Below are 270,363 nucleotides of genomic sequence, written 5' to 3' on the forward strand. Positions count from 1 at the left end.
TGAGCCAGCTACCAGGGCACAGCCACACCACAAGGGGAGAATTTAAGGCTCAGCTCAGTTAGTCAGAGAAGGCGACAGGTGTGCAGTAAGCAAGTCCAGCCTGGAAAAACCTCCAAACAGGTACAGTAAAAATGGGTATAGAAAAAAATAGTTTAAAAATAATAGGGGCTGAGCCGGGCTTTGGTGGTACATGCCTTTAATTCCAGGACTTGGGAGACAGAGGCAGGTGGATCTCTGTGAGTTCCAGGCCAGCCTAGTCTACAGACAGAGTTCCAGGACAGGCTCCAAAGCTATACAGAGAAACCCTGTCTCAAAACAAACAAATAATAGGGGCTGGAGAGATGGCTCAGAGGTTAAGAACACTGGCTGCTCTTCCAGAGGTCCTGAGTTTAATTCCTGGCAACCACATGGTAGCTCACAACTATCCATAATGAGATCTGGTGCCTCTTCTGGAATGCAGGCGTTCATGTATCCAGAACACTGTATATATCATAAATAAATGAAAATCTTAAAAAAAAATAAGCTGGGCAGTGGTGATGCATACCTTTAATCCCAGCACTAGGGAGGCAGAGACAGGTGGACCTTTGTGAGTTCCTGGTCAACAAAGCAAGTTCCAGGACAGCCAGGGCTACACAGAGAAACCCTGTCTTGAAAAACAAAAGAAAAATAAAACAGACTTACTGGAAGTTTATTAACTTCCTCACTGTAATGTTTTTCCCTAAGAGGTGCTAATACTACTCTGTATTTAAAAACATTAAGATCGAATCATTTAAACTGATGACATAGTCCTTCCATCCCCATTTTATTAATGCTGTCATTTTCCTAGTCAGCCAAGTCTGAATGCTTGGAGTTGTCTTTTGGTTTTAGTTTGAAACAAGGTCTCACTATTAACCTAGCCTAGTTCAAACTTGCCCTTGCCTCAGTTTCCAAAGTCTGTTACAGATATATATGTACATGGCTATCTTCTGTTTTTAAGTTATCAAGTATCAATGTTTCTTTAAGATGGCAACTCTATGCCTGTCATTTGAATGATGCCAGGCAAACTCTGGATTCAGTAGCTCTAGAGTCTGGATGTTCTTAATAATAAACATTTATTGGGTACTTGTTGCTCAGAAGATGTTAGCCTGCATGGAAAGGTCAGAAAGAGTTTTGGTTTTCTGTTGTTTTAAAACAGGTTATCCCTGCACAGACCTATGCTGACAAAGTTAGCTTCAGACTTCAGCACTACCCCTTCCTCTCTGTCCCCAGCTAGAATGTGACCTCACCTGGCTGACGTGAAAGTAACCCAGGCTAGTCAATAAAGGTGTTTATCTCAGAGTCTGAACGTTTAATTATTGTTTATTTTTTGGCCAAGTAGTGGTGGCACACTTAATCCTAGCACTGGGTAGGCTGAGGTTGGGGGATCTTTTTTGAGTTCAAATTCAACCTGGTCTACAGAGAGTTCCATCAAGTTCCAGGACAGGATCCAAAGCTACACAGAGAAATCCTGTCTTGAAAAAACAACCAAACAAGCAAATAAATAATCATCAGTACAAGGGTTTGCCATAGGTCCATTTTGATGGGGCATGACTGGAGCGATGTTAGCACCATAACTTTGGGCCTGTTGTTCTTTGTTTCCCAACTTCCTGTCTCTCCACTCCCAGTGAGACTGCTTTCTGGTATTTTCCTGCACCGGAGTTCAAAAATCCTTCCAACCTTGTCCAGTTGTCTCATTTCTGCCCTTAATGACGTGGGATGTCCTTATTTCCCATGTATTCAAATATCTCTAAACTCTACCCTTTTTCTTTTCCTTTTTGTAATACACGCACATGGTGTTTGTTTTTCCCTAAAGTATACATACAGATTATTATTTTTGTGCTTGTTGGTGTGTGATGAGGAGATCAGAGAACAACTTCATGGAGTCGGTCTCCACTTTTCACTTCTACGTAGAATCTAAGTATGAAATGAAGTTATCAGGCATGTCCACAAACACCTTTCCCCACTGAGCTGTCTCATTAGGTTCACATTGGTGTGAAACTTTAAAATTCTCAGTGAGAAAAAAGTTTCAGGGATCTGGATAGGTGGCTCAGGTTAAGAGCCCAGGCTGCACTTCCAGAGGACCCTGGTTCGATTCCCAGCACCCATGTGGCAGTTCACAGCAGTCTGTATCTCTAGTTCCTGGGGATCCAATGCCCTCTTCTGACTGCTGAGGGCACCAGGCACACGTGATGACATGCATGCAGGCAAAACACCCATATAAATACAAAGTCAGTCTCCTTGCCATCCATTCTTCCGTCAGCAGAAAAGTGCATCCCAGACTTTAATCTGGTTCTAGCCTAGCCTACCATACTTTCAGCCACACCAGCTTCATGGAAAAGCAAGCGTTCACTGTTCATTTTGGCCCGACAAGTCAATCCCTATCCCCACTCTCAACGTAGAGTTTCTGGGTGGCCTTCAGAAAACACTGGTGTAGCGTTCCGGCACAAAATACTCAACCCAAGCTTCAGTGATTAACACAGATCCAATAGCTTCCTCCACTGAACTCAAACCCCTCTTTCCTCGAGACTGGTCTGGTAGTTTTCTTAGTACAGGATGTGTACCTGCAGAACGCGGGTACCTGGCCAGTTAGGCTAGGTACAAACCACAAAAGGATGAAGGGACAACCCCTACACTGAGGGGTTGAGTCCTCGGGCCGGAGCGCCAGAATTAGCCCCGGTCTCAGGGATTAATGCCAGACGACTTCAACCGCACGCGACCAAGGTGTTAGGAAGCACCGCGCTGGATGCGCCTAGGCCAATTTTGTCCCGCCCGCTCACCGTCTCACGAGTCGCGGGCGGGGGCTGCGTCGCCTGCGTCCCCGCGCAGCCGCAGTGCCGGGAAGGTGGGCGGGGCCGGCTGTTGGCAGCAGTTGGCGGGGCCGGGAGGCGGCTGCACGTGCGGGCGGGGGCGATGCGTCACTGACCGGTGAGGCGCGGCTGCGGGGTCGCGGTTCCCAGGGTGCCCGAGGTCAGGGCCGTACCCTGTTGGAGCCTTCCGCCGGGGGAGCCGGGGAAGGGGTGTCACGCCGTGCGCCGAGCCCGGGCCGCCGGCGCGGGGGCTGGCGAGGGGAGCGCAGGCTGAGGGAGAGCGTGGGGCCGGCGCGCGGGGCTTCCCGCCTCAGCCCGCGACCGGACGCGGGCTCTCCGCAGGGTGGGGACTGGCCTGTCACTCAAGGGACTGAGGGTCCTCTGCTTCCCATGCCCAGGAGGAACAAGGATGAATATGACTCAAGCGCGGGTTCTGGTGGCCGCGGCGGTGGGGCTGGTGGTGGTCCTCCTTTACGCCTCCATCCACAAGATCGAGGAGGGACACCTGGCCGTGTACTACAGGTGAGCGCCCCGCGGGCCACACAGAGAGGGTCCGAGGGTCGCAGGGGAGGCTGGAAGTTGCTCCTCTGCGGCGTCCGGGGAGCGCTTCCAACCCTAGGAAGTGGTTTCATTCCAGCTTGTTGGGAAGTAACCTTTGGCCGGGCACCTTCAGGTGTCGGGCAGCGTGGTGCCGAGTTCGTTTTGTGCAGAGGTGGAGACTCCTTAGGAGGGAAGGAAGTTGTCACTGCAACCAAGATGACTTGATTCTAACTCGTTGTAGTCCGTACAACTGCACAGGTGTTTGGTTTGCCAGTGTAGATGCTTTTCGGGATCTCTGGTCCTTACTATGACATTCTCCCTAAGTTGCTGGGTTTTTTTGTTTTTCATTAAAAACCTCCCAGTATCTGATTATGTCTCCCAAAATCTTAATGACCATGACAGTGTTATGTCCCTAAAGTCAAGAGACAAAAATCACATCTCCAGGCCACCTTTCTCACTTTTTCCAAGTCAAGGTGAGGAAGAGTGTGGTCTGTGTTGCGGTCTGGTTGACTTGACATAGCTTCTCTTCGGTATGAGCTACCGCCTGCATCTTTTGGTATAGACTGATGAGTGAAATCGGGATAGTAGTTTATTTAGAAAAAAGTGGATTTCTGCTTATTTCCATCAACCCCCACCCCAAACTGGTATTTCTACTTTTAGATCCATCCTGAGTCCTAGAAAAAGTACGATTTTGGTGGTATGCCTTAACAGATGGAATTCTAACATAAGAAGTGCCAGCTTGGACCACATTTCCATCCAGTTTGTCATTGTCCTTCCAACAGGGAAACCACAAAGAGCTACTACTCCCCCCAAATAATTGTGACTTCCCATCCCGTTTGTACATTCAGGACAAGGATCAGTGTGTGAATTTGCTGTTCATTGTATAAAATAGGACTTTTTTATGTATTTGTCCCTAAACACCTATTCTTCGTAATTTCCAGGGGATGTTTTCATAGTCCATATAGTCCAAGATTTGATGAACAAATGTGTATCTCACCTATGCTGTCAACCCTCCTGCCATCCATCTTTCCATCTGTTGTTTTGTTTCCTTTATACAGAAACTCTGTTCCCAGGATTTTAATGATATATTAAAAGAATCGATAGCCTCATGAAGTTTGTTTTCCTCTTTTTTTAAACTTAGTGATTAGATGTATTGTTTTGACTTGGCCTCTTGTCATGTGTAATTAAGATACCTTAATTGAAAGTCATTAGAGTTTTTCTATAAGTATTTGTCAGAAAGCTAAAGACCTACCAGAGAGGATCTGGGCCCAAGAGCAGGGCTAGAGACCCAGAGGTGTGGTTGGTAGAGCTTATGAAACAAGGTGCAATATGGGCAGTTGACTTTGATATATTTTCACATTTTTAAATGTGATGGATGTTTTAAGTAGCAGTTGTTAATATTGAGCAACTCTGTTGTAAGGCTAGTAGGTTAGTAACATTTGTAATAGTGAATGTTTATTATAGCATTTTAGAATTGGGAAGAGAATTTCTGTTACTTGCAGTTTTGTCAACCAAAACATCTTTTTTGCAGGGGAGGAGCCTTACTAACTAGCCCCAGTGGACCAGGGTATCATATCATGCTGCCTTTCATTACTACGTTCAGATCTGTGCAGGTGAGTGACTCCTAGGGATTCCAGATAGACGGGTGTGACAGGAGTTACCACACTTGTGGGTGGAGATGGATTTCCTTATTGCTTAAGCAAATGTTGGTATTTACTTAATGTGGAGTGAAAGTTCAGAGTACAACTGTCCTAGCACAGGCATTGATTTCAAACCTTCTTGCCTTGAAATGAATTAAAAGTGTGCATTAGGCAGCTTGTCAAGACTGACTTCTGCCATCTGTGCAATGGTGTTAACAGGATTTCTGTTACTTCAGTTAAAATAAAAGTAAGAATTGAGAACACAATTAGGAATATAAATCAGTGACTACTTGGTTTAGAACTGTTTGGTTTCCATAGAGGCAGGCTCCTAGGCTACTGTTAACATGGAGGAATGAATTTTTATACTCAGCTCACATTTTTGCCTGGTGCATTAAATACAAATTTATGAGGAACCTGAGTGCACATGGTACTTTGATAACATTTTAGAATATTTGAATTAAGTATCTGGTTCTTGCATAAAGTATCTTGGCCACAGAACATAGTTAATAAATATAGTTTGATATAACAAGATGGCAAAATAGGATTAGTCCCTAACTAATTTTGCAAACTCGGTGAGATCATAAACCTTTGAATTCAGTTTTATCTACCATCTGCTACAGATTTTTCAGGAAACAGGAAAAGTCACTGTTATTAATATTATCACTTACATTTCCAGCTTTCTGCTAAGTAAGAGTAATCATGAATGCTAACTCTCCCTTTTAGGGCTTGTGTCTATTGAAGTGAAACATGGTAAACATGGTGGTCTTTCTCTAGTCACAAAGATTCCAAGATTGGCTTCCAATATTTTATTCATACTTTTGAGGTTTTTTAAAATTTAAAACCATATTTTATATATGATAATATAGTTTATATATTAAGCAGCACTATGATAGGATGAATTGATACATTTTTAAATTATTTTTACTTTATGTGCATTGGTGTTTTGCCTGCATGCTTGTCTGTGTGAGGGTGTCAGATCTTGAAGCTACCTACAGACAGTTGTGAGCTGCCATGTGGGTGCTGGGAATTGAACTCTGATCCTCTCGAAGAACAGTCAGTGCTCTTAGCCACTGAGTCATCTCTCCAGCCAGAATTGATACAGTTTTAAACAAAAGAAAAAAAAAAGAAAAGAAAAAGGAAATGTGTTAGGTTACAAAACTTCTGCCCTAGAAAAACATTTTTTATATTATTTTGTGTCAGTCTGAAATGTACCCGGTGACTAGTAATGTCTACTTCCTACCACGCTTTCTTCTTCCTTCTTGTCTTGGTTAATGCCGTCACTCGTGTTCACCATCTCCTCTTCTTTCTGCAGCCTTTGTAGGTCACCCCAGTCTCTTTCCTCTTCTGACCTTAGCTCCCCAGCAACTCTTTAATCGTCTGGAAGTTAGCAACAGCATCATCAGACTCAGATACGGTCTTCTTAAGTCTTGTTCAAAGCCAAGAAAATCTGTCTTTGCCTTCCTGAAACTCACTGTTAAGAAGTATGGTGCAGCAATAACATGAAGTAGATATAGATAAAAATAGTAAATAGATTTTTAATTATATGTATGTAGCAGATGTGTAATAAACCATCAGAGATGAAGTGAAATTAATAAAAAGATTTCAACATAAACTATTCTAATTTGCATGTTTAGGTTATTAATTAATTAAAAATTAAATTTTAGAGTCAGTGTAACAAAATAGGAATTTTTTTTTTTGTTTTTTTTGTTTTGGTTTTTCGAGACAGGGTTTCTCTGTATTGTTTTGGAGGCTGTCCTGGAACTCGCTCTGTAGACCAGACTGGCCTCGAACTCACAGAGATCCACCTGCCTCTGCCTCCCGAGTGCTGGGACTAAAGGCATGTGCCACTAACACCTGGCAGAATGTTCTTTCTTGTGTTAAAAAAAAGTAGCATTCTAGGCAGGAATTGCATTAATAAAACTTTTTAAAGAAACTTTATTTTATTTTTATTTTATATTCATTGGTGTTTGCCTGCATGTGTGTCTGTGTGACAGTGTCAGAAGCTCTGGAACTGGCGTTACAGTTAGTTGTGAACTGCTATGTGGATGCTGGGAATTGAACCCAGGTCCTCTGAAAGAGTAGCCAGTGCTCTTAACTGCTGAGCCATTTCTCCGGTCCCTTAAGAAACTGAAACTTTTCTTAAGAACAGTCATAAATTTGTGTTTTGGGATTTGGGGAACAAATTGGGAGATTCAGTTCTATTTAAACAAAAGGTATAACAGAATTGATAATTGAAAGGACTAATATACATGAATGTGAAATTCCATCTATAAGATACGTAGACAAAGCAGTACTTAGAGAAATTATATAAAATCCTTCAGCCTTTATACACTTTGTAAACATTCACTTTCCCCTCTTGTGTTTTTTTTGAGACGTGGTCTACTGTTTAGTTCAGCCTAAACCCAAACTTGCAATTCAGTCTCCTGAGGGCTGTGATTACACATTGCCACCGTAATATTACTTTCATATTGGGAAAATAATTAGGTGTGTAGAAGCACATAGGATAGGATATTAAATTGAAAATTTATTGTTTAGTTCCTAGTTTTTCTTGTTGAAAGTTGGCACAGAATAATGAAAATTGCCTTAATTTAATGCTTTGAAAGAAATAAAATCTTCTCCCTCACTCTGTCTAGAGTTATATCTGATAGCCGCATTACACTAATCTCTCAACCAAAGAATTAAATGTTATTCTTTCTGTGCTGCAACTGTATATTCAGCCAATGATCACATCTTTCCTTTATTATGCCTCCAAGATTGACAGCTTTCAATTTTCATGGCTTTGCTAACTTATCCTAGACAGATTACTTGTTTAGCTTCCTAGCTGGTTTTCTTGCCTCTCAGTAAGCTGAATAACAACTGTGTAACATGATCAGAGGAATTAAGGAACACACCCTTTTCCCCTCCAGTGCTAAGAGATCAACTGTAGGGTTTAAACCCAGAGCCTTGAACATTCTCGGCAAGTCTCCACCACTGAGCCTTTGTCTTTTGTATTTTCTTTCCTCAGATTGGGCCTTGCTATTTCTCAATGTAGTCTGAAACTTGCACTCCTCCCTCCTCAGTCTCCCTCACAGCTGGGATTATGACCACTCCCTGCTCTGACAGTTCTTTTTGATAGGTTCGTTTTATGATTGTATATAACATGGCTTAGAGAGCACTTAAACTGTTCAGCAAGTATTCAGGGCCCTCAACCAATATCACTGTGTTCTTTTCCAGAATTTACTCCTCATCTGAGTAATGCCTTCTGTTTCAGGCAAACCAGTCTGCTCTGGGTGTGCACTGCTGTCTTCTGCTGTGTGTATTTGAATAGGACATTAATGGAACTTAAGATGTACCTCTTAAGTTTCTCCACTTCCAAATCTGTCTTCTTTTTTTGTTTGTTTTTTCCAAGGTTTCTTTGTGCAGTCTTCGCTGTCTGGAACTCTCTTTGTAGACCACAAAGAGATCCACCTGTCTCTGCCACCAAGTGCTGGGACTAAAGGTGTGTGCCAACACCACCTGGCTAGATCTATTAATATTTAACTTTGGAGATCTTTTCAATGTTTTTATTTTTTAATTTATACATATTTGCTGGGTACTATGTTGTGTCTTCAAAGGCCAGAAGAAGCATTGAATGTGCTGGAATGGGAGTTACAGGCAGTTGTGAGCTACCTGTGTGGGTGCTAGAAACTAAACCCAGATCCTTTGAAAGAGTGTTAAGTACTTTTAATTGTTGAGCTATCTCTCTCTTTCTCTCTCTCAAGAGCTTTTAAGACTAGTATTTCATTCCTTGTAAAAATACCTAAGAGTTCAGTTTATATTGTTATTTTTGTACTTACTGATAGGTTTCTTTGTAAGAATTTTATGCTAGATTGTGACTTTTAGGCAACATGGACCACATTCCATAAAATAGCATATTTTCCATGTTTAACAAGGTATAATGTGTCCAGAATTTACTGCTGACCTATTTGAAACCTTAGCATACACAATCGGAGTTCATTCTGATACAAAGAAAGGTGTGATGTGGCAAAGCAATTAATAATGAGATTATTGGTTCCCTAAGGAGGAAGCAGTATTGGTGTTGGCACTTACATTAAAAGGCAAACTGAACAGAACATGTGAGAGAGCAATAGGTCCTAAAGCAAAACATTGACTGTAACTTTGCTGTCGAGTTCAAGGGTGGCTTTGGTTCATAAAGTATTTGTGTGCAAAAATAGTTACTTATCATCACTGTGAACAGTAATAGTCAGGAATCAAAAGTTCCTTAGTCATAGTGTCACTTGTAAGTGAGCTGTGTAGTTTGCAATCTCAAGCTCTAGGCAATAAGATATTTAAGAAAGCATTTTCCTGTCTACTAGTTGATAGGATATTGAATATTTCCTAGTGCATTTTGAATCCACCCTTTCTTATAAAACATGTAGTACTCAAGTCTTTGTAGAGAAATGGCTAGCTCAATAGCTGGAGGCTGAAGTCATGGCTGAGCTCTCTTGTATTTACTAGGGGCAGCTCTCTAAGAGGGGTTTTTTCTGCGATCAACTGGGTGTGTTTGTTTGTTTGTTTGTTTGTTTGTTTGAGACAGGGTCTTTGTATTCCTAACTGTCTTGGAGCTTACTGTGTAGACCAGACTGTCCTTGGATTCACAGAGATCTCCTGCCTCTGTCTCCAGAGTGCTGGGATTAAAGGCATGAAACACTATGCCTGGCCAGATCAGCAGTATTTTGTAGGATTTTGTTGTTGTTTGTTTGTTTGTTTTTTGTTTTGCTTTTCAAAACAGGGTTTCTCTGTGTAACAGCCTTGTCTGTCCTAGAGCTCTCTCTAGACCAGGCTGGCCTCAAACTCACAGAGATCCACCTGCCTCTGCTGGGATTAAAATCATGCATGCTTTGATGAGCTATTTTTTTTTTTTCCTTTCCAGACAACACTACAAACGGATGAAGTTAAAAATGTGCCTTGTGGAACAAGGTAAGCTTCCTTCTTTGTTACCCATCACCCTTTATTTTCTTTAATTCTGATGTTTTTAGAGCAGTAGTCACTTGAGAAACCTGTGTATACTTGTTGTTTTATTTTGTTTTTGAGTCAGACGGACTCTTATTATGTGGCCCTGGATGGCCTGGGACTTAGTATGTAAACCAGGTGGTGTCAAACTAGAAACAGTCCTGCTGCCTCTGCTTCCCAAACCCTGAGATTATAGGTATATGTCACCATGCCTGGCTAAGACAATTCTGTATAGGCATGACAGCAACAGAGATTTTTGTGCTATGAGTTACTTGGATGAAATTGCAAATGGGAGCATTCCATTTTAGGGTATTGAAAAGAGTGGAGTTTTAGAGCTAGCAGACTGACTGTATATTAGCATTACTACACCTGTGTTACTATTTTAATTGACAGGAAAATGAAGCAGAAAGTATACACTTCACATAACTCTTGCCTTCTGCTGGTACCTTGATTAGCTTCTCTAAACTTAGTTCGCTAAAGTCAGGGAATAAGACCTATATTACAGTTATTGTAAGAATTTGAATTTGTGTATGTGGCCCAGAACTTGTCTCTGAATTGATGCTCAATAAAAGATTACTTAAGACATAATTGTTCCACTTCTCTTTATAATGTTAAATGTCATCTAAATGAGAGTTTCTGAGTCCGTAGGTCTTTAATAGAATTTATGATTTGAATCAAGTCCCTGAGTAATGCATTTGGTCTAATGACTTCTAAGAATTGCTGCCCTAAAAAAGGCTGAGGGCAACAAAGGAAACAAACAAAGCTTTGATATCGCTAGAATATACTTACTACATTAAATTGTATCAAGTGAAGAGAGTGAATTACGAGGCATTCTTTAAATTGCCTAGTTTATATGACTTAAAGTATTGCTTTTACAAGAGGGACAGATACATTTTAAAAGTGACCACACTCTCTTATGTTTTAAGTTAATATATTAAAGTTCTCAGTAGGTTTTAAGTTAGATTGTAAAGATCTCCCCTACATCTATTTATAACTTTTTAATAGTACTTTACTGCTTTTATTGTGACTCTGGCTCATACTTCTTCTGTTTTTCTTTGTTCATTTGTTTTTAGTGGTGGGGTCATGATCTATATTGACCGAATAGAAGTGGTTAATATGTTGGCTCCTTATGCAGGTATGTTACCTATCTGCTGTATTTGTACAATTATAAACAGGGAATTTGTAACTGAGGAAGGAGCAGGAAGGTACTTTTTTTTTTTTTTAAGTTTTACACCTCAGTGACTACTGATGAATAGAAAAGAATAATCATGAAAATATTTCCAGGAAATAGAGGTAAAAACATGTCACAAATCATGGATAGAATTAGTTTTCAGTAATCTTATGAGCTACTCCTCTCTCAATTTACTGTTTTTAAAAGCAAGTGTTTGCAGAAAAAGTAAGTGGCATTGTATGCAGTTATGGTGAGGAAGAATTTCTTTGTATCCTAAAGATCTATAACTATTCAATTTCCTTGAGTCACACTCATATGTCATTGTAGAAAAATATTTTTCTAATTGAGAATTGCCATAGCTTGAGGCAGTCTGAAAGTCTGAAGGTTAAGAAAGCATTTTCATAGTAAAAGATAAACTCTCACAGAGATAAAGTGAATACATGTTCTTTAAGAACAGGCCTGTGGAGGGAGATGGCTCAGTTAAGTGCTTGGTATGCAAGCATGAGGACCTGAATTGAATCCTCAGCACCAAAGAGCTTAATTAGTATAGTGTTGTGCATGTATAATTCCAGTGCTGAAGCAGAAGCAGGAAGATCCCTGAGGTTCAGTGGCTAGCCAGTCTAGCCTAACTAGTGAGAGAACCAAGAATGACACCTGAGATTGGTTTGTGGCCTGTGTGAGTGTGTGTGTATGTACACACTCACAGAGGTCCATGTGTATCACATGTACATAAACACAAGAAACTTAATTGCAAGTTTTGAGTGTCTGGTCTTCATCCTTATTAATGAATTGGCATGCCAAGTAAACCAATGCCATGTGTTTCACAAGAGCATTGAAAAAGTGAAATGGCAGCCTCTGCCTTTACAGTGTTTTCATTGTACTTGAAAAGACATGATAGGAAGGGGAAAACAGATACTGAAGTGTAGGGTCATGAAGTTTCACATCACTTGTACAGACACAGATCATGGAAAGATTTCAGAGCAAAGAGTTGCAAGTATATTATTGTCAAATGGTTTTGAATGATATTTTTAGAGGTTATTTTCATGTTTTTTCATCAGCCTTCCATATCTGTGGCTTATGGGTTCATAGCTTCAACCAAGCACATATCAAAAATATTCAGGGGAAAAACGGAATCTATACTAAATATATAATGAACTTTCCCCCTGCCATTATTCCCCAAACTGCACAGTGTAATAACTATTTATGTGGTAAATTATATTGTGTTAGATATTGTATAATCACCTAGACATGATGAAGTAGATAGGTGAATATGCAGTTTATATGTAGATACTACTCAGTTTAGTATAAGAGACATAGACTTCTATAGATTTTAGTATCTCCGTAGGGTCTTGGAACCGATTGCCCCCCCCACACACACACAGATGTCAACAGATGGCTATGTGCTCCCTGATTACAAATCACTGGACTGGATTATAATTCAGAATCAAAGTTGGTGGCTCTCTCTCTAGACACAGGCATACTGCTAGATCACTAGTTCATTTGGAAGATGATGAAGCTGTATTTAGAAGTTACTTATCAACAACTGTTCCCATTAACTATGACTAGAATCCAAGGCCAGTGGAGCAAGTATTTGGGTGTGAAAATAGATGCAGAAGGCAGTGTATTTTTTAGGTAGAACATAGGTTTCTGACATGTTCTGGTATGTACCTTTGGGGATATTTCTGAAAGTTTTGGTTCTTAGTTTCTTAAGATGGAAAATTGGGGAGTGGGGTAAATTAAGCACCAATGTTTATGTCACCTGATGTAAAGTCTAGTAAATGTTAGCTCTTTCCCTGGTATCTGGAGACTTTAGTGTAAGCCTTTAAAACTATGCTTGAAGGTCTGGTCAAGTAAAAATCACCTTTTAAAAAGTTATACACATTTTATATGTTTTAAATTACATATGTCTGTATTTGCAGCAGCTTCCTTTTATTCTTGCTGTTCTTTGGTTCAGTCTTTATGTCTTGACTAAAGTTTTGCTTTGCAATAATTGCTTATACTTTCCTGTTTCTCAGTTCATCTTCACACTGCTGCACAAGTACACATCTGATTGTGTCATTCCTTCCTTGGTGTTGACAATCCTTTCCTTAGTGTGAAATGTGAAGTCTTCTGTTAATGTTGTAAAAATAAGAAAATGTTAAACAGAACTGACCCCCTGGAACCTAGTGACAGAGATGGAGGAGTGATGAGCAAAGGGGTCAAGACCATGCTGGTGAAACCCACAAAGACAGCTGACTGGAAGGGGGGGGAGCTCTTGAACCCCAGACTGATGGCTGAGAGGCCAACTGGGGACTGATCCAGACTCCATGAATGTAGTGTCAGTGAGGAGGCCTCAGAAATCTCTAGGGCCTTGGATAGTAGATTAGTGTTCACCATGGCATACAAATGAACTTTGGGAGCCTATTCCACATGGAGGGATGCTCTCTCAGCCTGGACACATAGGGAAGGGCCTAGGTCCTGCCCTGGATGAAATGACAGACTCTGGAGATCCCCCCAAGGATGGCCTCACCCTCCCTGGGGAATGGTGTGGGGATTGGGCTGGGGGGAGGTGGAGGGGCAAGGGAGGAGAGTTGGGAAAGGAAGCTGGGATTGACATTTGAAGCATGCATGTTTCTAATTTAAATAAAAACATATTTTTTTAAAAAAGAAAATGTTAAATTGAGCCCACGAAGTGTAAATCTGTGAGTTGTGATTTATGTTTTCACTATTTTGTTGATACTTTTCCTCATAGATAACATGTCACTTTAACTTTCTCATTGCTGAATTTGAAGATGCTTGGGTCATTGTTGAGTAAAACAAATATGGGTTGTATTCTCCTTCAGTGTTTGACATTGTGAGGAACTACACTGCAGATTATGACAAGACTTTAATCTTCAATAAGATTCACCATGAGCTGAACCAGTTTTGCAGTGCCCACACACTTCAAGAAGTTTACATAGAATTGTTTGGTAAGTGTTAATTTGTTTTAAATATATAAGTAGATAATAATTAGAAATCTTATTAACTTAAATATTGATGTTGTAATGTTAGTAAACCTTGGGTCATTTGAGCATTTTCTCTGAATTTTAATAGAGCAAGCATCTTTAAAATACTTTGTTTTTATCTAGTGATAATTTTTTCTCTGTCTCTTTCTTTTTGAGATACCGTCTTTTATATATATCCCAGACTGACCTCAAACTTAACAGGGATCAATCTGCTTCCACCTCCCAAGTGCTGGGATTAAAGGCATGTACCACCTCACCCCACTTAAATGATAATTTGTAATATAAAGAATTAGAAAATCACCAGGCATTGGTGGCGTACAACTTTAATCCCAGTAGAGTACTAAGGAGGCAGAGGCAGGTGGAGCTCTGTGAGTTTGAGGTCAGCCTGTTCTAAAGAGTGAGTTCCAGGACAGCAAGGACTGTTTCAAGAGAGACATGTCTCAACCAAAAAAGACAAACAAACAAAACAAAAGAATTAGAAAGTCTTTATTCACATGCTATATTTTGTTTTCATTATATTTATTAAAGCTTAGAAGTATATGTTTGGGAATATGCTGGTTAGTTGTATATTTGCTTGACACAAGCTAGAGTCATTTGGGAAAGGGGACCTCAATTGGGAAAATGCCCCCACACTATTGGTGATGCCACTCCTAGGCTCAAGGTCCTGGGTGCTGTATAAAAGCAGACTGAGTCAGCCACTAAACAGTGCTCTTCTGTAGTTTCTGCTTCTTTTACTGCCTCCAGGTTCTTGCCCTGCCTTGACTTCCTTAGTGATGCTGTTGTCTGTGAGATGAAGTAACTCTTTCCTCGTTGCTTTGGGACATGGTGTTTTGTCACAACAGTAGACACTAAGACAGGGGTGCTTCTTAAGATGCACTTCCATGCAGTTGAGATTCAGGATTTGTTAGGAGGACAGGCAGGACCTGGCATGTAGTTTTATTCACAGCCATGACTATTACACATAAAGGATACAGATTAAAAACTAGCAAAAGTTAAAGGTATAATGATAAAGTCAAAAGGAAACCACATATAGTATCCTCTCATAGTGAAGTCACACAGGATGTGATTAATTCCCTTAGTAACACGGTACAAGCACATATCAAATGTTTACTGCTGGGCAAACTCCTTAGCCACTCAGCACCTAGAAATTTCACTGGGGTTTGATCAGATAGACACCCTCTGCCAACCTCATGACAAACTTCTAGGTTTCCTAAGGAAAGCTAGTGTTCAGCACAAACTGCTTTGTATAAACAGGCACAGTGTGGCACCGTTTACCTGCTCTGGCATGGTGTTGGGAGTCCTATCCAGATCCAAACTTCCAAGTACAAAGGGCTACAGTAACAGGCCTTCTGTAAAAGTTTTCACTTGAGGCAATGAACTTCTAGCCAGGGAATTGGGATTGTGGCCTTCGGTATTCACCTCTCCTTCCTAGAATTCTTAGTTTATTTCTCAGATTGAGGTATGGGAATGGGTAATCAAAGTTTACCAGTTGAGGTAGTAACAAGATGGCTCAGAGAGTAAAAGGACTTGCAATCAAACCTCAGTTTAATCCCCAGGCTCCACATACTGGAAGAAGGGAGCCAACAACCCACAAAATAAATAAAATGTAATTAAACCTATTGCTTTCTTTTGATGATTGACAACTGCTACAATGCCAGAATTGTCACATCACTGGTTGCTTTAGTAATGGTGAAGATATCATTGAGGTGATTAAAAATTATCCATGGTAAGATCAAGTAAAGTTACAGTTTCCTAATGGTCTAACTTACCTTTGTTTCAAAGACTTGCCTCTCTTTTAAAGTTTTTGTTTTTTTGTTTTTGGGGTTTTTTTTTTTTTTTGGTTTTTTTTGAAACAGGGTTTCTCTGTGGCTTTGGAGGCTGTTCTGGAACTTGCTCTTGTAGACCAGGCTGGCCTCGAACTCACATTGATCTGCCTGCCTCTGCCTCCCGAGTGCTGGGACTAAAGGCATGTGCCACCAATGCCCGGCTTAAGTTCTTTTTTTTAAGTCTGAATTGATAGTAAGGTGGTAATCAACAGAAAAGACTTTTAGTTATTTGGGCATTTATGAGAATCAAGATACATAGGCCACATGTGGTAGCACATTTATAATCCCAGCACCTAGAAAGGTAAGGGTATTGTAAGTTTAGACCAATCTGAGCATAAAAGGAACAAGGATGCATTAAGAAGCTGAAGACTCAGTTCCTTCCTTTACTCAAAAACTGTTTTTAGCCAATAATTATTAATCTAGTGAAAGTGTAAGTTATCCAATAAATGCAGTAATCAAAAGTTAAGCGGAACTTACTGAATAGACATTTTTGGGGGGATGAACTTAGAATGGCTATCATATTTCTTCCTTAATAGGTAATTTCTCAAAAAAAAGAGTGGTTCGTACTCACCTCACCCATACTTGATGTACACTTTATTTATCAAGATGCTTAAAGCTCTGAAAGAATCAGGCTGGAATCACGGTCTCTCCTGACTGGGTTTGTTTTGCTGTTAATTAAAAATAACTGAATATCATGAGATTTTTTGTTCTTGGCTTCAAAAACAGATCAAATAGATGAAAACCTGAAGCAGGCACTGCAGAAGGACTTGAATGTCATGGCCCCAGGTCTCACTATCCAGGTGAGCTCAGGAACGTCCAGGGACGTTGTGGGGAGTTTTCTAGAGCTTCTAGATGAATGCCTTCCTGTGGAGTCTTTAAAATCTTTCAAATATTGATTTATTTGATTTATTTTCTTGTTGGTATCTGTTAATGACACATTAATAAAAGAATTTTAACAAAAATGCTAAGACTTGGAGCAAACACTATATTGAGTAAAGATATAGAGAGTGGGTACTTGTCAGCCACCTTCATTTTTGTGCCTTACTAATCTCTAGACTGGGCTCACTCAGGTCTGCTATGAGTTTGGGTGACCTACTGGTACCTAAAAAGGACTTGTGCAGCTCATTGTCCACCTCTTCAGCCACCCCTTGTAGTCCAGCAGAGCCAAGAAGTCCCAGGCAGTCTAAAGAGAGGCCTATCATGCCGCTTTCCTTCCCACTAAGTCCCCAAGCAGCCATTCTACATCCAGAGGAACAAGATCGTAGTGGGTAATGTGCCTGTGGGTCTTGGGTGAGAGGTAGAACAGTTATCTCACTGGAAAGGTTGTGAAACTGTATTTGCAAAGCTAATAGGATTTATTATATAAAAAGAGAGAGAGAGACTATTACACAGTTTTATCCATCTCTGCACCGTATCTTCTCATGGACCTAAATCATGATATGAAAGATGTTAAGATGGTTGTCATTCTGGTCAAGATCCATATCATGGGCTTATGAGCTCTGCTTTGGCATCCAAAGACTGGCTATCTACATATGTCCAGTCTGGAAACATTTTGCTGTCTGCAGACATTAAATGGTTTGGTTTGGAGATTTGTCTAGGTGAGCCAGACAAGATGTCCTTTTCAACTGTTCAGGCCCATCAAGACAGTTTGAATAAGGAAAAGGATTAGGAGCATTTCACCACGAATTATTTCCTGGATGAAAATCAGAGCCAGAATAGCCTTGTCTGAGACTCTTGTTCTCAGAAGGGGTATGTCATCCAAGTAGCACTATGTCCTACATACTGCTCATGGTTCCCTATTGGTATACTGGGGGTTCTTTGGGTGTAGACGTTTTTCTAAAGCCAACAAGCTGCTGCAGAAGTCAGGCAAGAAGCCCATTCACCCCCTCCTCTGAGGGGCATTGGTCTCTTAGGGCATTTTTGAGGAGCTGTTGCTAAAGTATTTGACAATTACGAATCATTGAAAATTTTCCTAAGTACATTATATAAGAGGGGAGAGAAAGAATACCAAGAACCAAGCACCAAGCTGCCCTTCCTAGGCAGAAACTATAGATCCCCTTATACCAGTGGTTCTCAACCTTCCTAATGCTGTGATGCTTTAATACAGTTCCTCATGTTGTAGTGATCTCCAAACACAAAATAAAATAATTTTATTGTTTCTTCGTAGTTGTAATTTTGATACTGTTATGAATAGTAATGTAAATATCTGATATGCAACCCCAAAGTGGTTTTGACTCACAGTTTGAACCACTGCCTTAGATCATCTCTCTGGACCCTCTAAGCAAGAATAAAATGAGGAACTCAGTCAAGCAGGTGTGACTTACCCCAAAATGCCTGTACTTCTCTAAAGACAGGTGCAGTCAAATACTTGATTTTCTCCACCTCTCCCTTTAGGTTAGAGAGGATACATACACCAACGTTCAGCCAGTAGTTTGGGTGTTTACCACTCATTTTACATGATAAGTTATAAACATACAGGCTACAAAGTATTCTGTGTTTATTCTTTGAAAGCCACCTCCAACTTTTATAGGGTTTTTGGGCCCCTCCCTGGAGGAAGCATCATATTTTTGTAATATCTTGAACCACAGCCCAGAAATTGGTGATCTGTGTCCTACTTGTAGTGGTAGGGAACTTGTGTGAGTTTTTACAAACTGAAGAAGTTGTTTGCCTTCATCTTGTAGGTGGGGTTTCTCTGTGTCTTAGCAGCTGCTCCCAAGTAACCACAAAGAGGTTTAATATTGATTATAACTGTTTGGCTGATAGTTCAGGCTTATTACTAACTAGCTCTTACAACTTAAATTAACCCATTTCTATTAATTTATGTGCTCATGTGGCTCATGGCCTGTTACATCATTTTGTACATGTCCTGCTTCCTTTCTGTCTGTCTGGCTATTCATCTGGCCCTTCCCTTCTTCTTCCCAGCATTCTCTCTGCCCAGAAAAATCCTGCCTAGCCATTGGCCAATCAGCTTTTTAGTAACAGTGAGAGCAATACATATTTGCAGTGTACAAAGATTGTTCCATACCATCATCTTGTTCTTTTGGGGGTATTTCCACCAGCAAGTGGTGAAAGTTGAACAAAAAAGAGAGGTGTTGTTTGTTTGGTCTTTTAGGTTTTTGTTGTTTTTTAAATATGACTTTATGTTCATTGTTGTGAGGGTGTCAGATCCCCTGGAACTGGAGTTATGGATAGTTGTGAGCTGCTATGTGGGTGCTGGGAATTGAACTTGGGTCCTCTGAAAGAGTAGCCAGTGCTCTTAACCATTGAGCCATCTCTCCAGCCCCTTTAGTTTTGTTTTTAAATGAGGAAATGAGTGGTTTTCTTCTAGGGATGTGCAAATGTTGGTTTGTTTATTTGTTTTGCTTTTATAATTAAGAAATTATTTATGTATTTGGGTGTTTTGCCAACATATACATCTGTCTCTGCACCACAAGGAGGACTTCTGGATGCCCTGGGACCTAAGTTACAGCCAGTTCTGAGTGCCCATATGGGTGCTGGGAATCAAACCTGGGTCCTCTGAATCTCTTAACCATTGAGCATCTCTACAGCCCTCGGAGGTGGAGGTTTTTAGGTCATCAAAAGTGTGGAAAATGCTGTTTTGGATTTTATGACTAGGAATCCAACCCATAATGCTGTTTCTTAGATACTAAAATCCCCTTATGATTTTTTTACTACAACAATAGAGAATGCTTCCATTTTATAAAATACTTAAGCAAATGCTCATGCATACTGTTCCTAGTCTTTTAAATAAACAGTCTTTGCTTAGTCTGTACCACCAGTTTAGATACTGATGGAGGGTTTTGTTGTTTTGTTTTTACTGTAAACAATCCTGAGATAATTGGGAAAGAAAGGATTGTGGAAAGTTATGCACTGGTGAAATGGTTCATCGATATGTGTATAAAAATGTCTTTTAAAAAAATGAAAGTTTTAAAAATAAAAACAAGCTGGGAGTTGGTGGCACACGCCTTTAATCCCAGCACTGGGGAGGCAGAGGTAGGCCTGGATCTCTGTGAGTTCCAGGCCAGCCTGGTTTACACAGTGAGTTCTAGGACAGGCTCTAGAGAAATACAGAGAAACCCTGTCTCGAAAAACCAAAACAATCAGCCGGGCTTTGGTGGCGCACGCCTTTAATCCCAGCACTTGGGAGGCAGAGGCAGGTGGATCTCTGTGAGTTCGAGGCCAGCCTAGCCTGGTCTACAAGAGTTAGTTCCAGGACAGCCTCCAAAGCCACAGAGAAACCCTGTCTCGAAAAACCAAAAAAAAAAAAAAAAAAAAAAAAAAAAGAAAAACCAAAACAATCAAATAAATAAAAACAATGAGAGTCATGTGCTTAAATGCCTTGTATTTTTAAACATTTAGCCAGTTTTCCAAGGGAGATTTGATCATGAGTTACGTGTGTGCAATATTAGTGGTGAGTACAGGATGTTTGTGGCTTCTGGGATTTTGGGTTTTGTAACACGCACAGCCTAAAAGAAAAAAAGTCAATATACATATGAAAAAAGAAGTCTTTTTTCTACAAAAGCTTCCAGAGATAGGAAGTCAGCCTTCAAAAGCAGCACATTCCAAGTAGATACTCTTAATTATGCCAAAGTTAACTTTGATTAAAACAACAAAGTGTCAGTAAAGAATGTCTACAAATGCAGGTAAACTTAGTGCTAAATGAGACTCTAGAAAGAAAGAGAATGCAAGCTCTTAGTTGCTATTTATTATCCTAAAGCATTGGTGCTCAACTGTCCTAATTGTTTCTACCCTTTAATACAGTTCCTCGTGTTGTGGTGACCCCTCACCATAAAATTATTTCATTGCTGCTTCATAACTTTGCTACTGTTCTGAATCACAAATACCTGATATGCAGTGTATCTGATATGTGACCCTCAAAGACATCACAACCCAGATTGACAACCACTATCCTAAAGCTTGGGCTGCATTTATACCTAGTACCAACAGATTACAACTTTAGGAAGTGATCATTGGCTTGCCAGAAACAGTATTTAGTTGCACACACTCTCAACCTTGTTCCTTTGACTTCTCTTTCTTTGGTTTGCAAATTTGAAATGGAAAGCAAAATTATCCAACTACAGAACTTTGTAAAAACTATTGTCTAAGAAAACTTAACTGGTTTATTTCCTCCATAAGTAAGGTGATTTTCTCTTGAGGTCAGGCCCCATTTAAGTAAACAGATAGTTATTTTTTACTCTTGGTGTGACAGTATACAAAGTAGATTTGCTAGTAGTATCCCTACATATATTAGTGGAGAGTTGTTACAGTTGCTATTTACGCTAGGGTCATCTGAGGAGCTCATCTTTAGGAGACATGGTAAAAGACTTCTGTTGTTGCTGCTGGAGTTTGGTTGTTTCTTGGTAGGTCTGCCTGCATAGCCCAATCTGACCTTGGACTCCCGCCTGCCTTCATCTTGTAAGTGTTTAGATTATATGTGTGTGCTACCATGCCTGGTTTGAAGACTTCTTTTTCATATGTATATTGACTTTTTTTTCTTTTAGGCTGTGCGTGTTACAAAACCCAAAATCCCAGAAGCCATAAGAAGAAATTTTGAGTTAATGTGAGTAACATTCCTGGGCTCCTACTATTTCTCTTTGGGGCTATTTACATGTTAATGTAACAGTTTAGGGAACGTGTGCAAGAAAATGCTCAATTGGATAAATAGCTGTCTTCTGTACTTTAGTATTACTACCTTTTGTATCTTAATGCCCAGTAAATACTTAGTAGATTTCTCTTTTTGTATGGACATTTCCAGAACAGTAGTCAAAGATGCAGTTTGCTGTGAAATGATTGCTGGAGATACAAGGAGCTATAATCTATCCATGAATAGAGCCTTGAACAAAACATTAATAAAACAAGGAAGCCTGTTAATGTTGAAAAGAATGCCCTTTTTGTTGCCTTATTATTTAGATAACTCAGCGGTTAAGGGCACTGGCTGCCTCTGAGGCCCTGGGTTCAATTCCCAGCACTCAAATTGGTGGTTCACCATCATCTCTAACTCTGTCCCTGGGATCCAGTGCCATCTTCTGGCCTCTCTGGGCCTGTAAACACATGGTACACAGATAAGAAGCCAGGCAAAACACCATACATATTTATTTTAAAGAAAATTTTTTAATGAGTAGATACCTATTTGGTATAAAGCTTAGGGATTTTTTAAAAATTATTATTTGTGAAAATCAAATCAGGGTCTTTACACATTGCCTGTAGGGAGATCTTGCCTGAGTTTGAGTTGACTTCTCTGTATTTTTCTTTTTTCTGTTTCCAGAACTGGCTAGAAAGAAGTTACTTACCTGACACAGGATTAGTTTCTAAGTGTTTTAGAGGATCTCTTTATGATAATACTTAAAATATGTGAAACAGCAGTATTCTCATAGAGTACTTATGAAAAGAAGAAACAAACGTCTTTAGAAGTTTTAAATAAGAGACGATGCTAAATTAAAAATAACTACAAAAGACCAGGAATACAATAGATGAGGGCTGGGGATATGACTCGTGGCAGAGTGCTTGTTTGCCTGACATACACAAGGCGTCGTTCAGTCCCCAGGGCACACACATGCATGTGAGTGCATGTGTGTACACACACACATACACAAGCAAGTTTATAGATTTGGGACCCAAGGGAATAGTAATACTGCTCTGTGGTATAGCAAACCTGAGACCTTTTTGTTCCTAGTCTATCTTCTGTTGGGCAGTTTTATTTCTCCTGGTTCATTGTAGAGCTGTACTTTAAGAGTATAAAACATAAAGTATCAAGCTGGGAGGTAGGTTATGAATCTGAGCTGCTAATAGAAATAATGTTTATTCAAGGATCAGGCTATCTTAAACTTTAGATGTGATTGCTTCTACTAATAAATGAATTATATGGGTTCTCTCCTTCCCTCCCTCCATTCCTCACTGCCTCACCTCCTTCCTCCTTCCTCCCTCCTTCTCTCCCCTCTCTGTCCTTATTCTAAAGGGTCACACACACAAGGAGCTTGAGCTACACTCTCAAACCTGCATGTTACTGTGCTTTATCCCCGGTACCACGAAGAGGGAAGAGGGAGGGAAAGGACAGGCAGAACCTTTGCTGATTTGTATAATGTTTTACTTCACAGGGAGGCAGAGAAGACAAAACTTCTTATAGCTGCACAGAAACAAAAGGTTGTGGAGAAAGAAGCTGAGACAGAGAGGAAACGAGCTGTTATAGGTACTTGGATTTATTTGTCTCTGACTATGACTGAGACACTGTGACTTTATTTATCAATCTCATGTTTAGCTAATGAGGGGACTCAAGACAGCATTATGTGTAGTGGAGAATTCCAGAAACTTCATTGTGTGTGCAGATGTCCTTAACCCATTCAAAGTGAGGCCAGTAGGTAGTGAAGCATAGCCTCATTAGTTTTCAGTCTGCAGTATGGTTTCCTTCTGGTGAGCTCCTGTTGAAGGCTACTTTGTAGTTTGTCATTACTACAACACCGCTGTGTGGCTGTCCTGTTCAGCGTCTCTGTGCACATGTGCAGTTTTCCTAGAGTAGTATGGTTCAGGATGGGGCGTGGGGCAGTGTGTGTCACCAGCTTATTTTCCTGAGCCACAATGAAATAGGCCAACTACTAAGAGAATTTAAGAAGTTCTTAAAGCATCTTCACAGTTTTTTTTTTGTATGTTGAATCTACTAATTTTAGAGCTTATAATTTTATGTTTTGTTTTAAATTTTACTTTTCTAAGAATTCATTTTTATTGTAGTTTTTAATCTGTTGGTTCCTACTAGATTAAAATTCAAGGTAAAATGTTGCTTGGGGGTAGGTTGTTATAGAAAACATTTCTCAGAGCAGAATTGCTGAGTCACAATGTGGGCATACGTTCAGGTTTCTCTTGCTGCCAGACTATTCTCTCGCTGGTTCTTCCATCTTACCTGTCTTCAGCATTGAGTTCTGGATTCTGTATTGTTGTACTGAATTCTCCTTTCTCTTTGTCCTCCTCACCTCTTGGAGTTACCAGACTTCATTCCTGTCAGTTCAGTGATGGACGGAGTATCACATATTTTCAATTTTAATATCCCTAATTACTGGTACAATTGTTTATTGTTTTTTTTTCTTTAAGGTATATTACTTTTTAGTATCTTAAGCCAGTTATTTGACTGCTTTTTTGAGCTGGTTTATGGTGTTCTTTGTATGTTTTAAGTACTGAGCCTTCCCCATATTTATGCATTGTAAACTATTTTTTTCTTGCTTAGTGGATTATCTTTGAATTGAGATATCTTTGAGTTATGTAAATTTGATTTTCACATAGTCTAACTAATCAAAAATCCAGTGGTTTGTGCCTTATCTTGTTTACAAGTTCTTTTGTATCCACAGGTACCAATTTTATTCTAAAAATTTAAAGTTCTGGTTTTTTTGTGTGTGTATGTATGGACCTTTAATCCATAAGGGATTTATATTAATGTTTATAATGTGACAGCGATTTGGCTTTACTTTTTCCAAATGGCAGTCCAGTTATCTCAGACTACTGAATAGTTCATTATTTCTTATTTTTGGATGTCATTTATGTATACACAGTAAGATATAACATGTAATTTGTTCTCATCCTAAGATCTCTGTTTTAATTCCTTGTTCTGTAGCTCCCCTGTTCCCTGTTCTTGTTTTTCCTTAGCTGTCCCTATTGGCTGTAATTGTTGACTATTCTAAACTATTCCTGAGATTAGCCTTGACTATACTAGGGCCTGTATTTAGCCATGAGACTCTTAAGGACCAGCTCAATTCTGTAAAATACTCAGTTTTGTTGGAATTGCATTGAATGTACTCTGATTTGGAGAAAATGAAAATATTTGATACTGAGTCTTACAAATCTCTTATATTTCTATTTATGAGAAGTGTCTTTTTTAAAGTACCATAATTTAAGGTTAGGGATATTTCTCAGGGTGTAAAGTGTAAGCATGGAAACTGCAATTCTGAATACCAGAAACATGAAAATAGGGAGTGGGCTTTGTGGCTCACTTTAATTCCAGTCTCACAAGGCAGAGACAGGATCTTCAGAGCAAGCTGACCAGCAAGTCTAGCTTTATAGACAAACTCTGGTTTCATTGAGAGATCCTACCTTAACAAATGGAAGAGTTGCCAAAGATGACTACTGATACCAGCCTTGGCCTCCACATGCCTGTATTCCCACATTCATCATGTGTTCACACACATGTACCCCACACACATGAAAACTGGAAAGGGGGAGAGAAGCATAATAGTCTTAAAGTCCCTGAGATTTATTAGAAGCTCATTTCCTTGGTGCTATGTGTGGTGGCATACTCCTTTAGTCCCAGCACTTAGGAGGCAGAGGCAGGAGGCAGATCTCTTGAGTTTGAGGCTAGTCTAGTCTACGAAAGCTAGTTCCAGGACAGACACAGCTACAGAGAAAAACCCATCTCAGAGAAAAAAGAAGAAGAAAACAATTCCTATGTAGCCTTTTGAAGTTTTGTGTTTCTATAATAAGTAGGCTCTTTTACAAAAGCATTTTTTCTAGTTTATCTTTTTTTTTGTAAATATGCTATTGGTTTTTAGTTAGCAATCTTGTTGGAAATGCTAGTATTCTTAGGGGTGTCTTTGTTTTTTTGTGAGCAATCATGTTGTCTTTAGATATAAATAATTCTATTTTCTTCAGTATATAAATATCACACCCTTCATTTCTTCTTGTCTTACTGCTTTAATCTATGGCTTCCTATACAGCTTACACAGCAGACATTTTTGTTTTATCTCTAAATAGTTCCAATAACAGTTGCTGTCTTAACATTTGCTACTTAATGAAGTTTCCCTCTGTTCTTTGCTTGCCAAGAGCCCTTATTAAAAATTACTATTAAAACAAAGTTATCTGTATATATTGAGTTGAACTTACAATTTCTAAGTTGTTAATATGATGAATTGTATTGTTAGATGTTATATTACTGGATTTTTTTTGTGTTACTCTATTAAACCCACTCAGTCATGATATGGAAGGTTCACCATAATCTTTGTAGGTTTGCTGATAATTTTTAAAGAATTTTTACTTTTGTTTTTTTTTTGTAAATGAGATCAGCTTACAGTGTTCTTATAAATTCTATAATTTTTGCTTATTTGCATTTTGTTTGGGGGTTAAAAGTTTGCTTTTTGTTGTGTGCCTTGTTTCTGCCAACCCCAGAATGACCTGAAGAACACTTATTTCCTAGAACATTTGTGTATGATATATATTGTTTCTTTTTTATAGGTTTCATGGAACCCATGAAACATTTTGCTTTAGTATGGTTTATGTTATTTTGCTTGCTTGTACTTTGGAAACATCCAACCCAATTTAATTTTTCAATTACATATAAGTTTATTCCATGATTCATTTCTTTTTAAGGTTTAGAAATGTTATTTTTGTTGGAAAATCTGTATTTCATGTAATACTTCAAATGAACTTAAAAGAATTCACTGTAGCTTTGAGCACATCCACCATAGTCTACCTTCCCTTGTGTGTTTGCTTGTATATTCTTTTTTGTTGAATCGGTTTTGATCTTTCTTATTTATTTCTCAGAGAACTGGTTTTTTTTTTTGTTTTGGCTTGCTTGATTTATGCTTTCTTTCCAGTGTTATTCTATGAATATTTGGTAGTTCCTTCTTTCTTTGAATTTACGTATTGGTTCTTTTAAAAATTCTAAAGTTAGATGCTTAATTCATTAAAATTCAGGGTTGTTTTTTCTTTGTTTGTTTGTTTGTTTTAATGGAAGCTTGTAGGAGTATAAATTTTCTTCAGAGTACTGCTTTGGTCTTGGAGAATTTGTGTGGTAGTTGTTCTTTTATTTACGTATGTTCCGTTTTCTTTAAGGTATTTCCATTATAGTTTCATCATTAATCCATGAGTTGTATGTATTGCTTTTTTAGTTTTTTGGTTCAGTGAGTTTGAGAGTGTACCATTTTATTGATTTTCAGTGTCACAGTCAGAAGATAACACCTGTTGTATGGGTGGTTGAGTTGTGTGTTGAAATTTGCTCTGCAGCCCTTTTCTGTAAATGCCCTACTTGTGCCAGAAAGGGCTGACTGTATAGTCCCTACTTGTTGGATGCAGGGTTCTGTGGTGATTGGTCACATCTTCTGTGTTCATCTCACTTTTGTCTTCTGTCTACTATCAATTTACTGAGAGCACTGTGTTAAAATTTCATGCTATAATATTTGTTGACTTATAATTTTTTCCTTTATTTTGAGTCTCTATTATGAAGGGCATTTACATTCAGGATCATTAATCTCTGGAGATTTCCTACTGGTTTATAATAACATTCTTTATCCCTAAACCTATTTTGTAGCATAAGACTTATGCTGTCTGATGATAACATAGCTATGTTGGATTTCTCTTGGCTGTTTCTTGGTGTATCTTCCCATTCTTTTACTTTCAACTTTTCTATGTCATTATGTTTTAGGTGTGTCTCTTATAAACAGCATATAGCTGGATTATGTTATCTTATCCAATGTGAGACTCTGTCTTTTAACTGGTGAGTTTTAGTCTTTTTATATTTATTGTAGTTGCTACTGTATTTAGATTTGTATGTTTGTTACTCATTATATGCTATTTACCATGCATTTTTTTCTCTACTTCTTTTTCCATTGTGAATTGTCTTTATTCATTTTTGTTTTTGTTTTTTCTTTTACTTGACTGGAAGGTTTACATTCTGTTTCTGAAATGTATAACTAGTCATCACTTATGAAATGTTAAGTATCTGAATCAGTAGAATCTAAAGGTAATAATATTTCTGTCCTCCTCTTGAATAGTACTTGGAAATGCTTTAATTCTCACCTCTGTTCTCCAGTCTCATGTTTTCATCTTCTCATTCTTACTCTCATCATGACTATTGACTCTTACAGTGAACGTTTAATTCCTCTGCTTCAGACATGTCACTCTTTTCCCACTAGTTGATTTTTTCCTTGTTTTGTTTTTCTGGTGAAGGCTAATCTTGTTCAGTTTTCCTTGGTCAAAGATGCTCTCATTTCATCCTCAAATGGTACTTGTGCCTACAGTCCTGTAACAAACTAAATGTATTTTTTTCTTATCATTTTGGCAGTACTACATTTTTGTTTGGCCTCTTGTATGCGATTACAAGCATGCCACCAGCCCACTTATTCTTTTTGGGCAGTCTCTCTTCTCCGGCTTTTAGACTAGCTTTTAGTTGCTCTCCAGCTCTCGTGAGGCTAGCAGGTAGGGTCCTTTAGTCCCCAGTTCTCTAGGGGCTGTCTTTAGAGGCTTGGCTTTATTCGGGGGTCAGTCGGAATGTGTAGGGCCTTATCTGGTCCTGTTTGGAGCACTGCCCAAGTCTTTCCTTCTTGTGGAATAACCGTACAGCATCTCAGCTCTCCTTTTGCCGTGTCACTTGTGGACTTTCATTCTGTCTTATGAACTTGAGTGCATTTAAACACAAATTTGTTATGTTTTACATAACAGTTTAAAGTGTTACTTAAAGGAATTTGCTCATTTGTCTATTTCTACTTTTCTGGAACTCCAAGTGTGCTCATGCTTGTCATTGGTTTCTTCCCAGGAAATGGAGAGTGGTGTGTCTTGAGCTTATGCTTATAGCTAAATGTCCAGCCCATAGTTTATGTTTTAGTTACTATAATACAGAATGATTTCGCTTTGCTGGGTCCTGGGATAATTTTAAAGGATACTGACTTCTGAAAAAAAGAAACTATTTGGGATTTTTTCTCTGTTACATGCTTTTCCCCACAAGCCAGAGATAAGATATGTTAAAGTATCTTGGGGTCTTTGGGGTGCCATACTACAGTCTACAGGTGTTAAGTCCCTTATAGGAAATGGAATGTATTTCATCTAACTTAGTTAGGTACATTCTCCTGTATACGTTACATCATCTCTAGGTTACTTACATCTGTTAAAATGAAAGTACTCTGTAAACAGTTATTATACTATACCATTCAGGGAATGGTGATAAGAAAATAATGTTTATTTTTTTAAACACATTTTTTTAAGTTTCTGAGTATATTCAACCTTTATTTGGTTGAATCTTCAAGTGAAAAGCCTGTGACCACCGAGGACCAAATATCCTCAACATCTTTGGCTGATAAGGAAAATTGAGAATTTCTTAAAGAAAATTACAGTGATAAAATTTCAAGTGTAATTAGTCTTTCTTATTTGGTCCTGGGGGCTTTGGTTTGGACAGAGGCTTACTAAAAGTGTTTTGTTTTTCCTGTGCGTACTTGGATGTGGCAACTACTGTGTTCACTATAAACACTTGTTTTCCTTAAGTAACTAATTTCTGTTTTATCATATTCTTGATGGCAACTTAATAGTAGATCCTGAATATATTAAAGCTAAACTGTTAAGCCTGTCTCTCAAAACACAGGCTTTCTTTATTGTCTGTCTTCTCTTGTCTAGCTCTGCATACCCTCCCTGTAGTTTTTTTCACTTATACCTATGTATCTTCTTTTATGCTTCCTTGCATTTCCCTACCAGGTCACGTCCATTATTTCCTATAAAATATCTTCTTGGTTTAATTTCCCTTACCCTGTTTTTCTCTTGCCACTTTATGCAGTTGTCCTATGTTGCCATGAGTTTGTATTACTCCATTTTTGTACTGTTTTTTTTTTTCATTAGTTTGTGAACCATTGCTATATAGTCTCATGAAAGACTGGAACTGTTAACCTTTTATAACCTTCTTCCCACAAAGCTTGCACTACCAACATAAGATAGTAGAGAAAGAAAGGAGTCACCCTTCTCTCTGAGTTATTTCTAGAACAGACAAAACCTCAGAAGCAGTTAGCCATAAAGCCTAATTAATGTTAGACCATGTACTGCTTATTCTGAGTATGTTTCTTTCTTGTGTTATTATAGAAGCAGAGAAGATTGCACAAGTGGCAAAAATTCGCTTTCAACAGAAGGTGATGGAGAAAGAAACTGAAAAGCGCATTTCTGAGATTGAAGGTAAGGCTGGAACTCTGAGTGTTCTGGACTGCCTCTCTACCTCAGGACCAGTTCTTATTGTCTTGTTGGGAAAAGCCATAGGATATTCTGGTCTGGAGGAAGTTGCTAGCCTGATACTCTAGACAAAACAAAAAACGCTTTATAATCCAGCTCTCTCTTTAGGCTGTGACTTTGGTAGCTCAGCCTTTCATTTCCTTTCTTACAGTGGAGTTTATTAGCTGTCACTTTATTCTCTGATGAAGTATAAGAATTCCTCAAAATCTTTTGTTAAGAATATACAAAGCAAAGCTGGGCAGTGGTAATGCTCGCCTTTAATCTCAGTACATGGGAGACAGAAGCAGGTGGATCTCCAAGTTCTACCCCAGCCTTGGTCTATATAGTGAGTTCCAGAACAGCCAGAGCTGTTATACAGAAAAACCCTGTCTTGAAAAACCAAAAAAAAAAAAAAAAAAGAATGTACAAAATGAGGATCTAGAGAGTTGGCCCAGCGGTTGAGAGCACTGGCTGTTCTTCCAGAGGATCAAGGTCAATCCTCAGACCCGACCCGTGTGGTGGCTCAGAACTGTTTATAATCCCAGTTCCAGGGGGGTCATACCTTCTTGTATACAGGTAATGCACAGAGACACATGCAGGCAAAATATCGATATACATAAAATAAAATGAAAACATTTTAAGAATGTGCAGGGCAAGGGCAGGGGAGATAGCTCAGTGGTTAAAAAACACATACTACTTCTGCAGAGGACTTGAGTTCAGTTTTAGGTACCCATGTTAAATAGTCCTCAATTATCTATAACTGCAGCTCTAGGAGATCAAATACCTTCTTCTGGCCTCTAGGGGTACTGCTCTCCTGGGTACAGACACACATACACACACACACTACACACACACACATATACACATACACACACACACACTACACACATAATTTTTGAAAAAATTTTAATATTCAAAGTAATAAACTTAACCACCACCAGTTTGTCACATGTCAGCAGCAATAACAACAAATTAGCTGGGGAAAAGATATAGTTCAATTGTAATGGAAAATCTGATATGTTTGCTATTGTACCCAGGGCCTGCATATGCTAATGCTGATTTTCTTAGTTCACAGTCTTAAGGAACTTAAATACAGCTATTTTTCTCTCTGTGTTAACTGATTCAAGTTCAAATTTGGTAAGGATGGGAATAATGCAATAGCATGGAGCTTTTATGTCTGGACATGGTTATTTTGCCTGAACCCTGCCTGGATGGAGGGTAAGGTGATAGGAAAATGGAGGGAGATAGAAGAAAAAGGAACCACTTAGAGCAGAAAATGAGTGAACTCAAAAAGCTGTTGTTTAATAGTAATGAACATATTCCCCTTGAAAAGGAGCTGTCCTGAGGATTGAGATTTTGAGAATTGTTAATATTATAACTTAAAGTGAGGCAAATGATTGAAATATTAAGCAGTAGAAAAGGTACTCTGCGTAGATGAGGGAGTAGAGCGGCAATTTTCTTTTGTTTCAAACTTGCCATGACTCTTTTATTTGCTAGATGCTGCATTCCTGGCCCGAGAGAAGGCGAAAGCGGATGCTGAGTATTATGCTGCGCACAAATATGCCACCTCAAACAAGGTGACTACTTTGTATGCCCCTTCTCAGTGACTGTTGCTGGTTTGCTTTCACTTTTCATGGGTTCTAATGCAGTAGAACTAATTGTATTCCGTGTCAGCAAAAGGTAGTGGCCAACCCTTCGTCAACCATTACTTAGCAAGACACATTGATCCCATTGGTTGGTAGGGAATGCTGTTATTTACAGAAGGAAGGAACTGGAACAAAGATAAGCAGAGGCATAAGCACAGGTCAGATACCACAAAAGTGTTCATTTGTACTGAAAGAGGGGGCTGTTGAATATCTTTTGAGAGGATGACAGAAAAAGAGGGAAACTCATTTAGACTAGCTTTCCGGATAGGGAGCTTTTCAGGATAGAAGCTGAACTCAGAGCAGGCTTCCCATCAGGGTCATCCTTGCAGTCTGGGGGGAGATACTTTCTTTGTTTTTTCCTCATCAGTATTGCTTAACCAGGGTCTCCTAAGTGAGTGTGTTTGTTATGGTTTAGGGTTGTTTTGGTTTGTTGTTTTCATTCTTTTTTTTGCATCAAACAGTGTCTTCCAAGAACCTGTTTCCAAGAAAGACAAAAACAGAAATCCTCAGTGAAGTGAAACAGAAGAAATAAGGTTTAAAATTGACCAGACACAAGTCACACCAAACACTCATCCCATTTAATTTCCTGCTACATGCTTTGAGGAGCCCAAGAGCATTAGACCCAGGACAGCAGTGCTCTGAGATTCAAGCTCAGGTCCCCTCTTTGTGACAAATCATGCACACATACCCCCACGCACATTGACCCAGGCAGAAGTCACATGTATCATGCACAGGTGGCTAGAGAACTGCTGGGTGGGGCTGGAGGAAGAGCTGACAAGGATGTCAGCGCCTGTGTACTGGAGACCCAGATAACCCTTCTGTTGCAAGCTGAACAAGAGTAAGATTAAAACAAAAGCAGAGCACAGGTAAAAGGAGGATGTTCAGACAAGAGGCTGGATAGATGAAGAAGAAAGACGCAAGAAAATTTGGGGACAGCAGCCTCAAAGAAGGAGGTCTTTCTTTATTAGGAATATAGAAGGGCACTGATTCCATGACTCTGGTAGTATTCTGAGGCTGATGGGATCTGCCAGAGTCACCGCTACATCCTGTGCCCTCTCCCAATGCGGAGGGAAATCACAAATACCCACCTGCTAGCGCTGCCCATTAACACTCTTAAGGGCTTCTCCAGTGCCCAAAAAAAAGAAATGACACCCACCCCCACCTCAACACACACTCAAAGTTAGGTCCAGTATAGGCCAAATTCAGGCCAAAGAGAATGTTTTGGCAACTCTTCTTAGTGGATCCAAAGCCAGAGAAGCCCATCACAGCCGCCATCTCACCCTCCTCAAATGTCAAGTGCTCCTTGGCCCTCCTTTTCTCCTGTGTCTTTCTTGTGTGCTTTGGCCTTTTCTCCTCTTCTCCAAGTTCCTTCATCCTCTCCTCAGAATCATAATTTTCTGCTTCTCTTCCGTCTTCTTGTTGTTGACCTCAAAACGTTCTTCACCTGATCCGAGTGGAATGTTCCACTCACAGACATACCCAGGTTTTGCTGACTTTTCTTTCCATTAATGTGATCCAGGAAATTGATGGAGTCCTTAACCACACAGCCATTGCAGTAGTAGCCTCCCATTCAGGCTGTGGGTCATCTTGGTAATGGCAATTGTCTTCCCAAACTAGGACCCCAAGCTCACAAAAGCTCATGCTTTGCTGGCAGCACTGGGTTTCCATCCTTTTGTCTCTCTCTCCTGTGAGCTGCTGCTTCACACAATTTTCATATTCATTTTGTCCGCTCTTCTGTTCTGCTGCCTAACACCATCTTCCTGGTAAAGTACAAGATACTTTTTCATGTTGAAGACTGCCGGGTGTATTGTAGTACATTTGCATCCCTGACCCTTCCTGCTGCATGCCTATAGTACTTGTTTAAACACCTCTTCCTCACACACGTGTGTGTGATATTGAGATTGCTAAGTAGATCATGCAATTTGAAGGATTAAAATCAATTTAGAGCGGGGCGGTGGTGGCGCACGCCTTTAATCCCAGCACTTGGGAGGCAGAGGCAGGTGGATCTCTGTGAGTTCGAGGCCAGCCTGGTCTACAAAGTGAGTTCCAGGTCAGCCTCCAAAACAATACAGAGAAACCCTGTCTCGAAAAACCAAAAAAAAAAACAAAAAAATCAATTTAGAAAGGAAAGACATAAATTAGAAGAAATGGTAAAATTTGATAGAATGGCAAAATGTAAATTATCAGAACTTTGAAAACCAGTATAAATTTAGAAACAGATTTAACATGAGAGGAAACAGAATGGAATTTTGTCAATATAAAAGCAAGATGAGAAATTCATACATCTAACAGGTCTAATTGACAATGGGAGAATTTGGCCACACAGAATCATCAGGATCTTCATATTGGGGTTAAGAGATGGCCCAGTGGTCAAGAGTGCTTGTTGCTCTTCCAGAGGACCAGAGTTCAGCTTCCAGCACCCATCTTTTACCCTTCACAGCCGTCTACACATGTGCACACACAAACACATAAACAAAAATAAAGTGTGGTTTGTTTGTTTTTGTTTTTTGAGACAGGGTTTCTCTGTAATGTTTTGGAGGCTGTCCTGGAACTCGATCTGTAGACCAGGCTGGCCTCGAACTCACAGAGATCCGCCTGCCTCTGCCTCCCAGTGCTGGGATTAAAGGCGTACACCACCAACGCCCGGTTCAGTGGTTTTTTTCTTTTAATAAAAGATTTTACTATTAAGATCAGACTTTTTCTGAAAAGGTTCATCAATTTATGCCATCTTGAGAAATGCCCTGAGACAACATGTATTTAAAGGGCTTTAAGAAGTAATTTAGGCCAGGCATTGGTGGCACACACCTTTAATTCCAGCACTGGGAGGCAGAGGCAGGCGGATCTCTGTGAGTTCGAGGCCAGCCTGGTCTACAGAGTGAGTTCCAGGACAGCCTCCAAAACAATACAGAGAAACCCTGTCCTGTCTTGAAAAACCAAAAGAAAAAAAAAAGTAATTTAGTTGTACAGTACGACTAGACTTAATTGTAATGTTTTGGCAGAGGATAAGAATTGCTGAAGGGCTGGGCAGTGGTGGTGCCTTTAATACCAGCACTTGGGAAGTTCTAGAAGCAGGCTGATCTCTGTGAGTTCGAGGTTAGCCTGGTCTACAGATCGAGTTCCATAGCTACTGGGAAACCCTGTCTTGAAAACAAACTAACTAACTAAAAAAGAATCAGCTGGAGAGTGGAGATGCAAGGACTGAAAGTTGTTTAAGTGCAGAGAGTAAGTGCTCTAGCACTACGAAGGACGAGAAAGACTCAAGACTCGGGGGTTACTAGGATGGTCCTCGGGAACATCGAGAGCGTATATTCTGGGGAACAGCCAAGAGTTTTAAACCAAAAGCAAGTTTGGCTGACTATATCTTGGCACTGTGATTTACAAAAATGCTGGCAGTGAGACTGGTGATGTAAGTCAGTTCGTAGAGTGCTTGGCAGAATGCTAGGTTCTGGGTTTGGTCTCCAACACCACATAAACCTGAGCATGGCGACATGTCTGAGATTTCCAGTATCTGGTGGTAAAAACAGGAATAGGTCATCCTCAGCTGCATAGCAAGTTTGAGGACAGCCTGAGATATAAGAGATCCTGTTTCAAAAATTAAATGTTGGTAGAAGCAGTTCTGGTGGTTGACAAACATCCGTCTTACCACAAATGATTTAAACAGCCAGCTTCTGGGTAAAGGCAAGACTCCAGGGTAGGTGATTGCTTGACATACTCCATTTTTAAAATTTGGTTGAAGACGTTGAGTCACTACAGCATCTGGTTGTGCAGTTGTGAACCTAGGCTTTTCCTTGGAAGCCCTACACTGATCTGTTGACATGTGTGCCCCTCTCAAGAAAATCAGTAGAAATTCTGTGTCATTCCTGGTTGAGGAAAACTACATGAAATAGAAAATGCATGTAAACCGCTTAATAAGCCACAAAAGAAAGAGGTACTATTTAATCCCCAATGTATTTTAAAAATGCATCTTATTCTGTATTCAGATGGGAGCTTGTTAAAGGGATTTTAGTTAAAACTTAGCTGTTAAGAGGATAGATAGCCACACTCCAAAGTGAAACAGGGTCATTGACAAGCATTCCAAGTTGAATCATGTTACTCAGGAGAGCAACTGGAGAAATGTTCTTAGGGAAAAGGAGATGACTATTGTACCAAACTATTGAGTAACTCCTTTGCTCTTGTTTACCCCACGCAGCACAAATTGACCCCAGAGTATCTGGAGCTCAAGAAGTACCAGGCCATTGCTTCTAACAGTAAGATCTACTTTGGCAGCAGCATCCCTAACATGTTTGTGGACTCCTCTTGTGCTTTGAAATACTCTGATGTTAGGACTGGAAGAGAAGTCTCCCTTCCCCCTGAGGAGGCTCTTGAACCCTCTGGAGAGAGCCCTATCCAAAACAAGGAGAACACAGGTTGATGCAAGAGGTGGAAATGTTCTCCCATATCAAGATGTGACCCAAGGGGCTAAGTGGGAACAGTGGTTATATGGACTCTTCACATTCACAGAGAATTTGTGCTCTGTTGTGACTCTTGTATAGTCCTGGTTTCCAGCTGACTGCAGGATAGCACCAGCTGTCTGGCACTCAAATGGTCTTTGCAGCCACAGTTTTATCAAGTATCCTGTATGTGTTCCTTTGTAAACCGGTACTCAGGAGTGGGGGAAGTGACGCTAAGATACTGCCTGCACTGGAATGTCAAACACTATATAACGAGCTGTGTTTTTTAAAAGCTGAGGTCTATTGAATAATGTTTACATTGGTTCCTGGGGACGTGTGTGCTCAGACTTTCAAGAGCTAGGAGGCCAGAAAAAAGACCACCAGAAGATGGTAAGTTAAAGAAGGCTGTGACTTGGGACCCAGGCTCTCCTTAAAGTCCCATCCCAGCATTCCTCCATGTGATTAACAGCCAGGTCTCTGGATTCCTAGGAAATGATCTTCCAGTTGAGCAACCATTTACTTGATACAATTGTACCTTTCTGTTTTCCTGCAGTCAGGTTGGTGGCCTGCAGGGACAAGCACTTTGCCACCCAACCAGAGGTTTCTCGCAGAGATTCCTGATCACTAGTTTATTGCATTAGTAAACTCAGAGATCAAGAAAGCAGCTGAAATTTAAGGGAAATAAAACCTGCACTGCACCAAAGCTGTGGGGCCCTGTGTTTCCTCTGTTGGGTGATGATGTCAACATCACTGCCCAGACTGTGTGTGACTAAAGTGCTTGGTTTTAGCCACAGAAAACTGCTTAGATGTCACGTCTTGGCTGAGCAAAGCTAGTACAAGGCTTTAACCTGACATAGGAGCAATGTGCAATCCCTAATTTTCTGCACAGTATTATATCATAATTGCAGGACGTTTGTATTTTAAAACTGGATTTGGGGTACATTCATTTGTCCCAGCACTTTGGCCTAAAGGCCAAGGTTCTAGGGCGGCCATGGTTGCTAACACACTAGTCTCCTTAAAATCGTTTACAAAGTGTGGAACCAAGTAACCTAGAGAGCATCCTCGGCTGTCTTTGCAGCCTTCCCTCTGACCCCAGGATGCTAGTATCAAAGTTGCTTTTCCAACTTTCACCTCTAGGAAATCAGAATTCCATTGACTTGCTGGGCAACCGTTGGATTTATTTTCCATAAGAGTTAACCTGTGGCTATAGGAGATCTACTTCATCCTGGCCTTTTTCCCCTATCACATTAACTTTCCTGGAATATTATGCTGCACAGGTAGACCTGAGTCTGCCAAGCTTGTTGACAGCTCTTGTATATACTGTGTTGAAGTCAGACAGAAAAGTAATGGGGCCACTTCCTGAAACCTCTTGCCCATTGCCCACAACAGCTGAAGAGTTGTGCCAAACATTTTCTTGGAAAAAGAAAACCCAGATTTGAATGGGTCTTTTCCTCAGGCCTTATAAGTGTAGAGGCATTTGTAATATGGAGAAAATAGTTTTTCTCATTTAATTATATAAATTACCCTTAAATGACTTTGGTGTTCTTTAGCCCTTGTTACAAGAATTTTTGAACTATATAAATATACCTGTCATATTGTTGCTATGGATAAATAATGATTGCCGTGGGATATATGGATCATTGAACTTTATGCTTTCATTTCTAGAGATGTTTATTATTCCTATTAGTGAAAGGCTGTTGCCCCAAAGTGATGACTGGGTTTTCTTACCAGCCGCAGGCCCTGTTGGTTGGGTTGAGGAATGGGGAGGGAAGTACCATTGTCAGAGATTAAAGAAAGCACTTCCATTTGAGCTTCCTGTGGGGTGAGCGTCCCTGTGCCTGCCCACTCAGTGAACTAAGTCTGGCCATCCTTCAGGGATGTTCCCTTTGGTAAATATACACTGTAATCTTTAAGTCTAAATTTATATGTGAAAGCTACCTTTTTAAAAATAAGAACCTAAATAAAATTATTTTCCTACCAGTGATTGTGTGTATTCTCTTTTCCTTATATGTCTTAATGCTTTTCTGTTGTTTTAACCTTTCTAAGGCTGTCCTGCAAGTTTGTTTGTTGATGGAACTTAACTGTTTAGAGGCTTATACTTTTTTTCCAAAATAATGCCTACCAGGTATAATTTTTCTAATAACATTTCCACATTTTCCTAACTCCTAGGATTTAATAAGCATTGCTATTGTTTGTGGGATAAGTCAGGAACAGGGCATTGAAGAAGGAAGGCAATAGGCATTGTGCCCCTTAGAGCCTGTACTAGAAGGGAACAGTTCTACATTAAAGGGAGGAGGCAGCTTGTGTACATTGTAAGTGGTAGTGAACTAACTTGATTAGCTCAGAGTTACCAGAGTCAGGCTTGTACTGGACTCTCTCCCAGGGAACTTGTCACATAGACACAGCTGTAACTGCTTTTAGGCCAGCAGCATCCCTTTGCTCCACTTCTGGGATCCACCCCCATGCTATCCCACATGCCACCACAGACCAGGAAGCTGTTGTAGCTACTAATTTGAACGTGTTGTCCTATAGGCTTTGGTATTAAGATGAGCTCTGCCTACTCCAGTAAGAAAGTACGAATTAGTAGTTGTGACTTTACTTGCTTTTAAATGACTAAGCCCAGTGTATGCAGGTGAGGTGTGTCATAGTCTGGCCCTACTGGACTTTCTAGCTACTCATCTCTAAGGTCCATGAATGTGCCTTCCTCTGTTTCCCTTTGTAATGTTCTGCCTTTACTTTCCCTCTCTTGTGGCACCAAATCTCCTTTGCTAACTCCTGAAGATTCTTTATCACTTCAGAGAGTTCACTCTGAACTATGTGCTCAGTTAGCATTTTCCACTTAACCTGCATGAACATGCATCCCGCTTTATGGCCTGCCTAGAGTCTACTGTCATGTAAAAACCCAGGCTCTGTGAGGGTGGTGACCGTGACTGTATTGTTGCCTGGGGTTGTATCTATTGCTAACCCCTGAGATGGTGCTTGATCCTTGAGACTTGATCAGTTTTGTTGTGAACAAAACCAAAAGGTAAATGTAAAGTGCAGGAAAATACAGTCAAATAAATAACAAAAGGATGTAGAAGCTGCGCTAAGTTCATGTGAATGAAGACTTATGAAATAATCATGGAAAATTACCAGCTATTTCTAAACTGTTCACTCATCCTTGCAAGGCAGCTCTTGAGCAAAATATGTTGCTCTACCTAGTATAGTAATTTCCATATGTTAACTGCTAGGGCATGTTAGCTTATCTAACCTAGAATGGTAATAGCCATATGTTAGCTGCTAGGGTATGTTAGCTTATCTAATCTATAGAAAGTAATATGTTTCTGTCTCTGAGTAGATGAGAAATTCCCACAGTAGAGAATGAGCACAGTACTTGATGACTGAGATAAACCACACTGCTATTTCTCTTCAGGAGCTGAGCTAAGACAACCAGTTTTAAACATCAGCCATGACCTTCAGGAATATTCCAATATTCCAGGCCAGTGTCTTAGCTTTCTCTTGTGTAAGCATCTAGAACAAACTGTCAGTTTCTCACTCCTAGTGCCCTTTATATATGGTCATAACCCCATAATGACACTTTGTTTTCCTTACTGTGTTATGTTCTTCAAAAAGTATGTGTTAAGAACAGCCTCCAGTGATCAGAGTTAGAGGGGGGAGAGGCAGAGGGAGGGAGACCCCAGAGAGGACACTAAACGATGGGTGCAGTGAATGAATGAAGACCATTATAGCAAGAATGAGTTCATTTTTTTTTGTTTTTTTTGGGGGGGGTTTTTTTGGTTTTTTTTTTGTTTGTTTGTTTGTTTGTTTGTTTTTTTGGTTTTTCGAGACAGGGTTTCCCTGTGGCTTTTGGAGGCTGTCCTGGAACTCGCTTGGTAGACCAGGCTGGTCTCGAACTCACAGTGATCCGCCTGCCTCTGCCTCCCGAGTGCTGGGATTAAAGGCGTGTGCCACCAACGCCCGGCTTGAATGAGTTCATTTTTTAATGGGTACGCTGCATCCCTCCCTTTTCCCTCTCACTCTCTTGTTGTTTGTTACATTCTGCTTTTTGCTGTGAGATGATATATATAGCAAGAAGGCATTCACCAGATACTGCCCTCAATTTTGGGTTTCCAGCCTCCAGAACTGAGAGATTGCTGTTCTTTTAGAGCAATACAAGATGAACAAAGACAAGAAATTGGTTCCAGAGGAGCAGAGTGTTGCTGTGATAAATATCTGAAGACGTGGACATAGTTTTGGAATTGAGTAATAATGAGTACAGGCATTTGGAGAAGCAGTCTAGAAACAGCCTGGGTTGCTGTAAGCAGAATGTTAAAGAAAGTTCTCGTGAGGACTCAGGCAGGAGAGTTGTAGGGAAAGTGAATTTTACAATACCACAGAAAGACTTTTGAGTAAACAGATAGGAACTAACTGTTGAGAGCAGGAGTAAAAGTTGTCATTGTTCCAAGCTAAAAAGAAGGCTACTGTGTCTGGCAAGGTACTCTAGAAGATGAATCTTAAGATTGTTCTCTAAGATAGCTAGTGGAAGAAATTGTTTCTTTATTGTGCAGGGCATTGAACCCAGAGCCCAGCACGTGTGAGTAAATACTCTGGTAATAACTTCTCCATATATAATCTTGAAGCAGCTGTATGGCTCCTTTTAACTGCAGATAGAAAAATGCAAGGGGCGGGGTGATGTAAAGATAGGATGTTAACAGAACTTAGGGACTTGAAGAATCCTTAGCCTAGCACCTGTAAAGAATGAAAGAGAAAACCAATGTTTGCTGAAGCACTGGTAGAAGACAGCTAACTGCTGTTCCCTTGATCTTGGGACTTCTTGGGTAATAGTCTCTATTACCAAAAGCCAGTAATTGTTTTATTTTATTTTTATTTCATAGTCATTAGTGTTTTGCCTGCCCATGTGAGGGTGTCAGGTCCCCTGGAACTGAAGTTACAGACAGTTGTGAGCTGCCATGGAGGTGCTTGGAATTGAATCTGAGATCTTTGGAAGAACAATCAGTGCTCTTAACCACTGAGCCATTTCTCCAACCCCTAAAAGCCAATAAATTTATATTGGGTATAATAGTTGTGAGTAGCACAACAGGGTCAGTGAAGAGAATCAATGTGTGATCTGAGCCGTTTGAAAGGAGGGATGGAAGGCAGCCACCTGAAAATGGTGATGATACAATGTGTTAGAGTGGCAAAGTAATGTGCTACAATTTAAAATGCAGTTTCCTGAGTTGTCTTGCCTCAGCAGAACCAGGAAACATGAGGGCTTCTCATTGCAAGCCCCTGTCCATAGCAGTTTCTGTTTACTGGTACAGGTCCTCATCTGTAGGCATTCTCTTTGAATCCTCACAACCTTAGGAGGTTCTGCTGTCATCTTACAGCTGGGGTTTAGAAGAGTCTCTTGACCCAAAAATCACATGACTAACAAGTAGCAGAGAAAGCCCAGCGGTGGTGGCACACACCACCCAGCACTCGGAAGACAGAGACAGGCCAATCTCTGTGAGTTCAAGGCCACCCTGGTCTACAGAGCAAGTTCAGGACAACTAGAGATGCATGGAGAAACCGAATCTCAAAAAACAAAACCAAAAACAAGTAGAAAAGTAAAGCTTTGAGCTATACCGTAGATCCAGGATCTTTACCACAGCCCTTAATCTTGTTCATTGAAGCAATTAGCACAGTTGCTCTGAATTTAGGATAGATTTCAGAGGGTGTATTGTCTAAACAGAGGCCAGGAAAAGGATGAGTGGTTTGTGACCCATGGTTTGACTTTCTCTGCTCTCTGTAGGGCCAGGAAGAAGTGCTCCCTCTAGAGGAGCTGGTCAAAATAGCAGCTGACGGCAAAAACAGCTTTTTGGAGTCTGCACATTACATGGACCAAATGGAACTGAATAGCATAATAATGGGCATTGTGGATACTATGGCATACCACCTGTGTTTAGGTAGGTGGCCCTCTTGCTCCCAGTATGGTAATGGTACCATAACTGAAAAAGTCCTTTCTCAGGTCATAACCCTCCCTGAAGACAGCCCACATACAGGAAGAAGTGTTTGGTTTACTAATAGAGACTGAAAGAATTGCTTGAAATAGTTTGTCCTCCAAAATTTCTCCAGTTTGCTATCAGCCAGGATTTGCATCTTTTTTTTTTTTTTTTTTTTTTTTTTGGTATTTTGAGACAGGGTTTCTCTGTTTTGGAGGCTGTCGGTCCAGCCTGGCCTCGAACTCAAAGAGATCCGCCTGCCTCTGCCTCCCGAGTGCTGGGATTAAAGGCATGTGCCGCCACCGCCCGGCAGGATTTGCATCTTAATAGCTATATTAAGCTGAATTGGAATTCAGGCATATAAGGGAAATTAGGGCAAACTGTATTTGATTCCCCCTGAACCTGTCAGTTCTGTTCAGTAGCACCTCTTGAACTTGAGTTATGTCTGCATTGGACATTTCAGCAAGATGTCACCTCACTTTCCTCTAATTGCATCTCACCTCTTTCAAGCACCTCAAGGGTTTTTACTTTTGGAATTCTTGAGCTGTAGTCAGTCCACATACATGCTCAACCCAGAAAGCACAAGAGTTAATGCCCCCAGGAGCAAACTGCAGCCAGAGAGAAACGAGCATAAATGATTTCTGAGGGGTGACCCCCCAAGAAAAATTTCAATGGAGGCAGTGACCTTCCTGATATAACTGAAGAAGCAGTTTGAACATGAAGTTAAATTCCAACAAAAGTTTAGCGAATAACCTGGTGATGGGAAGTCCTGTGTAATTGTCAATAAAGCACTGTTGACCAATAGGGAAGCAAGATAGGTGGGACTAGGAGTCTAGGAGGATTCTGGGAATTGTATCTCACTTCAGACACCAAATGAAGACGGAAATAACACTATCTGAAAAAGAGGTCTAATATTTTTATTCAATATACTTACAAGATGAACAGGGATAGAAGCTCTGGGAACGTGGCTAGCTTCCAAGAGACAGTGCTTTTTGTTTCGCTTCCTTTTATCCTCACCTGTGCCCATCCCCTGTCCACGCCCCTTTGGGTGTAGACAATATTGTGGGCTCACCCCTACAACCTGGTGTGTGTCAGGAAACCTGGATGTAAAGTTAACACACCAACAGTCAACAAGACAGTCTCTGCTCTCTGAGACTCAACAGCCTCATGGGAGGGTGGGCTTTAGAGGAGTGAAGTCCCTGAAGCACAAGTTAATCGCATTGGGTTGCCCAAAATAAAATAACCCGATACTCAAATGGGCAAACTATCTCAGTCCAGGCTTCCCTGGGAACAAACACAGAGCATGTACAGTGTTCAGTGTTGGGGCTAGGGAGACGGCTCAGTGGTTAAGAGCACTTAGGGCTCTTCTAGAGGACCTGAGTTTGGTTCCCAACACCCACATAGCAGCTTACAACCATATGTAACCACAGTTCCAGGAGACCTGACATTCTTCTGGCCTCTGTGGTCACTGTACACATGTGCACTTACATGCATACAGGCAAATATATACATACACATAAAGCCAAAATTTTTTTAAGTGTTGAGTGCACTGGTGAGTTTTGTGTCAACTTGATACAGCATAGAGTAATTTGGGAATTAGGAACCTCAATTGTGAAAGTGAACCTCAACAACTGGCCTGTGGTACATTTTCTCGATTGATGGCCGATGTGAAGGGCTCAGGTTCCTGGGCAGTGCCACCCCTGGGCTAGCAGTCCTGGATACTATAAGAAAGCAGGCTAAGCAAGCCATGGCAAGCAAACCAGTAAGCAGCACTGTTCCATGGCTTCTGTATCAGTTCCTGCCTCCAACTTCCTGCTTGACTTCCCTGGATGATGGACCACAAGCTATGAGAAACAAATCCTTTTCTCCCCAAGTTGTTTTTGGTCTCGTTATTTTATCATAGCAATAGAAACCCTAAGTAAGACAGTGCCATTAGTTATTAGGGAAGTGCAGTAAGATAACACTTCATGTTCTCTAGGCTACCTATAATGACAATAAGTAATGATGGCAAGACATTGAAATCCTTATACATTGCTGGTAGGGTTGTAACTTACTTTGGACTACTTTTTGACTCTGTTAAATAGTTGCCATATGTCTCAGGATTCCACTTCTGGGTATCTATCCAAGAGCACTGAAGCATATCCTCCAACTGATGAGGGGACAGGCCATTGCCATGTGATGAAAAGGAATGAGGCAGTGACATACACTGAGCACTGATGGACTTTGAAAGCTGCCGAGTGAAAGCAGGCACCAAAGGCAAGATACTGTAAGCGTCCAATTATATCAAATATTCGAACAGGTTCATCTATACACATAAAACACATAAAAGAAAGTTGGTGGCTGCTGTCGTCTGAAAAGAGAAACGAGTGGCTGCAAATGAGTGTGGCATTTCCTTTAGGAGTAAAGAAAGCATTCCAAGTGTTCATTTAATAGCTATTCTATACTAAAACTGCAAGTTAGTATAAAAGAACAAACTGTATGGCATGTGAAGTTTATCGCTGGCTGTAACCTTTTTTTTTTTTTTTACAAGAAGGTTAAGCTGATACTCTGAAAAATCCCAGTACCAAAACCTTTCAGGAATCGAAAACAAGTCAGTGTAAACACTAGTGTAGGTAGGGATGGGGGAACAAAAGAGGAGCCCCAGACACAGGGGTCAGCACAGATCATGGTGGGTCTCCTAAATCTTGTCACACTTGTTGAGTCCCTTCAAAGACTGGAGAGAAAACTTGGAAGCAAAGCTTTCCAAGATTATAGCCAGGGCCTGCTAGATTAGATGGCTTTGAAACGGCCTTTCCTAAGCATGTTTACCAATCTGTTGATTCACCTGTCTCAACAAAAAACAAAAACAAAGCAAACTAGTCCACTGAAAGTGAATAATGGCCAGGCATTGGTGGCGCACGCCTTTAGTCCCAGCACTCGGGAGGCAGAGGCAGGCGGATCTCTGTGAGTTCAGTTCGAGGCCGGGCTGGACCGACAGCCTCCAAAACAATACAGAGAAACCCTGTCTCGTGAAACCAAAAAAAAAAAAAAAAAAAAAGAAAAAAAGAAAGTGAAGCCGGGCGGTGGTGGCGCACACCTTTAATCCCAGCACTCGGGAAGCAGAGGTAGGCGGATCTCTGTGAGTTCAAGGCCAGGCTGGACCGACAACCTCGAAAACAATACAGAGAAACCCTGTCTCGAAAAACCAAAAAAAAAAAAAAAGAAAGAAAGAAAGTGAATAATGGAATAATGACCTGCGGTGGGCAGTACAGAGCTCACTGTGAGGTGAACTTGAGCCAAGCAGGAGCTGCTTAACTAATAATTCTAGTGCTACGTGCATTTAGCTTTCATTTTTACTGCAGACTGTTATTTTTAGATTTTTTAAAAGCCAGTAAATTAAACAATAACCAGCCGGGCAATGGTGGTGCATGCTTTTAATCCCAGCACTCGTGAGGCAGAGGCAGGCGGATGTCTGTAAATTCAAGGCCAACCTACAGTTCCATCATTCAGGAATCTGAGGCAGGAGAATTACCATAAGTTCAGGCAGCCAAGGCCACTAGCAAAACCTCTTCTAAAGAAAACAAAATGCAATTTTGCCATGTTTAAGATGTGTAGTTCAGTGGCATTAAGTACATGCACAGTATTGTATGATCAGCTACTGTTATCAATATTTTCAGAAGCTTCCCAGCATCCCAAAGAGAAACAGCATCCCATTCCCTCCTCCAAGCCCATGCTAACTTCTCTTATCTATTCTGTTGCCTGTTAATTTGCCCATTTGAGATACCTCATACAATAATTTGCCTTTTGTATTTGACTATAGAGTTGTCAGGGTCCATCTACCTTGTAGCACATATCAGAATTTCATCCCTTCTTAAGGACAAACGGCATTCTTTAGTATGTACTGTAATTTGTTTGTTCAATTACTTGTTGATGGACACAACAAAAAAGACTTAACTGATGAGAGACCTGATATCTGAGGAAACTCTTCCAAGCCATCTCAGGGCACGTAACCTAGCTTATTATTATTTTTCTCCTAGTTTGTGAATGTAATTACTTGATGGCCTTAGGAATCTATGAAAAACAAAATAAAACTTTGTATGTAGTGATAGCTCAGTGCTGAGAAAAATTACATGTAGTAAAGAATCTTCAAAATAAAAAGAACTAGGGAGATGGCTCAGGATGTAATTGCAGTCAGATAACCTGAGTTCGAATCCCCACACCTAATGTAAAGCTGGGTGAGGTCCAGTGCATCTGTAACCCCAATGCTCAGGTGGCAAGATGGAAGGTGGAGACAGGAATTCCTGGAAGTTCAACAGCCAGATAGATCGCTTGGCATATGCAGATGCAAACACTAAAGAGTGTATCTTAAACAAGGTGGGGTTTGACGACCAACATCTAAGATTGTCCTCTGATCTACACAGACAAGCACACACACATCATAGCTACTGATTTTCTGAGTAAAAAGCAGCAACCCTGCTTGAGCCCAGGCATCAGCAAACAAACCCAACCCCATTCCGTTTTGATTTTTGTTTTGTTTTGTTTTTTCCAAGTCCAAAACTCAGAACAGCCTTTGCCCAGCAGGAAACAGCCCCTGCGTAAGCTTTGCTCCCTAACAAGGGCTGAAATGGAACTGCTGGGGATCACTACCCTTGTTCTCGTGGATTCTGTGATTTGTCTTAGTCTCTTTCAGTGTAGACAAAGACACACACCGAGGGAAGACTGCCCCGCCCCAACTCCACTTCCCATTTGGGAGTATACCGCAGTTAACCCTCAAGGACGTCCCTGCATCTCTTTCCAAGGTAAGGGGCTTCCATCCTAGGGTGTTTACTTGTGGGTTAAGTGCTCACCTCTGAACCCTGCTCTCTCATGGTGTCCTTTCTCAGATCTGCTTACCACATAGGCTCTTTGAGGTATCCCATTAGGGGATACAGAAATGCAAACAATCCTGACCCTTTTAGGCTGGGCTGGGTCACTTTAGAGGAAGTAGTGAGAGGCCTTGGCCTGAAGATACTGGTTGGCTTCTGAATAAGATTCTGGGATCAGAACACATATTAAATTCAATGCTGGCCGGGCGGTGGTGGCGCACGCCTTTAATCCCAGCACTCGGGAGGCAGAGGCAGGAGGATCTCTGTGAGTTCGAGGCCGGGCTGGACTGATAGCCTCCAAAACAATACAGAGAAACCCTGTCTCGTAAAAACCAAAAAAAATAAATAAATAAATTAATTAATTAATTAAATAAATTCAATGCTGACCCCATTAACATATAACACCAAAGGCAAGCTTGACAAATGTAAAAGTGTATATTATTGATTTATACTACATTATCTGTGGGAAGCTTTCTAAGGAGGAGCAGTTCCCTCCCTAACATTGTCCTGTAACACAACTTGTCTGCCCTGGCCACATTTGGAGAAATAATATCTCCCAAGTTCACTGTACTAAAATACATTCCTCAAAATGGAGAAGCTGTGTAAGGACTTCTCTAATTATAAATCTTTGCACTAAATATTTATTAGATAAACAGATTAGTCCATGCTTTACAGTAGAAAACCCCCACCCTTGTCAAGCATATTCTAATAAGAGTGACTCAGACAGAATGAGAACGTGTCTTTGCAGGTCAGCTACAGAAAACAACAATGCAGAGATGGAAAGACGCAAGCATTTTAATAGATTTTACTTTTAAGACTATGCTTTATGGCATTTATTTAGTTTGTGTGTGTATGCATACATGTGTTTGCATGATTGAGAGCACATGCCATGGCACACGTGTGAAACTAGAATACAACGTGAAGGCTTTGGTCCTCTCCCTCCGTCATGCGGGCTCCAGGGACTGAACTCAGGTTATAACACTTGGTGCAGGCTCCAGGGACTGAACTCAGGTTATCACACTTGGTGCAGGCTCCAGGGACTGAACTCAGGTTAGCACACTTGGTGCGGGCTCCAGGGACTGAACTCAGGTTATAACACTTGGTGCAGGCTCCAGGGACTGAACTCAGGTTATAACACTTGGTGCGGGCTCCAGGGACTGAACTCAGGTTATCACACTTGGTGCAGGCTCCAGGGACTGAACTCAGGTTATCACACTTGGTGCAGGCTCCAGGGACTGAACTCAGGTTATCACACTTGGTGCAGGCTCCAGGGACTGAACTCAGGTTAGCACACTTGGTGCAGGCTCCAGGGACTGAACTCAGGTTATAACACTTGGTGCAGGCTCCAGGGACTGAACTCAGGTTATCACACTTGGTGCAGGCTCCAGGGACTGAACTCAGGTTATAACACTTGGTGCAGGCTCCAGGGACTGAACTCAGGTCATCACACTTGGTGCGGGCTCCAGGGACTGAAATCAGGTTATCACACTTGGTGCGGGCTCCAGGGACTGAACTCAGGTCATCACACTTGGTGCAGGCTCCAGGGACTGAACTCAGGTTATCACACTTGGTGCAGGCTCCAGGGACTGAAATCAGGTTAGCACACTTGGCGTGCACCTTCGCTTGCTGGACCATCTCATTGGCCCAACTTTACTTTTTGAGCACAGGGAGTTTTAGAGTGCAGCTGAGCTCCCCATACAAAGAATGCCCCTTCTCCTGCCCATGCACACCATCACCTCTTTACATCCGGCACCAAGTGGAGCTTGTCTATAATTGAGAAACTGCATTGGTTCATCATCATCCAGAGTCCCAAGTGTACATTTGAGTTCTCCCTCTATGCATCCTCTGGACTTGGGCAAATGCATAATGGTGTGTATCTGTCCTTAAAATGCCAGAATAGTCTCACTGTCCCAGAAATCCCCTGTGCTGCCTTGACAACCACAGCTCTTCTACTGTCTCCATAGTTTCCTATTTTCTAAAATGTCATATAGATGAGTCACATCCATGTAACCTTTCCCTGTTGGTTTCCTCTGCCTAACAATAAGCACCTAAGAATTCTTCCTCATTTTTTCATGGCTTAACAGATCATGTCTGCTTGAATTACTAATCTATGTATTTATTCACCTTTGGCAACTACAGATAAAATGACTATAAGCATCTGCATGTAGGTTTTTGTGAAGTCCTAAGTTAGCGGTTTCTTTTAGATACCAAGGGACATGCAGTTGTAGGATCATATGCTTAGTTTTGTAAGAAATTGCCAAGTAAGATGACAGATGAAGCCATAAAATTAACCTGAGAGAAGTGCATTCTATGCAAAAGGAACAAGGTCCAGTACTCTGTAGCAAAAGGTACTTAGCAGAATCAAGGAGGTGAGTGCAGATAAAAATAAGAGAAGAAAATGGGAAGAAGTTGGCCATAGTGCTAAGGAAATTCAGAAAGGTGGGTGGATTTCTTGATACTCTCAGGACTTCTCTAAGATCTTTACTTCTATTCCAAGAGACAGGGTTTTTAGATGGAATGACATAATACCACTTAGGTTTTAACCACATGGCTCTGCAAACTTGTAGTTAGGTGTATTGTGAAGATCCTAAGAAAGAGGCAGGCTACCTGTGCAACAATAATCCAGGGGAGATGATGGTGACTCAGACCAGCATAAGAACAGAGGAGGAAAGGTGGCTCAATTCTAAATGTACCTGGAAGTCAGGGTCAACAGGATCTGTTGACAGGTTTGATAAGGGGTACAAGATAAACAATCACAATTGGTCGCTAAGCTTCAGCTCAGCAGGCTGCTACAGAATAAGATGGGAGAGACCATGGAAGCAGGGTTTTTGATATTAGCGAGGTAGAGTGAACAAAAAGCTCGGTCAGACATGTTATTTCAAAGACATACTAATTATTGGAGTCAGTATGTGATCAGGTAAGTTAACACATGGAACTGAAATGTGGCTCCAAATGACACTGTAACGATAAGCGACACACAATTACTGAAAGTAAAATTAAGTATTTATTGTAGAAATTACTCACAAGATACCAAACAAGTAACCCAGATGAGCCAAGCAGTTTTCCGCTGCCGAATCGGAAGCTGAACTCCGGGAAAAGAGACCGAGACTTCCTGTGTGCTGTCTTTTATGCCTTTCCCCAGTAACGCCCCCTAGCCATGCCCAAAAGTGGGCCTGGCTAGTGACATAGTTCACCGCCTACGTACGTATACGTCTTTACGTCCAGCCGTATATGTCTTTAGTCCTGCCTAAAGTGGGTGTGGTTAGCGGTATGGTAAACCGCCCTTTTATTACCTCATCTGTATGCGCCTCTAGTAGTCACATGTTTAATGGCGGCATACAGACTTCCTCCTACAATTCCCCTTTTAGTCTAAAAGGACAACTAACTTGTGTCCATGAACAAAATGTATCAAACATCTATTCTATCTAAACCTAAACTTATCTGAAAGAAACACCCAAATATGAACACCTCCTTCCAATCCCAACTCTATCTTATAATATCAATAGTAGGGAGAGGGGGCGTGGAATTCTCAAAACTACTTCCTGCTGAGATGGGACGATGATAATCTCATGGGGACCTGTGAGAAGAAAAATGTTAGTATAACAAAATCTCAGTAGATCAGACAGTCTCTGTATGGCAGGAGATGCTTGATTGAAGTTCCTGACTAGGGTTCTAGTGTTGATTGAAGCTCTCATCTGAAGCTCTGGCCAGATTGTAGAAGATGTGCTGTTTCAGTTTCTTGGTCCAGAGTTGTATAGAGTGATGTAGTTTCAAGCCAGTTTCAGGATAGTGCTTGTCAGGTGGAGTCAATGATGTGGGGCAATTCAGATGCCTCCAGTCGAATCAGGTGAAGTCAAGGAAGTGGATCCTCATTCTCTTTCTGAAGCAGTTGAAGATTGCTGTCAGGAAATCCCTTGTTCTCTGGAAAACTCAAACGTTAATGTTAACAAAGAAATATTTTAACTAAGCCCCTCCCCTGGCTGCTTCCTCTGCCCCGTTAGACTTTGGGGAGTAGCTTTGTGTTATTCAGTTTTAGGAGACAACAGGGTCTCATGTAGCTACTTAGGCTGGCCTCAAACTCACTATATAGCAATGATGACCTTGAACTCCAATTCTCCTGTCTCCACCTACCAAGTGCTGAGATTATAGGCAGGCACATGCCACTGGCCCAGCTTCATCTCTAGTGTTTATTTTATTATACTGGGTTATAGAAAGCCTTTTTTTTTCTTTTGGAGACAGGGTTTCTCTGTGTAACAGTCCTGGTTATCCTGGAACTTGCTTTGTAGACCATCCTCCTCGACTCCTCGTCCCACCTATTTTGCTTCCCTATTGGCCAACAGTGCTTTATTTATCAACCAATCAGACAAACATATTCACAGAAGGACTTCCCCATCACATATATATGTATATATACATGTAAGTATATTTTTTATAAATTTGTTTGGGGAATAGGGATGTAGCTCAGGGCCCCAGATGTGTCTCCCAGCATCCCCTGAGAGTGGCTTAATTAACTATTATGATTATCTCCAGTCACATTGGTTTTCCTGCAATGATATAGCTCTACTTTTCTTTATGACTGAATACACTTCTATTGAGTGTGTATACTGCATCTTTAGTTTAATATAAATGGTATCCCCTTCTAGATACTTCCCACTCTTTTTTTAAAAGTTCTTCTTTGGCATCCAATACCACACGTCTTATCACTGTCCTAGAATTATACAACTTTAGGATTACGAATGTAATTTATTTGGTTGTTTCTTTTTTAGACTTTTCACCATGTACATTTGTTATACATGATATACTGTGTTACATAAGGACATGTGGTGATATATTATTTATGGTTTAATAAAGATTCCTGAAGTATCGGAATGCAAAGCCAGCCACACTAGTTAGCTATAGAAGATGGGTGGTGGTGGTACACACTTTTAATGCCAGCACTCAGGAGACAGAGGTAGATGGATCTCTGTTAGTTCAAGGCCACACTGGGCTACACAAAATTGATTCTGTCTAAAAGAGAAACAGCTCACACAAAGGAGATCCCAGCATTTGGGACCTCACGCATTTAATCCCAGGATTTGGGAGGTCTGAAAGGAAGACACAAAGGGTCTCATGGGAGAATTCGTCTCCAGCCACACTGAGACTAGGACAGCCCTTCCAGTCTGAGGTAGAGGTGAGAGCTAGTGACTGACTGCTTTGCTTTTCTTGTCTTCAGCTTGAAGCTTGAACCCCAATATCAGTCTCTGGGTTTTTATTTTTCATGTTACAAGGACATTTTCATTTAAGGATAGAATGTATGTTGAGTATATCCTACCCCAAATATGATGTTTCTTTCCTCTCACTTACATTAGATTTTAAATCCTCTAATGGCTCCTTGGGTGTACAGTGTCTGATGCAATACAGATGCTGGGTAAAGTTGCATGGGCAAACGAAGGAATAAAAAGACTGGTTACTTAAGGCTAAATTTCTGAAATGAGACGTGTGGCAAAGGCCAAGCCCTGTGCAAAACTCTTACTTACAAATGTCCAACAGAAAGGTTTCACAATATCATTTGCACAGGGACTTCTATCTCCCTCCAGCTGGTCAAAGAGTGTGGGCCTATTTACACTCTGTACTTTGGATCCTGGCCTACTGTGGTCCTACACAGATATGGCGTGGTGACGGAAGCTCTACTCAGTCAAGGTGATGAATTCCTTGGGAAAGGACCTCTTCCCATTATTGAAGATAGCCAGAAAGGATGTGGTACGTTTCAACCAAAAATGCAGGCTAACTTCCCTTGATACCTGAATATTTAGTGCAAAGAGATCTGATTACTAACTTAGTCCGAGTCTGTTTTGCACTTCACAACTAACCACAAGCTTACACTGCTGCAGTAGGATTCCAATGCAAATGGCCCAGAGCTACCAAAGATTTGGCAAGTGATAGACATAGTTCCCAACAAGATTGACCTCACTAAAAATGACAGATGGACACTTAAAGGTTCCAGGTCACTCACATTTCTTATCAACTGACTAAAATTTAGGGGGTTCCCATGACAGCTTCAGATTCAATCATTTTCATAATAACCCACAGAACTCAATAAGGTACTAGGCTTAGAATTACAATTTTATTGCATACTGAGCAGACATGTAGGACAGATATTGGAGGATTCCAAACACGGAGGTTTGAAAGAGTGAAGCACATCTAGGAAGCTCACCTTAGCCTTGGTGTCCAGAGCATAGCCTGAAATATGTCATTACATGAACATGATTGAGGGGTGCGTGTGTGTGTGTGTGTGTGTGTGTGTGTGTGTGTGTGTGTGTGTGTGTGTGTGTGTGTAGAGGCCACACGGTTCATGTGTCATTCTTGTTTTTCACTTTTTCTTTTTTGAGACAGCATCTTAGACTGATCCTGGAGCTCGCCAATTGGCTAGGCTGACTGACGAACAAGTCCCAGGAATGAATCCTCCTATCTCTGCCTCCTTTCACCCCTGCGCTGGAATTATAGGCGTGCAACGCTACACCTGGCTTTTTATGTACTGGGGAATCTAAGCTCATATTCTCAGTTCTCATGCTTGTGGGATAAGCACCCTACCAACTGAGCCGTTTCTTTAGTTCACGAATCTTTGGTCTCATGACCTTGAGGTTGGAAGTTCAGGATAATATCAAGTGACTCGGCCTTTTCAACCTAGTTGGGTTGTCTTCTGACATAGCTAGCCCTCATCTTGGAATTATTCAGGGCTCATTATGAATCAGTTCACTAGTATAAACTTGGGCATACTCTAGAAAATATACAGTGAATGTTTAAAAAAAAAGGCTTCTTATCCCCCGGACACCCATGAGGTTAAAAACTTAGAAAAAGAAAAAGCGATGAAGATCTTAATGTCATTTTATCGTGTAGTTTCTGTAGCTCCTTGGAGGTGAGCATCAAGCCAGATGAAATTGCCTGTAACTCACTTCTGTGAGTAGGACTGAGCTAACCCCATGCAAGCAGCTTTTGTAACAGGCACTGTTACTGAAAAGTCTGGGATTGGAGAGAGGCAGCTTCACGGGGGCCAAGCTGGCACAGTGGCAGCAAGGGCAAACAGTGATGACACAGGGCAGCTACTGGAAGGTGAGGGGAAAGGAGGGCGAGGGGAGGAGCCTGTGAGTGACCATGGTCATCCCCAGTCATCATTCTCATTTGGGTACAGATTCACAAAGAATTCATGTTATTATTGTATCCAAGACTTAGACATGTGTTACACATCCCTTTATATGTGTCAAATGCTACACAATAAGAGAAAAGCTGAGTCTCTTTCAAGCCATTATAGTTATAAACTTTGAATCCCAGATAAATAGAAGTGATTCTTTCTGAAGTATATTGTGAATCCCTAACTACATATACTACACTATGCTAGCTGCACAAGGGGAGTGACTGGGAACCATTCTCACTGAAGATCGAAGTACATTTGTCCAGCTGAAGCAGCTGCCAAGCCTCCCTTTGGACAAAACAAGTTGATTGCATTGGCTGTTTGTGTCCTTCTCTGTTAATATTTTTAATTTTTTGAAATTTCCATTTCCTCCCTCCAAAGTCTTCCATATACTTTTCCTTGCTCTCTATTCAAATTCAGGGCATCTTTTCTCATTAATTGTTTTTAAATACATTTGTGGTGTGTCCGTGTGTTTGCCTAAATACATAAATACGACATGCTCAGTCTGAGCAGTGTTGCTCATTTATGTATTTTCAGAGCTGGCCATTTGGCATTGGATAACCAGCTTTTGGGAAGCCTGTTTCCCCCGTTCTCAGCATTCCTTGTAGTTCTCTACGTAGGTTTGAGGCCTCTTGCTCTTCCCCCTTTGATGTTAGCTTGTCTGTTGGGGCGGTCCTTGCTCAGGTCATGTTCATCAGCCATATTGGTGAAACTTTGTGCGGATATAAGGACAAATGTTTAGATTGCTGTTAGGGATTGCGCTGACTCAGTGAAATGTGAGTTGTAGGTTCTCCTCCAACACCCACGATTTTCTTTAGCCCTGAAGAGTTGGCTAGGTTTCAGGTACCAGGCACACTTTCCCTCTTGTTGAATAGTCTTGCATCCAATTAATGAGCTGTTGGTTGCCACCGAGGTATGTGTGCCACTACGAATCCATAGGGCTATGGTTCCATGATGGTCATCATTGTGGTTCATAGGCAGCATACATGGGTAGGACTGGCTGATTGGTTCCCTCCTGTGGAAGCTTGCATGGTGCTTCCTGGAACCAGGAAAGCCCCAGTCCTCAGGGAAGAAGCTTCCAGATCAGTTCCAGCTCAGGGGCTTCTGGGTTTCTCTATTCATTTCTGACCGGGTGTGGAAGCTGTGGGCCTAGATTGAGCTGAGGGAAAGTGACTGACCTAAAATGTTCAGTTTTTGCAACTTTGAGAAAACCAGTTTAGAAACTTCCCCTACTGCCTCTTACCTGCATTCAGTAGCAAGGAAACAATGAGTTCTTCCTCCCCCCTTTGTGTGGGGGGGAAGAAATAATGGACAAGTCTGCCATTAATGTTTTCCTTTTCCTTCTGTCTCAGTTCCCTGCCGCTGCCTTAACAAAGCACCACAATGGGGTGGCTTGAAACAAAGGAGCCTTGTTCCACAGCAGAGATTAGGAGTGTGGAACCGGGGTGCCGGCAAATTGGTTCCTTCTGTGAGCTGTGCAAGAGAATCTGTTTCATGCCTGCCCTCCAGCTGCTGCTGGTTTTCTGGCACTCTTCAATACACCCTGGTTTGTGGTTACATCACTTAACCTCTGCATTCATGTTCATATGATATCACGTATGTGTGTATATGTGAATGAATGCACATGTGCAAATGCTCCCATTTTATAAGGGTAGTCATATTGGGTTAAGGACTATTCAGTAACTTCATTTCAACTTGATTACCTCTGTAAAGACCCTGTCTAAGTCAGGCCATGTTCACAGATACTGGGGTTTAGCTTACCAAAGTATTTTGGGGGAGGGGAACAATTCAGTGAATAATATTTTGCTAAATGGACTATCTGCTAAAATGCTAACTGGATTTCTGATGTATTTGAACAGCTATAATGCTGTTGAGATTGCTTCAGTGTGTGTGTGCAGCTAATCAATTTGTTGAAGTATTTCCTGGTATTTATCTACTCAGTATTTCGCCTACATCTTCGATCTTTGATCTTTAAACATTTATATCGTTGCTAGTGGCAACCATTCAAACCCTTAGTTTATTTATTTGATCCCTGGAATTGGGTGCTATTGTTTATTCACTAAAATGTAAAGTTAAGGGCCAGCGGGATCCGTCATGGGGTAAAAGTGCCACCCAAGTCTAGTGACCTATTTTGATCTCGGAACCTGTGGTGGAAGAAGAGAACAGACTCCGGAAGTTATCCTTCCCTCATATGCATAGGGAATAGCATGCATGTGTTTGCACTCACCTATACCCGTCATACATGTATAAACACAGCAATGCTAGAAATACATTCACAGTTTAAAATAAATGACTGTCTTCATATGGTTTAGAGATTTTACAAATAGATCATATTCTGATCATTTTTTTATGTGTAGACCATGTTGGCCTCAAATTCATGATCCTCCTGCCTCCTCCTTCAGTAAATCCTACTGGTGTGCACCACCAGCATATTCTGGTAATTAAATAAAAAAGCCATGGCTGTCCTAGAATTCTCTTTGTAGACCAGGCTGGCCTCAAACTCACTGAGATCTGCCTGCCTCTGCCTCCCAAGTGCTGGGATTAAGGACGTGTGCCACTGCCAACACCACCTGGCAGTGTTTTTAGAATCGAATGTTTGCCTGCATGCATGTCTATCTGTATACCTCTTGTGCTAAACATGGCTTTTTTTTCACATAGACATGTTGTATGACAATTTCTAGTCTCTTTAGGGTGATAGTCACCAACTGCTCATTTTATGATAGATTACATTCAATCTAGGGATAGGCTAATAGAAGATTTCTGATCAGAGTTGTTGTCATAGTTTTGACCTTAAACTTACTTAGGCAGTACCCTGAATTTAAGTGTCCTTCACATAAGTTGTTATTACAACCAGTCCCTAGAAAACTCAGTCCCTAGAAAACCAGACCTTCTACCTCTGCCATATTTCCTGTCATATACTCTCAGCCCATTAGCCTCTTCTGTGTACTCAGAAGATAAACAGTGCTAGAGAAACTCTCACAATAATGAGACTAGGTATATAGTAACACTAAACAAACTAATCATAATTGATAGGCACTTTTAAATTTTCTGAAAGTATTATAATGAAGTGTAATAGTATAGTATGATGTGACACGAAGGAAAAGACAATAAAGGCATTTGGAGCTGGAATCAGCAGAGCTTAACAAAGGCAGGTATGTGTGACAAAAGGCAGAGAGGACATGAGGATGCCCCTGAGGTCTGGACGGGACAGCCCTAAAAACTGATGATGCATTGAAAGAAGTGCAAAATCCGGATTCATGCCTGGCTTTACATAGAGGAAGAAATCGAAAAATCACTGCATTGGACCATGCTGCATTCCAGCTCCTTGTTTCTTCTTGTTTGTTTGTTGTTGTTGGTGGTGGTGGTGGTGTGTGTGTGTGTGTGTGTGTGTGAGTGTGTCTGCGTGAACTTCCGAGCATCACCAGCATGCCTGCAGGAGCCAAAAAGAGGGCACTGGCTCTCCTGGAACCACAGTTACAGGGGATGGTGAGTCACCAGATGTGGGTGCTGGGAACTGAACCCCAGGTCCTCTGAAAGAGCAGCAAGCACTCTTACCGACTGAGCCATCTCTCAGCCTGGCGCCGTCTTTCTTCAATAAGGCTAACATTGGCAGGCTGTAAATTCTGAGGACAAAAGCCTAGTTCCTACGTTGATATATTTCAAACGTATTTACCCTCTAACACAGAAAAACACACACAGAACATGCACCAGTTAGAGAGAGATTAAGCATCAAAACAGAACTCCACAAGATCACATGATGGTTCTGATTGTTTTTAACAGAACCAGACAAAAGTCCCTTCCACGGAAGGGTCTGGTTTTCGTCCTCCAACAACCCTCTTTGTTCATTTCTGCCTCCTTTTGAACATCGCTTAGGGGTTCATTTCCTATGGCAGTCACTTCTGATGAACTGCACTCCATGTGGCTTGGTCTGCCGGATCTAAATCCAGATAAGGAGTACCACACAGTCAGGGTGGACAAGAGACGACCTGCAGGGAAGTTGGCCTCTGTGACACAGGACACGTTCTGTTCTGTTTCCTTTCCCAGGACTCGTTTTCACTAATGGAGGGAGGTGGAAGGTCCTGAGACGTTTCTCCCTCAGGACGCTGAAGACCTTTGGGATGCGGAAGAGAAGCCTAGAATTGAGGGTGCGGGAGGAAGCCCAGCGGGAGGAATGACAACAGAAGGAAGGTGAAGCCTGCAGCCTGTCTCTGGTCCCTGCTTCTCCTGGAGGAGTCCCTTGGCCCATGGTCTGCCCTGTCTGTGAAGACAGCAGCCTGAACAGGAACACTGTCTCCAAAGCTGTTAGCTAGAGCTCTGCAATGCTCTCAGCTGGACTCAACTTCTAACCTGGGCACTTTACTAGATGTACTTTTGGACAAATTACTAAGCTTTTATAAGATGTATTTTCTTTATTTGAAAAAACTCCAGCTACAAATCAAAACCAATAAAAAGATTTAATGATATAGTAAAAACCAATGCCCAACATATTAGAGATGTTCTGTAATGTTACTCATTTCTATTATTATACATATAACAACAAAATGTGTTATCATTATAGTATAATACTATAGAGAGCAGATAGTAGTTCATGCTAATATATACATGTATAATTAATAGGACTAGAAGATGCTTGCATCCTAGTAAGGAAGTTTGGAGGAATAAACCATATGCATAAATCTGAAAAGAGAGGTCCGTTCCTGAAGTCCTAATGGGGATGACTAGGATGCCCATTGTCGAGGCACTGGGACTATAACTTGGTGGGAGAGGGCTTTCCTGAGTTCAATCCTGGGAACAAATCTGTGTTGAAATTCTTTCCCCCATCGCTCAGCCCTTTGATCCCACCTTCATCCTGGGCTGTGCTCCCTGCAACATGATCTGCTCCATTCTCTTCCACGAGTGCTTCTACTACAAGAACAAAACATTCCTCAACCTCATGAACCTTTTAAATAAAAATTTTCACCAAGTAAGCTCTATATGGTGCCAGGTAAGACCTAGCTTCTACCCGTGTTTGTCGCTGTCCTTGTTGGTCTACTCGAAGCCTGTTACAGAGTCAAAGGCCCTGGGTTCTCTTGATGTGCGAGCACAGTGCCCTTCCATCGGTGTACGCTGTGTTTAGCCAGCATCTAGGGAAGCTTGCCCTCGCCTGCTCCAACTGTCTGTTCAGAAAAATGTGTAGTTCCGGAGTGTAGCTCAGTCGTAGAGCACTTGTCTAACCTTGGCTAAGTCGAGAGAACGAGGGAGGGATGGGGGAATCAGGGAAGGCCATTCTCAGTCATTTCCATAGAAAGCCACTCAGGAAAATGTCCTCACTGACTCGGGTTGAGCAGAGGTAGGACAGGCCGTGGGTGGAGGGGACGCTCCTCTTTCCAGTCACTTCCCTCCCCTCACAGATGAGGAGTGTTGACAGTGTTAGTGTTTGCTCACTTTCATTTTTAGATGTACAACCTACGGCCAACATTTATGAAGTATATCCCTGGAAAGCATAAAGAAGTCCCCAAAAGACTTGGTGATATTAAAAACTTCATTCTGGAAAAAAATAAAGGAGCATCAGTTGTCCCTGGATCCTGCTAACCCTCGGGACTACATTGACTGCTTCCTCAGCAAGATTCAGGAGGTACGGGGCCTGGCGAGGGGGACCCCTTTCCTGTATGTATTGTAGCCTACATGAAAATATAGGAAAGCAGAGCCACGTATGGAGTCATTGTCATAATCCTGATGCTTTATGGCTTGCTGGGTAAAGGATTTGAAACAAATACGCTATAAATGAACCGTGTGTAAGTGATGCTGTGTGTGCTTGGTAACAGCTGTCACACAGTGTCAGTCCTCGGAACGCCACTGAGTGGGAAACACAGGGTGACTGGAGAAAACAGTTTGATTCACACCCAGAGCTCCAAATCTAAAAACTAGTTTTGAGTTTCTGAGTTCTGAAAATTAGCCCTGTCCACGTAAGAGTCCCCAGCTATAGAGATGAGAGGAAAACACCACCCAACTGTATCGTAAGTACACGATAGTCAGCCTTACCCTTTGGGAGGGCTGACTTGTAAGGCCAGTGTCCCTAGAAAAGATGTCTGAGGGAAGAGTGTCTTTTCCACTGCTCACAGAAGTCCCTGGATTAGTTGAGGTATTTACATTTATTCCAGTTACCAAGAAGGACCATTGCAACAGCCCATTCATTCTGGTGAATGTTAGGGGGACAAGGTGTTTCCGGGAAAAAGGAAACTATCAAGGTGTGGTGGCACAGGCTTTTAACTGCAACACTCAGGAGGCAAAGGCAAGTAAATCTCTGTGATTTGAGACTGGCCTGGTTTACATAGCAAACAAGTTACAGAAGAGCTATAGAGCTGGGTAGAACAGAAAAGCTGGCCAGTCATGCCCCGGTGACCTTCCTACACTGGGCTTCAACAGAGTTTATCAACGTCTCTTTCACTAAATGCAGCATGAGAACTTACCAAGTGTTTGTGCTTGAGGTATTGTTCCCAGCACTTCCTGCCCATTAACCCTCACATCTCTGTGAGAGCTTCATGAAACTCAGAGGAGAGATGGAGTAACAACATACCAGGGACACACATCTGTTCCTGCCTAACCTGCCCAGCTCACAACAGCACAGCATACACACGGAATCTTGTTAGGAGCGCAATCTTGTGATGGGAGGGGACTTTGAGAAACCATCACCTCCTCTTTAGCTCACAGAGCCCAGACCTCTACCACCTACAGGAGAAGCACAGCCTGAAATCTGAATTTGATCTGGGGTACCTGACAACCTGTGGGTCCAGCTGGCATACAGCAGTGTCGCCCTGCGACTCGGGATTCTGCTCCTGGTCAAGTACCCAGAGGTGCAAGCTGCCTGGAGGAGAGCATGGTGTTGGAAAAAGGGCGGGGCTGCCACGCTTCCTGGGAAGGACTTGGGTTTTGAGGAACAGAATTTTGTTCCATGGTGCTAACAAGGAAGAGGGAAATTTAGGAACTAAATAACTTTCATTTAAGCTCAAAAGTAGGACTTACGAATCTCAAACCTCATATGTTAAAAAGAGACAAAAGATGAGCCAAAGGAGCAAACGATGTAATGGGTTCCGGGCTGAAATCCACTTAGACCCACTAACCCTCCCGTGAGTTCTTTCCTCTCGCAGGCTCCTATTTCCCACCCGTAGTGTGCCCCGAACTCCCCAAGGGGGATTCTAAACTCTGATGTGATTTTTACATTTCTTTTTACTAGTATATGTTAATTACTCACAGTGATGGGATTCATTTGAACTTCTACATGCATGTATATAATGTATAATGAATATAATGTATTTAGACCCTGTTCATTTCTCCCACTTTCCCACTCCTGCTGGTCCCCTTCCTTTTCTCAGATAGTCCCCTATTTTCATGTTTGATTTGGGTTTTGGTGTGTGTGTGTGTGTGTGTGTGTGTGTGTGTGTGTGTGTGTGTGTGTGTGCCAATGAGTTTAGTTAGGGCTGCTTACGGGAGATGGGGGAGGGGTTACCAACAGGAGAGTGGGCAGCCTATCAGTAGCTGCACCATTGAAGGAACTTCTCCCTTCTACAGCAACCACTAACTGCTTCTAGATCATCAGGTGGATCTCAAACGTAATTTTAAAGTGAAATTCAATGATTAGTGTATAGTTTGTAGGGAAGGCTAACCTCATGCCTGTTCTCAGAATACAAGCTGTGGGAAATCAGTATTTACTGCTCAAAATACAGTGCTCCTAGCAGAATAAGGAGCTAACATTTTCCCTCTATGGCTGATTTGCTGGGAGCAACGTGATCAGTTGGGAACAACTAGGTCTTTTCCTAACCACAAGGCAACTGTGCACATTGCTGCCCAGCCTTTGCTTCCAACAGTCAGGCTTTTGGGATTTGCAGCGAAACAGGGCTGCCTAGCAACACACCTTTGACTCCCACAAAGCCTTCTTCGCTAGGCTGAGTTCTATTACTCTGTGGAAGTATTTCCAGGTCTCCTGGGAAGATAGACCCTTACAATGTCTCTGCCGCCAAAATTTATGAAGAAATTGATGGTGTGATTAGACGCCACCAGCCCCCAGCATGAAGGACAAAGTGAAGCTGCTCTACACCAATGCTGTGTGTGCTGCCTGAGACTCAAAGACACATCACTCTCCTTCCTTCTAGTCTGCCCCATGCTGTGGTCAAGGACACACAATTCAGAGACTGTGTCCTCCCCAAGGTTAGATGTATTTGGAAAAGACGACTGGGAAGGAAGGGACACCATGGCACCTGCTGGTGTTGGAGGGTTGCTCTCGGTTCTCCATCCTTGATTCCAGGCACTGCTGAACTCCCGCTACTGTCTTCCATCTTGTTGGATCATAAGTAGTTTCCCAACCCAGAGACATTTGACCCAGGACACTTTCTGGATAAAAATGGATGCTTCAAGAAAACAGACTACTTTGTTCCTTTCTCCCTTGGTAAATACACACGTTTCAGGCAATTTTTAGCTTCGCTGAATTATGTCATAAGTAAGTGACCCACTGATGCAAAGTCAATTTATCAAACTGTTGCAATTTCCCAAACCTAGAGTGACATTTACATCTATATGGCAGTCACATGAGATAAGTCTCCCAGGAAATACTTTGTGGGTTGATAAGGCAAGTTATTAAAGAAAACAAACATTACTCAAATTCAGATGTCATCTGTTGCCTGGCAATAAAGTAACTCACTGTTGCAAATTTTATTTGTTAATTTCCTTTTGCAATATTAACTTTTCCAAAGCACAGATACAGATGTCTTCATTTTTAACTGTTAATAATTTTTAATCTTCTGATTCTCAGAGCCAGAGTCTATCAAAGAACCTTAATCACCTCCATCTTCTTTCTTCAAAATTTGACATCCAGTTACATATACTCTTAGATCATAAAAACGGCTTGGCATTGTCAGCATATCTTCTTTCTCACTGTCAATCTGTGCATTTGTTGGATTAGCATTTAAAAAAAACAGTTTAAGGAGCTTGGGATTATAGTGGTAGACCAGTTTTCTACAGTATGTAAGGTCTGAGGTTTGATTTCTAGGCCTGCAAAAATCTATCAAGCAATAAACAAATCAGTAAGTTTAATATGCATTGTTTCTAATTACAGTGCTAGTAAGTGTTCAGCATAACATTCAGGAAACCAGGTTAAGAGAGGGAAGTAAAATGACCTTCAGTTTTCCATCACAGAGGTAATCACTTGCTGCCTTGCCACAGGCCCTTCGAACAGTGTCATGGATACGCACATGTAGGCTTTTTTATACTAAATGTGGTTTATTCTGCACAATCTGTAGTAATATGCCTTCACATATTACACAGTGATAAAAGATACTAAATAATCTTCCACGAAAATGCCACAAGGATTTGCTTAACCAGTCCTTTGTAGAGTCAAGTCTAGGTGTCATTCAGTCTCATTGCATCATAAATAATGACTTAAACAAAGTAGCCTTGCTTGCACCTACAGATAACCCTTGCAAGTGTTACAGCATTGAAGATGAGTGTTTCTTTTGTTTGTTTGTTTTGGGTTTTTGGTTTTGTTTTTTTCATTGTGATAGGGTTTCTCTGTGTAGCTTTGGAGCTGCCACTTTCTCTGTAGACTAGGCTGGGAGTGTTTCTTTAGAGTGTTTTTCAAAAATTTTATTTTTTAAAAATTTTATGTGTATGTGTGTATGTGTGCATGCAGGGGCCTGAGGAGGTTGCCAGAGAGCATCAGATCCCCTGCAAATGGTTAGAGCTGTTTGTGAGCTACCATGTGGGTGCTGGGAACCTGGGTCCTCTGCAAGAGCAGCCAGTGATCTTAACCACTGAGCCATCCCTCCAACCCCTACAGTGCTTTGATAAGTGCTAATTTACTGTCCTCCAGAGTGTTCTGATTGGCATTTTCGGTGGCTTTCAGTTCTCACTTGAGCATGATGAGGGCTGATGCGGTGTTTCCTCCTTCCAGGGAAGTTTGACCCTTGTGGCTCTGTTCCTTTTCCTCACCGCCACTCTGCAAAAGTTCTCCCTAAAGTCTCCTGTTTTGCCCAGGGACCTGGATATCAAGCCAACAGCTACTGGGATCATCAACATGCCACCACCTTATAAGCTGTGTCTCCTTCCTAGAGAAGAGTTTATCCTTTCAATCATTATAAGCTGTGTCTCCTTCCTAGAGAAGAGTTTATCCTTTCAATCATCCAAATGGAAGTGATTGGTTCCTTTTCCTACAGGCTCTTTCTTCTGTCTAGGCCAGAAACATTATTCATTAAAACCACACGGGCATTTGTTTCAATCTACAAATTCCTTGACATTAAGGTCTGGGTCCTGAAAGCTCCCAGGACACAAGCGATGTGTCTGTGTGCCTCACCTCATAAAACAGGCCCCAGGCCCCTGAAGCCTTCATTAGACTCCATCAGCAAGTAGCAGAGCTTCCTCCTGTATGGCTTTGGAAATAAACTAGTTTTCTGTCACTTTTACAATAGGGAAATTAATGCAATGGCATTCATACATCTCCCCATTCTCACTTAAAGGCATTTATATGACTTGTATCATACTCGCAAAATAAATTTTCACCCTAACAATAGAGTTTCTTTTTATGTTTGACTTTATCTCAAGTTTCAAAGAAAAACGTGTATATTGACCTGTATGTAATCCACTAGAAGGATGAGATAGATAGGTAACCTGTCTATCACAAAGCTCTCCCTGCTCCCCCTCCATCTGTTTGCAACCATTGGTTTGCACGTAGCCCAAAGAGCGTCCTTGGGAAGTTAAACCACATCTAGTACTAGGACTCAAACATTTATGACTTTTCCCTCCTGACAGTCACAGGCTTGGGATTGGGGGCAAAGAGCAAGAGGGCAAGTGGCAAAAGGACTGCACCTTGTCAGGAGAGCAGTGGCTTCACAGGAGACCAACAGTGGCGGCTGCCTTAGAAATGACTGTAGCAAGTTCAGTGAGCAGCGGCTGCCACCAGCTGGGTCCAAAGCCAACAGCCAGGCCTGACTCTGGGGACACTGCAAGTGAGAAAGAGTGAAGATAAGGCTGAGGCGAGCAGATGAAAAGACAAGTCCCAAACTGGGGAAATATTCTCGAAGGATGCATCTCATGAAGAATGGGTTACCCCAAATACTCTTGAAACTCAATTTGAAACGGAAACAGTTCAAAATGGGGCATTAGAGCCCAAACGTTCCTCAGCAGAAATGCAGATAGACACAATGTGTCGTATATGTGCAGTTGGTTGCTATGTGTCATATATGTGCCGTTGATTGCTTCTGTCTTTAAAAGGGAACCAATTCTGACACATCTTACAGCGCACAGAACCTCCGGGATATTAATAGGACTAAGGCACTTGCAAAAGGACAAAGGTTTGCTTGCTCTTCTGAGAGGTACTTAGGCAATAGACAAGCGAGGCTAGTGGCTACCAGGCAGGAAGAGGGGATGGAGCAAGTCTATATTGGGAACAGAGTTTCAGAGGAAGATAAAAATGTCCCAGCTAGCTGTGGTGAGCAACGGTTGCACAATAACGCAGATGTACACAATGTCCCTCGGAAATGTCGCTTCCCAGTGGTAAAGATAGTAAAGGCTATGTTGTGTGTAACTTACATGTATAAACATGTATAGCAGAGGTACTTTAGGTGAGGATTTTGAAACAGCACCCTTTGGATCTAATGATTACTGTGGCTTTCTGTGTATATGTATTGTTTGTTAAGATAGTCTCATGTAGCCCCGCTAGGTTTCAAACTGGCAAGCAATGTGGTGAATTTTTGATCCTCCTGCCCTGCCTCCAAATGCTGGGATTGGGATTATAGGCACATGTACCACAGATATTATTGTTAATGGTTAACATACAAATGTTCCCTACCTTCCTCCTACCCTCATCATTTTTTTTCAGCTTCTGGGCATTTTGCCTCTTTCCCTCAGATTCCTCTCTCTTCCTCTCACTTGAACATTTGGAATCAGCTCACTGAGTTTTCTGAAATCAAGTTCTTCCTTCGTTTTACTTTTAACTGGACTTCAGCATCACTGTGTGTGCGCGAGTGCACGCACGCGCACCCCCCACACACACACATCTTTTCAGCTGAGTGCGGTGGCGCACACCTTCAGTCCCAGCACTCAGGAGACAGAGGCAGGAGGATCTCTACAGAGTGAGTTCTAGGTCAGCCAGGCCTATAGAGAGAGAGACCCTGTTTCAAAACAAAACAAAACAATCAAACACAAAGCTCTTTCTTTTTCTTTTTTCTTTTTATTGGCTAGTCAGTCTTAAAAGTCAACGGATTTTTAAAATTCACACATATGACATATTTTTCTTAAAGTACAAAATTTGCTTGAAAACATGAGTTAGGCTCCGCACATAGCTCAGTTGGTAAAGAGCTAACACTGCACGCATGAGGACCTGAGATTGAACTCATCTAAAGAAGGCAGATGTGGTGATGGGATTGTAGTGTCTGTACCGGGGAGGCAGAGCATGTAGAACCCTCAAACTTGCTAGCCAGCCAGCCTAGCCTAAGTTAGTGAGTTTCAGGTCAGTGGGAGACCTAATGTGAAGATTCCTTGGGTGGACAGAAGGGAAGGATAACCACACACATCACACAGGTAAACTTCTGTAGAAATCCCTGTGGCCCTCCCTCCAGCCCCAGACGCTCTTCTCTTTCTCTGACTTGAACCCCCTGCCACCCAGATCCCTATTTCCATGCTGATGTCCCTCTCTTGTTCCCTCCCCTCTTCCCTTTTGTGTTAGTTTGGTTTCTTAGTTTCCATCGGTCCCAGTCACTCATGAAAAACATCACAGAGAGCAAAGGGGCGACAGGAAAGCGGTGTGAACAATGGGTTCTCTAAGTGTGAGTCAGGGGCAATGATAAAGTCATATGTGGTTAATTTTATTATATAAATTCACAGCATCTCTTCGCTCCGAAGAACGTTCTGTGACACTGCATAACGTTCTCAAGATGTTCTGGAAGCACTCTCCCGCAGGGAAGTTTGGCTCCATCAGAAATAGCATCTTCCACTCAATTAAGCAGGTTGTTGTCATCCTGTTTCAGCTCCCCCTGAAAATGCTGAGATATATACGCTTAAAAACCTGGTGCTTAGAGGGTAAGGAGTTTGGCCAGGTTTGCCCAGGTCTCAGGCTTAAAGCCGAGCGCTGACACAAAGCGTAGGGGTTTTCCACTCTGCTACCCAGGTCTCCAGAGAAGAAGTCATTTCATCTATACAGCCAAGAGGACTTCAATCCTGAGCCATTGAATAAACCTCCCAAGATCCCTCCCACAGGTCTTCTCAACTAAATCAGGAGATGCTAGTCTTTCTTTGCGGGGAAGGGGAGAGTCATTCTACAAAGTCTATGCTTGCCTCTAATATGTGATTCTCCTTCATCAGCTTTCTGGGTGTTGGGACTAAAGATGTGTGTCACTACATCCAGCTGACATTAGTTCTTTAATTTTCAAGGATGGTGTAGCAAGTGACCTGAACTGTTTGTTAGGTCGGATGAAAGTCACCTCCAGCTTTCCTTTATAGATGTCTGGTCCTGCAAGCTATTGTTTCCTTGAAATCCAAGTATTCTGAATCTATGCTTGTGAACCAAGTCCAACATAGCTTGTAGAAGATGCCCTGCCTTAGGGGTCAGGACTTTTCAGGAAACTGCTAATTGTCTACATAAATGACCTATGAAGCTTTTTAATCTGCCCCTCAACCATAGAGACTTCTTGCCAGTTTTGGTTTCTGTTTTATATTTTCTTATTAACATACTGTATTTCACTGCTGGAGAGATGGTTCAGAGCTGGCTGGTCTTCCGGAGAGGTTCTGAGTTCAATTCCCAGCAAACACACGGTGGCTCACAACTATCTGGAATGAGACCTGGCGCCCTCTTCTGGCATGCAAGCATATATGCAGGCAGAACAGTGTATACATAATAAATTAAGATACTGTATTTCTCTGGGCTCAGGGAGGCAACTATTTAAAGACATATCTCTGTTTCAGAGACATTAAAATGTCAAAAACAAAACAAAACAAAACCAAACAAAACCAAAACCAGTATCTTAGAATCAATGAGACCCATTTGCCTGCTCTAGTTAATAGGATGACTCAAAGTCTGGCAGCAACAGCCCCTTCATCTCAAACAACCAGATCATTTACAGCCATGGTCCTGGTTTCCAGTTACCTTCTGCCTGATATCTTGATAGCCTCACTGAGAACAAATCAGTAAACATATGTCACATTCATTTCTCCAAGGTCAGAAAGAAGTGCTTTACTCCTGACCAGAGGATTACTGCAGTGTAGACTGTTTACCCATTAGGCAAGCCCGGTCCAGAGTCCACACCACAAAAGCATTCCATTGGCTGGAGAGCAGTCTCAGGCAACATGTCACCGAACCAATGGTCACGATCTTGAAAATAGGGTTAGTGGAGGCGGCTGAAGAGCCTTGGATTCTAAATCTCCACAGAGTCATTCTCCACCCTCCATTCTAAAGTCAACAAAATGTAAAAGCAGAGATGAGTTCATCGTTTGTCACTGCTTTTCAGCATGAATATTTGAAACATGCTGGTGCAGCCTGGGGACTGGGGATCCAAAAACAATGTCCTCAAGCACCGTATGTGGTAAATGACGGAGACAATCGAGCCAGCAACAACAGCAGAAGCCAGGACCTGTGACAGGCACAGGACTCTATGGAAACACCAGGGAAGGACAGTGAAATCGGACCAGGGAAGCAACAGGGCAAACGTTCAGAAAATAGTGCTTGAATTTATTATTTTTTGACACAAATAGGTGTCAGCCAACTTCCAAGTGGAGAGAGAAGAGCGATCCCAGCATCCAAGAGGACCCTAGAGGATTGGATGATGCTGAGTATTGCAGGAGAGTCAGATAGTCTGACAGTGGGAAGGAAATACGGTACAGCTCTGGTCCTGGAAGACCTCTGCCATGTAAGGAATTCTGGGCTTGGGACAGTGGAAAGGCAGGGACTGAACCGTGGAGAGAGATGCAGGGAGCATAGTAGGTGGGAGTGGAACCCCAGTCACAAGGTAGGTGGAGGGCTGTCACCATGATCTAGGCAAAGCTGGATTAGTAGGAGTCAGTCTCCTTGAGGGGACGGCAAGGGACACTGGGGACCACTTCCAGACAGAAGACACGGAGGGTTTGGAGACTGGAATGACTCCAGTGTTTCTGACTTGGGCAACAGGTGGTGCCATTTCCCCAGAGGCAAACAACTGAGCTCCCTGAAGAACAAGCAAAAGAGAAAGCATCTCAGCCCCCACGTGAAGACGCAGAGCTGACTTATACACAGTATCCACAGTTTATACAAAACTTGTGTAGAAACAGAGGCACGACCGACACAGGTGGTGTGGGGGCGGAGTGTTGGGGACTGCCATCTGGAGAGGAGCAAGCTGCTTAGGGAGAGCTTTGAAAACGGCATCATGGAGGCTAGGCTGGATGCAAAAACAAAAAACCAAACAAAAACAAAAAACCCCAAAACAAAAAGCAAACAAACAAACAAGTAAGGATGCCACACATTGAGACTAGCAACAGCAAGCATTTAGAAGAAAAGGTGTACAAGGATATTTTAGATAATTTGTATTAAGGATTATATATATATGTATATATATAGTACACACACATATACATATATATCACATATACATACACATATGTGTATACTAAAATGCTTGTCATATATATATAAATGCACACACACACACATATATATATGAATCGCCTTCAGTTCTTGAAAGTAAATTAAAGCACAAAAAAGAAAGAAGCTTCTGCCTTCTCTAAATTTAAGAAAACCTTATTATTAAACAAAAACAAGAAAACAACTGCCAAATGACAAGGATTCCATCCAAAATATGTGAGGACACAGAGCCAACCCTTCCAAGTACAGATACTGGAGGACAGACCATCTTCCCCAACACAAAGTGTCGCGTTCCCAGTGATTTCCTGGAGTGGCCCTCTGTGGGTGGATGGGTAGATGGACATGGTGTTAGATCTGACCAAGGATGGAGAGAGATGGTGAGTGTTCTGCAATGTCTGCTCTCTCACCCATGATTGAATCTCTGATTTTTTTTTGAGACAGGGTTTCTCTGTGTAGCTTTGTAGGCCAGGCTGGCCTCAAATTCACAGAGATCTGCCTGCCTCTGCCTCCCAAGCGTGGGGGGGGGGCGGTTAAAAGCGTGCACAACCATAACCCGATGAATCTCTGATTTTAACTGAGTACATGGTTGTCTGGGACTGTGACTATGTTTATCTGTTTTCCTTACATGTAGCCATGGCCCTGTGACCAAACTCAAGCCTGTGGAATATAAATGGAAACGCTGAGGTTTATTCTTTTTAAAATTTCATTGAAATAGAATTTCCACACAATTCAGTCACTTAAACAAACATGGTTTTAGGAAGGCATACCAGGCATGGTGGCATATGCCTAAAATCCTAGCACCTGGGAAGATGAGGCAGGAAGATTACAAGTTCCCAGAGAATGTCTCAAAACAACCAAATTATGCTTTTACTATATTCACAGAGTTAGATCACTTCTATTACCTCCCAAAGAAATTCTGTACCCTTTATCTACAATTCCCCAGTCCCCAACACCCCCAGTCCTCAGTAACCACCAGTCCACCTTCTGGCTTTATAGACTTGCTTATGCTGAACATTTCTGGTGAATAAAGTCATGTGCTAAGTGTTCTCCTATGTCCTACTCCTTTACTCATCATGGTTTTGAGGCTTGCCCCTGTTGTTGCCTGAAGTTAATTTCTTTTGTTGTTGGCTTATGATGTGTTGTTTGGATAGGACACACTATTTATCCAAGCATTAGTTGATGGACTCTTGTCTTAAATTATGCTTTGGTGCTGTTTCGTATAATGCTGCTATGTTCATGTACAAGTCTTTGGGTGGGCACATCCCCATGAGTCTTGAGTAGATACTCCAGAGTAAGCCTGTTAGTTGGGAAGGTTATGATACAGCTCTGTGGGAAAGTCTGGGGGAAATCTCAGAAATGTGTTCCACAGCTACTGCTCCGTTTCTTTCGATGAACTAACTGTGCAAGGCTGGCTGTTTTCTTCTTAAAGAGAGTGCAGCTGCCTTCCTGGTGGCCAAATGTGAGCAGAAGACAAGTTTGGAACTGTCTTGGGCAGAAGGGAAGGCATGCACGTTGAGCCTGGAGTATCAGCAAGCTAGCTGGACCAGGGCAACGGAGGCTCCAAACTTCATTAGGGTTTCCTGTCACTTGCATTGGAATCTAATCCTAATGGGTGTGGTTGCCACGGACTTGGTGACACCTCTATGGACCCGAGGAACTGTAGAGAAAGTTGCTCAGAAAGGGGGAACCACAGGTAGCATTGCTATCTTTCTAAAAGGTCTGTCTTTGTGAAGTTGGCCGATGAGGAATTCGGAGCCACCATATCATATAATGAGCAGTGAGCAAACTGTCATCTTGAGTCACATTGTCACCCTGAGATCTGAGAGCGCATAAGACGTCTGAAGGGGGCTGTTAGACATAACTGATAACTGATGTTTGGACAATGCCTTCTCACTCTCCCTCACCTTATCTGCCCTACTTTTAGATAGCCCACTCTATTGAAACATGAGCAGTAACCAGAATGGGGTGTGTGTGGAGATTATTAGGGGGAAATACAGCAGAAGATAAATGATTCCAGATAACAGAGAAGGAGCTCAGACAAATATCATCCAAAGGAGATGGGGTTGAGTTAGAAGAACTAAGCAAGAAAAAAGAGGGGAAAAAAGCCATGACAAAGAAATGCAACCATCCTCGAGGCACTAGGAATTCCATGCAGCTAAAGCCCTCATTAACAAGTAATAATTCTATGTTTATAGGCACAATGCGATGCTTGAGTCAACATCCTGGGAAGACAGTAGAAATCTCTGAGACTTGGAATCAGAAGGCAACTATCTCCATATTTGCCGGTTAAGATTATATAATCTAGGTAAATCATTTAAAGTTATTAGTGAGGTGAGGGAGATGGCTCCGTGGGTATTGCCACCAAGCTTGATAACCTGAGTTCAATCCCTGGAGCCTACATGATAAGAGAAAACCAACTTACACAAGTTGTCTTCTGATTTCACACACACACACACACACACACACACACACAGAGGCCAAACTAATCTAGGTGTCCCCCAAGAGACGCTCTAGAATCCAGTGATTTTACATTGTGCCAAGTTGAAAATAGGATGAAATGGTCTCCCAAAGCCTGGCACGCCTTGTATTGCAAGCTTCCACTGTGTGTCTGGGGACTGGAGTGGGGTGGCCGTCACTCACGGGTGCCCTTGGCAGATCCTCGTGGGATGCAAAGTGGGCAGCTGGAAATGCACTTCTGAGTTGAGAGAAGCAGAAGAAATGCCAGGGGGTTGCCAGCTATCGGAGAGGTCTTTAGATGAAACCATTGGGGGAGGAGAGGGAGGGAGGGAGGGAGGGAGGGGGAGGGAGGGAGGGGGAGGGAGGGAGGGAGGGAGGGAGGGGAAACTCAAGGGCGGATCCCTAAAGGTCGGGTGACCATAAAGAACCAACAGTCCCTTCCCACTTACAAGTTCACCCTAGCCTCCATCTGCTTTGTTTGGTTAACCTCCACCCATCACACTGAGGGGCCAGATTTTAATTCATGATGACTTTCATTTGGTTGCAAGTATATCTAGTACATTGTAGCAGGATTAAGTGATAAACACTAGAATGGATTAGTTTGGTCCTTCATTAAGCTTATCATCTTGCAGTGAAGACGGCCCACAAGCACGTAAATAAGGAAACTGATAAGCTAAGCATTTGCAGATGAAATATCATACACTGATATCCAGGGGAGGCTTCCTTGGAGGGGACAAAAGTCCTCACTGTGTAACTAGCCTTGGCGTTAGCATCAGAAGCATGAGTTGGAGTAAAGATGGATGCCCCAAAGAAAGTGACTTGGAAAAGGATTCATCAGTCTCCAAGACTGACCAGGGTCCTCAAGCCCTGCACTATCATGATGCTCAAACCTAAATACTTCTCTGAGGAGTGACTGGGTAGTTGATTCATTTACAGGTCCAGTTGACTAATGTCCATTGAGCAGGGTTAAATTACGTTGACACCACTCTGCAAGTCACTGCTAGAGGATAAAAAGAAATAAAACTAAAAACTAAGATGCCTTGAGTCTGAGTAAGCAAGATTGGTGTGAGAATTAGTCAAGACTCCTTGTCAGCATGATACATTTGGGGAGCAGGATCAATTGAAAAATCCCCTCCATCAGATTGGCCTTTGGACATGTCTATGGGGGCATTTTCTTGATGGCTAGTTGATGGAGGAAGATGAGGTCCGCTCTGGGTGGTACCATCCCTGGGCATGCCTTTAATCCCAACGTTCAGGATATGGAGAGATAAATGGATCTCTCCAGGACTACACAGTGAGACACTATCTTGTGTGTGTGTGTGTGTGTGTGTGTGTGTGTGTGTGTGTGCAGATTCAGTGAGATGGCTCAGTGGCTGAAGGTGCTGTTGCCAAGACTGATATCTTGAGTTTGATGCTGAAATCCACATGGTGCAAGGAGAGAAACAACTCCTACAGGTTGTCATATGATCTCCTCATGTGAGCAATGCATGCAAGCATCCTACCGCCTACTAAATAGATATATACTTCTAAATGTTAAAAGATACATATTAATACATTTCTAGTTGTACACCAACAACTATCATCATTGCTATCTGGTTTTAAAATTTTTATGACCTTAAAAAAAAAAAACTTGTATCTAGTCACAGTTGCTCCTCACTCCCATGCCTGGCAGTGGGTAATCTCGAATTCACAGCCAATTTCTCTACATTGATGTCGGCTTTCTGTAAACATCTCAGTGGAGGCCTCCCTTGTGGGACACAGCGTTTAACACGCATCCATGTCACACACGGTGCCAGCACTTTGCTCCTTTCTGTCATCCAACAACATCCCATGGTGTGGCAGGTTGAACTGTGCTTCTACTGTGTCGTGAGTAGGGTTGCTGCTGACATTCATGCTGGAGTTTCATAGGTATGCAGGTCCTGTTTCTCTTGGGCAAATACCTGGGTTATATGGGAAATGCATATTTCATCGTCAAGAAACTGTTGAACTATTTTCGGAATGTCTGTGCTACCTGACTTTCTCATGAGCAATGTGTGACGGTCCTGCTGTCCCCATCCTCACCAGCTGCCATTAGCATTTCTCTATATTAGGGTCATTCTAGGGCAGGTGAAGTGATATCTCATATGGGCTTATTGGATTTTAATAACTAATAATATTGAACACTTTAAAAAACTGACCACTCATACTTTGGTAAAATGTCATTTCAATTCTCTAACAACCTTCTTTTACTTAATGTCTTTTCCCCCCTTGGGTTTTTGAGATAAGATTTCTCTGTGTGACTTTGGAGCCTGTCCTGAAATTCCCTCTGTAGACCAGACTGGCCTCAAACTCAGAGATCCACCTGCCTCTACCTCCCAATGCTGGGATTAAAGGCATGTGCCACCAACACCCAATTTAATGTCTTTTTAAAATAAGATTCTACACATGATTTAAAAAAGAAACATATAATAACTGACTTTCTGAATCTGGCCTATTTCACTTAGCATCGTATTACATCCAGTTCTATTCCTTTCTTGAAAGCAACATAGTTTTGCATAGTTTTGTTCTTTATGGATGAAAAAATGCTTCACTGTATGTATACATATCACATTTTATCCATCCATCTGTTGCTGAACACCTAGGCTAACTCCAAAACACGACTATTTCGAATAGAACTACAATAAACACGGTGTATAGGTTCCACCATGTTATCCTGACTTAGATTCCTTTGGATGTATACCCAAGAATGTGATAGCTGGGTCATATGGCATATTTCTAACTTTATTTTTTTTAAGAAATATATATATGGTTGTTTCCATGATGACTGGGGATTGGTTTCTATTTCTCTGTGTCATTGTCAGCATTTGCTGTTTTCTTGATGTAGTCATTCTGACTGGAGAAAGACAGGCTCTGGGTTTTGTTTTCTTTTGCATTTTCCTGATGGCTAAAGACATTAACATCTTGATTTAAAAAGTGTCTACTCAGCTCCTTTACTCATTGATTGAACTGTTTGTTCTTTTGGTTATGATGTTGTTGTTTGTGATGGTTTGAATGTAATTGGCCCCCCATAAGCTCATTGGGAGTGGCACTGTTAGGAGGTGTGACTTTGTTGGAGTAGGTATGGTCTTGTTGGAGGAATTGTGTCACTGTGGAGGCAGAATTTGAGGTCTCATATATGTTCAAGCCACGTCCTGGACCCTAAACCAATTCCTGTTGCCTTGAGTCAACTACTTCTCCAGCACCATGTCTGCCTGCATACTGCCATGATGATAATGGACTAAACCTCTGAAAATGTAAGTCACCCCAATTGTGGTCCTGGTGTCTCTTCACCGTAATAAAAACCCTAACTAAAACACTGTTGTTTAAATTTCATGTGTATGTGTGTTTTGCCTGCATGTCTGTCTGTTTACCATGTATGTGTCTGGTGCCTGTGGAGGCCAGAGGAGGCCATCAGGTTCCCTGGAACTGGAGTTACGGGCTGTTATGAACTACCATGTGGGTGTAAGACTCAAACCTGGGTCCTCGGGAAAGTGACCTTTGCTCTTACCTGCTGAACTATCTCTCTAGCCCCTACTGAGGTTTTTTTGAGACAAGGTCTGACCAGATAGCCATGGCTGACCTGGAAGTCACTACATAGACCAGACTGACTTCAAACTTCCAACAATCCCCCAGCTTCTACGTACTAGAATTATAGGAGTGTGTCAGCGCATTCCATCATGAGTTTAATTTTTCAAGTTCTTTAAATTCTGGATATTAATTCTCTATTGAGTTGATGGCTGGCAAACATTTTCTCCTGTTCTGTAGGCTATACTCTTTGCTATGCAGAAACTATTTAGTTTGATAAGATCACATCTGCCAATTATTATTCTAATTACCTGGGCTAGCAGAGTCCTGAGCCGTTATCCTTTGTCCGTGTTGAAATGGGATTGTCTTCCTATCGCTGTGTTACAAACCATTTATTAATTACAGATACATTATCAAATACGTGATTTGCAGTTGTTTGTTCCAAGCAGGTGCCTCATTTCCTCAATTTGTTCTTGTTTACCTTTAAGATCTTGTGTGGAGAAGACAAGACAGAGCCGTGCTTCAGGATGGGGCACAGAGGGTGGGGCGAAGGGGACAGATAGCTCCATTTGTAAGTTGTAACAAGCATATACCGAGTGTCTTTAGAGCCCCTGGGAGTCAAAGGGTTATAAGCAGCTGTTTGTTGAGACCTGTTTACAGTCTAGTTAATCAGTAATCCAGAATCCCAAAGTGGGGACGCGCCGAACCCTTCCAAAAGGTTTTCTAGGCTTACGAGAGGGAGAGAAATGAGTCCGGGAGGCATCGTGGCTACTATCCCAGAGTCACAGAAATAATCCCCAGCGTTGCAGAGCCCGTGTCCAGTCTCCTGCTGGTGGGTCAGGTGCAAGGCAAGGCCTGGCCGATTTTTGGCTCTGGATCCCGACTGGCAGAGGATTTCTAAGAGAGCTGGAGGCACATTTCAGAGCCACTGGGATGCCAGGCATACCTTCAGCCTTCCTGCTCCTCCTCCTCCTCTCCAGGTTAGTTGCCCCTGTGACCTTTCGTCACCACCGCTACGACGACCTCGTGAGGACACTATACAAGGTGCACAACCAATGCCCGGACATCACGCGGCTCTACCACATCGGGCGCAGCGTGAAGGGGCGGTACCTCTACGTGCTGGAGTTCAGCGACCACCCGGGAATCCATGAGCTCTGTAAGTCTTGAGTAGTTCTGGGGGACGTTGGGAAACTAACACCTACAAATCCAGAGACGGTGGTTGCTGCAGCGGTGGAGATCTCCATATGCAACACATTACCTCTTCCTCCACCTGAGAAGGCAGGCCGTTCTACTTGTCCCCGGCGAGCTGCGAACCCAGTTCAGGCTCCAGCACATTCCTCCTTCCCGGTTCTGTTTGCTCAAGACTTCAGGGGTAAAGGGTATCTTCCTTCCCTCCACCCTCGCCTCCCTCCCCTCACACCCCTGGTCTCTTTCTCTTATTCCTTCTGTCAGGGTCCAATGGCTTGGGAGCAGAAATAACTGACCTACTAGTTCTCTTGAGGGGGCCAGGCAGATCTCTTCCAGGATGAGCACTGACCTAACCTGGTGTTCTAAAGAGAGTTTGGGCTTGGGATATTTGTTTCTTCTCTGTTGGTTTGCTTCTGCCATCAGAGCAATCCATATTCGCTTCGAAAATAGTTCATGACCAGATAGACAACACAAGAAAGGCCCATCTCAAAACAGCCAACCCACTGAAAAAACTAGAAATTGGGTAAGGAAAGCATACCAAGCTGAAGCGCAACCCTACCACTCAAGAACAGCTGCACAGATTCATGTCGCTCCTTCCGCACGTGATGTGCAATCCTACCTCTCCAATGCACGTGTCTCCACAGCAATGGAATCATACTGTAGCTGTTTTCCCTGGTCTATGAATGCAGCTCCATGGCATCATTCGCGGTTGTATAATACGCTGTTGCCTGGTTCCATTAACTGCTCACGTATCTGCGAACATTGATGATGTCTCTAGTCTCCTGTTGCTTTGTTCACAACAATGGTGACATTTGAGTTAAGTCACATGGCTTGTGCCAGTTCCTCCTTCAGACTGTCAACAGCAAATCTTTCTCTCCCTCCCACACCCCAGTCCTGCTCTAGTCTCCATTACAATTTGCCTTAAATCATTGTACATCACTCCCAACGGGCCTCCCATCCAAAGATGGCCGTTCTCTGAACCCATCTTCTCCCAGCATGCCTGGGAGATGCCAGGATCGGTTCTTCATTACTAATATAGTCTTCTTGCGCTCCTGCTTTAAGGGTACAGCAGATACTGACCGCAAGAGCTTCAAGATTTTATGCAGAGAAAGCTCAGGAAGAGAGACATGGTTCCCCGGAACTAGGGTCTTTCCCAGGAAGGCACCTGCTTTTACTCAGATCCCATCATGCTCGGGAGCTTAAGGCTGTTGATGGACTTGATGAGGGTCTCTCCTTAGGCCACACCCCCTTCTTGGCTCTCCTATCCTTCCAGAACTCAAGGCCTCTCTTGAGGTTGTTGCAGACAATGCTGGCCGTCAACGTATCTCTTTTCCCCTGAGTTAGCAGGTCTTTCATTTGTTCCTTACATTCCTTCATTCTACAAATATTTACCCATTGCCTACTGGATAAAAGAGCTCTAGCTGGGGTTGCAGAGATGGCTCAGCAGTCAAGAGAGCGCTTGCTGTTTATAGAGGCCCCAAATTTGGTTCCAAGCACCCAGCAGCTCACATCCACCTACAACTCCAGTTCAAGGGGATCTGATACCCTTTTCTGGGCTCTATGGAACACACAGACACACACACACAGACACACATACACAGAAAGAAAGAAAAAAGGGAGGGGGAATCTATACAAAAGAACTTTCAGGTAGGCGCGCTGACACTTTTGTAGGCTTTAGAAAAACAGCAAAGAATAATACAGGCTTTCCCCCAATGGGCTTGAATTATAGCGGACTAAGACCAGCAATAAATGGGGCGTGTGTAAGTGGTTGGCGTGGCAGATGCAGTAAGTTCAATAGCCAGGGCTTAAGCAGGGAAGAGAGAAGGCATGCATAATGTGCGGCAATCCAGAAAAGCAGAGGTGTTCACTGGTCCCCCAAGGGCTTCTCTGGAAGAGGTGGTGTTGAGCACAGATCTGAAGGTCTCTGAGGGGAAGGGCATGGCAGGCTAAGGGAAAAGAAAATGCAGCCCCAGGAGCCAGAGCTCAGTGGGTGCTGAAGTCAGAGCCAGGTGTCGAGAGTATCGGGCACCAGGGAGCTTGTTTGGGACCTACAAGCAGGTAGACCCATCTTGGCCCTTGCTTTGAGTGAAGTGAGATGCTGCTGAGAGTTTTAGACAGAGAAGTGACGCACTTTGACTTAAAGCTGTTTAAAGACAGCTTGGGATGGAGGCCAACAATGGCAGCTCCTGGACCAGCTGCCTGTGCTGGTGAATGAAGGGGTTCTGTTGTCTGTTTGTTTAACTTTTATTGATTTTTTTTATTTCACATCATGTTCCGATCCCACTTATCTCTCTATCATCTGAGTAAATGAAGTTTCACAGAACACCATAGCACTCATTTTTTCTTGAATTATCTGTGCGTGCTTCCTTGGAAAGTTGAGTAGCTGTGACAGTGATAACAGTGTCCACAAAGCCTAAAGATTCCATGCCAGTCCCTCCTTGTCCTTTACATCAAAAGTGTTGTCAACCCCTGACTGGGGCGCAGGGATGCCAGTGGAGCCACACAGACGCAGGAAGACGAGAGGGAGAGGTGTTCCAAAGACGCAGGTGTGAGAGCTCCAGCCCAAATGATCGCTGGCGGTGCTTATTATGGGAAATGGTTGTATTCTGTCTCTATTGAAATTAGAAGCAGAGGGCTTGCTAGTAAGCACCCTCTGAACACGCAGCACAGCGCTGGGTGAACCAGACCAGCGACTCTTACACCTGAGTCTCACGTTGTTTGGAGAACTAAGAAAATAGAGGAGACTAAATAGATTTTCCAAATTTTATTTTACCAAAGACAAATACCTGCTATTTGTGGTCACAAACATTTCCTTAAAAAACAAAAATGATGAGAAAGGGATTGGGTGTGGTGTTGCACAAGTCTTTATTCCCAGCACACGGAAGCAGATGCTGGAAGACCTCTGTGGGGCCAGCCTGGTCTACATAGAGAGTTCCAGGACAGTCCAGGTCTCCATATCTCAAACAAACAAACAAGAAATGTGTGTGAGAGAGGAGGGAGGGGGAAGAAGGAAGGATGTGAAGGAAAAAAGAAAGACAAAGATTAAAGAACTAGAGTATGGGTTGAATAAAATAATATTTTTCCTGAGATGGGTCTTTCTACGTAGCCTTGCTGGCCTATGTAGACAAGGCTGGCCTCAAACTCACAGGGATCTTCCTGTCTGACACCCAAATGCTGAGACTTAAGACAAGTGCCACTATACAGCATATTATTTTTTAAAATATGATCCTTGTGGATTGAAAGCATTCTTTTAGAGAGCCTTGCTATATACAGGAATACAAAGATAAATAATGATGGATTTTTCTCTAACCATATGCTAAGATCATCTACTTGACTAGTACTAGGTCCCATAAAAGATGCAGGACATGTGCATATATAGGGAGAGCCCAGAACAGTAAGTACCATTAAAGGGAAGGCCGCAAAGGACTCACTTCTAGCAAGAAGAGTTCAAGGTGGTGACACAGACCTCCAGTGTTTGAACTGGACCTGTGGGGACGGCAAGGAAGAGTCAGCAGCGGGGAAGCAGGAATATGTCGTGCAGGAAAGAAGGATGGTGGGAGCTTTGGTTTTCAAGGAACACAGCTGTCTCACATTTAGTGGCCCTAGAGCAGTGGTAGTGTTGCATCAGATATCCTGCATGTCCATATTTACGATTTGTAACAGTAGCAAAAACATAGTTATAAAGTAGCAATGAAAATAATTTTGTGGTGATGGGGTCACCACATGAGGAACTGTATTCAAGGGTCGTATCACAGCATTAATTAGCAAGGTTGAGAACCACTACCCTAGAGGTTTTTTTTATAGACCCTCACTTCTGACGTCCCTCCATTAACAGACTGTGGCCAAAGGGAAAAGTAAGAACCCAGGCAGTAATCGATTCCTTTCTCACACCTCAAGGCAGGCCTTTGCTGCTCTGCAGGAGGCATGCCAGAGCCCCATGGGCCAAACCACTTACATCTTCAACAGGGAAGGTTATTTTAGGACCAAGAGCTCTTTATGGGAGAAGTTTGGGGGAAATGCCATCGCCCAGAAGGACTGGTGTCTGAGCAGTGTTCGGTGTGTCCGTGTGTGCCCCGTCCGTGTGCGCCCCTCCATGGTACTGACTCTCTTTGACGGCTATCACAGGCAGACTCCCGCAAGTCATTTAGCATCTTCCACCGCTCACTCCCCTTCACGCTGAGGCTATGGGATCTGCTCCACAGGTTTTCTGTGAAGGTTAGCAATGATGAACATGAACAGCTAGTGCAATTGGGGCTTCAATAAATGCCGGTCATTATTATCCCAGACGTGGATTTCTACAGCTTCTCCAAATGCAATTTGTTAGCAAGGGGCTCAGGGATTGCTGGGAAAGACCTAATGAAAGTCTGAGATTTCTTTCCTTTTATTTTTTTTTGAGGGGGGTGGAGTGGGGGGTGAGAAGGTCTTGTGAGTCTCAGGTTAGTCTGGAACTCACTATGTAGCTAAAGCTGGTCTTGACCCTGTGATTCTACTGCCTGTCCCTTCAAGAGCTGGGTTGTTTCTGTTTCCAGTGGAACCGGAAGTCAAGTATGTGGGGAACATGCACGGGAATGAGGTGCTGGGCCGTGAGCTGCTGCTGCAGCTGTCAGAGTTCCTCTGTGAGGAATTCCGGAACCGGAACCAGCGAATTCTGCGCCTCATCCAGGGCACGCGCATTCATATCCTGCCTTCCATGAACCCCGACGGCTACGAGGTGGCTGCGGTGCAGGTACGCAGTCCAAGGGAGACGCAATGAAGACACTAAACCCATCTTCTCCTCTTCTCCTTCCCTAACCCCTCTTTAAACTAAACATGCTAGCCAAGTACTCCACCACTGAACTACATTCCCCAGCCCCCTTTTTACATTTTTATTCTGAGACAGGAGTTTGAAACATTGCCCAGGCTTACGAAGCAGGTCTTGAGTTCCCGGAGAGGGAGAAAGCTGGAGAGGGAGGGGGACCTCCAGCCTGGCTCCTGTGGGGCATTAGCTTTCTCTGTACCCAGCAGGGAAGCTGGAGAAGCAGCTCAGTGCTGCCGACATCCTTTGCAACAGACCAGATGGGAGAGCAGAAATCCCATGAGCCCCCTTCCCTGCCCACCTAGTGTGTTCTTAGTCAGAGAGAGGAGGTCTTGAACTTGTTTGAATCTGAGAGAGGATCCACTAGGTTCTCAAACTTTTCTACCCAGAGAAAAGTTGTCTTCATGGCTGCCCAGGAAGACACCTAGCCAGACTTTAAAGCCACATGCGGGAAAGTGGAATAATGGTTCCCATTATTCACATCCTAGTCCCCAAACCTATGAAAATGTTATGCTGCTTGGGTAGAGAGAATTAAGGTTGCATATAGAACTGAGGTCATTTGACACAAGATTACTGGGTTCCTTGAGGAAGTCCAGCCACTTTGGGCCTTAGTGGGGTTGGAGGTCAGAAGCAGAGAGATACTTCAAGCTCTTATGATGCTAGCTCTGAAGACAGAAGAACGAACCATAAAGCTAGGAATGTGAATGGTTGCTAGAAACCATGAGAGTCAGGGAAAGATTCGCATAGAGTCTTCCTGGCACCACACAGGACACCCAGTGCAGGCCTCTGAGCTCCAGGTAAATAGCTGCCATTGGTTGGTTTAGTTGGTTGGTTGGTTGGTTAGTTGGTTTTCCAAGACGGGGTTTCTCTGGATAGTCTTGGCTGTCCTGGAATTAGCTCTGAAGACCATACTGGCCTTGAACTCATAGACATCCACTCACCTCTACCTCTTAAGTGCTGGGATTAAAGATGTGCGCCACCACCACCCAGTTTATCAATCTATTGCCCATTTGCTCTGCTTATGGGAACCTAGGAACCTTCGGCTAGGCTATGTTCCTCCTCCCCTCCTCTTCCTCTTCCCACTCTCACTCCTCCTGTCGTCCCCGTCCCCCCCCCCTGCTTTTTCTTTCTCTTCCTTTTTGGCTTTGGCTCTGCTGGAGATGAGATCCAGAAGTTTCACACATACTAAGTAAACACTCTTGACACCAACCCACAACCTGAAGCCCAGAAAACCCTTCCTCCATCAGCCTAATGACCAGTTGTGTACAAAACCAACCAAGGAAGCCTGTTGCTCTTAGTATTACGGTTGCTAAGAGCAAGAGCCAGGCGTTGGTGGCACACACCTTTAATCCCAGCACTTGGGAGGCAAAGGCAGGCGGATCTCTGTAAGTTCCAGGCCAGCCTGGTCTAAAGAGTGAGTGCCAGGACAGCCTCCAAAGCAATACAGAGAAACCCTGTCTCAAAAAACCAAACCAAAAAAAAAAAAAAGAAAGAAAGAAAGAAAGAAAGTTGCTAAGAAGGAGAAACAGCGAGAAAGCTGCTGTAGGGTGCACACCATACTCAAAGTTGGATAAGCGTTCCCACTGGAACAGAAATTGTGCAGGTAACTTAGAACTTTATGAAGCGTCATGTTTTCAATGCAATCTAAGAATAAAACGAGAGTGGGATGCCTGTGTAAAAAGAGAAACGCTGAGCTGGGCGGTGTGAGTGCATGCCTTTAGTCCCAGCACTCAGCAGGCAACGGCAGGCGATCTCTGTGACCAGCCTGCTCTACACAGCTACACAGAGAAACCTTGTCTCAAAAAATACAAAGAAATGTTAGGAGAAGCTTTTCCTTGAGAGGAGCCTTCCTGCCCGCCGGGTTCCAGATCCGCATCAGTCCCAAATAAACACACAGGAGGCTATATTAATTATGAAGCTGTTGGCCTTGCTTGTTTCTTACTGGCTAGCTCTGACTTAAGTAATTACTCCATAATTGTTAATCTAAGTATGTTTCTTACCGGAGAATAGTTCCGGGCTTCCTATCCCCATGGCGTTACATGTTGACTCTCTTGTGTTTCTCCTTCCCAGAGTCCTCCTGGACTCCTAGTCCCTCCTATCTAGATTCCCTATTGGCCAGACAGTGCTTTATTGACATAAGACTTCCCCAACAAAGAAAGAAAGAAAGGAGAGAGAGAGAGATATGCTGAAAATGATAAATATAGTCTTAGAGAAAATTTGAATGGCATCTCTGAGTTTCCAATAGGAAGTGAGGTTCATTCACCTCACTTCTGGGAATGGCCAAGGCTTTACCCACTCAGTCTGTAGGGCTATAGTGGGCACTAGTCCCTTCTCCTCTCTCTCTCTCTCTCTCTCTCTCTCTCTCTCTCTCTCTCTCTCTCTCTCTCTCTCTCTCTCTCTCTCCTTTTATCCCAACTCTGAAACAGGATCTCATATAGCCCAGACTGGCCTTGAACCTGCTGTGCAGCAAAACATGACCTTGAATTTCTGAACCATACAAGCTGGTCTGCTGTCTGGGGATTAATCAGGCTTTGTGAATGCTAGGCAAGCACTCTTAACAACTCAGCCCCTGCTACAGCCCCAGCCCGCCCTAATGGGAGTCTTAACACAGCTCTGTTATACCTTTATAATCTCTTTATGTCTCTGCCTATCTCCCTGAGTATACTATGAATTCCCAGGAGGCTAGAATAATACCTCACTTAGCTCTTTTCTGTCTGAGGACCTTGGATTGACAATGTATACGTGGATGCTAGTTGACTAAATGGATGAATGAGTAGGTGAGTGAATACATGAACCAATAGAGATAAAATCTGAACTATGAAGAGAAAAATTAAAGGACCCAGAAGTTTAAGACTACTCGGAAGATAAGAATCCTATTATTTCAGAATTCGGTTTCACTAGCATATGTTAATTATACATAAGGGTTTCTTGGTGACATTTTTATATGTGTGTATGAAGTCATCCTTTCTACCTCCTCTGTGTGACCCAGAGTTTGATTAAGGTTGCTTTTGTGAGCATGGGTGAAGGGTCAATTATTGGAGCACAAGCATTTCACTTGTGGCTACACACTGAAGAATGCCCAGTATTCCCTTCTCCCTAGCAACCATTAACTGTTTGTAAATCCTCAGTAAGGAGTGGGATCTAGGGAATTTCCAGGAGCCTGGTCTTGTGCAGGTCTTACACACATAATCACAGCTGCCATGAGTTCATTAATCAATAGCCGTGTCATGCCTGGGAGACAGCATTCCACAGCCCTCTTACATTCCACCGCTGCCTCTTCCACGGTGTTCCCGGAGCCATGGAAGGGCGACTCACTCTCTTTTCTGTTCTCTCCCACTGCTTCCTGTGTGTGATTAAACGTGATCAGCCAACCTCCTGCTCCTGTAACCACGCCCTGTGTCATGGTAGTATATTAGGTAGTATGTCAGCCACGCCCTGTGTCATGGTAGTATGTCAGCCACGCCCTGTGTCATGGTAGTATGTCAGCCATGCCCTGCTTTCAGGCCCATTATAAATTCACTCTGTCTCTCCTCCCCCTCCCTCTCTCCATCCCTCTCTCTTCCTCTCCCCCTCTCTTTCTGGAACCATAAGTTGAAATAAAACCATTTTTTTCTTAAATTGAAATAGAAAAGTAACTAATATAGTTAGCATCTTTAAAAGTGACAGCACACTCTTGAGATACAGGACTCTGTCTTAAATGCTCATCTTTCCTCTTCATTTCTCCCAGGGCCCAAACGCATCTGGGTATCTGGTTGGCAGGAACAACGCAAACGGAGTGGACCTGAACCGCAACTTCCCCGACCTCAACACCTATTTCTACTACAACGAGAAGTATGGCGGCCCCAACCACCACTTACCCCTCCCAGACAACTGGAAAAGTCAGGTAGGAAGTGAAAAGTGGCCACAGGAGCTGTCCAGTCAGCACCTGAGTTGCTTGCAGGGCGTTCAGCGGTCTCCACATCAACACAGCTATCAAGACTTCCGCATCAAGCCCCTCCTCATTAATTTACCCAGAAGAATAACAGCTGCCAGGCTTCTTTGTATTCTTCCCCATGGCAGCAAAGAGGCCTCCAGGCAGCAGGCCCTTGCTGACTGTGCTGCTTGGTAGTAATGGTGGTGAAGGAGGAGCAAGCCTATACTTGGTGATTTCTCGAAGCTCTTCCCAAGCCTCTTCCAGTTGGTCACCGTAGCACTGGACCGTGCGTGTGACAAGCAACCGTAGCCAGTGTTAGTCCTGTTTGGCAGTTACTATGTTTATAGGTCAAACTAAATTCATATAACTAATAATTGAAGAAATCAGTGTTAAAACCTAGACATGGGCTGGGGAGATGGCTCTGACCTGAGTTTGAACTCCAGAACCCATGCCAAAAAGCTAGGTGAAGGACCAGAGAGAAGGCCCAGTGGGTAAAGGTGCTTGCTGCCAGGCCTGAAGACCTGAGATTGAATCCCAGGACCCACAGGGTGGGAGGAGAGAACTGATCCTGCAAGCTGTCCCTGACCTTGACATCAGGCTGCCATGTACATGTGTTCATGCACACACACACACACACACACACACACACACACACACACACCGTGCACACAAAATAAATGCAACTGAAAATTTTAAATGGATGGTGGAGAGTGAACAAGACACCCAACTTCAACCTCTGACCTCCCTACACATGCCCACTTATGCACGAACACACACAGACATTCTGATTCATAGTCCAACATTCTTTCTGCTAATCCCAGACTGTAGACAGAAAGCTCCAGCATTCTGTAGACCAGTTTCTCAGACTTGTGATGAATTGGATGTTCACGATATTAGCTGTAGAATGAGGTTCGTGGTGTCTTACTCCTCTTTCCTCCTTTGGGACCCTTTGCATTTAAAATCTCCCATTGTTTTTCATGCTTCCTGTCGCACCTGCCTGCGCAGCCTGCATCCGAGAATGTAGCGAGGTGGTCGGGATAGATGACACAGAGACCAGTCTGTTGCTTTAAGAAAACTTTATGCTCCCCAAGTCGGCTTAGGAGAGAGCTCCCCAAGAAAAACCGCTTCCCTTTTTAAGGACTTCTGCCATCCATCTACATACAATTCTCCAACCGAGCTCTCACACACCTCTCACAGCTCTCCCAGACTTCTCACCCTCCTGGCTGGTGGTTTAATCTCCGGCCCCAGAATCGGCCCCAGAATCGGGGAGAAACCGCAGGGAGCAGGAAGAAGCATCTAGCCTTAGGGGGGGTCAAAGTCATGGAGCCCTTATCTCAGCCCTATCAAGAGCTTTATAGCACTGAATTGTTTTCAGTAAACATGTTTTCAGTAAACATTATCTCACAGCTGCCTGCTCCCAGGAGGAAGGGGAAGTGGGTTTCTGCTCAAGGTCTGGTGTCCCCACAGCTTCCAATGGGAAACAGCATTTGGCAAGCCCAGTCTGGACCTGCTGCTGGGTGGTAGTAACTGTTGTAATTTAAGAATAGCAGCACTCAAGAGAAAGATGCCATGAGACAGGGTTTAAGTAGAAGAAATTTTTATTAGGGAAAGGGATAATAAAAAAAGGGAAGGATGGGGACTGTCCTCCAGAGACAGAAGCAGCAAGAGAGAGGAGAGAGGAAAGAGGGGAAAAAGAGAATGGAACAGAGAGAGGGAGAGAAAGAAGTAGAGAGAAGGATGGGAGGTGGGCAGGGCCCTTCTAAAAGGGAGCATAGTGAATGTGCACAGGTGGTGCTCTCAGTGGCTGCAGCTGAGGGCGTATCCTGTCAGGACCCCAAGGACAGGCCAGTACAGATGCCTGAGTACTAACAGTTATCCACCACCGTTCTCAGGGCATCCCTGCCAGCCCTGGCTTTTCCTGGGCGGGATGGTTCTAACACTCCACTTGTGAATATCCAAGCTTAGAGACTGGAGAGAGGAGCACAAGCCTCCACATTGGATGTTCCTGGGTGGATAGGGTCAGTATTTTTCCTTTGAAAATGATAGGGGCTGGAGAGATGGCTCAGTGCTTAGACGCACCTGCTAGTCTTACAAGAACCCACCCTGGACAGCTCACAATCGCCTGTAACTCCAGGTCAGTTGTTCTGCGTTATTGTGGACAGACCCTCACACAGACACACATACTCACACGTAATTTAAAATAATGAAATAAAATCTTTTTATAAAATGATGTGAAAGTCATATTGACATGCTGGATTTCCGGTTACAGCTGTCCTTTTTGCTCAGTTAAGTAAGTAAATGGTCCTACTCAGTGTATCTAACCAGAAGAATATCATAGGTAATTTCTTTATTTCCTGAGACAAGGTATCATGTAGCATAGGCAGGCCTCAAACGTACTTATGAGGATGACCTTATGTGGAATATCCCTTTACACACAAGCTGATTGGCCAATAACTGAACGGGGTAAGGTTAGGGGGAAAGCCAAACAGAGAATTCTGGGAAGAAGGGCAGAGTCTCAGGAGTCTTGAGGAGACTCAGAAAGAAGCAAGATGTGCATGCCTCACTGAGAAAAGGTACCAAGCCCCATGGCAAAGCATAGATAAGAAATATGGGTTAATTTAAATGTAAGAGTTAGCTGGTAACAAGCCTGAGCTATTGGCCAAGCACATATAATCAATATTAAGCCTCTGTATGATTACTTGGAAGTGGCTTGCAGGACAGAGACTTCTGCCAACAACCTTAAACTTCTGTTCCTCCTGCTCTGCCTCCAGAGTGCTGAGATTATAGTCACGAGCCATGCTCTGAATTTTTTAAAGGTTTATTTTATTTGTATGTTTGTAGTTATGTAGGGCTCTATGTGTTGGGGGTGGGTGTACACATTAGCCCCAAGTGTTCTCAGAGCCCAGAAGAGGATGTCAGATCCCCTGGAGCTGGAGCTACAGTTGGTTGTGACCTGACATGGGTGCTGAAAACCAAACTCTGCCACCAGCAAGTGCTCTTAACTGCCAAGCCATCTCTGCAGCCCCATGTTCTGATTATTAAACTCATTTCTCTACCTAAGACAAGATGGTGAGCCTCCCACTCGGCTCTCTGCATAACTCTGAAGAGGAAAGGTGACAAAGGGAGCTCTTCTGTGCCCGGATAGAAGAGCTGTAAGGAAAGGGACTGACAAGAAGCTGCCCGTTTGGAATGTGGAGAAAGGGCGTGTTGAGGGGGCCACATGACATAAAGTGACAATTTCTCCAACATAGATCATGTGTACAGCAGTGATCCCCTGGTCATGCAGCCATCTTAGTTTGTGTACCTTCACTCTGTGACTTTGCAGAATGATGAAATTGCTAAACATTGCTCAGAACACACCCATTAGCACGATGTGTCTATTCTGGTTGTGTGGAGACACAACTCTCATCAGCCAGTCCCCTTTGGGGGCCTGGAAAGACAGGACCTTTAGAACTGACCTTTGGTTCAGGAAGAGCCATTCACTCATTGACCCCAAGAGGTCACCTAACAGGCCCATCTGTGAGGAGAAAAAGCCACAGACTGGAGTGTTTGTGCTGCGAGTCAGTGGGTTCAAGGTTTTCTTCATACTGCCAGTCACTAGTGAAGTGATGCTCAGTAGAGATTAGTGTGTCTAGTCTATGAAATGTCGATACGACCAGAGTGACATTAAAATGGTGCCACAGATGTGTTGGGAAGAGGAGACCGAAATCATTACTTCAAGCAAGTGGTTTACTTTATTAGAACTCTACATTTTTTTTTTGCAAAGATGTCTTAGAAGTTCAACCACTGCTACACTGGATAAACTGGGAAGCCTTTCACTCTCTTGTCCTCTCCCTCTCTCTTCCTCCGTTTTCCCTCCCTCCTCACCCACTTCTCTCTCCCCTCCTCTCCCAAAATTGAGTAAAAAATGACAAAGACACTTCCTGTTCCCACACTGACCCCTCCTTTAACATAACATCCCAGAGTGATACGTGGCTTACAATGGGCCTACGTTGACTTGACCCCAGCACTCTGAATCTAAAATCTCCAGTCCCACTAGTGACTACCCTTGGCGTCACAGTGTCCCCGGGTGTGGGTGCACATGCTGGAAGTCCCATCTCTGTGGTGTGTGCAGAAGAGTCTTACTCCCCTGGAAGCTCCCTGTGCACCTAGTCTGTTCATCATAACCCACACAGTTCACCAAGGCTCCCAGACACTTCATTTTGCAATCGTCATCACCAAGGTGAGAGTTTCCCAGCTCAGTTCTCGTATCTGGAGTGGGGCTTGGGACGTGTTACACCTGCAGGCCCCTTCCTGACAGGATTTTCTGAGGGACCCTGTGGCAGCTCAGCCACGTGTTGGCTGCCAACTTCTCATGCCTTCACAGGTGGAACCCGAGACCCGGGCCGTGATCCAGTGGATTCGCTCCTTAAACTTCGTTCTGTCGGCCAATCTGCATGGAGGGGCTGTGGTGGCCAATTACCCATATGACAAATCCCTGCTCCGAAGTCCTCACCGCACCTCCAACTCCCCCACACCGGATGACCAGCTCTTCCAGACGGTATTGGGAATGGCGGTGGGGCAGGAGGGAGGGAGACTCGACTTGGGCCTCAGGAGGGGAGGGAGAGTCATGTCAGAGACACAGGGCCATGGTGACAAGTCCACAGTCAGTCACGAAAAACAGGGTCTGCTTGGGAGGGGCTGTTTGGTAAGTTACATTTTATTTCTGGTGACAGGCCATAAATCCAGGAATGATTAAACCAAGAGGAAAACATTTTATAATTGCTATGATGGGAAGAACAAATTAAGCTCAAATGAGTCTATGCATGAAGACTAGTCACACTGTCCATGAGTTAGTGGAATGAATTGTGAATTTTGAATTTAATTTGTGCTTTTATGATAATATGTCTATCTTAGTGAAAATAGACCTTGCAAATTAAGATTTAAATAATAATACAAAACAGTAGAACAGGAGAGATGGGTCTGCAGCGTAAGAGTCCCTGCTGCCCTTGCGGAGGACCCCAGTCCTGTTCCCAGCACCCATGTTTGTTAGCTCAAAACCACTTCCAGGGGATCTTACTCTTCTGGTCTCCAAGGGCAACTGCGCTCACAGGAACACACAGCCACACACGCACACACACACAACAGACACACACATATGCAACAGACACACACACACAAACAGACACACATAATCCTTTTTTAAAAGATGAATATAGAGAGATATATTCATAATATATATTTTGTAAGTTCATAATCTTTTGGTTTTTTGGGGTTTTTTTGTTTTGTTTTGTTTTTTTGTTTTTTTTTTTGTTTTTTTGTTTTTTTTGGTTTTTTGAGACAGGGTTTCTCTGTATTGTCTTGGAGGCTGTCCTGGAACTCTTTCTGTAGACCAGGCTGGCCTCGAACTCCCAGAGATCTGCCTGCCTCTGCCTCCCAAGTGCTGGGATTAAAGGCGTGCACTACCATCGCCCGGCTGTAATGAAATTTATTAACTAAATTATAAATTGTGACTATGTAAATCATAGAATATTATTAATTTAATTTGTCCATTAATTGTAGAGAATTGCACTAGTTTACTTTGTAAAGGCAGTAAGTTAATATATTTTTCTCCAATAATGACATTTTGTCTACTCTTATAAAAAATAATAACCAAGCATGGTGATGCATGTCTTTAATTCCAGTACTTGGGATGCAGAGGAAGGTGGATCTCTGTGAGTTTGAGACCATCCTGGTCTACAGGGCCATTTCCAGGCCAGCCAGGGAAAGATGTCTCAAAAAAAATTAAAAACTATTGAAAAGTATGGAGATCATAGAGAATCTAAGCATGTGCCTCTCTTTCGAACACATCTTTCATCTGTCAAAACGTTTTCTACTTTACTCAGTCTTTGATTTCTTTCATTAAATTCGGCTAGGAAATGGTCCAACTGGAAAGGACCTCCTGTGTGGTCTGTTGTCATCCCTTTCTTTGCACAAGACAGACTTATTCCTGAGAAAATGGAAACACCAGAATACAGGGATCCTAGCAGCAATTACAGAAGCTGAGGCAGATTTGAGTTCAAAGCCAGCCTTGGACAACAGAGTGAGAGGCCAAAAATGACTCCAGAATTCCCAACTACAGAACGAATCATGCTCACTTACATAATGCATGTACACTCACAAACACACACACACTCACACACTCACAGACACACACACTCACACACTCACACTCACGCACACTCACTCACACACACTCACACTCTCACACACTCACTCACACACTCACACTCTCACACACTCTCACACTCACACACTCACTCTCACACACTCACTCACACACACTCACACACACTCACACACCACCACCACCTCATCACCTTCTCCTCTATCTCTGATCACACTTCCTTGCACTGAAGCATATAACGCACTCATTGTGCCCGTCCTCGCGCCCTCTTGGCGTCCCCGAGTTGGGATTATTCTCAGTCATTTCCTGCCTTTCCTCCAGCTGGCCAAGGTCTACTCCTATGCCCATGGATGGATGCACCAAGGTTGGAACTGTGGCGATTACTTCCCAGATGGCATCACCAACGGGGCGTCCTGGTACTCTCTCAGCAAGGGTAAGCAGAGTCCTGGGAACAACCATTTCTCCTTCTCAAGGAATCCTGTAGAATTTTGCAGCTGGGGAGAGATAATGTGTGGCCTTGTAAAACCTGTGTTTTTTTGTTTTTTGTTTTTTTGCCATGACCTGCTGGGGCATAGAAGGAAAACAATGAGACCAAGGGGTGAAAGGTATAGTCTCTGAGATGAAATCATTTTGGAATTCATCGTGTTCTTGTACCAGCTGTGTGGCTTCAGGCTAATTGCATGGCCCCATCTCTAACTAAGCCTAATAACACACTCACCTCATAATTTTGATGCTTTAAGTAAAACAGTTAGAAACGCCTGGCTTCTAAATGCTCCGTTTTCAAAAGCAGACAGAGATGGGCTTCAGACAGCGGGAGGTGAGCGGAGGAGCCGGCCCCCTTGATGGCTGCTCTCTATACTGGGGTTACCAACTCCCCACAGCAGGGATTTGCATGGGTGCTGGCTATTCCTAACAAAAGGTCAGAGAACTTTAGCAGCAATTCCCCCACTCCGTCCCCACACCCTGTCCTGTCCCCCTGTCTTCCCTGCACCTTGCCTGGGACAGGCGCAGGGTACACATGCGCTGTGAGCCTTCCTCTGTGAGGTCAGAGAAGAGGCTAGAGCAGGCAGCTGGGTTCATTCAGGAGCTGGTCACATTCCTCTTTTCCCATACTGTCACATTGGAGCCACCCATATGGATGAGGGCTGAGCTGATGTTTGGTCCTGAGGAGAATGAAGAAGAGAAAGGCCATGGAGTTTTCGTCTACCGAGAAGTTAAGACTTGTGGTCCCAAGCCTACTTGAACATAAGCAGGAAGATGCAGTTAGATTCTAATTTCTTTAATTTTGTATTAGAAAGCCAACTTTCCACACCCACCCCCCAATTGGAATACGCTTTTTCAAATTATACTTGTTTTGTGTTTTCTCTCCTTGTCTACCTTCTTTGGTCTCCTGAGAAAGCTCGGCCTATGCCTCCTCAGAAGTTCTCCACTCTAAAGCAAACTGGCACAATCTCAAGAATAACTTGATTAATCAGGTCAATCACAGTGATTGTCTCAGCTCATGGTATCTGACCCTGAATCACCAGTACCCCTTGAAAGTTAAGCATATAAATTTAGTCAGAAACTCTGGGAGTAAGGCCCAGAGTTGATCTGTGTTTAGTTGGATGGCCCAGCCTTCCAGGGAATTCGAGCGCATGGGAGGAAACCATTTACAGAGTTGTCTCTGTAATCCATTGGTCTCTGGATTAGTCAGGATTCACTACAAGAACGGAACCCATAGAATGAGCATATGCTAAAAGGGGAGGTTATTAGAATCACTTACAGGATAGAGTCTGGGCAGTCCAACAGTAGCTATCTTCACACTGAAGACACTGGCACCTGGCATCTGCTCAGCTCATAACCTGGGTCCCTCTGTACCCCCAGTCTGGTGCTGAAGGCCTAGAAGATTCCTAGCGAGAAGATGGTCTTTAACCCGTGTTGTAAGACCAAAGAAACTGGGTTCCAGTGTCAGGGGTGGATGGCAGCAACAGAGTAGATGAACCCAAAACATGGTGCTCTTACATACATATCTAGAGCTGGAATTGTTGGATTGTGTGCTAATTCTTTTCTGTGGTAGCGGTACAGCTTTATAGTCTTATCAACCCCACACAGGCTCTAGTTTCTCCATACCTTTATTAGCACTCTGTTGATGGAGTTTCTGTCTGCCCCGTCCTGCAGCTCTTCAGTCCCAAATAAACACACAGAGGCTGATGTTAATTATAAACTGCTTGTCCAATAGCTGGCTCTCTCTTAATTATTAACATATTTCTATTAAACTATGTATTGCCATGAGGCTCATTCTCCTTTGGCTGCCACATGGTTTCTCTCTCAAGACTCTCTCCGTTTCTCTTCCCAGTTTTCTCCTAGTCTGGTAGCCCTGCCTATGCTTCCTGCCTGGCTACATCCTGCCTGTCCATTGATCAAAACAGCTTTACTCATCAGCCAGTAAGAGAAACACATTCACAGCACACAGAAGGACATCCCCATCAGCACTTGTTATTTTCTCTCTTCACCCCTCTTTCTCTAGCAGTCAGCCAGTGGCTGCAAACTAGTACCATACAGGAGCTTGATTTACATTTCTCTGAAGATTAGTGGTATTGAATATCTTTTTCATGTGCTTATCAGCCATCTGTGCGTCTTCTTTAGACCAACATCTAGTCTTTGCTTGTTCACTTATTCTTTCATTCACTTATGTATTTATTTTGAGATAAGGTTTCACTATGTAGCCCTGGCTGTCCTGGAACTCCCTCGATAGATCCGCCGGCCTCTGCCTCCTAGGTGCTGGGGTTAAAGGGATGCACCACCATGCTGGACACTAATTTATTTATTTATTTTTATACTTGAATTTTGCTCTGTAGCCCAGGCTGACCTAGAACTTGTGATCCTCCTGCTTCATTTTCCAACCCCCTGAATGCTGGGATTACAGTTGTCAACCACCATGGCCATCTTTGTATTATACATGGATCCAACTTTTTTTTTTCGAGGCAGGGTTTCTCTGTATTGTCTTGTAGGCTGTCCTAGAACTCACTCAGTAGACCAGGCTGGTCTCAAACTCACAGAGATCCATCTGCCTCTGCCTTCCGAGTGCTGGGATTAAAGGCGTGCACCACCAACACCGGCTCCAGCTTTATTTTTATTTAGTGTTTTGATTGCTGTAACTTTGATATTAAAAGTGAGGTCTCTAGCTTTGCTCTCCCTGTCCCCACCAGGGTTATTTTGGTTTTGGGAAAGGTAGGTCCTTTGTAATTTCATATCATTTTAAGATTATGTGTGCAATAATTTCATGTGAGAAAGATATGGGCAGTCACAGTGATTACGCCAATCAAGAGAATAAGAAACCGGTAATTTGTATGGTGACCAGGAGCTGGTCCATGCCTCAAAGTCTGTTGATGCCAAAAGTCATGGGTACAGCATTTTAAAAGGTGAAACTCACAACTGCATTAATGTTAGATGAGGGTCAGGGCGACCTTGCAACGTTTGCTTTTGGCAGACTATAGTAGCTATTTCAGATATAACATGACCGTTACCTTTGACTGTTAATACATCTGGACCATGGTCAGGGTCACAGGAATCCCAGATGTGCTGCCAGGATGATGTGGCTGTTGGGGACAGAGGACTGAGAAGCACCTGAGCAGACACCAGATTGAGTCAGGACAAGATGGTACTGCCTTAGACTCATATGTAAATCTAAGAGAATATGTAATGTGTGAGAAATAATCAGAAGTTACAATGAGTTGGCTGGTCACTCTTGGTAGAATAGACATCTTTGAACTGATGAATTTTAATTCCAATGAATGTACAATATAAATGTCATTCTAATAATCAAAGATATACTGAAACATTTGATCCAATCAACTAATTGGATAATATAAACACTCATAAGAAGCTGTATGTGGGAGAGAATAAAATACAGATGTCTGTCACTTTCCCGTGAGCCAAATTTTCAGAATCATTTTCAGATTACAGTTGTATACACAGTTATGGTGAGAGACATGAAGCAAGCATCCATCTCCTCTCGCCTCTCACGTCTGCAGAACATCATGGTTCAGAGAGAAACGGCATTCTCCTGAAAGCAGCACCTGGGTACATTCAGCTAGCAGGCAGACAGGAGTAAGAGGGACAAGAGAAATCAGGGGCTGTAGAGGCGACTCCCTGGGTAGCAGCCCTTGCTGCACAAGCATGAGGACCTGTGTTCAAATCCCCATCACCTTGAGACGTCGGCAGAGAAGACAGGAGAGTTATTGTACTTGCTGGTGGCAAGCTTCCTCTAGACTCAGGGAAAGACACTATCTCAAGGGAGTAAGGCAGAGAGAACGACAGGATTCCTGATCCCTTCCTCAAGCCTCTATGTACACACGCACACACACAAACACGCACGCACGCACACACACACTCACACACGGGGAACTGAGTCATGAAATGGAAGAAACATAAAGGATGCAGATGACAATATGAGCGTTAACAATGAAAGAAATTTGGAGAGAGAGAAAGGCACATGGCCTGAGCCTGGGGGAGCAGCTTTGTGTAGGATAAAAGTTACCAGATGTCAAGAGGTAGAAGAGAGGTGAAGAAGACGGAGAGGAGTGATCGTGACTAAAGAGAAAGATGGGATGAGGAGGTGAGGGTGCTCCACACGACGGTCTGCTGCTGCCTCTTTCCCTAGGAATGCAAGACTTTAATTATCTTCACACCAACTGCTTTGAGATCACACTAGAGCTCAGTTGCAACAAGTTTCCCCGCCAAGAGGAGCTGCAGCGGGAGTGGCTGGGTAACCGGGAAGCCTTGATCCAGTTCTTGGAACAGGTAAGGTCTCATTTTTTTACTATTGTGGCTACAGGAGAGGCCCTTCCAATGACAGCTGAGGTTCCCATGGACTCGGGTCTGGCCCTGATTCTGACTCAGTGCAGTAAACATTCTACTCATGTACTGAATGTCGTGGAGCACTGCTGTCTGTCAAAGCTTTACTGAAAGCTGAGGAGTCTGGGTAAACAGCATATATCTCTGTCTATATGGCATTGCCATTCTAACAAGGACAGACAGTAAGCAAACTACGAAAGTAAATTCTGTAACGTGTTAAAAAGAGAAATGGTATGAAGAAAGCTTTATGGTGACGGCGACTCTTAAACAAAGAGCCCAAGGAGCAGAGGGGCCGAGTCAGGCCAGGTGTCTAAAGCAGGGCAGGGCCCTCCAAAATAGATAAGTCAGCCAAGCTGACATCTGCAAGCATGCCCAGTGTTACCAACCACAGGGAGCTGCCTGCCACTCACTCACACTGGAGTAGCTGCTGCCAAAAACAGGAATGACAAGGCTTAGGGGAAGGTGAAGAAACCGGACTCCGTGAGCACTGCTGCCAAGAGTGGAAAATGACATCACTTCTGTGGAAAGCAATGTGACAGCACTTCTAAAAAATTAAAAATCAGCCTGAAGTTTAGCTCATCGACAAAGTCCTTGCTTAGCAGGAGAGAGACCTGGGTCTCCAGAGTCACAAAGGAAACAGAAATGAAAAGGAAATTATCGTATTATTCAGCACTGTTATATCCCAAAGAAGTAGAACCAGACAGGAAGGAAGGAAGGAAGGAATATTATTCAGCCTTCAAAACTGACACATACCTTAGCATGCATGAACCTTGAGGATGCTGTGCTAAGTGAAATAAGCCAGTTACAAACAGATGTGTATTTTGTGACTCTATTTGCTTAGATACAGTTCTTAACATCGTAGAGACAGAATGCAGAATGGTGGCTGGGGCTGGAGGAGTGGACGGTGAGGTAGAGAGTGGGAAGTTAAGCGTTGCAGCTCCGAGGGAAAAGGCTGCTGGGAGCCACGGCATACCACCAAGTCCCATCTCACACAAAAGATTCATTGGGAAAGATTCAAGAGGTGGCTACCTCTGCTCTCTGAGTAAAAGGCAGTGGAGTTTCCAGACTGAGCTTGGGGCAAGCCCAGAGATTGGTGGGTTTTCAAAACCCAGAAGTGAGTGGTGGAGTGTTACTATTTAAGGGGAGCAGTTTCAGTGGCATCAGATGAAGAGAATTCTAGAAATGGGTTGTTATTCTGGGCACATATTACAAACTGTACAATGTGCAGTATGAGTACTTTATCACAATTTATGTTAAAGTGTGTGTGTGTGTGTGTGTGTGTGTGTGTGTGTGTGTAGGTACAGATGCATCCGTGCCACGGTGTTGGAAATGAGAAGACCGCTTGCGGGAGGGAGTCTGTTCTCTCCTTTGGCATTTGGGTGCTGGGATCAGACTCAGGTTGCCAGGCTCCGCAGCAAATGCCTTTATCCACTAGGTCATCTCAACAGCCCTTATCACAATTTAAAGCCCTTTTAATTTAAGCAAAATTCAAGGTTGGGCCATCAGGAGCTGCGGAGATGGCTCAGCAGGTGAGAGCACTGGCTGCTCTTGCAGAGGTCCTGGGTTGATTCCCAGCACCCTCATGGTGGCTCACAATCGTTGGTGAGTCCAGTCCCTGGGAATCTGAGACCCTCTTCCGGGCCCAGGCATGCACATGGCATGCAGACACACATGCAGGCAAAATACCCAAACACATAAAATTAATAAAAATGCTTAAACGATTAGGATAGCAGCATGACCGGAATGGAAGCAGACCGGAGGAACAAGGTAGAGGGGAGCTGCCGTGAGGCAGGCTGCTGATGGGGACTGCCTGGGAGCCTGAGGCCTTGCTGCGCTAGGCTTTGCGGGAAAGGTAGTGACTGAGAGGCTAGCAGGGTCACTCCCGGGACGGGATCGTGGGGTTGGAAGAGCAGTTAAGCACTGTTTTATAGGCTGCTGGCATGCGTTAGCGAAGGTGGACTGTGAGGACCCGTGAGGAAGGCCGGAGGCTCTCCCTGGCACCGTTGTTCTGTGATTCTAACTCTCCGTTGGCCACTGTGTCCTGCAGGTCCACCGGGGCATCAAGGGAATGGTGCTTGATGAGAACTCTAACAACCTCACCGGGGCTGTCATTTCCGTCAGTGGCATCAATCACGATGTCACCTCAGGTAGGGAGGAAGGGGGTTTCTGCTCCTTGTCTCAGCCATCAAGGACACTGGAGGTGAGGCACCGGAGGAAGGAAGGGTGCCGGACATGGGAATATCAAGCAGCCCACACGGGGAAGTTCTCTCACTTCTGGAGCGAGCAGGCACTGAGAGCCGGGAGCATTGATGCAAACGGAGCTGCTGGTCACAGCCCGGGGAAGACTGGAGATAATCTTACTGGTGTTTCTGGGCTTGATGATGCTGATTAACAATGATGGCATGGAACAGGGCTGAGAAGAACGCTGATACTCATGTTTAGCCTCCCTTCTGGCTCAGGCATTTCCCACGTGTCCATTCAGGAAAAGCTGATAGATTCCTCCTATAGTCTTGATCTGAGGCAAGGTTAGCAGTGGAGGATAACCTTGGGGATTAGCTAGGACCCGCTGGAAGGGTACTGTCTTGGTTTCTTTTGCTGTTGCTGTGATAAAGTACTCCGAAAAAGGCAACTTAGGGGAGAAAGGGCTCACACTTCCAGGGTCTAGTCCATCATCGTCGGGGCTCAGGGTGGCAGGAGCTTGAAGCGTCTGGCCGACTCACTTCCGTAGTCAGGAGACAGACTGATGAGTGTGTGCACTCAAGGACTCAGCTCTCTCTTCACTTGCACAGCCCAGGATCCCAGCCAGGGAACGGTGTCCGCCCACTGTGGGTGAGTACTCTCACCTCAGTTAACACCATCAAGATGATTCCTCACAGGTGTGCCCAGGAGCTCATCCTAGGTGATCCTAGATTCTGTCAAGGGACAGCGGATACCAGCAGGTATAGACTCATGTCATGGAAAAATAGTGTTGCATAGTGCCCCCCGCTGAGTCAACCGCTCACCACCCATAGGAGTTACCATATGTTTTTCGTGGATGTCTATAGCTACCCACCTCCCAAAACAACCTTGTTGGCTACCGAGCAGGCCTCCCACAGTTCCTGCTGCCTCTTCAGACTGGAGGAAATCTGTGCTTCATGTCCTTGAAGGTGGTCTCAGCCCCTTCCCCAAGAGCGCAGGCTGCTGGTTCTCCCCCGTGCAAGCAAGGATGGGAAGGTCTCTAAAACACCAGAGCCACTAAGAACAGATACCACGGAGAGGCCTCGTTTTTCAGTATCCATCATGGGAAGTAGAAGTCTCTTAGTGGCAGTGGTGTGCTACTTGGCAGAGCACCTGGTGTCAGTTACAGGTGGAGGCGGCGTCTTTGAAGAAACACCCGGAATGGAGCCTTTGTAAAACAATTGCTAATCACCCCCCCAGTGTGAGCCCCCAGTTAAGATAATAACAGTTTCTGGACGTAACCTAAACTGTCCAATATGTGCATAATAATACACTGCATTGCTAAAGTATTTTAAAGTAAATCACAGGGCTCGGTGTAGCTTGGTAAAGTATTTGCCTAACACTCAAGAAGCTGGATTCAATCGCAGCACTGAGTGTGTTAAGTGTGGGGCCACACACCTGGAACCTAGCACTCGGGGCGCATCGTGAAGACCAGGTTGGAGTGCATGAGACCCAGCACCATACACATTAGGCGTAGTAATGCATACCTGTAATCCCTGAACTGGGGAGGTCGAGGTAGAAAGAGCGTGCATTTGAGGCCATCCTCGAGCAACAAAACTAGTTTGGGGCTATCTAAGATCCTGTCTTTTAAAAAATATATTAAAAATAACATTCTCTGGCCAGCATAGCCTCAGAAAGCTGAGGTAGGAAGATAATGAATTTGAGGTCAGACTGCATAGTGACTTTGACGCTCACTTGGGTCATATGAGACCCTGTTGTCTCAACACAGCGAGTAGGTGAGAGGCAGGGAGAAGAGAAAAGCAAGATTCTCAAGCCAGACTGTTAGTGGCCATTTAGTCTAACTCTCAGGTGTGTGACAGTCCTGGGTGTCGGTCGTCCAACACGGATCGCAGGACCGTTAGTATAGAACGTGCCCTGCTCAGCCGTGCAGGACCGTTGGTATAGAACGTGCCCTGCTCAGCCGTGCAGGACCGTTGGTATAGAACGTGCCCTGCTCAGCCGTGCAGGACCGTTGGTATAGAGCGTGCCCTGCTCAGCCGTGCAGGACCGTTGGTATAGAGCGTGCCCTGCTCAGCCGTGCAGGACCGTTGGTATAGAGCGTGCCCTGCTCAGCCGTGCAGGACCGTTGGTATAGAGCGTGCCCTGCTCAGTCGTGCAGGACCGTTGGTATAGAACGTGCCCTGCTCAGCCGTGCAGCACTCCAGAGCCGCGATGCAGCTTCTTGAGTGCCCACGACTCTGCACTGCAGTCCGTTTCTTTCCTTGATAGCTCTCTACCACAGTGGTTTCTGCTTCTCTCTGGTGACGTCTGCTCTCATGTAAATTTAGACTTGGGGTACTGTTTCTTCAAACAGAAGTTGTTTCTTCACAGTGGCTTTCCAAATGTCAGGGGCTCAAAGTTTTCTTGCCAGGCAGACTATTAGCAGACATTCCCACCTTTTCTCCTTCCTGGCGACCTGTTAGTGGGCACGAGTCTGTATTAGACCCGGTATCTGGAACAGACTGTAGTTAGGGCCAGAGCACTTCCCATGAGTGACTCCTGCCGAGGAATGTTCTTCTGAACGTCTAGCTGTTTACAGATTTCATTATGCCTTGAGAAAACAAAACAACAAAACCAGGCTCTGGTCAGCTCAAGCCCCCAGATCGTTGTCATAGGCAGGTTCTGTCTGAAGTAGGTTTGAAGTCAGCTGGCTGAGTTACATCCTTCTGACTTTTAGGTGAACATGGGGATTACTTCCGTTTGCTGCTTCCGGGTACTTACATCGTCACTGCCAAGGCACCAGGGTATGACCCAAAAACAGTGACTGTGACCGTGGGCCCTGCGGAACCAACACAGGTGAGTCTGGCTGAACCATAACCTGCTCTGTAAATGTCACATGGCGTCTTAAACAGCACTGTTGCCGGGTTCCTCTTGACTTTTTCTGACTCATCTCTTTGACACAGCCTGTCTCTCTCGTCCTGCTTTTTCCTCTGTAAATTAGTGTTAGCACTTCCTTCTCAAGGATTGCAAAGATAAAGCACAGGACCATAGAGGTGCACAAGGCTGGTTAGTAAGCCTAGGTGCTTGCGCTACAGATTCCCCTAGCAACCCTGGGTTGCATTCTTCAAGGCCATGAACAGGGACCACCACTAGGTGGCGCTCTGCAAGCCTTCTGTGCCCTGTGGTCACAGGCTCACTTTCCCTTTGCTTGCAACCAAGGACCAGCCACCTGCTTAACTCTCCACAGCTCTTCTTTATAGATAGGATGAGAAGCAAAGAACCATTGGCTTACAGCCTGGAACTTTTCACTGTAGATCATGTCAAAACCTCAGAGCATAAAGAGGCCGTGCACGTCAGATCTCCGTGCACTCAAGCTGCTCATAGTTTTCGAATGCTTTGAATACAGTACTCAGTGCCTTTTGAGTAACTGCTGGGCATCAGATACTGTAGGAGAGGGTCCCAGAATTACCCATTTTAGCCTTCACAACTCCCTGTAAGTAACTGTACAGGATCACACAGTGGGGGTGGGCTCACATAGTGGGAGTCTCAGGGATCCCACTACGTTTCCTGCCTGTGTGCAGAACCCTGTAAGCCAGCAGAGCAAAGAGAGAGAGCTTCAGGTCTTTTAAAAATCCCTCAGATCGTCGCCCCCCCACCCGCGCCCCGCCGCCGCAATACCTCCTACATATTGTCTCTGTGTGTGTGTGATTATGATATGTGTGAGCATGTGTTGGGGGATAGGGCGTGGGCATGCTTTGGCATTTGTATGGCGATGCAAGGAGGATTTCATGTGTCAGCCCTTGCCTGCCATCCGTTTGAGGCGGTGTGTCTTTGCTGTGCGCTGCACAGTGTGTGAGTTCCAGGCTGACTAGCCTGAGAGCTGCCAGGGATGTCCCATCTCTGCCTCCAGTGTCACTGCAGGGTCACTGGGGGTCTTGCTCTAAGTGGCTTGTGGGGATTCAAACTCGGGTCTTGACACTTGTATGGCATGTGCTTTCTACTGACAGCCAGGGGAAGAGAAGACAGCCCTGCATCATGCAGGACCCTATGTTTCAGCCAGCGCATCCTCTTTCTACTGACAGCCAGGGGAAGAGAAGACAGCCCTGCATCATGCAGGACCCTATGTTTCAGCCAGCACATCCTCTTTCTACTGACAGCCAGGGGAAGAGAAGACAGCCCTGCATCATGCAGGACCCTATGTTTCAGCCAGCGCATCCTCTTTCTACTGACAGCCAGGGGAAGAGAAGACAGCCCTGCATCATGCAGGACCCTATGTTTCAGCCAGCGCATCCTCTTTCTTCCCTAGTCTACCCTACAATCAAATGCCAGCGGCAGCCACACACATAAACCGTGCCCTGTAGCCAAGCCTGGGCACTGCCAAATGTAGACCGCCCCACGGCCCCTGGAGACCACCACCACCATATCCTTTAAATAAACTAGCATAACTGTTCATTGTGCCAAGTATAGCCCAGAGGCACAGCCTGTCACTTGGATGTAATATTCAGCGACAGTTGCAGCTACCAGTCTGCTTATTGATTGCACTACTGTCTACTTCACTCCATTTTAATTTTAGAGCAGTTAGCCACTTTCCTGGGGAAAGAAAAAAGATGTTTACTAAAGGGTTTCCGTCTTACAATTAAGGGGATGGAAATCTCTCCCAGGGCCCAGAATTCTGTGCTGTCTCCACCACCCTGCAGATGTTAGAGCCTCTCCTCCTCTGTTCTCTCCTCTTGGTGATTGTCTCCTCTCCTCTCTTCCTTTCCTGGGTTTATGTGTTTACAAAATGGAAAGTAGGAAGTGGCCTCATACACTTGGCTCCAACTTCCCTCCCCTTTTACAGAACTAGCAGAAAATCTGGCTGTGGATTTTTATGGAAGAGGCAGGAAACTCAGGACGTGTTTTTAACTCCCCACTGTTTCAGTAGTTCAAACTGTTACAGGGAGGAACTGCCAGGGAAGCCCCAGGGGACTGTAGTTAGGGCTTGGTGTCACTCCCTCCTCTTCTGCTGCCTGTGATGGCTCTAGAGCCACACCCACTGCCCCACACCCAGTGTCCCACACCCAGTGTCCCACACCCAGTGTCCAGCATCTCTCCGTTTGTGCTCCACGGACAATTATACACAGCCCTTAGGTCACAACATTGCCCACATAATACTGGCCTTAAGAACCCAGGAGGATGTGGTGGCAAACATCTTTAATCCTAGCACTCTGGAGACAGAGGTGTGTAGATTTCTGTGAGTTCAAGGCCAGCCTGCTCTACAAAGCAAGTTCTAAGTAACTGGGGCTACATAGTGAGCCCCTATCTCAGAAAGAATAAAGAATCTAGCCAGGAAGCCTGCCACTTCTTCTAACCCTCCTGCCAAGCAGAGAAGCAGAAGGTTGAGACACTCTCCATCAGCGTGTACGGGCCTGGTACCCATGACTCACACAGCCACTAGGAGGGAAATAAGAGATTAAGATCGATTCACTCATCACTCTTGTCCTAAGCAGGGCATACGCAAAAATGTGATTAGAGGTGTAGATAGGATTTTTTGCTAATATTTAGTCCATGCAGCCACAAGCTACCTATCATCCGTGATTGATTCTGTACCATTCTTTTGGGAGATACTCGCCAAGTCTGTTGTACCTGCCTGCCAGGAGAACCTGGTGTAATTTGGGAGAGTCCAAACAGGCGCTTAGCTTCTGCCTCGCCCTTGCAGGTCAACTTCCAGCTCAGTCGAAGCACGGCGTACCCTGCGCAGAAAGCTGCCGGCCGAGGGCAGGGAAGCAGGCCAAAGCAGTCCCGGATAACCAGAAAGAAAGACCCAGCAACAAAGCGGCATCGAGGCCCTGCCTGAAGCCCAGCACCCAGGGCCTCACACGACAAGGCCGGGCCCCTGCTCTTGATTCCCATGTCCACACTTCTCTGTATTGTCTGGACATATTCAGACACAGGCACATCCAGAACAGGTCCAAGTGTTTCTGCCTTCCCCAGGCCAGCATTAAAGGGGTCAGAACCTTCCGGAAACTGGTGCCCCACTGTACGTGCCTCCATAGGCCAGCATTAAAGGAGTCAGAACCATCTGGAAACTGATGCCCCACTATACATGCCTCCAGCAGGGTTCTGGAAACCTCCTTCCTGAGAGTCTGGGTTGGGTCCCATGCCAGTGTGCACTACGTGCCGAGACAGGTTCCAGCTGGTTGTCAGTCTGTCTCCAGAGTCTGGCCTGGAGCTGGTGACAACTTTGGTGCTGCATGAAGCTGTCAAAATGACTGCAGCACTGAGGAGACCAGAATTGCCTGGGACCATTTCCATAATAGCCAGTGGTTTCCTAGTGAGGGAAGGGTGTGGCCCACGGGGTTCAGTTCCCTGCCCCTCTTCTGTGAGCACGGCCAACAATTTACACCTTTCGTGACATTTTCTGGGCATGTAGGAGACATGGCACGCCTGCAGTCTGGTGTGTCCTGTGTGTCCTGTAGGGCAATGCTCTGGGCTTTGCTGAGGCCCAGCTGAACCCACTGGTCCTGAAGGCATTGTTGAGCACACTAGATGTCTTCTGTCTCAGGCCTACTAGCATACAAGCAGATGAGCCCTCGTCGGGCTGGTGTCCTGAGTCCTCTGTCCCCAGTGCTGGGTGTTAGGGGTCAGCCTGAGTCTCCACAGCTGCTCCACTAACCAACCTAGCTTTTTCCTGTGGATGAGCAACCTCCCCACTCACCTCTTGGGGCATACCCCGCCCCCATCAGCATCTGTGAACTAGCATTCTTTCTTGATCTATGTCTGAGCCATCTCCGTCTGGCCAGAAGGAAAAGAGACTCAGGTGTCGCCTCCCTGTCTTAGAGAGGCCTCTCTTCAAGCTAAAGAATGAATGCTTTCTGGGCGGTTTCCAGTTTTAATTCCTTGGATCCCTTCTTTAATGATGCAGCTTTGAGAGAGGACACAAGTCAGCCCAGGGACACACGGTGCCTTCGTTTATCGTGCATGCTACATTTTCCTAGGGTGTCTGAATATCACTCTTTGCTCAGGTTCCCCAATACTAAGTCATTTGACAGAACTGACGTTCACAAAGTGGGGTCACAGAGTACTTGCTGGCACTGCCCCCGACTTCCCTTCCTTCATACGGCAGATCTTTATTGAGTCCCTGCTCTCAAAGGGTGCAGAGACTGTGCAGAGAGGAAGGAAGCCTGGCCCATGGTCTCAGTGTGGTAACGCAGCCCGGAAGACCCATGCGTTGTCATAATTGCTGTGACCCCGTAACTCCGCGGTAGGGCTGAGGAGCCCATGAGAAAAGCCGGCACAGCAATAGTGAAGCCTGAGATAAGATATACTGAAATCAATAGTGACCTCTGAGGTAAGTTTCCTGAAGTCAAACAGAGCGAGGTGTACAGGAGGTGGGGAGTGTGGTTAGTCAGAGAAGGAGGCGAGTGCAGAGGCCTGGAGCTTCTTGGAAGGTCGTGGGTCCTGTGGGGGTGGGGAGGCTACAAGAAACGCAGCGTCTAGGGCTGAGCGGGATGTTGAGGGCCAAGGCTGGGTGTCTGGGGGGGCTTATACACAGGGTAATTTGGGCCTTTATCCCCAGAAGACTCAGCAGCTACCGAAGGGTTCTGCCAATAGCTGGGCTGAACTCGATTGATGATCAGGGTGCTGCCTGAAGAGCTAGTAGACCCAAGCCTGCAGGGAGCCAGCTGGGAAGATGGCCTCAGCCTTGGAGGGGCAGAGAGCACTTCCTATCAGCTGCTTGTGGCTTCCCTGCCTTCCCAGAGACTTCCAGTTTCCTCTCAGATCTCTTCTGCCTGCCACTCTGAGGCTGAAACACTAAAGCCGTTGTAGCACTTCACCCCAACCGTAAGGCCTGTCCTAAGAACACCCTGCTCAAGTGCACAGTGAGATCAAACCACATTATACAGAATACCCAGGGTCTAGCCATGGCACAGAAGCGCCATGCATCCTGAAGGAAAACTGCTTTGTATACAGTTGAAAGTAGGTCCCTACAGGTTGGTGCACTGGAAGCTTGGTCCTCAGGTGGGTAGTGGCACTGGGACAATGGAAGCTGTAAGGGTGGGACTTCATACAAGATGATTAGGTCATGAGCCCCTGCCCTCCAAATAGACCAGCGCTGACCTCCTGTCGGAACAGTGGGCTGTGTCCAAGCAAAGCCACGCCCATCCTGTAGCCCCTTCTGCTTCTGTTGATGGCTTTCTGATTCTCCATGAAGGGAGCTGGCGTAAGGCCTTTGCCAGGATCTACGTACCTGTTAGGATTCTCAGCCACTGGAATCATAAGTCAAATAAACCCTTTTGCTTTGTAAGATCTCCAGCCTCGGGGATTGTGTTATAACAATGTGACACAGAAACACTGATGTGGTCCTGAGGCTAAGGACAGACAGAGTAGACACAATAAGAAAGAAGGCCCTCTGACTCTGACCTTGAATTTTCCTTACTGATACCACTTCCCCCCAAGACTGTCTTTCTCTGTGTAGCCCTGGCTGTCTGGGAACTCACTCTGTAGACCCGCCTGGCCTTAAACTCAGAGATCCACTGTCTCTGCCTCCTGAGTGCTGGGATTAAAAACACGTGCCACTACGACCCGGTGATACCTTTCTGTTTTGTAACTAGAGTTATAAAGAGAGGATCTTCCATACAGAATGCCAGCCTGAATGGCTGGAGTCTCCTATTGCTGTAGGACATCGTAGTTAATGCCATGGGTTTTTAACTCCGACAGACCTGAGTTTTAATCCTAGCTCTGATCTTTATCTGCTATGTGACCATTTAAAAAACAACAACAACAAAAAAAACCAAGCAAAAAACAAAAAAAATAAAGCATGAAGCTGTGGGGTCACTCCGAAGAGCCTCAGAGATGCATGGAGGCTTCAAGGGGAGACTCGGCAGTGGAAGAGGAGCCTGGAGAGCACACAGTGTGTCTGGGACTCCTTAAAGGGTAGGTCTTATAGGAAGATGCTTTTAAAGGGTGATTCATAGAATTGGAAGGGAAAAAAGATGTCAGAGAGCAGCGCAGGTGGCAGAAGAAAATCAGAACTGGAGTCTCAAGGTGGTTTGTATGGGACACCTCAGCAAACAAAGAAGCACGTGGTTGCCGAGTAAGGCTAGTCCTCGGGCTGCTGGGAGTCCTGGACCATCACCTGCTCGGCTCTCCCAGTTGCCCACTAGGCCAGTACCACTGCTCAGTCTGCAAGCCCCGCCCTCAGCATGGATCAGGCGCTGGTGCCGCTCCTGCTGCTCTCCCCGCTGAGGGAGAAGATTGTGGGACCCTGGTGCTGCCCAAGGGCTACAATAGCACGATGGCATAATGGCCCCGGCCTTCCAAGTAGAGTTAGCCTGTTCCTCAGGAGCCGGCCAGGGGCTCGCTGAACCCTGCCCCTGGATGCGCTGCCCGGCGCATGATCACCCTGACTCTGGGCAACAACGGGATATCCCAGATGAGTCTCGGGGATATTCCAGGGTTTATGGTGCTTCAAAAACCTTGAACCAAGTCTGACGTTGGGGAGGCGGAGGCTGCTGGATCTCTGTGAGTTCGAGACCAGCCTGGTCTACAAGAGCTAATTCCAGGACAGGCTCCAAAGCCACAGAGAAACCCTATCTCGAAAAACCAAAACCAAACAAACAAAAAAACAAAAAACCAACCTTGAACCAGATCAACGACTCATTGCGATAAGTATTTGTATGTAAAGCTACTTGGGCAAACACTATACCGTGTGACACACAGCAGACCGCAACACCACTTTAATAAATGAATGTGTGATAGAGAGATGGGAAGGATGGTGGAGGAGGTGGGGCCAGAGATGCGGTAGTGGGGATAGGTATGGATGGGAGCGTGGCTTCTGGTCTCAGGCCACCAGGGGGCTCCGGGCACCACGGGGCTGTCTTGCCCCGTTGCTGCCTGAACCGCAGTGCTGCCAGTCAGCAGGCATCGTGGAGACGCCACTGCTGCTGCTCATGCTGCTTGCCCTGCTGGGAAGAGGAGAGCTGGAGGGGGGCTGCAAACATGATGGCTGTGCCCGGATACCAGCAGTGTGGCCAGCACAAAGGGCAGAGTTGCAGAGCTCTCGCAGGTTCTGCTTCTTAGGGTGCTGCCCGACTGCAGGTCACTCTGACTATGAACAAGATATCAGGGATGAAGAATGGTCTAGTTTCTAGATTAAGCCTCCTCAAAAGAGAGGCCGTGTTGGTATCTGTGGTCCCTGCTGCCGCCAGAGACCATGTTGATGTCCATAATCAGGGCTGCCACAGGAGACCTTATTGATGAACATGATCTGTGCTGCCACTGGAAACCATGCTGAGGTCTGTGGTTCACTGTTGTGGAATACTCTTTTTGTACACTGTGAAGATGGACCTTCTGATTGGTTTAATAAAGAGCCGAGTAGCCAATAGCTAGGCAGGAGAGGTTAGGTGGGACTTCCAGGTAGAGAGGGAAGAAGAAGAGATGAATCTAGGCCTGGCAGAGGACACGGAGAGGAAACGGGAGGTGCCAGACAGAAGAGAGGTAAAAAGCCACGAGGCGAAAGGTAGACTAATAAAAATGGTTTAATTTAAGTTATAAGAGCTATTGGGTCAAGCCTAAGCTAAGACAGAGTTTTCATAATTGATAACAAATCTCTGTGTCATATTTTGTGAGCTGGCAGCCCAAAGAAAAATCGATCTACAGTCCATGTTACTGCCAGAATCCATGTGAGGTCAGTCAGTGTTCCATGCTGCCACGGGCCGCTATGGGCAAGCAAGCTTCTTTGCAGTGATATTGATGACTGCACACTTATAATTGAGAATAAGAGTCACTGAAGGTTTCTGTGATAACTACCACTCTCCCCCCAAAAAAGAAACAGTCCAGCCAAGAAGCTATTGAAGAGAGTCCTTAAACATTTTGATAAAGATGCTGAAGTGTAGTTCTTCACAGTCGGTGGCTTCTGTGGTGGGCGTGGGGGAAGGACTCAGTTTTCTTTAAGGGACTGTCCATTGGGAGTCTGACCATGCTCCAGTGAGCATATGGGCAACACAAATTGGACTTGGTGCATTTTTCTATTTCTTTTCATTTATTTTGGGGGGCACAAGGGTGGGAGGCTGAATCTAGGAAGAATGGGAAGTGAGTATGACCATGGTGCATTGTAAGAAGTTGCCAAATAATTAACACAAATACGCTGGGGAAGACACAAAGAAAAGCCTTATTTCTCTGAATCATGGTCATTCATCAAAACAACAACAACAAAACAAACACCCAAAACAAAGGCATATTACCTGCCTCACCCAGGGTTTGTGGAGACTAACAGTGAGTTCCTCATGAAACAGTGAGGAGGGGAAAGCTCATCCTTCCTCAGAAGACTGTCACTCTTCAGGCTGACTGAAGAGTGCCAGTCAACACGTCAGCACAGACGTTTGGGCTTTGAGGTGCGGTATCGAGCTTGGAAGTGGACAGTTTCCTGACCGGCTGCACGGAGGCCATCCTGCCTCTGGAACAGTTGTTAACCTCATAGGCTAAAACTTTCCCTCCTAAGCTGAATGTTTTATGATGAAGTAAGTGGCTCCTCATCCTACTTGAGGTAGGAGGACACCCACCTTCAGGCAGGGTAACACCCCAGTGCTGCTACCACATCCCCCAAATCACAGGAAACAAACTATCCAACACTTAAGAAACTAGTTATCATTTGACACATACCATGGCACGCACATAGGATCAGAGGACAACTTTCAAGGATTCACCATGTGGGTCCTGGGACTTGAACTCAGGCTTGTCAGCAAGCTGGCTCTACCGCTGAGCCATCTCAATGGCCCTGTACAACAGGTTTTAAGAGATCGGGAGTAGTGGACTTTACCAGAGGGTATCTCTGTTAGCAGAGACTTCAGCCTTTGACCAGCTGCTGGGTTCGGTGCCAATAGTTCCCATATTTGCACCAAACTGCCCATAAGTGGGTGTGGAAAACTTCACGGGTCTGGATACCGAGTGTCCCAAGACTGCCTGGACAGTGTCACATCGCTTCCAACAGGAGCTCTTCCCTCTTCCCCAAAGAGTCAAACTCACTAAACACAGCAGCACCTGACTTCTGCCTGCAAGAAGGAAACGTGGAGGAGGTGAAATGAATCAATTCTAGTCCATAAGATTCGGGTACTGTGGTGTCAAACTCGCCCCTGTTAGATCCAGAACATTAGTCCATTGTGGGATCTCAGGACCTGATAAATATGCACCTGGCCTTGATCTCCTGGCCTCAGGTTTCTAAATCCACACAACTTTGAGAGATGGGTGTGTTGATGCCAAACACAGCTCTTACCTCTGAGAGGAAGAAAACTGATTTTGAGTCAAATATGAATGGCTGCATTCTGGGAACATGGAGTTGCATCACCCCAAATGGTATGTTCGAGCGTGAAAAAGGTTACAAGAACTTCTGTGGTCACAGAACAAGAGAAAAGCATAAATCAAGGTGCTTTCTGAATATGCTGGTAGGACACCCAGACCCACAGCAGTGCAGTGGAGAACACTCCTGTGGTTTCCAGTGACATTTGGTGATATGTTTAGCTTTTGGGTTTGTGGAAGGTATTGTTCTTTCATACAAATCTTTATTGTTGGTTTTTTGAGACAGGGTCTTTATGTAGTTTTAGCTGCCCTGGAGCTTACTAGATCAGGCTGCCCTTGAACTCAACAGAAATCCTCCTGCCTCTGCCCCTCAAGTGCTGGGACTAAAGTCATGTGCCACCGTGCCTGGCCTATTAATATATCTTTAAGGTTTCACCTGAGAGTTGAAAGGATTTTGTGTGTGTGTGTGTGTGTGTGTGTGTGTGTGTCTGTGTGTGCTTCCATGACAGTAGTGTCCATGGAAGCCAAAGTCATTGTGTCCCCAGAGGTAAAGTTACAGGTAGTTGTGAGCCATCTGCTGTGGGTGCTGGGAACTGAACTCTGGTTACAGGTATGTGCTTTTAGCTGCTGAGCCATCTTTCCAGTCCCTTAAGAGTGCCCTTTTGTCCTTTTGCTCTTCTTGCTGTGATTAAAGAAAAAACAAACCCTTTCACAAAAGCAACGCAGGGGTGAAAGCAGTTATCCTACCTCACAGGTGAAGTCACGACAGCCAGTGCTTGAGACAGCCACTCAGATCGAGCCAAAGAGCAGAGAGCAATGACGTGTGTGCTCAACCCCTCCCCCCTTTCCTCCATTCAAGAACAGCTGGAGGGATGGCTCAGTGGTTAAGAGCTTGCTGCTCTTCCAGAGGACCCAAGTTCAGTTCCTACCAAGTAGCTAGTCCCGTAACAGAATCAAATTATTGGAGACCCAGCTAGTGTATATAGGGCTGAAGAACCGGTAGTTGGTGTGAGGGAAAACAAATTTGATGTCAGAAGTGTTGGGGCACTGGAGAGATGATTCTGAGGTAAAAGAGCACTCGTTGCTCTTCCTGAGGACTTGGGTTTGGTGCCCAGCACCTATGTGGTGGCTCACAACCATCCGTAACTCTAGTTCCAGATGATCTAGTGCCCTCTTCTGGTTTCCATTAGCACTGCATACACAAGGTGTTCAGACATACATATGGCCAAAAACACCCATACACATACATACAAATAGATAAATAGATTTTAAGTGTTCTGTGAGACGACAGGGAGAGACATAGAGCCGCAAGTGTACCTGTTCATCGGATAGATGGCTGCACCTCACACATGAGTCAGACTGTGCTTGGGTGTCAGGGAGACAGTGGACAAACCAGAGACTGGTTTCTACCTTTTTGGAGTTGGACAGATTTGGAGCAGGAGAGAAAGACTAAAACAGTTTACTACATAGAAAGAATTTGTATCTGAAGTGAGAAGGTCAGAGAAGAAAAGCCAGGGAAGCGTAGAGGCCGATGGTTAAGGAAGACTTACGTGAGCCGGTGGCACTGGGCTCATCTGGAAAAGAGAACAGAGGTGGCTTACCAAGAACAGAGCAGTAAACGTTCCAGGCCATAGGAGTTAAGGGCCCAAGGATCCCGTAGCAGAGATCAGCCTGTCTGTCTCTAGCAGCTGCATCTCCTGGACCAAAGTGCATGTGTGTACACATGTGTGTATCTGGTGTGTGTACACATGTGTGTATCTGGTGTGTGAAGAGTATGTGCTGTCAAGTCTCCCCACATACTGCATCAGCAGGCTGGAGGTGTAACTCAGCATGGGATAGCATAGCATCCAAACCAGAGTCTGGTCAGGAGTGAGCTGGTAAAACTCCCTTTTCCATGGCAACAGAAGACACCAGTGAGCCCAACCATCCCCAAAACATTACACAGATGGGACAACTTGGCTCTGGGCAAATCTGGCATCAGACCAAGAGAGGCTGGAGTCCCCATGTGGAAAGGATTGTCTTCCACATCCAGTACTACGATCTGCTCCCAGAACTCATGCAGGGCCCCTCGCCCTTCAGGGTCGCTAAACACTGGTCTCATTCAGACTCTTAAACCCCGAGGAACGTTGCTGGACAGACGCCTAAGCAAACATGCGTGCTCTCCCTCCTCCTAAAAGTTAAATTCCACCATTTAGAAAGGCTTCCCCCTCACCTGTCTTCTCTCCTGGATCTATCAACCCTCACCTTGCCCCTTCCCTTCCTGGGTCTTCCCCTACTTTCCCTTTGCTCACACGCTGGCTAAGTCCTCCTGACTGCAATGCATGTAGGTTCAGGTGAGGTCCAGAGCACCTGAAGCCCAGGCTCGGGAAGCAGAGAGCAGCTTCAGGGCGGGCTGTAGCTTGTTTCTGCTCACATCTGATGGCCTTCTATACACAGTCCTGGGAACAGACAAATAAAACCCTTTCTTGGCTCCATGTTCCCCTCATGGGGGGGAGAAAGGCCTCTATGACGTCCTATAGATTGTCCTATCCAGGCCTTGGACCTGAAGACACCACACTGACTGAGCATGAGATCAAAGGCCTTGATGTCCTTAAGTCCTCTATGAAATCAGATCAAACAAGAATAAGCTAAGAAATTACAGGACCACGGTTCTATTCCCTTCCCAAAAATTCATAAATGTTTATACACACTGTGATTTATAGCTAACCAATAAAATTATTATTTCACAGACCAATAAAAAATTTTAATGGCAAGTTAAAGGACCCATTATCTATTTTGGAGTAACTTACTAAATTTTAGTAAGGCCAGTTAGAAGAAATATGCCTGCCATTCTCCATCTTCATGAACTCATAACTGCTTTCGTGCCCCAAGTTAGTAACTCTATAGTGTTAACATTAAAAGTCATCAACCAGGATTGGAGAGACGTCTCAGCAATTAAGAGAGCTTGCTGCACTTCCAGAGAACCCGGGTTCAGTTCCCAGCACTCACATTGGGGAGTTCACATCCACCTGTAACTCCTGCTCCAGGGGATCCTCTCTCTCTCTCTCTCTCTCTCTCTCTCTCTCTCTCTCTCTCTCACCATACAGACACATAAATAAAAACAAAATGTTTTGGCTGGACGTGGCCTTTAATCCCAGCAACTAAGAAGCAGCTGGATCTCTGCAACTTTGAAGTCAGCCTGGTCTACATACAGAGTTTCAGCCAGCTAGAGCTACATAGTGAAAGCCTGTCTCAAATAAAAAATAAATAGATAAATAAACAAAACACAGTATTTCTTTGATTATTCAGATGAGACAGCAAAAGATAATTTGTTGTACACGAGTTACACTTGACCACAAGTGAAAGCAAAACAAGTCCAGAATGCCACACACAGGCTCAGGGCAGAGGGCCAGCAGGACTGTTTTGGTTGTAACGAGCACAGTCAAGTCTCTCAAGTGGTCTCTGCAAGAGATGGTGATGTTCCAGGTCCATTGAGACTTGCACCGACAGTAGCACACAGTTCAACAATTTGTACCAGTGTCCTGGCCTTCAGCATCCCTTACTTCTGCTCCCCAGCCTTCCTGGGTGGACAAGCTAGTTTACTTGGACTTCTGCCTCCTCATTTTTCTCTCTTGAATATCAGCCTGGGCATTCACATCTTTCTCTGCTTTGCTCTTGGCACAGGAGTTTCAAGGAAGATGGCACTAAGGCTGAAAGCACAAAATATAATCTTTAAAAGTATAACACAGCTTTTTTTCTCATTAGGCTACAGTAAGTGTTTCATTTCTGCTTAGGGTTAGTGTCTTCGGTAACTAAAAATGTATGTGTGGCAACTTCACACACAGTTGGATCAGGTGCCCCAGTCTGTAGTCTAAAATCTGCCTCCACTTTTTAGTGTCATTTCCTTTAGTGAAAGCTTCTTCCTCAGGTTCCACCATGAGGGGACAGGGAAAGTGACTAACAGTTCTACAAGTTCCTGTCCCCCTAATCTAGAAGCACACTAGATCTGATTCTTGGGTCACATACAAAATTACCTGGGTGTGACTTCAATAGCAAATTGGGAAACAATCATAGTGACTCTCTTGGTCAGTCTCTGGCTATCTGCCACTCCTGGAAAGATGGAGGACTCTGTCTCTGCCTCTGTCGTCTCTGTCTCTCTGTCTGTCTCTGTGTGTGTGTGTGTGTGTGTGTGTGTGTGTGTGTGTGTGTGTTAGCATAGAACATTGGTTATCATTAAACAATAGCACAAGTTCTTTTATTCCATCTTTTTTGGGTTTTTTGAGACAAGGTTTCTCTGTATATCTCTGGTTGTCCTTGAACTAGCTCTGTAGACCAGGCTGGCCTCCACCTCACAGAGATCTGCCTGCCTCTGCCTCCCAAGTGCTGGGATTAAAGGTGTGCGCCACCACCACCAGGCTTGCATTCTTTTAACTTCATTCAGTAAATACATGTATATTCGTCTGCATATGTGTTGCAGAATGGCTATAAAGGGTTAAGAGGCCACAGCAGTGTTCAGGAGATTTCTGAAGTCCTCCTGGACAGCTAGGAAGCTGAGAGGCATGGAAGAAGCTCTGTTGAGGGTAACTGCAGTGAAGAAGCCAGGAGGCAGCAGTGGCCGTCGGTCAGGACAAAGCCGCAAAGGTGAGTCCAGCTGTAGAGGAGAACGGGCAGGAAGGGGCCCAGGTGGAGGATTGGGGAGATTCCCGTGGCCGAAGATGGCTGTCTCTTGCAAGTTGTCCTCTGACTTCCGCAATGGTGCACACAGGCTTGCCAGTACTCACACATACAAAATAAATAAGACCTTTTAATAAAAAAATTAATTCTGCTCAAATGAAGAATCCTTGTTCTGTTTCTAGAAGAAATGTTGTTTTCTTTTCTCACTGATAAAGAAGAAAAACTAAAGGTATAAATATGGCCTATGGTCTTTATATACAGCCAGGTTATAATAAAAACTTTCTGTAAATTGTCTTCAGGAAGCTGGGCGGTGGTGGTGCACACTTTTAATCCCAGTGCTTGGGAGGCAGAGGCAGGTGGATCTCTGAGTTCGATGCCAACCTGTTCTACAAGCTAGTTCCAGGACAGCTAGAGCTGTTACACAGAGAAACCCTGTCTCAAAAAAAAAAAAGAAGAAGAAGAAGAAAAGAAAAGAAATTGTCTTCAGGCATTGGAGATATGGCTCAGTGATTAAGAGCACTGACTGCTCTCTCAGAGGACCTGAGTTTGATTCCCACCGCCCACGTGGCAGCTCACAACCATCTGTAACTCCAGTCCTAAGGGATTCAACACCCTCTTCTGGTCTCCTCAGACACCAGGCACACAAGCAGTGCGCAGACAAAACACTCAGGATACATAAAATAAAAACAAAGTTGTCTTCAGTATTTTAGCTTCTACATTGCCAGATGATTATTTAGGAAGTGATTTAGCAGGTACATAAAATGGACGGGTATTTGTATTAAAGGAGATTAGCCATACATAGTTAAGTGCTAAACCACTAGATAGTCACACACATACACTAAGCCACTAGTTAGCCTTAGAGGCCAGGCAGTGGTGGTCCAAGCCTTTAATCCCAACACTCGGGAGACAGAGGCAGATGGATCTCTGTGAGTTCAAGGTCACCCTGAGCCACACGAAATTGGTCCAGTCTAAAAGAGAAACAGAGCTCACACAAAGGTGATCTCAGGACTTAGAATCCCAGGCCTTTAATCCCAGCACTAGAGAGGAATAGAAGGTGGGAGGAGACAGGAGCTGAGTGCAGTCTCAGGAGCAGTGCAGTCTGGAGATGCGGTCTGAGGACAGGATCGCCCTTTTGGTCTAGCATTGGCAGAGGTGAGAACTCTCTAGTGGCTGGCCGCTTTGCCAGTCACTAGATCTTCAGTTTTAACCCCAATATCTGTCTCTGGGCTTTTGTTATCAATACCAACTAGAACTCATGCTACAGCCTGGAACTCTGTATTTTGATAGTCTGGACTCAGACTCAAAGAGACCCACAAGCCTCCACCTTTTGTCTAGTGCTGGGATACGTATGTGCTATCATGCCTGGCTTGGTTTTTATTTTTGACTGGTGATGAAATATGAAGGCAGTTGAGGCTTCCACAGGTAGATGAGAAGAACAGCAGGCCTTCTGCATAGCACCAGGGCACCAGGAGGCCCTAAAAAGAAACTGGGTAGGTACAGTGTTTGTTTGTCTTGTTCTTTACAACTTAGAAGCTTCCTTGCAGGGAGCTTTCCTAAGAACAGGTAGGAATGGCATCCCTCTAGGTTCCTGAGTGGGGTCTATTGTTTTTCTCTGCAGCAGGGGTTCTCAACCTTCCCAATGTTGTGACCCGTTAGCACAATTCCTCACATTGTGGTGACCCCCAACCATAAAACTGTTTTCATTGCTGCTTCATAGCTGTGATTTTGCTACTTGTTATGAATGGTAATGCAAATATCTTTTGAGATAGAGGTTTGCTGATGGGACCACAACCCACAGATTAAGAACCACTGCTAGGAGGTGGTCCTGAGCCTGCACAAGTCCCCCAAACAGATGTGACTGTGTCAAGGCCATCATAGATGCCTCCATCCTCCCAGGGGTTCATCTTCCACTGACCCCCAGGTGTGCTGATCCCCTTTTATGAATAGTTCACAGAAATGCCCCTGTGATGCCTCCTCCTTTGTGGCATTTGAAGTTGCAAGCCTCCATCATAAGTTCTGGTCCACCTTTTTCTTAGGATCAGGAGTAAGAATGGCTGTTTAGCTGTGCTCCTTGCCCACAGCTTGGCCCCTGGCTGCTCCAGGACTAACACCTGCCTGGTATCCCGTGAGAGGCAGCTTCAGCAGCCTGCTCCTCTAATCAGCTTATGACTAAGACCTGGTACATTCAAAAAAGGTTCCCGTTGTGCGGCCGAGCCATTGGCCAGTTGCTCCTTTGCAATGTTGTTCCCCGTGGGGACAGTGAAAATTCAGACCCGGAGTATTCTGACAGGTAGGAGTCAGTACAGCTGACAAGAATTCAAGGCTTTGGTTTAGTGAAAATTACTGACGGGAAGAAAGCATACATTTATAAGATTTTTAAGGGTTTATTTCTATTTTATGTGTATGGGTGTTTTGCCTGTATGTATGTCTGTGTTCCAAGTACATGCCTGGTTTGAGCAGGGGCCAGAAGGACATATTTGACCCTCTGGAACTGGGGTTACAAATGGTTGTGAGCTGCCATGTAGGTGCTGGGAATCAAACCCAGGTCCTCTGGAAGAGCAACCAGTGCTCTTACCAGCTGCGCTATCTCTCCAGTCTCTGTTCATAAGTTTTAACGTTACATTCTAACCTTATGTCTTACAAGGTAGCCTGACCAAGCCCTCTCTGTCTCCCCCCCACCTTTCAGGAGGGTGTTAAGTACCCTAGGCTGACTTAGAACTCATTGTGTGGCCAAAGGACACCTTGAACTTCTGACCCTCTTGCTTCTGCTTCTACTGAGATTGCAGGCGTGTGCCACCTCAGGAAGTGTGTGGTGCTGGGGCTTGAACCCAAGACCTCACAAGCACTCTACCTGCTGAGCTACATCCCCGGCCCCATGCAGATCTCTTCTGATTCCTTGTATTCCAGTCCTCTCACTGAGGATACTGATCATAAAACTCAGTCTGTCGTGGCCTGCTAGACTCAGGATGGCCCTGCCTCCTGTTTTCTTTCTATTGCTATTTATTTACTTGGTGTTCGTGTGCACGTGTAAAGGTCAGGGGGCAACTTTCTGGGAGCAAACTCAGGTCCTCATAGTTGGTGGGAGCAAGCGCCTTTGCCCGCTCAGCCGTCTCGCTGGCCTCACATCTCCATTCTCCAGCTGCTTGCTCACACCAGATCCTCTTGTGGTTCTGCAATTTGCCAAGCTGCCCTTGGTGTCCGAGCTGTGCGGTTCCTTCTACCTGAAAGGCACTCACTCCCTGCCGTAGCTCTTTGCAAGGCCGATTCTTCCTCCTCATTTTGGTCTCAGAAAACATCATATTTGCAGACAGACTTCCCCGCTACCTTTATAGGCAGAGAAACCTCTCCCTTTAGCTAGAACCCTCATCTGAGCCACCAAATAAGAAAAAGAAATAGGTTGAGTAACTGCTTTTCCATTCCTTCAAGGACTGCTGTAGCAACTCCCATCAGCCTTGCTGCAGCCTAGAGGAATGGGTGCCCAGGGCATCGGGGGTGAATTCTTCCCTTTAATCCGCTGTGTCCCCTGGCTTGTTTCCTTCAAAGTGCAGATCTGGCAAATAATTTCTCTCCTGTCACATCACTGTGGAAGATGTCTTCCAGGATGGCTGGGAGTCTGCTGTCCGTTGGGCAGCCTGAATCCCAGATGCCCAGCACAGCCCCATTCTAGGTCAGGGGTGCAGCAAGTTCCCCTTGATGAGAGGGAAAGTTGCCATGAACTGTGTTTCAATATTCTCAGCCTCTTATCCAAAGGATTGGAAGCAAGGGTTCACACAGATTTGCAAAAGAAGCAAGAGAACTTTATTCGGAGCCAAGTAAGAGTAGAGATTAGAGAGGGATCTGCTCCCAGGATTGTCAGTGGTTCCCAGGACAGAGAGTCCCCCAGGGTCCCAGGCAGTAGCTGATCTCTCTACATGGCCTAAAGGAAGGAGTGTCTGGTCACCAAAGGGTGTATTTTGGGTGGTTCTCTATTTTGACTGATGGATTAGATCATACACTCATTTTTCTTTCTGTGCCTGTCTGGCTCTTTCTGGAATGCATCTGATTCTAATCATATGCATACTCAATTATTCAGAAACACAAGTTAGTAAATAGGAGATTCTCTCTAAAAGGGAGGACATTACTTTGCCTTACTGGAAACACATACAAACCCAGTTCAGGCCAGATCAGTCAACCCCTTTTTTCTTCTTTATAAGTGGATATGTTGGGAATACACTTGAATGGAAACTATTTGATTGTTAGGAGTTCCAGGCCTGGAAATGTGTACTATTGTTGAGAGATGGAAGCAGGTGTGCGTTATTACAGAGGGTGACATGGAGCCCCAAACTAAAGTGAGTCTTGGGTCACTAAACTCTTCCTACCTTTGCCTGCCTCAGAAGAGTGTTGTTATTCAGCCTTAGATGACTTAGATCTTGGTGACATACTCAGGCAATTAGTCTCAAACCTCAGCGGACCAACCAAAGAACCGATCCCTGAGAGCCAATAGCCTGGATATCAGGAACTGGGTCTTAGGTGAAAGGCAAATGTTTAGATTAGGGACTGGAGAGACGGCTCAGAGGGAAAGACCCTTGCTGTCAAGCCTGATAGTCACACGGTAGAAGGAGAGCATTGAGTCTCGGAAGTTGCCCTCTGACCCCCTCATGAGACCCTGCCTGCAGTGTCTCCATTCCAGTAAATAAATAAATAAATAAATCTTTTTTTTTTTTTTTTTTTTTGGTTTTTCGAGACAGGGTTTCTCTGTAGCTTTGGAGGCTGTCCTGGAACTCACTTTGTAGACCAGGCTGGCCTCGAACTCACAGAGATCCGCCTGCCTCTGCCTCCCGAGTGCTGGGATTAAAGGCGTGCGCCACCAACGCCCGGCTTAAATAAATAAATCTTAAAAAGAGAAAAGTTTAGATACAGCTGAGTTAAGACATTGCAATGTTCTACTTTCAAAATGAAATCTTTGCTTTTAGTTCATTTGGCTTTCATAAGGAATACATGGCTCCAAGCCACATTAGGAAAGTGCATACACAGAAAACAGAATTGTGTCAGTCAGTGACAAATATTGTCAGAATTGTGTCAGTCAGTGACAAATATTGTCAGAATTGTGTCAGTCAGTGACAAATATTGTCAGAATTGTGTCAGTCAGTGACAAATATTGTCAGAATTGTGTCAGTCAGTGACAAATATTGTCAGCCAGGCATCATGGTGCACGCTTTTAACCCCAGCACTCTGGAGGCAGAGGCAGGTAGACCTCTGGGAGTTCGAGGCCAGCCTGGTCTACAGAGTGAGTTCTAGGACACCAAGAACCACCAAATAGAGAGACCCTGAAAGCGTGACAGCTATTATCGTTCTAGGTGATAGATTTTTCTGTGTTACTTGAGAATGGAGAGAAGGCTCATTGTTTCACAGGCAACTGAAGCATTTGCTAAGTTTTTAAACAAAAATCTGGAATATTTACATTTTACTACAAAGATTTCTTCCCTCAGTGTTCAGATTGCAAAGGAGGATAATCATATAGGTGACCCAGCAATTTCATGTCTATATGTGCTCCAAAGAACTGGACGCAGTGACTGCAGTAGATATGTGTACTCTTTTGTCATAGCCTTATTCACAAGAGCCAGAAGGGCAGCTCCACTGAAACGCCACTACAGGGCGAATGCATACACAGAACGTAGTCTATTTAGGCGATGCGATGCATTCAGCAGTAAAAAGGAAGGGAACGCTGACACACAGGACAACACAGATGAAACTTAGGATAACCCAGACACCAAAAGGGCAAGAAGTATCATGGATTCCATTTGGTGTCCAGAGTAGAGGAATTCTGAAGGACATGGGAGAAGAGGGATTGCCGGGGCTAGGAAGTGGGAAGTTCCAGAATGATGGGAGCAGAGCAGTTGCAGTTTGGGAGGCTTTGAAGGTCCTGGTGATTGACAGCATGATTGATGGCTGCATGGCAATGTGGGTGTACTACTGCCGATGAGCTGCACGGTTAAACATGATCCAAACGACACAGTTTATGCTACGTCTACTTTACTATGATCTTTTAGGAATAGAGGTATCGAGGAACAATATCGCTAATGAAAAGTTTGAAATAAAGGTATATCTTTGCTCTGTGTGCATAGTGATAGAAGATGCCTGCGTTCTTCAAATCTGCTAGGTAGCTCGCTGCATTGACCGCGGAGCCCGGCAATCGCAGCAGCACCTCCAAGCACTTGTGGTCTTTAACAAGCAGAAATCCTGCGGGGACTGAGAGACTGAGGCGTCGGGTTCCTGTATTCTGTGATTCCTTGCTTTTAAATTCTCAAAACAGTTCTGCAAGACTTTGCTCTGGAGGGCAAAAAAATAAAAATAAATAAATAAAAATAGATGGGAGGAGGGGAGAGACCTGGGGGTGCACCCTCTGCAACCCCGCACTTGGGGGGCTGGAGGATGATCAAAGGTTCGAGGCCAGCCTCCACCACGGAGTACGTTCACCGCGCAGAGGAGAATTTGAGTTTTCTAGGTTGGCGGTGGCGCGGGAGCAGGGGGTCGGGGGGGTGTGGATCCTAGCCCGAGCAATGCACGGCCAGTGCCTCAGTTTCCCGGAGAGGCCCTAGGAGCGCGAGCCCTGACGTGGCGGGGCGGGCGGGCTGGGCGGCCGCCAGGGGGCGCGAGCGCGGGAAGCAGAGCCCGGAGCCGCGGGGCGGAAGCGGCGCGGAGGGAGGCGGGGCGGCGCGGAGTCACCCGGATCGGCCCGCCCGCCCGCCCGCCGCCGCGAGGGGAGGTGACCGCGGCCCTCCCGGGCCACCAGTGGCGGTGCGCGGAGGGAACGCCGGGCGTAGAGAGCAGGTCTGTGCTGGGCCGGGCGCTGGCGGGGTGGCGGGGTGGCGGGGACGGTCGCCTGCGGGGCTCGCTGCGCTGCTCCGGGTCGCAGAGCGCTCAGCGGGACGTGAGGCTGGGACGCCACGGGCCCTCGCTGTCCTCACGCACGGCCGCGGGGTGCAGGGGGCTCCCGCAGCCCTAGAGGCCGTCCCCGGGCGCGGGCGCGGGGACGAGGTATCCAGCCGAGGCGCTGTCACTGCGCCGCCCTGCCGCTCGGCTCGAAGAACTCAGCCCCAGTCCTGTCCCTTGTCGCTGCTGTCTGTGGCCATGCGAGGCCGGGATTCCGTGACAGGCAGGCGGGAGTGGTTCCCCAAGCAAGCCTGTAGGACTGTTTAGCTGGAGGTGCAGCTTTGGCTTAGCGGAGTTTTTAGGTACCCAGGACGCCCGCACTACTGCCAGGCATCCGTGTGTCAAAGGAGGGTCGTGCTGTCTGTCACTCGAATAAGGAACATTGGGCTGACCAAACAGGCCGGCGTCTGATGTGTGTTAAGAACCGCGAAGAGTGTTTGGGACACAGGGTTGAGTGTAAAGGCCAACTTGAAAAGCAACGTTGAGTGCAGAGCAATGTGGTGGTAAAAGTTTCTGTACTCTTGTAAACTAGCCTGCCTTCAGGTCTGCCTTACAGCAATCCTTTTACAGTCATCGAAGCACCTCGTGAATCTTCCTAATTAGCAATGGTGTGGTATGTGACAAGCTAGGATGACTCTGACACTCGGGTTGGAGCATAGTTTAGACTCCACCTTACTTAGTCGAGTTACACGACGCTGGTAGAGCTGATAAATCCACAGGCGACTTTTGCGACACACAGACCTAACTTCTCTGTGAGGGATGCATTTATATACAGCAGATGAGCTCTAATGTGCAAGTTAGTGTATCATCAGGACTCATTCCTCTAAACTACTGAATGACCGGCTCTCTCCGGCCCTCTTCCACTGCGAAAGGCTTTAAGTTGTGCGTTAACTTGAGACAGACCCACTCCTGGTGACATCAAATACAGTTTTGAGGGGGAAAATTAATTTAACGTATTGTATAGCGCATCTTCAATTTCATTATTACTCCCAACTCCCCCACTCACATTATGAGTATTGGGCTAAAATCAGTGAAACCCGGTGGGTTTTCTCCCCCATTGCTCATGCTTCTGTGTTGGAGTCTAGAAATGAGTGCTTGGTGTGTGGTGCAGAACTACTAAGTCCGGCACGGGAACGGGGTACATGTTGTCACAGGTCATTTTTCCAATAAGCTGAGCACATTCTGACTCAAACTGATAACCTTTGTGCCGCATTCTCATTGTGCGTGTTTTGGCTGACATCTGATAGTAATCTTTATAGACGCTGTTCAAATATGTATGAGTTATTTGTCTTTTGACCCACAAAATAGGGCCTCCCAACCTTCCCATCACCTCCTCTTTCCTGGCCCTGTTCTCTGAGTACCCCGTTGGCCTGCAGAGACCCCTCTGCACACCCCCCTTCATCCACGTGGCAGGCCAGGGCCTCGTTCAGAGTGCCCACTGAGCTCACACAGCTTTCTCTCCTACAGGGCAGGGAAAGTCCTGGGTCCCGAGACACCATTTAAGATCTAAACACTAATGAGAGCTGCCAAAGGGCGGAGCAGACTACATTTGGACATTTAATCCCCACGTGTGTGGATTATCATAAGGGATGTCTACACAGCAGAGCCCTTCCTCTGCCTTAGAAGGAAACCCTTTCTACATGGTGCATTCCAGTGCTTCAAATTCATCATTGTTCCAGCCCTCGGGGTCACTTCGATCTCTACTGGGCTAAAATAAGTGCAAAGTAATATTTTAAGCTACAGATCGCTTAGTCAAATGGAGGGGGCAGGTTTTAAAAAATGACTCAGAGTACAAGTGGAGGCTTGCCACGTATTGGCAGGTACAAAGCTTGGCTTATTTTTCCAGGGTTATTCTCCTATGCTTTGGGACAGAATACAAGTCAGTTAACATCTTACCTATGTCACCATTACAGGATCGACTGTGAAATTCTCGAGCATTGTTTTTTGGTAAATCTTTCGTAAAATTCATTCAGAATACATCTCAAAAGTTCCACACCAGTGAATATGGAATACTTTCTTATTAGATCCAGCTATGAAGGCATCTGAATTAAATAATTTCAAGACTGGCTAACTCAGTCTTCTTGTTGGGAGTTCATTATGAGGTAGCCTCTTGCCTGGAAAGCAGGGAGATGGAAAAGTCCCAGCCATAGCCAGCAGCCCACCCCCACCCCATGAAAGAGCTATTATTCACACGCGGCGCAAGCTTTTGTTTAAGTGGTTGATCCTTGGTGTTAAAAAGAAAGCCTCGCTGCCTGGTGTGGTGTGTGGTGGCTCACCACTTTAATCCTCAGGTGGATCTCTGTGAGTTCAAGGCCACCCTCTACATAGTGAGTTTCAGGCCAGTAAAGGCTACACAGTGAGACCTTGTCTTTAAAAAAAAAAGCCACAAAGAAGAAGGAGGCAGAGCAGACAGTGAGTTATTTCATCTTTGTCATCTTTGGATTTGTAAGTCTTTTCTGCAGTCTGAAGACAGGTGGCTACCTGGAACTGACAGAGTACAATGAAGGTGTTGCACAGAGAGTTTAAGTCTGAGGGTTGTGTTTCACTCATTCATTCATTTGTCGGCAAATATTGTTTGAGAACGTGCATGAGCCAGTCATTATCACAGGAGTCAGGGAGGAAGTGTTGGCAGAGTGGGCAAAGGCCGGGAGAAATCAGACTCTGAGAGAGGCCCTGAGAGACCGTGGTATAAGCAAGCATAGCCGTCCTAGAATATGTCCTAAGCAGTGCAGATAGGAAAGTGGGGCGGGGTGTTGGTCGCTCTTTTTGTACAGAGCCTCGTTGGGAGAAGGCCATCCCTGATCTCTGGCTTGACTGAGAGAATAGGAGGCAGACGCTGGAGCAGGAGCATGCTGGGTAGGTGGGGGGACCGACAGGGTGGTGGGAGGCCAGGTGGGCAGATGTGCTCGAGTGGCCGATTGAGAGGCGTGGGCGGGAAAGGGCAGCTCAGGAAGGCGCTGTAAAAACCCAGCTTCGACTCTGAGTGTGGGGACCTGTACAGGGCTGTTCTCTGTCGATTGAAAAATGGTGAGAGTAGATGCTGGGTAGGGGGGAGTGTGGGGGCCTTCCTTTTTATAGCAGTTGTGTGGTCCTAAATCAGAGTTCTTCTCTGGGCTTTCACTTCCTCCTCTGCCGGACAATGGGGTCCCCTGTAGCCCAAGGGTTTTAGCATTTTAGGTCATGTGGGAGGCCAGGAGAGCGTGCAGGATGCAGGATGCAGGATGCAGGATGCAGGATGCAGGATGCAGGATGCTCTCAACGTAATAGCTACAGATGACCTGAAAACTTGACACCAACACACCGGGAGCCAAATCACCCCAAATTCAGAGAGACTGGGTCAGGCCACAAGAACGAAAACCTAAGCTGGGCATAGTGGCACACGCCCGCCTTTAATCCCAGTGCTGGGAGGCAAAAAGAGGTAGAGCTAAGAGTTCGAGGCCGCCTGGTCTGTGTTGTGAGTTCCAGGCTGGCCAGGGCTATGTAGTTAAACCCTGTCTCAAAAAACAAAAACAAACAAACAAAAACAAAACAACAACAACAAAAAACAAAACCAAAAAGTTTCTTTGAATATTCCCTGCTCATCACTTTCAGAATTTTCTGATCTCTAATTTTTCCCTTCCTGCTTGAAACGGGACCAAAAGCTGTCATTCGTCCTGTCAGAGCAGCAGCTTTTGTTGACAGGAAAATCTGGGACTTTCGAGAAGGACACAGCCCTAATTTTTGTCCATCACAGGCCATTTGAGTTTTGTTGCTGTTTTTTGTTTGTTTTTCGAAACAGGGTTTCTCTGTATTGTTTTGGATGCTGTCCTAGAACTCACTCTGTAGACCAGGCTGGCCTCGAACTCACAGAGATCCACCTGCCTCTGCCTCTGCAGTGCTGAGATTAAAGGCGTGGGCCACCATGCCTAGCCCCCAGTTGAGTTGTTTTATCACAATCTAAAAGATTTCTTTTGTTTTCAGTCTTGTTATTCCACTCACCTGCCCCCATGTGTTCTCTGGAAAAACTTTAAAGATTTACTTATTTTATATATGTGAGTATTTTACCTGCATGTGTACATGTGTACTGCCTGCATACCCAGTGCCAGATCCCATGGAACTTGTTAAAGATGGTGTGACCCACCACGTGGGTGCTAGGAATTAAGCCCAGGCCCTGAGGAGCAGCAAGTGCTGTAAACCACTGAGCCAGCAGCTAGCTGCCTCGCCCCTCCTCCCGGGCGCTCTTTTCAGTGCGGCTCACTGTGTTTTGCTTGAGTGGGATTTTGTGCTCTATGTGTTTTAACCTTAGTGCTGCGACTCTTCCTTTTCCCTGAGCGCTGTTGGGGTGTATGCTCCTGCTTCACATGCCACAGTTGCCTGTTCTCTGCGTGACAGGTGAACGCTCAGCGTGACTGCTCCCCCGCAACACCACAAATAATTACAGCCGTGAACGCCTTCTCCTAGTGTGTGCTTACAAAGCCGTGTAACCTTCCTGAGGGCTGCGGGCTTAGAAGGACACTGTTGCGACTGAGTAAATGATCCCAGGCTCATTTCTGCAATAGTGTCCCCATCTCTGTCCTGCCAGAGGTACCCTGCAGTCAGCCTTGTGCACTCTTTTCTGATCTTGTAAGTGCAAAGTGACTGCTTGTTGTTTTAGTTTGGGTCTTTGTATTACTAGTGATTTTGAGCATCTCTTAGACACGCAGCTTCCTGTAAATCCGAGCCCTTTCTGTGTCGTTCATTGATGTGTGGTGTCATGGTGTGCAGAGTTGATGCAATGGAGATACTCATGGACACGGTTACGCTTTGCCGCTGTCTTTCTTTGGTCAAGATAAATCCTTAATTTTATCAAATAAGCTATTTAACCTAGGTCTATGCATCTCAGATGAAAACAAAAACAAAAAAACCCAAAACCCATCCTGGGGTTGGAGAGATGGCTCAGTGGTTAAGAGCACTTGCTCTCCCAGAGGACCTGAGCTTGGATTCCAGGACCCACAGCGGGCAGCTCCTAAGCACCAGAGGATCTGACCTCCACAGGCAGTGCCCTGACACATGCCCCCCAGAGAGAGAGAGAGAGAGAGAGAGAGAGAGAGAGAGAGAGAGAGAGAGAGAGAGAGAGAGAGAGAGAGAGAGAGAGAGAGAGAGAGAGAGTTGGTTGCATGTTTTTCTTTATTGAACCGTGGTCCCCTTTCCCTTCTCTGTGATTTCCCTAGCAAGCTGTTCTATAGCTCCATGCCTATCCTGCTGGTCTGTGGTTCCACACATGTTTTGTCCTGCAACACAATAAATAAATGACCCAGAGACCCAGGGGCTCAAACTTCAAGCTGAAGATCCAAAAAGCGAAGTACCTGGCCACTAGCTCTTATGGATACCTCAGACCGAATGGGCTGATCCTCCTGCTTCTCCTCGGCGTGGCTGGAGAATTGTGAGACTTCAATGTCTTCTTATCCTCAATGTGGCTGGAGAATGAATGTCTGATACTGAGACCTTGCTCCTGTCTGATATAACTACTCAGTGCTGAGATTAAAGGCGCGTGATCCCAGGTGCTGAGATCATCTTTGTGTGAGCTGTTTCTCTTTGGGACTGGATCATTCTTTTGTAGATCTGAGTATCCTTGGACTCACGGAGATCCGTCTACCTCTTAATCCTGAGTCCTAGGATTAAAGGTGTGCACCACCACCTCCTAGCTTCTGGCTGCTAGGATGAAAAGTGTGTGCCTGGCTTGTATGGCCTGTGACTGACTTTGCTTTCTGAGTCCTCAGGCAAGCTTTAACAAATCATAAATAATATATCACCACACTGTCCCACTGGTCTGTTGCTCTGCTTTTTATTACAATGATGTCATCATCATCCTGCGATGACCAGCACAGCGACTCATTCATTTTAAAGCTTATGTAACTGTTCCTGGACCAAAGTTTACTTTTCCTTATAAAATTTGGAGTAGATTCATTAAGTTACTCAGAAACCATATTTTGAGAGAATTTTATTTTACTGTGACTATATTAAATTTGTAAATTATTTTGAATAGGCTTGATATCTTTTTAATGGTAACATGTTCTACCCACAAGCATGTAAGCTGTCTTTCCACTCAACTCATTTTCTAGCTTGGAAATAATTTTAAGCTAACAGAAGAGTTCTAAGAATAGAACAAGGAACTCCTGTGTGCTTCTTCCCTGGAATAACCAAATATTAGCATCCAGTCATGGTTGCTTTCTTGCATCCTCTCAGCCTGTCTACGTCTCCCTGATCCTTTGGAGCTGGGCACAGTCTTCATCAATTTTATCTCTAGGCTCTTCATCACCTCATTTTTAAGTCCGTTATCCCCCAGGCTCCCATGGGTCAAACTTGAGGCCTTACACCTGCTATGCACCTACTCTACCACTGAGCTGTCCTCAGGCCCTTTATTACAGGCTTTAAATTCCTCCATGAAACCCTACAAGGGCATTCTGGATACTTCATGTTTTGATCCTGTTGTGAATCACATTTCTTCTCATTATTTTCTAGATGGTTATCAGTAGTTTAAGATGCTTAACATGGCCTTTTCTCTCATCTTCTGTGCCAGCTATTAAATTCTGGCTCTCTGCTGTTCTGAAACAGAGTGCAAAGCCTCATTTTATTAGAAACAATATCCTTTTTTTAATACTTAACTTTGGCCTACTTTGTGGTGCTACAAAATATACAAATTAGGAAATTGGTATTTCTCAGTTCTATGTTTTCTTTCTCTCTTTGTTAAACCAACAGTACCTAGGGTGTCTCCCATACAAGTACTACCAAGCCCAGCCCTGCTTAGTTTCCCCAGTCAAATGGGTTGAGGCACATTTAGGATGCTGCTGCTGTAGACAATTCTGTATTTTCTAGAAAATTTTATTAGTGTTCCACACAGTATGCATTATCAATCTTTTATGAAAAGAAATTCAAAGGATTTCTTCAAAACTAGAGTTGAGGTGCAAATTGTGTATTAGTATTGTGAAGATAGTCACAGTCAGGTTTGCAATCCTGAGTGGTGAATGATGTGCCTTCCAAAGCCCCTCTCTGTGCAGGGAACCCATCGGCAAAAGTGCCCTGGCTGCTTGACTGCATCTATCAACAGTATTTCATCAAAACTATTAACAGTAATAGTAATAAAGTAATCAACTCTGGCAGAAGCAGGCTGATGTCATCGAACCCAAGTCTACACAATCTTGTGGTTCTGATTGTTCTAAACAGACCTTGCCTTGTGTGTAACAGCCTTGTTTCTCTGTGACATTCACTTTTACTTCCAGCTTTTTCCCCCAGTAGGTAATTATATCTTTAAAGCAATGATAGTTTTGTAACTTCTTTCCCATCCTTGTATCTTTTTTCTTTTCTTTTCTTATAGCATTGGCCAGGGATTCCAGGACTTCGCCAAAATGTTCCACCAGAGACATTTTTGACAACTTGAAAAGACTGAATCTAAATTTTTCCCATTCTGCGTAACATTTGTTCATTTGTCTAATATTTGGTAGTTTTGTTTTGTTTTGTTTTGTTTTCGACAGGGTCTCACTATGTAACCTTGGCTGGTCTGGAACTCTTATATGGACTAGGCTGGCCTCAGACTCACAGAGATGGACTTGCTTCTGCCTCCCAGTGATGGGATAAAGGCGTGTGGGTTTGTATGTGTACCCTTTATTGGGGGCAGGTGTTTCCTCCTGTTTGTAATTTATTGAGCTTTTCCGTCATGGACGGCTGGATAGATATTAAACCCTTATGGAAAACCTTGCTGGATTTTTCCTCCAGGAAATAAGATGGTTTCATTCTGGCTGCAAGCTCAAATGCTAAGTGTTATAGTTAAGTTGTTACTAGCAGCACATAAATAGAAGTCCTCCATATTTCTGCACTCTACATTCAAATGTGTGGTCAAATCTCAAGAGTCTAACATAAGCTTGTTTCACAATGAGGTCACATTTTTCCTTCTGCTGTTGAGAGTCAAAATTTAAATAGCTGTGTGAAGGAAGAGTCTTGTTCAGCAAGACAACTGTAGTGATCAGTGTGATTGTCAATAAAGACGTGAAAAATCAGTTCCCTTACTCTGCGTCAGTTTCTACTCTAGGTGTAAGCCTGAAGGCTATTTCAAGAAAAACTGCTGTTACTCAACAGGTAGGGATGTAGGTGACTCTTCAGTGACTGTTACGCTTGTTGGTGAATTGCTGGACAACTAGTTACCATTGTCCCTTCTTTCCCATTTTAGATCAGTATTTTCCCCCTAATTATTTTAAAAAAAAACCCTGTATGTATTAAATGCAGAAGTTTGTAAAACATAGAAAAGCAAACCTGTATTCCCAGCTTTGGTGCCAACCTGTTAATGGACTTTTTCACTCCCATCTTGTGGAGGCAGGGATGCACTTAAACCCAGGGTTTCAGAGCCTTCTTCCTTTTTCAGGGTTGAGCTGAGCTCACTTTGATCACGTCTTGGTTCCCTGGGAAGGATCAGGGCAGGTACCAGGCTATGATTAGCTTTAGGTGTGGAAAGAAGCCTGCTGGCCACTTGGACCTGGCTAAACCCAAGGGAATCACCATGCACTGTGCACGAAGCTCAGCATCATAGCTGAACATGTAGCATCTGTGGTTTAGATCCCAACAGGGTGTGTCCCAAATCCAGAATCAGGAGGTACCTGTTTGCTGATTTGACCCTAGAGCATCAATTCAGTCCTTGGTTGTTTTTCTCTTCAGACCACATTTTCCCCTTTCACAAAATAAATGAAATAAGGAAAATAGTCTTTTTGTTTTTTTAAGTCAAGGTCTCAGTGTGTAGTCCTGGACTCTGCCTGCTGGACTTGCTATGTAGCCCAGGTTGGCCTGGAACTTGCAGGGATCCTCCTGCCTCAGCCTCCCAAGTGCTGGAATTACAGGTATGCAGTATCATGCACCTAGCTTTTTGTTTTCTTTTGACTCTAAAATAAACCCCCACATACTCATTTTGTTCCCTTAATCTCTGTTTGTCTTGTGGCCTGTCCTACGTGGACACGTGACCATATAAATAGCAGGAAGTGAGCACATTCCTAAGTTAACATTCCTATCATCAGCAAGTTCAATCCCACACAAGTGTACTTCCTCCTCCTGCCCATCCCTTGATCCCGATTTGCTGGGATGTTTGCTTCCGGTTTGTATTAACCCTTGTCTCTTTCTGGAATGCAGCTGACGACTTACTCACCCCTCAAGAGAAAGAGAGCTCTACAAAGACAAGATTTGTTTTCTGCCAAGTTACCCCAGGCACCTCTACCACTGTGCCCCTACAAATGCCTCTGTCTTGTGACCCAGAGACAGGGAACCCACAGGGGTGGGGGATGAGAAAAGACAGTTCTCAGCCTCCTTCTGAGGTGAGGGTGGGGTGAGGTAGTAGATGCCATTTCTCCTTGGCGGTGTGAGCAAAGCCAAGCGCACGGTCCCCCCAGAGAGGCACTGTCATCGCGCCAGCCTCCGCTGGGGGCAGGGAGGGCATGCTGCCGTTTCCTGGAAGCAGGGCAAGGATTTGTGATGCTGACAGCCATCATGGGAGAGGGACCAGGAGAGAATGCCCGGTGCTGACGCCCCAGCCATGGGTCCTGGGCCGCGTGCACGCTGGGCATTGTTCTCATGGGGCGATTCTGTTAGCATAAATGAGCCTGCCCCATCAGCAGAAAAAGTTGCAGTGGATGTGCGAGCTGAACTTCACTCCCCAGCCTCCCGCCCCGTGACCTCCTCTTTCTAGTCTGTTCTTTCCTCCCATCCCTTGTGAAGTAGAAACTGTTTTGCCTTGTGAAGTAGATACTGTTTTGCCTTATCTGTTGTTTCTAACAGTGAGTATTGTTCTGAATCTCACTCTAGGCTGTTGTGCCAGAACACGCACACATGGCACCGTGTGGGACATTAGCAGACACCTGCTGCAAGGACATGATGATGCTGTCCCCAGACCAGTGCAGGTGTAGCCCCTACTAGTGCTGCCCCGGTCTGGTCCAAAGCTGCTCCTGGCCACTCACTTCTTTCTGTCTGTGTCTCTGCTTTCTCCCAATCAACAGGTCTCTTTCTCTGCTGCCGCAGTAATATAGCAGTAAGTGTCTTATTCTAGCTATTGTATGTTATCTGTCTCACTGAGTTTCATCCGCTGTCCAAATTCAAATGAAAGGAAGCTAGAAGTGAGGGCGGTGCATGCTTGTAAGGAGGATTGCAGGTTCAAGGCTAGCCTGGTTTACATGGGGAGACCTCATCTCCAGTGTAATATGATGCAATAATATAATATAATATGCTAGCAGTGAGCTTGTTAGCCTGTTCATAACTTGATCTTCAGGATGATTATGTGGGAGGTCATGCTTTAGCTCTGTGTTTAATGTAGAGAAGCTCGACACACGTTAGTAAGGAACCTTCTGTGAGCTTCTCTTGCTGACTGTAACAGATCTCTGTCCATCAGACTTGGGTTAGTTTATCTGCAAAGACCCTGTTATTTGCTGTAGTGCACCAGGAAGGGCCAGCCTGAAACTCATGGTGGTCCAGTCTCAGCTTCCCACGTGCTAGGATTACAGACTCACACCATCATTTTTAAAATTAATTTAATACATGTGTTTATTTGCATATGTGTTTCTCTTGTGGGCTCACATGTACCATGGTTCACTTGTGGAGGTCCGAGGTGACCACAGCAATCTTCAGGTGTTGGTCCTTGAGGCAGAGTCTCCTTGAGTTGCATAAACCAGGCTCGCTGTGCTGCCAGCTTCTGGAGATTCTCCTGTCTCTGTCTTCTGCCTCCTGTTGGGGCATGCTAGGACACAGATGTGTGCACTGCTGCCTCCTGTTGGGGCATGCTGGGATACAGATGTGTGCACTGCTGCCTCCTGTTGGGGCATGCTGGGATACAGATGTGTGCACAGGATACAGATGTGTGCACTGCTGCCTCCTGTTGGGGCATGCTGGGATACAGATGTGTGCACAGGATACAGATGTGTGCACTGCTGAGTTCAGCTTTTATGTGGATTGGGAAGGGGGTTCATCAGACTGTGTAGCCTAACTGAGCCATTTCCCTAGCACCGTTATTTTTGTAAATAAGTCATTTAAAAAACAGATCTAAGAAAATAACAGAGTTTAACCAGGCTATAATGGTGCATGCCTTTAATCCCAGATCTCGGGAGGCAGAAGCAAGTGAGTTCAAGGCCAGCCTGGTCTACAGAACAAGTTCCAGGACAGCCAGGGCTACAGAGAAACCCTGTTTCAAAAGACAAAACAAAACTCTCTTCATATCTACATGAGGTGCTTGTATGACTGCTTCCCATGTATTCATTTAAATGTCACACAACGGCGAGCCCCATTCTAGCAAACTGGCCACACATGTGAAAAAGTTAGGACCCAGAAACGTTGTTTTAAAAGCTGAAACTCTAGTGAGGAATGGAGGTCGGGTACACGCCCAGCTGGCCTGGCTCTCTAGTCTGCATAATGGTTCCATATGCCTCAAGCTGATAGATTCTTTTTGAAAATGACATGGTGACCTTGAAAACATTGCACCGAGAGAACAACACTGAGACCCCGTATTGTCAGAGTTCACTAGAATTTGAAATGTCCACAGGGGACACATCTGCGCAGAAAGGGGAATAGTATTTGCCAGAGGCCAGAGGGGAGAGAAGAGGGCCTGCAGAGGGGGGAAGGGAGGGGCCAGAGGGGAGAGGGGAAAGGGCCTGCAGGGGAAGGGGGGAGGAAAAGGAGAGGAGAGACATACAGTTCCCGGTTTTGTGAGGCTGGGCAGGCTCTCACATGTCAAGTCTGACGAGGTCTTTTACAAGGGCTGGGATGTAGCTCGGTGGCAGTGCTGGCCTTGCACGCACAAGGTTTGATCCCAGTGTTGTGGAGGAAAGGGGGAGAGTTGGGCTTACAGATCATTATCCCATGGGAGCATAGTATAGAAATCTCTAACTAAATAATTGCAGCTCAGAACTTTCAGTTTAAACAGGGCTGGCATCCAACCCAAGAATTCAAAATGTTTAATGGAATAAAGGAGGGCAAGTGCCCATCTCAATGAATACAGAAAAATATTTGCTAAGTTTCAACTATTTATATTTTAAAGTTTTCTTGCTAGATTTATTTATTGCTTTTATTTTATGTTATGAGAGTTTCCCCTTCATGCATGTGTGTGCATTGCATGCGTGCCTGTGCCTTTGGAGGTTAGAAGAGGGTGATGGCCCTCTGGGACTGAGTGAAGGACAGCTGTGAGCTGCCATGTGGGTGCTGGGAATTGAACCCTGGTCCTCTGCAAGAGCAGCTGGTGCTGTTAACCTCTGAGTCATCTCTCCAGCTCCCTCACTTATTTTTGTAAAAGCAAAACAACATGGTATGTAGATCTAGACAGAACAAAGCAGTGAATTCTGACCCCTCTTGTCAGGCAAGAATCATAGCGCTAGCTGTCTCAAAACAGGACTCTGGGGTCAGTGGTTCTCAACCTGGGGGTCGAACGACCCTTCCACAGGGGTCACCGAAGACCATCACAAAATACAGATGTTTACATTGCGATTCATAAGAGTAGCAAAATTACAGTTAGGAAGCAGCAATGAAAATAGTTTTATGGTTTGGTATAGGAGGAGATTTAGGACTCTGCCATTAGCCACATGGTGCACTAGAGGCGCATACAGATGTAGTAATAAAAGGGCGGTTTACCGAGCCGCTAACCACACCCACTTTGGGCGTGACTAGAGACGCACATGGATGTAGGCGGTGAACTACACCGCTAGCCAGGCCCACTTTTGCGCGTGGCGAGAGGCGTGTACGGAGGTGGCAATAAAACACTGCTGCGGAGCTGCTCTCCCTCTCTTTTTGGCTTCCTGTTCAGTAGCGAAAGACTTGAGTCAACTGGTTGCCCGGTTTCTCTTGTCAGTAATTTCTACAATAAACAGTTACCAATACCCTCAACAAGTGTGCCATTTATCGTTACAGCGACAGTTTGGGATTTCCAAGACATGAGGAACTGTATTAAAGGGTCTCGGCAACAGGAAGGTTGAGAACCACTGCTCTAGGACATAGTTGGACAGTAATTACGGTTTTGCTATTTGTTAGTCAATTAGCTCTCCAGCTTATGTCAACTGCCAGAGATTACCATTGGTACCTGTAATGTAATTAAAGCATCGTTTTTGTTCTCTTCATGGCAGTCTGTGATATAAATCTTTCCCTGTTTCTTTCTAGCTGGATCTTATCCCAATTGTTATTAAAGTAATGTGGTAGCTAGAAAGATGGCTCAGTAGCAAAGGGCACTGTTTGCCCTTGCCTCGCAGAAGAGAGGATCCGGGTTAGATTCCCAGTGCCAGCCTAGTGGCTCACAACCATTTGTAATTCCAGTCCCAAGGGACATGACACCCTCTTCTGGCCTCTGCAGGCACTGCATGCATGTGATACATAGCCTTATAAGCAGGCTGAACACCCAAACATGTGAAATAAAAATAAAGGTTTAAAAAATGTAAAAAAGAAGGAAGAGAAGGAGGAGGAAGAGGAAGAGGAGGAGGAGGAAGAGGAGAAGAAGAAGAAGAAGAAGAAGAAGAAGAAGAAGAAGAAGAAGAAGAAGAAGGAGAAGGAGAAGGAGAAGGAGAAGGAGAAGGAGAAGGAGAAGGAGAAGCAACTAACCCCAGATTTACTCGGTTCTTGCATATTGTTGCTCACTTTCAAATTTCCATGTATGTGAGGTGACCCTGACCCCTCCCACTTTTGAATTCCCTCATCCTCCAGGAGGGTTAAATTTTTTTTGATGGGGGTGGGTAGGTTGAGACAGGGTCTCACTATGTAGCCTTAGCTGGTCTGGGACTCACTACATAGACCAGGCTGTCTTTGAACTCACAAGGCACATGCCCCCTGCCTGTCCCAGCTTTTTTGCTTTGTATTCTGAGGCACTCTTTGGTTCTCATGCTCCAGGCCTTGTGGTTGTGTGCATGTCAGGCTCTACAGGCAGTGTTTCCATCTGATGCCTCATGCGTGCTGTCTGACTTAGATCCTCATGCATGCTGTCTGACTTAGATGCCACCCTGCATGCTGTCTGACTTAGATGCCTCATGCATGCAGTCTGACTTAGATCCTCATGCGTGCAGTCTGACTTAGATACCTCATGCGTGCTGTCTGACTTAGATACCTCATGCATGCAGTCTCACCTTGCAGTTCTCTATCAGAGGATGTATATTATTCCTTTTCTCACTAAAATTTAGCTTCAAGTAATTATAATCATTTCCCCTTTCTTACCCTTATGGGGAACAGTACCCCTTATCAAATCATATTGAATATTGATAACTCCTAGTGCATCTTATTCAGTTATTACTAATAACTAATAACTAAAACTCAAATCAAAATTGTAATAAGTGAATGTGAGCCAAGACTGAAATAGCAAAGTTCCCATTCCCTTTCCCAATAATGTGTGGTCTGTGTTTGGGGGAAGGGAAGGCGTGATCATCTGTGTTAGGACACTGAGTCCTGTTCAGCCAGCTAAGCCACTCACTGGGAGTGTTGCTTCTTGATGTATTCCCTTGTTCACCTTGAAAATGAGTTACCAGAAGACTCCGGGCTTCCATTTAGTGTGGTGACTATAGCTTCTATAAGGGACCAGTGGTCATGTTTGCTGTTTGTGTAAAGCTACAAGCCTGTTTTCCATGTGCTTGGATATTGGTACTCCTTAAAATGACCCAAATTGCCTACCCTGGCTGCTGATACATTTCACTCCAGTCAGACAGCTTTCTCTTTCTCTCAGAGTGTTCAGTTTTCCTAACTCCTTTCTCGATTATTTCTTCCAAAACATTGAGTACTTTGCAGTCTAAAATAGGGTGGAAGATAAAGGAATTCCTGTGTCTTTTTTAATTTCCTCAGACTGAAAGGCTAGCTCCTCTTGACCTGATAGATAAGAAAAGAAACACAATGCCTCTGTCCCAGATCTCTGTAGCTGGTGTCTTCGTTCTTGGAGCACATGGGAAGATATTCTCCGAAGCTTCTCCCAAAAGCTGTGTTCAGGGTACCTGCTGTGTTCGCTGTGCTGGTGTCTGCAGCCACACCCTGAAGTTTCACTTTAGAGTTTCACTTTAATCTCAACATGTGCAACTGCTATTGTGTAGATTCTGTGTGCGCTCATCTGCTTCGTGGTGGAGCTGTTGACTTTAATGTGTCTTTAAGCTGCCCGGCTCAGACATGCCCCGTTCTAGTTACAAGTCAGAAGATTTTAAATTTCCACTCATAGATGAGATTCATGCTTGATTTAAGAAATGTCAGTCTGAAATAAGAGCTCCTAGGTTAAATCTTTTGGGGAAAAAAAAGTCCCCCATAAATGCCTTAAAATGTTGTCTGTCTCAAAATATCAATCGTAGGGCCTGCCTCTGTTAACAGTTTTGTTCAAAAGAGAAAACGGCTGTGAAGGTGTATGGGCAATTTCTTTTATAAGAAAGATTAAGCAGAAAGAGAGGGAGCGTCAGCTCACTGGGTGTGGGGTGGAAGCCTTCGCATTCCAGCTGCTGCCGGGACAGTTACAGGAGGACCTTGGTGTCTTCCTGCATTTGTTGGCTTCCTTCTGATTGCTGGGAGCTCAGCCACATACCCCTTCTCATGGGCTGAGAATGCCGTCTTCCTCCTCAAGACAAGTTTGAGATGTGACAACTGTTGTAGGTGCCCTCCAAGCCAGAGTGTGGTTGGTTCCTTTGTTCCAACCTTCCGCAAACCGATGAGCCAGAGTTCACTAGAGATGGGTGTGCAGGGGGAGCAGGTGGTGTGGAGGAAAAGCCCTGACACTCCCTCCCCACCTGGAGGGCGAGGGGTTCCACAGTTTGTAGTATTTATGTTTCACGTTCACCCTTTGGGACTTTCGCTGAGGGATCTCCCAGCAGCAACCGCCAACCTCCGTCAACTACCAGCGACATGGAGCCCTGCAGGAAATGCTGTTTTCCCAGCTTCGCTCATTTCCTTCCTTCCTTCCTTCCTGAAGCTGCTTTAGACTTGGTGTCTGGCTCCTCCGATCCTTCCAGGTGGAGGGGAAACTGCACTTGTGTGTGTTGTCAGAAAGAAGCTCACTGCTGCTTGTCAAGCTGCTCACTTCTCACTGCCGGGACTGGCATCTTTAAAATGATTCCCTGGAGTCGTCTTTTCTGGAGAATTCCATTACAGAACTTGGGAACTCTCAAGATCTTCATAAAGCATACCCAGACGGGAGGAGGAACAGCAGGCTGCTGTTTCAATCAGGGAGACCTCTTCAGAGAATTTGTTCTGAATGTACATGGTGTCACCATGCTTCCTGAGAGAACAAACTGGCTGTGAGGGGAGAGTGTGGAGGGGCCCAGGCACTAATATATATTTTTTTAATTTTAAAAAATTGTTATTGTTTTAAATTTGTGCATTTGAGTGTCCTGCTGGCTTGTACGTATATGCACCACCGTGCAAGTGTGCTACCTATGGAGGCCAGAAGAGGGCACTGAATCTCTTGGAACGAGAGTTACAGGCAGCTGTGAACCACCATGTGGGTGCTGGGAACCAAATCTGGCTCCATCTGAAAGAGCAGCAAATGCTCTTAACTGTTGAGCCATCTCTCCAGCTCCCTAATACGTTTTAATTGATGCCCTTGGTGTCTCTTTCTCTCTCCTGATTTACAGTGATAGAATTGTGAAACTACCTCATGCTTTCCTATACTCTCAGTTTCTGTTTTATTTTCAGTGCATAGAGCTCTAAGAATCGTTTGGGCTTCTATCACCCAGGGCCCAGCAGAAAGCTTACTATAGACGCAGTTTTTCATTGGGACTGCTGGTCAGCTGTGTCCCTCGGCCACTCTCAAATAACCACACAGAGACTTACTATTAATTATAAATGATTGGCTGATAGCTTAGGCTTGTAACTAACTGGCTTTTACATCTTAAGTTAGCCCATATTTATCTATGCTCTACTGAGTGGCTAGGTACCTTGTCTCAGTACAGCGTGTTCATCCCCACTTCATCTGAGTCTCCTTGAGACCCCCAAGACTCCACCCTTCTTTCTCCCAGCATTCTCTCTGCCCCCAAAATCCTGCCTAGCCATTGGCCAGTCGGCTCGTTATTAACTGATGAGAGTGGCCCATATTCACAGTGCACAAAGACTGTTCCACAGCAGCTCACTCCAGCTGAGAATTCGAGGAGTTCAATTTAGAATGGGCAGGGTTAGGGAAAATAACAAAGGATTATACTTTACACCAAGGCTAATAGGGGAACCACCCTGTTCCAGGAATAGGGGGAGAGGTGCTGTTTAGTGAAGGCCTCCCGGCTGAAGCCTTTGATTGGCAACATCACCACCTCAACCCAGCAGGGAGGGGACCCCAGCCTCTGCCTCTTCCTTGAGATTCCTGCTAACCCAGTGGTTGGAGCCAGCAGGAATCCAGAGGCAAGAACCTGGATTTGGAGCTTGAGGTTGCCTAGGGGCACAGAGCAGGCTGGAGGACACAATTGGAAGGACTGATGTTTTGTATCCATAGTGTGTACCAAGTTCAGACCTTTACCCCAGAGGCCATTCTGCAAATTACTCATTAAGCTGGATGATATCAGTATCTATCAGGGTGAAAGTTTACAGCTCACGTTCTCAGATTTTTAACAGTGTGTCCAGGCTTGTGGATATGCTGTTTATATAGTCTCCCAAGCTTTCTTCTGTGTTCAGTCTTGTCTTATAACATGTTAAACATTTTTTCATTGTGGTAAATGGATATAACATAAACTTTACCATTTTGAACCTGTTACGTATGCAGTTTTGTGTCCCTGATTCACTGTTATCCACCCCGGGACCTGCTCGTTTTCCTAAGCTGAGAAGCTGTACCCACTTAATATCCTAACTGAGCAGCTATACCCACTTAATACTAGCTCTCTGGCCACTCCCTTCCTCTCCCTGCCCGGCACACTGCCATTCTTTCTGTCTCTATGGCCCAGGCTGCTCTGAGTTCTTCGTCTAAGAGAAACCCTGCAGTGTTTGTTCCTGTGTCTGCTTATTTCACTTAGTATAATGGCTTCAGGTTTCATCCATGCTGCGATATGTGTTACTATTTTTTTCCTTTTTGAGCCAGGTGTTAGTGGCGCATGCCTTTAATCCCAGCACTTGGGAGGCAGAGGCAGGCGGATCTCTGTGAGTTCAAGGCCAGCCTGGTCTACAGAGCGAGTTCCAGGACAGGCTCTAAAACAACACAGAGAAACCCTGTCTCAAAAAACAAAGCAAAACAACAGCAACAACAAAAACCCAAAAGAACAACAACAACAACAACAAACAGGAGAAGGAGAAGGAGAAGAAGAAGAAGAAGAAGAAGAAGAAGAAGAAGAAGAAGAAGAAGAAGAAGAAGAAGGAAAAGGAGAAGGAGAAGGAGAAGGAGAAGAAGAAGAAGGCTGAATAATTGTATGTGTTGTGAATTTCATCTGTCCATCTTCTGATGGATACTTGGATTGTATGGCTTGTTGTAAAATATTATTTCTGAATATTTTAATTATTTTTATTGCTTTAAATTTCACTTGTCCAGGGCTGGAAAGATGGCTCAGTGATTAAAAGCACTGGCTACTCTTGCAAAGGACCTGGGTTCACTTACCAGCACCCACATGGCAGCTTACAACAAGGGAATTCACTTTCTTCTGGGCTCTGCAGCCACCAGGAATACATGTGGTGCATAGTCATACATACAATCAAAACATCCACACATAGAAAATAAAGTCTTACAGATGTTTTACATGTCCATCCTTCAAGACGATATACAAACTAAGTCTGTGGGGTAGAAATATAGAGAAGATGGAGGCGGCCTTTTTTCTGTAGGAGAGATGGACTCATGGAGGCGGCCCTCTGTAAGAGAGATGGGCACCTTTGGAAGAAATATGTATGGGAAGTATTTAAAAACATGGAAACATGTTACCTATGAATAAAAGAAATGACAAGTAAACAAGGTAATGAGTCTAAGCAGGAGAATCCAACCCAGGGTCCTCTACTCTTTCTGAGCCACACCCCTGTCCTCAGTTGGATTGTTCAGATTGGAAGAGGACACCTTGAGCAAGGTGGAACAGAGTTTTAAAAAATTAAATGTGGCCTAACAAGGGTCCTCTTTTATTTGTTAGTTTCTCTGACAGGGTCTCTTCTATGTAACCCTGGTTGTCCTGGAACTCATTATGTAGATCAGCCTGACCTCAAACTCACAGAGATCTGCCTGCCTCTGCCTCACTGAGTATTGGGTTTAAAGGCGTGCAACACCACAGTTGGCCCAAGTTTATTTGTGTGTGTGTGTGTATGTATATATGTATGTATGTAGAGACCAGAAGAGCATGTTAGTTCCCCTGGATCTGGAATTAGTGGGGGCCGTAAGCCACCAGACAGGGGTGCTGGGACTCTAACTTTGGTCCACTGTAAGAGCAGCAGGTGGTCTCAGCTGCTGAGTCATTTCTCCAGCTCCCAGGCAAGTATAAAGACATATAATTAAAGAAATTTCTTGCCTGACTGTCACGGTCTTTAATGTACCAGTATTTGTAGTCCTTTAAGAGGGATATGGTTCACAGCCTTCCTTGAATTCATAATGACTGTAGTGCACTGTATTTTGAATCACCAAGATTAGCATCCTTAGAACATGTTTTGGAAGAGACAGTTGGGGGAGGGGCTAAACTAAGTCTTTTGGGTTCCAGTACTAGCCCATCTCCCACATATTTTGAATGTTCTTCCTTAGAATGCCATTTGAGCAAAACTGAATTACGAGGCACTGATCCATAGTAAATGATAAAATAGCCATAGGAGGCAGAGCTCAGTCAGCAAAGTGCTTGTTGTACAAGCGTGAGGATTTGAGCTCAAATCCTCAACAGTCACATAGAAAACCAGGGTGGTGGCGTGCATCTGTAACCCAGCACTTGTGGGGAGGATGGGCCGTGCTTGCTGACCAGCTAGTTTAGCTGAATCAGTGAGCTCCAGGTTCAGAAACCCTGTTCCAAAAGATAAGGTGGAGAGGGTCAGCAAGATGGCTTAGAGGGTAAGGCTTGCAGCATCAACCCTAATGCCCGAGTTTGATCCCCCAGAGCCCACGGGATGAAAGGAGAGAAGTGATTCCTGCAAGCTGTCCTCTGACCTCCAGCGTGTTCCCTGGCATGCATACACACATATCACACATACCGCACATACATACAGTGTTTAAAAATACACTAAAAATAGGACACCTGACTTCAACCTCTTGTCTCTGGCACATGTACACACACACACACACACACTTGCTCTGACACACATGGACACACAGACACACACCTGAACATACACAGATACACCCGGACACAGGGGCACACACATACACATACAATCACTGCAGACTTAAGACATATCTCCCCCAGGTGGAGAGTTTCATGTTCTTCTCAGCAAGAAGCTTCCCTGGGTTAGGGTTACGTTGCTTACATGGGGGAGACTAAATACTGCTTGCTGTCAGTCCTACCATGATCTGAGGAGCAAGCACTGTTCCAAGAAGTGCTACAAGGCTGTCCAGTGCTAAAAGGCTGTCCAATGCTAAAAGGCTGTCCAATGCTAAAAGGCTGTCCAATGCTAAAAGGCTGTCCAATGCTAAAAGGCTGTCCAATGCTAAAAGGCTGTCCAATGCTAAAAGGCTCTCCCATGCTAAAAGGCTGTCCAATGGCTGGTCTGCCCACTGGAGCCAAATTTTTATCCTGCCTGGGAATTGAATTTGATTGACTGTTTGAATTTGTTGACTGTGTTAATGAGTTATAGAAAAGGGGGAGACTTTTAAATTTTAAGCAACTAATATAAAAATTGACATTTAAGAAAAGATTAATCACTGACATTTTAGTGGGCAGAAAAGAATTATAATTTTGGCTGAGAGGAAAAAGCCCTTAATTAAAAAAAAAACAAATGATAAACAAGTGTGTCTCTGGCATATACCTGTAACTGGGGAGGCTGAGGCAAATGGAGTACCATGAGTTCAAGGCCAGCCTAAACTACCAAGTAAGAACTTGGTATATCTAAAATAATAATAATAATAATAACAATAAAGATAAAATAACAGCAAAGAATTCTGGTTAAGACATGTGTGCCCAAGTTTGGTGGGCACTTCTTTAATATTTTTCTTTTGCAGTACATACAAGTACCGAATGATAAATGGATAAGGGGCTAGTGAATGTATGATAAAGTCCCAGTGGTCAATGTTATGGTACAACTATGGCAGAGAGTGTAAAATTCTTTCTATCTCAATGCTTGACAATTTTCCTAACAAAATGTCAAAGAAACAAAAAAGGAAAGTGATGGTTTGTTGGGTTTTGAAAGAAAAACTGTTGTGATTTAAGAAAAGCAATGTTTTTAGTAAAAATATCATGAGCCTAGCAGCCTGCAGGCTTGAACTCTGGTTCTAGGTTAGCTGTTTTCTAGCTGTCAAGTTTGGGTGAATTTCTAAGGTGTGGTGCTGGGATTTGAACCTTGCTGCCCACGGTGCCGTGGATGCTGCAGGCTCCTGGATCAATCTGGCACATGTGGCGTGGTGAGCACTCAGATGGTAGCCGTTCTTAGTGTCCTTTGGGCTCCTAGAGCCAAGAAGCCTCTTACCCACGCTTAACCTGGAGGGCTCACACGGCTTCCCAGTCAAACCTCGGCACACTGGAGACTGGAGCTGTTTATGCCCTAGGTGGTTGGTTTGCCTTTAGGTGAGCAGAACTATGGGCTCAGATGTGAGCAGTTTCAGATATTTCCATCAGATCTGTCAGTCACTTAAGCTTTCCCATACTGGCATTGCCGTGGGCCCCCAGACAGACGAAAAGGCTTCCTTCACAGAGTTCACCTTCTGAAAGGGTTTCCAAGGATATTTATATTAGAGACGTGGAGCACCTCTTCGGAGGAGGAAACAGGTGTTCACCAGTAGGAAGGGGTGGCGTTCTGCATCTTTTCGATGTCCCTGACACTGTGCTGCACTGGACAGTAACTTCCCCAGCTTCGCCACTGCCCATCTGCCCTGCAGTGTCTCCTACAAACTTCCATGTGGATTAGAGCAGCTGACAGAAGCCACCCATGATTAAGTTGTGAACCAAACTCGGGCGTCTAAAATGGCCCCAGCGTGGGTGACAATAGGTGCTTCTCAGTGTGTGTACAGGGCAGGGACAACTCCGGAAGAGTTCATCACCTACATAAAGTGGGAGCCGTCAAGCCCCGCCGTCTGGTTGCACACAGGAATCATGGGGGCTGTGACTTCTGTGCCCTCCTAGGGTGTGTGTTCTCGGGATTCCACACTCATTCCAGCAGAGTAGGAGGTCAGTTAGTAAAAGAGTTTATTGAACCAGATTCTCCTCTGTGTATGAGTCACTTTCCGGTGGTGTGAAAAGGTGCCAGGAGGAAGGCTTAACCCTTTCAGCTCACAGGACTGGAACACACGGAATCAGTGGGTCTGAGGCTGCTTCTTAGCAGTTCAGGGAGCGAGCCGTACATTTGGTCAGACAGCGAGAACTTTGAAAAAATGTACCAGAAAAGTATGTCCATCTTGATCCAACCCTGAGGGCTTATTTTAATAACATAGATGGCTAAGAGACTTGTCAAATGTTGTGCTTAGTTTTCTGTTTTAAAAAATTCTTAGACGTGACCCTCCTGCAGAAATCTGACATCTGGTAACTTCAGATGCCTGGAAGACAGCCAGACACTAAGAAAGGGGCCTCAGAGCACTTGAAAGCTGTTGAAATCTCCAGGCCAATGTGTGCCCTTTAGCTCTGTGGGAGTGTCAGCCTGCCATCTAGAGTTTGCTTACTTTTATTGATCTGAGAACTTTTAGTGAAGTTGGTGCTGTGGATTGTAAACAGCCCACTAGAAAGTATGTTGAGCTGGGTACGGAGGTGTGCACCTTTAGTCCCAACATTTGGGATGTAGAAGCAAGGTGGATCTCTGTAAGTTCAAGGCCAGTCTTGTTTGCATAGCAAGTTCCAGCCAGGGCTACATGGTTAAGACTCTGTCTCAAAAATATAAAAATTAAGAAGAGGGTGGAAAGGCTGATTGGAGGGTGGAGTGACTGAAAAGATGACTCAGCACGTAAGAGCACTGCTGCTCTTCTAGAGGACCCAGCTCAGTTCACAGACCCCACATGACAGCGCACGACCATCTGTAACTCCAGTTCCAGGGGACCTGACATCCTCTTCTGCTGGGCGCCAGGCACACATGTGGTGTGGGGACACACATATAGGCAAAACACCCATATGCATAAAAAGAAATAGATAAATCTGTTTAAGAAATGAAGCGGATGAGGGAGGCCAGTTGAAAGCTGAAGCAGGCTGCAGCACGCAGAAGGCCTGGGGCTTGTAACTGTCCAGGGCCGTGGCTGAGGGGAAATGCAGCCCCGCACTGCACGGCCGCAGCAGTGCACCTGCTTCCCGCTGTTGAGTAAGCCACGTCCATTTGGTATCTTCTTTGGGAGATGTCAGAAAGGCACACGATGTGTTTGGCTTTGCTTTTCATACAAGATCTGACTACAGAGAGCAGGCTGGTCTGGGTTTCAAAGTTGTCCCGTCTCAGCTGTTTGAGTTCCAGGATTTTGGGGTATGTGCCATCCCACTCGACCCCATGTGCTCATTTTAAAACATGGTCAAGATTAAACTAACCATGTTGAAATAGTAAGTATTGACGTGTTTGTCTGCTTGTACATTCTTTGGTAATCAGAGACACAGACTTGAACTTGTAGTTAATTGTGAAAGTGACTTATAATAGGCACTAATGTTTATTGAGAGGCTACTATGCCTGTCATGTCCTCAGTGCACTCATTCAGCATACTAGGCAAGGCTTTGGTGACAGACGATTTGGATTCCCATTCTGTCTCTGACTTCCTGTGTGACCTTTGACAGAATTTATCACTTCTTTGAACCTGTGTCCTCATCTGCCCATTGGGAACTAATAATAAATGGGCGGGTCATTGTGAGGACTCATTGATGTGTCCCACAGTACAGTGTGTGGCATGAGGAAGCACTGTGTCAGCGTTGGTCACTGATCTCTATCATTATAGTCATCCTCATGACGGTTACTGTAGAAGTATTAGCATCTTCATTTCTCAGGTCATGGAAACGGAAGGCCTGAGAGTTTAAGCCATGTGTCCAGGGTGAATAAGTAATGAATAGTAAAGCCGGGATTTGAACTTGGCTCTTCTTCACTGCAGAAGCCTAGTGTTTTATATACACACTATGCTATCACTTCAGAGTATTTTATACAAATATTAGATTTGGGTTTTTTTTTTGTCTGTTTGTTTTGCTTTTAACTATATAGCCCTGGCTTACCTGGAGCTCATTATATAGACCGGTCCAGCCTCCAACTCACAAAGATGACTATCTCTCTACCTCTTGAGTGCTGGAATTAAAGGCATGCACCACCAGGCATAGCTAATTAGATGCTTTTAATAGATGCTCGGTAGTATAACCCTTGTCTAGCATGTGTGAGGCCCTGGGTTCTATGCAAAGCACCTTAAGAGGAAAAGGGAAAGCAGAAAGCCTGAGGTGGACAGGGACGAGGAGTGCGGGGGCCACTTCTCTTTTGTGCTGTGGCCCCAGTCATCCCATTATTGAAAAACAAAATCCCAGTAATACAATAACAAGCGACTTTGACCCGACAGCACAAATCAAATGTGTAATATTTAATTATGGAACATGGGCAAAATATCAATATACTGCTATTTATTAGACGCTTCCTGTGTTTTTTTTTCACACCAGTGAAAGTTGTAAGCCTACGGTTGTAGCTTAATGTTTTCTTTCCATTAGGCATTTAGTTCTTTTTAAATACTTATACATACTTATTTACTTTCTCTCTCTCTCTGTGCATATGCGCGCACATGTGTGCGTGCGTGCGTGTGTGTGCGCGTGTGCGTGTGTGTGTGTGTGTGTGTGTGTGTGTATCTTGTGTATGTGGGTGTTGACAGAATTTTCTGTCCCACCCAGTCCTGTAGCCATTCTGTCTCAATTAAACACACAAAGGCTTATATTAATTATAAACTGTTTGGCCTGTTGCTTAGTCCTATTACTAACTAGCTCTTACAACTTAAATTAACCCATAATTTTTATCTCTCATTTGGTACCTTTCTCCATAAGGCATTCTCATCTAGCTTCTTCTGCATCTGGCTGGTGACTGTGTCTCTCCCTTTCCTGCTCCCAGAATTCTCCCAGTCTGGTAACCCTGCCTGTACTTCCTGCCTGGCTACTGGTCAATCAGCATTTTATTAAACCAATATAAGTGACAAATCTTTACAGTGAACAAGAGCATTATCTCACATCATGTGGGTTCCCCCAGAGGCCCGAAGAGGGCTTTGGTTTCCTATAAGCTAGAATCATAGGCGGTTGTGAGTCACCTGACTTGGATGCTGGAAATCAAAGGCATGCCCCCTAGAGGAGCCAGAAGCACTCTTAACTGCTTGGCTGTCCCTCAAGCCCCTGGTTCTCTTCCCTGTCATAGGTCCTGGGAATCAAACTCTGGTTGCTGGGCTTGGAGACACCTTTATCAGCTGAGCCTTCTCACTGATCTGTCCGGTGCTTTTTGATGAGGTTAGTCATGTGTGAGATGGAAAAAATATCTACTCCTCTAACAATACTGAGTGAATCTTTGAGGAGAAGAAAGAAACACTGGGCCAGCCTGGAGAACTTGAGATGCCCTGGTGCAGTCCCTGGGAAGGCATTTGGAGAAGGTTGATCCAATCATGGCTGAGCATTCCCAAGTGAACACACAGATGCCTCTCGTGCCCTTTTGCTAGTGTATAGACACATCCTTAGTATGCCAACCCGACACAACAGGGTAATGGGTCCATCATGCATTGCGACAGTGCAGATTGGGCCACAGGCATCTTCAAACCAGAAACATATGCTTGGTCTGCTGGTAAGAAACATCCCCTAGAGACACCATCTCTGGCCCTTTCTCATTCTTTTCATGAACTTCCGTGTTTCTGTGGGTTTCAACCCTTGGTGTGTGAGTTCTGGCCCTGCCGCTCTGTGTTCTTGGACAAATTAGAGTGTCTGCTTGCAGATGGCCACCATCCTCGTCTTATGATTGTCATGGGAAATGGATGAAATGCTATATGAAATGTGAAGTCTTTTGGGTTTTTTTCTTTCTTTCTTTCTTCTTTGGTTTTCTTTCCTTCTCCTTCTCCTTCTCCTTCTCCTCCTCCTCCTCCTCCTCCTTTGGTTTTTCAAGACAGGGTTTCCCTGTGTGGCTTTGGAGGCTGTCCTGGAGCTAGGTCATGTAGACCAGGCTGGTCTTGAACTCACAAGAGATCCGCCTGCCTCTGCCTCCCAAGTGCTGGGATTAAAATTGTGCACCACCACCACATGACATAAATTATTATTTTTAAAGAAACAACTTTACATTTTATATTTTATATATTTTCTATTGCATTTCTATTAGCTTCCTATTTTAGGTGTTAGGTTTTTAAAAAACAGGTTTATGGTATGCCTTAAATACCTGTGTTTTCTCATGCTTTGGGATTTCTAGGTTGTGAAGCATGGAGGCTGGCTCCGTGGTCCGAGCCATCTTTGACTTCTGCCCTAGCGTCTCAGAGGAGCTGCCCCTCTTCGTGGGAGATGTTATTGAGGTGTTGGCCGTGGTGGATGAATTTTGGCTTCTAGGAAAGAAGGAAGATGTTACAGGTAAGAGGTTTCCCTCTACACACAGCCCCCTCTTCTTTGCACATTGAAGGTCCAATGGGAAGTCCAAGTGGGTAATGTCGCTCTTGCCACGTCTTCCTTCCGTGCTCACACATGGCTCTGGCCTGTGAGGAGAGTCGCTGCCGTCTCTCTGTATTGATCTCTTGTGGAGGCTGGACGGGTAGACACCTGCTGCGCCAGCCTAGTTTTCTGTCTGTTTTCTCTTTCCCTTCCCAGTGCTCCGTCTTTCATTCTTATTCCCCTCTCAAATTGTGCATTACTCCTCTGTTCGGAGCTCCTGGTGTTTATCATTGCTCCTCGCAGGCAGCTTGCCTCGGGTAAGCATGGGCTTTCTCCCTTTAACAGCTCCTGTCCCCTCTCCCATCCTTTTCAGGGGAGACTGGTTTATCCTCCTCAGTCCCTCCTAGATATGCATTGACAAAAATCAATTAAAGCCACCCTCTACTGTGGATGCTCCTGTCTCCCACGCTTGTGCTCCTGGTTCCCTTTCTTCTGTTCTGAGATTCATGTTAACATGGGTTTCCTCCATTAACTGCCCTAAAGAGCGGCAGAGCTTCCCATCACATGCCACACAGTTATACTAAGTTAGTCCTTCATTTACACATGTTTGGGTGCATCTGGCCTGGAGTATGTGATGTAGTTCTGAGAGCAGGTGCTGGGAGCACTTACCATCATTGGGGGAATACACAGATTATTTTCTAGTAGAAGTCATGGCTTCTGTTCAGATAAAGCCGGCGAGTAGGTGTTAGCAAGGCAGAGAGAATTGCTTGCTCAGTGGCCCTAACATGGTTGTGAACACAGGGGTGCTGAGGTAACATGAGTAGGCCACCAAGAGGTTGAGGAGTCCAGGGAACCAAGGTGTACGAGGTAAGAAGTTGAGGAAGCCAGAACCTGGTGCTTTCAACATCGCCAGATCCGTGTCTTAGAAATGCCGCTGCTCTTACTTGTCCTAGAAATGTCGCTGCTCTTACTTTAAGAATAAGGGGCCAGGGACTGGAGAGATAGCTGAGTGGTTAAGAGTACTGTCTGCCCTTCCAGAGGGCCTGGGTTCGATTCCCAGCTTCTCCATGGCAACTCACCACAATCTAATTGGAGTTTCAGAGGAGCCTCTGGCCTGCATATGGTGTGTAGATAAAGAGCAGATAAAACACACATACACATAAAATAAAGCATCACAGAGGCAGGCGGATCTCTGTGAGTGCCAGCCTGGTCTACAGAGCGAGTTCTAAAAGATCCACTGTCACCCAGAAGGCAGGCGATAATGGATCATACCAAGGTGGTGGGTCTGGGGATATGTGAGCAGATTCAGGAAATATCTCTTGTTTTCCTCCAGCTGGCAGGCCCTGTCTTCCAACACTACCTATAAAACTCTACCCGTCTTCAGACTGAACTGCTCTGCTTCATAAAAACCTTGTGTTCCTCCCGACCCATCCTCAGCCTCCTCTGAACCTCCATGGCTATGTGTGTGGGTTTCAGGGTCCCATTATCCATTTTATCTAAGTAGATTTTCAGATCTTTGAAGACCAAGACCACCCAGCTCACATTTCCTTCTTCGGTGAACTGTTAGAGTGCCAGAGTGCCTGTGTTTAAAGCTTATTTAGGTTGTGTGTGTGTGTGTGTGTGCGCGCCTGTGTGTGTGCCTGTGTGTGTGTGTCTCTCTCTGTGTATGTGTGTGTCTGTGTGTGTGTAGTGTGTGTGCCTCTGTGTGTGTGTGTGTCTCTCTGTGTATGTGTGTCTGTGTGTGTGTCTCTGTGTGTGTGTGTGTGTCTCTCTGTGTATGTGTGTGTCTGTGTGTGTGTGTGCGCGCGCCTGTGTGTGTGCCTGTGTGTGTCTGTGTGTGTCTCTGTGTGTGTGTCTCTCTGTGTATGTATGTGTCTGTGTGTGTGTAGTGTGTGTGCCTCTGTGTGTGTGTGTCTCTCTGTGTATGTGTGTGTCTGTGTATGTGTAGTGTGTGTGTATGTGTGTGTGTCTCTGTGTGTGTGTGTCTCTCTGTGTATGTGTGTCTGTGTGTGTGTTTCTGTGTGTGTGTCTCTCTGTGTATGTGTGTGTCTGTGTGTGTGTGTGTGCGCGCCTGTGTGTGTGCCTGTGTGTGTCTGTGTGTGTCTCTCTGTGTATGTGTGTGCCTCTGTGTATGTGTGCATCTGTGTGTGTGTAGTGTGTGCCTCTGTGTGTGTGTGTATGTGTGTGTGCATGTGGAGAGCACAGGACCTCTTGCAGGATTCATTTCTCTCCTTATGCCATGGGGACCTGGGAGTCTAGCGTGAGTTGTCAGGCAGCACGTGCCTTTACCTGCAGAGCCATCTCCCTGGCCCAGTCTCGGTGTCCTCTGCATACATCTGTTCTGTGATGCGTACTTTATTTACCTTTGTAAGTTCTCTAATTATTAGATAGGTCAATTTTCAATCTATGCTTGTGAATGGACTGAAAAACAGAGTCGTCCTGGAACACAGACAGACAAAGAAAATTTGATCTTATGAGAACACTCCATGTTTAACATGTGTGCTTCTGTTTTTCAGGACAGTTTCCCAGCAGCTTTGTGGAGGCTGTCACAATCCCCAGCCTGAAAGAGGGGGAGAGTCTGTTTGTTTGCACCTGCGAATTCACATCTCGGGAGCCGAACAGTCTTTCTCTCCATCGAGGTAAGAGAGCATCGGAGGCCGGCAGAATCTTGAGGACAGGGTCTTTTAAAGATGTTGGCACTGGTTAGTCAGTCTCTGTGAAGTCTGCAGCGCTGACACAGTGCGGGAGAGAGCGCAGAATCTTGAGGACAGGGTCTTTTAAAGATGTTGGCACTGGTTAGTCAGTCTCTGTGAAGTCTGCAGTGCTGACACAGTGCAGGAGAGAGCGCAGCCTTATGCTAGCAGGGCTTGACAATTGGCATAGGATTTTCCCGGAAAGGTATTCTCTTATTGTTTTAGATTTTATTTTTATTTTTTTTTGAGACAGGGTCTTACCATATATCCCTTGCTGGCTTGGAATTTCTTATGTAGATCAGGCTGGCGTCAATTCACAGAGATTTACCTGCTTCTGCCTCCTGAGTGCTGGTATTAAAGGTGTGTGCCACCATGCCAGTCTATTTTTATGTTTAATCATGTGGGGGGGTGAAATATGAATATGTATACATGAGTGCAGGTACCTGGGAAATAGGAAGAGGGCAAGGGATCCCTGGCTGGGCTTCCACTTGCCTGATGTGGGTGCTGGGAACCCGTCCTCTGTAACAGTAGTACATGTTCTTAACTGCTGAGCCATCTCTGCCGCCCCTACAAAAGTATTCTTATGGAAGCTTCAGCATTGGCAGTATTGGTAACTGTCCATTGTGCATAACTACAGGTAAGAAGTATGGGCTCAGGACAGCGACTCTCAGCGTATCCTCAGTCCAGTGTTGTAGACACTTCAGACAGTGGTAATATCTTCCCCAGAAATACTGCCTTGTGTGATTTGCTGACATCACTCTATACTAATGTACCACGGGGAAACAGTCATTTTGATGTGGCCAATAAGAGCTAGATGCAAGGCTGCCCCATTACAGGGAACAGTTTAAACAGATGGTGCTAGCCGCATCCTCAGGACGTGTCAGGTATTTCTCACCATTGTACTCTAGCAGGCACAGACCTCCAAAGATGGGCAGGAAACAGTTTCCACATGTCCACTTGGCTAAGTCCATGCCTTTATACACAAACAGAGAGCAGTAGCGCTGCAGCCTGAGGCTTGTGATGTCCCAGGCAACTTATCCAAACAGAAGAGCTGACAAACTGTGCGTTTGTATTGTAACTATTCTTTAGTATGATGCTGAAGGCACGGGCTTAATTCCTACACACACACACACACAACACACACACACACACACACAGAGGGGAACCAAGCCCCTAGTCAACGAGAGGAAAAGAACATTGGATTTTTCGATGTCTTGGGACTTTCTTGCGTGTTAGTGTGTACTCAGTCTCTGTCTCTACCTCTGGTCTGTAGCCTTCTTGCTAATCACACTGAAGACTGTGAACGAGACCATGAGCAGGGTCTTTGTCCTCGCTCGTAGCTCTACCAGGGTGGTCTGGAGTCCAGAGCAGGCCTCCCCAGGTAGGAGGAGGAGGACACGAGCCTGCTGGTGTCTCTGTGAGCCATGCACAGGGTATGAGCAGAATGGGCTGCTTGTTGCTTGTTTGCTTGATCTGGTGTTGGAGGCTGAAACCCAGCCATTGCACGCTAGGCAGCGAGACAGCCACTCTGCCTTGGAGTCACACCCCCAGCTTTAGCATGGGCTTTTTCTTCCCTAGTCCTGGCTTCTGCTGAAAACAATGGGTAGAAGCATGTATCGTGTGTAAATAAACTTTACATTTAATATTATGAAGAATTTGAGAGAATATCTGCTAGAATTAGTGTTGCTTCAACATTATATGTTGTATGGTCAAGTCTTAGATTTCAAAAAAAAATTTTTTAAGAGCAAGATTTTCTGCCTAAGTCAGCACTGAGAAGACTCGTGTGAGGTTATAGTGTAAGCCAGGCAAAGAGAATAACTCTGGCTCCTGAGGGCTGTTTGTGCCATCATCACCTGAAACTGGGATGGATGGATGGCATGTTTCCCCCGACAGTCTACCTGGAGTTAGAGTCATCCGTAATCTTCCAGCAGGTGTCACCCTTCCCCCTGTCATGAAGCCACCCAATTGTTTTGGACTGTTTATGTTTTGGGTTCAGAAACAGAACTGTCTTCTAGAAGAGTCACTATGAGTGGCTAGAATCACCAACTGTCAAAAAAAAAAAAAGAAAGAAAAGAAAAAAAGTGAAGAAAAAAGAAAAACAAATAGAAAGGAAGGAAGGAAGGAATATGTCAAGGGAAAGACAAAAAGATCAGGAGACTGAGAACAGGAAAAGGCTGTATATTATGGGATACCGTCCATCATTTTCTCATAGAACACACAATGCTTATGGCTGTCTACACCTTGTACTTCCAGCCAACCTCCTCTCAAAGGGCCAATAAAATGAACTGATAATGTGTAACTAAGTTAGTGACTGATCTGTATTAATATTTAATGCCGTGAGATGAATAGGATAAAGAGAAGTGTGGTCTGACGCACACCGTCTCCTGGGCAGCTAGTGCCATGCGTGGAGTCAAGGAGGAAGCTGACCCTGCAGAAACAGACTGTGAGAGTCTAACAAGACCTGCATTCCTTTCTGTAATCTTACTTCCAGCCCACTTCCTGTTCAAAGGAAAATTCCAATCAAAGGCAAACAGTGTGGCTGGGAGTAGTCACATTTGACCCTGAGGGTCACCACAATTTCTGCCATCCTGTTCCCCAACCTAGTCCCACCGTCTCAGGAATTCTTTATATTGGTGTTTCTGAAGTCTAGAACCACTGGGTACCTCCATTCCTAAAGAATTACTCAGGACTCTGGGGAAATAGCTTGCTGGACTAATTAAAACAGGAGACTTTTGAAAACAAAAACTAGAGAAATCAAGACAACAACAAACCTATCCCAGGAGCAATCAGTCCTATAAAATAAAATAGTCACTAAGAGGGAAAACAAAGGACAAAATTAGAAACATAAGGGGGGGTGAACTAAAGTGCCATCTAAATTGTGTGTGCTGGCCTGAGAGGGAGTCGTCTTATTTCGTTTTGAAAATCCTCCTTTATCATCTGTGAATAAGCAGCCCAGTCACAGTCTGCCCGGAAACAAAGCTCATCAAAACCACTGTTGGAATAGACAGGAAAACAAGCCCTATTGTCCAAGTTCATGGAGCTCTGGCCAGACAGAGAACACTGTCATTCTACAGCTTGAAGTGAGCCTGGCATTTCAGAGCCAGCAAAGTGGGAGTTATGGCATGCTTTGATTTTCCTATTCACCAAGAGACCCATTGTGTCTGAGCAGTCATGTCACCAGTGACTTCCCTCTGTGGCCTGGATGGCAGGCCTTAGGGTCACTGGGGAAGGGGGGACACTTGTAATTCTCAGGACCCAAAGCTTTGGCCAGTGCATGTGGGTTCAAAAATTAAGGACTACAGGAATATGGGAGCAAGACACTATTTTTAGGTGTCTCTAAATAAAAGTCTAAAATATGTTATGTGCCATACACTATGCTAATATGCAAATGCCAGGACCTAAGGGAGAAGTGGGGTTCTTTGCTAGACCACAGATGGTCAAGGTAATGTGAGCTCCTAAGATGTTTTTAAGAAGCCTGCTAATCTCGGATGGAGAGGGAGTGTCAATAGTAGAGATCTGGAGTTGAGCAGTATGCGGTGGTACACGCGCTTAACCCAAGCCCTTAGAAAGAAGGCTGAGGCGGGTCACGAGGTTGAAGCCAGCCTGGGAGACATCATGAGACCCTGCCTCAAAAGCATACAAAGGAAAAATCCCCTTGTGTGAGATTTCCCAGGATCTCATGCCATAGGCGAGATCATGATGGATGGTTGGAGAACAGACTGGATAAAACCCAAGCACAGGCTTGAGCGGGGTGAAAACAGAATGGCCCATTGGTGTCTCGGTAAAGAGACTCCTCAGAGTGTGCGCAGAGCAAACATGTGAACCCAGACAATAAGAATAGGGTTGTTCCCAGCACATGGGAGTCTGAGGCAGGAGAACGGGAACAAGCTTCAGGCCAGCCTGTGCTCTGCAGTGAGACCCTAGCTCAGAAAACAAAGCAGGGTTATCAGGAGAGAAATTCATGAGCAGCAGGTCATGTCTCGGGTGCCTGGAGTTTAGGCGAAAGGATGCAGTAAAATTGGCACATTTATAATCATTTGATGGGCTGGAAGAAATAATGTTTGAGGTGATATTTAAAAGGGAAGACAGTGGGGATTAAGCTAGGCTAGGATATTAGAAAGAGAATTAATAAATGGAGAATGTTTTGAAAGAAGAAATTAGAAGGAACAAGGAAGGTAGCAATGGGGTCAATTTTAGATGTAGGACACCATGAATTTGAGAGCTGAGGCTAAGAATAAAAATAATCATTATTAACAAATGGATACTGAGTGTTCACTATGCAAAAGGCAACATCTCAGACTCTTACCATACAAAGAGAAGTGTGCCCATCACGAAGTCACTTACATGCACTTGGGAAGGTAGGGCACACAATCTTTTTAAAAATCAGCAACCAAGTCCTGGGCACAGGTGGTTCACACCATTAATCTCAGCGCTTGGGAGACAGAGGCAGGTGGATCTCAGGGAGGTCGAGGCCAGCCTGGTCTACAGAGTGAGTTCTAGGACAGCCAGGACTACACAGAGAGAAACCCTGTCTCGAAAGAAAAGGAAAGAAAAGAAAAGAAAAGAAAAATCAGGAGTGAGGCTGAGAGAGGGCTGTGAAGTGAAGAGTGCTGAGCACCAGGATTCTGTTCCCAGCACCGACACAGTGACTCACAACCAGCTGTAATTCTAGTTCTGAGGGATCTGACTCCCTCTTCTGTCCTTCTCGGGTACTGCATCTACCTGGTTAACAGACATGTGCAGGCAAACTCCATACAATTAAAGTAATCGCGTCAAGAACATGACAGATCGCCTTTGACTAGGAACCATGCTCTGCTGTCCCCTCCTTCTTACTGTTTGCCACTGTTCTGTGTCCCTCAAGCAGCTCTGCCCCGGAGAGTGAACCCGTGCACTGACGGGGGGAAGGCTAAAAGTAGGATTAAAGTTAGTAATCCACAAAATGAATATCCATAATTACATAATCAGCCATTTGTTATAAAGTAATTGGTTATAGAACTATGGAGTGCATCTTTAAAACTGAGGCGAGTCTAACCACTAGCACAAAGGTAACTTTTGGGTTTATATTTTGTGACGATAACCTGAAGTACTGGTTATTTGCAACAACAAATTAGCAGGTCACCGGAGTCTTTTAAAGATCTTATTATAGGGCCAGCGAGATGCCTCAACAGGTGAAGGTGCTTGCTGCCAAACCCAACAACCTGAGCTCTGTCTTCGGGCCCCACGAGGTGGAAGGGGAGACTCTCCACAAATATACATAGAGCCCTGCACTCAGGGGGCTGCAGCACAAGAGCTGGTGACAGCCTGGGCCACGCAGTGCAGTCCTATCTCAACGACAGAAAGGCCCTGCTGGCTGCCGCGATGGCTGGGGTTCTGGTTGAGGTTCTGACTTTTGCTTCTTTCTTCAGGAGACCTGGTGGTTCTCGATGGCACTCCCACTTCAGGATGGCTGCAGGGCCGAAGCTGCTGGGGTGCCCGGGGCTGCTTCCCCTCTTCTTGTGTTCGTGAGCTCTGCCTCACCTCCCAGAGCCGCCGGTGGCACTCACAGAGCGCATTGCTTCAGATCCCAGAATACTCCATGGGGCAAGCAAGGGCTCTCATGGGGCTGTCTGCCCAGTTGGATGAGGAACTGGACTTCAGGGAAGGAGATTTGATCACCATTATCGGAGTTCCTGAGCCGGGCTGGTTTGAAGGAGAGTTAGATGGTCGGAGAGGCATTTTCCCAGAAGGTTTCGTAGAGCTTTTGGGGCCCCTGCGGACTGTGGATGAGTCGGTAAATTTCGGAAGTGGAGATAACTGCATCGCTAATGGTGAAGTAGACGTCTCTACAGAAGAGACAGAAAGTGGGGCGGACGAGGACGAGGACCCCATAGGGGCCTATGGGCTTGCCCTCTACAGATTCCAAGCCCTGGAGCCCAATGAGTTGGATTTTGACGTAGGGGATAAAATCCGAATTCTGGGAACCTTGGAGGACGGCTGGCTAGAAGGACGTTTGAAGGGCAGGACAGGCATCTTTCCCCATCGCTTTGTGAAGTTATGTCCCAGCACCAGGACGGAGGAAACGGTGCTTCTGCCCCAGGAAGACAGTCTCCCTGAGAACTCTGAAAGCTCTGTGGGTGGTTTGGAGAGCTCCGTGGTAGAGGAAGCAATACTCGGCCCACAGGAGTGTGAAGCAGGAAAACCCGACCGGGGTCTGCCTGGGCGAACCCCCGCTCCCCTAGACCACCACGTCCCTGAGTGTGTTCTGAGTGAGAACGCTGGTCAGGGTGAAGATGACTCAGGAAGCTCCCCAGGTGTGGGTCTAGTTAAAGACCCTTCCACAGCTGGCCCCCCAGAGACAGTCAATGGTCTTTCTTCCCAGCCTTGGGTAGCCTCTCACCCCCAAGTGCAGAAAGGCCAGTTTTCTTCAGCAGCAGGAGGGAGCCACCAAAGCTTAGACCTATTCTCGGACTTTGTCCCTCTAGAAGCCAGGACGAGAGACTACTCCAGCCTGCCTCCCAAAACAACATATGCCCAGTGCAGGTCCCCCCAGAAGCCAGCACCCCCACTTCACAGGGCCTCCTCTCTCACAGCCTCAAGGTTAGTCAAACCTAGCTACTTTCGTCCTCCAGCTGTGGCCAGCTGTGGTCCAAAGCACCAGACATCTGCAGAAAAGGCCTCCAGCCTCTATTCTGCACCAGAGAGATCAGAGAGGTGGCCTAGGCCACCAGACAAGGGGCCCGCCACAGAGGTAACCACAGCACCTCAGGGGGACAGTATCGACCTGGATTCCAAGTTGACCCAACAGCTGATAGAGTTTGAGAAGAGCCTGTCAGGGCCTGGCACAGAGCCAGATAAACTCTTACGCCGCTTTTCAATCATGGATTTTAACTCTGAGAAGGATATTGTCAGAGGCTCCCCAAAGTCAGTTCCCTCACAGGAGCTCCCCGAGAGGAGAAAGGCCCTGAGGCCACCACCACCCAGACCCTGTACCCCAACATCCATTTCTCCCCACTTGGTTGACCAGAGCCCCAAACCCGCACCCCCCTTGGCAGTGCGGCCCTCCCGCCCGGCTCCGCTGCCCCCTTCTACACAACAGAGGATGAGTGCAGCCTCTCCCAAGCTCACCTCCTGTGCCCACCCCAGTTGGGAGGCCCCGGAGAAGGAGTGCCCTGAGCTTGCAGAGCAGAGCCCAGCCCAGACGGCTCCGTCTCCTCAGTCTCCGTGCCCCACGGTGCTGGGGAGGATTCAGGACGTGGAACACGACTTGGACGTGTTCACCAGGGCTCAGGAAGAGCTGGCCTCGATGCTGGAGGAAAAGCAGGACGAATCGTTGCAGGCAGAGACGCTGGAGAATCTCAAGCTCTATGAGGGCAGCATTCAGAGTCTGACCCTGGAGCTCCAGCAGCTGAGAGGTAAGAGTCAGCAAACAAACAGTGTCACCCCGATTCCCACACTGAGAGGTAAGAGTCAGCAAAGTGTCACCCCGGTTCCCACACTGAGAGGTAAGAGCCAGCAAAGTGTCACCCTGGTTCCCACAGTGAGGGCCTGGCTATGTGAAAAACACCCTGGTCAACGCAGAGCCATCCTCACTCTGTCACCTAAGTAGATTGCCTTCGTGCTGTATCTATGACGTCACTTACCAGCCTCAGAAACGTGTGTTTTTGACACAGCACCGCCTCTGCTGCTGTGGCGTCCGTGCTGCATTGCAGATAGGAAGTCCCTAAACGAGACTTTCTAAACTGAAGTCTTCCAGGCCAAGTCCTCTGAGAAAACTAAAACTTCTATCTTTGTGTCGGCAGTGATGGCCCATATTTCTTACTTGTTAGCATTTGTTGTTACTGTGCGTTTAGAGTCTTCACTGGTGGGGGGAGGGAGACTGGAGAGATGGCTCAGAAGAGCACTGATTGCTGCTCTTCCAGAGGACCTGGGTTCAATTCCCAGCTCCCATATGGCAGCTCCAACTGTCTGTGACTTCAGTTCCAAGGAATCCAACACCCTCAAACAGAAGGCAAAACACCAATTCATATAAAATAAAAATGAATTATTAAAAAAATAGAGTCTTCATGGCCCTCATGCAGGGATTGTTCAGGCGACCACTTTATAGAGGGAGGAACTCGGACCGAGCTGTTAGGTGACTTACTGAGAGCTGAGTCTCAGCTGGTATTGTCACTACTATAGCTTTTTACTTCCTTCCTACCCATTAAAAAATTCATATTCCATGGCTAGTCTCTGAAGTTGTGTATGTATGCAGGCGTGTACAGGTATATGTGTAGTTGTGTACATGTGTATAGGTCAGAAGTCAGCCTTGGGTATTGTTGCTCAACTGCTGTCACCTTGTTTTTTGAGACAAGGTCTCTCATTGGCCTAGAGTAATTAATGGCTCTCAACCTTCCTAATGCTGTAACCCCTTAATACAGTTCCTCATGTTGTGGTGAACCCCAACCATAAAATTATTTTTGTTGCTACTTCTTAGCTGTAATTTTGCTACTGTTTTGAATTGTAATGTAAATATCTGATATGCAACCCCAAAGGGGTCAAGAACCACTGGCCTAGAGCTTGCCAAACAGGGTAGGCTGACTGGCCATTGAACCCCACCTGTCTCTACTTTCTTGGTGCTGAGATTATAAGCATGTGTCACCACTCCTGGCTTTATACATGGGTGCTGGGGATTGAATTGATGTCCTATCCCTGTGCAGAGGACTGTTTGAGCCATGTCCTCAGCTCTCTCTGGAGAGTTCTTACTCAGCAGACTCACAGGAGAAATAATCTACAAAGTAGAACTGGCTTGGTGTGTGTCTATAATCTGACCACTCGTGAGACTGAGGCAGGAGAACTGTTCCAGAACAGGGCGGTTACACAGAGAAATCCTGTCCTGAAAAACAAAAACAAACAAACAAAACTTTTCTTTTCATATGGTGACATCATTGATCCATAGTTGATGTGTGGTTCAAAGATGCTAAGACTTTAGTGGAACTATTTTTGAAGATGTATTTTTATTTCTATTTTTGTATACATGTGCATGTGAGAGAGAGAAAAAGAGAGAGGGAGAGAGGGAATGTATGCCGTGGGTATGGATGCTCTTAAGTACAGAGGAGGCTTCAGGTCCCCCGCAGCTGGAGTTATAGGCAGTTGTGAGCTTCTAGCTACAAAGTTGGCCTAATCACAGAATGTAAATAAGCTTACTGATAATGTGAATTGCTATAATGAACATATGTTCTCAGGAACTCACACTAACGGCAGCCTCTCTACGAAAAGCTGATAGAGTGGGTCCTGCCCACTTCCTATTTCCTAATCACTCGTCCAGGGTTGCAGGTGTCCGAAGTATCTCTCTCTTGGTGGAGGAGTATCCCACTCTGGTTTTACCTTCATGCTGGTGGACTCCTTCAAGCCCACATCTCTACATTGTTAGACTTTATTCTAGTTTGTTTCCTCTTTTTCTAGACGTCTCACCTGATTTTTCTTGGACTTTTTATTTCACTCATTTATTTATTGTATGTGTATTTCTGACCTCTTTTCTTCAGGAGGTCATTGACAAAGTTCAGGCTTAAGGTTGGGGGAGACTGGCAAAACCACACAATGTTGTTATGATCCTAGTTTTCCTTTGCTTTTTTTTTTTAGATTTTATTTTCATTTTTAACTATGTGTATGTGTCTAAGGCCCCCTGAAGCCAGAGATCCAGGCACTTGTGAACCCCATGAAGTGAGTGCTGGGAACCAAACTGGGCCTCTCCAAGAGCATAATGTACTCTAAATGCTAAATGCATCTCCTGCCTGATTTGCTCTCTGGTGACCTAAATTTTACGTTATTATCTCAGCGCTTTGAATAGTCTTAAGATTTTTTGATATATATTTCTTATAATTTTTTAGCTTTTTTTTTCCTGTGAAAAGGCCCAAATAACTTAGACTTCATTATAGGAAAATATAGGTTATGTAGCCAGTGTTTGTCTCTGATTGAGAATTGGGACTTTTAATTGACATCATCGTAAAGAGTTAAGGTAGAGTACCAGAAGGTATTTATAGATTGTCATGTGTCAGGGAAGGGCCATGTATAGGCTCAGATCAAGCCAGGGTCATCTAGAAAACGTCTTTATTTTAGCATTATGCCAAGAGCAGGTATGGTGTGATGAACACTCTGGAGGTGCTGTTTGCCCCATGGAGTTTCCAGTCGAATGGGTTGAGATCAAGTCAGGGACCATATCTAAAGCACTGTGCCTTTGAATGTATTGGCTTCCTAGGCAGCAAACACATACAGGTGGGTCCTCAGACCATGGGGTTTCTTAGAACTTGTTACATTTACAAGCCCTAGTCAGAGCTACTGAGTGCTACCGAGGGAGAGACTGTAGTATGTCATAGTCCTTTTCCGTCTCTAGGCGAAGCTCACATACCTGAATTTGGCACAGAATCTCGGTATGTACACATTCCTCATTCATCAAATGCTGGCATTCCGTAGGCGCCAAGCGTGGGCTCACACTGATCAGTAAGAAAGGCATACTCATGGTGTCAGTCACATGTGCATGCTGTAAACTCGCCTACTGACACGGGCCTCTAGTTAACCACACTGTCTGTCCCACAGCCGTTGAACATGCCTACAGAGTTACTCTCGGTGTGGGTCATCTCCAGAACCCCACGTTCGCCCTCACTATAGTGAGTCAGCTTCCCAAACCTGGCTTCTGGCTTGTGTTCTATGTAACATCAGGAAAGAGGTCAAAAAAAGACACTCAGTTTTATTTGAGATAGGGTCTCACTATATCATCTAGGCTGACTTTGAAGAGGTGTGTGTGTGTGTGTGTGTGTGTGTGTGTGTGTGTGTGTGTAAATGGAGGTGTCTCTCCAGCCTGCCAGTTCCCAAATACTCAGAGGCTTAATCTAATTATAATTGTTTGGCCAATGGCTCGTTACTGACTACTCTGATAACTAAATTAACCCATCTTTATTATTCTATATTTTACCTCGAGGCTTGTGGCTTGTTACCCCACATCTTGCTTCTCCGGTGTCTCCATGGCGTCTCTCCCACTCTGCCTTCTTTCTCTCTGTATCTCCGTTTGAATTTCCCGCCTTGGACTAAAGTCTTGTACAAAAGTCTGGCCATTTGCCAAATCAGCTCCTTTATTAACCAATGTTAACAGAACATATTCACAGCATACAGAGGGGTATCCCATATCAGGGGTGTGTGTGTGTGTGTGTGTGTGTGTGTGTGTGTGTGTGTGTGTGTGTGTGTGTGTGTGGTCGTCTCTGTGTATGCACATGTGGTGCCCAGGCACATACATGTCAACATTAAAGGAGGATGTCCGGGGTTCTACCACTTTCTGCTCTATTCCCAAGACAGGGTTTCTCACTGCCCCTGGAGCTCACTGCTGATTGGCTAGGCCAGCTGGCTAGCAAGCCCCATCAATCTTCCTGCCTCAGTCTCCCTGCCACCCAATTCCCAATCAGACATACACACAAACGTGCTGCACTGTATTACAGGCCCATGTGACTATTCCAAGTCCATTTGTTTATTTAACGTGGTATTGAAGACTCAGACTGAGGTCCTTCTGTTTGTGCAGCAAGCCCTCCTACCCAGTGAGCCAGCTCCCTAGCCCCTGGCCTTGAACTTGTGACGCTCCTGCATTAGCCTCCCTGGGTGCTAGGATAACAAGCACGTGTGCTGCCATACCCAGTAATTTTTAATAATGACTTATACATGAGATCACAGTATGCTTTTAAAGAAAGTAATATCTTCAATAAAACATTGGGTGGAATCGAAGATTCACTGTAGAAAACCAACAGATTAACCAGTGGGAGATTGCTGATAAGGGACAATAATATATTACACTAAAGTGATCTATAATATTCTAGACAGATAATCAAAATATTAAATACAGTTTGTCTCTCCCTAAATTTTTTTTTCGCATTCTGAAAATTCCTTGAAATGTCTCTGGTGTAAGAATTCTTTCTCCAGTTAGTAGAATAAGCCCTGTAATCCCAGCACTTGGGAGGTAGAGGCAGGCAGAGCTCTGAGTTTGAGGCCCACCTAGTCTACAAAGTGAGTTCCAGGCTAGCCAGGCCCAGCCTCCAAAAAAAGAAGAAGAAGAAAAGTGCCTTTTTTTTTTAAGATAAGGAAAGTTTGTGTGTATCTGAGTTTAGTTCAGTGGAACAAAGTGTGCCTAGGCTATAACAGTCCTTCGTTTGATGCTAGTATCACCCCCCACACAATAATAGTCTTTTTCTACCTTGTCAGCACACAGAGACAAAGCACGTCTCCTTAACCCATGTAACACTGGATTCAGAAACCTTGAATAGTCTGTTAACTCCAAACAGTAACTAGTTTTTTTCCTTTCAGGGCTGATGTTTCATGTTTCAGAATTGTTTACTTAGTTACGATTGATCTGTGAGTCATGGTTCCTTGCAGTTTGTAGGGTGACTTTGCAAACGTTTATTGCTTCATGCTCAGGGCCAGGCACAGGGTGGGAAATTGCAATAGATGCAGGTACTTTAGAGTTTCTGGAGGCTTTGCAGCGCACAGCAAAGAAGCTTGAGCTAGCATGAGACCCAAGTCGTGCTGTCACTCACTATCTCCTTTAGCATTTACTAAACGTCACCGCCCTAAAAGACAGGAAAGCTTTCATTCAACCACTGAGTTCCTATCAATTCAAGGTGATGTCTGAAGTGACAGCAGTGCCCTTCTGCCGTTATTGTCACTTATTGTTTAAGCAAGTAAATATATAGCTTTTCAGAAGGAAGGGAGCCTGGGAAGAAAAGAAATCAGAAAGCATATTCTAGAAAGTGATAGTTGTATGCATATTGGCTTAAGCACAGGCAGGGTTGGTAATTCGTCATCCAGAGAAAAGGAAGCCACCATATTTTGAACAGGAGACAATGTGGTTTGACTTAACTTAGAGTCAGAGACACTAGACACAGGCCCAGTTATGAGGTCACTGCTGTGATCCAGAAGAGATCAAGCTGGGCCGGGTAGCCTCTGTGGGGTGAGGAGAGCTCAGCCCTTGGATGTTTTGAATCTGAGCCCCAGGGACAAGCTGGCGGCTGGGCATGAGAGGCAGAAGAATGAGAGGAGGCTGGATGGCTCCTGCATCTGAGCGGCCACGAGGCCTGAATCGAGATGGCAAAGGCTTCAGGCTGAGCTAGATGGTGAGGGAGGGGTGTTGCCCTGCTGCTCTTTCTGTTGCTGTGACAAACACCATTATTTTAGCTACAGGTCACAGTCTACATCAGGGGAAGCCCAGGCAGAAGCTGAAGCAGAGAGCATGGAGGGCCCCTGCTTACTGGCTGACTTCCCTGGGCTGTCTCACCTACTGTTTTCACACGTCTCAAGCTCACCTGCCCGGCTTGGCACTGCTCACCAAGGCTGGGGCCTCCTGTATCAACTAACAGTTAAGAAAAAGCCCCCCCAGACACGCCCACAGGCCAGTCCAATGGAGACTGCTCCTCAGTTGAGTTCCCTCTTCCCACAGGCATTTACGCCGGTGTCAAGTTGACAGAAACTATGAGAGGAAGAGACAGAGGTCAGGGGCTCAGTTTTGGCTGGATTTATGACACTGAGGTTAAAGTACTGATTAGGTGATGTGAGGTAACACCCAGAATTCCAGGCTCCAGTTAACCCTGAATACATGACAGGGGCCTTGCTGGGTCTCGGGGAATAGACCTGTAATCCCAGCGACACGGGAGACTGAGGTAGGAGGATGGCAAGTCCAGAGTCTGTTGAGGGTTACAACAGCACAGGGATGCGACTTAAAGCCCGTTAGTGTGTGTGTATGTGGGGGGGAGGTGTCTATGAATGAAGATGAATACACAGAAAGTGATAGGTAAAAAGAAGAGAGATCTAGGCTGGGAGGTGGTGGTGCACACCTTTAATCCCAGCACTCGGCGGGGGCAGAGGCAGGCAGATTGCTGTGAGTTTGAGACCAGCTTGGTCTACAAGAGCTAGTTACAGGACGGCCTCCAAAGCCACAGAGAAACCAAAAAACAAAATAAAAAACAAAAAACAAAAACGAAGAAGAGAGATCTAATAAGAACTGAGTCTTCCCATTGGAAAATTAGCCATCTGGTTACGTAGAAACTAAGAGTGAATGATAGTAATGATCATGACTGTGCTCTTACCACTTTTAGAACAGTGTGCAAGGTACTTGTGTACACTTGCCAAGTCTTCTAAACAGCTGCCCATGACTGACAGATGAAAAAACCAAGATTTGCCCAGAGTCTTCCAGTGAGTAAGTTGTAGGTTGGAGTTCAAATCTGGGTCCGTGGCCTTACATAGCCTTTATACACGCTTTATTGTGGCCACGGTAATAACAATGTGTTCGGACATGAAGAGGGACCACATAATTTCTGAGATTTGCTGGGGAAAAGCAATAATTGAAAATTTACATGTTCTTAACACTCAACTGGGCGGGTCACAACCGCCTGTAACTCCAGTTCCAGGGGCTCTGATGTCTCTTCTGGCCTTCACTGACACCTGCACGCATGTGTTACACACACACACACACACACACACACACACACACACACACACACACACACACACACGAAATGAACAAATATATCCAGCCTTGTGTCCCAGTGCTCCCAGACTCTCTGTGTCTGTCCTCCCTGTTTCCAGTCAGCTGTGCCTTCACCAGACTGACACTCTTCCTCTCCTGGGAACTTCCGTCTGGGAACTTCCGTCTGATCCTAAGTACCTTTCTGCCCCCTTCATTTCCAGATCCGTCTCCAGACAGCCAGGGACTAAAGTTAACCATAAGTGGGATCTACTTTTCAAGTTTCCTTCCCAGCTCAGCCTAGAGGCAGCTGTGCTGAGCAAGAGAGGAGCCACATTCCTGACCATGTCCATCTTGTGCGTGTGTGCTGTTTGTGTGGGTGTGTGTCTGTGCATACAGGAGCACGTGTACAGAACAGAGGACAAAGGTCAACCTTAGGCGTGTGCCTTGTCTTTTGACACAGCATTTTGGGAACTTTCTGACCAGGCTAGGATCAGGCACCCAGCTTTTGATATGTGTTCTGGGGGTCCTAACGCTGGCTTGACAAACACTTCTGGCACCCCTTACGTCCATCTTTCTTGAATTTTACTTTGTGCTCACTAGCTGGGGTTAGAGAGGAATAGGACCCAGAATTTAGCATCAGAAACCCCCGGTGCGATGCACCAAAGGTGTGAGCCAGCGCAGGATGGGGGTGGGGAAGATGGAGAGTTTCAACAGGGAAAGTGACCCGGTCAGAGCTGCTGGGAAGCCAGGCAAGGTAGGTAGCTCACACCTTTACTGAGTTCTGGGCTAGCCTAGTCTGTGTAGAGTTCCAGGTCGTCCAGGGATGAATATTGATACCCTATCTCATAAAAAAGGATGGGGGAGCGGAAGAGCACGTGAAGGGTGCCCATCTAATCTAGGCCTGTGGATCAGCAGCAGCAGCAGTTCCAGCTGAGAAAGCTGGGATGCTGTTCTCCCCTGCATTCTCTCTCTCTCTCTCTCTCTCTCTCTCTCTCTCTCTCTCTCTCTCTCTCTCTCTCTCTCTCTCTCTCTGTAGCCCATCAGTCTGGAAGTTTCTGGGTTGCAGTAGGGCAGGAAAAACCCGGGTTCTCTACATCCTTCTGTAAACTGTATCTTTGAGGGTTTAAACAAACAAACAGAAAAAAAGTGGAATTGCTGGGCTGGGTGACACAGATGGGAAGCAGGGGCATCACACACCCCTACTTTCCCCCCGCTGTTACAGGGTGAGTTCAAGTCCAGCCCACGTAAGTCAGCAAGACCCTGTCTCAGAAATAAAAGTGACCAGCAGGACTGGGGTGTAGACCTCTCGGTGGTGGAGCGGGAAGCGGGAAGCTCTGATTCAAACCCAGCACAATCCACAAGCAGCAGTTCACCACTAACCCTCAATAGGCTCTCTTAGCTCCACACAGTCTTCCTCTGATCATTTGTAAGTAATGCCCTCGTACCTGTAATTAATTCTCTTTTCATCTCTTCTCTGGGCCGACTTACCAGGTGTGCTTCTCTTATCTCGCTTGCTCTATCAAAGGTAGGCAGTTGCTAAAGAACGTTGTTTTCCAAAACAGTTTCCCTCCCTCTAGTCCCTATTCCCCTTGTGTGTATGTGTGTGTGTGTGTGTGTGTGTGTGTGTGTGTGTGTCTGCTTGTAGAGATCAGAGGACAAGGACAACTTGCAGAAATTGTTTTCTATTTCTGCCTGTGGGTTAGTGGGATCAAAGCCAGGCTGTCAGGCTTGGTGGCAAGCATCTTTACCAGATAAACCAGCTCACCAGCCCCCTCCCCCCATTTCCTGAATATTTAAAAGTATCTTTGTATGTGCGCCCTGGCATGTGGGTAGAGGACAGAGGACAACTTTCGGAGTCAGCTCTTTCCTTCAACCATGTGGGGGTTGAGCTCAGGTGACATTGGTGGCCAATGCCTTTACCTGCTGAGCTAGCTCACTGCCCCTCCCATTTTTTAAACCTACTTGGTCTCAAAATGATTATGTCCCCCTCACCCCCACCACTTGCTGGGATTATTATAGGTTTGGCTAAGATGATTAAACTTTTTGTTGTTGTTTTGGTTTGAGACTGAGTCCCATCTCACTGTAGTCCCGGCTGGCCTGGAATTTGTTGTGTAGACCAGGCTGTCACCAACTCCCCGGTGCTGGCATTAAAGGCATTTGCCTTCCTGAACACAGAAAGTTAATCTTCGTTTTCAGTTGGATTAGAAATAAGCAAGATCATCAAATTTTAGACTTAAAAACAGAGAGACCATTAGCTTCCTCATTCCACACATAAGAAAATAACAGCCAGAGCTAAAGAGATGTCTTAGCGTTGAGAACATATATTGCCCTGGCAGAGGATCCAGGTTCTGTATTTAACACCCACATGGAGGCTCGAAACCATGGGTACTGGCGCTCATGTATACAGACTCCCACACAGGCACATACAAACATGCAGAATTTTAGAAATAAAGTAAATCTCTAAGAAAAAAGAAAGAAAATAGCCAGGCATGGTGACGCACACCTTTAGTCCCAGGACTCAGGAGGCAGAGGGAGGGGGACCTCTGTGAGTTTCCGATGAGCCTGGCCTACATAGTGAGTGAGACCCTGCCTCAAAGAGAAAGAAAATAAATGAATAACAGCTTCTGGTCTGTCGAGTTCCCCATAGATTTTGCTATTGTTTGGCATCAGTCTGTCCTCCCAAATATCGTTGCCTCTTTGTTTGGTGAGCTGAGCGCAGTTTTACAGATTACGAACTTGTCAGCACCATCACTCCTGTGCTCCCCAGGGGATCTGGATGTTGGTGGACTAGGGGGTGACGCTCCAGTGGGAGGGGGTCAATAAATTAAGAATGGAGCTAAGGGGATGGTAGTATAGGTGTGGGTGCATGTCCACCTCTGTAGACATTTATTTCTGAGGTACACCATGTAGTGTGGTAACGTGGGAGAATGTCCGTGTTCACATGTGACTGGGTTCAATACAGTCCACTGTGTCTGGTGCTGTGAAGTCAAGCCGATCTGGGTTCATGTAGCAGTGTATGTGATCCTAGATGTTACTCTAACACTCAAAGTCCCTTGGAGCTCATTCTGGCTTTGAACTTGATATTTAGTCAGGATGACCTTGAATTCCCAATCTTCCTGCCAAGTGCTGGAATTAAATACATTCCTCACCACAATCAACTGGATTACTTCTTTATATGTGGTAAAAACAAGAATTGCTTTCTTGCTTTGAAGGATAATGAAGATTTTTTTTCTTTTTTGTTTTTTGAGACAGGGTTTCTCTGTGGCTTTGGAGGCTGTCCTGGAACTCGCTCTTGTAGACCAGGCTGGCCTCGAACTCACAGAGATCCACTTGCCTCTGCCTCCTAAGTACTGGGATTAAAGGCATGCACTTGGCAGGAAGATTGGGAATTCAAGGTCATCCTGACTAAATATCAAGTTGAAAGCCAGAATGAGCTCCAATTGACTCCTGAAGAGAATGTACAGTTTATATGTAGTAGGATAAACACAGACTTATAGATAGGGCATACCACTCCGGTCTCTTAGAATTCTTTACACTCCTCCAAAACTGTGAGTCAGATAAAAGTAAAGGTGATTATTCCTGCCCATCTAACCCTGAGCCAGCAGCTGGAAGGAAGAGCGATCCAGTTGAGGCCGGTGTGACTGAGACCCTGTGAACCTCTCCCAACACCTGCCTTTGTTGCCAGCCATTGTGTCTGTTTGTAGCGCTTGGCACGTGCCTTTTACTTCACAGTGTTTGACTTTTGCGGTGAGACACCTTTGTTTATCCCCTCTTCCTCGATGTTCATGGGTAGGATCGATCAGTTGTCTGTCTGTCTGTCTGTTCTGTCTATCTATCTATCTGAAGCTTGCTGAATTCCCACAGGTACTTTCACACCAGCCTTTATGATTTCTAGCTGTATTCTCTAGTTCTTTTCTTTTTTGGTTTTTCAAGACAGGGTTTCTCTGTGGCTTTTGGAGGTTGTCCTTGTAGACCAGGCTGGCCTTGAACTCACAGAGATCCGCCTGCCTCTGCCTCCCAAATTCTGGGATTAAAGGCGTGTGCCACCAACGCCGGCTTGTTTGTTTTTCTTTTTCTTTTTTCTCTAGTTCTTAAATATAGTGTATAAACTGGATGGAAATAATTTTAGAAAATGGATGGTTTTGATGTTTTCTGAGAAGAGTATCTAAGAAAAGAGGGCACGACTGTCCTGCAGACAAGACGTTTTACACCACGATTGCCACGACAGAGAGCAATGGGAATGAATACCCAGTTACCTTCAGTAGGACGGCTGCTGTGCAGGCAGCCAGAGCTTGAGTGGCGGGGTGGGGGCGTTGGGGGCGTTGAGTGTGTACTGCCTGCTCACTGACATCTCACAGCAAAACACTCAGGGTGGGGGGAGCTGTGCTTCTCAGAGACAGCTTCGGAGGGCCCTGCTTAGAAAACCTGGCGTTCAGTGGGGTCTAGAGGGCCAGTTTGTGGCTGCTGCCTGTGCAAGCGCTTGTTTTCATCCTCATGGCTTCCTGAAAGCGAGTCTGCAGACTGACGTGAGACCCTGGCCAGGGCTTTGGAAGGGCGCTCTCTCTCTCTCTTTCACTTTGCCTTTTCTTCCTCTAAGACCTCAGTGTACAAAGCAGTCAAGCCAGTCTGACCAGCTCAGGGAAACACCAACCAACAAGGCTGCCAACACCAATCACATGGATTCTAGTTACTAATTATCTCTTGGCCTCTGAGGAGAAGATAGAGTAGCTCACTGATTGGATCCTGAAGTTGAAATGACTCCACATCGTCCTGCACTCCAGCCACAGCAACAGGAAGACTCCGGTGCTCCGGGAGACATTTTAAGGAGGGCAGATACAGCCCTAGGCTAGACCACACCTGTCCGAATTTCAGCCCAACCTAGGCCCATGGAACAGAGAAGCGAAACCTGTGGTCATATTGAACATGAGTGAAACCCATGAGCTTGGGAAGGAAAGAGGAGCGGAGCACAAAGGGGCTTGGGGCTCCAGCTGGGAGTATGAAGACTGCAGGAGCCTCCGGAAAAGGAACCTTGCTGAGCCGGGTGGGCTCCATGCAGAAAATGACTTGGACACTGCGTCCCGGGCCAAGCGACGAAATCGACCCTACAGAAAGAGAGATTGTGGGTACTGGGACTTTGAGCAGAGTGACTCTGGGGAAACCAATGGAAGAGGAAGGGATGGTCTCTTCCCAGAGGGCTACGCTGGTTCCAGGACTGGAGAAGAGGCAGACTGTGTACATCTCAGGCCTGGGACAGAGGAACATTTGCTTCTGGGAAGCCTGCCATGGATCCTGGAAGCTGGAGGATGTGGGACGGTGAATGGCTGTGTAGATTGTAAGGATCTGATCTGTAATCCTGACGACCTGCAAAAAGCCAAACACAGGAATGGCTACAGGGATGTGAGTGACTTGGAGACTTTGCATCAGCCTCGCAACTGGTACCTGGGCCTGGGGAATTTTAATTATAGTCTTGAGGATTGTAAAGGAATTAGTGTAGATCATAAAGATCACAGGGCTTCCCGTCATGTTCCTGGGTCTTATACCAACAGTGAGTCTATGGAACCTCCAGATTTGAATGGGGTCAACGAAGCTGAAGAATCTGTTAGAGACTATGAAGAAGACAGGAAGGTTTGCCTGAGTAATACAATCTACCCCACAGCAAACACCTATCCCGCGGATCTAGCTAATTCTGATACAGAAAATAAAAGCTATGATACTTTCTCTCCAAACTCTCAGTCTCATGATTACAGACAAGTTGATTCTCCACACCGAGGGGAGGATTTGCAGTGTGATGGCATTGACAGACTGGGAATGAGGGCACCTGGTGGCAGAGGAGCCATCTCTGAAGGTCTGCGGCAGCATCCTGGGGGAGAGCAAGGAGGACATCACTTCGGGATTCCTGGGGACCCTGCTTTAGAAAGCACCTGGCACTTAGGGGCGGTGAGAACCTTAACTGGTCCAGAGACATGGAGAAGGAATAGCTGCTTCCGCCGCACAGCTCCTGGTACCCTGAGACGCTCGGAGTTTGTGCAGAGACGGAAGAAACCCCAAGGTAGGGATCCAGCCAGCCTTCTGGCGGGTTAAACATACACCTTGACAATAGGTGACATCAGTGGTGACATCCTCAGGAGATATGCAGTGTTCAGAACCTCTAAGTTCTTACCAAGTGTGTTTGCATAAGACACTTGTTTTGGAGGCATGACCTTTGGGGGGTATTTTGCAGAGCAAAGGTACAAGTAGTGTCACAGGTGACTTGCTTGGCCCTCTGACAAGCAGCTCTCTCATGGGAGCTGCCTTTCAGGCTGTCCCCAGTTGCAAACCTCTTTCCATCCTTCCACTTATGTTTTCGTTCTTGTGGGGACAGCACAGTTGTTATTGTGACTTACTTCACTCAGTCCCCAAACTTCTTTAGCAAAGCTTTAGTGGGAAAGAAGAGTTGACTTCCATTTCAGGCTGTTCTTTTCTTTTCCACCCGGCGTGCATAATGAGCTCCGGAGCTCCTCTGGAATCCAGAGCTGGTCTCAGTTCGTTGCTGTGCTTTGCCCCTGTGAGGTTAGGTGTAAATGGTTTCATCCCTGCAGCTTCCCTCAGTGAAGCAGTTGGAATGTCAGGAGTCTGATCATACAGACTCTTTCTTGCTTTGTGTTCTTAGGCTAAAATCCCTGTGTTGTTCTGGCCAGTTGTGGGGGATGGGTGTCCAGGTTACAGCTAGAGGATTGTAACTGGAGAGAGTGAACAGTCTGGAAGACCCCTCACACCCTCCTCCAGGAGGAAGCCGCCTCACTTGGGCCTTCCCCAGAGGCTGCCTGCTTAGGTTTGTACTGGAGCCATCAAAGACCAAAGAGATAAACTCCTGCTGCAGCTCTAAAAGTGCCAATGTTTTATCCCATTGTTTTATCCTCCAGCACAGGCTTGATGTAACAAAAAATGTTCCAAGCCACTGATTGGACAAAGCTGGCTCCATGAGTCTGCACTCACAGAGATAAAAATGAGATCAAACCCGGCTTCAACAGGGAGGCTGAGGAATTTAGCAGCTAGTCTTTCTTCTTGTGGATTCGTCTCTCTCTGAAACGATTGGGATTAGGTGACATCTAAATTCCCTTACAGCTCAGAGAAGTCTGATTGGGATTCCTGGTGTGGTTTGGATCTGGCTCCTCTTCCCTCCCCCACATCTCTGCCTGGGTGGACTTTGCTTCCTACCTGCAGTTCCTTATTGTTGGAAGCCTCCTAACTGTCATCAAGGGCGTTTATTCATCAAGGGTGTGTTGTAATGTGCCCTGTGATCTCTCTGAAACCAACTCAGTTCGACCTTATTTGCATTTTCACAGCTCTCTATTTGTATGGGGCCCATGAGGATTTTTCTTGGAGCTGTGGGCATTCATTCTTATACTCCTGATACCCCCTTGACCAGTCGTAAAATCTCATCCTCACTGGAAACCTCTAAACTTCCTATTGTGCTGGTAGCTGTCTCTAAGTACCAGCCATGACCTTTACTGTATGTTACCCAGCAACAGCACACACTGTGGAAGGAGGCAGGTGTTAGAGTGGGTGTGCCTTGGGTTCAAATCTCAGCTGCAGTATCTACTGTGTCATTTTAAGCAAATTACTTAACCTCTCTGAACTTTAGATTCCCTGTTGGCTAAGTCAAAATATTACCCATGGGCCTGGCTCAATGGTTAGGAACTCTTGCTGCTCTTGTAGAGGATCTAGGTTAGTTCCCAACACTCACATGGTGGCTCACAGCCTTCTATAACTTCATTTCCAGTCTCTGACACACACTTCTGGCCTTTGCTGATGCCAGACACATGCATGGTACATACATACATGCAAGCAACACACACACACACACTTAAAATAAAAATAATGGTTTTTAAAAGATACTACTCATGGGTTTGGAATAAATATAATAAGTGCTCATACACTACCATTTGTGTGTGTGTGTGTGTGTGTGTGTGTGTGTGTGTGTGTTATCCACTGGATTCCCTTTCCCTTTCTTTCCCTGAGGCACAGACTTATAGCTACTGCTTCTGTTGGACATTGTAAACACTCAAGCTTTAATAGAGAAACATTGCATCTTTTCCCCCTCCCCTGTTCCATCCATCCATCATCCATCCATCCATCCATCATCCATCCATCCATCCATCATCCATCCATCCATCCATCCATCCATCCATCATCCATCCATCCATCCGAGCCTTTCCCCAGCTTCCCCCACCCTGCCTCCTCAATGGCCTCTCACCAGATCATTTTTCAAGTTCGCCCTGTCTGTCTTGGGGTGGCTTGGACAAGTCTGTTAATAGCTTTGGACTTGGCCCTAGGGTGTGGTCCATGGACCTAAGAGGCCTTCACTCTAGAGTGTCTGGTTTCTGTGAAAACAGGAAATGCTGAGTGAACCTCCTCAGTGGGGCTCTAACTGAGTGTTTTCCCAGCCCCCCTCAGTTGCTGACTGTCTCAGGGCTCGTCAGCTCCACTTGGTGTTTTCCCATGGCTTCCTTGGAGTCTCATCACCGACAAGCATAGTCTGTGCAAGGATTTGAGGGGGATTTCTCCACAGATGTCTTCTGCTGGCTCCCCTGCAGGACTTCCTCCCTTATATCCAGCCCTTTCCTGGACTGGGACTTGAACTCTGCCTTCTCAGTTCAGGCTGGCTACTTGCTGACTCTCTTCTGCTACTTTACTCCCTAACTTGTCAAAAGGCTAGAAATTGCCTCAGGGAGAAAATTGCATTTTCTTGTTTTGAGTCATGTCCTCTTTAGTTTCTGCTGCTTTTGATTGTTTCGTAATGCCTGCATATAATTATGTGTTAATACCTGTCTGCAGTTGTTAATTAGTTATCATCAGGGAGGTCAGCACAATATGAGGAGCTGGTTATCATTAAGGCTCTACACCTGCTAGGAATATAAGTGGCTATGACAGGAAAGGACCCGCGTCTCCAATCCCGTGTTGCTTGTGTTGAATGAAAGTGATATTAGGATCTGGAGAATTCTTTCGAGTGAGAAATAAGGCCCAGGGTTCCAGGTTGGGAAGGCCACACCACAGAATTTATATTAATTCTAGAAGGAACATTTCATTCCTACAAACCATTAGGGTTTTTTTGTTTTGCTTGTTTGTTTTTTGAGACAGGGTTTCTCTGCGTAGCAGCTCCAGCTGTCCTGGAACTCACTTTGTAGACCAGGCTGACTTCAAACTCACAGAGATCCTCCTGCCTCTGCCTCCCAAGTGCTGGGATTAAAGGTGTGCACCCCCATTGCCTGACTCAAATCTAACATTTTTGATAAATCATAATTGGGTCTTTTTAAAGAGTTAATTTATCTTATAACTTTATGAGCATGAGAGTTTGTCTGCATGTATGTGTGTGAGTCACTGCATGTCTGGTGCCCATGAGGGCCAGAAGAGGGGGTCAGATGTCCTGGGACTGGAGTGACAGAGGGTCAGAAGCGACGTACTGAGCTGGGAAACAAACCGGGCTTCTTTGCCAGAACAAGAGCTCTCAACCACTGAGCCAACTTTCCGGCCCTGTTTTGGTTGTTTGTTTATTATTGTTGTTCTGAGAGTCTCTCCAGACTCTCAAGGTAGGTTGGCCCCATAACTCATTGTACAGTCTAGATTCACATTACACTCAGAGCACGTTTTCTGCCTCAGCCTCTCTCCCCTAAACCTGAAGTGCGATAGGGTTACAGGTGTGAACTACTACATCTGGTTAAAATACAAGTTAATGGTAGATTTTAAAAGTACATCAGCCAGGCAGTGATGGTGCATGACTTTAATCCCAGCAGAGGCGTGTGAATCTCTGAGTTCAAGGCCAGCCTGGTCTACAGAGTGAGTTCCAGGACGGCAAGGGCTACACAGAGAAATCCTGTCTTGAAGAACACAAACAAACAAACAAAACAAAGCAAAAATCTAATATAGTGAGAAAGCATGTTTTATACGTGTGTGAATATACACACACATATATATACATGCACATTTTATAAATTTACATTAACACATGCTAAGTAAAATGTGGACCACATTTTTAAAAAACACGTAAATTCAAACTACTCAATTTTCAAGTGAGGTGAGCTCACAGAAAAACTGACAAACGTCCGAGGCAATCAGAGCAGACAGAGATGGTGGATTCATTCTGGACAAACAAACGTAGAAGAGAGAGAAGCACTAAGAAGTCAGAGGGGGTGCAAACAGAGGGGCAGAGCCCATGTCACACACAGAGAAGCAGGAAGGGTGTGTGGGGGTGGAGAGATGCACCTTTGGCAGTAGGTAGGGCACAGAAAGGCTGTGGTGTGGCATTTGTTATGGGGATCGTGAGATGCTTTCACCGTTACTGGGGTAAAATACACCGAGAAAACCACTGCAGGAAGGAAAGGTTATTCTAGGTCATAATTCAAGGCACCGAGCTGTCCGCACAGGGAAATCAAGGCAGCAGGAGCATTAGAAGTAGAAAGTCAGTTGCATTGTGTCCTTAGTCGGAAGGGGAGGGTGATGCACGCAGGCTCTGCTCAGCTCACGTTTGGCGTTTTATGTCCTGTAGAATTTCCAGCCCAGGGAACGGTCCTACCCACAATTAAGATGGGTCTTCCCACATCAATGGATGTAATTAAGATGTCCATGCCCAGAGGTCTGTCTCCCAGCAAAGAATATTCTGTCAAGTTCATGATTAACACCAATAAACATCACAGCCAACTCAACACTCAAATATAACACTCTTTTTTAAAGGTTAATAATCTTTATAATGTTTTAAATTTACTGTTGGGGTGGCATGTGGAGGTCATAGAACAACTTTGTGGGGTTGGTTCCTTCCAGCCACCTCTTTGTGGAGTCTGGGATCAAACTCGGGCTTCAGGCTTGTGTCACAAATGCTTTACCCACTGAGCCGCTGAGTCAGCCTACACACACACATTCCTCTTTAGCCATAACTTTCCACCACTTGCTTCCATAGTCTCAAGAGCAGGTTATAATGTAAAATGTGTTCATCGCCTCTGTTTCCTGATTGTGGCTGTGATGTGATGTGACCAGAGGCTGTGATGTGACCAGAGGCTGTGATGTGACTAGTGACTTTAAACTCCCTTTCCTGGATATCCCTACCATGGGATAGACATTTATGAGACCAAGTGGAAAGAACAGAAAGCAGGTCACCTAGTAGAAACTGAAGGAATTTCACCAAGTAGTATAGAAAACAGCCAGAAGCCAGGCAAAGCCCTGAGGGTCAAGCAAAGAGAATGTTATGAGTTCCAGGCCAGTACAGGCCACATAACAGGATTTTTCATGAAAAATTTGTCTAACTGGGCAAAGTACCACAGGCCTGTAATCCCAGCACTTGGGAGGTAATAGCAAGAGGATAAGGAGTTCAAAGCCAGTCTCAGCAACTTAGTAAATTCATGGCCAGCCTAGGTTACATGAGACTTGTTCAAACAAAATAGCAAACAAAAACAACAAAATGAAAGAAAACATTTTATTGGCTGACACAAAAATTATCTTTAAAAAAGATTTTGTGTGTGTATGTATATTTGGTTTTTGGAGATGGGGTTTCTCTGTGTAACAGCCCTGGCTATCATGGAACTCACTCTGTAGACCAGGCTGGCCTCCAACTCCCAGAGATCCGCCTGCCTCTGCCACCCTGGTGCTGGGATTTAAGGCGTGCGCCCCCACTACTCAGCTTGTTTATATTTTTTTATTGTATGCATTAGTGTGTGGGCTTGTGCTCATGACCACAGTACCAGCAGAGGTCAAGAGTGTGTCTGATCCCTTGGAGCTAGAGTTTCAAGGTGCCCTGAGTTACCAGAAGTGCATGCTGGACACTGAACTGGAGTTCTGAGGATGAGCAGTGTGCGCCCTGTCTCTTATTGGAGCCATCTTTCCACCCTCCTCCAAATCTCCTTATTAAGCAGTGATAATACATTTCAAATGGATTGTCTACCTTTGCTGTCTTATTTCACTCCTACCTAAAGACTAAACAGTGACAGCAGCAGCTCAGTCTGAAGGGTTTATGTTTATTTGGTGCATGGTGCCCCCTGCATTCTTCGGGGGAATAAACTGCAGATTTAAGGATCGGGCGCTGGATTCTGGACAGGAACCTGGATGAGGAGCCTAGAGAACAAAGAGGGAGGGGGAGGTGGCTGCTAGCCTGTAGGAAGAATCTGTCCCAGCAGGAATTCCCCACACACACCACACCAAAGGCCAAGGCAGACATCCCTGAGCAAAGGTCGCGGGAAGTTTGTCCCGATGCCGTTGGATTTAGGATCCTGAGATGGAATGGATTAGCACTGAAGTTCAGCAGCCTAAACAGTTTCCCATGAACCCTGCAGAAGTGGGCCAGCCTGAGAGTTTCACAGAAAGGAGAAAGTGCGTCCAGACAGAAGTGAAGAGGCTGCCTTAGGGAAAGGTGGGGGCTGGGCAGGCAGGCTGGGCCAGTGGCATGGGAAAACGGAAAACCAGGCTTTGTGATTCCTCCTGGCAGGCCTGGGGGAGGATGAGCAGACTGGAGACTGCTTCTGGGGGTTTGCTGCACAGACTAACAATGTCTACACAGTTAAGGAAGCCACTGCGATGGCTGCCCTGGCTTTGCACTGCGGATCTCTTCACTCTTACCAGGTGCCATTTCAGCAGTGTTTCATTGCCTGTTTCCTCATCAGTTTCAAGCGATTGTTAGGTCAGGAAAGAGATCTCAGGGTGTTAATCGAATAGACTTGCAAAGTCACTGGAAGATGAATACTCTCTGTTACAGCAAATACCCATTCCCCCCCTCACAGTTTTCTTGTGTTTGATATGGACAGTACACACATATCAAAAGCCACAATTTCCACACTTCCCAAATATGTGTACCTTTCCTGGGAGCGGGTGGGATGGCTCAGTGGTTAAGAGCACAAGGGACCCGAGTTTGGTTCCCAGCACCCACACTGTGTGGTTCACAGCCATCTGCAACCCCTGAGGTTCTGGTCTCTGTATGCTTGCTCACATGCACATTGTGAACCTGCAGACCAACAGAAACACACACATGCAGATAAATAAGAATCTTCTACAACCAAAGACTTTCCTTCTTAAACAAAACGACAGTTCTTTCATAAGCTGCTTCGTGTGCTGATTGTTTTCAACAACACACATTAAATATAATTGCATATCAGTACATAGGTATCTATACATGTAAATCCCCACACCTCTCCTTTTGAAATAAAGTCTCATGTGTCCCAGGCCTGCTTCAGATCCACTGTGTAGCCGAAGATGACGTGAACGTCTGATGCTCCATCCTCTGCCTACTGAGAGTTGGAATTCGTAGCTCTGTACCACTGTGTTGGGGATGTTTGATCATCTGCGTAAAGCTGTGTCTCTGTCCTTCCACACCTGCCTAAGGCACCTTCTAGTTGGTTAAATGGCCAGTAGCTAGGCAGGAGAGGATAGGCAGGGATTCTGGGCAGAGATAGCAACTCTGGGAGGAGACTGAGGCCCGGGGGAATTCGGCAGTCAGACCCAGAGGGATGTTCAGTACTGAGGACAGGTAATGAGTCACATGACAGAACATAGATTGATATAAATGGGTTAATTTCAGTTGTAAGGGCTGCTTGAGAACGAGCCTAAGCTAAAGCCAAGCTTTCACAATTAAAAAGAAGGCTCCATGTCATTATTTGGGAGCTGGCAGTCCAAAGAAAGTCCGACTATATCGCCATGCCTGTTTTTATGGAGTTATGGTGATCAAACTCAAGGCCACATCCCATCCCTACATAATCTTTTTAAAAAATCTTATTTATATTTTATGTGTAGGAGTGTTGCACACCAAAAGAGGGTGTCAGATCCTATTTTAGGTGGTTGTGAGCCACCATGTGGTTGCTGGGAATTGAACTCAGGACCTCTGGAAGAGCAGCCAGTGTTCTTAACCTGAGTCATCTCTCCAGCCCCCTACATAAATCTTAATGGCTATAATAGTTTCTGTTATATGGACATGGCATCATTTATTTACATGGCCTGCTTTGAAGGAACATTTGGTTGTTTCTGTTTAGATGATTTCTAAGCTTTATTTTTTCTTTAGTAAAACAAAAATGTATGTCTCTGCATCACATGCATGCAGTGCCCACAGAGGCCAGAAGAGGGCGTCAGAGCCCCTCTGGAACTGGGTTTACAGAAGGTTGTCAGGCACCCTGTGAGCGCTGGGAACAGAATCTGGGTCCTGTGCAAGAGCAACAAGGGGTTTTAACTGCTTAAATCTGGGCTCGTACATGTATGTGCACTTGTCCAATTGTTTACACAACAAATTCCTACAAGTGAACCTTTGAATTACAAGATCTTTTGGGGGTATTGTTTAGTTCAGAGGCAGAGTTTGAGGTCCTGGATTCAATTCCTCATACTTCTATAAACACACAAATAAAATACCTTATTAAAGTAAGAAATGTAGAAAATTTATAAGTTTTATCTACTGTCCATGTCTTTGTTGGTCTTTCGGTTTTTAAAATGAAAGGCTTCTCCTGCGTCATTTCGGCCCTAATCTCTGGAATGTCACTGAGTATTCACTGTGTGTGATAAGAGCCAGATTTTATCTGATGGCTTTATAATTTGCTTTGTACTTAGTGGGTTTAGTAGACGGTCATTTGAATACAGCCTTTGTACCAGATGATCACTATGCAGTTATGATGGCTGACCTGGGGCTGCAAAGACCGTGTAGAACTGTACTTTAAAACTGTCCTCCTTCACCATCCCAGATGGCTACCAAAATCCAAAAGTGGCATCTAGGTCCCAATTGGCAGGGAAAGCACCACCCAAGTCTCTACTCAACCATCGTTAGTAAAACAAAGGTGACAGCAAGGTTGTTAAGAGCCCCTGAAGCAATGTTTGCCGCATAGCCAAAGTGCCTTATAAATATTTGTTTAAATAAATTAAGAAACTCAAAGGTGCACCTTCTGATGGTGGAGGGAAGCAAGGAACGCTCACCCTGCGCCTCTGGAGGCAGATGCTTTTCAGTTGTGGGAAGGCAGAGTCCAGGATGTCTTACAGTTTCACTTCTACAGAGTATCTTGGGATGTCACATCTTTTTCTTAAAAATTCATGATGCTCTTTTGTCACAGCAAAAACTGGGAGCAGACTGTAACTCGGAGGTGTAGTGTGTAGCTAGTGTGCAAAGCCCTGGGTTCCATTCCCAGCACTCAGCAAAAATTTAAAAGTGCCAATTGCATTCAAATCCCCTTTGATCTCAGCGTCCCTGAGGCTTACTCAATGGTGAAATTAAATTAGTGTGTTCCCTTCCAGAACTTTCTCTGCTCGCTTACATTTTATACGTGTGCATTTAGAAATATATACCAATGTTTCCAAGTTTTCCTTTTGTTCTCCCCCCCTTTTTTTTCTTTCTCTTTGTTCATTTACAGAATGACACATTGAAGGTTTTTTCTCCCTAGCTTGCTTTGAAGTGTCAAATGTTTGCAATATGTGAAGAGAGTCCAGATGCCACTCACTCCTGGTTCTGGATTCTGACTACCCTGAACCTGCGCCCGCCCCCCCCCCCTTGGGTAGGTTCTACCCTCTTGGTTTTCTGAGGGTAGAACCTACAGAAGGGCTGAGTGTAGTTGGCAAGACCAGGGCAAAATGAGGGCATCGCCCAAGCAAGACAATGCTGCCCACTTCACCCCGGGTAAGGGACAGCCTCCCCAAACGAAGTTTAGCAAGTGGCTGAAAAGACAACAGCTAATAGTGCCCTGAAGTGAAATTTCGAGGGGTTTAGGACTGAGAGGAAAGAGTTGGGCTCAAGCGCGGTTGCTTGGTCCAGCCGGGATGCAGTCCAGCTCCATCCTTTACCGCCAGCCCCGTGGCGTTGCCTGCGTGCTTTGGATGATTCAGAGGGAAATTCGTAAAGCTGGGGGATGGGCCAGCCCTACTCGCGGGCCCTAGGGGGCCCAGGGGCTTTCTAGGCTCTGGGAAAGTTCGGCTCCTTTGCTGATCCTTGCTCACTGTCGCCCAGGACCTGGGGCTGCAGGTATGATGGGAGCCGCGGGTGCAAAGTGCGCGGCGTGGGACCTGGGGCGGGAACCGGGCCTGGCTTTGCATCTGACACAGCTATGGGTCTACCCGCCAGTGGAAATGAATCTGGGGTAACTGGTCTTAGTTTCGGGAGAAGACAGAAAGTGGGGCGACAACGGCCCCAGCCCCTACAAATACTTTGTTTTGTTTTAAATCACTAAATTCGTGCAATCAGCCCCATTCCTTAACCCCTGTAAGAAGAAAGCGTCCGCTGGTCCGCACAGGTTGGTAGACTGATGCCTTTTCCTCGGTGTGGTTGCTCATCTCCAGATTTTGTTCTTTTAGGAAAATAGGGTTTTTGAACTAATGCACAGGGCATTTTTCTAACTTATGGACCCCACTCTTGTCTGCCGCTGAGGGCAGTGTCTCTCACCCACCGTGGGAAAAGGACTACCTTTTGTTGAATTATCGTGTTTAATTCCCCCAAGGGCTCAGCCAAACAGGTGTTCTTTACAAATGAGGAATTTGCCCAGAGGTGAACTTTTGTAGGGCTCTCAGGGTAAGATTCAGAGCCGGTCACCGCAAGTTGAAGGCGAAGTCGTTTCTCACTTGGTTTTCCAAATACTAAACTTTGTTTGCTCATTGTGTGGTATGAGGACCAACTCTGAACCCCCCCACTCCCGACTCCCCCACCCCCCACCGGCATCCTAGGCCCAAGCTCTACCCCCCCGAGTGATACTTCCAATCCTATAAAATGATATAGCAAACTTTCTTTTAAACAGGTATGTGGGTTAATGGAATCAGTTTTACATTTGGAGTGATTTCAGACCAGACATTTTTGTCTGGAGAGTGGTCAGTGGAGCAAGAAGGTCACTAATGGCTTCAGGAACACTTGGGGATTTGTTAGAATGCAGATTCCTGGGGCCCACCGAGATTTGCTGAGTCAGATTCTCAGGAGTGGTACCCAGGAAACTGCAGATTTGCAAACAGTACCCTACAGAGGGCCTTTCTTTTATCTTATTAAATAGGAGGTTTGGGTTTTTTGTTGTTGTTGTTGTTGTTGATGGTAGTGGTGGTGGTGTTTTGTTTTGAGTAGCCAAGAGCCTGTCTGCCAAAAAAAAAAAAAAAAAGAAAGAAAGAAAGAAAGAAAAGGAAAAACTGCATTCTGAAAGTTTGGAGAAAAAAATGTGTCATTGCCATTATTGAAATAAAAAAAAAAAGATGGTTAGGATACATTTTCCTCACTTTTAGTATAAATAAAACCCCAGTCTCTTGCATGGGTTGCTGGCTTCTGGTTGAGTAAGAGCTTGCCTGTGCTTTGTCCTTCCAGTCACTATCACTAATAGACCTTTGATTCCCAGAAGACCAGCTACAGACGTGAAGCAGCGTGGCCTTCACGGAGTCCAGCAGTGCTGGATAAATGCTCAGATTTGGGATTTAATCTTTTGAGGCTGTCCCTCCAGAGCTGCTGTTTGCACAGAACCTTTGGCGAGTCCATCGGCCTTCCAAGTCTTAGGGTTTTAATCTGTTTAGTAGGAATAAGAGCTATGGCACACTTTAAAGATCTAGCATATGAAGTGAGTTTGGGGCTATAACTCACATGTGGCTGGAGTTAGTAAATATTTCCCCCCTTTTGGATTTTTGTTTTTGGTCTTGCATAAATGAGTTTCTCTTGTCAGTTTGCCACTAGCAAGATCTAAGATAGTTGGAATTAAGAAACAGTCACTTTGAAGTTGGGTGGTGGTGCATGCCTTTAATTCCAGCACTGGGAGGCAGAGGCAGGTGGATCTCTGTGCATTCTAGGCCAATCTGGTCTATAGAGCAAGTTCCAAGACAGGTAGGGCTGTACAGAGAAACCCTGCCTCAAAACACAAAACAAAAAATCATGTTGAAATCACAGTTTTTTGTTTGTTTCCTTTTTGAGATAGGGTCTCATGTGGCTTAGAACTCATGATGTAGCTGTGGATGACCTTGAACTCAGGATCCTTCTGCCTCCTCCAAAGTGGCATTATAGACAAGTACCACCGAGTAAGGCCACAAGGGGAACTTAAACAATTCCATTAAAAAGGTTTTCTTCCCAGATTAGGGGTAAAGAAGCGTTTTTGTAACCCCCATGCCGGGCCCTGGGCTCCATTCCTAGCACAGCAGTAAATGAGCTGTAGGTGTGACATAACTGATTCCTCAATGATGCTTTAGTGCTGTGATACAATGAGGAGGATGCCTGAGATGCTGCCACTCATCGTGCCAAAAAGAAAGTTCAGGAAAGATGTTAGCTGTTGTTTTAAACTGTGCTTTGGATAATGTTCAATTTATCGAAAATTGCCATGGTAGCAGGAACTCCCTGTGAATGTCTGTCTTTCTTTCTTTCTTTCTTTCTTTCTTTCTTTCTTTCTCTCTTTCTTTCTTCCTTGCTTGCTGCCTTTCTCTCCTTTCTCAGTCGTCTGAGAGTTTATTGCACGTGTAGCCCCTAGTTGGCTTCTGTGTGTTCTGTTGTGTAGAGGGAACTATCAGCTTAGTGAGCGTGGGTATTTCTTGTGTGACCTTACAGGATTCAGTACTGCAGGAATTTTACATTGATACAGTCATTTCTGTAATCTGAAGCTGCTCTCCAGCCCCCGCAGATGCCCTGATGGTGTGTTTGGAGCCAGCATAGAAGGGCCAGCCCGTTATGTTTGAGGACTTTCTCCAAGTTTGTTTTCCAAGACAATGACATTTTGAAGAATAGGAAGCCTCAATTTGGGTTTGATGTTTCCCCAAGATTCATTCAAAACCAACATTTGAGACTAGAATACTACAAAAAGGGTGTATTATGTTTCCAGATATGTTTCTAGGCATGCGGCATTTGTTGCCCCTTGCTGATGACCTTGACTTTGAGGGTCAGGATGTCCTTTCTCCACTGTACAGTCACTTTTTTTTATTTTTGTAATTGACACGTAGTGTTTAATAATTAATTGAAAACTATGCACATATTCCGATCATCTCAACCTTACCATCATCACCAGCATTATGTACTGATTTGATTTTTGTTAGTTTTTGAGACAGGGTCTCACTCTGTAGCCCTGCTGGCCTGGAATTCTCTATTTAGAGCAGGCTGGAGTTAGAGCCCTGCATCTGAAAACGACGCTGTGTGTGTGTGTGTGTGTGTGTGTGTGTGTGTGTGTGTGTGTGTGTGTGTGTGTGTGTGGTCTCTGTCATTTGACATCTGCTGAGAGAGAGCTCTCTCCTCTTCCTCCTCGTGTGTGTTAGGGCTGAGGGCTCCTGGCTCTTGCTTGATTCAGGGGATTACAATGCGATGGTGTGCTGACTTAGTGTTGGTACTGAACCGGCTGCCCCTCCCTGGCTCCCTGTCTTTGTGAGCATCTCCCCCTCCCCCAGGACCTCCTTGCTTTGCAGTGCTAGCTGACTCCCGCCCCCATCTGTAAACACTGGCATTCCTAACTCCTTAGGATTAGGGGCTGCAGAAAAGAGTTTTGAAGAATTGAGTGCTGAAAGACCAGCAGAATGAACACTGTCTCTGTTGTTTTGAGTTGTGCGCAGACTCTATACTTCGCAAATTTGTGATTTTTAAATAGGCTTTTGGATTTAAGGGAAAACTCTGCAAGAGACTGCTTCACTGTTGCATTTCTTCGATGTTTACTTTTATCTGTGTGTTTAAATGAGCCAGTGCTTCCTGGGTTTATTCAAGAGAGCTACCCTGTGCATCCAAGTAACAGGAATTGTAAGGGGTAAGGACAAGGGTTGATTTTCTTCTTCAGAAGAGGTCTCCCTATGGACAGCCCTGGGTGGACTGGGACTTTCTGACAGGACGGCTTTGTCTCTGGAGTGTGGGGATTACTGGCGTGCATCACCACACCGGGAAGGACTTTTAAAAGTGAAATTTGGTTAAGGAACTTAATGTCTATAATATTCTATACCTGTCTTTTAGGACCAGTGTGAAGTAACCAACCCACTGTGAGTCTCGGTTATGGTTTGGCCAGGGAGGCAACCCTTACATACATATGCTGATGTAAATCCCCAATAGGTTCTCACATCTCAAGTAGGCTTCTTTCTATTTCCAAGTTGTCATGGTTATGTGTTCCTTGTAATATTTCTTTTTTAATTACCTTTTTGCTTGTAATTTTTCATAATTATTTATTGATCTGTTTTGTGCGTGCATGTGTGTGGTGTGCATGTGCCATCAGAGGGAGTCAGGTCTCTCCCTTGTACCACGTGGGTCCCAGGGAATGAACTCCAGTTTGGCAGCCCCATATTAATATTCATAATGTGCTGTATCGATGTCCTCATTTCCCAGCTTGGCATTTTTGCTGCAGAGGTTATGAACAGGCTTATATCTGGTTAATACAATTAGTTCTTGATACGGCTGGCCAGTAGATAGTGAATTGTCCTCTTAGCTTTGGGGACCAGAGTGAAAAGGAGCCTGCACAGTTGGGAGGATTCCCTGCAGAGATGCTGGCAGAGCTCCCCATCAGTGTTTACCGAGGATGTTTGATCAGCTCTCCTGGTGGCCCTCAATCCGGAGAGCTCTGCCCCTCCAGGAATGCTGCTTCCTGATTCTAAGTGCTGGAGTGTCCTCTCATACAGCCGCTAATGGGTCCTCCTTTCCCTTCCAGACATGACGCTCCTCTCTTCCCAGTCTTCGTCCCTGGCCGCCCCCTCGGGGTCTGTGTCCCCTGAAAAGCCTGAGCAGAGGATGCTGGAGAAGAGAGCCAAGGTTGTGGCTGAACTTGTGCAGACGGAAAAAGACTACATCCGGGATCTGGAGATGTGCATCGAGCGGGTCATGGTGCCCCTGCAGCAGGCACAGGTGGGAGATGGGCGGCAGCCTGACAGTGTGGTCCTTTAGGCCTGAGGTGCTGGGATGGGACAAGGCTGTGACATCAGACCGAGTGGCTCAGTGGTGAGGGAGGCACACAGTTTCAGGGTTTAGCCCGCGGTTGGCTGGCGCCATTGCTTTTGAGCGAAGCAGCAGTCGCGGCAGGGACTGTGCTTAGAACAAACGCAGGGAGTAAGCAGGAGCTGCTCCCTCTGGTACCCAGGAAGCAGAGTGAGAAGGGGCGGGGCCTCAGCTCCCTCCTCAGTGACCTAACTTCCTCCAGGTAGTCACCACCTGCTGAAAGACCCACCTCCTGGTAACCCCACAGGCCTTTAACACCCATGAGCCCAAGGGGCACACTCTGGAGCTAGAGCCCACCTTAGGTAGGAACAAAGGATGATGCCATAGATGGTGCCGGATGCCCCCGTTCTGGGCGGCAGTGAGTGAAGCAGGCGACTTTGGAGAACACCGAGTGATGTTTTTCATTTCCCTGCATCTTGATGCTCTGCTTCTCTTGCTCAGGTACCCAACGTTGACTTCGAGGGGCTTTTTGGAAATATGCAGACGGTGGTTAAAGTCTCAAAGCAGTTGCTGGCAGCCTTGGAAATCAGCGATGCTGTAGGTATGAGCTCACCAGCAGCTGTTTCCGGCGCGGGTGTGGTTGGGGAGGGAGCCCTTCAATGACCAGGTGGTGTACAAGGGGAATGACATTTGACACGGTGCTGAGGTCGTGTGGGCCCTGCTTTCTCTCTTCCTTCAGTCTGCCTTGATGCGGTTAGTGTCTTAGCAGTCGAAGTTTTGGGTGTCATAGATAGGATGGTCTTCAGGCTGGAGAGTCAGGAGATCAACTTAGAGGAGCACATTCACCATTTCAATAAGATGAACAGAAAACATCGGAATATGCTATAGCACTAGCTTATCTACTTATTTATTAACATCAGAATATGCTATAGCACTAGCTTATCTACTTATTTATTTATTGAAGCATTTACTCCAGTTCTATGTTATGTGTTCTATTGGTGATTTACAGTGCATTTGTTGCTAGGATGTCCTGCGCAGGTGGTAGTTGTTGTTATTGGGGAAAGGGAGCAAAGGGAGGGGTAGGTGTTGGCCAACTGGGAACAGAGATGGAAGGGGAGGGGGGCAGGTGGGAGGCGCTCACTTAAAAGGGGAAGCTTGCACATTCGTAGATCCTTATGCAGCCACCTAATACATGACGTAGCCATGCAACTCAGGGCCCTTTGAGCTGTCTAAGTATCTGCCTGAATGCCCGTGTGTGTACCCTGTCAGGTGTCAGGGGCCGGGGAGTCATAATGTCAGGATAGCAATAGTGGTGACAGGAAGATCAGAAGTTCAAGATCATTCTCAGCTCCATAGCAAGTTGAAGGCCAGCCTGGGCTACATGAGAAATCCTGTCTCAAAATTTTAAGTCTTTTTGTGGAAATTATAAAAAAATATTCAAAGAAACTTCATCTGATTCTTTTTTTTGTTTGTTTGTTTTTTTGTTTTTACAAGACAGGGTTTCTCTGTATTGTTTAGGAGGCTATCGGTCCAGCCCGGCCTCGAACTCACAGAGATCTGCCTGCCTCTGCCTCCCGAGTGCTGGGATTAAAGGCGTGCGCCACCAACGCCCGGCTTCATCTGATTCTTATACCCAAGGAGACTTATCCATTACCTTTGCCCCATATAAGTGGACACTTAGCAACTTTAATCAGTAAACTACACCTTTAGGTTCGGTGGGTGGGGACTGGAAGGGGCTAAGACGGGCAGCTCTAGCTTAGGGTTCTCCTGGCGTTGGCGCTGGCGTTGGCGCTGGGCTGTTGGCCTGACCTGCTGTCTTGGGTCTCAGGCTCCATGCCTTGTCACAGAGCCTCTCTGTGGACTCTCCTCATAATGGATGAGTCCAGCACCATCAAAGGGAGCCAGGAAATCTGGGACAGGAGGGTCTCAGAAGGGTCCCTCCATCCCTTATGCCATACTCTGCTGGGATGTCATGAGAGGGGATATACTATAATGTTGCTGTTTTAATAGAAACACATATAAGCCCTTCACATTTGAGCTGTCCCATTGAACTCAACAACATCTAGCAAGGGGCCCCTCTATCATTTTAAGAGTGTCATTTTAGCTGGGGATGGAGTACCCTGCAGTCCTAGCACTTGGAAGCACAAGCAGGAGCATTGAATCAGGTTTTGGGCCAGCCTGGTCTACATAGTGAGTTCCAGACCAGCCAGAACTACATAGTGAGACCTCATTCCAAACAGAGAAGAGTGACATTTTAATTACAGACCTTTCCAGAACCCCATCTGGTTTCCCTTTGCCGTTGTCTGGTGGTAGTTGCCATGCCTGTGCCTAAACTGTCTGCTAGAAAGAGTGGCGTTGTACTGCTGCGTTTACCTGACTTCCTAAGGCTGTCATCAAAGTAGAGACAGGGCCTGCCCTTCTTAGGGCGGGGACAGGCCATGAGGTGAGGCAGCCTGGCTGGATCTCAGAGGTTTAGGCGTCCTAACCATTTTTACACATGAGAACAGTAAGAAGGAAGTTTACCCGAGGTCATGTGGCTCATAAGTCAACCTCAGGTTTTGGTCATTCGGGCTCACACAGTTAAGCTCAGTTATACAGAATACATTGTATGCTAGCTTAGTGCTGTTGAGGGGACAGAAAGCTGGGGACCTTGCTGTTAGGGAGGTGAGGAGAGAACACATGCTGGAGTTGTGGTAACCCAGCTTGGATTCAGTAATAAGACATGAAGGCCAGTGTGTGTAAGAACTTGCATGCATTTGGAGTACCTGCAGGTGATTATTTGAAATAGGAAAAAGAATGAGACATTTAGCTGACATCTAGGGAGGATTAATTACTCATTCTTCTCCCACTTTGTTCCTTTATGTGTTATGTTTGGGCCCTCAGGTGGTCCTTGCCTCACCAGAGTGACGTCCCCCTCTGCTCCCATTTACGCCATAGGTTGTAACGAGTCTTTGTCTGTCCTGCCAGCCAGCTCTCAGATAACAACACAGACTTCTTATTAATTATGAAAGCTCCATGTTAGCTTAGGCTTGTTCCCGACTAGCTCTTATAACTTATGTTAACCCGTTTCTATTAATCTTGTAGCTTTTACCTCTCCTCCTGAATGTCCTGCTTTCTCTGTATCTCGCTGCCTTTCTTCCTCCCGAAGTCCTCTCTGTCCCCAGAAACCCCACCTAACCTCTTTCTGCCTAGCTATTGGCCACACAGCTCTTTATGAAACTAATCACAGGAACACATCTTTGCCTGGTATAAAGGGATATTCCATAACAAAAGATGCCTGGGTACCAGCTGGGGTTTGGGGCTTGAGGGGCAGCTCTCTTAGATGATGGGTAGTGAGAGCTTGTGGTGACGGTGGGCAGACACAGTAGAACTCAGATGGCCACATGATCAAGAGGGTCCCCATACAAGTAGCATCTCAGAGTGTGGAGTGCTCGCCCCTTCCTGGGTCCTCAGGTGAGGACAGTGAGGTGTCCCTTGTGAACTGGGACGTTTAAGGAGTTCTTGCAAGGGGAGCTTTGCCCTAAAGTTTGTGACAGTTGCTTCTGGGCTGAGGTAGTTTTTGTCTCCTAGAACTTTCCAGTTCAAGATGTCATACTCTTTTTTTCCCTCTCTTTTTTTTAAAATTATTTTTATAATTTTTTTATTTAGAAACAATCTTATTTTGCATATCAACCCCCACCCAATTCCCTCTCCCTCCCATCCTTCCATGCCTCCTACTGACTCCCCCAATCTACTCTTCACCCATTCCCCAAGGATAGTGAGGCCTTCCATAGGAGCTCATCAAAGTCTGTCACATCATTTGGGGGGAGGGCCTAGACCCTCTGTGTATCTTAGCTGAAATAGTATCCCTCTACAGAGAATGAGCTCCCAAAGTCCATTTGTGCACTAGGGATAAATACTGCTCCACTGTTAGAGGTCCCATACACTGCCCAGGCCTCTAACCGGCACCCACATTCAGAGGGCTTGTTTCGGTCCAATGCTGGTTTCCCAGCTTAATGACTGGGGTCCCTGTGTGTTGGCTTCAACGGACGCTGTAACGATACGCGACACACAATTACTGAAAGTAACGCTAAGTATTTTATGTAGAAAATTACTCACAAGTTACCAAACCCAGAGAAGCCCAGCAGATCTCAGCTAGCGACTGGACCGGAAGCCGAACTCCAGGAAAAGAGAGCGAGACTTCCTGTGCGCTGTCTTTTATGCCTTCCCCCGTAACGCCCCCTAGCCATGCCCAAAAGTGGGCCTGGCTAGTGACGTAGTTCCGCCTACATACGTATACGTCTTTACGTCCAGCCGTATACGTCTTTAGTCCTGCCTAAAGTGGGTGTGGTTAGCGGTGTGGTAAACCGCCCTTTTATTACCTCATCTGTATGCGCCTCTAGTAAGTCACATGTTTAATGGCGGCATAGACTTAGTAAGTCACATGTTTAATGGCGGCATAGACTTCCTCCTACACCTGTGCTCTCATTAGATCAGGTCAGCTGTTTCTGTGGGTGTCTCCAGCATGGTCTTGACTGCTTTGCTCATCCTCCCTCCCTCTCAACAATTGGATTCCAGGAGTATGGCTCAGTGTTTAGCTGTGGGTGTCTGCTTCTGCTTCCATCAGCTACTGGATGAAGGCTCTAGGATGGCAATTAAGGTAGTCATAGATCTCATTATAACAGAAGGGCATCAAAGGTAGTCTCTCCACTACTGCGTAGATTCTTAGTTGGGGTCATCTTTGTGAATCTTTGAACAGTTCCCTAGTGCCAGATTTCTCCTAACCCTGTACTGGCTCCCTCTATTATGGTGTCTCTTTTCTTGTTCTCCTCTATTCTTCCCCCGACTCAGTCTTCCTGATCCCTCATGTCCTCCTTCCTCCTCTTATTCTCCCCTTCTCTTTTTCCTACCTCCTTCCCCACTCCCCCCATGTTCCCAGTTTTCCCAGGAGATCTTGTCTCTTCCCCCTTCTTTGGGGGATCATGTGTTTCTCTCTTAGGGTCCTCCTTGTTTCCTAGTTTCTCTGGAGGTGTGGATTGTAGGCTGGTAATCCTTTGTTCTATGTCTAATATCCATATGTGATTCTGTGTCTGGGTTACCTCACACAGGATGGTTTCTTCCAGTTCCATCCATTTGCCTGTGAATTTCAAGATTCCATTGTTTTTGTTTTTGTTTTTTTTCTGCTGAGTAATACTCCATTGTGTAAATGTACCACATTTTCTCCATCCATTCTACAGTTGAGGGGCATCTAGATTGCTTCCAGGTCTGGCTATTACAAACAACGCTGCTGTGAATATAGTTGAGCATATGTCCTTGTTGTATGAATGTGCATCCTTTGGGTAGATGCCCAAGAGTGGAATTGCTGGATCTTGAGCTAGACTGATACCCATTTTCCTGAGAAACTGCCATAGTGATTTCCAAAGTGGCCGTACAAGTTTGCAGTCCCATCAAAAATGGGGAAGTGTTCCCCTTTCTCCACATCTTCTCCAGCATAGAGTGTCATTGGTGTTTTTGATTTTAGCCATTCTGACAGAAGTGAGATGGTGTCTCAGAGTTGTTTTGATTTGCACTAACACAAAATATCCAGGAAATAAGGGACACCATGACAAGAGTCACACTTTTAAGTGATAGGTGTTGGCCCTACAAGGTGTTTGAGTGGATCTCTGAGCTACACTGTCTCTCAGAGTGTGTACATTAGAACAACAACAGAGTGAGGAATTACAATAACCACGGCCCCACCTTAATACGCTACAGTAAACACAGACAGTGTTTGTTTTCAGTTCTTCCTTTCATTCTCGCTGAAGGCAGTTGTGGGACAGTAGTCTGGCCTTAGAGAGGGAAAGGCTCAGATCCAGGCAGAAGGTCAGCCTCGGGAGGAGGGTCAGGGGAAGCTAGCAGTGACATGGGAGGGAGCTGGGAGAGCCTCAAGGCCAGCCCTCAAGCTGCCCTCAAGCCCGTGTCTTCAGGAGGAAGCCAACGGAAAGAAACTGAGCATCTGATGAGGGGAGGGTCTTTGAGGCCAAGAGAGGGAAATTAAAGCCTTGTGAAGCTATTAATAAATTACACAGCTAGAAGGAATGAAGTAAAGAGGAAGAATTCTTTTACTAATGCAGAGAGTTGAGTCAGCTGCTCCGAAAGAAGCCTGTGGGTGGGAGAAATGGCATCATCACAGTTAGGGTTCCTGCTAAGTGTTTCACAAGTGCTTGTCATGCCAGCATCCGGGGCTCTGATGCCGTCTTCTGTCCTCTGTGACTACCACAACGTGCCCACACACATAAATAAAATAAAAAAAATCACTGGGTAGACCACCTAGCCTATGAATAGACTTCCCAGAGTCTGTGAACCTGGATAGAAAAGAAACCTCACCTCTTTATTTACAGTTACTGATTTCTGGCTGAACTGTAACATTTGCCTGCAGTGTGACTACAGGGAAAACAGTAACCCGTGATTTGTCACTAACTGCCACATCTGTTCATTTCATCTTAGACTGTTTCATTTATCTTGAGTCTCAGTCCTACTCAAGCAGACATAAATGCTCTGTCATAGAGTGGACATGTAGAGGGGGCCAAGCTCATTGCTGCCCCTCCCCCATCGATGAGCAAGCACACTCGAGGGCCTGGAGTGATGGCTGGGGTAGCAAGCACTTGCTTCCTTACATACAGGACCTGGGTTTGATTCCCAGCACCCACATGATGACTCACAACTCTCTATAACTCCACTTTCAAGGCATCTGATTCCCTCTTCTGGCCTCCACGGCACCAGACACACACATGGTGCATATACATTCATGCAGCCAAACACTTAAGAACTAAAAATTTTAAAAAGTAATAATGCAGTGGTGGCTCACACCTTTAATCCCAGCACTTCAGAGGCAGAAGCAGGCTTTTCTCTGTGACTTTGAGGCCAGCCTGGTCTACAAAACCAGTTCCAGGATAGCCAGAACTGTTACATAGGGAGACCCTGTCTCAAAAAACCAAAATAGGGGCTGGAGAGATGGCTCAAAGGTTAAGATCACTGGCTGCTCTTCCAGAGGTCTTAAGTTCAATTCCCAGCAACCACATGGTGGCTCACAACTATCTATAGTGAGATCTGGTGCCCTCTTCTGGTGTGCAGGCATACGTGCAGCACTGTATAAGAATAAATAATAAACCTTTAAACAAACAAACAAAGTTTAAGGATAAAAGAACAAAAACATATATTGCAGGTTGAAGCTTTTAGTAATAGATATTTAAAATAGTATAGTAAATTGCATTTGTATACCTTTATGCTATGGAGGAATTTTTTTTAACCTTGTGCAGATGTTCCTGGACAGTATAGAGCAAAGGGCCACGTGACCTAATCACATGACCACTTGGAGAGTGTTTTCAGAATGTGTAAATACATGTTCTGAAAAATAAATACATGGGTGACATAGCTCTCTCAATTGTGGCATAAACGATTTCTAATTTAGTGTTACAGGAGTGTTATTAATTTGATGGATATGTCTTATTATCAGGTGAACTTGCATGGCCATAATAATAGTTGATATGCTTTTGATTTAGGATGCTAAGGATAGTCCTGACATTAGTGTGTGTTTGTGTATGCTCCAAAGGACCTGTGTTTCTTGAACAACGGGATGAACTTGAGGGAACATATAGGGTTTACTGCCAGAACCACGATGAAGCCATTTCACTGCTAGAAATCTACGAGAAGGATGAGAAGATCCAGAAACACCTGCAGGCCTCCTTGGCCGATCTGAAGTAGGAGATTTGATGGGCCCGCCCCTGCTGTTGCTCTCACGCTGCCTTTTAGATGTCCCCATGCTTTCAGTATCTACCTGCCAACCTTGTTTTACCCTTAAGTGACTCATTATCATGTGTCCTGTGTTGTATCTCACTCCTTTCCATTATGTCATGGAAATCTAAGTGACTTCCTGATGGTATCGCTTGGCATCCATGGTTTCCTTCTGTCCCGTGGCTTTTATCTGCTGAGTGGACTTGTGGGAATAGTGAGAAGATCAATGCCGTCTCTAATACACTCTTTTTTTCCCTCCTGCTTCCGCCCTGTAGGAGCCTGTACAACGAATGGTAAGTCCCCTCCCCTCTCCTGGTACACACGCCATTTGTTCAGTGGATTCTTCCAGCCCTTAGAAGGCTGCTTCCATGTCTTTATAGACAGAAATCTAGACATGCTTTGTCATGATTTTTCATAGCACTTACCACCAAATGCCACTTTATTTATTCGTTTGCTTAGCGCTTGTTTCCTTCCACTACGGCAAGGGTATCTTTTGGTTGCTGTTAAGCACCTATAGCAGTGCTTAGTAATTTTCAGGTGCCCGGTAATGCCGCCATGCACCATATAGCACCTTTCACTCAGTGGTTAGCCGCCGTATGGTGCCAGTGGTCCCCGAAGTGCATATTCCCTTGGGGCGTCCTGGCTGTCTCACTGTGTATAGTACGTTTTGTGGAATTAGTACAATATAGTCACTTACATCGCATATCTCAGAGCATGGCCATCACTCTGTGGTTTAGGACTGTGCCTGTCGAATAAATGAAAACAGAATTCGGAGTTGAAGTCCCAACTGTCTTTAGGGATAGCAGACGATATCCAGCATTGGCAGTTGAATGGAGTCCGTTTTGCTTTCTTTTACAGGGGATGCACCAACTATATCAACCTGGGCTCCTTCCTCATCAAGCCCGTGCAGAGAATAATGCGTTACCCGCTGCTACTAATGGAGTTGCTGAACTCTACCCCAGAGTCCCACCCGGATAAAGTGCCTTTAACTAATGCAGTGCTTGCCGTCAAGGAGATCAACGTCAACATTAATGAGTACAAGCGTCGGAAGGATCTAGGTGAGAAAGGCCCAGTCACTGTGAAGGAGCTTTCTAGGCTGCCAGCCCCTGCCAGCCCCGCCCTCGGAGAAAGGTTTTCTCTAAAGAATTACTTCCCAAGAGTTGGGGGGGGGGGGGGCTAGGTGTGATGGGGCCAGGAGGAGCAAACCGTGATGGAATGCGGGGCAGCTGCGGTCTGATAAGACAAGGCGATGGTAAGAGCACCCCTCTAGACAGTTGGGAACAAGGAAGGGATGATTAAGCAGTAAGCAGTGGGGCAGACAATGCCCCTGCAGGAGGACTAGACCGCTGATTCTCAACCTGTGGGTCGAATGTTAGATATCCTGCATATCAGACATTTACATTATGGTTGATAACACTAGCAGCATTGCAGTTATGTGGTAGAAATGAAATAGTTTTATGGCTGGGGTCACCACAGCGTGAAGAACTGTATTAAAGGGTGGCAGCCTTAGGAGGGCTGGGAACACTGGACTGGGCCGTGGTGATGTGGGTGGGGGCGGGGTTCTTCATCACACACTGTCCTGCCAGGTCCTCTAAAGCAAGCCTTCTCAACACCTGCGTAGGTCATTTTCCATCTCATTTAATTCAAGTTTCACGCTACCTACTAAATTCAGGCTTTTTGTCTTAAAAAACCCCCAGCCACTCCCTCCCCTCAGACTCTTGTTACCATCTGTGCCCAGTGACCTTCTCTCTGATAGGAGCCCTCATCTCCCTCCCAGCCCTGTGCAGTCATCTGACTGGGATGCCCACTCGTTCCCTCATAGGATGAGCTGAACTGTTTCTTTCTGTCACAGCTTTTACTGAGCACTCTACAGGCGTGGCATGGTGACTGCACTGAGTCAGGGGGCAGGGTCGGTGGCGTAGACGTCTCCGCCTTCTCCCTGCTCTTTTGTGCACTGTGCTGGAGTTAGAGCGGCTTACATGAGAATCCCACTCGCTGCCTTTGCCTGCGGTGGCTTTAGGTGCTCTCTGCCGTTAGAGCCCTTCCTGTAGGGTCAGCCTCCTGATGTGATGTATATGTCAATAAAGCACTGTTGGCCAATAGGGAAGCAAGATAGGTGGGACTAGGAGTCTTCTACCGCCCCACCTCCACCATGCCCACCAACTGTAGTCTCCAGACCTCTCTGCAACTCTGCCTAAAGTACGATACAGCGGCTTCCCTATGTGAGACCATTGTATGTAAATATCTCCTTTGTATGCTCAACCATCATATACTAACAGTACATGGCTCAAAAATACTAAGCCCGAAGAGATAAAACGGCTTTTATAAAGCTGATCCTTGATTAGCGACAGACCTGAGCATCGAACTCACAGATGTCCCTGGTCCCCAGCCTTACACCTCTGCTACCTTCCCTCCTATCCCCACCCTTTCCCTGGCTGCCAGTCTCTTTCTACCTGGCAGCCACACCCCTGTCTAGACTGGTTCTTTGGACTAAGATGTTGGCTGCTCAGTTATAAGTTATCAAAGACAAGTACTCATTCCTGTGTAGAGAGAAGCCTTTTCCTTGCCAGCCACTTCGGTTTTTCCCCACCAGTCGCCTGGGCTCTGCCACATTATAATCCCCAAATAACACACAAGACGCTGTATTAATTATGAAGCTGTTGGCCTTGATTGTTTCTTACTGGCTATCTCTGACTTAAGTAATTACCCCATAATTGTTAATCTAAGTATTTCTCTTACCGGAGAATGGGTCTGGACTTCTTATCCCTATGGCAGCTACATCGTGACTCCCTGTGTTTCTCCTACCCAGAGTCCTCCTGGACTCCTAGTCCCACCTATCTTGCTTCTCTATTGGCCAACTGTGCTTTATTGACATATACACAGGACTTACCCATCATTCCTGTTTGGGTTAATTTCATTTTATGGTCATTTTTAGAGAAACCTCTGTTTCTGGGCTGGTAGGCCCGTTGAGCTCACCCTGAGAGGGGCGTTTTTGACCAGTGTCCTTGGCTTGCATCCTAGTGCTTAAGTACCGCAAAGGTGATGAAGACAGCCTCATGGAGAAGATCTCCAAGCTGAACATCCACTCCATCATCAAGAAGTCCAACCGGGTCAGCAGCCACCTGAAACACCTCACTGGCTTCGCTCCTCAGGTGAGCCCCAGGCTTGCTGGCCCAGCACGTCTGACAGCTCTGCAGAGCCCTGGGGACAGCTGCTGGCATGGGTTGGCACAGGCCCCTTCTTAGTGCCTCCTCTGGCTTTGCCAGTTAGTGGAGATAGGTCCCTGCAGCTACTGTTTATAATGTGCACAGAGGCAAATTTAGGAGGCCAGCTGATCAGCCCATAATTGTTACTGTGGTCTTCAGGCCTCTAAGACACTGAGAGTCTGTTTGGAGAACCTGATCCACAGTGCAGACGCATAAGCTCAAAGGGATTTAAGAGATCATAGAAGGAGGCCGTGTGCTATGAAGCGGGGAACATGAAAGTAGGAGACTGAGCAATTTGAACTACAGTTGGGCAGTTGCAGACCTGGAAGTCTCCAGACTTCATTCTGTACGCCATGTACAGATGGTAACGGGTGGAAAAGATACTCCAGGAGGGACTCACTCTCCACATGTCACTCACTGTGTCAGAACACTGACGTACTTAAACAGGAGTTCAGTGAAAGCACACTTCTTCATCTAAGTTCATCCGAGCCTCAATGAGGAGGAAGCAGGGGAGGGGCTGCAGGGCTGGAGCATGCTCCCAGGAGTAGAGAGGACAGCAGTCCAACCGGGACACAGTGGGAAGTCAGTTTGGAAGTAGGCAGGGTAGGCAGGTCCACACGTGTTTTAGAATTTAGAGTTAGAGAGGCAGCATCCGGTGGGTGTGAGAGAGAGAGAGAGAGTTTGGAAGTAGGCAGGTGTGTGTGTGTGTTTGGAATTAGGCAGGTCCACTGTGTTTCAGAATTCAGAGTCATAGAGGCAGGCATCCAACTCAGTTTGATGTGATTAAGGAAACAACAAGTTTACACTTTTTGGTGAAAGATGTTTCTAAGATATTCTTGCCAATAAGGTCTACTGAGAGAAAGTCCAAAATTTCTAAAAACACTCCTTTATGAACAGCTGAAAGATGAAGTATTTGAAGAGACAGAAAAGAACTTCCGGATGCAGGAGAGACTGATTAAATCTTTTATCCGAGACCTGTCCCTCTACCTCCAGCACATCCGGGTGAGTGTCAACAGGGCTGCAGCCAGGGTCCCTCTTCCTCCTCAGACCCGCTCACAGCGCGCTATTTAACAAAAGTGATCTGGACGGGATGACCACTCTTCTACATTTTAGAAGATACGCACTTTATCTCTTTTCTTTTACTGACAAGCATATTTTGATTATGGTTTCTACACTCTTCACTCCCCAGTTCCTCCTCACCTTCCCGCCCATCTGGTCCACCCTCTTTCTGTCTCTCCTTAGGAAACAGTCATCTAAGAAATAATAATAAAATATAGTAAGATGAAACAAAAATAGGCTAATCGGAATAGGATAAAACAAACAGAAAGAAAAGGTAAAAGAAACAGAGAAATATTTGTTACCACAATCAGGAATTCCATAAATCACAAAATCTGTAGGACTTAAAAATAAATAAATATAAAACCTAAAATAAATAATAATAATAATAAAGCTCTGACGTGACATTATAAGACTAGGAACCCATAGATACCATTTTGTTTCTTTGCCGTTGGCCATCTACTGCTGGGCATGTGGCCTACCCCTAAGTGTAGTTTGTTTCTCCAGTGAGGTGCCCTTGGAGAAAATTCATTTTTCATTTGTAGGTAGTCATCAGTTGGGAATATGGGGGCTTGTGTCCACTTCTCTAGACCCATGCAGGGCCTTGGCATGCTGCCTCAGTGTCTGTGAGTCCACAAGTGTCAGTCTGCTGTGTTTGTTTAGAAGGTTTGTTTCCTCGGTGTCCCTTCATCCCCTCTGGCTCTTATACCTCCCAAGTCCTCTTCCTCAGTGTTCCCTGAGCCCTGAGGGGAGGGATTTGATGGTGACATGAGGTTTAGGGCTGAGTGATCTGAGGTTTCTCACTCTGCATGTCATCTGGCTGTGAGTCTGTTGGCATCTGCTGCAGGAGGAAGCGTCTCTGACGATGGCTGGGCACGCCACTGATCTATGAGGACAGCAGAGTGTCATCAGGAGTTATTTTATTGCTGGCTTCCTTTTGTAGAACAGTAGTATTTGATGTCCCCCTAGATCCCTGGGCTATCTGCTCTGATGATCTTGGCCACCGAGCAGCATCAGCTGTCTCATGGAGTGGGCCTTAGATCAAATCTGGTATTGCTTGGTTACTCCCATAAGCTGTGTGCCACCACTGCGCTGGGGTATCTTTCAGGGAGGGCACGTGTAGATTGAAGGGTTTGTAGCTGAGAAGGTGTTTATGTGTCGTAGTGTGCAGAGTGCTTTCCAGTACAAAGAACACTGGCCAGTAGAAGTGAAGGCTGTAGTCAGGTTGCAGCCTGACTCCTCCATGTTCAATGAGTTGTATAAGTATTATTTTCAACGATAAGGTCTCATCATCAATTTGTGGAGAGTCTTTGCAACAACGTGTGTTGTTTGGGGGTTCCCATGGCACCCCTTTGGCCAACAACTTGATTAGCTATAACCCATTCCTAGTACTGAAGCGTGATGAGTTTCCCCTGTTACTTGGTGATTTCATTCAGATCACTACCTTCATTATATGCACATCATTTAGGAAGCTTCTACTGTGTTTGGTTTCTGTGTGAACCCTCAAACAGCCCTTACTTTTAGCTGTCCGTCCCTTACCCCCTCCCCCTCCTTGTTGATCTTGTTCCAGCCCATCCCCTGTCCGTCTGCCCCCCCCCCCACTGCTGCCACCTCAGTCTATCCGTAACCATTCTGTTTCCCCTTCCTAGGACGATGTGTCCCTCCCCCGAGTCCCTTACTGCACACCTAACCTCTGTGGTTCTACCTTTGTAGCTTGCTTATCTAACTTAACAGCTAAAATCCAGATATTAGCAAATATTTGTCTTTCTGGGTCTGGGTTACCTCACTCAGGATGATTTTTTTTTCTAGTTCTTCACTTGGGATGATTTTTTTTTCTAGTTCCACCCATTTACCTGTTCATACTTTGATTTCGTTTTTTTTAAAACAGCACAGTAATATTCCATCGTGTAAATATACCACATTTTTTGTCCATTCATCCATTGGTGGATGTCTAGGTTATTCCCAGTTTCTGACTGTTATGAATAGAAAAGCAATGAACGTGGTTGTGCACGCGTCTCTGTAGAAGGATGAAGCATCCTTTGGGTATATGCCCAAGAGTGGTGTATCTGGATGGACTCCCATCTTTCTGATGAACTGCACTCTGATCTCCATAACAGCTGTGTGAGTTTGCACTCACACCAACAACGGAGGCTGTTCCCCTAGCTCCATGTCCTCACCAGTGTGAGCTGTCACTTGAGTTACTGACCGTTAGCCATTCTGACTAGTGTAAGATGGAATCTCAAAGTAGTTTTAAATTGCATTTCCCCGGTGACTAAGAATGTTGAACATTTCTTTATATGTTTCTCAGCCATTTGAGTTTCCTCTTTGGAAAATTCTCTGTTTAGATCTGCAGCCCATTTTTAAATTGAGTTTTTTTTTAAGGGTTATTTGTTTTTTTGATGTCCAGTTTTTTGTGTGTGTGTGTGTGTGTGTGTTCTTTATATATTTTGAATATTAGCTCTCTACCAGCTGTGGAGCTAGTAAAAATCTTTTCCATTCTGTAGGCTGCCACTTTGTCCAATGATGGTGTCCTTTGCTATGTAGACACTTTAAAGTTTCACATTTATTAATTACTGATATTAGTGCCTGTGCTAATGGTGTTCAGTTCAGACACTCTTGTCCTGTGCCATATCCCCCACTTTCTCTTCTGTCAGATTCAGTGTATCCGGATTTATGTTGACATCTTTGGTTCCACTTGGGCTTGAGTTTTGTGCAGGGTGATAGATATAGATCTATTTGCATTCTTCTACATGCTGACATCCAGTTAGACCAGCACCATTTGTTGAAAACACTGTCTTTTTCCCAGTGTGTATTTCTGGCTTTATCAAAAAATTAGGTGTCCATAGGTGTGTGGATTACTGTCTGGGGCTTTCTCCAGTTGGATTCCATTGACCAATGTGTCTGTTTTTGTACCAGTACCGTGCTGTTTTTATTACTATAGCTCTGTGGTATGACTTGAAATCAAGGATGATGACACGTCTAGTAGTTCTTTGATTACTCAGGATGATTTTATCTGAAAATAGTCATTTCAAGATCTGTGAAGAATTGTGTTGGAATTTTAATGGGGATTGCATTGAATCTGTAGAATGGTAAGATGGCTTTTTCTAATGGTTTATTTTTATTTTTATGTGCATTGGTATTTTGCCTGTATGCATGTCTGTGTGAAGGTATCCGATCTCCTGGAGCTGGAATTACAGGCATTGGTGAGCTGCCATGTAGGTGCAAGTCTTTCACTTGCTTGGTTAGAGTTACCCCAAGATGTTAGTATTTTCTGAGGCTGTTGTGAAGGGTATTGTTTCCCTGATAACTTTCTTAGCACATTTGTCATTTGTATAGAAGAGGGCTACTGATTTTCATGAGTTAATTTTGTATCCTGCTACTTTGTTGAAAATGTTTATCAGTTGTAGGGGTTTCTTGGTGAATTTTTTGGAGTCACTTACGTATACTATCATGTCATCTGCATATAAAGATAATTTGACTTCTTTCCAATTTGTATCCCCTTGATCTCCTTCAGTTGTCTTATTGCTCAAGTAACATACAATGGGTATGGAGAAAGTGAGCAACCTTGTCTTGTTCCTAATTTCAAGCAATATTGCTCTGAGTTTCTCTCCATTTAAGTTGGTGTTAGCTGTTGGCTTGCTATAAACTGCCTCTGTTATGTTTAAGTGTGTCCATGTATCCCTGATCTCCCCAGGACTTTTATCATGAAGGGGTGTTGGATTTTTGTCAAAGACCTTTTCTATATATACTGAGATGATCATATGGGTTTTGTCTTTCAGTGTGTTTATATGGTGGATTACACTTACTGATTTACATATGTTGCTCCATCCTTGCATCTCTGGGATGAAAGCTACTTAATCATGGTGGAAGATCTTTTTGATGTGTTCTTGGATTCAGTTTACAAGTATCTTGTTGAGAATTTTTGCATCTGTTCCTAAGGAAAACTGGTCTGTAATTTTTGTTATTAGGTTTTTATGTTTAAGGTTTAGGTATCTGGGTAACTGTGGCCACACAAAATGGATTGGGCAGTGCTTCTTCTGTTTCTATTTTGTGGAATAATATGAGAAGTCTTGGCATAACTCTTGGCTTAACTCTTCTTTGAAAATTGGTAGAATTCTGCACTAAATCCATCTGGCCCTGGGCTTTTTTTTTTTGGTTGGGAGCCTTTTAATGACTGGGGCTTGTAGGTCTGCTTAAATTGTTTATCTGGTCTTGATTTAACATTGGTAAGTGGTATATATCAAGAAAATTACCCATATCTTTTAGATTTTCCAGTTTGGTAGAGCACAGGTTTTTAAAGTATATTCTTAGGATTCTCTAGATTTCCTTGGTGTCTGTTGTGTCTCCGTTTTCATTTCTACTTTTGTTAATTTAGATATGGGCATGTCAGTCTTACTGATTTTCTCAAGGACACCAACTCTTTGTTTCATTTGTCCTTTGTACTGCTCTTAGTTTGTTTCTGTTTTATTAATTCCAGCTGTGAGTTTGATTGTTCCCTGCTGTCTACTTGTTTAGGGTGTGATTTCTTCTTTTTGTTCTAGATCTTTCTGAGGTGCTATTAAGTTACTAGCATGGGAATCCTTCAGTTTCTTTATGTAGGCACTTAGTGCTGTGAATTTGCCTCTTAGCACTTCTTTTATTGTGTGTGTTATCTTTTCATTTTCATTCAATTCTAGATTTCTTTCTAAGTTGCTGTCTTGGCCCAGGATTCACTCAGCAGTGAGTTGTTCAGTTTCCAGGAGTTTGTGGGCTTTCTGCTGTCTCTGTTGTTGACATCCAGCTTTAACCCATGGTGGTCAGAAAGGACACGGGGGTTTGTATTTGTTTTTTTCCAATTTTCTTGCAGCTGTTGAGACTTGCTTTGTGTCCGAGTATGTGGTCAAACTGGAGAAAGTTCCATGAAGTGCCGAGAAGAAGGTGTATTCTTTTGTGCTTGGTTGAAATGTTCTATAAATATCTATTAGGTACATTTGGTTTATGACATCAGTTAGCTCCAGTATTTCTGTTTAGTTTTTGTCTGGATGGCCTGCCCACCGGTGGGGTATCAGTGTGTGAGGGTCAATATGTGACTCAAACTGTAATAGTGTTCCTTTTATTAACTTGGGTGCCTTGTGTTTAGTGCATAGATGTTAAGAATTGCAATGTCCTCTTGGTGGATTTTTCCTTTGATGAGTATGTAGTGTCCTTCCCTGTCTCTTCTGATTAGTTTTGGTTTGAGGTCTATTGTCAGATATTAAAATGACTACTCCAGCTTGCTTCTTAGGTCCATTTGCTTGGAATCTTTTTTCCATCCTTTCACCCTGAGGTGATGTTTGTCTTGATGTGGAGGTGTGTTTCTTGGCTATAGTGGAAGGGTAGATACTGCTTTCAAACCCATTCTGCTAAGTCTGTGTCTTTTTACTGGGGAGTTGAGACCATCAATGTTGAGAGTTATCAAGGAGCAGTGTTTATTGATTCCTGTTATTTTGTTCTTGTGGGGTCCCCCCCATTTTCATTTGCTGACCTGGAATTATTTATTTCTTGTGTTTTCTTTGGTGTTGTTAACCTCTTCAGGTTGAAGTTTTTCTTCTAGCACTTTCTGCAGGATTGTATTTGTTTCTATCTTGGAATGTCTTTCTTTCTCCATCTATTGTGATTGAAAGTTCTGCTGCATATAGTAATGTGGGCTGGAATCTGTGGTTTCTTAGAATTTGTAGAACATTTGTCCAGGTCCTTCTGGCTTTTAGAGTCTTTATTGAGAAATCACATGTTGCTGGGCAGTGCAGCCCAAGCCTTTAATACCAGCACTCAGAAGGCAGAGGCAGGTGGATCTCTGAGTTCGAGGCCAGCTAGGTGTACAGAGTGAGTTCCAGGACACATAGAGAAACCCTGTCTTGAAAATCCAGGGTGGTGGAGTGGCTGGGGCAGGGGTGTTAGGAGAGGTCTGATGTTATTCTAATAGGTCTGCCTTTAGATGTTACTTGGTTTTTCTCTTGCAGCTTTTAATGTCCTGTCTTTGTTCTGTATGTTTACTGTTCTGATGACTGTGTGCTGTGGGGACTTCCTTTTCTGGTCCAGTCTATTTGGTGCTCTGGATGCTCCCTGTACTTTGGTGGGTGCCTCCTCCTTTAGGTTAGTTCTTTTATGATTTCACTGAGAATATTTATTGTGCCTTTGACCTGGGTTTCTTCACCTTCCTGTATTCCTGTTGTTCTTAGATTTGATCTTTTCATAGTGTCGCAGACTTCCTGGATGTTTTGTGCTTAAGTCTTAGATTTGATATTTTCTTTGACTGAGGTTTCCATTTCTTCTGTCTTGTCTTCACTGCCTGAGAGTCTCTCTTCCATTTCTTGTACTTTGTTGGTGCGGCTTGTCTCTGTGGTTCCTGTTCATGCTCCTAAATTTTTCATGTCCAGATTTTCCTCAGTTTGGGTTTTCCTTATTGATTCTATTTCTACTTTTAGATCTTGAACTGTTTTATTTCCTTTCACTGTGTTTTCATAGCTCTCTCTCTCTCTCTCTCTCTCTCTCTCTCTCTTCTCTCTCTCTCTCTCTCCTTCCCCCTCTTTCCCCCCACCCTCTGAGACAGGGTTTCTCTGTGTAACAGCCCTGGCTATCCTGGATCTCGCTTTGTAGACCAGGCCTACCTCTGCCTCCTGAGGGCAGGGATTAAAGGCATGCACCGCCATGCCTGGTTTACCTAATTTCTTTACTGGATTTAAAGGGATTCATTTCCCCTTTAAAGACCTCTGGGGTCTTCATAAAGACTGTTTTAAGGCCTTTGTCTTGTGCGTCAGCTGTGTTGCATTTCTCAGGGTCCACTGAGGTAAGGTTGCTGGGATCTAGTGAGGATGTATGTCCGTGCTGTTACTGTGTTTTTACATTGGCATCTAGGCGTCTGGATTTGGGGTGATTGTAGTTCTAGGTGCTGACATCTGGTCATACCTTTGTTGGGTGGGCGTTGTGTTCCTCAGCTTATGCTGCCCTTTCTGGTTCTTAGGAGGCTGTGTGTTGCCTGGGAGGAAATGTTTCTGGGATCCTGCTACCTGTGGCCACTGGGGCTTCTAGGTACAATGTGTTCCTTGGTGTTGGGAGCTGATACTTAGGAGTGGGCATGGGAAGGAAAGTAGAGTGTCCACCCTGGGGAGGGGTGGGGTGAGGTGAGGAGAGGCCCCGGCAGGTGGTCTGCTACAGAATTGGGGGTGAGAACGGGGACTGGATAAGGAGGAGAAGAGAGATCTGAGGCTTGCCTGCCTCCTTCACTGGCCTCCTTGCTTCTCTGGCAGGCTTGGGGCCTGGGATAAGGTGGGAGGGGCAAAGGTAGGAGAGCTATGGAGGTGCCATTCTGAGTGTGAGACTGGTCTCAGACTCCCTGTGTCTATATATCGTAAACCTTTTTTCCTAAGTTTTATTATGTGTGTGTCTGTGTGGTGTGTGCACACAGACATCCCGGTGCCTGCAGATCCTCTGGGTTGGAGTTACAGGCAGTTGTGAGCTCCCCACAGAGGCGCTAGGAGCTGAACTCAGTCTTCTAGAAGAGCAACAAGTGCACTGAGCCGCTGAGCCACCTCTCCAGCCCTGGGCTTGAACTTTTGACTCCTCTTCCATCTCCTGAGTATGTAGATTTCAGGTGTGAGCCACCACGATCAGCCATCTTAACTTTGCAAAGCTGTCTGAACCATATGAACCCTAGGGAAACATGAGGAGCTGAGGGGCACAGGTGGCCAGGTGGGCCCAGGTCCTTGCTGTTCTCTTGGAATTCTCTTTAGAACATTGCGTGTAGGCACTGTAGGGTGTCTGCTTCATTCTCGTCATAAGTGAGTATCGTTTTCTTTCAAAGAGATCTCTTGCTTTGAAAAAAAAAGTTTGATTTAAAAGAACAAAGAGCAAGGTGAGCTTGGTGATGTTCTCCCAGCACTGAGAAGGCTGACACAGGATGTAGCTGTCTTGCAGAGAACCTGTAATGGTGGCCACACCCCTTTGGGCGTGGCTTCAGGCAGAAAGGGAAGCTTGAGGCAGGGTGGCTTTATTTAGTGCTGTCTTTCTGGTGGGTCAGCCAGTTCAGTAGGAAGGGCAGAGAAAGGCTCCCGAGGTCCTTTGTACTTTTCTGTGTAAGTGTTCCCCAATAAACACCCTTTATCATTTATCTTGGGTCTGGTGAATCTTTACACCCACGCCTGCAGCAGGGGGATTGCTGTGGGTTGGATGCCAGATGGGCTGCAGCACAAGACAGCCTCAGTTTTTCCCATAAAAAATGGCAAAGGGGATAAGGCAGGGCCTATGGGACACTAACAGCCACCTGCCTGATGGCTCTGCCTGGCTCTGGCCGGCAGTGAAGGTTAGGAGACGTTGCAAGGGACACTTCTGTCACTGAAAGGCCCTTCCCAACAACAGTTAGATGGACTGGAGAGCCGGCGGCAGCACATGCCTGGAGGCTCACTGGCTATGCAGCTCGCTGTACTCCTCACACATGACAAGTTTGTTCCTTCCTTGAGGTAAAATCTCATGTAGTCCAGGCTAGCCTCAAATTCACTGTGTAGCCAAGGATAATCATAAACTCCCGAATGCTGGGGTTGCAGATGCCCACCACCACTCCCTACGACAGTTAAGTAAGAGGAAATAAGAAAACAACCATCTTTGGCATTAGTTCCCCACTAGAGAACTGGGGAGTCTCTTCAGTTTATTCTTCTGACAACATATAGGCCTTTTTACAAAATACGTAAGGCTCCCCATACAAATATGATTTTAAGAGTAAAATACCTACAGATATTATGAGCTGTTAACGTGAGGCACAGATGGCTTTTGCTAACCTTTGAATGCCCTCATGGAGATTTTATGCACTTGGAATTTATCTGCATTAATATCAATACAGTAGGTGTTCCAAAAACTTAAAACGACAATCATTGTACTCAGTCATGATGTCTGGTCAGGGGCCTCTCCTGTGGGGTTCACTTTGTTAGCGTGTGGTAACAGAGCCAGCAAACACAACAGATCTCCCCGCTTCTCAGAGCTCACATCTCAGTGGGTGTGGACGAGGAGACATCATCAAGGCTTAGGGAGTACATCATCTTCCCGAAGATGTTTTTGTAGTGATGGGAAGATTCGGAGGAGGGGTGGAAGCCGTCAGGGGAGCCAGGGTCAGTGGGGGAAGCAGGTTGTCAAGAGGGAGGTTGAAGCAGCTGTCCTGAGGAAGGGGCAGTGTGAGCCGAGACTTGAGCAGGGAGGGAAATGCTCGTTAATCTTCCAGGAATCGTCTGGGTCTGAGTTGTTTGACTTTCGGTGAATTTAACTCTTGGGTACTTGGTTTGACAGCACATTAACTTAAAATCAGGACAATACAGAAAAGGTTACATGGCTCCTCTCCAGGGAAGAATATCTTCTTCTGGCCTCTTCAGGTGCCCATGTGTGCATACACAGTTTCTTTAATCTTTTTGTTTTCAAGGCAGGGTTTCTCTGTGTAGCCCTGTGTACCCTGGAACACTCTCTGTCGACCAGGCTGGCCTCAAATTCAGAGAAACATTTGCCTCCCAAGTCCTGGTATTAAAGCATGCCGTTACTGCCCCCGATTTTTTTTTAACTTAAAACAAACAAAAAACCCTTTCTCCTACTGGGGTATAGAAAAATGATCAAATGATAGTCACCAGTTTTTCTGTAACTACTGGGGTATAGAAAAATGATCAACTGATCGTCACCAGTTTTTCTGTAACTACAGTTCTTTTCTCTGTGCCCAGTACATCATTTATTTCAAAGTGAAAACATTGAGAGAGGAGTTTGCAGTCAGAATTGTTGCCACAAGCTGCTGCTCAGGGTGACTGTTGAAGACCAGAAGGTTGTTTGTTGTTTTCAATCGTGTCTTTCTCACGAACTCCAGGAATCTGCGTGTGTGAAAGTGGTGGCAGCCATGAGCATGTGGGACCTGTGCTTGGAGAGGGGGCACCGTGACCTGGAGCAGTTTGAGAAGGTGCACCGCTACATCAGTGATCAGCTCTTCACACACTTCGTAAGTGGTTGTCCGGCCCCCTTTCCAAGGCTTGGCTTCCTTCCCGGGCCACTCACACAAAAGTCCCTTCCAGAGACCAGAGTCACAAGTTCTAGTGTGCTGCATCCAAGTTTAAGACAGAATGTGACCAATTAGAGGGACAGTAGAACCTGTAAGTATTCTGGGCTTTTCCCATAACTTATGTTCTTAGTTCAGAGGGCAAACTGTGGAGAAAAGCTAGGAAATTTAGCCTGACATAGTCACTGAGTATTCTGACCCCAAAAAAGTTATTCCTGAATATCCCTTTTCCAGTTAAAATGTCACACAGCAATGACTTTATACAGAAAGTGCTACAGGGCAGATTGCTTAGGAACTTCCAAGGAGAAGTGGGTGTTATTCAATTGCCTGTAGATTGTGTGGGTTTGGGGTTTGTTCGAGCTCTCTGCAGCTAAAGCAGGTATGCACATTGGGAAACCAGGGGCTCCAGCAGGAAATTCTTTTAATATGCGGCCCGGGCTGGGACAGTTCAACAGCATGAGGACCTCAGCTCTTTGTTCAGTTTTTTGAGACAGGATTGCTCTGTGTAACAACCCAGGCTGTCCTAGAACTCCCTCAGTAGACTAGGCTGGCCTCAAACTCACAGACCTGCCTGCTTCTGCCTCCCAAGTGCTAGGATTAAAGTCATGTGCCACCATGCCTGGCCTGAGGACCTACATTCTATCTCCAGCAGGTGTGGCGGCACACGCTTATAATCTCAGCACTGGGGAGCAGGGAGCGGTGGCTCACTAGCCAGCCATCCAAAGTTATTTGGTGTATTTTAGGACAGCAAGAGACCCTTTCTCAAATATGAGGTAAATGGTGTCCTTTGGCGCCTGCACACGTGCAGACGATACACTATTGAGAACCTGTGTATACTTTCATGTGGTTAGCGGCACACCCGAGTAAGAGAAAAAGCCTCTGAAAAGTAGAAGTGGCCATTACCACACAGTAATGACTGGAACATTGAGAGGACACAATCCCAGGCGTAAGGACTGTCTGCAGTTAAAATCAAGCTGTGTGGACAAGGGTAGCCGCACAGACTAACCACACGTTATACCAAGTGTGCGTTAGTATCCATCAGCGAGGAAGCTGAAGAGGGGGAGCCTGCCCGGCAAAGGCCCTGTTGGGAGAATTGCCCGGTGAAGCACGGTAGGGCGTGGCTGTGTGTCTGCTCAGGGTCACATTGGGCGCTAGAGCAAAGAGAGGTATAAGAGGTGACCAAGTCAACCTTAGAGTGCTTTGGAGACAAATGAGGTACTGACCAGCGACATGCTTTTCTCGTCCCCACAGAAGGAGAGGACAGAGCGGCTCGTCATCAGTCCCTTAAGCCAGCTGTTGAGCATGTTCACGGGGCCCCACAAGCTAGTGCAGAAGCGCTTCGACAAGCTCCTGGACTTCTACAACTGCACGGAGCGAGCGGAGAAGCTCAAGGACAAGAAGACGCTGGAGGAGCTGCAGTCAGCCCGCAACAACTACGAGGCCCTGAACGCCCAGCTGCTGGACGAGCTGCCCAAGTTCCAGCAGTACGCCCAGGGCCTCTTCGCCAACTGCATCCACGGCTACGCCGAAGCCCACTGCGACTTCGTGCAGCAGGCCCTGGGGCAGCTGCAGCCCCTGCTGTCGGTGAGCCCTTCACTCTGCTAGGCCCGAGTTCTCTCAAGTGCGGCTGGTGCCATCCAGAATGCTTGGTAGAGTCATTCAGTGTAAAGGGAAGCTTTTCCTTGCTAGCCGCTTTGGTTTATCACCCGCCAGTCGCCTGGGCTCTGCCGCGTTGTAGTCCCCAAATAACACACAAGACGCTGTATTAATTATGAAGCTGTTGGCCTTGCTTGTTTCTTACTGGCTAGCTCTGACTTAAGTAATTATCCCATAATTGTTAATCTAAGTATTTCTCTTACCGGAGAATAATTCTGGGCTTCCTACCCCATGGCGTTACATCTTGACTCTCAGTGTTTCTCCTTCCCAGAGTTCTCCTGGACTCCTAGTCCCACCTATCTTGATTCCCTATTGGCCAGCAGTGCTTTATTGACAAATGCACAGGACTTCCCCCCAACAATTCAGTCCTGCCCATCCAGGACTCTCGGTCCATTCTTGGTGTCTTGAAGCGTGAGGTTGTTCAAACATCTGCTTCCGTCTTGAGCCATTTCTGGATGTGCTGGCTCTCGGGCAGTGACAGAGCCCCATGTCACTAACTGCCGCTTTGGCACCTAATTCAGCCAGCTACAGCTGACCTTAGTGTGCAGCTGTCTCTGAAGACTCTGTCAGGCCCAGGGGTGTTTCATCATGTTCTTCTCTTTCCTGTCTTGACTCCCTGTGGTCTGCAGTTACTGAGAGCCACTGACCGGGAAGGCAACTTGATCGCCATCTTCCACGAGGAGCACAGCCGGGTCCTGCAGCAGCTGCAGGTCTTCACCTTCTTCCCCGAGTCCCTCCCCACTCCCAGGAAGCCCTTCGAGAGGAGAACCACAGACCGCCAGTCATCCCGGAAGCCCCTTCTTGGCATGGTGAGGAGGCACCTAGTGTGGCCCTACAGACCAGGCATCCAAGCATGTCACTCATCAACTAACTACCAGCCCCACATAGCAGGGCTAGCGCCAGACTTAAATGAATTAATGAGTGGAGCTGCCCAGCCCATAAGTACTGTGCACGTAGTCGTTAGTAATATCGCTTAGTGGACTTTTGACTTTTCATAATAAATGGAGAATAAGAGGTTATCAGGCAGCCGGACGTTGGTGGCGCACGCCTTTAATCCCAGCACTCGGGAGGCAGAGGCAGGTGGATCTCTGTGAGTTCGAGGCCAGCCTGGTCTACAGAGCGAGTTCCAGGACAGCCTCCAAAGCCACAGAGAAACCCTGTCTCAAAAAACCAAAAAAAAAAAAAAAAAAAAAAAGAGGTTATCAGGCCTGTTCCATCACAGCTGTTTTGGGAGCATCACCGATGTGACTCTGGTACCCCCCTGGGGCCACCTGGAATCTTGATGTGAATTTCAAGCTGCCTTCTGAAGTCATTCTTGGATCTTAGTAAAGCATTAATACATGGATGGGTAATGAGTTAGAGATTCATTCAGGCCTGTTTTTGATCATGTATTAGGGAAGTTAGCACAACACCAAACTATTAGTGACTTTTTCACCTGGAGTAGCAGTGTGGGGTTTTTGTTTTTGTTTGTTTTTTGTGGTTTTCTTTGAGGGGATGGGGCTTTCAAGACACATTTTTTTCTGGGTAACACTCCTAGCTGTTCTAGAACTCGCTTTGGCCTCAAGCTCACTGAGATCACCTACCTCTGCCACCCACGTGCTGGGATCAAAGGCGTACACCACCACTGCCCAGCTTTTTTGTTTGGTTTTTATTTTCTAACACAGCTCATTAGGGGTAAGACATACCAGATCATGTGGGCTCCTAGCCAGAAGGACCAACCAACAGTCTTCCTTCCATGGACTCCCAGACTCCATAGACTCCCATGGGCAGCCAGTTGCTTTACAGGGGAGAAATGGATTTATTATTGCCTTAGGTTTTCATTTTTAAGATTTTTACTATGTCTGTAGGTGCCTGCAGGGTCCAGAAGAGGGTGTGGGACTCTAGGGGACTATAGTCACAGATGGTTGGGAGCCATCTGCCATGCAAGAGCAGTGAGCACCCTTGCCCCCATGAACCGCCTACCTTTAATTCTTATTATTTAGGTCTGTCTGGCAATGTATAAGACCCAGTGATATACTTGGTATTTGGACTTTGTTTTTACGTTTACATTTCATTTTATTTTGGTACTAGCAATTGAAAGCCTTGTGCATGCTAAGGATATGCTCTGCTACAGCCCGTCACCAGTATTAGATTGTTTAGCATTTTAATCATATTTTTGTCTTACTTTCTATTTTTGCATAAAGTAAGGGTATTAGCTTGCCTCATGGCTTCAGAGATATCAAACATTGCCTAAAGGATCACAGTTTTTACCTAACACGGCCTGACTTGGTTATGAAAGTGTCTTTTGTAGGTAGTTGGGTAGCTGAGGGTTGTGCCTCCCTCTTGAGATGGCAGGCTGAGATTAAATACGACTGCTAACGTGATGGCGGGGGTTCTTACCGGTCCTGGGCTAGGCTGATGCTGGAGTTCTCACTGGTGCTGTGCCAGGCTGACAGTGGGGTTCTTATTGGTCTTGTTTCTCAGCTGAGCTACATGCTGCAGTCAGAGGAGCTGCGGGCCTCCCTGCTGGCAAGGTACCCACCTGAAAAGCTCTTCCAGGTGGAACGGAACTTCAACGCTGCTCAGGACTTGGATGTCCCCCTTTTGGAAGGCGACCTGGTGGGTGTAATAAAAAAGAAAGACCCCATGGGCAGTCAGAATCGCTGGCTCATCGACAACGGAGGTGAGGGTTCCAGACTCTGGGTAAATGTGACTGATTGAGAAAAAGACGGGGGGGGGGCATCACAGAATTGTCCCGATTTCTAGAGTGTGTGGCACCCAGGTTGGTAGTGAAGCCACCTGCTTCAGATTCCTTTTTTTTTTTTTTTTTTTTGACAACTTTCAGGGACAATTTTGTTATGTATTTATCCTGAAACTGTTGCCATGTTTTTCTTCTAAGTTACCAAGGCAGCTGCCCTCTGAGTCTGTAAACTGTGTATGAATTAAAAGCCTGTGGTTTTGTTAGCTTTCCCTATAATAATGTTATTTCATGACTGTTTAGAGAGGGACTTGAAATCCAACACTTCACAGCTTTCTTTTTTTGGAGGAAGATTATAGACTTTAGTCTAATCCTTTTTTCCCACAATCCCTAAATCCACAGTCCCCAAGTTGAGAAAAGCAGGGCTCTTCCAGAACCCTCTTGTCAAACCTGAACGGAGAAGCAGAAAAGGATTTGTAGTCATAACTTACCTTTCCCAGCAGGAATTGTCTATTTTGCTTGCTGTGGAGGGCTGTGAAATAGATAAATATTTGACATTCCTTAAACCAAAAAATTATGAGTTCCAACGCCTCTGGCCTTAAGTGTTCTAGATAGAGTTAGGGGTTTGGGCTGGCTTTAGTATTTTTGGGGGGGTTTCTTTAAAAGCATCTTGTGGGCTGGGGAGGCTGGAGTGCTCTACAGGACTGGGGTTTAGAGCGCAGATACCTAATCCAGGTAAAAAGCCAGATGACATGCCTCACACAGTGTCCAAAGACAGCCTGCCGTGTGGGGCCCAGGATCGCCCCTCAGCCCTAGGAAGCTGGAATTCCTTCATGAGCAGAGCTCTGGGACAGAAACAAAGAACAAAATGGGATAAGATTAAAATGCCAGCACTTAATTAAAAGGAAACCAAGCTCCTCGGGCATTGAGTTGCCTGCCCAGGGTCTGTGCTCCTCAGATTTCTCTCTCTTACGACAACATTTTTGTTTGAAACGAGCGACTGAGAGCCCTCTGTCTTCATCATAGGTGATTTGTTGAAGTGCACATGCTCGACACGGGTGTGTGCTTGACCCGAGTCAGTGTCCTGCTGTAGAGTACTCACAGTAGTCCGCAGCGCTCCGTGACCCTAAGATGGTTCTGGTACATGGAGAGTTGGGGGCAGATGGCCTTTCTGAGAGCTCAGCACAAGGACAGCCTTGAAAAATCTGCCTTTGACCTATTGTATTTGAACTTCAGCTCACCCAAGTCTTCTCTTGTGTGGTCTGGGCATCCTGTCACATTGTCCTCAGTGCCCATCCCAACCCTGATCATTTTCTTTCTTTCTTTTTTTTTTTTTTTTTTTTTTTTTGGTCCTGTTATTTTGATACGGGTCTCACTTTGGCAAGGCAGGTCTTGAACTTGCAGTAATCCTGTTATTTTGGTACGGGTCTCGCTTTGGCAAGGCAGGTCTTGAACTTGCAGTAACCCTTCTACTTCAGTCTCCTGAATGCTGAGGTCACAAGTATGGCCCACTAAATTTTGGTTTATGTTTAAACAAATGAGATTTGCTTTTTCACTGTTCTGTCAATTGCCCACAGACATCCTTGTCATTTTAGTGTGCAGATATAAGAGTAACCTGGAAGGTAGCCATTGGGGTGGGGCACTGTGGGGGGTTGGTTGCTGCAGGCATCACTAAGCATTTGGTTTTTGTCTTCCTTGATCTAGCTTTTCTTTTTTAAAAAAATCTATTTATTGTGAGTATGGTATTTTGGCTGCATGTGCCTGGTGCCTGTGGAAGCCAGAAGGTAGTATTGGACCTCCTGGAACTGGAGTTATGGATGGCTGCCACTGCCGTGTGGGTGCTGGGCATCGAACCCAGGTCCCCGGGAGGAGCAGCCAGTGCTCTTAACTGCCCAGCCATCACTCCAGCCCCATTGACTTAGCTTTTAAACTGTACTCTGTAAATTCCTTGTACCACCCCCACCTGTGTACACACACACCTATGCACACACACACCTATGCACACACACACACACACACACACCTATGCACACACGCTCCAGCTCAAGCTCTTGTCTTTTGCTCTGCAGTCACCAAGGGTTTCGTGTACAGCTCCTTCCTGAAGCCCTACAATCCTCGTCGCAGCCACTCGGACGCCTCGGTGGGCAGCCACTCTTCCACGGAGTCAGAACACAGCAGCTCCTCCCCCAGGGTCCAGCGGCAGAACAGCAACAGTGCCTTGACCTTCAACTCCAACAACATGACTGTGTCCTTCACCTCAGGGCTTTCCCCGAAGCAGCCCCAAGACACGTCTCCACTGAAGGAATGTGACCAGGGAACTCTCAGTATGTCCTTGAACACGGCGAGTCCAGAAACTGGACCTTCCAGGTGCTTTCCAGACCCAGACTCTCCCTCCCAGCTTAGGCCAGGGGACTCTGCAGATGGCGCCACAGACATAAGCCAACCTGCTTCAGCCCCGAGGGCATGCCAGAGAAGCTGCAGGCATCCAGAGGCGGCCGGTTACTCTGTACCAGGGCGAAATGGACAAGGCAATGGCTCCGTAAGAGGAAGTGCAAGAGCCTATCAGACTCTGGAAGACAGAAACAGAGAGACAGAAGGCAACCAGGTAAGCACACCCTGCCTGTGTGGCTCCTCCGTGTGGGCAGATGTGGGGTATGGAGAGGACCCAGCATGGGCTGGTACCCTGGCCTGTCCTCCCTGCCCCAGAACCCCGCTGTCCTAGGGAGCAGCCCCCCTCTCCTGCCTCCACAGACACTTCCAGGCCGTCCCCAGGACCTTCTGCCTTCTGCTTTGTCACTGGATGTTAAAAAGATGCCAAGGTCAAACCTGTTTTTACTCTTCAACCTATAAATCCTTTCAGTGATTGGGGGCTGCTTAACCCACCCACTCAGGCTTTTGTCCCCAGCTGTACTTTTATTCCTAGAATTTAGAAGTGAAAGCGTGTGCTCTTTCAGCCTTTCCTGTTTCTGTATGGCCTGCTCCTGCCTTGTGCGTCAGCTCTGTGTCACAGATTCTGGTCTCCACACTGATCCGAGGCTGCACCTCTGTTGCTAGACCACACAGAAGTGCGTTTTCTCGACAGTCTTGTGTGGTCTGCGCTGTGTTGCTGAGTCTGGATTTGGATTCCAAAAGCCAGCTGTGTCTCACAGTTCTGCTTGTGTGTCAGCTGAGTGGCACCTGCTGGCTTCCGCCTGGGGGCGGGGCGATTCTTTGTACTGACAGCCTAGGGCAAGTATCCCGTTCTGAACCCGAGTGGAGAGCATCTCCTGACTTACAGGGAACTCAGGTCTAGCTTCGTCAACTCCTAAGCCTGGTCTGTCCTGAAACGATGGTCCTTGGTGTGTATGTGTCCCTGGGCCTCATGGCTTCCCCTACGCTGAGCACCCTCCACCCGTACCCTGGGCCCCCTACCCTGCCCTCTTTACCCCACCTACAGACTGACCGTTCTTGCTGTGGAATTAATCATGTATTGTGACTTTGGTTTGCGGTTTTGTTTTTCTTTCTTGTTCTGAGAATGGAGGCCCGGAGCCCAGGGTTTGGAGCAGGCGAAGCCTGTGCACTGAGCTGTCCTAATTGAGAAGTTCTAGGTGGAATATAGGATTGGGGCAGAGGCAGGTTCCCTCACAGCTCCAAGGCTCCTGCTCTTCTGAAACAGTGGGAACTGTGCAGTTTTTGAGAGGTTATTGTTTTTAAGACAGGGTCTCACCATGTGTCCTTGCCTGCCTCTGTCCTGTTCGTTAAGGACTACCCCAATCATATGCATATTTACACCCTAAATCTGATTAGAAAATCAGCTTTCAGCCCGGCTGTGGTAGTGCTTGAGAAGCAGAGGCAGGCGGATTTCTGAGTTCAAAGCCAGCCTGCCCTATAGGGGTCGTTCCAGGACAGCTAGGGCTACATAGAGAAACCCTGTCTTGAGAAAAAATAAATCCCTTTCAGGCCCACGGATGCTTGGTAACATGGGGCAGATGGCTGCCCTCACAGCATTGCTGCAAGCAGGTTCCTAACCCTCTCTCTCCTTCACCTAGGTCTATTTTGCCGTCTACACCTTCAAGGCACGAAACCCAAATGAACTGAGTGTGTCAGCCAATCAGAGACTCAGGATCCTTGACTTTAAAGACATCACAGGCAATACAGAGTGGTGGCTGGCCGAAGTTAACGGGAAGCAGGGCTATGTCCCTTCCAGTTACATCCGGAAGACTGAGTACACCTGAGCCAGGTGCCCCGCCCTCCCTCGCGTCTCTGTCTGCTGAAGGGCTCTGCCGGGCTGCAGGCGCCGGCTGCTGAGCGCAGGCCCCACAATGCTGATCATAGCGTGGAGTGCAAGATAAGCTTTACTCTCAGTTGAGTTTACACTGTGATGCTCGTTAGAATTTGAAGTGGACCCCAAGGCTTGCCGACCATTCACTGACTACAAGGAGCTGACCAGGTGCCGCCATCAGCTGTGGGAAACGAGACATTTCCAATCAGAGAAGCAGTATTGTACGCAGGAAGCTTGTGCGCTGGCTGTTGCAGCCTCCGTGGATGACTGAGCAGTCAGCGGAGAGGAGCAGGCTCGGAGAGCTCCTCCGTCATGCCCTCAGTCAGCGGAGAGGAGCAGGCTCGGAGAGCTCCTCCGTCATGCCCTTCCCACAGGCCAGGTCACACTAAACCTGGCGCACCAAAACTTCAGACACCCCCAGTGCCCAGCACCCGCCATCTCTGACATGCTCCTGATTTGTAGTTCATAAAATGCTAACCTTATTTTCTCCACTGCTTTCCTGTTAGGTGTTTGCAGTCTTCCTTTCCTTTTGACCTTGTGTCTAGAAGGTTCTCTTACCCTATCAGACATGGTCATCTGCCTCTTCCTGATACTCATCAACCTTATATGGTCTTTGTGTGATGTCTCCTAACCTTTCTCACTGAATGTAATAACTGACAGACTTCTCTAGACTACCCGGGCCAGCACTCCAGCTGGCTGCTTCAAGTATTAATTCTGCTGTGGTCTCCAACCAGCCGAGCCTGGAGGAAGCCTGGATGCCTTTCTCTGCCACCCGGGCACTCTGCTGCCACCTTGTGGCATCCACTTGTGCTCACAACAGCAGCCCTGGCTTATTGGAAGTAGGTAGGATCACTGGCCACAGAAGCAGCTTATCTCAGACTTGGAAATGGAATTTTTTTCTTTCTCACCACCAACTGCCATACTTCAGACAATATTCAAAGCCAAACAGGTGCTAAAAGTGCCTAATGAGACCTCACACTTAAGGCTGGAAGGTGCTCACTAACTCTCATGTGAAGAGATGGCGCCCCAGGCTTGCCTCAGCGGGGCCCTCAGACTCCAGGTGAGCCCACCATGGACCCGCCTTCCAGCCGCTGCTCCTCCAGTTGCACAGGCGGCCTTAAAACCCTGGTGGATCAGGACGAGCCAGTGGACACCCCAGGCGTCTTCTGCTCCACTGGGCGAGGCCTCTCATGAAGTGTTTATATTTAGAGATGTTTATATTTAAGTAGCTATTTTATAAATAAAAGTGTTTCTATTGGCCATAAGTGTTTCCTTCATCTTGAGTCTGAACTTTTTCATCCTTGCCCAGCTGAGTGGCAAGGGACCGTGTTTTCTTTGAGTACTTCTACAGCAGTGTTTCTCAACTCATGGGTCCTGACCCCTTTGAGATCAGATATCCTGTATTTCAGGTATTCACAATACGATTCATAACAGTAGCACATTACAGTTATGAAGTAGCAATGAGATAGTTTTATAGTCGGGGGTCAGCACAACATGAAAGGGTCGCAGCATTAGGAAGGTTACGGACCCCTGCTCTACAGTTTCTGGTCACAGATTTAAGTCTTTACTCCACTTTGAGGTGCTTTTCTGTCCCTTTTGGGGGTACAATGGGATGATCTTGTTATGTAGCCCAGGCAGGTCTCCAGTGAGCTCCTTTTGCTTCGTCTGGGTGTTGGGGTTCCAAGTTTGCCCTGACAGCCAGCTTTGAGTTTGTTTGGTTTTTTTTTAACTATAGTACCAGATGTCTGGCGTGTGATGCACACCTCTAATCCCAGCACTTGAGAGGCAGAGGCAGGAGGTTCTCATCACTTTCCATTGAGTTTTTAAGTGATTCCAGTTTTTTATTTCTAGGATTTCTGTTTTCGCTGAATTTCTGTGCCTTTGCTGAATTATTGAATTTCTCATCCTGGGGCTTTGATCCCTTGTTCAGGTTCTGAATTTGTTCTTCCCTTCCTTTGCTCTTGAGTGCTTCAAGTGTTCTCTCCATAAAAATGATGTTCACGGCTGGTAAGACTGTTCCCCAGAAGCCTGCACAGCACCTTCCAGTACTATAAAAAGAGCCAGAAATCTGGCTGTGAAGCCATAGTTGGGGAGCTCACGGGCCCCATGGATGAACCTACTGTTATTTTGCTAAATGCACATAGTATCAAGCTGCCCTCTAAATTTCTATCTCTCCCCGTAGATGAGTGCAGCCCTCGGTCCTCACCAGACAAGTTTGTTGGTGCAGTGGACGATGGTTACCACAGAAACAACTGGTCAAAACGCAGAGAATGTATACAGTGGGGTGCTCAGTCACACATGGGGCACCTGTAACATCACATCTCCTTCCCAAAGGTCCAGGCCATCGAAGAGGTGGGGCAGAAAGATTTTAAGAGACAGAGGTCAGGGAAGGCCAGAGTGAAACTCCTAGAGATGACAGCAAAAATGCCTCATGATTGTCGTACCCTGAATCTGGGAGACAACAACAGCCGGGTCCTGCCCAGTTTATCCATCCATGCATGGAAAGAAGCATGTGGAGTAAGAAGTGACAGGAAATCCCCCAGACCCCTCCCCCCAAAAATGACGGATAGGAAAACTAAAGATACTGAAGAAAATATAGAGACACGATAGGGTCAGGAGGGCATCTGGTGAATACCAGGAACCACTGCTAGTTTACTAGTCAAAGTTCTTACATACCTCAATCAAAAGAGGGGGAGGCAAAAGACTTCCTTACCAAGAAGAACAAGCAAGCGTTGTTACCTTCTCAATAACCAAAGTATCAAGTAACCACACCTTAAATCAGATAATCCTGTTTTCAAGGTAAGGCATCCATTGGTACTCCTCAGGCCAAATATCCTGTTGTTTAACCTTGAAAGAGCAATAGTGGGTTTGAACTCTCTGACCTGAAGTCAAGATGTTGTAGAGCCATTTTTATGGGCCCCAACACATGATAAGACCAAGCCATCAGCATTCTTGCGTGGAGTGGAAAGTGGTTCACAAGCCCCAGCCCTGATCAAGGAGATCTGGACAGTTAGTGACTACTAGGGGAGGGAGGGAGTCTAGTATTCTTAAAGGCTGTGGCTCTGGTAGGTTGGCCACACTCCAGTGGATGGTCCCAATCTCATAAGTATATGGACAGCACAAACTAGAGTTGAAACGATTAAAACAAACCAAGAGACGGGGACCTGGAGGTGATCCAAGGAGCTAAGGAGACTCTGAGTACTGAATGTAATCAAATATGTATGAACTTAATCAAATACTTTAAAATATTCTGCAGTATGTGCATGATTTAAAATGTTGCTCATGATAAACTTACACAATTTTTGTCAATGGAAAAATGAAGGTTAAAACATCAACACAGTGTAAACAGCAAGTTGGAGGATACTTAAGGGCCACACCAAGGACTTCAGAGCTGAGGACTCCACTATCAAACCCGTGTAGGCTTTGCTATCCAGTTGTAGACAGGAAGGAGTGATGAGCAAAGGGATCAAGACCATGCTGAGGAAACGCACACAAACAGCTGACCTGAGCAAGTGGGAGCTCTCAGACCCCAGTCTGACAGCTGGGATCCTGCATAAAGACAGAGCTAGGTCCCCTGAACATGGGTGTCAGTTGGGAGGCCTGGCCAGTCTGGGCCTCTGGCAGTGGAACCAATACTGATCCCTCGTGCAGGAACTGCTCTTTTGAGCCCATTCCCTATGGAGGAGGGTTACGCTCTCAGCCTAGATATGGGGGGGAGGCTGTCCTTCCCCAAAAGATGTGACAGACTTTGATGCTCTCCCATGGGAGGCCTCACTGTCTCTGAGGAGTGGATGGGTGTGGGGTGGAGAGATGGTGAGGGGAGTGGGGGAACAGAAAGGAGGGGGAACTGGGATTGGTATGTAAAATAAGGTTATTTTTAATAATTTTTTTTAAAAGGCATCACCTGTGTTGGGGGAGAGAATGGCCTGGAAGATGAGGATCAAAGGCAGGAGAAGCAATTTCTGGGGATATGAAGTCTTAACTAATTTAGGCAAAAGATTTATTGAGAGTGGGAAAGAGTGCTATAAAGTGCTATAAAGAATATGAAATTGAAGTCAGGCAGTAGTGGCGCACGCCTTTAATCCCAGTGCCACTCAGGGAGCAGAGGCCAGGTGGATCTCTGAGTCTGAAGCAAGCCTGGTCTACAGAGCAAGTTCTAAGACAGCCAGGGCTACACAGAGAAACCAAAAAAAAAATTGAAGAGATAAGGGGTCATTGACAAAAGGGTAATAATTGAACTAGTAACAAGTTTATGAAAGGGTATACGCTTTTGTCTCAATACCAGATGCCTTCTAGGCCTCTGTCACCCGGAGGCTGTGGGCAAGGCTGGCCCCAGATCATAGCTGAACACAAATCTAACAAGGCCCCAGGAGATTAGCGTGTGCAGCAAGGGCTGAGACCCATCTATCTTAGGGTTACTTTTGCTGGGATGAAACACTATGGCCAGAGGAAAGGTTTGTTCTGCTTATATATCCTGAGCCACAATCCACTGAGGGAAGCCAGGGCAGGAACTCAAACAGGGCTGGAACCTGGAGGCAGGAGCTGATGCAGAGGCCGTGGGGCTTGCTCCTCATGGTTTGCTTAACTCGTCTGTTACAGAACCCAGGGACGACCAGCCCAGGGTGGTACCACCAGGCTGGGCCACATCAATCACTAATTAAGAAAATGTTTCATCCTAAAATTTGCAGGCAAATGGACAGAACTAGAAAAAAACATCCTAAGTGAAGTAACCCAGAACCAGAAAGACAAAGTATGTACTCACTCATAAGTGGACACCAGACATAAAGCAAAAGATGCCCAGCATACAATCCACAACCCCAGAGAAGCTAGAACCCTCTTCCAGAAACAGATGGAAGCAGATGCAGAAATCCACAACTAACCAATGGGACAAGCTCCTGGAGTACAATCCAAGTGAGGGAGGAGCGATAATGTGAATAAAGGAGTCAAGACCTTGATGGGGAAACCCACAGATGAGCTGACCCGAGCTAGTGAGAGACCACTGACTCAGGTCTGACAAATGGGGATCCTGTATAAGACTGAACTAGACTTCCTTAATACAGGTGACAGTGGTGTGACTGGGACAATATATGAGGTCACTAGCAGTGGGTCCAAGATCTAACTCTAATGCACAAACTGACTTAGTGGAGCCCATTCTATACGGAGAGATACCTTGCCCAGCCCTTGGTCCTGCTTCAACTAGATGATGGGACAGACTTAGTAGACTTCCTAGGGGAGGCCTTACCCTCTCCAAGGAGCAGATAGGAGAAGGGTGGGAGTTGGGGAAGCAGGAGGAGAGGAAAGTGAGGGAACTGGGATTGGAATGTAAAAAATAAATTAATAAAAAAGAAAATGTTCAGTCTTTCAGAGACATTTTCTCAACTGAAGTTCCCTCTCTTGGACTGACTACAGCTTGTGTCAAGCTGAATTAAAACTAGGCAGCATGATGTCCATCTAGGTAATTTTTTTTTTTTTTTGGTTTTTCGAGACAGGGTTTCTCTGTATTGTTTTGGAGCCTGTCCTGGAACTTGCTCAGTAGACCAGGCTGGCTTCGAACTCACAGAGATCCACCAGCCTCTAGCTCCCGAGTGCTGGGATTAAAGGCGTGCGCCACCACCCGGCTATGAAGGAACTTTTTATGTATTCTTTCATCTGCCATCGCTAGAGCAGGGATGGATGTGAGGAGTCTACATCTAGACAATGGCGATTTCAGGTCTCTCAGGACAATAAGGAGAATCACATGAGATGATGTCTGCTTATGCAGGCAATGTGAGATGAAGGACATGGTTCCGGAGGAGGACTGCCCTTTCCATCCTGTCTTAACTGATTTTGGAGCTGGGACTCTGATATGTGGGTTACCAGGGCCAGGAATGTGCTAAGAACACCTACAAGACATGCACTTGTTTCGAAGCCCCTTTTCCTAGCACTCCACAGCTCAGCTCCCATGCAGGATTTTAAGCTTTGCTATATAGTCATGGCATTTTAATAGCAGTAGATTCTCACTGTTTCCCTTTTGTAGGCTGCGGCAGAATACAGTGCCAGGCAGGATTGATAATAGTCAACTCTATTGGCCTCAACTCCAGTGTGCTGGGATTGTAGGCACACGCCACACACCTGACTTAAACTAAAGCTTTTGCAAAGTACTTACACGCCTGTGCCTCAGCACCAGTAAGAGATGCCCTTTATTTTATTTGGTGTTTTGGAGACAGGATCTTGTGATGTATCTCTGGATGTTCTGGAACTCACTATGTAGACCAGGCTGGCCTCAAGCTCACAGACATCTGCCTGCTGTGTTCAAGGCATTTGCCACTAGTGCCCAGCCTATGAGATGTCCTTTAAGGAGACACAGGTGTAACGCTTTCCCAGTGTTAACCATGACCTGATGACAGGAAGGGGAAGTGAAAAGAGCGCCCAGTTTAGTAGAAACATGTTCATTCTGGAAACACTGGGAGCAGGCCCAGAGGACCTTGCATATGACTAGGGGTGTCTGAACACTCATGCAGACATGTCACCAAGCTATGCATGCACCTTATCCAAGGGTCTCCCGTACACCCAAGAGGACTCAGGTCCCAGGCATTTCCTGTCACAGTCACCCCTTATGTAAGGATCAGGAAAGCTAAGTATGACAGACTTTAGCCACCATTGCCAAAATAAGGACTGACTTTGGCTGATGTCTTTACAACAGCCTTTCAGCTGAGAACAGGGCATGGTTAACTCCAAATAGGACCAAATGGATTAAGATAGGGGCAGTTTAGTTGGGAAAGAGTGCATTGATGCAATTCGACCTAACTGCAGCCAACTTGTGTCACACTGGACACAGTGGTTGGTTTATCTCTGTGGTTTCTTGACATACTCCAAATAGGCAAACCCTTCTAAATCTTTTGCCTAGCTTAAACAATGGGTTCTTTTCTTGTCGGTGAATTGTGAGAATGCTCTAGATTTTCTGAATACATTATTGGTCGGTTGTTGTTTGTGGGTGCCCGAAGGGGCAGTGTGTGTCGCTTTAGACTGGGCACTGATGCCAGGTCCAGCAGGGCCTCCTGTAAGCAGCCCGCCACTGAGCACTTGAAGCTGTTTTGCCTTTCCCCTGCTTCTTGTAGGAATTTTAGCACGACTTGGTCTTGCTGCTGCCCCAGGCTTCTGAGTAAGTCCTCTCAGTAAACTGTAGCCTATGAATTCTGAATCTGTCTGACCCTTTCCTTTGGTTTCACCACACCTGGGAGGCAGTTCTTACACACCAAGGCCAAATGGACAGGTGTCGGTCATGAGTCCTGCAATCAGCGTTTGGTGCGAAGTAAAAGGCACTATGATAAAACCCGACCACAGCAGGACCGATGAGATTAAAGATGAAAACCCTCGCTCTTGAGTGCTCTTTGGAAAACCTTGTCAGTTTTATCAGAGGCACTAGAGCTCTCCAGTCCTAGTTTCCTGTTGGGGAACCCCAAAGATTCCAGGAGAAAGACCACCAACCTAAACCATGGCCAAATTAATTAAAGCCAGCCTTTGAACACAGGCTGACCCCTCCAAGGCAGCATCAAGAGGTCAGCATTGGACACGGGGATGATAAGATTTTTATAGTTCAGGGCTAGGGGGTTCCCAGGGGCTGGCAGGCAAATAGGCAGGAAGCTGAACATGACAAGGTGGTCATAACTTCTAGGAACAAAAGACATGGTTGCTGTTTCCTGAAACAGGCGGTACAGGTTAGGGTTACAGGTGGGCATAGCTCAATCCTTTCATAGACAGGAATGGCCCTAGTTTGTCCTTACTGTAAGATGGCGTTCAAGGTTAAGATGCAGGCAGGCTGTTTCATCACTTGCCGCCATAACAAATCACCATGAATTCTGTGACTTAAAAACCATTAGAATTTCAAAATCAAGGACTTGTCCTTTATGGAGGCTCCAGGGGGCGTGTCCCCTTACCTTTTCTGAGCTTGCCCCTCAGCTTGCCCGCCTTCCTCTAACTGCAAATACTGTAGTGTTTGGAAGTCTCTCGGCATCTGTCTTCACAACACCTTCTCTTTGACTCTGAATTCCCAGCTGCCTTTTGTGTAACCCAGGCCTTACACGTGCCCAGCAAACACTTTTATAAAGAGACTCTGATTACATTGGGCACACCTGAGTAACCCAGGAATCACTCTTCCTTTCCCAAACCCATAATTACAATGGCAAAATCCTTTATTGTAATGGAATGTGACGTATTGTCAGGGTCTATGGATTTGATTGTGAACATCTCTATCATAAGAATATTTCTGAAGCCGGGCAGTGGTGGCTCATGCCTTTAATCCCAGCACTCGGGAGTCAGAGGCAGGTGGATCTCTGTGAGTTCGAGGCCGGGCTGGACCGACAGCCTCCAAAACAATACAGAGAAACCCTGTCACGAAAAACCAAAAAAAAAAAAAAAAAAAGAATATTTCTGAGGCAAGTCACAATTTTGGTGATGGAAATAGAAACCTGAAAACCTTTTCAATAAAGATCTAGACAGTACATATTTTAGGGAACAAAGGCCACAGAATCTGTTATGACTTAACTCCTCATTGCAACATAAAAGCAAGCATGGCTAATATAAAAATAAAGGAACATAGCTGTGCTCCAAAAAATAAACAAAAACAGAAGCAAGCCTTGAATTATATCCCTACTTCCACTAAAACAGAAAAGATTCTGACGACATTTTATGGAGGAAAAGGAAAAACAGATATCTGTAATTGGTTTACAATTCAGAATTAGTAAACGTGTTAGGGAGATATTATGGGGATCAGGTCCTAAGAAACCAGAGGACAATACAACTGCGGTAACAAAGGAAGCAGGCAGGCCACAGTGCTAGCACCAAGCCAGGAAAGAACCTGTGGTCAGAGCTAATCCATTGGAAGACTCGGCAATCCCTTCACCACGGATACCAGCCAACATTGAGTTTCCCAGAGAAGAACAAGTGTACATTTCTTCCTTGAGCAGAAAGTAAATGCCCCAAAGATGGCTGCTCCAACAGAAGGGAAGCCAGGGACAAGGGAGATGAATTTGAATACATGGTGGTGTTTCTCAGGCATAAAATCATATGGATATTGAGGTGAACTCCATACAGCCAACCACCAATATAATAAACAAAACCTTGATTGATTGTTAAGAGTTGAAGAAGGAGGGGCTAGAGAGATGACTCAGCAGCTAAGGTCACTTGCTGCTCTTGCAGAGGACCCAGGTTCAGTTCCCAGCACCCTCCCAGGTGTGTGTGTGCATGGGGGAGCTCTCCCATGAGGGGCAGGACAAGTTCTCCTATGCCCGGGTCATTGCAGCTAGCTCTCCTGTGTGGGATGGGACAACGATCCAAGGACCAGCCTGTATGTATGTATGTATGTATGTATGTATGTATGTATGTATGTATACCAAATGTGTCTGGTGGCCCGCTCTGGCCAGAAGCAGGAGTCAGATCCCCTAGAATTGGAGTTACAGGTTGTGAGCCACCGACATGGAGACTTAATATGAATTATAAACGCTTGGTCAATAGTTCAGGCTTGTTACTAGCTAACTCTTAAATTAACCCGTATTTCTTATCTACACTCCGTCACATGGCTCATGACTTGTTACATCATTTTCTACATGTCCTGCTTCCTCTCACTCTGCCCTTCCTCTTCCCAGAGTTCTCCTAGCTTGATTGCCCCACCTAAACTTCCTGCCTGGCTACCAGACAATCGGCTTTTTATTAAACCAATCCAAGTGACAAATCTTCACAGTAAAAAAAGGATTATTCCATAGCATGTCTCCCTTTTTGTCTAACTAAAAAGGAAGGTTTTAGCTTTAACATAGTAAGATTATATACAACAAAATAGTTATTAAGAATTATAGTTACAATATCCAAAATTAGAAAAAATATTTTATTATCTATCTTATATTTGTGAGTCTAAAATTTCATACCTAATTTTCCTTTTATCATAACTAAAGAAAACTTAAGCTATCTAGTCTTCAACTCCATCAAAGACCCCAGATGGGTAAAATGTTACCTAACAATCACCCAAAGTTCTTCTATAACATTGGGGCACACATCTTTGGCCTACAGAGCTAGTATATCTGATAGACATTTCTGAGAAGCAGGGAATTTTGAAGAACTGTTCTACCTTGTCTTGGCAAAGTTTGGCAGTTGCTTTTTTTATGCATCCTGCTGGTCCAGCTTGCACAGAATACAGTTAGCAATGGAGGCAAGGGCAGTTTCTTTGTCCAAATGGCTAGCTCTTGCCATAAAGAAAATAAATTCCATATAGTGTTTCCTTCTAGCTGTGAGGCCCAAACCAGATGATTCTTTCACTATCTTTAGTCACACTAACAAACCTCCCATCGTCGGCTTTGACCCACAGTCCCTCTCTTCCTTTCCAGTCTCTCTGGTTTCCCTTTCCCCTTCTCAGTGACAGGCTGCCCACCCAGCCATGGGAGGCATTCCCTGGCCAGGACTCTGAATGGAATTACAATACACCAAGGGGGCATTCTTGCTATGTATTCATTTGTAACTTGCCTCCTGACTGGTCTTCACAAAACCTGGGCTTCTTTATTCTGAAAAACAATGATTCCTAGTACACAGAAGAATCAGCAAGAACACAGAAGAGACCAAAGATCCCTGAAGATAATGGTGGCATTTTGGAGGTCCTTCAAGTCCTTAATACTAACCTAAAATTGTCCCAGAAATTAATTTGCTGAAATAAAACTTGTGGAGGAATATTAACTGATGACACCTCAGAATAGAATACTTATTGAAATAAAATATTTTTATTTATATTAAATTGCTTTAAAATGTCAGACACTTAATAGATGCTAAATAATAGAAGAGGTCATTAATTTAAGCTCCCTGTGATAAGAATACAAGGACCAGCCTGGGCCGGCTAGCTGGGGAAATAATGGGACCATGGTAGGGCTCTCCTCTTTCATCTGAAATGCTTTATTCTTGCACACGTCTTGGTTTTGGCAGTTAGCTCTCAGCAGGTATAAACTGTTCCTCTGGTTTCCAACGCCCCCTTGTGTCCCCAAACGCTGTATGCCTGGAAACTTGTTTCAAGAAGAAAACCAGAGAACTGTATTTATTTAGAATGTGCTTGGGAAGAAAATAAGGATATTTTAAAATTACAGAACAAGAAAGTTCTATTACTCAAAATTCCAATGATGAGGTGATGACTGGAGACATGGCACCATGGTTAAGAACATTTGTTGTTGTTGCAGAAAACTCAACTTAATTCTAGCACCCACATGGTGGCTCACAACTATCTGTAACTGCAGTTCCAGGGGCTCTCAAGCCCGCTTCTGACTTCTGATACACGTGGTTCACACACATCACGCAGGCAAACCATTCATACAATGCAATAAATAAATAAATCTTTTAAAATTAAAAATAAATCAATAAGTAAAAATAAACATTAAAAATAATAGATGAAAAAGAATGCTGGTATTGAAACAATGAGATACAGCATTTTAAAAATCATATAATGAATCCAAATGTCCCAAAAACACACAAAAAGGTATCGACCCTCCACAGAAGTCAGGACACACACAGCAAACCCAAAATGAAGTCTTAGTTGTAGTCATTGTTGAAACTGGAACTGCTCAGGATATATGTGTAGACATTGTACAACCCCCATTTCCAAATTAGACTTTAGAGAAATAAACACGGTATCCCAGGATGTTCACAGTACTAATGTCAGTAATGGAAAAGGAGAGACCCTGGGAATGAGCCCAACGCTCACCAGTACGTAAATGGATTAAGTGTGATCTGCTCACACAGTGCTGTCCTGCCGGAGAGCAGTGAACAGTGAAAGTAAAGTCACCTCGCTGTATGCACCAGTGTAGACAGATTGCAAATATATTGTTGAACAAAGGAATAGCCACAGGACACATGCAATACGAGTCCATTTACATCAGAGTAAACAGTGCACATTGCTTAAACATAAAAACTAAAACAGCAGGCAACAGAATTATGGAATTTAGGTTAACGGTTATCCCTGGGTATGGGGGTAGTAAGAAAACATAATGAAGGCAGAGCAGTGAGGGCCCTTCTTTCTGAGGTGTGTACACACGTGCTTATGCATGTAGGTCATGTGTGTGTTGAGGCCAGAGTTCACCCTCAAGTGTTCCTTTGGTGCCGTCCACCTGGTTTTTTTGAGCCAGGATCTCTTCCTGACCTGGAATTTTCCAGGCAGGCTATGCTGGCTGGCCATCGAGCCCAGGTATCTGCCAGACTCTGCCCAGCACCAGCATTATAATCCTGTCCAGCCATGACCGCTTAAAGAAATGAATTCGGGGACCAAACCCTGGTACTCACACTTGCAAGGCAAGCACTCTAACAACTGAGCTATCTCCCTGCTCGTTGAGAGATCTGCTAAGGTACTTGGTAATATTTACATAAGTACCCATTCATGATACTCTTCCAAATGTCTGCTTTTACATGGGAGGCTGAGACCAGAGCTTGCTTGAGCCTAAGAGTTTGAGGTCAACCTGAGTAATAGCAACAAAATATGTCTTGTTGCACCTATGACACAGTCACAAAACCCAAAAGCAAGTAAGGATGCCCCTCACAGTTCTCCAGCTGTGGAACCAGCCTCTAGAGCTCTGTGTTGTTTGCCGTCTCAATGCCAGCTTCCTTGGCCATACAATAAAAGGGACCTGTTTTGGACAGCAGTTCTTCAGGACTGCCGTACTCCACAATCTTTCCACTGTCTAGGACCATTATCCTGAAATAGAGAAGAGACAACCTTTAGAGAGTGGTGTGTCAAAGCTAAACATCTATAAGGAGTCAGGACTAGGTGGTAGTCAACAGGATAGTGGCAACGAATGGACTTCAGCCGAGAGCACGGGCAGAGATGACTCCATGTCTACCCCTGGATGGAAGGAGCCAAATGGAGTAGAACCCTAACCCTAACCCTAAACAACCCCAAACCCTGAACCCTGAACCCTGAACCCTAACTCTAGCCCTAACCCTCACTGTAACCCTAACCCTGAAACCCTACCCTGAACGCTGAGCCCTAGCCCTAACCCTAACGGCAAAGTCCAGGCTGTTTAAGGTGTTTGGATTAAAGGGGGTTCCTTCCTCTCCAGACAGTTGTAATGCGCCTGAGTGGGAACAGCTGAGGCTGTGTGGTTGGGACAGTCTATGCTCACATCAGCCATGTGTAAGATGAGGCTTCCACCTTCCCACACCGACAGTGTAGCTTCCTATTTTATCCTTGCCCCGTTTAGCTTTTATTAGCTTGATGTACAGTTTGAAACTGCGAGGCCTCGGGGCTTCAGATGACACGGTTAAGCCCCCTGCTGTGAAGTGCCTCCAGGCTTCTAGCCCACGCCGGCACGGTAGCCCTGGGTTAGGTTCTGTCCCCTCGCCACCATCCTCACACTCACTTGTCACTGTCCATGATGGTGTGCAGCCTGTGGGCAATGGTGATCACTGTGCAGCTGGAGAACTCGCTTCGGATGGTCGTCTGAATAAGGTCGTCTGTCCCCAGATCCACAGCAGCTGTAGCCTCATCCAGGATGAGGATTTTGGATTTCAGCAGCAGAGCCCTGCCCAGACACAGAAGCTGCCTCTGCCCTATGCTGCAGCCAACAGAAGGAGTCACAGATAAGCCCAACGGACCGGGGAAAACCGGCCGCTAGGACTCATTTCACGAGCCAGAACTGGTTTTCAAAAATCCGCCATTGGTCACTGTTAAAGCCAATGTTTTTCAAACTTTCTCAGTTAGAAGACTTATCGGAACATCTTGATAAAAAAGTTTATGTTTCTGGGTCTTCCTTTACACAGACTGGGGGGGGCAGCCTAGAGTTTTATAATTTTAATAATTTTCATGTTGAAGCAAGTTTGAAAAACATTGGCCCGGAAACAGTGCTTTGTATTTAGCCATAGCGATACCAACAACTGCAAGTCAACACAAGTGCCCCCGAGTTGACTACAGCAGGGTGTCACCTGACACAGCTGATACAGGGTGGCGTTGCTGTGGAATGCCCCAGTGGCATTTATCTGTGGCCTCAGCAAATGCATTCATTATTTTAATGTGTGATTCTAGTCCCAAGGCTAATTATTTGTTCAAGGCTTCCTGCCTTGATTAGAGACAAAGCCACCTAATGAGCCTGGTGTCTTGGTGTGAGATGCAATGTATGTAGAATAAAACGCAAATAGCTTTAATTTGGTAAACGCCGATAATGAAAGCTGGACCTCTTACTTACATAAAGGAGCTTGGGAAATGATGTGAAGGAAAAATTTGGGAATTTGCTAATTACTCTTCCCTGCTGTGGTCATTAGGGACTGTATTAAACAGAGGGAGCTAGACTAATGTTCTGTAATTGTCTGCAAGAACATTTCCACAGGAGTGGAGAAGTCACCCAAGACGAACTTGCAGTGTTTGTAATATAAGGTCAGGCACCCTGCAGAACTCTTGGCTTAGCCGGCAGCCACCTTCTGCCCAGGTCAACTGTACTTTATAATATCGGGCACCTCCTAGCTGCTCTCTCATGCCCGCTTACCCACCGTTTACCACAGAGAGTGCACACTGTTTTGTTCCTCTACTAGTACATGTAGGCTTTAATTCCCTAAGCCAAGTCTGAAACACGGGCCTGAATTCAAGGCACTAGCAATCACAGTGAAGTGACTCCAGCACGGACAAGAAGAGGGATGTCACTATCACTTCCTGCCACAACGTCTCACACGTCCCCTCTGCAGGCTTAACAGCACTGCCGTTTATGCCCCATGATGTTTTATGTGCTTGGAGGTCCAGGGGTGTATCCGTGTTGTTTGCCTCTGTGTCTCCAGTGCCTGGCACACAGTAGGTGTTAATGCGTATTTATTGATATTTGAATGGTCTTTTACATCAGGTTAAACAGCTATGTAAGCCTTGCTGGCCCCGTGTCTGTTGTCAAGGGAAAGCAAGATAGACGACATTCACCCCCAAGCCATGAAAGTGCCCCTGTGGGTGAGGTCACCTAATGTAGGTCCAGATGAGCAGGCATAGGGCCTGGGACTCTGTGCTCATATGAAGCTCCTAGGTTCACCCAGAGCTTCCAGCTCACTGTTTGAGCTGCTGAGTTTCCCATCCCTTTGACGCTGCTGTCTGTGTCTCCCCTTCCACCGCTGAGGCACCGGGGTCAGAAGCAGGAGCTGCCCTTGAGCTTTGTCTAAGGACTGAATAGGGAGAATGCCAGAACCACACATTCGTGGACATCAGAAATGAAGTGTCAGGATATTAAAAACATATTTTAGGGTAAGAACTATAAACTCAGAGTCATTGTAAGAATCTTAGGTGTCTCTGCAGTGCCCAAGGGCTTTTTGGGTGGTAACCTCATCCATGTGCCCTTTAGACCGGTGGTTCTCAAACTGGGATTCCTTTCATAGCCTGTGGGGATCTCCATGTCCCCATGTCCTGTCTGGGTGTCACAACAGAGAGATCAGACTCTGGTTGGACCAGGAAGCTGGCTAGTGCTACTGAGACTCTGTTGAGCCTGTGCTCTAGGATTCTCCACCATAGTGGCCTTTGTAAGCTCACGTGATATAATGTCACATGAAGGCACATTTAATAACAAGTGTTTCTAAGCATTTTTACGTCTGTCTTAGCATATTTTTACACATTAGGAATTAGACCTATAGTGTAAATCCCACGATGCCAAACCGTATCTAATACAGGAACACAAAGAACAGTTCCCTCCCATCTTGTCACTGCCTGTGGAAGAAGCAGGTTACAAGACATTAATTACCTCAGGTTGTCACCACCCTCTGCCACTTCATGGTACAACCCAAGCTGCAGGCCTTCCACAAAGGATTTGAGATGGGCCAGCTCCAGGGCCTTCCAAACCTCCTCATCTGAGTATTTGTTGAACGGGTCTAGATTCATCCTCAGGCTCCCAGAGAACAGGATGGGGTCCTGCAAGTCAGAGAGTGGGGAGATGTTAGGGCTGATGTCAGCAAAGGGTTCAGTCATCCTCTGTGGTCAGAAGAAGAGATGTCTCATGTAGAAGCATGAGGAAGGACCTGAGTTTGTCCCCAGCATCCAAGAGAAAGCTGAGTGGCCTCTTGAGCCTTATGTTCAGAGTGGACACTACAGGATATCTGGAGCTACTGACCACTGGCCTAGCCCCAAACAAACAATGATCCCCTGAGGCTGGAGAGGGGGCTCTGCGGTTCAAGCACTGGCCGGTCTAGCAGAGGCCAGCACCCACAACTGTCCTTGACTCCAGAGGATCTGGCGCCCTCTTCTGGTGTCTGTGAGAAGCAGGTCCACATGCAGCACACTTACACACAAACAGGCAAAATACTCATAACACATAAAGAAATCGTAAAATAACAACAAAACCCCAAACGGCAAGCTCTAGGTTCCATGGAGGACCCTGTCTCGATGGAGTAAGGGGGAGAGAGATGGAAGAGGCATCTGATGACACACACCAGACAGCAGGAAAACAAATCCTCCACAGCCACTTGGTCACAGTGCAGAGAGCAGCAATGGTTCTATACCTCACAAGAGTGGAGCAGCCTCCAAGGCAATCCTTACTTTGGTAGGGTCCATAGAGCAAGCCAAAGGGAGGTCTTTCTTGCTGATACAATAAATGTTCCGCTTGCTGGCAAAAACCTGCAGCAAATTCCCTCCTCTGTCTTTTAGCCACATCAAATGGAGAATATAAAGCTTAATGGCTTCAAGCTTCAGCAGCAAAATTGCTACTGCTAATTACAAAGGTCTCAGTAAACCGTGATGGGCTACGGAATCGCCAAATAATCATCTGCTCTATTTGACTGCTGTTGTGTTGCTGCCACCTGCTGGTCAATTCTAGCAGTCACAAATTACGCACAAAATTCAGAACTCTTCTGGAAGCAGTGTCTTGGGGAACTAGTCTACAATCCTGGCGTGAAAGTGAACATTGGTAGTCAGCTAAACAGGGTCTAGAACCATCTAGGAGACAGACCCCTGGGGATGACTATTCCACGAGGTGGGGTCTTAAACTGAGGAGAAAAGAAAAACGCAGCTGAGAACCAGCCAGCGCTCATTTCTGCTTGGTGAGTGCAGACGCCGTGAGGCAGTGTTCACTCCTGTTGACATCCTTCCCACCACCATGGCCCGTGTCTCTTCTCAAACTGTGAGCCCAAATCGCCCTTAATCCTCTAAGTCACTTCCTGTCAGGTACAATGACAAGAAGAGCAACTAATTCATGTCCGTGTTTCTCTACTGTGTGTGCCAAAGTAAGTTCCAGGGCTAACCTGGGGGATGATGGTCAGTTTCCCTCGAAGGTCGTGCAGTCCAATGGAAGCAATGTCTACCCCATCAATGATGATCTGGCCACCTGCAGACTCCAAGATTCTGAAGAGGCAGTTTGTGAGGGATGACTTCCCAGCCCCCGTCCTGCCCACCACGCCGACCTGTGAATAGAGTTCATGTACATCTAGTTCACATGCAATTCTTGGAGAGAACAGAAATTAGCCTGTGAGAGTCACAATGTGGTAGGCACAGGTGACCAAAAAAAAAAAAAAAGGAAAAAAACCAAAAAACAAACAACAAAAAAAAAACACCTTACACAAACATGTAAAGTGGCTTTTAGGCCCAGATGCCAGAAAAACTGGTTCTCGCACACACACTCCTCTGTGCTGTGTGCTGAAAACAGTGGACAAGTCCTCTCAGCTGCTGTGGTTACACTTAATCCGGGCAATTACAGGCTCATTCGTTTTTTATTTTATTTTGTTTAAGAAGTGGAGAGAAAGAACCCTTTGGGGTGACTCAGTGAGCAAAGGCGATTGCTGCTAAGCCAGATGACTTGAGTTCAATCCCTGGACCCACAAGTTACCCTCTGCCCTTCACATATGTACATGTGCATGCATAGGCACACTTACTTCTTTCATTTTTTGAAATTATAATTACATTTCCTCTTTCCTTTCCTCCCTCCAAACCCTCCCATTACCATTCCCTTGCTCATTTTCAAATCCATTACCTTTTTTCATTAATTATTGTTACATGCATATATGTTTGCACATATACATATGAATATATATTCACACACATATGTTCCTAAATGTAACCTGCTCAGTCTGCATAATGTTACTTGTGTGTATGCTGTCAGAGATGACCATTTGGTATTGGATAACCCAGTCTCGGCATCCCTTAGCAGCCTATAGTTCAAAACAACCCAACACATCACAGATTTCGTGTCCTCCTTGCTAGAAGCCATGCTAGTCTTCTCTGTGCTGCTCCAATTTTAGTGTATTGCTGCTGGAGTGTGGACTAAGTTGTTTTTTGTTTCTTTGTTTGCTTGTTTGTTTTTTTGGCTTTTTTGTTTTTGTTTTGTTTTTTTTAGTGACAGGAGAAAAGGCTTGCCACCAGACAAGAAACCTGGTCCTTAGCCTCCTTATCTAGATTGGTTGATTGACGGATTGGTTTGTCTACATTGGACTCCAAACCTTGGAGAACTAAAGCTCTGTAGGAGGGTAGTCAGCTTCACAGACCAAGAAGAACACAAGGTAATTCCCTTCTTAGGGACCACATCTACACTATTGTTCTCAACAGCTTGGCCTCCAGGCCAGTTTCTTTCCTGTTTCTTCTCCACACATTGTTCCTTCACCCGGGGCTGGCAGGGAGGCGGGATCCAGCCCTCTGGTTGTATTCCTCACGTGTTCCCAGACTACAGGGACTATCTTAATCTCCCTGTGCCCAAATGATGGAGACCTTGTGTCCAGACATTCTCTGCTTGCAAGGTCTCCCAGCCGGAACTCTTTACGGAACTGTCTTGATGACTCACCTTCTCAGTGCTCTTGATGTGGCAAGTGATCCCTTTCAGTACCAGATCCAGCTCAGGCCGATACCGAACTTCATAGTTGTTAAACCAAATCTCACCTCGGCTGGGCCAATCTGCTGGAGGCCTCTTATCGGTCACCCACGGTGCCTAGCAAGGGGGAAGAATGAGGACTGATGGGCACAGTAGCAACTCAGCTAACAGTTGTCTTGGGACTCGTCACTTGACAGGTATCAGGTATCAGGACCCATTAACTGAGGATTCGTAGGGACAGGATTGCCCCTTTGGTCTGAGATTTGGGGGAGGTTAGAGCTGGCTCCTTTATTTCTCTGACCTCTCAGCTTTCACCCTAATATCTGACTCCGGGCTTTTATTACTAAGACCTATTAGAATATGTGCAACAAATCTTTAAAAAAAACATGATTAACCCACTCAAGATAGTTTCTGAAAATGAAGATGCCCTCTGAAAAGAATTTCACGGACCAACTCCTGAGTTTCACTAATTCTCACCTCATTTTCCACACCCATGTATTCCTTTATTCTCTCAACAGCCACAATGTTGGTCTCTGCTTCTGATGTCATCCTTACCAGCCAATTCAGGGTTTGTGTGATCTATAGAAGGAAAAAAAATTATACCAAACGCATGTGCCCGTGCATGCGTGCACGTGAGCACACACACACACACACACACACACACACACACACATGAAAACAAAATCAATGGAAAAAACAAACAAACCTCAGGCTCAGAAACCAGCTCAATTAACTAGTTGTAGCACAAGGTTAACTGAGAGGTTACTTTACATTCAGAACTGTGACGATATAAAAAGACAATTCTTATTTAATTCTTATTTTCTTAGCCAAGAATAAGATCAGCGCACTGATCAGTTGGGTAATACCTGAATGGCAATATGAGCCTTGAATAGTTCTGGGTTGAAGATGCTGGCTCTTGGTGAAGCACTACCAGAGTTCAGGTCTCCTGCCTGCAAACCTAGTGCTATTTGTAGAACTGTTGCAGGTGGCCCTCTACAAATGGGGATGCCATGAGAAAGGACCTGGGGACTCTCTGATCTCCCTCACCCTTAGCCATTAGGGTGGGATGGCCATGTCCCCCTTTACACAAGCAAACCAGATGTGTCCCTGCTACCACACAAATGCATCCAGCCACTAATGCAGGTCAGCCTACCAAACAGGGGTGGGCGTTTCGTTCAGGAAAGGAAACTGCAGTTTGCACATCTGCGCAAGGGCTTTGGGGAGTGAATGGTAGTTAGAGAGAGGAAATAAAATGCAGGCCAGGCCTGTGGTGACAGAGTAACAACCTTGTATGGGTTGAACCGCATGTAACGGCTGATCCTGAATGCTTAATTTTACTTTAATCTAATGGTGTCCTGACTCTGCCTTGACTGTCCTGGAGGATAAAGGGAAGTGGCACAAAGAACAGAGAGACTCTGGACTTTGGGGTCCCTAACATGAGCCTCGTTAGTTTCTAATGAAGACACCACTATATAAAGCGCACTTATGGCCATGCAAACCTCAGGGACAGTAGTTGGGAAAGCTGCACAGCAACATGACCAAATGTCCTGAATAGTGACTGTAGTGCCGGCCACTGCCTCAGATGCTGGGAAATAATACCAGCATTTATCCCCCAGTTGTGCTGGGGTGCTGCAGTGAGACTCGTATGTTTCTGTCAAATTCCTTATTATAATTTGTTTTACTTACTCTCTGATATAAGAAAAGCAAACTCAGGAGTTGTTTGTCCAAAGGATTTTGTGATTATCCCTATATTCCAGAGAAGAATAATCTCTGTTGACTAGAACCAATGAAGAAGGCAAAAAAAAAACTATTAAGTGGAAACATATAAAATGCCTTTTTAAGTCACAAGAACAGTAAGAGTTAGGCCCATTTTGCCAGGTGGCATTGGTGCCTACTTAAACGAGGTAGGATTTGTATTTGTGGGAAAAGATGTGGAGCCAGGGTTTGAACCCAGTCTTCCTAGTCCTTTTGATCAGAAAATAATAAGACATGGGCTCCTCAGTACACTTCAGAGTCAGCTTCAGAATTATTGGCTTCCTGGGCAGTGGGGGCTTATGCTTTTAGACCCAGCACTCAGGAGGCAGAGGCAAATGGATCTCTATGAGTTCAAGGCCAGCCTGGTCTACAGAGTAAATTCCAAGACAGCCAGGGCTGCACAGAGAAACTCCTGTCTCAAAAAATAAAACAAGAACATAAGATTATTTGACTTAGCCAAGTGTTCAGACTCACATTAAGGGCATTGGACAGAACAAAGCCCACGGTGTCTCCAGTCAAGGACTTTTTATAAATAACCAGAAGCAAGGCTGAAAAGAAGACAATTAGGTTTCCAACCAGTTCCAGACGAATTGCAAGCCACCTGTAGAGCAACAGAGCCAGAAAGAGAGATCATCAGTCTCTAGTCCCTCATCCACACCAGGAACTTGGGAGACTGTAAACATTCTTAAAGGGTTTTAGTCCGTACACTCTGTTCTTAGGAACGACCTCAATTTGATTTAGAAATAAACTGGTTTTTTTTAAAAAGGGAAATAGTAGCATTTTAAAGGTTCTAGAAGCATTTTCTAAACTAAAGGAATCCTACAGTGCAATATTTTCCAAAGCCCCCAGTTATAAAAATTAAATAGGGCAAGTGCTGAAAATATGACATACATCTAAAATACTCTCAGATATTCTGGAGGAGATTCTGACCCAAAGGCCACATATGAGTTAAGCATCTACATTTCTTTTTCTTTTCTTGGGACATGGTCTCACCGTGCAACCTTTGGCTGGCCTGGATCTTGCTGTGTAGACCAGGCTGGCCTCTAACTCACAGAGATTTTCCTGCCTCTGCTGGGTTTAAAGTCACATGCCACCAGCCTGCAAGCATCTACATTTTAAATAAGTGGTGGTTTCTTTTAATTAGCATAAGGAAGCAATGGCCTAGTAGATCCACAGGTAGGGCAAAACCCGCTGCCTCCTCTGCACTGTCTTAGCATTTTTTTTTTTTTGAAGTGAAGAAAAACTGGGAGTGGAAACAAGTTAAGTTCGAGCTGGTCACAGAGAGATTCACTGGGCTTTGTAGGGAACTGATGGACACATAGTTTAGCATCATTCATAAAAGTTAATTTCTCAAATAAAATATATTTAGCTAAATGTGTATCAATAAATCTAGCAAGTATTACAATAAGGGTCCAATGGGTTTACTCATAAGCCTTTCTTTCCTTCTTGTAAAGTCTCTAAGAAATCAAACCTCTGACCTCTCAGTGTTCCAAATAACTGACCACCACTAGCTGCCCTTAACATCTCAAGGTATTCTGAAAGACACTGAAGAAGCTCGGCTCCCCCCAAATCTTTCTCTTTCAATGGCATACCTACCTGCATGTCATGGTCTACTGATTCCTAGTCTGCTCAGGTGAACTTTTCAGTTCTTGTCAATAAAAAGGAAGAGAGAAAAGAAAAGAAAACCCTGAAGTTTTCCTTAGAGAGGCCAAGGCAGTTCACCTGGGATGGAGAACCTGTCTCCACCTTCTTCTTTGAGCTAATACAGTGCGGCAGGCACGGGGCATGAGGTCAGAAGGAATCTGATACCACTGGCTATGCCTGCTCCCCTATGCCAAACGTCAAACATGCAGAACCCTGAAACATACGTTTGCCTAAGTACCTAAGGGAGGCCTCACCTGTTGGAGGTGATCCAGGAAAAGACACATTTCTGGTTGACGTTGATCAGCTCCTCGCTGCTCGCTAGAAACCTCTGCTGGTGCTCAAAGGCACGGATAACGGGCAAACCTGAAACCGTCTCGCTGAAGTGAGAGTAGATTGGGGATCTGGTGACGGAGTCCAACCGTCTCAGCTGTCGGGAAGTAGCCACGTAAAACACCTGAACACAAGAACCGAGAGTCAGCTCGTCACACAGACACAAGCATACATTGTACTTCTGCTTCTCTCGGCGACCCCGCAACATCTGTCACTCCACGGCTGTGGCTCACAACGGAACAGGAAGGAGGCCTGAAACAGTGTGTCTGGCTGGAATGATGAGGTACAAGAAAGGGGACAGTAAGAAGACTACAGTGGTGGGTCAGAGGGAGATCAAACTGGGGTGACTACACTGCAGCCTTCAGGGGTTGAGTTTGCAACCCTCAGGAGGGGCTTCACGGTCAGGCCCAAAGGTCGCTTTCCTTAGACCTTCACATGTTATCCAGATAGAAGCTTCTGTACCGGCCAAGACGATTTTGTAAAGGGTGTCGGGACACAAGGAGTATGTAAAGTAGGGAAGGATGGTTCAGTAGGTAAGGACACTTGGTTTTGCAGAGGTCCTGGGTGCAGTTCCCAGCACCCACAGGGTGGTTCACAGCCCTCTGTATCCCCGGTTCTGTGGGCACCAGACACACAGCTGGTGCACATGCTTACAGCACAGGCAAACACAAGTCCATACAAAGTAAGATAAACAGATCTCTTAAAAATAGAGGGAATGCTGAGGTTTGAACTAAACTGGGGACTGACTAGTGGAGTGACCAAAACTGTGCCTCCATGGTGTGCTGGTAAGGTACGCAGAGGGTGTAAGCCCTGGGCTGATCCTAAGGGAACGTAGGCAAATGCCCACAGATGAAAGGTGTGGGTATCAGTTCACGGTCGGATGGAACCCGTGAGAACTTGCTGAAGGGAAAACTGGGCACTTGAGAGCCAATACTATGTCTCAGAGTTTCTTCTTCTAATCCTGCCTTCCTTGCTGGTTTGTTATGAGTAGTTAAAAGGCTGTTGAGGACATGGAAGTGTCTCTGCAGAACTCTACCCGGGCACAAGAGGTACTCTCCTACCACAGGACAGAAGACCACACAACCATACTGTAGAGTTCCCGAAGTTCATCACAAGGCAGCTGGGGGCCGGTGAGATGGCTCAGCAGGTAGAAGCTCTTACTGTGCAAATCGACAACCAGAGTTCGGTTACCAGAACTCACATAAAAGGAAGAAAAAAAACTGACTCTGCAAAGCTGCCATGTGACTTCCACACATGTGCCTGTGCACACGACAGACACACACACACACACACACACACACACACCCCAAATAAAGTTAATTTATTTTAAAGAATAAAGGCAACTTGCAGGAAGCACTCGCTTTATAGCTTCCTTTCTTAATCAATTTTTGTTTGGGGCATGAGGAGCCTTCTACTTATTTCAGTCCTCTGGGAAAATCGTTGAGCTTGAATTTGAAACACCCACAGACATGTCAATGAAACTAGAAATACCCTGAAGTGGGAAGAGATCCAGCCCCTGCATAGGGACATCCACAAATAGCAATGCCCTTTCAAAGGCAAAGGAAGCAGCAGCCCCACACAATCTTTTGAAACAGACCTGGACATATGTGGCAAGAGGGAATCTTAACTGAGACAATGTCTCCATAGATTATCCTGTAGGTAAGTCAGCAGGGCATTTTCTTGATTTATGATTGATGTGGAAGGGCCCCACCTACTGTGGCGGGTACCACTCCTGGGTGGGTGGTCCTGGATGGTATAAGAAAGTCGGCAGCACTCCTCCATGGGCTGCTTCGGGTTCTCCCTCCAGATTCTTGCCCTGTGTGATTGCCTGTCCTGACTTCCCTCAGTGGGATAGATGTGGCATGAGGAATGTAAGCTGAAATACTTTCCTCCCCAAGTTGTCTTGGTCATGGTGTTTTATCACAGCAATAGAACCCTAAGACAGAGGGCCTTATGGAACTGCGAATCCCTCCCTTCCTCTCTCCCTCCCTCCCCACCATTTGTCCTCCCCCTCCCCATTCCATCCCCTCTCACTTTTTCCATCCCTCTTCCCTCTCAGTGCTGGGCAAGTTCTCTGCCATGCTGCTGTATTCCTACCCCTCAAAACAGTCTTGAATCCAAGCACATATCTCCTACTTAAGCTCTCTGGAGGGCAGCATAGGGTGATTATGCTGGGACCCCCCCCACTAACTGATAGTGACATTTGAGCTTTGGATGGTCCCCGTGCTTTCCAGGAGGCCGGAGAAGACCAAGCAACAGTAAACACAAAGGAAGAGCCTCAGAGGTTTCTGGAACGGAGGGGGAGGGAGACCTAGCTATAGGCAAACTTACCTGTACGGACACGTAGATGATGCCAAGAGGAACGATGACGACGGCGAAGATGGGAGTGGCCATGCAGATCATAACCAGGGTGCTAATGATGCCAAAGAGACACATGAGCCAGCTCCGCAGAGTCTGGGGGAGGAGGTCATCCACCGTGGAGACGTCCTAGAGATGCAGGCAGGAGACAGGGTGAGGCCTTGCAGCGCGAAGACACCGCTCGGCTTCCTGGTTCCAGCCTGGAACCGGTGACTTTCTCCCTTAGGCTTTCCTTTGTCATTTAATCCCTTCAAGCCATCCATTTGTAACAGATTATATTGATCACTCCAATAATTAACCACATTCCTGTGGATTCCTTATTTTTCTAAATTCTTCCAAATATATGTGGCAATGATCTTCAGCTTTTTCAGTAGATGTCTTCATTAAACCACGAACTGTAAACGACTCTTTCAGAGAAACCCCCATAACCAAAGCAACTTGTTTCAGCCTGTGGGTCTATTAAATGTCCAGGAGAGAGTCCAGCACCTAGTAGGCCCTGAAGACATTTACGTAAACTCTGACCTGTAAGCTTTGTCTCCAGCTTTACTTAAGGGACCATCATGTACTGGGAAGTTATTTCCTCTGCTGAATGTAGAATTTCAAGGGGAAAGGAGAAGGGGACTGTGCGCGTCTCCTGCCTTGTCAGTGTCCCAACCAAGAAACCCCAGGTGAAAAATCGGTTTAACCATCATACTGTCTTATGTCATGTGAAATAAGCTGGGGAAGTTAACAGATGGGTGGATGATTTGGAACACACCAGAAAATCTGGCTTGTATCTTGGGTTGCCTTTGCCCAGTTTTCCTGGAGGATTATGTTAATTCTATATATTAGTATATGTGAATACTAAGACAAGTCCAAATTATTTTTGACACTTCCCAAATTTGGCCAGGGACACTAGCCTCCTAGGAGAGTTCTGAATTGGCCATGAGACCTCTGAGTCTAATCTAGCCCTCTCAAGTTACATCAGCATGCAGAAGTTAATCACACCCAGGGCTGGCAGAAAAGCCAAACTCCCACTAGCTGTCAGTTCTACAAGATCGCTTTTGGTCCCTACCTAATACAGATGCTCCACTTTTTTTCCCCTCCCTCTCTCTCTTTTCTTAAGGACTGTTTCTAGAAGACCCCGCAACAAATTTCCTCCTCAAAGGTCTGAGCCACCTCTCCAACAAAACTTGCTGTATGATAATGAGTTTTATCTTCCATGTAGAAGCAGCCAACAAATCTGATTATAGCCCAACTAACTCACAGGAAGACCTCTGGGTTCTTTCCCAGAAGACGAGTCATACATATAATGACATTGGAAAGATGACAGTGTTTATAAAATTTTCCTGAGAAGTATCTTCATCCAAAAGTATGTGCTCTTTACTTTCAGCTAACTAGCAGACAGCCTATTTAAGTGGTCTCCAATAACATGTTCACTATTTCTACCCTACAGGAAGATGAGAATGGGGACAGTTTCCTGTCTACTTTCACAGCAATTGCTCTGTTCCCTCACTGGAGGCTATGATTCACTCTTTATGTATCTGATACAGGATCCAGCAAATAACGATCCAGAGCTATTTGTATATCTTATAAAATGTCTTTCCCTCCCATAAGCAGTGAACTAAAAGTTGTGGTGATGAAGCCAGAATCATTCAGAATTGCCTGGCTTCTGCCTCTATTCCTGGAACTTCCATTTCAGATACATTTAAAAGAACCAATTAATTTGGCCTAGCCCATGGGAGGGAGCCATCTTCATATCTAATGGTATTAGACTCATCGAAAGTATTCAACAAATGGTGGGAAATGAATGGCTAAATGCAGATGGAGACAATGTTTGAGAGCCTCTTACCATACAGATGTCCCAGTCCAAAATTCGGACCCACCTCAGGAGTTCTCAAAAACATCAGAGGTGGACGTTTTAGGAATGAAGACAGGGTAAGGTAAGATCTTTCCTACAATTCCTTTTACTAACCGTTACAAGCATTGGGTGTGTCTTCACTTAGGTTTTTCTGTAGAGTCGTCCTTCTCACCTGCTTCTGCTGCCCACTCCTCTCCCCTACAGTCTTCACTACTTCTCTTACTGTCGTGATTTAACCAAGTCTCAGCTTTTCTGACACTTCCCAGCCTTGCCATCTGGCTGAAGTAGCTCTCGCTTTTGTCATTCCTTTCTTCCCCTAGGACACCTTCGTACATGCTACCGCTGGTTTTAATCACATCTTAATCCTCCTTCTCCTTGATGGTGAGCTACTTACTGAAAGGCAGAGATGGTCACCCCTCATATTCTTGAGCTCTCACAGGAAGTGTCCCAGAAATATTTGCATGCTAAGTAGACAAAGAACCCAGCCTGCAGAGTTGGATGGATGAGGACTCTCTCTTATCAAAAGTAGAAAGACCCTCAGCTTTTAAGCACCCCAATATGTTGAGATACTTACACCAGAAAATCTGTTCACAATCCGGCCTGTGGGAGTTGTGTCAAAAAAACTCATGGGTGCTCGAAGGATGTTGGTTAGCAGTTGATTGTGCAAAGTTTTTGATGAATGGTTGCAAGCATATACACTCCAGATACTTGCAATAAGCACAAAGATACCTAGAAACAGAACCAATGTTGTCAACTCCATGTCACAGACTCCTGATGATCTGTGCCTGGACACAATAGCAAATTACTTCCTGAGCTCTAGGGAATGTACAACCCCATAAAGATGTGCATCCTAGCCATCAGACATACCTTGTGCCAATCCCAGAGCTCCAAAGACTCCAATTCTCATGTCCCTCTGAGAAGGTGGATAGTTGGTGCTATTGTAGATTTGAGAGTCGCTGGTCCAAGCACTCAGCCAGAGGTTAGATCCAATAAAAGAAACAGAATTCAATCCATAGGAAAGGATGACAAAGGTTATCGAACACCATCCTACTGATTGTAGATATTTCAGGTAGACAGAGAACTTCACCTGCAAAGACACCATCAACAATACCCCTAAGAGCTTTGGGTAAGAAACTATAAAAAACTAACTGTAAGGAGGACTGTGCTGGCTAGGTTTTTTTTTTTTTTTTGACAACTTGACCTAAGCTAGAATCATTCTGGAACAGGGAGCCTCAGTTGAGGAAATGCCCCCTCCAGACTGGCCTGAAAAGAAGCTTGTGGTCTATTTCTCTGGTTGTTGATTGATGTGGGAGGGTTCAGGTCACTGTGGGCGCCACCCCTGGGCTGGTAGTGCTTAGTGCTATAAGAAAGCAGGCTGAGCAAGCCATGGAGCACAAGCCAGTCAGCCAGCAGCCTCCTCCATGGCTTCTGCTTGAGCTCCTGCCTCCAGATTCCTGCCCTGCTTGAGTTCCTGCCTTGACCTCCCTCAGTGACAGACTGTTACTGGAAGTGTGAGACAAAACAAACCCTTCCCCCCCCGAGTTGCTTTCGGTTCTGGTGTTTGGGGTAACTAAGTCAAGAAGTGACATCCCCTGGAAAAGTGGGAGGCAAAATTGAATAGTCTGTGCTCATCATTCCCATACTTGGCCAGGGCAATATGTTAATGCTAAGGACGATGCAAGGCAAATAAGTAGTCACCAGGTTAGTAATAAGCACTTACATGTAATGAAAAATACATAAAACAGGGTGGGAGAGGCCAGCATTTACTAAGGCCTTGGAATCTGTGGTTTCAAGTTTCATTCATTTGAGTTGTGTGCTCTGGGTCTGATACATTAGTGCTTCCTGGTGCCTACAATCCACTTGAAAGCAATTCCATTGTTCTCTACACATCAGAATAGAATCAAACATTCAGCCTTCATTCTTTTTCCTTTTTTAAAGATTTATTCTTTATGCATTCTTTATCTGGATGTGTCTGGCACACCTGGAGAGGGTTGGATTGTGAGCTGCCATGTGGTTGCTGGGGATTGAACTCACGAGCTCTGGAAGAGCAGCCAATGTTCTTAATCACTGAGCCATCTCTCCAAAAAGTCTCTGTTTCTGTTTTCATTTAAATAATGAATTTGAAGATTTGCAAAGGGATAGAATATGTGGCCCAGTAGATTACATGTTTAAGTTTCAACTAGCTTCTGAATTTTTTCAGATTCCAAGCCTTATTTCTCCCTAAGCAGTACTTTCTGTGAGTGGTGTTTACCTTCCCGGTTTCCACAAACTCCTTTTTAATTAGTTTTTGTCCTCTCACTACTTCTTCCTTCTCCTTCGAGGCATTGGCATTCTTCACTCTCAAGGAGTCCTTGAGGGACTTCACGTGCCTGCCGCTGGACCTGGAGCTGAGGCAGAGAAAGGAGAACACCTGAGCGTGTACACGCGTCCCAAGGATCTTACAAGCAGGTGTCACACTCACTCTGCTGGCATCAAAGTGCATTCAGAGCCAATAAACTGCCGCAGCCCTAGCCCTCCCGCCCCCCCAGGAAACAAAGCACTGAGAGCATTCATGAGATGTATCCCGTGTAGAGGAAAGGTCCATGCAGAAAAAGGAAAGACCACATAGTACTAAAAAGCCAGTAAGAGCTGACAGCTGGATACATGGCTACCTGCGGCTCAGTGTCCGGCGAAGGCTGTTTTCTCTTTTCATGGTCAAGGAAGCTGCGTCCTCGGGGATTTCCTCCACAGTTGGCATCAGCCCACAGTCATCATCATCTTCCTCACTGTCATCATTGACTAAGGGAGACATGTTAGAAATTAGGGAATAACACAGGACTCATAGCATTATAAATAAGAAAAGTCCTCCTGTATCATGTTGATCAGGGGAATTCAGATATATAGACAGGTGCTAAAGAAGGATATATATATATATGTATATTATATATTGTTTATATGTACATATGTGTGTGTGCTTAAGTCATTCAGTTTATAGTGCTTTACTACACAGCTTATAGGAATTTAATACAACTTACCTTTTCCTCCTCTCATTCCAATTAAATTCCAAGTCCCATTACCAATGAAATAGCATGGTATGCTCAGAGGCTCACGTAACTGCTCAGAAGTGGTCTCTCAATATTTACCAGAAGGCCTAATTACTAAAATACTTTCCCATATCTCTCTTTCTCAACCCTGACCTTTTATTTGTGACCACCGCCTGATGCTGTGCCTGATCTTTGGGAAGAGTCACAGTAAACAGGGCTTAGATACTAACCCATGGCTAATCATGAGCCCAGTGGTAGTGGGGATTGTTTCTATGATATACTACACGGCTATGCAATTGCTTGATTTTTTTCATGGTTCAAACATACAGTTATTTTTGATGCACCAACCAATATTCCTTTGCTAAGGATTATAAAACCATTACCATCCTGTGAAGCCAAATCCAGGATTTAGTGGATTTGAAGCAGTTGGGGGAGGATGTATAACTTGAGTAAACAGAAGTCTGGCATCCCTACAAGTGGGTCTCTTACACCATTGCTTTTCCTTCCATAGGGACTACTCACTCAAACATCCGTTGTACACTCTGAAGTGTCTGCTGATTGCATGTCAGAGGTAGAGGAGTAAAAATACTACTTACTCGGCCCAGGCACAGAGTTTCAATTTCTGTGTTTCTTGACAGAGACAGAGAACACAGAAGAATGGAGTTCGAATCTCTGGGTAATTCAGCTCCAAATGTAGTCCACTAAATACTAAATAGTTTAGGATACAGATACTGGTTTTCCATCCCACTAGGGCCCCAAGTTCCATCCTGTTCCAACTCTGCTCACATACCTGTGGCCTCTCCTTCCAGCCCTGAATGCTTCGTGAATGCCTTCAGGTTCTTAGCAAACACTCCTTTCTTGCTCAGCAGATTCTGATAGGATCCTTTCTCCAAGATGGTGCCGTTCCCCAGAACCACAATCTCATCCACTTGCGGAAGGAAGTGGATGCTATGAGTAACCAAGATTCGGGTCTGCAAAAATAGCATTAAATTGCTTTGAGTATTCCATGCCCACCAGCTTCCCTGGACTGCTCTAAAAAGAGAAAAGGAGACGTGTCAATTCACACTGGGGCTTTGATTCACAGTGCAGCCCCAACTACGTGACTCATCTTACTTTTCATCTTAAAACATTACCCTGCGTGAGAACTGAGACTCCCATAGTCATGCATCTACTCACGGTCATTTCCCTTCTGTGTCGACGAGGTTTGCTGACACATGCTCTCCTCCGTGTCTTTGAATAACAAGACTGAGCTAGAGACTCCCTAGGCCCAATGCCTATCCTTACAGAAAGATAACTGGTTAATTGTCTCTTTTCACTTACTAGACTGTCACTCACCAACTAATCAACTGTATAAAAAAAGAACTGCCCAGATCTTTCAGTAAGTTATGGATACTGTGTGATAAGAAACACTATTTTTATTCAGGGCTTCTTGGCATTAGAGACCTTGTATTCCTATACTGAATACTATGGCTTGAAAGAAAATGGCCCCCAAAGGGAGTGGCACTATTAGGAGGTGTGGTTTTGTTGGAGTAGGTGTGGTCTTGTTGAAGAAAGTGTGTCCCTGTGAATGTGGGCTTTGAGGTCTCACATGCTCAAGCTTTGCTCAGTGTGATACAGGGACCACTTCCTGTTGCCTGCAAGATGTACGACTCTCAGTTACTCTCCAGCACCATGTCTGCCTGCACACCACCAGGTCCCACGATGATGATAAGGGACTGAGGCTTTGAACTGTAAGTGAGCCACCCCAATTACATGTTTTCCTTTGTAAGAGTTGTTGTGCCCATGATGTCTCTCCATAGCAATAGGAACCCTAACTAAGACAGTTGCTGACACAGGAACCCCACTCACAGAGAGACTGATCAAGCAACAGTGAAGCTGAATTACATACAGTATGTGGGTTGTAATGGGCTCTGAGAGATAACCTAAGCCCACTGCATTCGCCCTCCACCTGACAGTCCAACAGCATGTAGAGTCTTCCTAACTGAGATATCGAGGGGACACTCATCCCTTATGTCTCCAGAGCAAATCCCTGGTTCCTTTCCCATGCTCCTTGGTAAGACGTGGTGTTCCTCCGAGGTTTCCACTGGAGTTTGTGACAACTACCATTAAAGCACTTTTTTGTTTTTTTAACACACTTGCCATAGAATAGATGTCAGTTCATGAGTGAATGGAATCAAGAAGGCCATAAAGACAGAAGGCAGACTACGAAGAGGAGGAAGACTGACTTTCTGCAGACCCATTGAACTAAGACAGAGGCAAAGGCCTCAAGAGAAGAGCAGGTTGCCTCAGCATCTCTGTCGTCTTCTGGCTAGCAGCATTCAAAAAGTCTTGAAGGAAACAAGCTAAATACAGTTAGCATATCCCTGCCTGTTGTTAAGGAAAATGGTCTTAGCAACAGAGGGACAAAGACATTTTTATGGATACATATATATGTATACACACACACACACACACACACACACACATATAACCCCAGATCTAACTTTTTTTCCAATTATCCTAAGACACTCAGTATCAGGGCAACAGAGTAAGCCTCTAATTAGTTAATTTCAGTATAGCCAGAGCCTTCAAGGGACATACTTTAATGAAACCAGTCTGACAGGAAGGAGATACGTAAGAAAAGCTTCTTCGGGACAATGCTGTCCTGAGAGATGTGCATGACCACACCCCCAAGCCCTCGCCTCCCGCCTTCATCATCGAACTTCTCACCTTGCCATTCAACAGGCCATTGGGGCCTAAGACCTTATCGAAAATGTGTTTCCCCACATGAGCATCCACAGCCGACAGGGGGTCATCTAGAATATAGATGTCTGCGTCTTGATAGGTAGCTCTGGCCAGGCTGACTCGCTGCTTCTGACCGCCACTGAGATTTATACCCTGAAGAAGAAAGTAATTTCTATTAAGCAACATGCCCTAGTCCCTGCTTTGCAATCTGATAAGGAGGAGAAAAGAGAGACATTTGCCTCAATAAGGTGTTAAGGGCTTTCAAATGTCATGTTTCTTTATATAAACCTGTCATTTCTATTAAGGCAAACAACTTTAGCCCAAATAATTAGTCATGCCCAAGTTAACCATTCTACCATGCAGCTTACCGATTGAATAATTTTGACACTTTCCACTCTGAGAAGGGAGAGCTAACACAAACGCGGAGTCACTGCCCCTAATTAGTTGCTCAATCAATGGATCCTGACTTAAAGGAACTCTAACTCTAGAGTTGTATTTTCGCTCATCTCCTACTGTCTCAAGATCCTTGCCCCCAGAGGATGGTTATGTTTTTTTTTTTTTTTTTTTTTTTGGTTTTACGACACAGGGTTTCTCTGTATTATTTTGGATGCTGTCGGTCCAGCCTAGATGTTCTTTTTTTTTTTTTTAAGGGAAAAAGAACAAAAATATCTTAAAATGTAGTAATCAAAAATTTCTAAATAATGCTATATCTACCCAATGTATATAATATAGTTATTCAAATCATTTTTCTTTTTTTACAATACATCTTTTTTGTTGTAGTTTTTCTAGACAGGGGTTTTCTGTGTGGCCCCAGCTGTCTAGGACTGGTTCTATGGACCAGGCTGGCCCCAAACTCAGAAATTTACCCACCTCTGCCTCCTGAGTACTGAGATTAAAGGCATGTGGCACCATGCCCAGCTAAAATTTTATTAAAGACCTTTAATGGCACAAGTCAACTCTGGGTCATTATAATAAACTTAGGCTCTTGGCTCCTTTGCCTTATTACCTTTGATTCAGATTATCAATTCTTGTGTTTGCTTTCAGGTACAAAGTGTAAAACATTTGAGGCGAGCCTTTAATTCTAGGACCTAGGTAGCAGAGACCGGTGGATCTCTGTGAGTTTGAGGTCAGCCTGAGGTACATAGCAAGCTCCAGGTCAGTCAAGGCTACATAGTTAGATCATGACTCAAAACAAAAACTGGAGTAATTTATATAAAGCATGCAGTCATACAAATGTGTTTTGTGTGGTTGTGAATATCATGATTTATCAACACAGTTTTTCACTACAATCCTTGCTGGTTTTCTTCAATTATTTCTGTACCCTTCAAGGTTCCTTGCCCCAAGTACCTTTTCTCCAATCTCAGCCATATCTCCTCCAGGCAACATTTCCAAGTCTGGGAGGAGAGCACAAGCTTCAACAACTTGCTGGTATTTCTTTTCATTGAATTCGGATCCAAAAAGAATGTTGTCTTTGATGGTTCCGTTCTGAATCCAGGACTGCTGAGGGACATAGGCAGTGGTGCCCTAAATGGGAAAGGATCAAACCATGTCGCAGTCACACAGAAACGGAGGCTGGAGCCAAGAGTGGCGAGAAGCTTTGAAGCGCTGAACATCAGGCTCCCTAAGCACCTGGTGTTTATTAATGTGCTGACCAGGAAGACCCAATTCTTTACCATCAAACCATCCTCTCCCCTGCACACCGTTTCATACTATCATCTTCTTCCCCTGATTCTGAGAATCAGAAGGAATGTACATGCTGCTAAAAACAGGGTTTTAGTCAACGACTTGATTAGAGCATTTTCAAAAGGCATAGATGACACCCTAGGAAGAAAACCCCAAGTGGCTGAAATTAACACACCAAAGCGATAGAGACTAAGCAATCCCTGTGTTTGAGAAATAACGGAGTCGTGAGTTAGCAGTAAAAAGTCTCCTAAAAGGAATTAGGAGGCAAAGTTAAATCTGTAGTTGTCTCTGATATAGTGCACGTTTTAAAAAAAATGTATTATTGGTTCTTTGGAGATTGATAAATAAGGGAGCAATCTCAGAGTGCTGTGGAAGAAGAAATGTTTCCAAGCAGATTAATGTAAAGGACCCAGACACAAACTTTCTCACAATTAGAAAGAAAGCCTTAGAAGAGGCCAAAAAGTTCTTTGTGGTCCAAATAGGCTTGTTTAATGATTGAAAATTGCTCCTAATTTCCTGTCAATTTAATTCAGAGGAGAAGTTCAGAGAGTTCATGAAAATGCCATGAAATCACTTTCCTCTGGTTTCATACAAATAAAACCAACAAACTATACTTAATATTTTATGAGGAAGTGTATTTAAAGATGTGGCCCTCAAAGAAGGAGGTAAGCGGGGCATTGCGACACATGCCTGTAATAAAAGCTACTCAGGGGGCTGAGGTAGTCAATCACAAACTCGAGGCCTACTTGGGCTACACACGGGGACCGGCTACACACAGGGACAGCCTGCAACCTGTCTCAAACTAAAAAGCAAGAAAAGGGGATGGTGGAGATGGTTAATCCCAAGAGCCCACGGGAAGCATGTGTCTGTGATATCAGTGCTCCTAAGGGGAGTTGGGAGGCAGAGACAGTACAGTCCCTTCTGGAGGCTTGTGGGTCAGCTAACCCGGTATGCACAGTGGTAAACAACAGAGGTATCTGAGGTTATCCTCTGACCTTGACATGCACACCGTGGCACAAGCACACACATGTACAAGCACACGCGTGCACACACATGGGGCGGGGGTGGGACTGACGCAAGAGACAGCTGGAATAGGAAGAGGCAGAGCTCTTCTTAGTCTGTATGAGGTTCGGTTCCCATCACTGGGGACAGAAGAGGGTGATGTTCGAGAGTAATGATGATGTTAGCTACAAATGCCAGTACTGATTTTATACTCATTACTGATTTTACTATTGTTTACTGTTGGTACTCTGGTCACAAAGTTAAGTTTGTTGTTTAAAGATTTATTTTTATGTGTTTAAGTGTTTTGCCTGCATGTGTGTATGTATGTCACATGCATGTCTTTTGTCCAGAGAGCCAGAAGAGAATATTGGATCCCCTGGAACTGGAGTTACAGATGGTTTTGAGCCACCCTGTGGGTGCTGGGAATCAAAAACAGTCCCCTTCAAGAGCAGCAAGTGCTCTTAACTGCTGAGCCATCTCTCCAGTCCTACAAAGTTAAGTTTTGAGTAACCTATTAAAACTTTTTCCTAGGCCCTTTTCCTTTTATTGCACAATTTTGCAGATGGGGGTGTGTTCCAGACACATACATGTATTTACAGCAGAAATGTCTATACTGTTAAGGAAGATGTCTCTAGTCAACAGTTTCAATACCTTGCTATGCATATAGGAATCACGTGGACAGTTCATTAAAACTTCAGATTCCTAGATCCTATGCACAGAGTTTGATTGTACAAGACTGGGGAGAGGCAGGGAATCTCCAGTCCACTACTACACCAGATGTCTCTAGGACCTCATGCGCTCGTGGACTATCCCATGAGGAAAGAGCCACAGTTGGGGTCAGAAATCGCCTCCACTGCACTTCCACTCACCTTGATGGTGACGTGCCCATGGACGTGTTCCATTTCTCCCAGCATGGCTGCTATCAAAGATGATTTCCCAGAGCCTACAGTGCCCACCACAGCCACCAGCTGGCCTGGCTTTATGTCCAGATTCACACTGAAAGAGAGAAATACTTTTTAAGGAAATGAGTGTGGGGGGGGTAGTAGTTCAAGTCACTTCTCTGGTTTCTACAAGAATTCTGTGTTTAGGTCATTTTTCTCTCAAGACTAGAAACTTTGTCATCGATGTATGACTTATTATTGCTAAGTTCTAAGAAACAGAAAAATAAATTCTAGCTATCAAACTCATTAAACCACTCACTGTCAAAGGTGCATTTGCAACAGTAAAAGTTCTCCTGGGGCAGGGGTTCTCTTAGGTCCAATGGTTGAACAACACCCTCTCAGGAACCTAGACACCTGATTTGTTCAGGTCTCAACTCTGACACGGTTGGGTTGGGCAATTTTAAAAGGTCACTTCCTCAGGACTAAGAGTTGGATTTTGAGTTTTCTAAACTAAACTTGTTAATTAATGTTTCTCAGATTTCTTTATTCTGTGAGTGACACTTGCTGAAAGCAAATTCCCTTACCTAACCCTAACCAAACTCTGAAGTTCTGATTTCTCTGAATGGGGAGGAGTCTCTGCTGGGCTAGAATCCCAGGAACTCTTGGTGCCAGCTTGACTATTTGAGTTCCTAACGTACTTGGAACATCAGGAACCTGCCACACAGTCTTTCCAAACCTCCTCTGGCTGTAGCAGGGAACCAAGTCCAGTCAAGTCTGCAGAGGAGACCTTTGGTCTGGGATGCTTAGGGCAACAGCCTTTGCTCTGACTAATCCTGGTGCTGACCCCAGAGTGCATTCCAAGGCTGTGGGAGTATGAGATAGGGTGTGGAGTCGTAGGGCTCTTTGCTTGGGGGTGAAAGAACACACAGGTTCTGAATTGGCAGGTATCCATAGCCTGAGTGGACCAAGAATCTAGAGTCCAAAGCAGGGAGGGCTTAACAGGCGCCTTCCTGCAGGGGTGCACTCACTGAACAAGAGTAATCCACAGTAGCTTTTTCCTTTTTTTTTTTTTTTTTTTTTTTTTTTTTTTGAGACAGAGTCTTGCCAGATAGCCCAGACTGGTCTCAAACTCATGATCCTCTTGCTTGTACCACCTGGGTGCTAAGATTACCAGTGTGTACTGCCACATGCAGCTTGGAGATCTATAGCAATAGTTCCCATCGTCTAGTCTGGGGAGAAAAGCCAGACTCTGAAGTCCAGGACCTGCACTTTCTCCACCTGTCATGTGGGGGAGCAAATATCTTTCACAGGCTCGCAGCATGAAAGCAGATGGAAAACATAACCACAGCAATGACTCAGGGCCTTCGCTCTCAGCTCATCCCTCTAGGGCGTGGCCTAAACCAGGGCCCAAGTGAATACAACACATGGCCTTTTCTGGTGCTCCACTGCACAGATTCTTCTGAAAATAAGGTGGGGCAGGAGGGCCCCAAGGAAGCTGGAAAGCAAGCAGACAAACTCACTCTCGGATGGTTGCGTCCGTGTCCCGGTCCCAGGTAAAGGAAGCCTCTGAAAACTGCACAGCTTTATCTGGTGACGGGGGAGAAAAAGCCCTCTCTTTTAGTTAAATGTAGGTCCTCACGTGAACATCAGCCTTTCCTCAGTCCGCCCGTGTCCCTGACTCTTCTACCAGCCTCTGGAACCACCTGTTAGGTGCTGAGCTTATACCAGCAGGAGGTAATGGTAGTTCCCAGGATGTGAATCCAAAGGCCTGCCTGTTGGAACCTTGGGATCTCAGATTCCTTGGACCTCTATATGCCCCACCCCCTCACTCCCAGGCCGCCCCCCCCCACATCCCAGTCCTCCGTTGCCTAGTCTTCTGTGTGAGTTCTACTTTCTTATTTAAGCCCTCCCGATTTTGGACTGTAGATGCCTTCCAATTCAAAACCCATGTGTTCTTTCACCCCCAAGCTACCTTCCCAATTCCCACTCCAGCCTGTCTTCTGCTTTCTGGGTTGCTTGCAGGACTCTCTGCTTATCTCAGAATTGCTAACTGTGTTTTGCTTAGAAATCTGGCTAAGCACTTTTCTTTTGGTGTGAACATAGCTTATATTGCTTGTTCTACAAGCCTAATCAATTTAAGATGGATTCCCTAGCTCTTCCATTAAATTAGTTGCTGTGGTTAAGCTCCTGCCTACAAACAGTCTGGTGCCAGCACTATGAATAATTGGTGGAAATAATTTCCAAATTTGTTTACCAAAATTGCAGACATGGTGAATGGCAGATGTGTCCAAGTCATCTCCTCCCAAGTACTTCTCTATCCGTTCTATAGAAACACTGGCCTAGAGAAGGACACAAAGATTCTAAGAACAAAACATTCAGTAACTCAGACACCTCGAATTGGACTCCATAATTTTTGTTTGGTTGGTTTGGCTTGGTTTTTCAAGATAGAGTTTCTCTGTAGTCCTGGCTGTCTTGAAACTCACTGTGTAGATCAGGCTGGCCTTGAACTCTGAGATCTGCCTGCTGTGGCCTCCTAATGCCTTTGTAAGACTGTCTCCCTATGAAGTGGATGAGGTCAGTATGATCATCCACATTCTAAACTGGGCCTCAGAGAGCTTATGATTTTATTAAGATCGGTCCATTGGTCTCTGGAAACCAGATGCACTTTTTTTTTTTTTTTTTTTGGTTTTTCGAGACAGGGTTTCTCTGTGTTGTTTTGGAGCCTGTCCTAGAACCTGCTCTGTAGACCAGGATGGCCTCAAACTCACAGAGATCTGCCTGCCTCTGCCTCCGGAGTGCTGGGATGACGTGTGTGTGCCACCAACGCCCGTCCCAGATGCACTTTTAATTTAACAATTACCAGCAGGTGCTAGAATGAGATCCAGTAGGCTAGTAGTTTGCACTACAAGGTAATTAAGCAGGTAGCAAAGGAGCTCTTATGTACCTGGAGTATTGAAGAGATCACCATGGGGAGCATGGTGAGAGGAAATCGAAGGACGTTGAAGAGGGTGATAGAGGTGAAAGCCTTCTCTGCATCCAAAATGTTGTTGCTGTCCACCAGGACGTAAACAGAGAAGGTGACCACAGACACCTAGGAAGAAGAAGGCCACGAGAAACCCACTACTAAAACGAGAAACCCACTACTAAAACGAGAAACCCACTACTAAAACGAGAAACCCACTACTAAAACGAGAAACCCACTACTAAAACGAGAAACCCACTACTAAAACGGTCCACACACCTTTGAGCTAAGTTTCAGGAGCCCGGCATATCAGAGTTGAAGGGATGTTAGGGATTATCTCAATCTCTTCAGATTACCCATAAGAAAACTGATCCTAGTAGAGGAAGGAATACCTCTCCCAAGGTAACAAAGTCGATTAATGGACTGCTAAGGTCAGAGCTTGGACCCGCTGTCCCTTTTACCACATCCATATTGCTTCCCACAGGAAGACAAGCCCTCCTTGAAAGTCATTCCGGGGACCTCATTCGTGATGAACGTTCTGAAACCTCACTAGTGGCTACCAGATCACCCAGCAGTACATGAAGGGGAGGACTAGAGTTGCAGTTGTAGGAGTTTGAGGAAGACTAGCAAATTCCCTGAATCTAGGGATCAAGTTTAGAGATGCTTGGAAGCTATTAGCACAGACTTTCCTTTTCAGAACATGACCTCAGTCCATATTCCTCTTCTACTCACCAGGATTGGCGCTAATTGTAAGAGGAATATCATCAGAGTCTGCAGCTGACCATATATCAGCAAATTCTTGAGTTCTTTCTTCCGAAGGCCATAGACTTGGTCTCTGAATGAAGGTTCCCAGGCAAAATATTTCAGGATCTAATGGGTCAGAGAACAGCAAAATTCACATTGTTTCCTGAAAGGGCATTAGGTACACATGGTCCACCATTATTTCAGGATAAGTTACCAAAAATTTGGGGCTGGAGATCTAGATTATAGAGATTTTACTTGTATTTATCGACAACCTGCTAAATGTAAGGCATTTACCATACATGCTTCACTTATTTATTTTTTTTATCCTAGATTGCCTTTCCAAATAAAGTTGCCAAGACACAGAACTTAAAGCTTGGAAATTTCTGAGTAACTTGAGGTGAATTAGTCAACCCACTTTTTTAGTGTTGTTTCCACTTAAGCAATAAGGAAACACGTAAAGGTTCTGTGGAAGGCTTCACATCAAGGAGGCGACAGAATATCTGAGCTTGAAGAAACAGGAACAGTTTCAATGGGTCTGACACCACTGGCCTCCATGGGCACCTGCACACTCACACACACACTCATATACACTTACACACACTCTCACACTCACACACACACTCACACACAGAAAGAGGAGGGATGGAGGGACAAAGGGAGAACAAAGAGAAGTAAAAATAAAACAAATATTGTATTAAGACAAAAAAACCGGGCACTGCTCTCAGCCTTGGTCAGCGAGGGAAGCAGTGGCCACAGGAGGCAGCAGCTACTGCAGAGACTCACAATTAATCAAAGCGCTAAGAGTAAGTGGCTACTGAGTGGAGCTCAGCCTCAACGGTGGTTCCAAATCACCGCCCTCCTACCCCCAAGACCCAGGGAACGTCATGGAAGATGGAGCAGAAGCAACATAAGAGCGGAGGATGGGAGGACGTGGGAGGGCACTGCAAAGCACTGCTTTCTGTACATGACACTGACACCGCACTCAGCCACTCCCGGCAACTGTCATTATCCACAGGCCGAGCCTGCCAACACTTCACCGCGGAGAGGGGAGGGCTCCCAGGCCTCACTCTAAAGAGGAGCTATTGGTAGTTAATGGCTGCTGTGGAGAGGGAAATGATTTTTCTTCTAGTGATAAATTTCTATAATTGAGTAAATAGCTCTACACTCATGTACATGCAAATAACCCTAGTTAAACTCAGTGGGTGTTATATATATTTTTTTAAGAGATAGGAAATTAGAGGTGGGTGTGTCTAGAAGAAAGAGTTTAGAGGGAATAGAGGGGGATAAGAGAGGGAAATGGTGTACGTAGGTGGTAAGCATAAATCAAAATTTGTTATTTATAAAATTGTTAAACAAATTAAAATTTATTTTGAAACATTTGTATAGTAAAATGTAAAGGCAAATCATTGAGGGTAAATAAAAAGAAATCAAGGTTCAAGATTATCTAGAAGGGTTAGGGCTAGAAGAGGAAACCGGAGACTTGTGGGTAAAGGAATCAGGAGTCATACGCCACTCAGCAGCTGAATCATTCACTGTCTCTGACACTACACCCGGAGGATTTCCTCTGCATGACCTTTTGTTTTCTTTACCTTAATTCCACTGAGAATCTCATTCATGATTTTTAACCGCTTGTCTTTATACTTCATATTTTGGACCTGCCAAGAGAAAGAAAGACAAAACCAAACTGTACTTCTGTGAGGGAAAGTCCGGGCTTGCTGCTCATGGTAGGCCCTTGTGGAAGACGTGGCCGCCATTTTATCAGAACGTGAGGTGTCCAGTAATGAGATTATTTCTCTCCAACTCTTCCTGATCCTGCCTTGTTTCTTCTGACCCGGAAGTCTTTCTGAGCCTGGCAGATGCCAAGCTTGTTCCTACCCGTCCTCCTGTAGCCCTTGCCTGACTGGACTCTGTCCTTAGGCCATTCTCCCCTTGCTGTTCCCAAGGCTCACACCTCCATTGGCAGGATGTGTCCTTCAGAGCTTGGCTGTAGACATCCACCTCACAGGGGACTCCTTTGACCTCCTACTTGAAAACATCTACCCACTCATTATCATTTTACACTCAGCTCTCTGTGTAGTACTCATCACGAACTGATTTTTTTTCCTTTGTTGTCTGTCTCTCCCCCCTGGGAGCACAATACAAAATCATGAGAGTAGGATTCTTGTTGATTCCTTGCTGTGCCCTTGGTAAGACATGCAATAGAGTTAAGACAATATTTACTACTAAATGAATACAAAACAAGTGAATGAATAGATCACATATGCTAGGGAGTCTACCACTACTGCAATTCTTGGAAGAGCTAAGGACTGTCTGCTTGGAGGACTGCCACCTAGAAACAGTAGGGTGACTGTCAGGACATAACTGAAAGGTGGGATTACTCATGTAGATGCTATATCTGGTTGGTTTATTTTGCTATTATGGAGAAGCAAGATTTTTAAAAAATCACTTCAGGAGGAAGCTTAGCAGAGCCAGGGGGAAAACTATATACTGAGTGGTCAGAGACCACAAGGAAGACAGAAAGAGCTAAGTATATCTGGGGTATAGAAAGTCTCCCAGAAGCTTTCCCTACCCAGTTCCCTGCAAGAGTTAGCAGCGTAAGTCGGAACTCATATGTTCAAAAGGCACATGCACACGGTGATGATTCCTTTACCTGGATCTTCCTGTTCTTGGTAGCCAGCACTGCATTAATTGGGGTTAGCAGAATCATAACCCCAACACCTGCTAAGATTGAAGGTCCCAACTCTCTCCACAGGAAGAAGATGGATAAGGCAATCTGCAGAGCACTTGACCACACCAAGTGCATGTAGTTGACGACTTCCACTAGTTTCTGGGCATCTACAGACATCAAGTTCACCGTCTCTCCGATGGTGTACTGCCTCCTGGCCAAGTTAGAAAGGCTCAGTGCCTACAGATAAAAATAGGATTGGAATAGGTAAGGATTAGCAGATAAGACAAAAGATAGTGAGAAGAAGAAGAGGACCTCAGAAAATGAGAAGACAATAGAAGAATGGGCTCCATGCAGACAAAGCTTCTCAATGGGACCACAGCTTTTCATTCAAACCTTAACACAGTGTTAGCTCATTTTTGACCACTTGTCTCTCTGGTTTTCACCTTCATTACATGCTATCCATCTATACACGTCTTCGTCCAGAAAATTCCCATCTATCCTTTGGTATCAACTTAAATGCAACTTTTGAAATGACTACCCAGACCCCCAAATTTACAAGAGTTACCTCAATTTGTAACTTACAACATTCTGTAGTTAATTTTTTTTGGTTTTACGAGACAAGGTTTCTCTGTATTGTTTTGGAGGCTGTCGGTCCAGCCTAGCCTCGAACTTACAGAGATCCACCTGCCTCTGCCTCCCGAGTGCTGGGATTAAAGGCGTGCGCCACCACCGCCCGGCTTGTAGTTAATTCTTTCTTTATCTTAATTATAAAGAACCATAGTTATTTTATTTTTCTATATATTTATCAGAAGTAAACTGTGAGGACAAGGTCTATATTTACCCATTTCACTATTGTATCATAGGCAATTCAATACTGAAGAATGGGAGAAAACGAGGAAATTAAAAATGGAAGAAGAGAAGGAGTAAGTTAGCATTGTTGATTCTTACCTTACAGACAACATTTTATTGTGTTTTATTTGCTTATTTAGTGTGTGTGTGTGTGTGTGTGTGTGTGTGTGTGTGTGTGTGTGTGTGTGTAATGGGAGGGTCTCACAGCCATCAACTTGGTGGCATGCATCTTGCCTTGCTGAGCCATCTCCCCAGCCCCTTTGTAGACTTTTGAGATAGCTAACTTTGTTTTTTTCATCTTTTGAGACAGGGTTTCTCTGTATTGTTTTGGAGGCTGTCCTGGAACTCTCTCTGTAGACCAGGCTGGCCTAGAATTCACAGAGATCTGCCTCCCGAGTGCTGGGATTAAAGGCGTGAGCCACCAACGCCCGTCGAGATAGCTAACTTATATTCAGCCAGTCTTGCAGAATGCAAGCATTATCAAGGACACAGATTTTTAGAATGGAGAGGAAAGCTGCAGAGGGTCACACGTCTGAAGCAACATGCTTTCTCTACTGTTCACAAGCAAGTTCTACATGCCTGAATCTTGCAATATAGGCTTTCTGCTTTCATGTTAGGGAGATCAGGAGACTAATATTCACACCACTGTGCCTTACTGTGCCTTACAGAACTAGGTAGAATAGCTTACATCTGTAATCTCAGCACTCAGGAAACTGAGGCAGGAGGATTGCTGGAAGTTCATAGTTCAGGCCATCCTGAACTACAGTGTGTGTGATATGGTTGACTTTAGTGTCAGCTTGAGACAAATTAGAATTAAATAAAAGTAGAGAGCCTGTCCTGAAGAACTCTCCTGGTTGCTCTAATTGATTGATACCAGGTCAGAGAGATGACTTAGCGGGTAAAAACACTTGCCACCAAACCTGTCAACCTGGGTTTGATCCTTAGAGGCCACATAGTGGGAGGAGAGAACCAACTCCTGCAAGTTGTTCTCTCACATACACACACCTACACACACACACACACACACACATATCTATACACATGCCTACACACACACACACACACATACACACATCTACACACATACACACATATATCTACACATATATACACATGCACCCAAATAAATTTCATGTATCAGAGGAAAGATGAGCAAAATCATCTCAAGCAAATAGAACACCTCCCAAAACTACAGAGCTCAGTAATGAGAGAATATAGTTGAAATTAAAAAGTAAATAAATAAATAGGCTGAGGAAGGTTTGGTAGCTGCTAGTCTGGGGGTGCAGCTCAGTGGCAGCACGTTTGTGTGGCACACAGAAGGCCCTAAGTCTGATCATCAGCAACCCCGAAACAAAACAACAAACACAAAGAGAAGAAAGAACAAGAAAGAGAAGTTTCTGGGGAAAACATAGTCTAGGGTGAAGTGCCCTGGCTCACACAGCATTCTAACCCCACGGTAAGATTAGATTTAGGGCAGACACATCAGGTCTTTGAACCCTTACTAGTAAGTATTTGAGTTAAGTGTTGGTGGTCAGGGACTGAAGAGAGAGACATCGCAGTGGTTAAGAGCACTGGCTACTCTTCCAGAGGACTCAGACTCAATGCCCACCATCCGCATGGAGGTTCAAAACAGGCTGTAGCTCTGATTCCAGGGGTTCTTGTGCCTTCTTCTTGCCTTCATGGGCACCAGACACGCATATAGGGAACATACATACATGCAGACAAAACACCCAACACACAATATACAACAAAACAAAAGTATTTCTAAAATTAAATGTCGGTGGTTTTAAGAGTGTGACCCTCAGTGCCTTCTTCTCCGGCTTTACCTTATTTCCTGAGGCTTTCCATTTTGTCAAGAGACACAAGGAGAATGGGTGTCTGAGCCTTCAGGGCTGAATGGCAGACCCTGGACAGTTTGCTAGCCTGTTTCTAGGATGCTCAGTATCACAAACACTTCATTTTTTAATTTTCAAAGAAGGATTTAGGGGAACCTTATAACTAATGAAAATTAAGTGCTGACATCAATTTTCATTTCTATCACATTTTCCTCAGTCTTGGAGTAAATGTTCATATTTTTTGTTTTTTTCTTTGGTTTGGTTTTTTTTCTTTTCTTTCTTTCTGCGTTTCTTTTTCTTTTATTTTTTTGGCTATACTTGACATAATCACTTACCTTCTTATATACAGAAGCCATGACAGTTGTCCGTACACTCATTCCCAACACGAAACACAACTGAAAATAAGTCTGAAGGCAGAAAGATTGGATGAGAGACACAGCAAATATCAGGATCGCAGAGACATATCCAACCCACTCATATGTTTCAGGATCGCTCACAAAGGCAATGAGAAATCTGCAGGAACAAAACCAAATTAAGTGATACTCACTCATTAGGTCTCCAAAGGTTCCTTCTTCTACTTATGTACAGCCAAAGCTTCACTCCTGCACCGTAGTTAAACAAACAACAAAAATTGTTCCTGACACAAGCTAAAGTCACCTGACAGGAAGGAACCTCAATTAAAAAAAAAATGCCTCCGTAAGATCAGGCTGTAGGCTGGCCTGTAGAAAACCTTTCTTTCTTTCCTCCTTTCTTTCTTTCTTTCTTTCTTTCTTTCTTTCTTTCTTTCTTTCTTTCTTCCTTCCTTCCTTCCTTCCTTCCTTCCTTCCTTCCTTCCTTCCTTTCTTTCTTTTTTCAAGACAGGATTTCTCAGTGTAGTAGCCATGGATGTCCTGCTGGGATTAAAGGCATGTACCACCACACCTGACTGGGAACTTTTCTTAATTAGTGATTGATGGGGGAGAGCCCAGCCCATTGTGGGTGGTTCCATCCCTGGGCTGGTGGTCTTGGGTTCTATAGGAAAGCAGGATGAGCAAGCCATGAGGAACAAGCCAGTGAGAAGCACCTCTTGATGGTCTCTGCATCAGCATCTGCCTCATCATCCCTGCCCTGTTTGAATTCTTGCTTCAACTTCCTTCGCTGATGGAGTATGATGTGGAAATGTGAGCCAAATAAACACTATCCTCCCCAACTTGCTTTTGGTCAAGGCAGTTCATCAAAACAGTAGAAACGCTAAAATACGCAATCCCAGTACTCAGGGACCAAGGAAGGAGAACCAAGAATTAAGCATAGGCAACATAGAGAGGCTCTAAAAAAAGGTGTGTGTGGGGGGAGATCTTTAGAGAAATCTCTCTCTCCCTCTGTCTCTCCCCCCTCTCTCCTACACACACACACACCCTGCCACTGTCATGTTTCAGCCCTGTCATAGGGAATGGGATCAGGTCCATTCATTTTTAGACAACGCAAGGTCATACCCAGACGAGGCAAGGACTCTCTAGCTGGTCACTCATTCCATACAATGGCAGATTGCAAAGCCCCACCAATGAGCACTCTAAGGAAGGTACTGGCTATGAAGAGATGAAGTTAGTCACTCTCCTGAAGCATGCTGCCCACTTCTTAGGTGTGGCTCAATCCATACTAGTTCAGTTTAACAACAAAAAAAAAGTCTAATGAGTATGTGGATGCCTCTTAGGAGAGGGACACAGAAAAGAGGGAGGCTAAAATGCCATCTTAGATCTTGAAAATGGCCTTGTGCCCTTTGTATACACAGAGCTGGAAAGTAGAAGTGGTTTCCAAAAACAGGAACTCAGTGAACACTCTTGCCTGCATATACAAGGTCAGGGGAGAGCAGGGAAGGCCCAGAAAGCACAGCAAGTCCTGGGAACTCACTTCAGGAGCTGAGGACTCAGAAACAGGAGAATATCGTGTATTAATTTCAATATAAAGGACTTCAGGATCACCAGATAGAAGGTTTTGAAGAGGGACTTCACCAGCCAGGATTTGGGAAAGTCTTTTGTGGTCCCAGACTTCTTTTTCTTCTTTTTAGCTTCTTCCTAGGTACAAAACCAAAACAACTACATCCACAGAATTGTGCAGTGTAAGCCTCATGAGAGTGTGCTTTGAATGGCTCCAGGCTCCAGCAGGGCCCATGAGCCCACCGCCCCCTCTATGGAGCTGTAATCTTCTCTTCACTCCCTTATTGCTGCCCACTGTCTTCCTGCTTCTCTCTTCCCCACCAACTCATACCATAATATCTTTTGGATTGGAAGAGCAGACAAGCAAACTAGAGAGAATACATCATAAATATAAGCACGGACAGACACTGGGAACTCCTGTACTCAGGAGGCTAAGGCAAAAGGATCATTAATTTAAGGTCAGCCTGAGCTACACAGTGAGTTCAAGGCCAGCCATAACTACATAAAAAGACTTTCAAAAATCCCAGGTCTGAAGTCATGGCTTAGTATGTAACAGAGCCCCAGACCTTAGCAAAACTGACTCCATGATGGAAGTACCACCCAGGCCCTAAAACTCAGCAGGTAGACTGTACCACGTGCCAAAACAAAAGCAAAGACCTAATCCATCAAGGTCCACAGTTCTGGGAAAGTCTTCAAATGTACTAGCCATACATCTTAGTATCTGTAGTTCTGCTTCTGGCTAACTGTTCTTATTTACTGAAGTATGTCAACCCAGAACATGATTTTTTGTGTTTAAAAGCCCACCCTGAGAAAGGCTCAGTGCTACACTGGGATGGAGATGTATCTGTGTCTAGGCCTGGGATTTCCAGCGTAGAACAGAAGCAAGAAAGGCGAAGTCCTGCCTCCTTCCATGTTTCAGGGAGGAAATGACCCTGCTGGTGACCTGGGTTCAGATTTCTGGCTCTGGTGCTTGGGGATGGCACAGTTCCCTGTCCTCTTCCCACCCCGACACCATCTTCCTCCTCTTCTCCTGGGAATCAATCCCAGGGTCATCAACAGGTGAAGCAGGCGCTCTGTCATCCTCCCTTCGCTCCTCTGCCCTTCCCAACCATTCCCTTCCTCTCACTATGTTGCCCAAGCTGCTCTCAAACTTACGCTCTCCTTCCTGCCTGAACTTCCTGAGTGATCACTGTGCCGTGCTTGTTTTTAATTTTATTAATAGCATTGACCCCCTCAGCATATTGATGGGCTAATTGCTTTCTCCCCTGGTTCTCTAAAGATGAGCTTTCTATCAGACTTGTTTATTGTATCCATTACTCCCAATACACACGAATCTGTGCTCAGTAAACATGTTTGAATAAATGAGTCAATACATTAGCTACTAATTCTAATTTCCAATACAGTGCAGTTTCTAGTAATCGTGTGTATGTGTGTGTGTGCGCGCACACGCGCATGTGTGTGTGTACGTACGCACGCATGCATATATGTGTGGAAAGGATGTTTGTGTGTGAGAGTGCAGGTTGCAGGTGTGCAAAAGTGTGCACCTGGGTGTCATGACAACCTTCACATGTTGGTCTTGGGCTTGTTTGAGATAGGGTCCCTTCCCTGCTGCTTAAACCTGGCTAGCTGGCCTAAGAGCTTCTGCATTTTTTCCTTTTCTCCACTCCCCATTTCCTGTAGTTACCTAGGATTCAGATATTTGTTATACTTCGTCTAGCTTTTATGCAGGTTCTAGGTATTCAGACGAAGATCACCAGGCTTATGTGGAAAGTGTTTTACCCATTGAGCAATCCATCTCCCTAGCCATAGTAATACTATTTATATTGTTATTATTAATTATTATCACTATTACACTATGAAAATTTCCAAGTATATTCAAAAGGAGAAACAACGGTATACTATACACCCACTCACCCCCACTCAGCCACTACAGAAGTGTGTGTCACTAATACAAGCACAGTGGAAGTGTAGGGCAGTATGAAAATGTGAAAACAATGTCAGAAACAACACTACTTCTTGCCTGAGACACACAACACATTCACCCAGACACCTGTGTTAAAGTTACCAGGACAAGAACATCTTGGCTTTGACTCTGGTTCTTGTTCAAACCGTGTAGTGTGGCCTCGTGGTTCTTCCGTGGCTTCTTCTTCCGCCGCCTCTGAAACGCCTGCTTGGCTTTCTGCAGGTCCTTTGCCATGAACGTTTCAAACTTGCTTGTGACTGGCTTTGTTTTAAGCTCTTCATCAATATCCCAGATATCGTCTAGTGTCAACGGATGCTTGTAACCTTTCAGAACAGTGCTGGAACAAGAATGACCCGTGGCTGAAACCCTATGTGCTGAACAAGAATGACCCACGGCTGAAACCCTGTGTGCTCTGTCAGTCTGCCTCCTTCCTATAGAGCCTGTCCTCCTGATCTCAGATAGAGGGATGACATTTTGTACATATCTCCTGGCCCTTTAATCTAACAGAAGAGCGGGGAGAACGCAGAGACAATGGTTTAGAAGACAATATGGAAAATAGAAAGCAAGAGGCTCTACTGGATCAAAGTCAAAGGCATCAGCTCCTCCTGCCCTCTGTCCTTTTCCTTCAAGTGCCAACTGCCTCTCGAATCTGCCATCTCCTCGAGGGACCTCCATGATGCTCTTAGGAAATGCAGCTCATCTCACAACTGCCTTCATACTGTATCTTTAGATTGGACCTCTCTAACTCAGGGCTTGAGAACATGAATGGAAAATTAATTACATCTTTATTGGTAACAACTCATAACTGAAATCCAGTCTTTTCTCCTAATATGGGCAGAATATGGTGTCTTTGTTACCACGAGAAACCATTGATGTTTTCATGGCTAACTTAGGCCCATTGCTACTTTCAAATTATGATCCTTATGAGATCTATCATTAGATATTTAAATTTAATGAGTTTATTTTAAAGTGTATTCATTACTATATCACACATTTGCTTTTTTATTTTACTTTTAGTTATGTGTATGCATACATGTCTGTATGAGAGTATGTGCACATATGCTCAGGTGTCTGTATATGCAGGAGGCATGAGATCCTGTTGGACCTTGAGTTACAGATAGTAAGTGAGCCACTTGATATGAGTGCTGGGAACAGAATTCGGGTCCTCTGAAAGAATAACCTGCTTTTAGATATTCTGAATATTTTTATTGTCTGTGTCCAATATGTGTAAAGTATTTATGGACCTCCCTAGCCTGTCAGAGGTCCACAAACTACAAAGACCAAAGGCAGCTGCTCTAGACCATCCAGTAGCACCAGCTGCTGTGTTTTCCTTTCCCTCCAAGCCTGTGCACATCACCTGCTTCCACACTCCCCCTTTCCCGTCCCGCTGTCTCCTCCTATTTCTCCCACGGAACTCTCAGGCTACCAGAAACAATCACCTCCCAGTTTCTCCTCCTTATCCTAATCATCCAGCGAAGGGGCCGAATTAAACTCACCCAAACTCTCTAAAGAGAAGAGAAATGGAGGCCACAGGAGGCACTTTTTAAAGAGCTGAGCTTTTCCCCGTTTTCAGAGAAGGGAGCACGTAAGGATAGAGGAAAGCCACAATCCAGGCACTTCCTACCTGTCATACCAACTAAACGTAATGCTACTCAGAAATGAAGCCGTGGATGATGTATTCTGAAAAAAAGAAGATGTTGAAAAAGTAAATCAATTGAAAATAGGAACTCTATGGGACTCTAAAATTAGAAACTGATTTTCTAGATGTGTCTTCAGAGACTAGCCATTTGGCTGCTGTTGGCTCAGCATGTATTTGGAGGCTCTAACAACCAGATTTTCTGGGGTAGGTATGTGAGTTAGGTGCCTGTGCCGAACATTTACAGGTGAACATGGAAGTTGGTGTTTCTATACACTTAGTATTCTGTTTCTTTAGATACATAAAAATTCTATACTGCAGGTTGAGTATCCCTTATTGAATGGGACCAATCGTGTTTCTGGTTTTGAAGTTTTTCCAGTTTGCAGTATTGTACAGTCTTTTTGAAAGTTTCGAATTTGGGGAATTTTGGATATTAGAGTTTTGGATTAGTTGCATTCAATCTGTACCTTATTATGGGTTCACAAGAACTCCATGAAACCCAGACATCTCCAAGCTACTTATGCTTGAGTACCCTCCAGTTAAATAACATATGAAATGAATGTAGGTAGAGTCTCACATGTGATGGGTCACTTTTTTCTGAAAGGGCAGAAAGGATAAGGATGATGATCTGGAACCCATAGGAGACGAAGAACAGGCAGGAATAGGCCAAGTTGGACTTGCTGTCCTGTGGGTGGGAGGCAAAAAAATGAGTTTTTTTTTTTAATCACAGTCTTAAACAATCCTTGCGTACCAGTGTTTAGGATTAAAGACATTACTAAACCCTTTGGTATAATCCTATCCTGGAGCTCAGATTGCTTGCGGTCATCTTCTGTGAGTCCTAAGCTTTCCAGCAGTATGTCTTCTTGTCACCTCCCCTTTCTCCTTACCTGCAGGAGAGCTCGTATCAGAGTCTGGAATTGGAACGTGCTGCAGAAGATTGAGAGAACCCAGAATATGGACAGGAACCAAGAGTTCTTCTGTATGCACCGCTGCCTGCTGTGCTGGGTCACTAGCACCAGGAGCTGGAGGGAACGTAAGACCCTGAGCTCAGTGTCACCACCACAGACACACAGAAAACCCTGAGCTCAGTGTCACCACCAAGGACTCACAGAAAACCCTGAGCTCAGTGTCACCACCACAGACACACAGAAAACCCTGAGCTCAGTGTCACCACCACAGACACACAGAAAACCCTGAGCTCAGTGTCACCACCAAGGACTCACAGAAAACCCTGAGCTCAGTGTCACCACCACAGACACACAGAAAACCCTGAGCTCAGTGTCACCACCACAGACACACAGAAAACCCTGAGCTCAGTGTCACCACCAAGGACTCACAGAAAACCCTGAGCTCAGTGTCACCACCACAGATGGAGGAGGAAGGGTGTAGGGAACAGGGGAGAAATGGGAGTTGAAGCTGATTGGCCAGCAGAGAATACATGGAGGTCAGATTTACATTTCTTCTTTGATGCTGTTGGGCCCTCTCTCTAATGCTTCATCTCTACTTAGGTGAGAAGTAAGCAGGAAAACAGAGTGTTAGGATTACATTTTAGTGGAGTTACTTTGAGAGTTACAAAACCTTTTCAGGCACAAGGAAATCAATAGCAGGCAGTGGTCAGGTTAAGGAGGCAGATTCTGATGAATGTATACAGTTGACTATATCTCAATTCTATAATATTGATCTAAGAAACTCATTTTTAAAAAAGCCCAAGCCTTGCCTTGTATCATTTCACTCAAACATGTTGGTTCCCATACCTAGTGTTGTGCTAGCAAAATCACTATTCTGGAGGGAGAAAAGCCATGATTTGTAGCAATTGTCAGTTGTCCTGGTGTAAACAGTGCTGCTGTAGTAAATTCAATTCCCACATAATGTCACTGAATGAAGAATTGGGGGAAAAATCAACCAAGTCAGCTCTGTATCACCCAGCTGTAGGATACAGCAGGACACCATTGTCTGGGCAGTGATCACAAACAAGATTCCTGGAGAACTGCCAAATCACATTAATGAATGAAGGCAGGACTAGAGCACTCCAAGTTTGTACTGAACACAGAAACATCAAAGCTTCTCTCTCTCTCTCTCTCTCTCTCTCTCTCTCTCTCTCTCTCTCTCTCTCTCAATCTCTCTCTCTGTCTCTCTCTCCCTCCCTCCCTCCCTCCCTCCCCCATCCCCCACCCCTATCCCCCCTCTGTTTTTTGAGACAGGGTCTCTCTGTGAAACAGTTCTGGCTATCCTGGAACTCACTCTGTAGATCAGGCTGACCTCAAACTCAGATCTGCCTGCCTCTGCCTCTTAAGTGCTGGCATCAAAGGCATGCATTATCACCATCACCAC

General features: G+C 45.1%; 4 protein-coding genes, 1 long non-coding RNA gene and 1 pseudogene across 8 annotated transcripts in view; 5 read left to right on the forward strand and 1 right to left on the reverse strand.

Annotated features, from left to right (window-relative positions):
- Window positions 1–2,904: 2,904 nt before the first annotated feature.
- Window positions 2,905–44,380, forward strand: Erlin1 (ER lipid raft associated 1). 2 transcript variants are annotated; one of them, XM_040744087.1, is made up of 13 exons: window positions 2,905–2,985; window positions 3,224–3,347; window positions 4,897–4,978; window positions 9,897–9,943; window positions 11,050–11,111; window positions 13,970–14,095; window positions 16,684–16,757; window positions 21,459–21,517; window positions 23,052–23,143; window positions 29,770–29,859; window positions 31,390–31,469; window positions 41,739–41,892; window positions 44,013–44,380. In XM_040744087.1, exons 2-13 carry the CDS (start codon window positions 3,235–3,237, stop codon window positions 44,105–44,107), a joined length of 1,074 nt encoding a protein of 357 aa, XP_040600021.1. In that variant the 5' UTR covers window positions 2,905–2,985; window positions 3,224–3,234; the 3' UTR covers window positions 44,108–44,380. The 2 variants fall into 2 exon arrangements, with proteins under 2 accessions (XP_040600021.1, XP_012972431.1); XM_013116977.3 differs by lacking the exons at window positions 41,739–41,892; window positions 44,013–44,380 and adding an exon at window positions 35,728–37,948 and having other exon boundaries at window positions 2,919–2,985.
- A 658-nt stretch (window positions 44,381–45,038) lies between these two features.
- LOC110343412 lies at window positions 45,039–64,472 on the forward strand (annotated as a pseudogene).
- Window positions 64,473–76,315: 11,843 nt separating this feature from the next.
- Cpn1 (carboxypeptidase N subunit 1) lies at window positions 76,316–106,814 on the forward strand. The gene is made up of 9 exons (XM_005063558.4): window positions 76,316–76,670; window positions 81,232–81,428; window positions 85,225–85,380; window positions 89,777–89,950; window positions 91,877–91,988; window positions 96,198–96,337; window positions 98,439–98,538; window positions 101,286–101,404; window positions 104,247–106,814. Exons 1-9 carry the CDS (start codon window positions 76,448–76,450, stop codon window positions 104,382–104,384), a joined length of 1,359 nt encoding a protein of 452 aa, XP_005063615.1. The 5' UTR covers window positions 76,316–76,447; the 3' UTR covers window positions 104,385–106,814.
- A 15,391-nt stretch (window positions 106,815–122,205) lies between these two features.
- Window positions 122,206–218,733, forward strand: LOC101838167 (dynamin binding protein). 3 transcript variants are annotated; one of them, XM_005063559.4, is made up of 17 exons: window positions 122,206–122,287; window positions 148,745–148,899; window positions 151,434–151,556; window positions 157,016–159,001; window positions 186,606–186,799; window positions 187,331–187,430; window positions 194,400–194,547; window positions 194,857–194,874; window positions 195,440–195,639; window positions 197,603–197,733; window positions 198,685–198,789; window positions 208,694–208,822; window positions 210,131–210,463; window positions 211,165–211,344; window positions 212,999–213,197; window positions 215,282–215,817; window positions 217,241–218,733. In XM_005063559.4, the coding sequence occupies exons 2-17, from the start codon at window positions 148,755–148,757 to the stop codon at window positions 217,424–217,426; spliced, it is 4,713 nt and encodes a 1,570-aa protein (XP_005063616.2). In that variant the 5' UTR covers window positions 122,206–122,287; window positions 148,745–148,754; the 3' UTR covers window positions 217,427–218,733. The 3 variants fall into 3 exon arrangements, with proteins under 3 accessions (XP_005063616.2, XP_012971412.2, XP_021090619.2); XM_013115958.3 differs by lacking the exons at window positions 122,206–122,287; window positions 148,745–148,899; window positions 151,434–151,556; window positions 157,016–159,001 and adding an exon at window positions 170,539–172,114; XM_021234960.2 differs by lacking the exons at window positions 122,206–122,287; window positions 148,745–148,899; window positions 151,434–151,556; window positions 157,016–159,001 and adding an exon at window positions 181,878–182,011.
- A 9,463-nt stretch (window positions 218,734–228,196) lies between these two features.
- Window positions 228,197–270,363, reverse strand: part of Abcc2 (ATP binding cassette subfamily C member 2) — a 53,751-nt gene continuing 11,584 nt past the window's right edge. Inside the window, exons 4-32 of the mRNA XM_005063560.4 lie at window positions 268,920–269,054; window positions 268,610–268,717; window positions 268,021–268,076; window positions 266,499–266,733; window positions 264,408–264,571; window positions 262,856–263,033; window positions 259,819–260,073; window positions 258,758–258,823; window positions 257,157–257,294; window positions 256,407–256,553; window positions 255,717–255,801; window positions 254,983–255,049; window positions 253,451–253,577; window positions 251,244–251,420; window positions 249,882–250,049; window positions 247,963–248,143; window positions 246,801–246,927; window positions 246,401–246,536; window positions 245,017–245,236; window positions 244,724–244,878; window positions 242,283–242,438; window positions 239,876–240,075; window positions 238,452–238,578; window positions 236,700–236,801; window positions 236,196–236,339; window positions 234,667–234,825; window positions 233,175–233,341; window positions 230,832–231,026; window positions 228,197–230,167 (exon numbers count right to left, since the gene is read on the reverse strand). Of these exons, the coding sequence (XP_005063617.1) occupies window positions 230,038–230,167; window positions 230,832–231,026; window positions 233,175–233,341; window positions 234,667–234,825; window positions 236,196–236,339; window positions 236,700–236,801; window positions 238,452–238,578; window positions 239,876–240,075; window positions 242,283–242,438; window positions 244,724–244,878; window positions 245,017–245,236; window positions 246,401–246,536; window positions 246,801–246,927; window positions 247,963–248,143; window positions 249,882–250,049; window positions 251,244–251,420; window positions 253,451–253,577; window positions 254,983–255,049; window positions 255,717–255,801; window positions 256,407–256,553; window positions 257,157–257,294; window positions 258,758–258,823; window positions 259,819–260,073; window positions 262,856–263,033; window positions 264,408–264,571; window positions 266,499–266,733; window positions 268,021–268,076; window positions 268,610–268,717; window positions 268,920–269,054 (4,305 nt within the window). The 3' untranslated portion in view covers window positions 228,197–230,037. The remainder of the gene's footprint in view (window positions 230,168–230,831; window positions 231,027–233,174; window positions 233,342–234,666; window positions 234,826–236,195; window positions 236,340–236,699; window positions 236,802–238,451; window positions 238,579–239,875; window positions 240,076–242,282; window positions 242,439–244,723; window positions 244,879–245,016; window positions 245,237–246,400; window positions 246,537–246,800; window positions 246,928–247,962; window positions 248,144–249,881; window positions 250,050–251,243; window positions 251,421–253,450; window positions 253,578–254,982; window positions 255,050–255,716; window positions 255,802–256,406; window positions 256,554–257,156; window positions 257,295–258,757; window positions 258,824–259,818; window positions 260,074–262,855; window positions 263,034–264,407; window positions 264,572–266,498; window positions 266,734–268,020; window positions 268,077–268,609; window positions 268,718–268,919; window positions 269,055–270,363) is intronic.
- On the forward strand, window positions 254,863–269,015 carry LOC121139962. Its single transcript, XR_005876745.1, has 3 exons — window positions 254,863–255,015; window positions 260,700–260,759; window positions 268,926–269,015. It is a non-coding gene; the product is annotated as an uncharacterized LOC121139962 (long non-coding RNA).

The sequence above is a fragment of the Mesocricetus auratus genome, unplaced genomic scaffold (genome assembly GCF_017639785.1).
Source record: "Mesocricetus auratus isolate SY011 unplaced genomic scaffold, BCM_Maur_2.0 Super-Scaffold_4256, whole genome shotgun sequence".
NCBI lineage: Eukaryota > Metazoa > Chordata > Mammalia > Rodentia > Cricetidae > Mesocricetus > Mesocricetus auratus.

What these genes read in the sequence shown, in the direction of transcription:
- Erlin1 (XM_040744087.1), top strand. Translation starts at nt 3,235, where the DNA reads ATGAATATGACTCAAGCGCGGGTTCTGGTGGCCGCGGCGGTGGGGCTG. An exon ending in CACCTGGCCGTGTACTACAG is followed by an intron (nt 3,348 to 4,896) that starts GTGAGCGCCCCG and finishes TCTTTTTTGCAG; the next exon opens with GGGAGGAGCCTTACTAACTA. An exon ending in AGAAGAAATTTTGAGTTAAT is followed by an intron (nt 21,518 to 23,051) that starts GTGAGTAACATT and finishes TTTACTTCACAG; the next exon opens with GGAGGCAGAGAAGACAAAAC.
- Cpn1 (XM_005063558.4), top strand. Translation starts at nt 76,448, where the DNA reads ATGCCAGGCATACCTTCAGCCTTCCTGCTCCTCCTCCTCCTCTCCAGG. An exon ending in ATGACCAGCTCTTCCAGACG is followed by an intron (nt 89,951 to 91,876) that starts GTATTGGGAATG and finishes CCTTTCCTCCAG; the next exon opens with CTGGCCAAGGTCTACTCCTA. An exon ending in CAATCACGATGTCACCTCAG is followed by an intron (nt 98,539 to 101,285) that starts GTAGGGAGGAAG and finishes TCTGACTTTTAG; the next exon opens with GTGAACATGGGGATTACTTC.
- LOC101838167 (XM_005063559.4), top strand. Translation starts at nt 148,755, where the DNA reads ATGGAGGCTGGCTCCGTGGTCCGAGCCATCTTTGACTTCTGCCCTAGC. An exon ending in AAAGAAGGAAGATGTTACAG is followed by an intron (nt 148,900 to 151,433) that starts GTAAGAGGTTTC and finishes TCTGTTTTTCAG; the next exon opens with GACAGTTTCCCAGCAGCTTT. An exon ending in CAGTCTTTCTCTCCATCGAG is followed by an intron (nt 151,557 to 157,015) that starts GTAAGAGAGCAT and finishes TTCTTTCTTCAG; the next exon opens with GAGACCTGGTGGTTCTCGAT.